This window comes from Wyeomyia smithii, chromosome 1, assembly GCF_029784165.1.
Source record: "Wyeomyia smithii strain HCP4-BCI-WySm-NY-G18 chromosome 1, ASM2978416v1, whole genome shotgun sequence".
NCBI lineage: Eukaryota > Metazoa > Arthropoda > Insecta > Diptera > Culicidae > Wyeomyia > Wyeomyia smithii.
Window position 1 is genome coordinate 168,774,437 of NC_073694.1, and position 288,262 is coordinate 169,062,698.

The 288,262-nt window shown below is 38.6% G+C and overlaps 3 protein-coding genes and 1 non-coding gene across 4 annotated transcripts; 1 reads left to right on the forward strand and 3 right to left on the reverse strand.

Moving 5' to 3' along the window:
• Nucleotides 1-73,528: 73,528 nt before the first annotated feature.
• On the forward strand, nucleotides 73,529-75,299 carry LOC129717352 (uncharacterized protein K02A2.6-like). Its single transcript, XM_055667227.1, has 3 exons — nucleotides 73,529-73,783; nucleotides 73,817-74,758; nucleotides 74,838-75,299. Exons 1-3 carry the CDS (start codon nucleotides 73,529-73,531, stop codon nucleotides 75,297-75,299), a joined length of 1,659 nt encoding a protein of 552 aa, XP_055523202.1.
• A 37,604-nt stretch (nucleotides 75,300-112,903) lies between these two features.
• LOC129717353 (putative lysozyme-like protein) lies at nucleotides 112,904-113,752 on the reverse strand. The gene has a single exon (XM_055667228.1). The coding sequence runs from the start codon at nucleotides 113,750-113,752 to the stop codon at nucleotides 112,904-112,906; it is 849 nt and encodes a 282-aa protein (XP_055523203.1).
• LOC129719003 (headcase protein-like) lies at nucleotides 113,426-243,504 on the reverse strand. Its single transcript, XM_055670305.1, has 5 exons — nucleotides 243,411-243,504; nucleotides 122,864-123,052; nucleotides 114,640-114,728; nucleotides 114,138-114,237; nucleotides 113,426-114,064 (listed from the first exon to the last, which is right to left on the reverse strand). Exons 1-5 carry the CDS (start codon nucleotides 243,447-243,449, stop codon nucleotides 113,891-113,893), a joined length of 591 nt encoding a protein of 196 aa, XP_055526280.1. The 5' UTR covers nucleotides 243,450-243,504; the 3' UTR covers nucleotides 113,426-113,890.
• Nucleotides 195,087-195,209, reverse strand: LOC129719234 (U5 spliceosomal RNA). The gene has a single exon (XR_008727158.1). It is a non-coding gene; the product is annotated as a U5 spliceosomal RNA (small nuclear RNA).
• Nucleotides 243,505-288,262: the final 44,758 nt, after the last annotated feature.

Here is a 288,262-nt window from a genome sequence, read left to right on the forward strand (position 1 = left end):
ACACTGCCCAGCTGGCTCACCATTACGTTCTCAGGGTCGTAGCGTGTTCGGGGGGGACTCAGTACTATGCGATGAAACCGATCTCAATCAGGCAAAGCGGACCAACGAAAGATTAGCGGAAAAGGGATTGGCTCTAATTTAATATTAAAGAGAAAAGTTCATTTTACTTCTTTATTCTGGACTTAAGTTTTCATGGTGCGGTACCGTTCACGACGCGTTGGGGCCCATCGACGACATGCAGGGGAGGAGGGAGAGAGGTACGTACCTTGACCGATCAACGGTCAACCAATGATGGCGGCGCTTCCACGTTCCGCCGATATCTCGCCGTTTTCCTTCTGGGGACGTCTCGACGATCGCTATCCCGCTGAACTGGCTCGTTCAGATGTTTTCCTGGTCGGGATGGCGAAGAGAAGTTGACGGCGGTTTCCGCCTGGTAATACGCACGGAACACTTCCGAGTTGTCCACGTTTTGTCCTCTTCCACGATGCAATCCGGTCCACTTGGAGACAGCCGGCGCTATCTTCTTCTTCTGCTCGACAACTATACTTTTTTTTTAGTTTTTCACTTTCAAATTTTCGCATGTGTCTTCTCTGATGGTTCGAACTCTAATCCTCTTCTCCAACGTCTGTCACCTACTATCGACCTTCTCCCAATCCTCGATCTCCCTCTCTCTTCATCTCTCTCTCTTTTCCTTTACCCGGATGCAGCTATCTTGATGACATATTTTCTTGATTCGGTATACACCGGGGTGGCGTTGTGTCAGGGTTGTTTTTGGTTAGCGGTTTTTTTTTTATCGGTTGGGATATTTTTAGTGCGGACTATTTTGCCGTCTTTTGCCGTTGCGGTTTTTCCGGTACATTTTGCTTCACGTATTTTTGTGACCGCCTGTAAGGTGTGGCCGCCTTCTGGGATTTCTGATGACCTCTTGGGAACCACGTCAAAAGCCCCAACGTCTGGTCTGCACGTTCCGGGGTGGGCTCCAAAGGCCTCTTTTATTCCCAGATTGTCAACCGGCGGGAAATCCACGGGCTTACAAGCGGCAACAATACATAACTTTTTTTTTTCGCAAATTATCGACGCCTAATTATGGAGTAAACTATGATGTTTATGTTAGTATGTTTAGTATAACTTAAAGCTATGTTAAACAAAAATTACAATAATTGGAAAACAAAATAAATTTAACAGCTAACAACAATAATAATGAGCCAACCACAAACAAAACAAATATTTACAACTTACATACTACAAATTAAACAAATCCTTAATTGGGCCGATCGCCTTGAAAGCGATCGGTAACATAGTGGACGCTTCCGTTGCCATTGGTATCCGCTGCCTTGCATCACCTGGCCCTGCATCACCTGGCCCTGCTATCGATGCTGAGACGCGCTCCGCTATCCGTTGCCATAACACAGCTGTGGCCGTTGTCCGCTGCACTGCTACTGCTGTTGTATCCACTGCTGCTGCTAAGGGAGGACTGCTGTTGTTGCAGTCCAGAATTATAATGAGCGGTTTCGGGTGAAACAGGCTCTTATACAGGTCGGACTCGATTATCAGGAACATCAAAAAAATTTTCATTCCGGATAATCGAGTTTTCCAGATAATCGAATCACACAAAAAATACTGAAATTTTGCAATTAGCGAACATAAAATAAATATTTCTTTCCTTTTTTATTTGTACGATGCAGTGGCGTAACCAGAAGTTACTTCCGAGGGGGTAAAATCTTGAGAATAAAAAAAAAAATGGACATTGATTATTTTCACTCGATTCGGACATGTCCCAAACATGCCGGAAGTGACTTAAATGGTAACAAATATGCCAGAAGGGATGGTAAAGACAAAATTTCGGAATAAAAATTGAAAACGGACACCAAAAAATTAAATTCCGGATAATCGAGTCTAAAATTCCGGATAATCGAATTCCGGATAATCGAGTTTCCGGATAATCGAGTCTCCGGATAATCGAGTCCGACCTGTATAGGCCAAATAGCACATTTCAAATGGCAAGGTCTATGATTCTGTCGACCGTGCTTGGGAAGCAATCATATAACGACCAATCAGAGGCCGAAGTTTTCGTTTTGACAAGGCTTGACTATTTTCAATAGTACAATAGTTTGAAAAATAAAATTACAATTATCTGCATTTGGGAAGAATCTTAGGAGATTTTCTAATCTATTGCAGCAAGAAAGAAGGAAATCCATTGAATACTAACCGATTTATTAGCATTTGAAATTGGACATATTTTTCACTTTTTTCGGTTTTAGATTTTCATTTCACATCCCTATGTAGCCGAACTTCCTGAGAGAAGTATTCTACTTCAAAAATCTCGAATGAATCAAAGTCCGGCCGTCCCAAGATAACCTCAAAATCGCAAATTACTAGAATCAAAATCAAAAATCAAAATCTAATTTCTAGAAAACATACCAAACTTTAGTAAAAACTATGTCAAACTTACTTTACGAACTTTTTACATTTTTTGTTTTATAACTTACATTTTTTATGTTTAGTAAAGTAGGCAATGTATGAAATGCGAAAAATGATCAAGGACAAAAGGCGTGACTTAAGCAGGTATTAGACGAAGCAAATATTTGCTATTTTTGGTACGATTTTTATTTGCACAAAATTGAATCTGTATTAAAAAACAGCAAATATTTGCTTCGTCTAATACCTGCTTTAGACTCAAGAATAAACTTTTTCATCCAGACGTGACTCGAACCCGCAATCTACGATATCTCCGGCATGGTGTTTTGGCTAACTGAATTACTACGAATGTAGTCTCCCATAAGAATATTATCGAACACCTTCTACTATTGTGTCTCGTTCCAAGCACGCCTCGATCAACCACACACACTGCCTTGTGGAAGTTATTTTTGTAACTGGGAGATTGTCTCTCTCATACTTTGTATAGTGACTTACTATATCTACAGTGAGAATCAACGAGACGGTTCAGTTGGTAGCAAATCTTCCACCGAAACGCATCTAATGTAAAATGTCAGCACAAAGTTTTTTGTGCTGACGGGAAATCTAACTTTAGGAATATTCCCCAATAATTCGTCTTGTTAATTTTTACCATTTTATGTGTTTTGTCGATATTTAATTTTTGTCTCCACTCGCGCAATTCATGTGCTTTATAAAATTAAACCGCAACGAGCCACCAGTTCAGAAGTGCTGTTAAGCTACAATTATCTATTTTGCTCTACCATATTTTATCTAAAAAAAGCACTCCTTCGTTTAACTCCTGTTGACACATATATCCTGAAAAGCCAAGATGAAAGCGAAATCTGCTAGAAATGCCAAGCATGAGTTCCACCGATAGCCACTTTGCTTCACGCTTCGGCACCATACGTGTTTGTCCTGCCAATGCAATGTTCCTTCCCAACCTAACCCACTTACGGTCGACGAACATCATTAGGCTCGTTAGAAGTTCCACACGCAACGATCGGCAAACGACGACGGTGGCAACGGAACTGCCCTTTTGCTTTTGTTGCTATCATCCTCATCGTTACCCTTGTTAAAAGAATTGTAAAATCTGTTTGTATGGTAGCAAACAATAGCTTTCTAGCTCGGAAAACAATGCTTGGGCGGAAGTGGGATCAAATTAGATATTGTTTATTTGAAAATATTTTCCAGCCAGGGCATCCTTTGATCTTTCTTTTGACGCACGAAGCGTATGTGTGGGTCGCATGTGGTTCGAATTTCTCTCTTTTATCCTATTTGTTCAAATCTGTGGTGACTTGAGGGCAGGACAAGCAACCGGGCACCGTTTCCGGTCACTTTCATCTGGTGCGAAATCAAGTGCTAGGGCGTGAAAAGAATTTGTCAATAATTCAGCCTAATCACTGAGTAGGTCACCGGAGGCCGAAAAAACTCGAAGGGCTCTTATGAACAGATTACCAAAAGGATGATGAGTGTAAAACCACATCAAAAGTAAGCAAGTCTTTGGTACTGTTTTGCTAATGGAACGTTATAATGACAGGTCAAAGGGGCAGGCGGGATGGTCACCACACACGCTTCATTCTTCAGCCTAATCAAAAATTTACAACTATACAGCAATTACAATTATAATGGGTCTAACCACTTAACACCCACCCGGAACCAGTGGAAAAAGGACTGCGAGAATCCCTTTTTAATCTGAACAAGTGCAAACAACAACGCACCGACCGACCAGCAAAAGAGCTTATCGAATTAACAAACGAATGTTCGTACGTCCGACTGCGTTATTAGACATTACACACATGACGCTGCACCCTCTCCAGCGACTCCACCCCAGCAAAGGCAGCGAAAGTAACTCTTTCGGACATCAAAGACGCGACGCAGTTTCTCCTGCAGCTGCGATGGTCATTCGTTGCTTAACTGAATTATTAACGCCGTTTTAGCTTCGGTAAATCGGCTGCTTGCTTTGATTGACAGACCAAGCCCGGGGCGGATTGACATGGGCTGCTTCTTGCCAGAACAGCAGGCTGGTATTGCGTGTGATTTGAAATTGACCGCACGGTCCAGCGCACACGCACATGTTCGGGTGAAATGTTAAGTTTAAACTCTATGTTGTGTATATACGTCGGCGTGGATAGAAGTGGTGAAGACATTTGGAGGGCGCTTCTCAGTTGATTAGAAAATCAGTTGTCTTCGGGATGGGAGAGAGGTCTGCCGGATATGAAAATGCGTTTTATGGTAGGAAAATTGTGCCTTGGAACGTTTACACTGATTCTGGAAACAAATATTAGATGTTTTCATTATGATTCCCCAATCTTCGCATTTAAATGCTTACTGATTAAATTTCTTACCGATAACAGGGGCTATTATGACCGTTTGTGCTTTAAAAAGGCTAGTTGTAAGAAACAATAATGCTTACCTATGAAACTCTAATAGAACTCACAATAAAACTAGTATAACCTTCTTAGGTATATGTTTTTCAATACAGTACAGAGTACATAAGATAGTGGCAACCAAAATTTTGTTGAAAGCGTAAGCAACAGAATAACACGAAAAGGTATCTTTAAAATCAACGTTTTAAACAAGGCAGCCACCTCAACTCCCATCTCGGTATCCTTAAACGCGTCCATAATTCATCGCCAATCAATAGCGGCTCGATCCCGGCCAGAAAGTATCGATTCTACGCTCAGCGTGAAAACCCGACAGAGCATATATCACCAGCGGCATGCCACTTCCCAGCAGCAAAGTATCCTCACGGCCTGCCCCTTCCGAAAATTTCGTGCAAACCTTAAACATACAACCCCAAAAACTACCAGATCGGCACAACAGCAGCCTCTCAAGTGCGTGTGCGCCTCTGGAACAAAGGACCATTATAAATAACAATCATTTAGAACTGTTTTCACTACTGTAAATGTGATTTTAAACTACACCCCTTCCCTCTCCTTCCGATCCCTTTTCCCACTTCCAATTCCACTTCAAACTGTGTGTAGCGAAAATGAAAACATTAAATTCTATTACGATTGCGAGAAGCGTGTGTCTGTCGCATTTTTCGCGCCATCCGCCGAGTGAATTATTGCGTCCTTTCATACACTCGGATTGTTCGCTCCAAACGGGCTTTCGTCGCTATTGACTATGGATAATAAATAAAAATTAATAGAAATCTGAATTTCGGTTTAATTTCAGCTATGTTTTGTTGCCGAAGCGGCACGGCAGTAATGATAATAAACGATTCAGCATCCGTGGTAAGTGCTCCGAGCTCTGTGCGAAGGGATGACACCCGAGAGCTGCTGATCGACATTCATCATCGGTACGGCACTGGAGCCGGCGTATTTGGACTGTGGAAAAAAGCCAAATCGTTTTGTCTTTTAATCCGCCGATGCATTGCGTAGGGACTGGCCGGCTGGGAAGCTGAGATAATAATGAGTGTTTTTTTTCTTTTCGCAGTTGGACACTGCATTAATTTTCTCTGAAGTTGTTAGCTTCAGAGAGAATGAAAATTAATGACTACGGACGTATTGTTGACTGGTGGACCAGATGGACTCGCGACGTAGAAGATAATTAGGACTTCTCTAAAGTATACTCATTTGTGTTGTAGGGAACAGGTCAGAGGTTTTTTGCTTACTATTTTTTTTTCTGTCCCAAAAATGTTTATATTGTAAAGGCTTTTACACAACAAAGGTATTAAAAAAATTATAATAAACTATTCGGTAGAGCAATTGATAAAGCGCTTTTATTAAGAAATTGAAAAAAAACCTCAAAGTGAAAATAAAAATTATCAAACCACAGAGAAAAATTGACAGGAAAACAAAATACTACAAGGTATACAGCCCTAGGGTTGCATGAAATGGTGACGTGGGACTAAACACTTTGATAAGGAGATTTTTTGTTACAAAATATACAGAGTCCGCAGACAGAATCAATGTGATTGCTCGGTGACTTACGTATTTTTATTTTCAGTCTTCCCTGGAAATCTACGCTTATCGTTCTTGTTGAAGAAGCACCAAGAATTTCTCTTAATGCGTCAAAGCCAGAATTAACTCTATATCCTCAACCAAAACCAAATCCAATAATACTTACATTATCATAAGGAATGGTTTTGTCTTATTTAACTCTGATTAAATGAAATTTTTAATATGGATTTAACTTTCGAAATAATATGGGAGCCCTTACAAAGGTGCATTAATTGGCAAACATAAGAAGATATGTTAAACAAAATTATCAACAAGTTTAAGCAAAAAATCGTAGCAATCAACAATTCCATTTTTGTTTTTTGCCTGACAATTTTTGTCATTTGCCTACAATTATATTCGCTTTATTACAAAGCTAATAAACGTTTATTATGGAAAAGTTCAAAATAATAATATATCATCTAACAATTTTAAATGCAAACAAAGATTCGGAATGAATCTTAGTAAATGGACCAAAAATGTACAAGCATACGCGGGCTCTTACTTCTTTATAAATTTATATATTTGGGAATTCACTTTTTCGATACCATCCGGTCACGATTATTTAGTGAATATTGAAGATTAGATAAAATAAATATAACTTATAACCGTTGTGTACAAATGTACAATTCTTGTTGAGTACTTTATGGTAATCATATTTATGAGATAAACTTTCAATCACCAGCAGCAGCAGCATTTCAGTTTTTCCTCGATTGCACACGAATAGAAATATACGAACAGAAGTTTACCACTGCAATACGAATAGTACCGCTGCAGTACGAATAGAAGTGTACCGCTGAAATGTACGATTAGAAGAGTACCGCTGCAATCATAGACGACGAGGGACCTGCGGTTCTCTGCTCCACTGGTACTGTTGCTTCTACCAGCATGTTTTCTTTCAAGACATCAGTTTTTATTAAGTTTTGAATGCAGGTTTAGGAATTGTTCAAGAATGGGGATTGTTTCATACTTTTCGGAAAACTTTTACCTTCGAGACATCATATTAGTCTAAGCTCATGGGACCATAAATAAATTGACCTATTGGGACGGGGAGACTCTGTCAATTTTTTTCGATATTTATACAGAGAATATCACAGGGAACGGTTGGTGCCCATTCACGTCGTCTGTGCTAGGAATGCTTGCATGTAATTGGTTCATTGTTCGCGTAAATTTGTCATTGAAACTTTTTATCAATTTTACCGCTTAGCAATGAAATTAGAGTGTCAACTAGCTTATCACAAAATTGTTATACATTTTATCTATTTAACAACATATTGGTTATTGTTATCCATCATGTGGTAATGCTGTTATTAACGTTTTAAATCTGACGCAACATTTGCCAGTTTCATTTCCAGTTTTACAGAATGCATCCCAGTTTAGAAAACAAAGACGTAGTCCCACGTCAAAAAGAGTTGACAGGTCAAATTTCATAAATAGATCTGCGCGTATCAGATATGAATATATGTATGAGTGCACTGATAAAAACTTAACCAAAATATGTTCAAATTATTACAGAATACATATAGAAAATATCGAACATTTTAGAATAAAAATTAGAAGAATTCAACCTGATTTCTGACGTCGAATCACGTCTTACGACAACATAGGGGTGCGAATTTAAAAAAATCAAAAGCAGCGAAAGCGTCATGAAATTATCTACTTTCAAATGCCAAAAACTCAGTCAGTTTTTAACGGATTTTTCCATTCTTACAGCAATTGATTGAAAAATTATCTGTGCGTTCGATAAAATGCGGAAAATTGTAATTATATGACGCAACCTCTACTGCCCATAAAAGCATAAGAGTCCCATATGGAAATGCTCACAATTGAGTAAATTGCAATTGAAGTTCTAATCTTGAATTTGATGCAAATAACTATGATTTGACAAAAAGTATGTTTTATTCGACTGTATGTTAATGAGGTGGAACAATATATATTTCCATAAGTTCTAAGAAATTTTGCATGAATTCCAGGGTTGGAAATAAATGATGGGACTCGTTTACCTTTATTTAATCGCTATATAAAAAAATAAGCATATAAAAGTGTATGTCTTGTGAACAGTTTATTCAATCCATTTTTTTTAAATGGACACATTGGATCATATGAATTGCAATATGATGGTTTGGTTTCAACAGACTGCAACATGGACCGGTGCATGTTACTTACCTAAAAGCAACTAAAGCTGATAGATAAAACCTCGTTCGATATAGCGTCTACAATCATCATCATCATCATCAAACAGTTCACGAGAAATCGATACAGACCGTAAGGCCACACTACTGAACACTTTAATTCCACTCATTCCAGATGCTTGAAGGATATACTTGAGATGGGACTCGTATGCCTTTACTTGCAATATGGGACAGACAAGGTTTGGTATTTTTCCAGTATTTTTCAGAACAAACTTTCAAATTTATTAAGGCATACGAAAATTTTAATAAAATTAGATACATTGACAGTATAAACTAAAATTTGCCTAAAAGTCATATGGGACTCTTATGCTTTTAGGGCAGTATAGTTCTATTGAAAAATCTAGAGCCTTGGTCAATGCATATTTCGATCAATCAAAGCTGAACACAAGGCCATATATCAAGCGAAACTCTCGGTGTCAGTCAAAATCTAATTAATTAATCACTATGAGCACTAACGACACTTAAGTATATACACAATTTAACTTTATAAACGATTTGTTGTTGTTATTATTTTGCTCACTCGAGTGCACAAAGGCACCGAAAATATAACTCTCAGTACCAGTAGTCACAGATAAAAGCTAGCATGCAGGAATTTAGTCTTCAAGTCGGTTAAAATCCCTCAAAAAAATAGTCTTCATTGTATAATCGACCACTGCAGCAAGAGGACAGTTTACTGGGAATTGGAAAGACCAGCAGTAAGCAGAGCTGCTGCGTGTCGCAACGCAGCAGGAGTAGTTTCAAAACATAGCGGACAACAGAGGATACCGGCGGACGGCGCACTGGTAATTGCAGATCACCTTTCTTAGTGATAGATTTAGGATCACCCGTCTGTGTGGTAAGCACCGTCATACAGGCATGTCGTCAGCTTTGTGGAAACCAAAACCAACCGTCCTTTTTTGGAATGACCACATATTTTCAATTGAAGTAGTAAAACATAAGTTTTCCACATCGCGGTATTGGTACCTGTGAGTTTAATATCAAGAAACGGGGTTCTATTTACTGTTAAAAACTGTTAGCCCCATAGTAGGAGAATACAACACCCATGATTTGTTCGCAGTCACTTTACAAACGAATAACAAACAAACTGTCACGAAATAGACGCAATGTCTTGGCGAGCGGCAGGAAATTTTGAATTTCTTCAAAATCAGATGATTTTGGGGCGCTAACAAGCACCATCGGTGTGTCGCAATAGTGACACTCGGCAACTTTGTTTATTTTCTCGTCATTGTAGAACGTATATGCAAATCCGAGAGATGACTCTCAATCTATTTTTATGTCGGCAGCATTCTGTGTCATTTTCGGAATTTTATCAGCTGCTAAGTTTTCTACAACAGCTAGCAGATAGGCGAGTGCTTCAGCATCAGAGCGTTATATTTCTCACTGCAGACGGTGAATTCTGTCTACTGGAAATGGAGCCCGGTACAAGATGACAACACCTCACTGACCGTCTTTGAAATAGGAACGAAGTAGAAATTTCTGTTTGCTACCTTTTATACCAGTGAAATTCTTAGAGAAAAAGGACATTTGTAGACAACAGAATGAGAAAGATAAAACGAAACATTTGTCTGCCGCTCTCAACAGCTGTACTGAACACAATCGAAAAATAAACATCAAAAATAACTCTGCAGCAGTGGCATCTTCGCCGGTTGAGGATTCTGGGCTTTCACCGGTGATGTTCTACGTCCTTGTAGCATCATGAATTATAAACAGTCTCCGTTCTCATGTATCTGATCGAGGACCATACCTTCGTAATACGACAATTCTTTTGACGTAGAGAACGTCTTACTTCAACAGGGTGCCATTCGGAAATATCGAAAATAGAGTGAAACAGCAGAATGAAATATTTCCAATGCTTACAACTTTGTTACCGCTGATTTTAGTCATATCCTAGGATGGAGAAAAAATTTCTCTAGTTTATGAAAACAATTTTTTAATAGTAAAGAGGTTAAAATTCACAGGTAATTTGATCATGGTTCAACCAATCGCGTGCTCGAGTGCACATATAAAAGCCAGCATGCAACAATTTAGTTTTCATTGTCCGTATGATCACTGTAGCAACCAGTAGCAAGCAAACTTGTCGCAGCGCAGCCGGCGACGATTTTTGGTTTGTTTTGTTTTCATCAGAATTATACAATTGAATTAGTTACTATTTTTCTGCCACTGCACTCGCCAAAACATTGCTAACAGTAAAAAAAAAACATTTTAAAATCTCACCGCACGGCATTTTTTCAACTTACTTATCCAACTATTTTTTTACGAGTTGTGTAGTTGCATTAATCTAGCTGTTTAATTTATATTAGACATACTGAATGACTCATTAACAAGAGACAAATTTCAAACATAATTTAAACTAGCTAGATAGTTAAGTTACAATCGCATTTAATGGAAAAAAAAATTAGCGTCACTCTCTAATCGCTTGAAATAAATGTAGAACTCCATATTTAATAATTTACAAGATAAGGAAATTCAGCATTTCTTCAACAATGTGTTTGTGGCCTTGAAAAAGACCAATTGTAATTTGTACTTGACAGGAGGAACGAAACCATTCACTTTGAGCTAGTGTTTTTCGCAACAGCTTTAGCTTCGGACCCAGCATCCTGGGCTAGCTCTCCGCCTGTCCGTAGCCCGCTTGTGTCCTTGGTGCCATCCTAATGATGGGCTTGTTGACGGTTGAACAGTTGACGGAAAACTAATGCACCTCGAGCGCAATGTTCGTCTTTAAACCTAAAAAAAACAAGACGCAGCGCAGCATAACCTTTCATTTAACTTTCTTCCACAATACCGTGTGCGAGGCCCCGCCCACTTGTCGCGTTAATCCTCACGATAGGTATTTAAAACAATCGCACGGGCTTATTTCATTACATCATCATTCATTTGTTAACCGACTTTACTGCTTAATTCGGGTGTATTTTCGAAAATCTGTTCCAGTTCACATTTATTATTCGTGTTACCACGTGGGTGGTAAACGTAGAGGACGATGCACAACCAGTTCTAAGGCTGCTAACGCCACGGCAAGTACCCGTAAATTATGCGAGTTGACCCGTTGTGGCTAGCCACTTTTAAAATGCAAGTTGGACTATTACTTGGACTCACTACAAATAGTGGTATTGATTCTAATATGATGATGCTTCTGCAAAAAATCTAGTTTGGGATCAAGATTCAACTATGACAATTCGATGCAGTTCATCAACGCTAATTTGAAACTCAAATGTTAACCTTAACTGTGAGAAACATCCTTCTTTCAGTGTATTATGAAATTGCTTGGATTAATCGTTATTGTACCTTGCTGTGGAAGTACTATAATTGGCGGGGAACGCTGCTAGAGATAATATAACAAGAATCATCCTGCAAGTGACAATTCGTAATGACAAGAAACTGAACGAGCTTCTATCTGGCGTCACTAAATGCCCTTCTGCCTAATAAGAAAACAGGAAAAAAAGCGTTATTCGATTGATTCCCAGCTTTCTAAAATAAATTAACCTAACCGTCCTTTAAAGAACGATCAACAGTTAATGCGTTTTTATAATTCCGGCACTATACACGTGAGTTTACTATCAAAAGCAAAAAACAACCCAACTCTTGAAATAGCCAAACTTAAAAAGTCAATTAAAAGCATTGTAAACACCTACCTATAGGGCACAACAATAAATATGCAGCCTGCGATCAATTTTGACGTAGAATTACGTCTTACGGCAACATATGCAGGGGTCCAATTTCAATACAGGGATCCAATTCCAAAAACCGAAAACATCGAGAACGCCACGAAAATTATCCACTTTCAAACATTTTAAACTCAGTCAGTTTCCAACCGATTTTAGTCATTTTTGCAGCAACTATTTGGAAAATCATTTAACACCCGTTCAAATGCAGAAAATTGTAATCTGATTGTTCGAACTATTGTACTATTGAAAGTTGTCAAGCCACGGTGAAACGCAAATGCTACTTTCCCTAACAAGGTTGACAGAATATACCTAGTTGACTTTGATTTGATTTGATATTTATTTGAGAGCCTTTAATCTGAGGGGTCATTCAGTTCTTCCATCGGCTCGACAGAATGTCTACAAAAAATAATTTTTTATGCATCCGTATTACGAAACTGGGACAAACTGTGGGAACTTAAAATTAAGGCGGGCTATTCAGAAGATAGCTTTAAACCATTTATGAATTAATTAATACAATTTGTTTTAATTTTTTATTTTTTATTTTTCTTTTTTCTTTCAACAGAGCCATCTTGAGCATATCAATTAGTGCGCTTTTGACGTATAATTACGTCTTACGGCAACATAAATAGGGGTTAAATTTGTGAAACCGAAAATATCGATAGCGTCACGAAAATTGCCCACTTGTTGTATCTACTTCTTGTGCGAACGTGTCTGGATGCAAATAGAATAAAACTTATTTTATATAGATTGCCAACTAAAACGCGCATTTATATAATAAAAGCGTTGCATCAGTTGCGTTGTTCATCAATTTCAAGTTGCACAAATCAAAACCCAATGTAAAGTTACTTGATATGAACAAATAATAGTAGACTTTATGGCTCATTAATGAAACACTCTCAATAAAAATACCAACCCAACAAACGATTTTGTAATAGAACAGCTTATTAAGCTGTAGCTTAGCTGAAATTCGTTAATTGCACTTTTGCGTGCTATAAATCCACAAAATTGTTTCTCGGGATGCGGTCGTGTCTTGAACACTACCTCCTACTATTTGCTTCGGGTTCAACAATCAACATCACTAAAACCGTTTACATTTTTATTTTGCCCAGTAAACATATTATAATTTAAAATGGAAATATGACATTTTAAAAAAAAACCATCGAAATTTTAGTTTTTTTTTAGATATCTTAAAGACTACACGCCATAGGCATCCTATTTCTGCGGCGAAGATCAAAGTTTAAAGGATTTATGAATAGAAACTCACAAAGTTTGTAAGTACACTTAGAAAAAAAAATAAAATGAAAATAACAGTTTTTTGTCCATTTTGTCCAAAAAAAATCAATATCTCATACACGATGCATTCTTGAATAGTTGTGACTTTGGAAGACTTTCACATTATTGGCTAATGAACAACTTTGTAGAAGAAACCATCCTTCTAAATTAAAAAAATGAAAACAAAAATAAATTAGTACTAATTTAGTACACGTTTAGTACAAATATTTTCATACAAAAATATTCCTTGATTATTATAATAAACATTGCCGAAATTACTATCTCAAAAAACCAACACGATCCGGAGTAATTAATTTTGTTCCGCTAGATTGCATTCCTGGACCACTGTGCATTGGTTTCATTCCCGTTCTAAGAATCGCGTGCGGGGTCTACCTCGAAGTCGTCGATCTCTATCCGGGTCTCTGCCTAATATTACCTTTGCTGGTCGCTCATCTGCCATACGTGCTACGTAGCCAGTCCACTAGACCTGCCGTGTATAATCGTCTTGACAATATCACTGTGCCATACTCCAGTTTTTGTTTGTCTCCGAGTATTGATTGCATTATTATACGCCAGAAAATTCCAAGCGATCGCCGATCGGCGTCCTTCCACGTCTATGCTTCATGTCCGTAGAGCCCCAGCGTGCGAATCAGCGTCCTATAGAGTGCAAATTTCTTGCGGATCTGTAAGCTGCGGGACCTCAGCCCTGTTTACTGTTGCAATCCGTTTTTTGGCAATGCTGCTTTTTAAAGAAATATGCCAAACCAAGTGGATTGAACGATGGAAAATTTCACTTTTAGATGAATTAATCACAAAATTCCAACTTCATTACAATAGGCAATAATTATTGGAACAACTTTGCTGAAGACACTATACCTTTTTGAGCCGAAATTATTTCGATCACGTTTATGCAACTTTGGAAGCATTGTGCTAGTGAACGGGTGCCCAGAGACCATTGCATAATAATAAACGCCAGCCTCGGTTGATCTAGATCAGTATTCTTCCATTATGGTCCATGTTATGGCCATGTTGGAAACAGATTTGATTGCGAAAAAGTTTGTTTATAAACAGCCACTGAAAAAAAAATCGCATCGTTGAATATATCATTTAGATTCATTTACATTGTAAATATAAAAATACATATACATACCTTGCCATCTATATTTGTACCTCTCGAAAGCAACTCACAAGTTATACACTAAAAACTGGGACGTTTCTTTTTCAAGTGAACAAGAAAACATTTCTTCCTGTTGCATAAGGATACTTCGTCTCCAACCTCCCTAAGCAAAAAACGCTACCTCACCCCGCACCTACTTTTTGATCAAACCGTTACACCATGTTCTACTCATCATGCAAGTATCAACTTTCTCCAGGTCACGAAACAATTTTCAACCTGCTTCGGAAGAGTATTAAGCCCATAACGTTAACACGAGGATATTATTTCCATTAACGTGCTACTGCGTACAACCCAATTTAATTTTACCGTCCATCATGCATTCGTTTGGGTATCGTCACTACGTCACTAAATTGATAGCAACCATTCACAATATCAAATCTCACTTGTTAAAAAACTATCGAATAATAAGGGTTTTCAACTTGTTAACTTCCATTCCAGCTAACTAGATTGTTATTCGATGATGACAGCACCAATTTCCCCTCACTCTCTCCATTGTACTACACCTGTCTACTTAAAACGCCGCATCATCATAGCAAACTGTGCATCCTAATCAAAGTCCATCCCTACGGGAATTACGCAAATAGGAGTAGAAAAAATCGGAGAAAATTGTGCATTATCAGCCGAAACAGCATTCCAGCTCCCAGTCTCCTTCTTCCTGTCACGCGTAGAAACGCAGACGTGATTCCCATTAACGATTTGATTGATCACCACTCAACTATGCGTGTAACAAGAGGAGCGCAACAATGGGTTGCGTTGCCTTGTCGAATAACTGTAACCCCCTTCCCTCCGTACTCCCACGCAACCGGGAGAGAAAATTCAAGGAATCTAATTACGTCGACCTGTTTTGCTCATTATTAGAAAACAGCGGTAAATCTGCACATGATTTCGCCCCTTTTTGGCAGGCCCGAGAAGAAAAAAAAAAGAGTCTAGCAGATAAATAAAAACGATTCCAACGAAAATCCCTCTAGGGATGGGAAATTTCTCATTGTCATCCGGCACACCGCGCCGTGAGTCGTGAAGCGGAATGTGCGTTGTTCTGCTGTTTTCGCTTCTAGCTTCCTTTCATCCTAGGCCCCAATCCGACGATCGTCTGTGTCTTCGTCATCGTCTTGCGTTGTGCCCAAAATGGCGTAAGATGTTATCCTATTTTTCGCCGGATTGAAGACGCGCTAAATACTCGTGGGATTTGTCAAACATGTTTTGCACTGAGGAGAGCACGTGAGAGGCGCCAATGATGGTGGCCAAGGAATGGGATGGCAGAAGCTAATCCTCGAGCGACATGACAATCGCAATTGGTGAGGATTTCTGTTCAATTATTGCTGATTATGACGGTTTGTGCGTTGAGGTACGAGGCTTTAAGTCGGATCGAGATTGGAAATTTAAATCACCGTTAAGTTGGTTGGATGACGTTGCGGAAGTGCGTGAATTAGATTTATATTCCTTCGGGAGCGCGCAGGAAGTTAAAGTAGAAATCTGTCGAACACGCAGCAGCTAATGAACCGTTTGAGATGTACTCGCAGCTTCTCGTACGCCACATTGCGCCTCGCCAATGGTTCCTCCGAGGGTCGTTTCGCACACCCCAGCGAAGTCGTAAATACCTTATCAGTAACTCGCGGCACTACCAAACATATAATTTGTTGGGTTAAACGTTTGCTTTTTTTTGTCACCACACGTATATGCAAAATTTCGTACCCTATTTTTTGTGTTGCTTGGTTTACAACACAGCGCCTCACTGCCGTAGTCATAGAATTCGATAAAATAGTGGCTTCATTTCGCAATTTTTGCATCATTAATTTCGACTCGAACCGACATATTTTCCCATTCGTTCATTTCCTGTACCCTACCAGGGTGACCGGCCGATTGGTAAGCAAAGTGTCATAAATATTGCGGCACCCGAAAGAGCGAAGGGAAAAATCCGTGCGACCGTGCTGTCGCAGAAATAATGGCAAACACACGCGACTGTCTGCGACCCCCTCGTACGGTGTTTTCCCTCACCACTGCTGTCGCCGCACCCTTCCCGGAAAAACATCAATCCACTTATTGAGCATCATTTTGGCGAAGCTTTACACTCGATTTAATAATTATTATGATGCGAAATTGACTATCTGCTCTGTATTCAGTGCCATTCTGCCGATAACAACAACACAGAAAAATTGTTTCTTGTTTACTTTTCCCGGGCTGGGTTTTCCGCAGATAGGAATTCCGTTATGAATGGACAGCATTCGCTACGAAAGGATTATCTAGATTGCTTCATTTATCAGGCTCTCGGCGCGGAATGCAGAGGAAAATGATTACATTTGACATACTATTGTGGCGCAAATTTGATTCATGATTACTAAAAGGAAACTATCTACGAAACGTAAATTTCCACAACATACCAGAGTCGGGGAGGGATTGGGACTCAGATAAAAAATATGAGCCGTGCTTGTCCAGACGGAATTTTTACTGCATCAACTCATTCCACTAATCCATTCCATTAAGAGGAAGAGTTTCTCCGTTTACGGAAGCCCTAAATCTGATAGAACGAGAGTGCTCATAAAACCAGGCATTTCATGTGCTACTTGCAAAAATTAATAAAAGCTCCGAAATAAAAGGATGAAATAAGTAAAAAAAAATCACACACTCACTGGCGACTGTCAAGTGGAAAGGTAGGTATCCTAAACCAATCTTATTTGGTTTCGTCTGTTTCTTTTCGTCGTTATTTCGTTCCGTTATATTCGACAGTTCCCATTCAACAGTTTCCACTTGACTTCCAATGGCCAGACCGCATGCCGGCTGGCTGGTTACATTCGGATTCGACAGGTCCGCGTCTGGCTTCCGTCTGTGTGGTTTGCCGCTACACTGATTATCGTATTCGGCGGTGCGCTTATTCTGTACACCACTCGAGTTGATTGCGGATAAAACAAACTCTGCCAACAAAAGTGGAAACAGGAAGAGGCGTCCAGCAGCTGCATCTTGCAATGGGAAATATGCGAATTTTCCTGAATCGATACAATGCCTAAAAAGCGTTGTAATGGTGCTTGCTAGAAATAATTAGTACCTCTTTGTGTATGCGATAGAAAGAAGTTTATAAGGTGAGATGAAAACTACGACCGGTATTCCTCGTTAAAATGTAACCTGCCTGACAACTTTATAACAAAAATCGATATAAAGTAATTTTTAAACTTCAAAGTTTAAGTAAACTGTACTGTAGAGCATCTTAATATGCTTGGATGACAAGAAATCTCTTCATGGCAATTGAGAACAAACGATAGGTAGGTTTGGCAGATAAAACATGTTATATATATTTTTAGATATATGGATTATGGAAAGTACAATATTCTAAAACTGTGAATCATGTTCAAAACATCATAAAAATCACTTCCCCGGTAAATTTATTAACAAAAGTAAAGAAGGCAGTTGCAGCTATCTTCTATTGCTGCAACTATCGTAGCTTTGGGATCTAGAAGGTGTTAGCTGTCAGTGACCGTTTAGAGAATGACTAAGTACTTGGTATATTCCGGAATCATTTTCCTTTCGGTATGCCCCGTCTTAAGGCAATATTAGAATCTAAAAGATTCTTCTATCATTATTTTCAGACTTTCAGTTCGTTTGATAAATTCATATCAAATAAATTGTCCCGTATTTCATAATCATGTTATGTTGTATTTATTAAATGAAAATTGGAAAAATGAGAAGAGAGCCAGTAATAGATAATTATAAGAATAAATCCTATAAATACAACTCTCAAAGAGATAAGCTAAAAATAATTATAAGTTAAAAACATAAGAAAAAAAAAAGAATCAGTAATGTCCAATTTAACATTAAAACAAAAAACAATATTTATTTTTATTGCATTTGCATTTTTTACGGTGTGAACAGCAGCACCACGGTTGTCCACTTAGCCATGCATACAAGCTTTCATGCAACCATTATTATCTTGATGCTTCTTTTGATTGTCACTTCCAATGTATGAAGTACAATTTTGGAAGTTGCAAAAAGATCATATTTAAACTGGTTCCTGCCTGTGAACCATACTTATCTTCGGCAGCAGCGTTTAAAAGGTGTACGGAATCAAATTGCATCACAAAACAAGATTTGGTAAATTAATAATTCGATAACTTTCAGATAATAGAATAAAACATGTTATTTAGTTTTTTCAATGTTCGTTTTATTCCATTTCATCCCCATTAGGGTGGGGAATCGTTATATGGAAAAAACGAAACTTGATAGCAGAAAGCCAGAACCAAGTTTTTTTTTGTTCCTTTTGGAGCCCCAAACAATCCTAAATTTATCGGAAGTCGATTGGTTTCGTCTCCGCTTGGCGCATTGCATTTTAAATTTATATGGAGATTTGTATGGAAAAACCAACGTTTTTGCATTTTACATTCTAAAGAGCTCAAAGTGGCCCAAACCATAGGTTTCATGACTTCAAATGGTAGGTTTTTTGATGCCTAACAACTTGGACCAAGACATCAAAGAGCTAGGGTGTCTCAAAAAAATACTGGAGCTGTTCAAAGTTGAGTATGTCGAAATTTATGTTGCAAATCATTTTTTCTGACAACACTGCCAGTGTACCGGCGTTAGTCAGATTTCCGTCAGAAGTAACCTCTGAAACACGTTGTAGATTTTACCTACGCCTAGAATATTGACCTAAATTTGTTTGCTTGATCCAGCTGAGTGTATAAACTCGTTACAACAGGTTACTTCTGATGGAAATCCTTCTGACGCCGGTACATTGGTAATGTTGGCAGAAAACAAGACTTTCTGCATTTAAATCGACATACTCAACTTTGAACAGCTATAGTTCTTTTTAGGAATATCTTAGCTCTTCAGTGCCTTCTGCAAAGTTGTTAGGCATCTAAAATACTATACTTTTACATAATGAAGTGCATTATTAGATCATTATTGAGCTCTCTAGAAAGGTAAATGCAAAAAAGTAGGTTTTCCCATATAAATTTTCATACAAATTTGAAATGCAATGCGCCATGCGGAGACAATACCAATCGACTTCCGGTAAGTTTAAGGCTGTTTGGGACCCCAAAAGGAACCAAAAAAAACTTGGTTCTGAAAATCGATCACTTTTCCCCACCCCAATCCCCATATCCAAATACACGATCTTTACTCTTAACACTGCTCATAAGGTCTTGTACAACGTTTGGACCCACTGTTTTTTGTTTGGAAATCCTTCTTCTCTCCATATCCTATTCATACTTTACCTCCTTAGGATGTTTTCGAAGTGCCTGCTTCATGATGGCCCAATAATTCTCACTTGGGTGCATTTCAGGTGCGTCTGGGGATTGAGATGCTTATGTACAAAATTGACTTCCTTAGTCTCATAGCACTCCAGAACAGCTTTCGAATAATGACACGCGGGTAAATCCGGCCAGAAAGTTGTGGGACTATTGTGTGACCTCAGAAGTGAAAATAAACGCTTTTGGTGGCGTTCCTTCAAGTATACCTGCTCATTGACCGTCCCGGTTGTCACGAATGGGGTGCTCCGCTTTCCGAACGAGAAAATTGCTTGTCGAACCATGTACTTTTTGGTAAACTTTGACACCTTCTGCTTTCTAACGTCCTCATGAACTTCGAAATTATGATGAGCGGTGAAGTACTGGAGCCCCGGAAGCTGCCGGAAGTCAGTTTTTTACATATGTCTCGTCATCCATTACGAGTCAATGTAGTTTAGGCAACATCCGGGTGTAGGTAGAACATTCGTGCATGTGTTTACGCCACCGTATTCTGCCGTTCATTGCAATTCAGCGCCTTCTGATCTTCGACGTCTCGCATCTTGAAATCTTGAAGAAAGTTTCACTCAAATGCATTCTTAGCAACAACTACAACTGAACTGTTGAGATTCCTCTTAAAAGCTTGAACTACCCGCTTGTGGTCTTTAACACTAAACGGAAGTCCATTTTGGCCACTTTTTTTTCGGTCAAACGCCCGTTGTACCGATTAAAAATGCGAGTTACCTTCGATTGAACCATTCCCAGCTTCCTGCTGATTGCATGATGAAAAAGATTTGGAGCTATTCACGCAAAATTTCTTTGTATTAATTCTATTTTTCCGACGCCATCTCCGCCACGAATGCACTAGCAGCTCGAGCGATGTGACTTGTGTCAAAAATGCACATTGAACAAATTTCACCAAAATGTTCAATAAAACCTAAATTAATCCACCTAGCGGTCAGACCCAGCCTTTCTCATTCAAACTTTTATTTGTAAAAATAGAATATATATTCACTCTTTAGGTTCTTGAATATTGATGTTGTTATCTATACATATAATAGGTTCTAAAATATTGATGTTGTAACCTATACATATAAAAATGCAGTCCGGTCTGTCTGCCTGTCTGTCTGATCCAAATAGGCTCGAAAATTACCGAGTCGATCGACGTGAAAATTTGTTTAGGGATTTTTGGTGCCAATAAAGATTCCTATGATAGTTTGAGACCCCTCCCTCTTCTGGAAGGGAGGGGTCCCATACAAATGAAACATAAATGACTCGTTCGTATGACACTAGTTATACTCAAATAAGTCATGTAATCTTTGAGATAATAGACTTTCGTTGTTTTATTAACAATTTAATACATAACGGTTGCTTAAGTTCGATTATAATCAAATGAAAATAGGGCAGCCTGACTTTGAAACCACGTGTTCAATCATAATTCATCAGTTAACCTTAAACTAGCCCGCTTATCTGATAATAGTATTGATCAAATCGGTTGTGTAGTTTCTGAGATAATGAAGTTTCGTGATTTTCACATTCCGGTACATTACAGACGAAGTTACAGTTCGATTACAGCAAAATTCAATAGGGTGTCATGAGGCAGCTAGACCTTTCATTTGACACTAATTTTGTGGAAATCGGGTCAGCCATCTCTGGGAAAAGTGAGTGAGTTCAAGTAGTCTTCGGAATATGTTCCTTTTCATAGCTGGATTTCACATTTTTAAACATAATAGGCAAAGTAATAGTCTGACTGCAAAACAAATCAATAGGATCTTATGGGGCAGCTAGACCTTCCATTTGACACTGATTTTATGAAAATCGGTTCAGCCATCTCTGAGAAACATGAGTGAGATTTAGTAGTCACGTTTCTTGTCATAACTTTGGAACTACAAGTTCAATCTTCATGAAATTCGAAAGTTAAGGGTACTTAGGTAGCCCGATCACTTGAAATCTATTTTGTTCAAATCGGTTGTGTAGTTTTTGAGATTATGATGTTTCATGATTTTTACATTTTGATACATTACCTCTGAACCAAAAATCCGATTACAATGAAATTGAATAAGGTCTTATGGGACAACGAGACCTTTCATTTGCAATTATTTCCATGAAAATCGGTCCAGCCATCTCTGAGAAAAGTGAGTGAGAATAAAAATCTGCACATACACACATACATACACACACACACATACAGAAAATGCTCAGCTCGTCGAGCTGAGTCGAGTGATATATGCCATTCGGCCCTTTGGAGCACTGTTTTACTTTCGGTTTTGCAAGTATTGCTATACCTTTCTAGGAGAAAGGCAAAAATATATAAAATATCCTGTTTTATTTTACTACCTGAAAGTTAGAAGCCGATTGGTTGAATGAGTGGAAAATACAAATTTTTTTGTGATGCAATTTGGTCCCGGACACTCTTTACCCAATCCAACGAATCTGCTTCAGAACAGCCCTGTCGAAGATTTCTGTATGATTTCATGTTCCTTGGTGTGCAAAAACAACTGGAGAGCAACAAAATTTCAGTTGCCACCCGTTAGCTAATAACTGCACTGGTTACCTCGCACAAACAACTACGATAGATCATTACCATGACCAACGTAAATGTTTCATCGCATAACGTTGATTTGCGAAATTCTTGCGATAAATCTTCTTCTTCTTTTTCTATATCTATAAAATAGATGATACCCAGCCCGCGTTGCTGCGCCTCTTAGTTTGTAACGACAATTATGTATTTCTGGAATGTGCCATAATTTCAAACATGTATTACCATGCAATAAAAACCTAAATTAATCCACCTAGCGGTCAGACTAATTATTTGTAAAAATAGATTTACATGAATGCTTAAATCCAATAAAAGTTTATCCACTCTTTGGGTTCTAAAATATTGATGTTGTAATTAAAGTATAAAATATGAAATTTGACGTAATGTTAGAACTTAAGAAATAGCGAAATGACAATAGAAAGAAGAAATAGCAATGACTCTTAATTTCGAACAATTTAATCACGAGCGATGCCGGGAACGTTCAGATAGTACGATACCACATTTAAATCATGTTGAGGCCATATATATTGATCGAAGCAGGTGAAGTGTTGAATAGTCTTTGAATTTCTTTTCTTTCTAAAACTTTTAAACAGCATATCAAATTGTTATGAAGTTTGTTATTTGTAAGTTTGAGAGATGACTCATTTGTATGACACTAGTTATGTTCAAATAAGTCGTGTATACTTGAGATAATAGACTTTCGTTGTTTTACAAATTAAAACATAACGCTTGCTTAAGTTTGATTACAATCAAATGAAAAGGTAACGTATGGGGCAGCCAAACTTTGAAACCACGTGTTCAATCATAATTCATCAGTTAACCCTTAACTATTCCGTTCATCTGATATCAATATTGTTCAAATCGGTTGTGTAGTTTCTAAGATAATGAAGTTTCGTGATTTTCACATTTCGATACATTACAGACGAAGTTACACTCCGATTACTGCAAAATTCAATAGGGTGTTATGAGGTAGGTAGACCTTTTATTTGATACTAATTCTGTGGAAATTGGGTCAACCATCTCTGAGAAATATGAGTGAGTCCAAGTAAGTTGTCTTGGAATATGTTTCTTTTCATAGCTGGATTTCACATTTTTAAACATAACAGGCAAAGTAATAATCCGTTTGTAAAAAAAATCATTAGGGTCTTATGGGGCAACAAGACCTTCATATGACACTAATTTTATAAAAATCGGGCCAGCCATCTCTGAGAAACATGAGTGCGATTAAATAGTCTCCAGAACACGTTTCTTTCCATAACTTGTGAACCACATGTTCAATCTTCATAAAGTTCAAAAGTTAAGGGTTTTTAAGGTAGCCCGTTCATTTGAAACTAATTGTGATCAAATCAGATGTGTGGTTTCTGAGATATTGATGTTTCGTGATTTTTACACTTTGATACATAACCTCTAAACTAGAAATCAGATTACAATTAAATTCAATAGGGTCTTATAGGGCAACTAGACCTTTCATTTGCAATTAATTTCATTAAAATCTGTTCGGTCAGACCATCTCTGAGAATAGTGAGTGCGAAAAAAGGTGCACATACACACGTACACACCCACACACAAACATATACACCTATACATGCTTATATGCAGAAAATGCTCGTTTCGTCTAACTGAGTTGAGTAGTATATGACATTCGGCCATTTGGATCACTTTTCTACCTTTTAATTAGCCAGTGATCGTTAGGAGGAAGTCAATATGTTTACTTTCATTATGTGATTTCACATTTTCATGAACAACGGACAAAGTTACAATCCGATTGCAATGAAATTCAAGAGCAACCTATGGGGCAACTAGACCTTTCATTTGATACTAAATTTGTGAAAATCGGTTCAGCCATCTCTGAAAAAAATGAGTGAGTTTCAACAACCTCAGGATAACTTTTCTTTTCATTACTTTTGAACCATATGTTCAATCATTACGAAATTCAAAAATTAAGGGTTCTGGAGACAGCCCAATCATTTGAAACCAATTATATTAAAATCGGTTGTGTGGTTTCTGAGATATTGATGTTTCGTGATTTTTACATTTTGATACATAACCTCTAAACTAAAAATCCGATTACAATGAAATTCAATAGCAACCTATGGCGCAACTAGACCTTTCATTTTCAATTAATTTTATGAAAATCGGTCCAGCCATCTCTGAGAAAGGTGAGTGAGAAAAAAAAGTTGCACATACATACACACACACACACATACACACATACATACATACATACAGAAAATGCTCAGTTCGTCGAAAGGGGTCGAGTGGTATATGACATTCGGCCATTGGGACCACTTTTATACCTTTGGTTTTTCCAGTGATTGCTATACCTTTCTAGGAGAAAGGCAAAAACCTAAATCAATCCACCTAGCGGTCAGACCCAGCCTTTCTCATTCAATTTTTTATTTGTAAAAATAGCATTATAGGAACGCTTCAATCCAATGAATGTATATTCACTCTTTAGGTTCTAAAATATTGATGTTGTAATCTTTACATATAAAAATGCAATCCGGTCTGTCTGTCTGTCTGATCCATATAGGCTCGAAAACTACCGAACCGATCGACGTGAAAATTTGTATGTAGGGGTTTTTGGTGCCGATAAAGGTTCCTATGATAGTTTGAAACCTCTCCCTCTTCTGGAAGGGAGGGGTCCCATACAAATGAAACATAAATATCTGCACAACTCAAGAACAAACCAAGCAAATGAAACCGAATTTGGCATGTGGATGTTTTAAGGGGTAACAAATATGTCCATAATGGTTCGAAACCCTTTCCTTTTCTGGTAGGGAGGGGTTCCATACAAATGAAACACAAATTTCTGCACATCTCGAGAGCTAACCAACTAAATGGAACCATATTTGGCTAGTGGTAACAAATTTGTTCCATAATCGACCACAGGCAACATTTTTAATTGTAAGATGGCAACTTCCGGTTTCTAGAAAACAACCAAAATGGCCGATTTCCACCCAATATAATAAAATCCGGTTCTAGAATGATACTCAGGAGCTAAAATCGATCGGAATCGTCTTCAAATGTCATTATGAAATCCAAAATGGCAACTTCCGGTTTCGGAAAAACGGTGGCAAACGAGCAAATACCACCCAATATGGGTATTTCCGGAACCGTAATGATGCACTGGGGCCACAAATCGACTTCAGACAACATTTTAAATTGTAAGATGGCAACTTCCGGTTTCTAGAAATCGGTCTGAAATGGACGATTCCCATTAAATCTGAGTATCTCCGGAACCAGAAAGATGGACAGAAGCTGAAAATTGATCAACGACACAATCTTGAATTTTAAGATAGTGACTTCCGGTGTCTGGCAAACAGCCGGAAATGACCAAATACCATTCAATATGAATGTTTTCGGAACCAGAATTACGCCCAGATAACAGAAATTGATTTCTCAGGCAATTTTAAAGCCCAAAATGACGACTTTCGGTTTCTTAAAAACAGCCCAAAGTGACCAAATACCACCCAAGATTAGTATCTCCGGAGCCAGAATGTTGCGAGAAGCTAAAAATTGACCTCAGACACCCCTATGAATTGTAGGATGGCAAATTCTGGTTTCTGCAAAACAGCCAAAAATGGCCGATTTCCGTCTAACATGAGTATCTCCGGATAGAATGATACACAGCAGCTGAAATCGATCACAGGCCCAATTTTGAATTCTAGGTTGGTGACTGCCAGTTTCTGGGAAACAGCCGAAAATGTTCGAATAACACCCAAATGGGTTTTTCTTCAACCAGAATGACGCTCAGATGCCAGAAATTATCTTAAATACCATTTCGAAATTCAAGATGGCGACTTCCGGTTTGTGAAAAATAGTCTAAAATAACCAAATACCATCCAATATGATTATCTCTGGAACCAGAATGATGCATGTAGCTAACAATTGACCTCAGGCACCATTTTGAATTGCTTAATTGCAACTTCTAGGAAACAGTAGAAAATGACCGAATAATGCTCAGTATGGATATTTCCGTAATCGAGATGATGCATAGAAACCAAACATTGACCTTGGACACCATTTTGAATTTAAAGACGACCACTTTTAGTTTCTGGAAAACAACCAAAATGACTAAATACCTCCCCATATGGGTATTTCCGGTGTCAGATTGAAGCCAGAAAATCTGCTGACCGAATGACAATGACCGAACACCACCCAATAAAAATATATTCAGAAAGAAGGCGATGTACAGAAGCCAAAAGTCGAGGATATTGTCATTTCGATAAAACCAATTATTTTAAACGATTTGTTATTTGACTTTGATCATATCTTATGGCCGATTCGTCGTGCATTTGCAGATTTTAAATACATCGCAAGGAATGAATGAAATAAATGAGTTATGTTCAAATAAGTCATGCAATCTTTGAGATAATAGACTTTTGTTGTTTTATTAACAAATTAATGCATAACGGTTGCTTAAGCTCGATTATAATCAAATGAAATGGGAACGTACAGGGCAGCCAAAACTTAAAACCACGTGTTCAATCATAATTCATCAGTTAACCCTTAACTGGCCCGCTCATCTGGTAATAATATTGATCAAATCGGTTGTGTAGTTTCTGAGATAATGAAGTTTCGTGAATTTCACATTTCGGTACATTACAGGCGATATTACAGGCCGATTACAGTAAAATTAAATAAGGTATTATGAGGCAGCTATACTTATTAATTTTACACTAATTCGTGGAAATCGGGTCAGCCATCTCTGAGAAAAGTTAGTGAGTCCAAGTAGTCTTTGGAATATGTTTCTTTTCATAGCTGGATTTCACATTTTTGAACATAACAGGCAAAGTAATAGTCCGATTGCAAAACAAAAAATAGGGTCTTATGGGACAACAAGACCTTCCATTTGACACTGATTTTATGAAAATCGGTTCAGTCATCTCTGAGAAACATGAGTGAGATTAAACAGTCTTCAGAACACGTTTCTTTCCATAACTTTTGAACCACAAGTTCAAACTCAATAAAATTCAAATGTTAAGGGTTTTTTCAGGAAGCCCGTTCATTTGAAACCAATTTTGTTCAAATCGGGTATAGTTTTCGGGATAATGATGTTTCATGATTTTTACATTTTGATACATAACCTCTAAACTAAAAATCTGATTACAATAAAATTTAATAGGGTCTTATGGGACAACAAGACCTTTTATTTGCAATTAATTTCATGAAAATTGGTCCAGCCATCTCTGAGAAAAGTGAGTGAGAATAAAAATCTGCACATACACACACACACACACACACACACACACACACACACAGAAAATGCTCAGCTCGTCGAGCTGAGTCGAGTGATATATGCCATTCGGCCCTATGGAGCACATTTATATCTTCGGTTTTGCAAGTGATTGCTATACCTTTCTAGGAGAAAGGCAAAAAATGGGAACCTATAGGAAAGCCGAACTTTCCATTTGACACTAATATTGTTGAATTTAGTCCAGCCATTTTTGGAAAAACGAGTGAATTTGAAAAATCACCGGAACATGTTTCTTTTCACAATTTTTTAACCACGTGTTTAATCACTATAAAATTCATCAATTAACCTTTAACTAGCCCGTTAATTTGATACCAATATTGTTCAAATCTGTTGTGTACTATCTGAGATAATGAAGTTTCGTGATTTTCATATTTCGATACATTACAGACGAAGTTACACTCCGATTACTGCAAAATTCAATAGGGTGTCATGAGGCAGCTAGACCTTCCATATGACACTTATTTCGTGGAAATCGGTTCAGCAATCTCTGAGAAAAGTGAGTGAGTTTAAGTAGTCTTCGGAATATGTTTCTTTTCAAAGCTGGATTTCACATTTTTAAACATAACAGGTAAAATAATAGTCCGATTACAAAAAAAAAAATCAATTGGGTCTTATGGGGTAATTAGACCTTCCAAATGACACTAATTTTGTGGAAATCGGTTCAGCCATCTCTGAGCAACATGAGTGAGATTAAACACTCTCCAGAACACGTTTCTTCAAATAACTTCTGTACCACACGTTCAATCTTCATGAAACTTAAAATTTAAGGGTTTTTCAAGTAGTTCGTTCATTTAAATCCAATTTTGTTAAAATCGGTTGTGTAGTTTCTGAGTTAATGATGTTTCTTGATTTTCACATTTTCAAACATAACCTCTAAACTAAAAATCCGATTGCAATAAAATTCAATTGGGTCTTATGGGTCAAACAGACCTCTCATTTGCAATTAATTTCATGAAGATCGGTCCAGCCATCACTGAGAAAATCGAGTGAGATTGGGAGAGCGTTACATACACACACACATACACATACACACACACACATACAGAAAATGCTCAGCTCGTCAAACTAAGTCGATTGATATACGAGATTCGACCCTTTGGAGCACTTTTATACCTTTGGTTTTTCCAGTGATTGCAATACCTTTCTAGGAGAAAGGCAAAAAACTGAATTAGTTAAAATTTACAGCCATTTGAAAACGATGCAATTTGATTCCGTACACTCTTAAGGTATTCACCTCAACTATCACACTTAATTCCATAGTCTTAATTACACCATCAAAATTAGTTTCATTTTCGAGCCGATGAATGATTGATTGTGCTATTCGAAAAGCAGTGTTGCCGATCGCGTTTTAATGAGGAATACCTGTGTTGAAAATATGAAAGTGTTTCCAATGCCATATCCGGACTATTTCGTGATAAGGTTAAAGGGTAAACAGTTACTTCGTTTTCCTATCCAGTTTCGCCCTAATCACGAAGCAGCCCAGATATATTTGTTATCAAGTGTTACGCATCCGGCTCAAAGACCAGCAGAATAATGTTCTAGAGCGCCGTATATTGCCGGGTAGTCAAGCCATGCAACTATCTGGCCATAAAAAGTTACCACTTTTGTGTTTTTCAATTTGATACCATACCAAACTGTCCCAAACCGTGGTGTGATTTTTGCTGTACGTAAAAGTCGTCTCCATTCCACTCAGTCCACGGCTGTAGTTCGCTAGCTCTGCAGTCTGTGTAGGATACGTAGGTCATCTTTCACCTGATCGATCCACCTTGCCCGCTATGCACCTTTCCGTCTCGTCACCGACTTAGTTTAGAGAACCATCTATTCCGGGCTGTCGTCCGACATCCTTACTACATGCCTGACCTAACGTAACCTACCAATCTTGGCGGTATGGACGATAGAGAGATTCTCGCTGAAACCGTCCCACTAATGACATGAGGTCTTTCAAAAAGGATATTTTTATGTCTAAATGATTGAAAGTAGCAAAAAAATGAGAAAACCACTTTGGTTAGTTCATATTGATGAACCCCTCGGGTACAAATCGGTTAAACGGTTTTTATAAAAATTGATTTTTGAGCAATTCTTGACCTTTTTATTGATTTATTTCTCTTGAATTTGTCATTGAACTCCCTGCAACCAACACATCGTTTTCAAGAGGAAAGATAGAGCTTTCATTTGAAGTAGAAAAAAATTGGCCGCCATCTTGGATCTCGCCGCCATCTTAGATTTCATCAGAAAAACGTGTTTTTGAGCCAGTTCGCAACCACCGATTTTGAATTTGATCACCATTGGGAAGCTGAGAAAAAATGCTTTAAGATACATTCAAAATATTAGGTGAGCATTGAGGTTATCTTGTCATTCTGGTCACTTTTCAAAATCGAGCTTCAAACAGTTCAACGCATGACGCGCGTCCAATATCAAATCATCATGGTGAGCCTGTGGTGTGTGTCTGTGTGTAGAGTATATTAGGGACCATCCATGTTCCACACGGACAGATTTTTAAGGATTTTTTTGAATCTAGACCAGTTGGGTTGGTTGTGAGTGGATCACGCCACCCCACAACCATCGAAACCTATGTCGGCGTTGGGATTCGAACCCAGGCGTCGAGCGTAGTTGGCGGAGACGTTACCAACCACGCTAGGCCCCCGCCTGAAATTTAGCCAATTGATTAAAGGCTATTCTAAAATTACGGTGCGTGGGTGCACTTACTACCTGTGAACTAGGAATACTGACCGTCCACATCATACGCACACCACAGGCTCAGTATATTGCGTTGATTTGATATTGGACGCGCGTCATGCGTTGAATTGTTTGAAGCTCGATTTTGAAAAGTGACCAGAATGACCAGATAACCCCAATTCTCACCTAATATTTTGAATGTATCTTAAACATTTTTTCTCAGCTTTCCAATGGTGATTTCAAATTCAAAATCGGTGGTTGCGAACTGGCTCAAAAACACGTTTTTCTGATAAAATCCAAGATGGCGGCGAGATCCAAGATGGCGGCGAGATCCAAGATGGCGGCCAATTTTTTTCTACTTCAAATGAAAGCTCTATCATTTTTCTTGAAAACGATGTGTTGGTTGCAGGGGGTTCAATGACAAATTCAAGAGAAATAAATCAATAAAAAGGACAAGAGTTGCTCAAAAATCAATTTTTATAAAAACCGTTTAACCGATTTGTACCCGAGGGGTCCATCAATATGAACTAACCAAAGTGGTTTTCTCATTTTTTCGCTACTTTCAATCATTTAGACATAAAAATATCCTTTTTGAAAGACCTCATGTCACTAGTGGGACGGTTTCAGCGAGAATTGCTCATAGATGTTTTTTCAAGCAGCTTTCGCAGTTCGTGGTTAATCCCTTTTCTTCACGTTCCGTCCTCCATCTGCAGTCTACCGAAGAGGGTACGTAACACCTTCCTTGAAGACCGCAAGAGCGCGTTGGTCCTTCACAAACAAAGACCATGTATTATGCCTAGAGGACTACCGGTCTGATCAGCATCTTATAGATGTTGAATTTGATGCGTGTCCTCCGGACCAAAGTATGCGCCAATGAATTTCTCTACTGGTATCGTTGTCGGCAGTTACTAGTGAGCCCCAGTGATGTGGTGACACTGGGCAGTAGACTACGCATGAAGCCGCAAGTACTCGGGAGAATCTCCGACGGAGTGACCACTGAGTGACTGAACAAGGATAGTGGCTGGAAGGGGAACCCAGTTCACTATAAAATGAGCACAATTAAGAAACAAGTGACGGGTGTTGAGGGACTACCAAATCCCTTCGCGCGAGGTGGCATCCAGCGGTCTCCGCAGAAATAGGCGGAGACGGATGCAGCAAAACCCGGTGGCGGAAAGGCAACACGCCAGTTTCCACACCGGATATTACGGTCGATGGTCCCTTGCTAGTCAAGTCATCGAAAAGAGCAGGTACAAGCGACCTAGGAGCGATATGTCCAGGGATCTGAAGCAGGGCCTCCTCCTGCTTCGGGCTACCATCTACCAAGCTCCAAAAGAGTACGCCGAACTTGTGGCTCCAAAAAAAAGGGAAAAACGGCACAGGGAAGGTAAAAAGCGCCAAGACGGAGCGGCGACAAAACGTCCGCCAAATGTCAAAAAGGCGAGGAGCAGGGCGGACGCTCTTATACTCAAGACTGACGGGTCGAAGTACTCTGAAGTCTTGAAGAAAATGAGGAGCGAAACCCAGCTCAAGGATTTAGAGGCGGATGTGCGGATCATCCGTCGATCTCGCATTGTCAAGATGATTCTTGAGCTCCGAAAAAATTAGAAGAACAAGGGCACTTCCTACAAGGCGGTAGCCGAGCAGGTGCTTGGCAAAGAGGTGCAGGCTCAGGCACTCACCTCAGAGGTGACTCTCCAGTAGGGTGTCCCATAAAAAGTCGATGTTGAAAAAGTCAAGGTGCTCAGTCCTAAATTGAAAGATAATGTTATTTATAGCATTTTTGTAGAACATTTCGACTTTCTAAAAAATTGTTTTCTGGTTGCCCAAACGTGATTTATGAAAAAATGACATTTTTAATCTACAAACCCACTCTTTTGCACTTTTTTCAATTCGATTCCCGCATTTTTCCATATTTTTACCTTTGTTATACTAAACAAAGGTTATAAAATCGGTCCAAAAACGCAAAATAGATCCAAGATCCGGAGGGCCGAATCGTATATACCATTCGACTCAGCTCGACGAGCTGAGCAGTGTCTGTTCGTGTGTATGTGTGTGTGTATGTGTGTATGTGTGTGTATGTGTGTATGTGTGTGTGTATGTATGTTGTCTGTATGTATGTGCCGCAAAAAACTAACGCACCTTTCTTACAGAACGCAATATCCGATTTTGATGATCTTATACGCAAACGAAAGCTACTGTTCTCCCCCAGAATGCTACCGAGTGGATTTTCGATTAGTGGCTTAGATTTTGAATTATTGATCAAAGAGTATTTTTTATTTAAGACATTTAACTTTTAAGGCAAAATGAATGGCACGGCCCTCCGTGTGTTGTATACCAATCGACTCGGATCGACGAAGTGAACAGTTTCTGTATGTATGTGAATGTGTGCCTGTATGTATGGATGTGTAAATATGTTGTTTATATGTGTAGTAGGGGAACTGCTCCATTATTCATCTCATTAAGCCGATATTCACGACAAATGCACTGATTAAACAACATATTTTCATGAAATCATTGAACAAATAAACAAAATACGCTTACGTGCTCTTATAGAATCGTTCAGTATTGTATATTTAGTAAATTTTGCTAGATTTATCCTTAATTTTGTAAAACAAACCATTTTGCTCAACGCTTCCATATCCATCTCAAAACTTAAATCACTGCTTAATTATTCATCTCACGACGCCCCCATATTCATCACACTGCAATCCACTGTTAATCATGAATGAATCACATTATCATGAATGAACGCAGCCGCAGCCCGTCGTATTAGGTTACCTAGATATCCGCTAGTTGTTTACGTGCAAATATGGTAACCTAGGTAACCACTGCAGTGCTGTCCATTTATATCAATTATGTCGGAATAATTCAACATTTTCAGCATGATTTGTTCGTATTAACAGAAACCGATTTGGCATCTTTTTATTTTCTTCAAAGCAGTGAAAACAGATGAAAATACATACAGTTGAAATTTAGGAATTGTAGATATTCATCTCATATATTTCTGCTAATTCAAGCTGGTTTTTGGAAATTTGAGGTGAACTTTTTAAAGATTAAAGTATTCTTAGTATAGTGAGTGAATTTGTTTAGTGATTAAAATAAAAAATGATCCGCTAGTGATGAGAAAAACTTTGGTTGGCTGCTGAACGAGTCCCGTTGTAGCCGTACAGAACAATGCGCGGATTTTGTTTTCTGAGGTAGGTGATTGAAATTAATGAGTTTTCGAGTGCAGATGCCTGACTATTATATCAAATTTAGAGCTTTTAAGTGAGCTTTTGAGGTTTCTACTAAATCAGAAATCTAAAGTGAACTAAGAAGAATCCATTCCATGGATAAGCAGATTGGTTTAAGAAGAAAATATGCGTTTTTTCCTGTTTTCAATTCTGTTTACATGTTGAATGAGATGAATATACGGACTGAGATGAATAATGGAGCGGTTCCCCTATATCAAAATCGAACAAAAAAAAAATAACAAAAAAACACCTTTTTTACAGTACGCATATTCCGATTTTGATGTTCGCATGCTCAAATGAAAGCCCCGGAGCTCTTTGAAAATCATACTGTGTGCGATTTTTTATTGGTTGCTTGAACTGCAGAGTTTTGACCAAAGTATATTTTAGACATGGGATATTTTACTTTCTGGATAATTTATCTCTCTCTCCATGCTTTTCCTTCTTCTCTATCCCTCTTTTTTCGTATCGCTATTTATTTCCCAAAGGAAAGCAACAATCATCGACAATTTTGCATAATTTTTACACTTTTCGTAGTGCGTCTTAACTGGTGTAAATAAATTAATTTTAGAGCAAATTGCAATGCTTACTTAGCTCCTTTCCTTGCTTGCGAAGCTTCCGTCCACACTTTCTTTAAAATATATAATCACCATGAACCCAGATTTGCGAAAAATAAGAAGCTTTCACAGCTTTCGGGGGGCATTGAAGCAAAACCTGATCGCACAGTGTGCAAATGTAACACAATTAGCGATGCAGATATTGCAGATGCAGAAAACATAACAAAAATCGCTATTTTGTTTGCAATGCTACGTTTTGAACGGCTGGAAAATTTTTCAGTTGAACTTTTATTTGATGTTTAATATTAGGTTCTAAATATACTTTTAACTCGTGGCCGAGAATTTAAAAAGTTGTGAACATCGAGATGCGACCATCTGTAGTTTGGATGAAACTGAAGTAACTTTACATGGCTATACACGTTTACTAGTGTGCGCAGGAGGAAAGTCACTTATTCCTATGATATGGTACACTACGCTCATATAAGATATAAATGTTGGTTTCTAATTTAAGACAAAGTGCAAAGGGGCCATCCACATACCACGTGGACAGCTTTGTGTGGGGGGGGGGGGGGTTAGCTAATGACCACGGTCCATACATTTTTCTTAGAATTTATATCCACGGAGGGCGAGGGGGTGTCAAAATCGTTAAAAATCTGTCCACGTGGTATGTGGATGGGCCCAAATATGTTATTCCATTTCTCGTTATCGCAGGAAGTTTTAAAAAGTCTTTATTTCGGATTTTATCGTACAGCCTAGGCCTTCGAAAAGAAAAATGTTCTCGTCTACACTCCGAAAATCCATATCTCTCAAATGTCGCGAAAACCTTCATTTTCAGATTATGCATTTGAGATAGAATTGAATTGACAACTTTCGTCAATGGTTATATTTTTTTCTTTGTAATGCTGATCTGAGGTTAGTAGAAGTTTGCTTCAATTCGTAAAAAAACTTGATGGTGATTCATAATTCTAGGTCCTGCAATTTCTGAAAATAATGCGAATGTGGTATTCAAACCTGGATTATGGGGACTTAAAAAATTAGAACTGCCTCGAATTAACATACAAATATGTATGCTGTTCTAGTATGAAATCAGCATTTTTGTTATCTATTACTATTTACTGTTTACTGTTTCTGCTTATTTAAAAAAAATATGTTGCTTCTATCCACCATTAAAAAATTGGTTCTCGATTGAAAAAATAAGACTCATATACTCCAGCGATAACATCCATAATATTTGCGAAAACCACGTCAAGCTATAGTTCAAAGATCGTCTTTGGTTCACCTTCTGAAAATTATCTTTTGAATTCATTTTATTCATAATTGAAATTGGATTTACGTTGCTATACGATTTGTGATTTACTGGCCTACTGCCTATAATCGCATACCAGTCCCACGTGCATTCTTGTCGTTCTTATAGAGAAGTTATGGTAAATGTCTATCTCATTATATCATGTCGAAAATATGAGAATAAACCACGCTCAACAGTTGAAATAACTTAAGCACGAAAAATACCATTACGTGCTGTTTTCTCAACTTGATGAAAATGAAGATGGGACTGATATGCAATTATAGGCAGCCTAATAAGTATACAATTATAGTTAGTATAACAAAGGTTTCTGCACCACTAGGTGGATTAATTTAGGTTTTTTTTTCATTTTTGTGGGGTCGTTTTTGAATATTTTTCATGGTTCAGTTCAGCATTGAATTTCTAGATAAACATTTCTAAAGGTCCTATCTGCTTACATCGTTTTTCTCTAGCGTCCCTTCATTTTGGTAATGGTTGAACTTTAGTAACTCTCCCAAGCGTGATTTTCGTTTAGAAGGTTAAAGGGATCCCTCCGCTATAAACTGGTGCAAATAACGTGTCATAAAATGTGTTCAATAAGTTGTGGTGATTGAATGAAAGTGATCGATCATAAAATCGATCAAAACAGATAGGACCTTTTGAAATGTTTCTCTAGATTTAGTTTTTTGACTCCCAGAGCCCATAAAACATCACAGAAAAATAATTTTTCTAATAATTTTTAGATTAAACCCATTAAAACACAAAAAAAGTTTGATCAAGAAGTGAAATTTTTATTTCAAAGCGGAATTTACGACGAAAATTTACATGAAGAAAGATACTTGATATCTCATCGGAGAGCTGAAATATTGGCATTTCTATATGTGATGGAAAACTATGCATTTATGTTATGTTTAATAACTGTTTTATTTTGGGAGATAAAAAATATTAATATTCAGAAAACAAATTCGTTTTTGGATGGCTAATAACTGAGTAGAAGGTTTAAAAATTTGGAAATAGCTGCGAAAGAAGTTAGAACGAAAATTGTGATTTTTAGTGCCTTCTTATAGAAAAATTATTGTTGCACGTAATGTGTATGAGATAGAAACATGATGTCTTGGGTAAAGTTCCTTTTTTTAGGATAACCTAGAGCTTTGTCGAAGACACCTTGCGTCTATCTTATTCTGATAAAAAAGTAAATTTTTATCTCACTCTTTGGTGGATTGATCACCCATCTTTCTACATTCAAAGATGCATTTTTGAATACCCTGAAACTTCTCCGAACATAGCTAATGACTATAATCAACATTTGAATCACTATTGAGGAAATTATACGCACAAACGGCAAAATAAAACACTGGGCAATGGAGATATTGAATTTTAGTGGCATTTTTGTGAAAATGCATAGTTTTCCATCACATGTATAAACGCCAATATCTCAGTCCCCCGATAAGATATCATGTATCATTTTCAATGTAAATTTTTGTCTTGAATCCCGCTTAGCAGTGAGAATTTCAGTTCTTGATCAAAAAAATTTTTTATATGTGTTTTAAAGGGTTTTATCTAAAAATTATGAGAAAAATTCACTTTTTTGTGATGTTCAATGGGCTCTGTGAGTCAAAAATTGAATGCGATGCTGAACCAAATCATGCAAAATATTCAAAAACAACCCCACAAAAATAAAAAATATATGAGAAATTGTAGGAATCGAACAGATTTTGTAGCTTGAAAAAGTCATTTTTTCATAAATCACGTTTGGGCAACCTGAAAACGATTTTCTAGAAAGTTGAAATGCTCTACAAAAATGCTATAAATAACATTATCTTACAATTTATGACTGAGCTCCTTGACTTTTTCACCATCGATTTGTTTTGGAACACCCTACTCTCCAGCCTTAAAACCTAAATGAAATCACCGAGGGGTGCGATGTTGCACAAGCCCTCAAAGAGAAGTGCGGGGTGGAGGGATATATATCCTGGATCTCCAAGGGGCCCGACAGGAGCCAGTTATGCCGTTATTGTGGTGGTGCAGGTCATAAAACAAAGGATTACGAGCAGTCTCCCAAATGCATGTTGATATGTTCCGGAAACGGGACGCCAAACACTTTATGGGAGGCTCAAGGTGCCCAGTCGGTAAGCCGGCTACAAAACGATGGAGAACTGCGTAGCCGCAAGGTTACAGAGTCCGCTTTGTCAAGCGGATGGTCGTGGGTTCGAATCTAAGTAGAATCAGGCCATTCGATGTCAAAAAGAACTTAAAGCATAGATTTATTCTCAGGATTCCCACCAGTTACCCTTCCTTTACGCTAAAATCTACAATACCTTTGCGTGACTTCCTCTTAACAAAAGTCACTCTTATCAATAAAACTGGCCAGAAGCACGCACGACGAAACTTCTCCAGGGTATTATAAATGGTGATATTTGGCAGGAGGAACCAGGCTCGGTCTAAGAGAATAGTAAGCGTATAAAAGGAAGGGTAGCACATTACACACAAGCACTGCTAGATCGGCGCTAAAGAGTGCGATTAAGGCAAGAAAGAGGGCCTACTTCGATAGGCTATGCACGAGTGCTAATACGAACCCGTTGGGTAACGCCTATGGGATCGTAATGGCCACTGACCAGACCAGAGGCGCGCTGGCCCTGCAGAGCAATCACCAGCAATACTGGAGCGTATCATCGGGGGTCTCGTTTCACGCCATGAACGCAATCCTTGGCCGCTGGCAGTCGAGTCTAACGTCTGACGTTCCGATATCTCAGACACAGACCAGGGATGGTCGGCCAGCCTGCCGAACATCCAATCCGTGAGCGACGACAGCCGTGTCGAGATCGAGAGAGAGGTTAGGGTTACGTATGAGGATCTCATCGTGATCACCCAAGGTAAGAAAGGCACCGGGATCGGATGGAATCCCAAACCTGGCAATCAGGCAGGCGATAAAAACAGCCCCCAGGTTGTTTTGGGCAGTCATGCAAAGGTGCCTGGATGACTGCTTCTTCCCGGAGAGATGGAAGCGGCAGAGTTTGGTCTTACAGCCAAAAGCAGGGAAACCATCGGCATACAGGCCCGTTTGCCTGCTGGACACTGCGGGCAAGGTGCTTGAGAGGATTATGCTCAACAGACTGGTGAGGTACACGGAGGGTGTAAACGGTCTGGCAGGTAACCAGTTCGGTTTTCGGAAGGGCAGAGGTCTACGGCGAGTCGATCGAGGAGATCGAGTTGATGGCCGCGCACTGTATACGCAATGTCGAAGACCGGCTGCACTCCAGGAAACTGGAGTTTAGCGCACCAAAAGACGGAGGTCACGGTTGTGAATAACCGAAAATCAGAGCAACAGGCGGTGGTCAGAGTCGGAGACTTCACCATCACCTCAAAGCGATTTTTGAAGTTCTTGAGGGTTATGGTTGACGATAAGCACTCACATTTAAGAGTCACGTCAACTATGCTTGCAAGAGGGCTTCAACGGCTATTGCAGTACTATCTCGAATGATGTCGAATCGCTCAGCGGTGAACGACAGCAAGCGTTAACTTATTGTCAGTGTGATCCAAAGCGCTGCGAAGACCCCAACATCTGGAGGGCGGTTTGTACAGTCGCCGCTCAAATAGTCCTAGAGTTGCGAAGCAGACGACAGGTTGATCACCGACACGCCAGTGTTGCCTAACTGCCAGTCTCCAGATTAGTTAGCTAATTAGCTAGGAGACTTGACAGAGCCAGGAGGTTGCACAAAGCATAAAAGCCGCTCCCCGAAGCAATACCTATCAGTCGTTCCGGGGAGTATTATAGGCTGGAGTTTGGAGGGTTTTTAGTGGGTCGAACCCCACACTAGGTCTTTCAGGTGTTAGCAGGAAATTTTCTCTCTACCTGAAATAAAAAAAAAACACACACACACCCATACAGAAAATGCCCAGTTCGTCGAACTGAGTCGAGTGATACACGACATTCGGCCCTTTAGGGCACTTTTATACCTTTAGTTTTTGTAGTGATTGCTATACCTTTCTAAACAAAACATCATTTGATTTCACGTTTGGGGTTAAGTGTCAGCACGTTTCGACAGATTTTTCGTACCGAATTGTAACGATCGTGACGAATATTAGTGCAAAAAAGTGCACAGAGTTTGAGTAGTTGTTCGTGACTCACACGTGGTGGTATTTTTGAAAAATATACTAGTGGTCGACTGCGGTAAAATGTAAACAAAACCGAGAGGAAAATGTTCTGGTATGAAAAATAACAGCTCAGTAGCGTTTTAAAGAGTTTACTGTAAGTCCAAAAGTGTGAATTGGGGCTGGTTTGGCAGTTCGGAAATAATTTTTTACAGATCAATCAAATGTTGACCGATATTTCATGATACCCAAGAGCCATCGGTCCTGCCATGCAAGGATTCTGTCTCGTTTCACCTGTGGCTAAAATGAGGTCCCTAACGCAGCAACCGCACTAAGCGTTACTATTTTGATTTGGGAAATAAAAACCTTTCCTTCTACCAGTATGGGAAGAATTGCCCAAAAAAATTAAAAAAAAATCCATTCACCTGCCCGAAAAAACTCCCTGTACAAATAATTAATTCAATCGGTCCTAAAATAGGGTAGCCTGAAGCGGTTGAAATTTGGCCTATAGAAATCCGTAAAAACAGAGCAACTTTCAACTTGTTTTATTAACTCAACAGCATTATCATCATTCGAGGTGTGTGCTATAATTCAGCATGTTTCACTGACCCAGCAAAAACGAGCCCAACTAAGTGGATGAAAAACTTAATGCCTTAATCATGAATTGGAATATTTACAACACATGCAAAATCCTTTTTTTTTCTTCTGCATAGCTTTTGCAACCCACTAACCCTGGTTTCAGCTTCGAACCAGAATCCCTTCCCGAGCATCTATTTCACTTCACTCGACCACAACCATCAATCGAAATGGATAGATAAAAGCAAAACAATCAATCCTTTCCCGATACTGCAATGTGGCAAAGACGGTGCTGCTACCGAAAACAATCGAAAAAGAGCTGGGGTAAATCAATTTCAGATTAGCAAAAACCAAAGCGAAGCAGTTTTATCCACCGAACGGAACGGGACGGAATAGAACCCTCGACCGAAGCCGACAATCGTTCCGCAATCATCATCATCTTAGAAATTGAAAAAATTCTTGAAATCGGTGGTCAATTCTCTGTCCGCCCTTCGGCAAATGGCTCAGCTCGGAGCGGTGCGATCAGAAAACTGAAGTGGGGTAAAATTTTCATCATTGTAATCATCCTGAAGTAAGGTTTTTCCAGGAGGAAAAGGGTTGTCTTGACCAGCAAGTCAATTCCTCCCTGTTGAAGGGGCGGAAACAGTAACTGCCGTTTCTCGCTCCGTGAATTTGATGGTTGTAATGAAAGGAGCAATCATAATAGGATGGTCATCATCATCCTCGTCGTCGTCGTTCTCAAAATGGTGCGTTGATGAAATCGTTTTGACCGCAGGCGATCGTACTGTTTTTCCCCCAAAATGCGCCGATGCTAATCGGCTTTTCGCTGGGGTACGACCAGGGCAGAAAAGAATTTGTTTCGAGATGCCTTCGAGGCAGATGTCCATATTGGTGCAATGACATGTGAGACGGGTAGTGTTTAAATTGGATACCAACAACAGGGTTTTAATACCGAAAAGGGACCAGCACTGAGGCGATAAAATCTCACAAAATGTAATTTTGTAGCTAACCCCTAAAGAACAAATGACTTGCAGCAAAACATAACATCCTACCTGGAATATACTTTTTGTCTGTTGAAGTCTTGTGCGTTACATTCGGCATCCTGGCAACCGAAACCAATTCCCGACAGAAAATCGCATATTTATCAAAACATAACCGTAAAACCTCAATAAGCTTTGGGCGTATAAACTCAGGAATTGATAGAATAGTTTGGGAATAGTTGCAGAGCGCCAGGATGTCCCTTAGCACCCACCTACGTGGAGTTTCTCCCCGCAATCAAGCTCCTGAAAGTGTATGTGTGCGTGGGAGCATATTGCGAGGGCATTAGAATAGAAAATAAATGGAAAATCTAAACATGGAATGTCAGAATCAGTAGCAAGACAATAACTTATCTGAGATCCTGCACTGCCGGGGAAACGAATAGTGGCGCTGCAGATTGACGACCTTTCCAGATCAAGAGATGTGCATCGTCATATCGGCCTCGTCATCATCGGCAGTGGATAGGGATGGAGTGAATTGGAAAATGGCATCTTGTTTCGTGATATAAACACACACATATAGTCGGTACCACCCATCATGCAGCTGTCAGCTATGCTCTGTTGGTGGTGCCTGCATGGAGTCTTCGGATGATGCAGCGGAATTCGGAAAAGGAAAACGACGTTGCCGGTAGCGGAATACCGTGACAGAGACATTGATCCCGTATGTATGTATGGAGGTAGGAGGAAGATTTGAATGGTATTAAAACACAGCTCGATGTTGATGAAACAAGCGACGGTCCCACCCGGTCGTCATGGAAAGCGCATTTCCTGTCGTTATGCTGGTTAGACTAGGTAAGGCATGACATTCTTTGATTAATTTCTTTTTCAAACATCTTACGTTCTATCGAGTGTTATAAGGAAAGGACGAAGATGCCATAAAAAATGAGGAGAGCTGAAAAAACTACTTCGGTGTGATGGCGGTGAAACGCTTTCAGGTGACGTTGGTCTGGTGAGCTACTGATACAAAATTACACACGTGAAAAGGATAAAGGTACAAAGTCACATCGTGTGAAATGTCCAGTTTTGACTTTTTGACGCAAGCCTGCATCCTTTCTTTGGAGTGCATTCTACGGAGATAAAAATGCTAGGTGTTATTTCAAATTTCAAACGGTAATAGTAATCTAAACATATAAAAATGCAGCTCTGTCTGTCTGTCTGTCTGTCTGTCTGTTCCATATAGGCTTGGAAATTACTGAACCGATCGGCGTGAAATTCTGTATATAGGGGTTTTAGGGACCGAGAAAGGTGACTAAGATAGTTTGAGACTCCTCCCTCTTCCTGAAGGGAGGGGTCCCATACAAATGAAATACAAATTTCTGCACATCTCGAAAACTAACCAAACAAATGGAACCAAATTCGGTATGTAGATGTTTTTAGGAGTAACAAATATGTCCATGTTGGTTCGACACCCTTCCCTCTTCTGGAAGGGAGGGGTCCCATACAAATGAAACACTAATTTCTGCATATCACGAGAACTAACCAAGTAAATAAAACCAAATTTGGCAGGTGGAAGTTTAAGTAGATAACAAAAATATCCATAATAGTTTGACACCCCTCCCTCTTCTATAAGGGAGGGGTCCCATACAAACGAGACAATAATTTCTGCATATCTCGAGAAATAACCAAGTAAATGAAACCAAATTTGGCAGGTAGAGGTTTAAGAAGTTAACAAATATATTCATAATAGTTTGACACCCCTCCCTCTTCTATAAGGGAGGGGTCTCATACAAATGAAACACTAATTTCTGCGTATCTCGAGAACTAACCAAGTAAATGGAACTAAATTTGGCAGGTGAAAGTTTTAGGGGATAACAAATATATCCATAATGGTTTGACACCCCTCCCTCTTCTATAAGGGAGGGGTCCCATACAAACGAAACACTAATTTCTGCATATCTCGAGAAATAACCAAGTAAATAAAACCAAATTTGGCAATTGGAAGTTTAAAGAGTTAACAAATATATCCATAATAGTTTGACACCCCTCCCTCTTCTATAAGGGAGGGGTCCCATACAAATGAAACACTAATTTCTGCGTATCTCGAGAACTAACCAAGTAAATGGAACTAAACTTGGCAGGTGAAAGTTTTAGGGGATAACAAATATATCCATAGTGGTTTGACACCCCTCCCTCTTCTATAAGGGAGGGGTCCCATACAAATGGAGCACAAATTTCGCACAGCTCGAGAACCAATCAAGCAAATACAACCAAATTTGGCAGGTGAATGTTTTTTGGGGTAAAAAACATGTCCATAATGTTTCGACACCCTTCCTTCTTCTGGCATGTCTCCAAATACCATTTTGAAATCCAAGATGGCGACTTCCGGTTTGTGAAAAACAGCGGCAAATGACCAAATACCACCCAATATGGGTATTTCTGGAACTGTTATGATGCACTGAAGCCACAAATCGACCTCAGACAACATTTTGAATTGTAAAATGGCGACTTCCGGTGTCTGAAAAAACAGTCGAAAATGACCAAATACCACCCAATATGAGTGTTTCTTTAACCAGAATGACGCTCAGAGGCCAGTAATTGTTTTCAAATGCCAATTGGAAATCCAAGATGGCGACGTCCGGTTTCTGAAAAACAGCGGAAAATTACCAAATACCACCCAATATGAGTGTTTCTTTAACCAGAATGATGCTCAGAGGCCAGAAATTTTCTCCTAAAGCCATTTGGAAATCCAAGATTCTGGTTTGTGAAAAACAGCGGCAAATGACCAAATACCCCCCAATATGGGTATTTCTGGAACTGTTATGATACACTAAAGCCACAAATCGACCTCAGACAACATTTTGAATTGTAAAATGGCAACTTCCGGTGTCTGGAAAACAGCCGAAAATGACCAAATACCACCCAATATGAGTGTTTCTTTAACCAGAATGACGCTCAGAGGCCAGAAATGTTCTCCAAATGCCATTTGGAAATCCAAGATGGCGACTTCCGGTTTGTGAAAAACAGCGGCAAATGACCAAATACCACCCAACGTGGATATTTCCGAAATTTTTATGATGCACTGAAGCCACAAATCTTCCTCAGACAACATTCGGAATTGTAAAATGGCGACTTCTGGTGCCTGGAAAACAGCCAAAAATGACCAAATACCACCAAATATGAGTGTTTCTTTAACCAGAATGATGCTCAGAGGAAAGAAATTTTCTTCTTATGCCATTTTGAAATCCAAGATAGCTACTTCCGGTTTGTGAAAAACAGCGGTAAATGACCAAATACCACCCAATATGAGTATTTCCGGAATTGTTAGGATGCACTGAAGCCACAAATCTACCTCAGACAACATTTGGAATTGTAAAATGGCGACTTCTGGTGCCTGGAAAACAGCCAAAAATGACCAAATACCACCCAATATGAATGTTTCTTTAACCAGAATGACGCTCAGAGGCCAGAAATAGTCTCCTGATGCCATTTTGAAATCCAAGATGGCAACTTCCGGTTTCTGAAGAACAGCGGAAAATGACCAAATACCACACAATATGGGTATTTCTGGAATCTTAATGATGCACTGAAGTCACAAATCGACCTCAGACAACATTTTGAATTGTAAGATGACAACTTTCGGTGTCTGGAAAACAGCCAAAAATGGCTGATTTCCATCCAATATGAGTGTCTTCGCAACCAAAATGATGCACAGAAGCTAAAAATCGATCACAGACACCATTTGGAATGTAAAGATGGCGAGTTCCGGTGGCTGGCAAACAGCCAAAAATGACCAAATACCATTCAATATAAATGTTTCCGGACCCAGAATGACACCTGGAAGTCAGAAATTAATTTCACATACCATTTTGAAGTCCAAGATGCCGACTTTCGGTTTCTGAAAAACAGCCTAAAGTGACCAAATACCACCCAATATGAGTATCTCCGGAACCAGAATGATGCAAGGAGCTGAAAAGTGACCTTAGACACCATCATGAATTGTAAGATGGCAGCTTCCGGTTTCTGGAAAACAACCGAAAATGACCAAATACCACCCAACATGCGTGTTTTTGAAGTAGAATACTTCTCTCAGGAAGTTCGGCTACATAGGGATGTGAAATGAAAATCTAAAACCGAAAAAAGTGAAAATATGTCCAATTTCAAATGCTAATAAATCGGTTAGTATTCGATGGATTTCGTTCGTTCTTGCAGCAATAGATTGGAAAATCTTCTAAGGTTCTTCCCAAAAGAAGATAATTGTAATTTTATTATTCACACTATTGTACTATTGAAAATAGTCAAGCCTTGTCAAAACGAAAAATTCGATCTCTGATTGGTCGTTATATGATTGCTTCCCAAGCACGGTCGACAGAATCATATACCTTGCAATTGAAAACATTCTATTTGGCCTATACAAGAACCTGTGCCTATATAAGAAGCCGCTCATAACAGTTCTAGACAGCGACAACACTCGCTGAACATGTGAAAAGGGCCCAAGTGCCATATGTAAACAAGCCACAATTTCACGTTTTTCAATGAATACAAGCTTAATCTACTCGTACAAATAAGATTGTTTGATTAAAAGTAAATTCTTTTATCAATGAATCTTATTGGTAAGAGCAGATTTCGCTTGTATTGATCAAAAAACGAGAAAATTTGGCTTGTTTACATATGGCACATGGGCCCTTTTCACATGTTTGGCGAGAACAGCAGTCATCCTTCCTTAGCAGCAGCGCTAGCCCTGTGGTTTGTCTCCACGTCTCAGGAGCAGCGCGGTTCCTCTCAGCGCGTGTCGCCAGACTGCCATTATTCCCCCCGTGTTGGGGGAGCATGAAGATTGCCTTTTTCAAGGCAAATAAACAAGTCATTGAAGGTTAATAATTTTTGACAACGCAAGCAAGCATTCTGTGTTGGATCCTAGCAATTTAAATCTGTCGCACCCGTCTAATTTACTGAATGTGAAATAGCTTCCACAGTGCATGTTGTTCGTGTATCTTAATTCCCCCACTGTTAGAGCAGCTCAAAGGTTGCGATCAGCAACCGATTTTGAACCGCAAAATGCCTTCTTCAAGGCAAATAAACAAATTATTGAAGGTTGATAATTTTCTGGCATCAACACAAGCAGACATTCTGTGCGGGATGCAATCAAATTCTATTTTAGTTGTCTAATTTTTACTTTATTTAATAAACCCCCCGCTGTAAGGGCAGCGCAAAGGCTGCGATCAGCATAACCGACTTCGAATAACAAACTGCCCTGTTAGAACGCATTCACAAAGACCGTTAGTTGGACTATGCAGAGCTAATATGAAGTCGATTCAATCAATCAGCATGAACAAAATTTCGTTGTCTCCCAGCTGCCAAGTTGCAACATGATGCAACACGCAACAGCGAGCAAACGAAATCGCTTGATTTTACAAGCTGTAATACGGTTAGGGGTTAAATCGTTGCGTGTGTGAGAGCACCATCGGTGTTTATTCGCTGGATACAAAAATTAAAAGCGAATTGTGGAATAATTCGTCTGAAGTACCTTAGAGAATGGAAAAACTGAACTGAAAGGCGTGGCCTATTTCGTAGCACCCTTCGGCTATAAAAGAGTGTTTCTGGGAAAAGTAGCTACATTAATTAGTCGGAAGGTGAGCTGGATCGTCCACAACGTTGACAGCAGTAACAGCAGATATCAGCACTCAGCAGTAACAGATAATAGCAGCGGGTTGCAGCTGTGGCTGCCTTCAAATTGAACAAATTACTTGCCCTGTTGCTGGTCACCACGTCCCAGGAGCAGCGCAGTTCTTCTCAGTGTGTGTCGCCAGACTGCCATTATTCCCCCACTGTTGGGGCAACATGAAGATTGCCATCAGGAAATCCAATTTTGAACATCAAAATGCCTTTTTCAAGGCAAATAAACAAGTCATTGAAAATTAATAATTTTTGACAACGCAAGCAAGCATTCTGTGTTAGATCCTAGCAATTTAAATCTGTGGCACCCGTCTAATTTACTGAATGTGAAATAGCTTCCACAGTGCATGTTGTCAGTGTATCTTAATTCCTCCACTGTTGGGGCAAAGGTTGCGATCAGCAACCGATTTTGAACCGCAAAAAGCCTTTTTCAAGGCAAATAAACAAGTAATTGAAGGTTGATAACTTTCTGGCATCAACACAAGCAGACATTCTGTGCGAGATGCAATCAAATTCTACTGTAGTTGTCTAATTTTTACTTTATTTAATAAACCCCCCACTGTCGGGGCAGCGCAAAGGCTGCGATCAGCATAACCGATTTTGAATATATTGGTGGCGAACCAGCCTGTGGCTGAAAGCCACCTTAATAAAGTAATAAAAAAAAAAGATTTTGAATAACAAATTGCCCTGTTAGAACGCATTCACAAAGACAGTCAGGCCTCTGCCATGGTGAATGCGAACGCGTGCGATGGGGCGAGAAACTTGCCGTAGATAAATAAACAGCTCTCTTTACGGCTATTCGGCATTCTGGATTTTGGCAATCAAAACTTCTGCTGACTATCTGATTTTCAGTGTGAAAATAGCCTTCAACTTTGTTGTCAGAGTGCCTGACTACGATTTGGTAATATTGTTTGAGTTAAATGTTTACAAAATTTTACAATATTCCTCTTTCTCCCATTCAATAAAACAGGTAATACGATGCTTTCGTCATACGCAAGTTCACCATAACTCCCGCTATCGGTGTAACACAGAGATGCAATCAACGTCATATCCGATTTTAAATTCAACAGCAAACTGTCCTTTTTAGGACAACCAAACAAATGAATTGAAGATGTAATATTTTCTCGTTCTGAGCTTTAACCAAAAGTTAATTATCTTAATTTGAATTCACATGTACATATACTCTGACTGTTGAAACTTGTTTGTGCCGCAAAGAGTTTGTTCTTTTCCCGTTCAGTGAGGTCGTATTTATATGTGCAAACTTAAATTGAGTAGTACTTCAACTGCATTTGCACAGAATTTTCAATACTGCCAATGAGCGGTCAACATTTTTTTGCTAGGAAAAATGACTGACACGCAAGCAGCCGGGTTATCTTTCTTGTAAAAGTCTTCTACTTCAACCTTGCGGTCGTGGCTTTGCACACAACCCTCTTGTGATTTTTAAACCAGAATGACGCTCAGGGGCCAAAAATAGTCCCCAAATGCCACTTTAAAATCCAAGGTGGCGACTTACGGTTCCTGAAAAATAGCCTTAAGTGACCAAATTCCAACCAATATGAGTATCACCGGAACCAGAATAATGCTAGGAGCTAAAAATTGATCTCAGAATAAATTGTAAAATGGCAACTTCTGGGAAACAGCCGAAAATAACCGAATACTACTACATATAGACATTTCCGTAATCGAAATGCTGTAAAGAGGCAAGCATTGTCCCTGGACACAATTATGAATTCGAAGATGACCTATTTAAGTTTCTGGAAAATAACGAAAATAACTGGAATGCACCCAATATATTTCCGGAATAGAGGTGATGTACAAAAGCCAAAAGTCGAGAATGTTGTCATTCCGATAAAACCAATCATTTTAAACGATATAAACAAATCGCAAGAAATCAATGAATATAAAATGTTTAAAATTATTAAATAAAATACTAAAACAGGCGGGACGAAGTTTGCCGGGTCAGCTAGTTAAACGATATAATGCATTGTAATCTAATCTTCTTCTAAACATATAAAAATGCAGCTCTGTCTGTCAGTCTGTCTGTCTGATTCATATAGGCTTGGAAACCACTTTACCGATTGGTGTGAAATTTCGTATGTAGGGGTTTTAGGGGCCGAGAAAGGTGACTAAGATAGTTTGAGACCCCTCCCTTTTCTGGAAGGGAGGGGTCCCATACAAATGAAACGCAAATTCATGCACATCTCGAAAACTAACCAAGCAAATGGAACCAAATTTGGCATGTGGATGTTTTAAGGAGTGACAAATATGTCTATATTGGTTTGACACCCTTCCCTTTTCTGGAAGGGAGAGGTTCCATACGAATGAAACACAAATTTCTGCCTATCTCAAGAACTAACCAAGTAAATGGAACTAAATTTGGCGGGTGGATATTTCTAGGGGTAACAAATATATCTATAATGGTTTGACACCCCTCCCTCTTTTATAAGGGAGGGGTTCCATACAAATGAAACACAAATTTCGCACAGCTCGAGAGCCAATCAACCAAATAGAATCAAATTTGGCATGTAAATGTTTTCAAAGGTAACAATTTTGTCCAGAATGGTTCGTCGCCCCTCCCTCTTATGTGAGGGAGGGGTTCCAAACAAATGGAACAAAAATTTCTGCACATCTCGAGAACTAACCAACTAAATGGAACCAAAATTAGCAGGTGAATGTTTTTAGGGGTAACAAATATATCCATAATGGTTTGATATCCCTCCCTCTTCTATAAGGGAGGGGTCCCATACAAATCAAACACAAATTTCGCACTCGAGAACCAATCAAGCAAATATAACCAAATTTGGCAAGTGAATGTTTTTAGGTGTAACAAACATGTCCATAATGGTTCGACATCCTTCCTTCTTCTGGCATGACTCTGAATACATACCATTTTGAAATCCAAAATGGCGACTTCCGGTTTCTGAAAAACAGCGGCAAATGACCAAATACCTCCGAATATTTCCGGAATTGTTAGGATGCACTGAAGCCACAAATCGACATCAGATAACATTTTGAGTTGTAAGATGGCGACTTCCGGTGTCCGAAAAACAGCCGAAAATGACCAAATACCACCCAACATGAGTGTTTCTTTAACCAGAATGACGCTTAGAGGCAAAAAATGTCTCCTAATGCCATTTTGAAATCCAAGATGGCGACTTCCGGTTTCTGAGAAACAGCGGCAAATGACCAGATACCAACCAATATGAGTGTTTCTTTAACTAGAATGACGCTCAGAGGCCAGAAGTTGGCTCCAAATGCCATTTTTAAATTCAAGATGGCGACTTCCGGTTTCTGAAAAACAGCGGCAAAAGTCCAAATACTACCCAATATGAGTATTTCCGGAATTGTTATGATGCACTGAAACCACAAATCGACCTCAGACAACATTTTAAATTGTAAGATGGCGACTTCCGGTGTCTGGAAAACAGCCGAAAATGACCAAATACCACCCAATATGAGTGTTTCTTTAACCAGAATGACGCTCAGAGGGCAGAAATTGTCTCAAAATGCAATTTTAAAATCCAATTTGGCGACTTCCGGTTTCTGAAAAACAGCAGCAAATGACCAAATACCACCCAATATGAGTGTTTCTTTAACCAGAATGACGCTCAGAGGCCAGAAGTTGCCTCCCAATGCCATTTTAAAATCCAATATGGCGACTTCCGGTTTCTGAAAAACAGCGGCAAATGACCAAATACCACCGAATATAGGTATTTCCGGAATTGTTATGATGCACTGAAACCACAAATCGACCTCAGACAATGTTTTGAATTGTAAGATGGTGACTTCCGGTGAATGGAAAACAGCCGAAAATCACCAAATACCACCCAATATGAGTAGATAACGCTCAGAGGCCAGAAATTGTCTCTTAATGCCATGGATTTCAACAAGATGGCGACTTCCGGTTTCTTAAAAACAGCCAAAAATGGCCGATTTCCATCCAATATGAGATTCTTCGGAACTAGAATAACACACAGGAGCTAGAATCGACCACATACACCATTTTGAATTCTAAGATGGTGACTTCCAGTTTCCGGAAAACAGCCGAAAAAAACATATAACACCTATTATGGGTGTCTCTCAAACTAGAATGACGCTCAAGGGGCCAGGATGGCAACTTCAGGTTTCTGAAAAATAGTCTAAAGTGACCAAATACCACCCAATATGAGTGTGAATGATGCAGAGAGCAAAAAATTGACCTCAGACACCATTTTGAATTGCAAGATGGCAACTTCTGGGAAACAGCCGAATACTACTACATATGGATATTTCCGTAATCGAAATATTGTATAGAAGCCAAGCATTAACCATGGACATCATTTTGAGTTCGAAGAAAAAATAGGCGGGACGAAGTTCGCCGGGTCAGCTAGTCGTCTATAAAACTATTTACGAATTACAGGTAACATTCTCCATTTACGTGAAAATTCAACAGAACTTCCTTGAGCCAACCAATATTTGTTCACATGAGCCTAGCCTTATTTGATGTGTTGGTGACAATCTTCTTCAATTTAGTATTTTTTTATGGAAACTTTATCAAAATTGAAGTTTCGAGGAAAAGCGCCTCATTAAATTGTTAAAATATTGTTTACATTTTTGTCTAATCATGTTTATTCTCGTCATAAAGATGTATTTTTCTATTTCTGAATATCTAGTTTTCAAAGATTCCTGCAATCTCTTTTTTGATATACACTGGTAAATATAAAATGAGAATTGTAGAGTTTTTTCGTCAGAATAAAAAGTTTGGGTTAAAAATGTCAGAAAACTTCCTTTTAGAAATCTTGTTTTTTTTTAAAAACAGTTGATCAAATTTCCTAGAAAACAATTTTTCAAATAATTTTACAGTGCATATTATTTTGAAAGGACAAAAATGGTATCTACAGTTTGGTTGGAGATACTGCATGGATCAAACAAACATCTGCGCAAAAATCCAGCTAAATAAAATATGACAGTGCCTAGTAACGAATTGCTTCATACATACATTTACGAAACAGTTGCGTAATGCAATAAATTAACATAGTGGTCAAAGAAAAAAAAATTCTAACGTGCACTTTCTTCAGAAGCTAAATTTATGCTAGCAAGTAATGTTTTATGACAGCTGCTGAAGGCACAGATAAATCCACCCTGAGCCGCAACGCCTTTGGCTGATTTATGATATTTGCGCTATGGACAACGGCGGTTCCTCCAACGGTTTCTCTATTGGGCCTGCCTGCGTTGGTCTGTTTACCGAAAGGATTCACACACGCACGAATCGATTCGCCTCTGAAGCCGAACCGAAATGCATCGCGAAACATTTCACGAGCACGGGGGTTATTGCACCCGTCAAATTTAAAACCGGTAATCCAATAAACCTTTTTCGATTGTCCCAGCGGTAACGACGGAGCCGGAAAAAAAAGTTACGGGTAAATCACATAAAAAGTCGCATTTTAAATTTGGCAAAAGGATTCCATCTGTTTGCACTACTTTTCCCCGGTCGGTGAAGACGGGGCCGTTTGCGTCGCAGCTGGTGCCCTCTCTCCCTGGGTGGACAACTCGACCCGCGCAGAGGACGACAGACGGCAATGACTTGACACGTCCTAAAATCCTTTGTTTGCCATAAATAATTCATAAAAACATCGTCGAAAGCGTTACGTCCAAGAATGACAAACGGACCCCCGTTCTGTCTTTTGCTTGGGTTCGTTTGGGTTTTCCTTCTGTTATTGCTATTGCTGGAATGGTTCCTTGTTAGGATTTCCTTGATTGATTCCTCTGATTTCGTTGGGACTTGTTCAGTTTCCAACACGGTTAAGGTGCATTCTTTTTTTTTTGCTTCCTTGTATCCATTTTTTCATTCTGTCCTGTTTGTTCGGTCGAAGCGGGCGACAAAAAAATCAAACCGATTCGCTATGGGTCATCCTTGATGATTGAAAATGTGCACTTTTCCTGAGATGTTCGCACACACTGACAGACACGCACGTACCGTGCTGCTCATCCCAATGCTCTCTCTCTTCTCCGGTTCACTTTGAATGGAAAATCTTGCAAACTGGATGATGGCTCTGATGATGTTGTAGCTTGTTTTTCCGACTGGCCTTTTTATGGGTCGTTGCTGACCCGACACGGACCGACCGACGATGATCGGTCACATTTGTCTGGATTGTTTATGGATCGTTTTTCATCGCAATGTGGGCCGTAGCTTGGCTGGCTGTTGGTGAAATTTCGGTTGGATGACACTCATTTGCTGATTGTTATGGTGATGAAAATAGTCGATTTTATGTCAGAGGAAATTTGTTCGCTTTTAGTGCGCCACATCGTTGCAGTACTTTGCAGCGATCCAGAAATTTAGCGTGGGGTTTTTATTTGTTTTTTTTTGCAGTAAATTGCTCAAGATTTATTACTGCCGATGAGAAAAAATTAAAGATGCAAACAATAAAAGTCTGTTTCAGCCGTCACCAAATATTTATCACCTTTCAGTTATTATAAATAACTTTATTCAATAATAAAATGCTGTCAACAGAATATGTTATGTTTGTTCGTAAGCAATGACATAAAACTTATGATCTTCTAAAGGGTGATTTTTTAAGAATTTGATGAAATGTAAGTATGAAATCTTTATTAGAGCCGATAAATTGGTTTATGCCATTTACTTTTTAAAGATAATTTCATTCAAATGTTGGCCACGGCTGCGTCCATACGAAAAGTCCAATTTTAGGTCACTTTTTCGAGCATTTCGGCTGGTATCTCGCGAATAACGCGTGTAATGTTGTCTTCCAAGGCTGGTGTTGTTGTTGGCTTATCCGCATAGACGAAAGACTAAACGTAGCCCCACAAAAAATAATCTGGCGGTGTTAAATCGCATGATCTAGGCGGCCAATTCACCGGTCCATTTCGTGAGATGAATTGCTCACCGAACTCATTTCGCAATATGTCCATTGATTCGCGCGATGTGTGGCACGTTGCTCCGTCTTGTTGAAACCACATGTCAACAAGACCCGGCTCTTCCATTTCCGGCAAAAAAAATCAGAAATCATCGCACGATAGCGAGCGCCATTGACCGTAACGTAACGGGTGATACGGCAGCAGTATTTTCTTCTGTACGCACTCTATGTATACGTGTTGGTGGGTTTATGTCCAACAGAGTAAAACTGGTTTGAAATTTCGTCACAATAGCTTGAATAGCTTGCTTAGTAGGTCGATTATGACGATCATAAAATGATCGTAATGTGCGAAAAACATTTTTCACAGAGGACGAATTTTGGTAATAAAACTCGATTATTTGTAAGCGTTGTTCAGGCGTAAGTCTGTTAACGGTAAAATGGCAAACCAAACTGAGTACATTGGACTTTAACAGCTGTCAGAATTCCCGCGTGAACTGTCAAATCTGAATACACGAAAAACCAAATAGCAAAAAAATCACCCTTTAAATCATAGTCAACTGTCGCCAGAAAATTATTATTGTCTTAACAACGAGAATGGAAAAAAGAGAAGATGACAAACTTTTTTCAAGGACCCCTGCGACCAGTTTTTAATCATTTATGGTGTTGTGAAATTATCTGCTACGTGTTGTAGTGCAGGTGTAAAGCAGAATGCAACTTCTATCCCTACCTTTACGTGGCACCGACTGGGAGGGATACGAGCAACCAAGGGAGGATCGGTGTACCGGTGGGAACTTGGTCGTATGCTGACAGGAAAGGGGAGTTGCTTGCCTAAGCATCTGTTCCCCAGCCGCCCTTAGCTTATACAGCGACCGGAGGATCCGGAGCGGACGTCTGAACTATGAAATATGGTGCCCCGCCAGCTACAACCAGCTTCGTCGCGAGACTAGGCCTCGCAGCCCTAAGGCAGCATGCTGAAACAAATATACTACAAAAAACCCAGAGAATGATACGAATAGGAACAAACGGTATATAACAAACTGCTCGAACCGGCACGCGCAGCATCTTGCCCAAAGAGCTATGGAAGACAAAAGTGGAGGTAGCAGCCATACAAGAGGTAGGATAAAGGAGGATGTTCTATGAGCTCCTTGAGGATACGTATGGAAAGTACTCACAACATGACATAAAGATCGTCATCGGAGATATGAACGCACAAGTCGGAAGAGAGGAGTTCTTTCGTTCCGTTAGTGGTAGGGAAAGCCTTCACTCACTCTACCACCAACGACAACGGCTTGAGGTTAGTGAACTTTACCGCGGCCAGCTAAAAAACTGCCTGTAGTACCCATTTTGTACATTTGAACAATTCGGAAGCATACATGGAGACACCCCAATGGAGAGGCGTGCTCGCAGATCGACCACATGCTGATCGACGGGCGGCACTTTTCAGACGTCATAGATGTGCGGTCCTTTCGACTCGGATAACTATCTCTTGTTAGATAAGATTCGCGCCCGGCTTTCCAGCGTATTTAAATCGAGATCGCGAGCAAGATAGGTCTAGACATCCAGAGGTTATCAGCGGAAGGAGTTGCTGCCGACTATACCCGGAATGTTGATAGACGGATAGGTAAACCAGCTGGAGTGGACCTGAACGAGCAGTGGAAGCACATCCATGATGCGGTTAGCGAAACAGCGCGTGAAGTGATAGGCATGACAACGGGAATCACGCGTAGTGGGTGGTTCGATGCTGAGTCTAGAGGTGACGGAAGAGATAAACTGGGCTTACACCAACACGGCAATAGCAGCTATTCGTGTGACGCGTTAGATGCGGGAGAAATTCTGGGAGGCGGAGAATTGCTTCACCAGGCACGTCACGGGAAGCTTCTATAGAACGATCAACGCAATCAGAAACAGGACCGAACCAGTACCTGCCATGCGTAATGACAGGGAGGGGAGCCGAGTCGTCCAGGGGAACAGAATAGAAAATGGGTTGGACCAGTGTTATGAAAATGACTGCAAGACAATGACAGCAAATTTTTAACTGATCCGGCTCTCATTGTATTGCACAGCTCTCTCTGTTCCCCACACGTTCGGTAAACAGTTCGACAGCAACTGACGACAGCACACATGCAACTCCATACGGGCTGTTAGTTTTCATCTCCTTATGTCTCTTGGTTATTCCAAGCTGTCGTAAATGACAGCCTATATTCTTCCGACAGCCTTCAGCACGAATCTGAGCGGGATGTCAGGTGATTATGGTACACGACAGTAAGGCCGATGAAAGAATGAAAGAGAGATGGTGCGAAGCACGTTTTTTCTTACGTGGGGAATAATATCAACAATGGAAACGGTTTGCTTTATATTCAATATGCCACCGGCCTGTGAAAAAGGAGTAACGAAAAAATGCGAGTCGATGACAGCCGCAGCCGATCAGCAGACTGTCAGACTGAGCAAACTAGGCTGTCATGTCCGAAAGAACAAAATACATGCGCAAGAATTAGCTGTCGTACGCAACACAAGACAGTTTCTTTGCCTTGTGTAAGCTGTAGCTGTATGTGAGCTCTCATGAACAGCTCATGCAAGAGGCTGTTAGAGTGAAAAGAGAGAAAAGTCGTCAGTATAGTGTCGCTCTCCAGTCATTCTCCTAAGCTTGGGTTGGACAGACAAGCTGTGAACCCACCAACTTCGCACAAGGCGAAGAATGCTTGTGAAGAGCTGAAGAGCCACATAACCGCTGGGAAAGACGGCTTACCGGCCGAACTTTTCAAAGTCGGGAGTGAAACAACTACCTACGGACTGGTTGGAAGGACTCATGTGCCCTATCTACAAACAGGGAGATAGACTCGACTGTAGTAATTATCGAGGCATAACCCTCCCCAATTCCCATTTTAAAACTCTCTCCTGTATCCTGTTCCAGCGACGGAGGCCGTTGCAGAAAGCCTTTGTTGGAGAATACTAATGCGGTTTTCGAGCGGGACGATTTACCCCGGATCGCTCAGTTAGAGACAAATCCTCGAAAAATTTCGAGAACACAATTTGCAGACACACCATCTGGTTAAAAATTCTTAGGCGGCTTACGATACAGTGAATGGCAACGAATTGTGGCCAATAATGCTCGAACATTGTCTTCCAACAAAACCAATTAAACTGGTTTCACATCAAGCGTCAGGACAGCGGGTAAATTTTCGGATGCGTTTGTGACGTTAGATAATCTGAACCAAGGTGACGAGCTCTCGAACTTACTGTTCAAGAGCTCGTCACCTTGGTTCAGACTATCTAATACTATACGACATTGATTTGATTGGTGTCAACCGTAAAGCAGTTGAGGAGGCCTTTTTTTCTCAGAAGAGAAGTTACGAGAATTGAACTCACCATAAACACTGCCAAAACGAAGTGCATGTTAGCTGGCAGAGAGTGTGAGAGTTCTACGAATATTGGTGCTGCGGTGGAAATGGAAGGGGGTACTTTCGAAGTGATCGACGAATTTGTTGATCTTAGTAGTCTCGTGACAAATGACAACGGGGTGAGCCGCGAGGTGAAGAGCCGGATTGCGTAACCAGCTTAAGTCCCGTAGCCTACAGATCCGTACGAAATTTGCGTTCTATAGGACTCTGATCCTCCTGGTCGCGCTCTACGGACATGAATCGTGGACGTGGAAGACGGCCACTTGAAAAGTGCTTGAGGTCTTCGAGCGTAGAATCCAGCGATCAATACTCGGAGGCAAACTAGAAGATGGGGTGTGGCGCAGGCGCATGATTCACGAGCTGTACGAAGTATACAAACACACTGATATTGTCAAGCTGATGAAACACGGCAGGTTACAGTGGGCTGGCCATGTAGCATGGATGGCAGATGAGCGACCGGCAAAGATAATATTCAGTAGAGAACCGGATAGAGGTCGACGACTTCGAGGCAGATCGCGCACGCGCTGGATGTGTGCTGTCGACGAGGATGCCAGAGCAGCGGGTGTAAGGGGAGACTGGAGAGAAGCAGCCCAAGACCGAGTTTTGTGAAGACGTATTCTGGATTCGGCATAGGATCTTAATGATCTGTCGCCATAAAAGTAAAGTAAGTATTCTGAACGTAGGTAGAATCTACCACGTTTTGCAGAGGTTACTTATTATGGAAATCTGAGTGAGTGTACTGGCACTGGTAGTGTTGGCAGAAAAAATGATTTTCAGTAATTAATTCGACATACGGGTCATTCCATACGAAGTGTACATGCTACTTGGACACGACCATCACAGATTTTGCTCAAAGTTGGGGGAATTATTCATCTACTGTCTCTTTGGAAAAATCCCAATTTTGGTTTCGATTGGAATACCCCCCGCTCTTTAGGATTCCCCTATTAATTGCAAAGTCACGCAATTTTTGTCAAAAATCTTTTTTTTCTTTTTCGTACAATTCATAGACGTAAGATGTCCGAAAAATACTGATAGGTGATTTTTGAAAAAAATTAACCAAGGAATCTAGAAAAATATAAGTTTTGACCGGAATGACAACACGCCAGATAAATTATTTTTGTATTTGAAAACTAAATTTACATTATTCGGCAAATGCAGCCATTTTTATTTTAAATTTGATAATTTCATCGTGTTCCTTGGAAAACTTAACATAAGAAACAACTTTCATCCCGAGGTAATATTTTCGTAAAAATGCTATATCTCGAGATTGGCTCATATTACCTCGGGATGATAGTTGTTTCTTATCGGACTTTTCGGACATCTTACGTCTATGAATTGTGAGGAAAAGAAAAAAGAGATTTTGAACAAAAAATGCGTGACTTTGCAATAAACAGGGGGGTCCCACAGAGCGGGGGGTATTCCAATCGACACTAAATTTGGGATTTTTCCAAAGTGACGGTAGATGAATAATTCTCCAACATTGAGCAAAATCTGTGATGGTCGTGTCCAAGTTTGTGCTTTTTCGTGGTCACTTCGTATGGAATGACCCATACTCAACTCTGAAAAGCTATAGTATTTTTTAGCAACATCCTAGCTCTTTAGTCTCTTCGGCAAAGTTTTTAACTCTTGCGTATCCGACCCCTTTGGAGCCGAAACAATGAAAATTCTTTTACCTGCCATACCGCAAGATCTAAACCGGTTTTGATCGAACCTTTTTCAAAAGGTCACAAATTTACAGTAGGAAACATTTCGAAATTTTCCGTTGTTCCGGATTTATCGCGGGGAACCGAGGGGTAAGTAGATTCAAAACGGTGGCGAAACCTTGCTTGCGACATATCAAACTTTAAGTTTTGGCAAAAGAACACTATTAACGATCGATATTTGGCCACTTGGACGACCAATGGTCGTTCCTGTCCGAGTTTTTTTTTATATGCCGCAAGCTAGGTATCGTAACCATTTCCAGAACCGATTCCCGGAACTCGGCCAGTAGTGGCCAAAACACGCTCAAGTGGCTAAATACCGATAGCCAATAGTGTTGTTTTGCAAAAACTCAAAGTTTAATATGTCGCAAGCAAGGTTTCGCTACCATGTTTAATTTGGCCTGTGTCTCTGGAAGCGTACTTACCCCACGGTTCCCCTCGATAAATCCATAACAACGGAAAATTTCGGAATGTCCCCTACTGTCCCAAAAGCTATGATAAATTTGTGATCTTTTGAAAAAGGTTCGATCAAAATCGGTTCAAATCTTGCGGAATGGCAGATGAAAGAATTTTCATTTTTCCGGCTCGGGAGGGGTCGTGTACGCAAGTGTTAAACATCAGAAAACCTACCTTTTGAAGTCATGATACTTATTATTTAAGCTATTTTGAGCTCTCTAGAATGGAAAATGCAAAATAGTTGGTTTTTCCGTACAAATGTTTATAGAAATTTAAAATGTAATGCGCCAAGCGGAGACAAAACCAATCAACTTCCAATAAATGTGGGATTGTTTGAGGCCCCAAATAGAACGAAAAAATATTGGTTTTGGTTCTGTGCTATCAAGTTTATTTTTCCCATATAACGACGCCCACTCTAATAGAAAAACATGCCAGAAAGCAGCAGTTCCGTCCACTGGTTTTGAAGCAGCAACAGCGGCTGAATAACTTGGTCAAGTTGATTTTCCGGCGAATCGCGGCGTGGCGGTGGTAGTCGATGACGAAACCGTTCTCACTCTGGATGGCAACGACTGGCAGGGCACTTCGTATTTTACAAAGGAGAGCTCCTCGGTGAAGTTCATTTCACACACCAAGTTCCCCAAGAAGATGCTACTGTTGCTCACAATAAGCGGGAGGGGGATGTCAAAACCGCTTCTCTCTCGCTCCGGACTGTGTGTGAACGGAGGAATCTACAGTACAAAGTGCCTGCCGGAAGTGGACGCCACGTTCATCATGAAATACCATAAGGACGAAGACGCGGTGTTCTGGCCGGACCCTGTAAGAACATAACCTCCTATTGTAAATCAAAACTGGATCTCATATAATTCGTATTCCATAAACATTTTCTTATCAGTAATCAGTCTGCTAGATGTTGCAAAAATTCTTACCAGTTGCATTGGTATTGATGTCGAAAACATCCAATATACAATATCGCACGCTAGCCTGGGGGGCTAATGCGGTCTCCATCAACTAGATTAGTTGAGAGAATTCGTTATCGATATTGTTTTCGGCACATTTTGCATGTTGTAGGAAAAGTACAACGATACACCGTGCCCCAGTGCTGAGTCGAGAAAATTTCCAGCTCGAAAAGATCCTCGACATGATCGGGAATCGAACCCGATACCACAACCGTGTTGGAGAGCTAGCCGACAGACATCGCTAACCACAGAACCACAACAGATCATCCATTGTAGACAAAAATTGCAAGGAACCCGTTGAACCGCCAATTGCGTTCCACTTTTTGTACTTTTGAACCACAACACAACTATGTTGAAATTGCTCAACTCTTATTCTATCAATCTCACATGTTCTATGACAAGATTTGAAGAGGGTTACAAAAATTAACAGGGTTAACAAAAATGTGCATAAATCAGTTTTCTATCAAAAATCAAATCATGTTTCTTTGTCAAGTTCAATTGGTACAGAATGAAGAAAACATATTGACTCGTTTCCTTTTGCGTCTCGTTGACAACTGTTGTTTGTGTCTTCTTCCGGTTCCGCTTGACGATAGTAGTAGTTGGGTGGGTTCATAACTTTAGCACCACCTGGACCTTGTTCGCGGCATACCACTCCATAGCCTTTTTCCGTAATGACAAGATACCAAATCCGACCAAAACAGAACGGGACAACTGTTTTGCTTGAGGAAAGGCAACAGACATTTTTTCAGGCATCACTGCACATCCCTGGTAAACGGAACCTTTCGCGATGGAAATGTTGCTTTGCAAGCCACAGGAACAGATGACTTGCCACACGAGATATTTCTTTGCCCACTCAGCTTAATGTGTTTGAAAATCTCTTCCAGTTGCCGTATAATATTTCTTTTAAAGACGCTGTTTCAAGTCTGCGACATGTTCCATCATCCAGTACCACGCAATCAAACTCCGTCAGCCTCTTCACGTACAGCTTCCGCGATCGTTGTCTGGCTGATTTGCTTATCGCTACGATTCGGAGTCACCAATCTTTTGTAAGTCGACAGTCCGGCTTGTTTTTTTTAGCTCGATTCACAGTTGTGGACGATATCAGCTTGCTTGCGACATCTCGGACAAAAAGGTTGAGGTTCCACTAGAAACTGCTTACGGCTTGAAACTTGCGACTTTGGGTTTCAATTTCCCTCCGATCCTGTCTTTCTGGCAGCCGACAAACTTTCTCCAAACACTTTTATTGCGTTGGTGATAGTTGATTTGGCCACATTCAATAATTTTTCCAACTTGGCGTGCGAGTAGTACGGATTTCGCGATGCGCGAGCAAAATTTGGATGCGTTGCTTCCCTTGCTTTGACGCGATTTTCACAACTGAAGAGCAAATGTCAAAATCAAACATGAGGCATTATGCTCCACACACATCTTTTAAATAAGGGGTGTTCAGGGTTTTTTTTTGATACACGAAAAAAAACAATACAGCAATTTGAAGTTGACCAGTTTTCGACCGTAACACCCTTTAATTGTTCGGAGTGCTACTAGTCGACTGCGATATTTCTTCATTCATTCATTCCAGCTACAGAAGAGATTATTTAACTTTTCAGTAGAGTAAAATACAAATAATGTACTCGTATTTTCAAATTAAAAAAAAACCTTTGAACAATAGCATTTGATATTTTTTTATTCCTCTAGAAAAATGATCAGATCTCAGTCTTCACCTCTTCTTTCGTTCATTGCTCAGCAGTTCTTGTTCATCCCATATGAAATAAATTTCAACAAGGACTAAAGGTCTAAGAACACAAAGAAACACCGATGTGGAATAATTGGATCGTAAAAACTATAACATCTATTATTATTCCTTCCTCAGCCCATCGGACGAAAACAGGATCCCGTTAATCGCGTGTTTTTAATACCACCGACGAAGGGGAAAGAATCGCACTTTACTGCAGGCTTCCCGTGTCGCAGCATCAAACCACGACGGATGTTTTCTGCGTCATAACTATTAACGCAGTGCCGCCGGCCGCGGTTCGAGAGGGGGGCAACATTGTATCCTCACGAGCCATAGGAAAGAATACGAACGACAACGACACCAAGAGCTTCGCTCTGGTCCATAAATCAAGCGGAAACACGTGCATTCCGTTGCCAAATTGTCGTCCCTGCGCGGTTTTAATACGAGACCATCACGGCCCAACTTTTCGCATTCTATCCTACCAGACTCTCTGGAGGGGTTTGACCTCCGCTGCGGCTGCGTTTGCCGTGAGGAGAGCAATTCAAATGCAAATTCGCGTGTGACACGGCCACAAAGAGCCATAAGTGACACTCTTGGCCTTCGGAATGGCCCGAATGGCACGCATTTAATATGTCCCCCTTGTTAAGTATCACTGTCGCCACCGTCGTCTTCCTCAGCAATGAATTTGACGGATGAGCCTTCGATTCGCGCTGGTGTCAGCAGGGACGAATCGAAAGTAGAACAAAGTTTAACTTCAGCTCCATGATACCGCCGACCGGAAGTCGAAGCAGCCCAAACCCCTCGAAAAAAATGTAAACCTCTGAGGAAGATGGTAAAAAATACACCAGGGAAGCAAACAATTGCCGATAATTTAGTGCCTGCGTATGCAAATTGTTTTCAACGGCAAAAACTCATGCTGGCAGCACAAGTCAACTGCGGACCTTGAATGCCCAAAACGGAGAAACGGAAGCAGTGTGGACTGTGCGAGTGTTTTTTTCTTATTAATCTCTCCTAATTCGACGGCGGGTATACAAATTTTTAATAACGTGAAAAAATCGTCCAATTTTCCTTGCGTTTTCGAAAATTTATTTTTTTTAATTTGCTTCCAGTCGTAAGTTTTTGCGGAGGAAGTGCCATAAATTATGTCGCAGACTAATGTTTTGACGTGTAGCAATTTTCCCCGCCCGGCCTGAAAAGCGAAGTCTGTTGTTCCGCCGCGCCGTTGCCAGGGAGGGAGTGGAGAATTAATAGCGAGAACCTGCATGTTAATGTCAGGATTATACAGCTGGGCTGTCCCCGCCTGCTGCTCCGAGCGGGAAGATGTTCCTCGCGTCGTTGTGTTTCACCTCGAATTATGATTCTTTTTTTTGTTCGGTTATTAATACTAATAATTTTAATGTCTGTTGATATCCGAATCAACCGAGAACCGAGAGTGATTTATCGGTAGGTTCGAGGCCGTAAAAAAGTTTTATCATTTGTTTATTGCTGGCAGTTGGAAAAATTACGACTCCCCCAATGAACGTTTTGAGAATTAATTTTAAAAAATGGAACGATCGGAGTTTTGATTTTGGTAAAGGAAAAAAACACTAATGCCACACGATAAGCTGGGTATACGGTTTATGGCAGAAATGCACTTTCTATTCGTGTCTGTGCTTCAGGACTATTTCCAGCTTGTATCAGTTAAATAAATCAATAAAGTCTATTAATTCCCAGAATCTAATAGAAGCCCTGTGTGTAAAGGTAAATTTATTAGTGTGAGTTCAGAAATTTTGCAAAATGATTGAATCGATATGCGAAACAAAGGGAACATGGCGGAACTTGTGTTGACACCTACTGAGCTATACGTGAAAGTGTACAAATACGATCGATGAATAATGAAAATTGCACTGAATTATTTTTTTTTTATTTCATCTACCTCTATAAAGTAAATGCAATACCTCCCGGGAAATTCCAAAAACGGAATTTTCGAGGCAATATCCATATCTCGTTTTATCGCATACCGGGATGAAAAAAACATTGTTTTTCAATAAAGCTGCCCATGAAAAAGATGGGCATATACGAATATGTGTGCTAAGATTAATCGACGAAAAATTGCGAAGAACTTGAAAAAACCTATGCATATGCTCTGATTTGCTATGCTAGCAAACATATGTTTTTCATTTGCGCTTTTAGTAGTTGCCCACTGAGAATAATTTACTACAGTCGAGCATCATATTGACTGTTCTTTGTATAATTTCAACTGATTTTCATCAATCACGGGTAACTCACGAGTGATCAAAAATTCTCTACCATGAAAAAAAAGACGAACTTCATTTTAATGAATTTTTCCCTGGTGAGCCGACCGAAAATGCAACCGCAAAACCCCAGAAGCAGTGCAAATCCAATTGGAAAATTATTCAAAAACAGCGTCATAAACAAAAATAAACAATACTGCATTAAACGCTTGCTATCGCGTAACCATCGCGCGTCACTCCGAAAACGTTTTCCGGCTATCAGTTTTGTAGCATTCAAACGAAACAAGCAATAAAACCACAGAAACACGGCACATCTTATTAGGAATTCATGTCGAATCCCGGCAACGGTGGCTATTTATTGCATGTCATACTAGCCCCGAAGGAACCCTCGTTAAGCCTGTGCCTGTTTTTTTTATATATTTATTTATTTATTTTGAATGCAATATAATGCGATAATTCTGTACGCACGGTAACACATTTATCAATCACCCATTCAGAATCGGCCTCCCGCTTGAAATGATGTCATTCGGTTTAATCCGGGTGTTGTTTGCTTTAGGCCCAGCATCCATCCAACCATCTAGTCCAGGCAGCTTCTGGTTCGTCTTATAATTTTTACGATTATGATTACATCGGCCTGGAACGGCAGTCATAAAAAGAGCACCAAGCGTGGAGAACATATTCCTGCCGCAGAGTTGCACGCAGTTTTCAGTCGAAAATTGGAGAGCTCACTTTACGAGCCCGTCTGCCAGAGTGGTGGAGGACGATAAACCATGGCGTGATGTTTTCAGTAGGCGGTGGAACGGAGTAACGGCGGAGGAGAACAAAAAAAACAATAGCAACAGCATGCCCACTAATGCGCGTTAAGGCTGAGTTTACGCTTGTTTCAATTTTCGACCAATAAAAACAAGCTTTGAATTTCGGACAGATTGGTTGGAGCTGAGTTTTAGTTGCAGAGTAACTTTTCGTATGGTCTTGTTTAAAAAAATACTGCCTTCAAAAAGCAGAGCTATTGAAATGTATGGAGTCCAAGTAAAAAGATTTAAATATTGCTCATTTAAAATTCTTTAAGAGATTAATGCTTACGTTCATCGAAATGATAATAATGGCGTATAGATCGAAGATTAAAGTTCGAATTTATTTTTTCGAACACAACATAGGTCAATTTCTAATATAATTTTGAAAGATATGAGCAATTAAATATTAATCGAAAAGTTTTAGAAAACTGAAAATAAAAGCGAGTGTTCAATTCACACCTTTTAAATAAAATATCCCTTAGGTAATGTTTATTTTCTCATAATAAACAAAACTAAATATGTTTTTGATTGGCATGTTAAAAAGTTAGATGGGTTAAAATTCAACATATTATGATTTTTAAAAGAAATTTTATAATTTCCATTCATAACGTTTACAATAACTTTAAAAAATTGCCCGTGACAGTGCGATATATATATATATATATATATATATATATATATATATATATATATATATATATATATATATATATATATATATATATATATATATATATATATATATATAAATATATATATATATATATATATATATATATATATATATAAATATAGATATATATATATATATATATATATATATATATATATATATATATATATATATAAATATATATATATATATATATATATATATATATATATATATATATATATATATATATATATATATATATATATATATATATATATATATATATATATATTAAGATACATACAGTGTCGGACAAAACATTAAGACCAGTGCTCAAACAAAAAAAAAAGTGACAAAACTTTGAGAAAAAAAATCCAATCCAGTACTTCAATCAATTTTTAATAATTTATTTGCATTGTTCGAAGAATTTTATAACATATGTAGTTGAAACAATCCCAGTCAACCACAAATCGTATATCAATGTATGAAAATTATCGCAAAAGTAGCTCAACGAAGTCGAAATCGTATAACACGCTTTTTATCATGCGCAGAAATTCATCTTTAATTGTATATCATGGTGGAGTCTTACTGATTTACGATTGTGAGCTTAGAGTTGTAAAACAGTGTGAAACAAATCACTTTCTATCGGATATTATCGTATATAAATACGTATATCAATGAATTGAATACCATTATTCCTCAGTACGTATATCGCCTCCAAAATAGTACGTATATGTTGTTTTTGCGCATCAATTGCGAGTTTGTATGATATATATGAGTGCGGATATTGGAATTAAAACATTATTATGCGTATGAAAATGTTGACTGGGATAGTAGTTCATTGAAAAATGCGTTTCAAGCATACTTAATAACTAAAAAGACGCGACAAAAATTAAGACCGGTTTTGAAATTTATGGTAAAAAAATGAAACAAGGAAATTACTACCGTGAAAAGCTTCTAGGGTTAGTATTTGGTCGTGTAACCTTTGTTACGCATCACTTGACGCACCCGGTTTTTTTTTTTTTTAAGGGGGGATTTGTTAGTAGCTTAAGTATTTATGATAAATATTAGTAAATAATGAGTATGTGTGTCCAATCACAAATGGTGACTTCTCAACACTGTTAGAAATTTGTAATTTTAATTGTTAGGATTTGTTTGCTTTCGCAATAAGGACTTATCATTCGTAGGGATTTAAACCTACTTGTCAGAAAAGGGGAAGTAAACTTACAACTAACTTAATTGCTAACTTATTGGCTATAAAGAGAGCTTATCGTAGCAATTGAGGATTGCAACGATTTTTGTCGAAAATTGTTAATAATTTTATTTGACATAGCTTCTAATGGTTCAACACCAGTAAGTCTATGTAATTCGAGTGTACCAAACCAAGGAGGACGCTTCAAAATCATTTTCAGAATTTTATTCTGAATCCTTTGGAGCGTTTTCTTCCTTGTTGAACAGCAACTTGACCAGATCGGTACAGCATAAAGCATTGCTGGTCTAAAAATTTGTTTGTAAATCAAAAGTTTGTTCTTTAAACAAAGTTTAGAATTCCTGTTAATGAGAGGATATAAACACCTCGTATATTTGATGCACTTGGCTTGTATACTCTCAATGTGCTCTTTGAAAATAAGTTTTTTATCATAAATTAGTCCCAAGTACTTAACCTTGTCGGACCAACTTAAAATAACCCCATTCATCTTGACAACGTGATTATTGTTTGGCTTGAGGAAAGACGCCCTAGGCTTATGCGGAAAAATTATCATTTGAGTTTTAGAAGCATTGGGAGAGATTTTCCACTTTTGCAAGTAGGAAGAAAAAATATCTAAACTTTTCTGCAATCGACTGCATATGACACGAAGGCTTTTTCCTTTTACGGAAATGCTTGTGTCATCGCAGAACAATGACTTTGTGCATCCTGGAGGCAAATCAGGAAGATCTGAAGTGAATATGTTGTACAGGACTGGCCCCAAGACTGAACCTTGAGGTACACCTGCTCTGACAGGAAATCTATCAGATTTTGAATTCTGATAGACAACCTGCAGAGTTCGATCAGTAAGATAATTTTTTAAAATTTTGATAAGGAAAATCGGAAAATTAAAAGTTTGCAATTTCGCAATCAAACCTTTATGCCAAACACTGTCGAATGCTTTTTCTATGTCTAAAAGAGCAGCTCCAGTGGAATAACCTTCAGATTTGTTAGCTCGTATCATATTAGTAACTCTGAGCAATTGATGAGTAGTGGAATGCCCATGGCGAAATCCAAACTGTTCATTTGCAAAAATTGAATTTTCGTTGATGTGTGACATCATTCTGTTAAGAATAATTCTCTCAAACAGTTTACTTATTGAAGAAAGCAAACTGATTGGTCGGTAACTTGAAACTTCAGCTGGATTCTTATCCGGCTTTAAAATTGGAGTAATTTTTGCATTTTTCCATAATTTGGGAAAATATGCAATTTTGAAGCAGCAATTGAAAATTTTCACTAAAAATTCCATTGTGCTCTCAGGGAGATGTTTGATTAGTATATTAAAGATTCCATCGTCACCAGGTGCTTTCATATTTTTTAAATTTTTAATAATTGATTTAATCTCATTCAAGTTAGTTTCAATTATTTCTGCAGGTAAAAAATTCTGGGAAGAAATTAAATCAAATTGACGTGTGACTTCATTTTCAATTGGACTCACAAAATTCAAATTTGAGTTATGAACACTCTCAAACTGCTGAGCAAGTCTTTGAGCCTTTTGTTCATTGGATACAAGAAAACGTTCACCATCTTTTAAAACTGGAATAGGCTTTGAAGGTTTCTTAAGAATCTTCGACAGCTTCCAAAATGGTTTTGAATATGGTTTCAATTTTTCAACTTTAGTCTCAAAATTTTGATTTCTCAGAAGAGTAAATCTATGTTTAATCTCTTTTTGTAAATCTTTATAAATAGTTTTAAAAACAGGGTCACGAGAACGTTGATATTGACGTCTGCGGACATTTTTCAAACGAATTAGAAGTTGAAGATTTTCGTCAATTATTGGTGAATCAAATTTCACTTGAGCCTTTGGAACAGAATAATTCCTGGCATCAACAATTGCACATTTTAGTGCTTCCAAAGCGGAATCAATATTCACTTCGTTTTGCAAATCAAGCTCATTATTGAAATTTCTCTCAATATGAGTTTTGTATCTTTCCCAATTAGCCTTGTTATAATTAAAAACAGAGCTCATAGGGTTTAAAACTGATTCATGTGATAAAGAAAAAGTTATTGGAAGATGGTCAGAATCAAAGTCAGCATGTGTGATCAAATCACTACACACATGACTTTGATCTGTTAGCACCAAATCAATTGTTGAAGGGTTTCTTACAGAAGAAAAGCATGTAGGACTATTCGGAGACAAAATAGAATAGTATCCTGAAGAACAATCATTGAGTAAAATTTTTCCATTGGAATTACTTTGAGAATTATTCCATGAACGATGTTTAGCGTTAAAATCGCCGATTATGAAAAATTTCGAACGATTTCTGGTGAGTTTTTGTAAATCACCTTTAAAATAATTTTTGAGCTCGCGTGTGCATTGAAATGGTAAATATGCTGCGGCAATAAATAAAATCCCAAGTTCAGTTTGAACTTCAATTCCCAAAGTTTCAATAACTTTCGTCTCAAGATGGGGAAGAGCACGATGTTTGATTCGGCGATGAATAACAATTGCAACTCCACCGCCGGAACCCTGAATCCTATCATATCTATGAACCACGTAATTGGGATCATATTTTAATTTTATGTTAGGTTTCAAAAATGTTTCAGTAATAATTGCAATATGCACATTATTTACTGTTAAAAAATTAAAAAGCTCATTCTCATTGGCCTTCATTGAGCGAGCATTCCAATTTAATATTTTAATTGTTTTATTTAAAATCATTGCTAAATTTTAAATTAGAAACAATTTTAATAGTAAAATTTGTGCCTATTTGAATGGCTTCAAACATTGATTTTGCCTGCAACATGGCGTTCATAAGATCGAACATTGCCTGTTGCAAAAAAGAAATTTTACCTGCCGTAATAGGCCCCAGGCAGTTGACATTAGAAAAAATATTTTCGGTAGCAATATTAGCTGGAGTGATAGGTGTACAATTATTTTCTAGCGTGTTTTGCTTACCCATATTAACGGTCATTTTCGAACTACCAACACTAGGCGGTATAATGTTCGAACTACCTGTAACCTGTGCATAAGTTAAACGGGTATGCAAAGGAGTAGGTAAACTATGCGTCACTGGTACGCTTGGAGAATTTTGTTTTGAAGTTGGTTTTAATTGAGAAATTGAATTTTGTTTACCTTGCCTTGCCTTAACAATTGCTAACCGGACTGGGCATTGATAAAAATTTGACATATGGTTGCCGTTACAATTCGCACAGCGAAAATTTTTACTCTCTTTCACAGGACATGTGTCCTTTTTGTGAGAAGAGTCTCCACAACTAAGACATTTTTGGTCCATGTTACAGAATTTGGAACCATGGCCATAACGTTGGCAAGTACGGCATTGGGTGATATGCTTTTCACCTCCGCCATACTTCCTATAAATTTCCCACTTTACACGCACATTATACAAAGCATGTGCTTTTTCAAAAAATTTTAAGTTGTTAACCTCATTGCGGTTAAAATGAATTAAATAATTAACAAGGGAAATTCCAGTTCTCTGACTGTTTTCGCCTCGTGATTTTTGTTTCATTAGAATTACTTGGGTAGGGGCTATGCCAAGTAATTCTGTTAAAGTAAGTTTGATCTCATCAACGGTTTGATCGTTGGTGAGACCTTTCAAGACAACCTTGAACGGCTTGGCGTTCTTGGTGTCATATGTAAAAAATTTGTACATCTTGTCAGTTAAATACTGGACAAGACGATCACGACCCTTTACTGAGTCGGCTAATAAGCGGCATTCACCTCTACGGCCAATTTGATAGGTAACTTTAACGTCAGAAACAAACGTTGAAAGTTCCTTTTTGAATATATTAAATTCAAAAGAAATAGTTACCACAATAGGTGGAACTTTCTCCTTTTTTAAAGATTTTATATTTTGTATAGTTTCATTATTAACAACTTCCATTTCACCAGCTTCTTGCTCAGGCAAAATATCAAAAGGATTGTCACTACAGACACTCGAAGTGTCAGAAAGAGATGCCTCTCTTTTCCTCCCCGCAGCGATGCGAGGTTTCTTTTTCCGTCCAGCCATTTCAGGTGGTACGAAAAAAGTTAAAACAAATGTTAAATTCAAAAGTAGGTAGTCTTGAGAAAGACTGATGGGAAATAACTTTCAGGTAGTCTTTAAAAGACACACTGACAAAACACAAACTTTGAAGCTATAGGCAGTCAAAGACCAGTCCACAAGCAACCGAAAAAACGTCTGACCTGTAGGACAGTTCAAGACGCACTGTTGACGCACCCGGTTCGGCATGGATTCCACCAGCTTCTGGCACGTGGTGACCGGGATGGCGTACCAACAGGCTTGGATCCTATCCCACAGTTGCTGCTTATTTTTCGACTTTTCCATGTACACCGACCTTTTCACGATTTCCTATAGGTTCTCTATAGGGTTCAGATCGGGTGACTGCGCTGGCCACTTCATGACGTCGATTTTGTTCTCCTGGAGCCAGTTTTTGATGGTCTTGGCGGTGTGCTTCGGATCCTGCATGAACTGCCATTTCAGGGGCATCTCCCATTCGGCATGTGGCAGCATAACATCCCTTAGAATTTGGGCGTAGAGGTACTGATCCATGCTCTTATCCACCCAGTACAGGGGGCCAACCCCGTACCAGGAGAAGCACCCCCACACCATAATGTTCCCTCCTCCATGCTTAAATGTCTTCGTTGTATACTGGGGCATGTAAGCGCAGCATATTGGGCGATGGACTCAAGTTTTTCCATCTGAGCCAATGAGGTTTACCTTCGTCTCATCCGACCACAGAATATTTCGCCACTTCCTTTCCTTCTCCGGACCAATCCATTCAAAGTGATCTTTCGCAAACTTCAACCGCGCCTTCAGATGGTTCGGCGTCAGCATCGGGACGTTCCGGGGGCTTCTACCGCGTAGCCCCTGCTCCGCCAGCCGCCGCTGAACTGTCCGGGAACTCACGGCAACTTCAGTTCGTCCCGGATCTTTTTTGAGGCCTTGAAGGGATCTTTCTGGGAGGCTCGTTTAATGGCAGAATCATCCTTCGCGGTCGTTTTCCTTGGGCGTCCACTTGTTTCGGATTTTTTGCGGTCGTGAGGGCATTAAACACGAAAGTGTTGGATCGTCCCAAGTACTTTGCGATTTCGCGTTGGCTGCTGCCTGTCTTGTACATTTTGCGAATGACCATCCGTTGTGTTTCTGTGCAATTCTGAGCGCGACCCATTTTTCGTTGACTGCAACAGAACTTTGAGAATTTAAACCTCACACACTTCTTGTTTATATGATAAACACTTACCAGGACCCGAAAAACATAAAATATCACCGAGAAATATTAAGTTTTCTTCAAAAATCAATCGAAATAACACTCGAAACAGCCGAAACGAGGAACTGGTCCTAAATTTTGTCGCACCGGTTTTCAACCTTTGACAGCCCTTAGTGCGTCTTGCTAAAACGGGTTGCTTTGAATGCGTTAAACTTGCGGTTTTCAAAATTGTCATTCTAGTATAAGTGCTCGCCGCTAAGTTTCGCATATACCATATATGAATTGGCAGTTGAAAGCTTATTTGAATTTTTCGCATTGGAGTGGTCTTAACGTTTTGTCCGACACTGTATATATATTTATATATATATATATATATATATATATATATATATATATATATATATATATATATATATATATATATATATATATATATATATATATATATATATATATATATATATATATATATATATATATATATATATATATATATATATATAGATATATAGATATATATAGAGACAGAAGATTTCAGTTTTGCGCCACTTCAAATTTCAAATTTCAAAGTTCTTTAAAATTTGAGAAATAGAAAAATGCTATTTTGAAAAATAGAAATATATACTAGTACTTAGTGACATGGACGTAGTCAGAATTTCAAATAGGGGGGGAGGGGGGAAATCTTCAAAATTTTATAAGTAAAAAATGGTATTTTGAAAAATAAAAATAAATACTAGTGTCTAGTGAATGTTACATCAAGGCAACCAGTGAAAAGTTGTCCTTGACATCAGAGTGGAAATTTTGATTATTCTTTGTCCAACCTCGGAAATAAATAGATGTTCTTTAGTTAAAACTCTCAAGTTCATTTAAACCTTTAGACATATCATTTTGGCGACGAGGATCTCAAAAATCCACGAACATGGCAGATGATAGAGTTGCTCAGCCGCCGCAATGCAATATATGATTCTCAAGATGGCCCAACTTGTACAGCAGATGGCGGCCCAACAGCAGCAGCCTTAGTATTATGCCCCGGAGCAGATTTTGGAGTCCCTCTCATCGAACATCACCGAATTTGTCTTCGACGAAGAAAACGGAGTTACGTTCGGACGCTGGTTTAACCGCTACCAGGACCTCTTCGAGAACGATGCAGGGCAGCTGAATGATGCGGCCAAGGTACGTCTACTTCTCCGAAAGCTGGACACCCATTCACACAGCCGCCATCTCAACTAGATCCTGCCGAAGCTTTCCAAGGACATGAAGTTTGAAGACACAGTCAAGATTCTCAATAAAATCTTCGGTCATCAAACGTCAACGTTCCGGAAGCGGTTCATGTGTCTGCAGTTAGTGAAATGCGAATCTGAAGATATCAGCTACGGTGGCTGTTCCATAGCAATCACACTCGAAGACTTTCAACTAAGAAGCCTGTGAATTATTAAGCTGGTTAACAGCACAATTTTTTTTATTCATATTTGTTCCAACCTCCAAAGAATATAGACGTTAAAGCTACAACTAAGTCTTTTATTTGTTGGAGACTACAACAATTCTTGGCGACGAGGACAATTTTAAGCTGCTTCAAGACTCTTGCAAGATGTCCGACCAGGATTTGAAAAACGCGATTCTCCGACTCACCGAACTGGTAGTCAACCAACAAGAGCAGATTCAACTCCTCAAGCGAACCGGCCAAGCCAGCCAACCGGGAAGCGAGAAGATAATCAAATCGTTAGCCACGGGAATTGAAGATTTTTACTACGATCCTGACGGTGGAGTGTTCTTCGAGGCATGGTTTGCTCGCTACGAAGATGTCTTCAAGGCCGACGGCAAGAATCTAGACGATCCAGCGAAGGTGAGGCTACTCTTATAAAAAATCGGCACCCAGTTCCACGAGCGATACGTAAATAGTATCCTGTCAAGACATCCCCGCGATATTGGCCTGGACGAAACGGTGAAGAAACTTAAGAAACTTTTTGGCCATCAAACCTCGCTGATCAACGATCGTTACCGTTGTCTCCAGTATACTAAGAACGAAGCAGACGATTTTCCAAGTTATGCTGCCTTTGTGAACAAGCATTGCGAAGCATTCCAACTCACCAAGCTCACCGATGATCAATTTAAGGCGCTACGTTTTGTTTGCGGTCTACAATCTCCCCGCGATGCAGACAACCGAACTCGATTGATCGGCAAATTGGAAGCTGAAGAGCATGCTCCGCCAGCAGACGGCACAAAGCTAACCTTGGAAAATCTCGTCGAGGAGTGTCATCGGTTCAACAATCCAAACCAGGTTACCAAGTTGGTAGAGAAGCCCGTTCCGGAAAAATCCGTCGTCAACGCTGTTTCCACCAAGCCTGCTAAGGAAAAACAACCGAAATCTCCGTGCTGGTTTTGCGGTGATTTACATTTCGTAAAGGAATGTTCCTATCAAGACCACAATTGCAACAAGTGCAAACGAAAAGGGCATAAAGAAGGTTACTGCTCGTCCGCTGAATCAAAATCAAAGCCAGCAAAGAAGTTCGAAAAACAAAAGTACAAGGCATTTGTGAAGTCCAAAGGAATTTTAGTGAAACGCATCGATCTTCAAGGGAAGAGGAAATACGTTACTGTTGGAATCAATGGCAAAGAAGCTGTCCTTCAGTTAGATTGCGCTTCTGATACCACCATTATTTCTACGCAGACCTGGAAGGCGATCAGCGAAACTGACATAACTGCCATCAGCGCTTCCGGAGACAAGATCAACATTGCTGGTGAGTTCCTTGCAGACATAACCATCCGAAGCGTGACAAAAGCTGGCATTGCCTATGTGTCATCAAACCCGGATTTGAATGTCCTTGGAATTGAAACAAACGATCTATTCCATCTATGGTCGATTCCTTTTCAACTCACTGGTCAATGCTGTGCATCAGAAGCCGGAAGACATTGAGCAAAAGCTGCGTACGAAGTTTCCGGAAGTGTTCCAGAGCACACTTGGCCGGTGTACTAAAGCAAAAGTTAAACTCTACCTGAAGCCCAACGCCCGTCCCGTGTACTGTCCCAAGAGACCAGTTGCATATGCTGCTCTTCCCAATCCTCCGATAGTAGTGGTCCGTAAGCCAGACAACGTTTCTGTCCATATCTGTGGCGACTATTCTACAGAGTTAAACAATGCGCTAGAATCAGATGCCCATCCGCTACCACATCCAGATAATATTTTTGCTGATCTAGCTGGCTGCCGTTGTTCCTCCCAACTCAATTTTTCTGATGCGTACCTGCAAGTCGAGATTGAAGAGGAATCACAAAAGTATCTGTCGATAAACACTCATCGAGGACTGTTCAAATACAACCGTCTGCCGCTCCTCCGCTCCTGGTGCCTTCCAAAGGATTATTGACTGCATGGTCGCTGGTATTCCTGGAGTAAAGCCGTATCTAGACGATATCATGATTTCTGGTAAGACAAAAGAAGAACACAATCGAAGCCTTCATGAGGTCCTGGAGCGGATCAAAATGTACGGTTTTCATCTGAAGATCGAAAAATGTCGATTTGGTCTATCACAAATTAAGTTCCTAGGCTATATCATCGACAAAGACGGCGTACGACCTGATCCCGCGAAGACAACCGCAATTTCGCAAATGCCAGCTCTAACCAACGTATCACAGCTTTGATCGTATCTTGGAGCTATCAATTATTATGGGCGTTTTGTCAAGCAGATGAAAGAGCTATAAGCACCCATGGATTATTTACTGAAACAAAACGTTAAATGGGAATGGACTGCAAACTGTCAGAAGTCGTTTGACAAGTTCAAAATGCTGCTCACTTCCGACTTGTTGCCGACACATTTTGACCCGAACAAAAAAATCATCGTCGCAGGTGATGCATCCAAAAATGGCTTGGGCGCTGTTATTATGCATCGTTTTCCGAATGGATCAGTGAAGGCTATTTCACACATTTCAAGATCTCTAACTCCTGCGGAGCAGAATTACGGCCAGATAGAGAAAGAAGCTTTGGCACTGGTTTTTGCTGTAACACGATTCCATAAGATGGTATTCGGTCGAAAGTTTACCTTGCAGACTGATCACCAACCCCTTCTTAAGGTGTTCGGGAGCAAAAAAGGAATTCCGGTATACACGGCTAATCGGCTTCAACGCTGGGCGCTTACGTTAATGCTGTACGATTTTAACATCCAGTTTGTGCGCACTGAAGACTTTGGACACGCTGATTTCCTTTCATGACTAATAAAATGCCATTCAACAACTGACGAAGAGTATGTCATTGCTTCTGTCCAAATGGAAGCCGATGTCAACACCGTTTTCAGTGATTCTACTTCAAGTCTACCAGTGACGTCTGGAATGATCGCTACTGAAACATCGAAAGATCCTGTTCTCCAGTCGGTGGTGTTCCATATCAATGAAGGATGGCCCAATCATTCCAAAGCATCTAATGATCCAGTTGTCCAACAATTCTTTATCTGCCGAGAAAGTCTGCTGATCGTCCAAGGTTGCATCATGTTAGACGATAGAGTTGTTGTGCCAAACCGCTTTCGCAAACGCATTCTTCAGAAACTACATCGAGGCCATCCGGGGATGGAGCGAATGAAATCCCTAGCAAGAAGTTTCGTGTACTGGCCCAACATCGATGTGAACGAGTCCATATCGATTATGCTGGCCCGATTAATGGATACTACTACTTTCTGGTAATTGACGCATATTCAGAATGGCCACAAATCTACCGCACTCGAAGCACAAACACAACGAAAACGTTGGAAATGCTAGACGAGATTTTTTCAAGATTCGGCAATCCAAAAATTTTGGTTTCGGATAATGGCTCGCAATTTGTTAGCGCCCGATTCAAGTAATTCTGTGATGAAGCTGGAATCACCCACTCAACAATTGCGCCCTACTATCCACAGTCTAATGGACAGGCTGAGCGCTTTGTGGATACTTTGGAAAGAGGACTCAAGAAGTTACGAGAGGGAGGAAATCCAGCAACTTTCCGACATCTTCAAACTTTCCTTTCCGTTTACCGGTCCACACCCAATCGAAGTGCTCGTGATCATAAGTCACCTGCAGAGCTTTTTCTAGGTAGACCGCTCACTACTACACTGGATCTTCTTAAGCCCCGAAAATCAAGCACACCAACTGTAAACAGTAAGCAGAATAACCAGTTCAATCAACGCCATGGTACCGTCAAGAGAGAGTTCTCCGCTGATGATTTATTGTACGCAGAAGTTCATCATCACAATCAAACCTCATGGGTTCCTGGCAAGGTGATTGAAAGAAAAGGCTCCGTCATGTATGCTGTACTTCTGGAAACCGGTCGTCTCATCCGTTCTCATACGAATCAGCTACGACAGCGTCATCTGGAATCCATTAGTGAAGCTACTGAATCAAATTTACCATGGACCGTGCTGCTTGAGGAATTTGGAATGCAAAATCTGTGTACTCCATGTTCGGATGAAACTGCCGATCCTGATTCCAAAGAAACTCAACAACCGCCTGAAATGCTGCCCGAAGTGGCACATCCAATTCAACAATTGCCTGAAGTATTGCACCCTGCCGAACCAACATTGGACCAAGAAAAGGTTCTAGCACCAGGAGTCGTTGTTGAAGGCATCATTCCGCAGTGCTCCAATCAACCCGTTCGTAACCGAAGGCTTCCGGCATGGCTCGGATCCTACGATCTCTTTTAAAGGGGAGATGTTCCATAGCAATCACACTCGAAGACTTTTAACTAAGAAGCCTGTGAACTATTAAGCTGGTTTACAGCACAATTTTCTCTATTCTGTTCCAACCTCTGAAGAATATAGACGTTAAATCGACAACTAAGTCTTTTATTTGTTGGAGACTACAACAGTGGCAACGTCAATCGAGCCTGTGAAGATTTTCAGTTCCAGAACCTAACACCGGACCATTTCAAGTACCTGATTTTTGTCAGCGGATTTGAAGCCACTAAAAATGCGGATGTCCGGGCAAGACTACTTTCCATGCTAGAGAATGGAAAGCCTGAATCACCAATTAATCTCCAATCGTTAATTCATGAGTATCAACGCCTTGTCAACTTAAAGGAAGACATAACGATCATCGAGCAACAGAACAGCGGCTCGAAATCTACAGTTCACGCTGTCAGGGACAGGCAGAGTGCACCGTATCAGCGAAATTCTTCGACGCAATGAGGTTAGAAACCGAAAACACAATGTTGGCGATGCGGTCAAACGCATTTTTGTGAAGGACTGCTTTTTCAACGACCACATTTGCAAGGACTGCAACCACATTGGCCACAAAGAAGGATACTGGTCCTGTTCGAAGAAAACGAATCACGCGATGTTGATATCCTCAAGGCCTCTAGAGATCCACCAGCTGAACATGAAGAAGTTCAAGAACTTCCTCCGCCATCGCTCTAGCGCTAATTCAATAAATCGCTCTAGCGCAAATTCAGTAAATTTTTCACGATTGTTAACCATCTGCCGATGAACACTAAACAAGCAAAGAGCACTCAACCGCTGTTCAACCATTGTTGACCTCTGCCAGGTTTTCACCCGACGTATTGTGCTGAACGAGAGTTCAATCGTGCATGTTGTATATGGTAGAGCAGGTGCAATATTAATTGCTTTCTCAGTCGCAGGGAAGAAAAACGGACTTCAGCACTGCCGTGGGCTGGGATTTTGACGTAAACGCCAAATTTTCAAATTTCGTTTTTTTACGTAATACTATAGTATAAATAGCCCACTTCAAAATGCTAGTTGCCGTTTTTAAAAATATTAAAAAATAGCTGTGAAATATCAAAAACAAGAAGTGACGTTAGCGCCATTTTGTATAGAAATGACGATGAGATAGGAGTGCTTCGATGCTTCTGGAGCAATTTTGTGTTTCTGGTGCTTACGTCAAAACGCCAGCCCACGGCAGAGCAAACAGGTCTATAAGATTCCGCTCTTCCAAGCTTTCACCGTCTGCTCTCATGCTGTTGCAATGTTGATTTTTTTAATTTTTTTTATTTGTAGTGGAACTAGACTACTGCGTCTATTAATTAGAACTATTGTAGTATATCCTCATTACTATACGTACCATGTAGAAAACCAGACACCCACTATTGATCGAGATTGGCAGACCAAATCTCACACGGTTGCAAGCAGCCCTTGCTAAGAAATTTAATTCTGCTCATGTATAATGCACCGCAGCTGCATAGTAGGTGTTCCGAGGTTTCGCTTTCCATATTACAGAAGCGACAAGTGTCATCCTGAACTCGACCAATGTTCTTTAAATGATACTTACTCGGGCAGTGCCCAGTTATTAGTCCTGTGTAAGTACAAAGAGCCCACTTGTTGAGCTCTAGGAGCTTTTTAGTAATTTTCCCGTTTGGCGTAATTACCCTTTTCGACAGGTGACACCCTCTGACACCCCTCCAGTTGGCTGTCACCCGTTGCTCTTCCCAGTATTTAAGTTCCATTTTTATAGTGCAATTTGAACAATAAAGCGAGTATCATGTCAACACATTCCCATACACATTCCTTTATTGACCTGCATTCGGATGCGGCCGGCGCTGGTATTGCCTAACATAAAGATTAAGGTCATCAGTTTTTACACATTGACGATGCATGCTAGTCCTAAGCATCATCTGTTGGTTCTCTGCGTAATTACAGCTGATCTGGCAATAACGGAGTAGCAACCGCGGGCGGTCAATCGTGCTCATGCTTATGCTCATGCTCATGCTCCGTTTTTATAGTGCAATTTGAGATACCACAAAAGGGTTCCGGACCAACAAATTGCGAGTTGGAGCCCTGTTTGGCCAGTTCGTCTGCTTTTTCATTGCCGTCTATGCCGCTGTGCCCGGGAACCCAGTACAAATTGACAGAGTTCATACGACAGAGCCTCCACAGTGAGAGAGCGCACTCCCACACTATTTTTGATGTACCCTTGTGAGCACAAAGGGCCTTTAGCGCCGCTTGACTATCAGAGAAAATGCAAATATTCGCATGTTTGTAGTTTCTCTTCAGACAGGCGTTGGCACATTCGATTATAGCGTAAATCTCCGCTTGGAATACAGTTGGCCAGTTGCCCATTGCCACTGATATCTGTACACCAGGACTGAAGATACCCGCTCCAGTTTTCGAACCGATTTTTGAGCCGTCCGTGAAGAATATCGTTGATCCCTGACGGACCATATTAGCTCCGCACTTTCAGTCGGAGCGCGATGTTTCACGCACCTTGTAGGGAATGTCGTAGTTGTCCAAAGGTTTCATCCAGTCTCCGCATATACTCAACAAAGGCCCTCTTTTAAAGTGTTGCAAAATACTCAGATGACCAACCAGATCAGAAGACGTTTGAGCCGCAAGGCGCTCCTTTCCGCTTCTAACTACACAAATTCATGCAGAGGCAGCAGGTGAAGAATTGCATCCAGCGCTTTCGATGGAGTGCTGCGCATTGCTCCAGTTATGGCAATACACGCCAGTCTCTGAAGCTTTGCTAGCTTTGTTCTTGCAGTAGCCTCTTTTGTTTCAGGCCACCACACTAAAGAAGCGTATGTTATTTTCGGTAGTATGATGGATGTGTAGATCCATCTGACCTTTCTTGGTCTTAGGCCCCATTTCCTACCAACCGTTTTGGAACATAACCAGAACGCACTGACCGCTTTGCTTACTGCAATGTCAAGATGGGCGTTCCAGTTAAGTTTTGCATCTAGAGTTAATCCTAAAAATTCAACCCTTTCGCTAAACTGGATAGAACATTCCTCAAGCTTAAGAGGCATTAGGTTAAGTTTCCTCTTTTTAGTGAAAGGTACTATTGTTACTTTTGCCGGGTTGATGTTCAGACTCTCTTTTTTACACCAGAGATAAGTTACGTTTAAAGCAAGTTGCATTCTTTCTGAGAAAACATTGTCAAACTTTCCTCTTACCATAATGACAATGTCGTCTGCGAAGCCTACAACTTTAAAACCTTTATCTTCTAAGCTGCAGAGAAGGTCATCCACAACTAGAGACCACAGGAGTGGTGAAAGTACTCCGCCTTGAGGGCATCCTTTCGTGGCTCTTACAGTTATAGATGTTCCCCCCAGCTCCGAAGAGATTATTCTTTGTGCAAGCATGGTATGAATCCAGTTGACTATGCACGTGTGAAACATCCTCTTCTTCATCGCTTTTGCCATGGAAGAGTAGGTCGTGTTATCGAAAGCACCTTCAATATCCAGGAAAGAGCATAATGCTATTTCTATTGCTGAAAGTGATTTTTTAATTCTTGTTACCAGCGTGTGGAGCGCTGTAACTGTAGTAGAGGTACCTGTTCGATATGCAAATTGAAATTTAGATAAAGGGTATCCAAGCATGTTTGTTGCATATAGATATTCCTTTAGTACTTTTTCCATTGTCTTCAGCAGGATCGAAGACAAGCTTATGGGTCTAAAAGATTTGGGGTTATTTCTATCTCTATTTCCCGTTTTTGGTATAAAGATAACCCGTACTGCCCTCCATTTCGATAGAATGTAATTAAATCTTAAACTGGCCTTAAAAATCTTGGTTAGTAACGGTATCAGCCTCACCTTTTTGAAGTAACGCTGGAAACACTCCGTCAACACCTGCAGATTTGAAAGGCTGGAAAGATCTAACAGCATTTTCCACTCTGGTCGACGAGAAAATTTTGTCAAGTAAGTTAGAAGTTAAGACATCTTCTCTTTCAGATTCCGACAGAGTCTCCAGAGGGTCGTCTCCCACCTCACCATTAGCGGAAACCTCGCATACAACCGAGCCTGGGAAATGGGTTTCCATCATCAGATTCAGCGTGTCAGCGGGAGTCTTCGTAAAGGCTCCATTCTGATGCTTCAGACTGCCAAGTACAGTAGTGTGATTCTTGGCCAGCGTTTTGTGGAGTCTAGCAACCGTAGGTGTGTAGTCTATACTTTCACACGTTTGAATCCACGTTCTCCTCTTGATTTTCTAATTTCTTTGTTGTACTCGGTGAGAGCTTTCCTGTACTGCGTCCAATCCGAAGTACGTTTCGCTTCGTTAATCTTTTTCCGGGATGTTTTCCTTAGACGCTCAAACTTTGAGTCCACCATGGCACATCCCTGTTTGAAGACGAGACTTTGACCGGGCAGCTACTGTTGTAGGCGTCTAGGATCATTTTGTTTAGCGTTTCAGAGAAGTTTTCAAGTTGCTCTATTGAGCCGATTCTGTTGTCATTTGTCGGAGCAGCAGAATTCAAGTGACTAGCATATCGATCCCAGTTAGTTTTCCTAGGATCGCGATATTCTGCCAATGATTTATTGCCGCCCTTAATCAAAGATGATGTGTTTATGATCAGATAAAGAAGTCTCGTCCGAGACACGCCAGTTCTGAATTTTTTCCGAAATTGCAGGGCTGCATAATGTCAGATCCAAAACTTCTTCTCTGATCACGTTTGAAATAGTCGGTTTATTACCTGTGTTGCATATGTAGATGAAAGATAACTTGGTGAACGACGCAACTTCCGGCAGATTTTTTTTTGTTAGGGAATCAGAATTACATTGTTCATTGATGTGAACTTTTGTAGTAAAAATCCGGCAGATACTTCGTTTTATAAATTCCCCCGTTCACAACCAGTCCGGAGTGAAAGAAGAGCAGCTTTAACATCCCCTTTTCACTGATTGTCAGCCACAGCAGCACCGTCTTAGGGTACTTTGTGTGTGAATAAAATTTCACCTTGGTGCTAATTTTTTTCGTGGGGGAAGTTTAGTACAAAGTGCCCTACCAGTCGTTGCCATCCAGGGTGAGACAGGTCTCGTCGTCCATCACCACCGCCACGTCGTGAATTGCCGGGAAAATCGATTTGATCTTGTTCAGGCGCTGCCGCTGCGTCATTGTCTGCAGCTCCGAGGTTGCACCGACCTCCACGCCAAGTGCACGCATTGATGTAGCTTTTTTTCAATGCTCTGTTTGTTGTCCAATATTGCCAAGATATTGTAGATGGAGGAACGGGCGAATCCGGTGTCAACGAACTTCCGCACGATGTTCGTTTTCGACGCGGCGGGGTACCGTTAATTAAACGCGCACACATCTGAATGGAGTAGCTCCACTGTTTTCGACATCACGGTTGGAGTTCGACTGCTAGAGCTATCAAATTTTTTCTGATGGCTCATGGGTTAATATGATTGATGCTGCATGCGTAATTTCGTCAATGAAAAATCGGCAATTTTTGCCCTTTATTTAGCGCAAACAGTCTCAAAGTTATTGAAAACAAAATTCTACACCAATTTCAACAACAAGCGGGGGGGGGGGGGGAACGCCCCCTCTGGCTATGTCTATGAAATGCAGTATAATACGTGACAACTAAAAATTTGGATTTTTTTCTACTGCTGTCAAAAAAGGTGGATGAGCTGATGAACTGAAAGAAAACCTGATTTCATTCTCATGAAGTTACATTCATTATGAACTAACAAAAAATATTGAACATTTGACGAAGGTCCGTTAACGGCCTCCCGACGAAGCTTGATTGAAGTTGATTGAGCATGCATAAACAAAACAAAAAATACTGGCATAAAGTGAAATGATTGAGCTTTCATGTAGGGGAACTGCTCCATTATTCATCTCATTAAACCGATATTCACGAAGAATGCACGGATTAAACACCAAATTTTCACGAAATCATTGAACAAATAAACGAAATATGCTTACGTACTCTTATGGAATCGTTTAGCATTGTATATTTAGTAAAATTAGCTAGATTTATCCTCAATTTTGTAAAACAAAACCATTTTTCACAACGCTTCCATATCCATCTCAAAACTTGAATCACTGCTCAATTATTCATCTTACGACGCCCCCATATTCATCACACTGTTAATCATGAAAGAAACACATTATCATGAATGAACGTAGCCGCAGCCAGTCGTAGTAGGTTAGCTAGATATCGCTGCAGTTGTTTACGAGCAAAACTGGTAACCTAGGTAATCACCACAGTGCTGTAGATTTATGTCAATTATGTCGGAATGATTCAATATTTTTAGTATGATTTTTTCGTATTAACAGGAACTGATTTGGCAACTCTTGTTTTCTTCAACGCAATGAAAACAGATGAAAATACATACAGTTGAAATTTAGGAATTGTAGAAATTCATCTCATATATTTCTGCTAATTCAAGCTTCTTTTAGGGAATTCGAGGTAAACATTTTAAAGATTGAAGTGTTCTTAGTGAAGTGAGTGATTTTGTTTAGTGATTGAAATAAAAAGTGGTCCGCTGGTGATGAAAAAAACTTTGGTTGGTTGTTGAACGAATCCGTTGTAGCCGCATAGAACGATGCACATATTTTGTTTTCTGAGGTAGGTGATTGAATTAAATGAGTTTTCGAGTGCAGATGCCCGACTATAATATCAAATTTAGTGCTTTTAAGTGAGCTTTTTGGGATTATACTTTATGAGGAATCTAGAGTGAACTAAGAAGAATCCATTCCATGGATTATCAGATTGGTTTAAAAAGAAAATATGCGTTTTTTCCTGTTTTCAATTGTGTTTACAGGTTGAATGAGATGAATATACGTGCTGAGATGAATAATGGAGCAGTTCCCTTACATATTCTCATTCCTCTATGAGTGTGTTTGTTGTGAAGTAAAAGAGCCCCGAAAGAATCTAGATTTTTAGTTGTCATCCGTTATTCATCGACAGAAATGTGAAAATTAAAAAAAAGTACTAAATACAACACTTCGTTAAAGAAAATTTGCTACCTTGTGCCAAGGAATTATTCGGAAACGAAAGTTTCTGCTTTCAACAAGATTCAGCGTCCGCGTATAAGTCGTTGGTTGTTCAGAAGTGATGCAACGAAAATTTACCGTCTTTTACTCCGGACAATCAGGGAAAAAGTTATAGACAAAAAACTGATTTTTAAGAGGGGTGTTCTACAAAAAACTCTATTTCGCCGTGTCCAATGTAAAGATAGAATATCGTAGTATTCAGCAATTGTTTATCATTTAAAATTTTCCACAACTTTGCTGAAGGAAGCTATCTGGTATATTGAAAATTAGAAAAAATATATTTTTTATCTAACTATTAGGTGGATTGATCGAAAAACTAAAAACGCCGAAAGTAAGGCTTTGTTCTGTGTGCACTGTGGGATTTTCAAATAAATCTTTCCACCAATTGTTAATGTCTTGAAATATAATCCTTGGAATGTGTAGAAACTATTTTGGATGTAATTTCATAAAATGGTAGTTGAAATACGTGCTTAACAATAAGTATTTCGTCGTTTTTAAATCACTTTTTTGTACTTTACGACCTTCAAAAGGGCATTACTCAAAAATGTACCGTACGATGATTGTGAAATTTTGACCAGAGATTCTGAACGTTATAACGAATCGAATTGTGTAATCAGTGTCTTTGGTGCATTTTTTTTTATAATAACGGTCTGTGGGAGCACCGTGAAATTGTAAATCCAATTTCTTTTCTTTTTTTTTCAAATACGAGAAAAATCACGAATTAGAACGAACGAAGAATCAAGCAATCACCCTGAGGATTCCAATCAAACGAAGGTCAATGAAAAAATGATTAAAGGTAACAAACATAAAACAGGGTAAGTAAAAGATTGAAGCACAACAGGTATGTAAAAAAGCAAATGAGTTAATTATTGTTATTACTATTTATCAAATGTTTCATCTGACAGGAGTATTAATGAATAAAAATATTTGAATATATTTGCGGTTGGGAGGGGCTGCCTTGAGAGGCCCTGGACGCAGACCGGCATACGTGACAAATATTATATAGCTAACATATGTTACAAATGGACGAAATTTATTAACATACACCACAGATACATCTATTCTTATTTTTTTGTTCATGCATCTTTCTGCAACTACTATCTCTGTTCCCTTCGACTATCCCCTATATTCAACCTTGTCTTACTATACGGCATTCCAACGCAGGATTTATTTGACCTCTCGGGTTACTATGCTGCGATGCCAAATCTAAATCTCTCCTCTGGTACAGCATGGAAAGAGTTTAGGCACTGGAGACTGGGCCCTGCGGCCTCCTTCTGCACCCAAAAATGATGTTTTGTTATTGTTCTCACTAGAGATACTCAGAGAGAGAGAGAGAGAGAGATAAGCGATGAAAAAAACCGCCAATTTGGCAACTAGGTTTCGCATGTCAGAGGTGCCAGATCTCTTCTCTAAGCGCAATGTTGATTAACTTTTTCATTCGACTCCTATAACTGATGGTGACGGTGGAATTCCTGGGGAATAATAAAATTTTATGTTTAGGTTTAATTTTATATACTTCCACCACAGACAAACAGACGTGCCTCTTCGAGGAAAAATCCTGAAAAATCTTCGTCCTTATTCGAAACGTTACACTCATGCGCCACCATGTGACTTATTTTCGTAAAACGGTTTTTGTCTTTGCTAATGGGTGTGCGCGCTTGCTTAAATCAACACAACAATCAACACGCTGACGGTTTCTGTCTTTGATAACGAATGTGCACGCTTGCTTATAGCGACACTAGCGGCATTACTGCCACTACGCAAAATTTCAAAATAATCGTTATTTTTCTGGTCAATGAAATCGTCAGCGAGTGGCACGTGTGTTTGTCTGTGCTTTCACCATAATTGATCATTATTTTGTTGACCATACAATAGGTTTGTGAACCACCAGTCAAAAATCACTGTGATAAAGCTATTTTTAAGCATTCTCAACTTATTGTTCAGCAAAAGAACATGAAAAACGTGTGAGAAAAATATAACTTTTATTGTACCTGATTGCAATACCTTTCAATGTGTTATCTTCCTTGTTCGTTTGGCTCGAAATTTGACATGTCGTTTGACTCACAACATTCTCTCCTTCTCCCTCTGAGTATTGCATTTTTTTTTTGTATGGACCTCAACAACTTTAACCACCAGTTTAACGCAATTTCTCTTAAAACAAAAGCTACATGTTTTTCGCAGTGCCCAAAAGAAACGGAGTAAGTCCAATGATTTTTGACGTATTTATCAATGTTTATTATACCTTACTTATTACTTACCTCTCGACAACACGCTTCAAGAAATAGGATTCGGTCATCACTAGCGAGCAAGAGGATCAAACACTTTCGGGTAATTTTTTGCCCCAGCCCAGGTGCACCAAGCTGGCAGCAGCACAGAGAACCACCAATGTCGCTTCCACATTCAAAAAAACAATTTTCACCACGACACACTTCCGGTTCTGTGTGCCTGTTGCCACGATGCAACCGTGCACTGTAATGCTCGTTTATTTTCATCATTTTGCTCTGAGCTGCTTTATAATGTTTTATTTTATTTTGTTTGATTGCTGGTTGGTTTTACACTGTTTTTTTTTTGTATCTGCTGTCTGTTTTGTCCTCTCATACTTTTTTGTTGTTGTTGTAAGAGTTGTGTAAGTTTTGTTCAATACCAAATAATTGTTCTGTAATAATATTCATTTTTTTGCTTTTACCTTTTTTCAGTTTAATAATAGTATATTCATATACAATTTCTAGTTTTTCTCCATCTTACTATGCTTTCGCCATTGTTTTTTCTCATTTTTTTGGATAACTCTTTCTCAATAATGTATAAATGTGAATGTGTGAGTGTGCTTTGCTCTCACTGAGAAATGGGCGTCTCTGCTCCGATAAATGGTGTATGAATGATGTACGTTGTCTCGTAGAAAAGCCGGAGAAGAGTTCTTTACTTGTTTTTTTTTTCGGCGGACCAATTTTCGCAACATCGCGTTCCGCACATTCTCTATGAATCGAATAAATGTTTTCTTAAGCATTACGTGTTTCATGTCACTTTGTGTACTTGTGTGTGTGAGAGAGTGGTTTATTTCGTCCAATCGAGTAGTAGTTAGTATTAATATGGTAGTTGCAGTAGTCCGTCCTTTGCGGGAAAGCAGTTCTAGTACGAAAAAGATATTCGCCGCCATCTGGCGGCGGTATCGATATACATTTATTATAAAATTTATTTGAGGACTTTCTAGCGTTCTAGAATATAAAGAAGAAAGGGTGTATAACAAAACCGCTTCGCTTGTTTACCTTGTTTCTTTTTTTTTCTGTTGATGAGTTATCGAGAAGAAACAAACTGTCTTTTGTTCGTACGTTTTGAGTTTTTGTTAGTTTGTTTTTGTTTTCCTTTGCCTAATAGAGCTCTGTTCTGTTCAATCTTGATATTTCGGTTAGCCATCTTGAATGTCTCTTTCTCTGGGTTGTAAACAGTGGTTAAATTCAATCATTTATCATAAAAAACCTCTATTTTGTCTATGTTGTACACTGGTTGTATTTTATTTATAGTTTCACTTTGTTTTTGTTTTACTTTTTGTAGGTGTTGTTGTTCGTTTCTCTGAGGGGAAAAAGTTTCGCTTTAAGGTTTGGTTCATTCTGTGACGGTAAATTTTAAACGCTAATTTTCACTCAACTGGGCATTCATTTTGAGTACAAAACATTCACACTGTGTGATGATGTGAGTGTACGCGATTGGGATGAGATGAATACGTGAATAGTACGATGAATGAAACGATAAGACAACGCCTACTTTTTCCTTCTCTGCGAGTGACAACTCAAAGCGGGCCAGCTAGAAAAAAAACTGTTCTGAAAGTTCGATTAGTGTTCAGTGTTTCTGTGTGTTTTTTTTTTCGTTTTGTTTGGAAGGGGAGAAGCATTCTATAACAACAATCAGATTTGCTCCTTCTCGGTTTGGCGCTCTCGTGTGCAAGAGAAATACTTTAATAAACTCAGTTTACCCATACATTACAATAGTAAAAAACACATTTAGATAATAGTAATTATTTTTTTGTATTTAAAGATATTATTTGTTATTAGTTTGTTCTTGTTCTGAAAAAGGTACACAGTATCCGCTCTCCACTAAGCCTTCACATCTCCGTTAAAACGTCCTTCGCTCCTTTCCGATTCATGGTACTTTGTAAACAATTAACAGAACTAGAAAACAGGGAACAAAACGAAAAGTAGAATTTTGGAACCCTCTGGAATGCACACCGGAACGGATGGAAATTAAAACTGACGACAACGACAACGATGAGGTTTGACAAACAAAAACGGCGTACAAACTGAAGTGTGAGAACAAAAGAAATACCACCTTGGAGTTCGGAATGAAATAAAACTGACTTCGGTTACTAGAGGAATATAATCTTTGTTGACTTAAGTGCAAATATAAAAGGAGGAGGAGAGCTGGGGAAAAGGGTAGCAGAAATATGAAAATATATGTTTGCAAGAGAAATAAAAACAGGTTCACTTTTGAGGGTGTTTTGGGGACAAGAGGGGGAACGAGGGTTATTAAATATAATTAACTAAACGCTTGTCTATGCTCTTCTTTTGTTTACAATTCGCAATATAACATATATATCAAATGTCGTAATGTGATTAAATTAGTGTTTCACTACACTAGATACAAATAGCAATCGATAGAATAGAGTGCTCTGGATGATCTTTTTTGCGTAGCTTTTCAAACTCAACCATTTTTTTCGTTTAATCTTTGCATTTCGATAACCAAGGGAAACAAATAGCTTACTTTGTTACGTGTGTATGTGTGTGTTTCTTTTTGCTTTGTTTGCATAATTTGTATCGTTTACAATAACTGGTATTAGTTAAAAAGTAGGTGTGGTCAAAAAATAATCCTATCTTAGAGTTTCATTTAGTTTCCATTAAGTAATAATAGTTTCCACTTTCATTAGCAGTAATTATTTATTATTTTTTTAGTATAATAATTAAAAATAAAGAAGAAAAACAATTTGTACTCTCAATGAAAGGATGATGCATTTAATGTCATATATAATAATAGTAGTTTTTTATTGTATTTATTTACTATTCACTTAAACTTTTCTCGTGAAATTTAATTTTTAAATTTATATGTCTAGCAGTTATAGTTATATAATTTTGCATGAAGTTTAAACATTTAGTTAAATTAAAACTAACCACAAACCGTTTGCGGGTGCTTTGTTTGTGTGTTGCATGTGTATTGTTTATTTGTATACAAATGATAGAATAAAACTAGTCGTAAACATGGTTGAATGTGATTTTCATTTAATGGTATGAATACGATGAGGTTGAATATGAGGAAATAGCGGGGGAATGGGTAAATCGATAGGTACAAACACAGCGATGATCGAGAAAAAATAAGTCGATAAACAAAATGCAAAATCTGGTTGACGATCGTCCCGAAATTCCCCGAACCCGGGGTTTCGGAAGCAAAAAATTCCCTCCCCGCAGAAAAGGTCAGGTTATCTCTTCCCTGAGTTTAAGTGTTGCGAGACACATGAAAATGACTGACATTGTCCTAAAATGGTGGTTGATTGGTTTCAAAACGCCATGAACTAAATAACAATCACCGGATCTTCCGGCCGACTTCGCGCGGTCGCCGTTTCTTCAATCCGTCAAACTCGAGTTTCTTCCATTTCAGTTATAACCTCAAATTAACAAACGATTCGTAAGCAAAACAAACTATTTTCTCTACTCTATGTTGAATATATGACTCACATCCGTACAAGCGTGAGCAATCTAACGCCGTTCGTGGGTGCTTTTACCGGTGTATGTGTGTAAGATTTCCCCCTGTCATGCTTTCCCTTTGTTTACATTTTCAGTGTACTTGCGTTCCAGTGTATGTGTGTATTGTGGATATACCATATAATATAAACACTCTCGCCTACCGCGATCCTACCTTTTCCCTTTTTCAAATTTATTTAATAAAATAAAACAGAAAAAACATGAAACGAAAATTCACTAATGAGGTATTCTCGGTAAGAGGGAGGGGCTGCTTCCCGCTATATAAAAAAGACTCCATTTGTTCTGCATATTTTCTGCCTGCCCCTCTCCTCTGCTCGGTGACTTGCTAGACTAATTTGTAGCGTAACTGTGAAAAAATTCTACAAACAAACAGTAGTGTACTGTACAGGCCGAAAAAAAGTTGACTTACTCTAAAACTCTGTTTCTTTCTTTGTTTTGTTCATCCTTTTTTACTCCCACGACTTATGCCCCTTTCACCTCAAAGTCATTACAGCAATTACAGGACGAACCTAAACTTTTTTTTTACACTTAAACCACTTTTGCCACAAATTGCAAGACCACTCACATGAATGTAGGCTTTTTAACGAGAGCAACTCTCCTAACCTAGAAAATTAGTTTCAAAACCAAAAAATAAATGCCGATTTGATCCCAATACAATAAACTAAGAAATTTACGTTGATGTTTTACCTCTCACAGTGATACATATTTTTGCACTCATTTATGAGTTCAACACTTAAACCTTAAAGTACCATTAAGTACACAGAAAATGGGGTTTACTTCCTAACGACTAACAAACACGCACACAGACAGCAAATTACAACGAAAAAAAAATCCGAAATCACACTTTGCTTAAATTTAGCTTCGATAAATTTAAACACTAAAGCTAGAGCCTAGAATCAATAGTACGTACGTTTTACTCCAATTTCTTAATGACAAAAGCAACACGGTAGAAGAAGCAATAATTTCGAGAGGCGAGTTTTGAACCGGTTATATTTTAATAACAGCTAACAGCGCATAGTTTGCAACGTTTGATTTTGACTTCCCAACCCTAAGGATAACTTCCCCTGGGAAAGTATGGATCGAAACGTAAACGACTCGATTTGTTGTGACTTTTGACTTTCACAAGAAAATGGATTATTTACAATCAAACTAACACACACGCACACACACACGTAGTAAAAAAAACATGGAATGGAGCCGAAGAGGAAATCATTGTTAGGTGAAATCGTGCGAGAATCGCTCAATGTTTGAGTATATTAAATTTAGATTTTTTTTTCGTATCACAGCTTGCCAATTGGTTGGTAGAAATTTTTTATCATTATCACGTTTTTTTTCATCATGGCACGATTTCATCGATGCAGAAAGGGAGGGGAAACTCGAGAAAATCACACTGTTTGAGAGCTGCAGAATTTGGAGTCAACTTGTTTTTTTCTATCACAGTTTCCTTTGTTTTTCTATTTTTGTTTTCATTCGTTTAGAAGCCGAAACAATAATCACAGTGCGGGGGGAATTTGTTGTTGTTTTGTTTTACTTCGCCTTTGCCAGGCGAAGTTATCCAAAATGAAGAGGGAAATCGAGATAGGTGACAGCTCGCGTCTAACACGCTAAGCGGAATTTACCTCAAAACAGCGCGGCAGTGTTGTCCGTTCGAAGTATATAGAGCACAGGTATGAGGCCGTATGAATAAAAGCGTTCGCGTTACTCATCCCGTGCAAATCTTACGGAAGAAACAGAGTAAAGGCCCGAGCACAATGGATACGTTTGCGTTGCGTTGACATTAATTTGACAGAAAATGTATGGACTAACTGTCAAATTGCCGCAAACGCAGCTACAACATATCCATTGTGTTTGGGCCTTAACTTCTTTCATGCATACGGCCTATTGTATTTCTTATGAGATTTATCTCATGCATTTAGTCGCGAGTGTGCTGATAATCGGATCAATTATCAAGTAGAAAACTAAACTCAAATCTACACTATAAGTTTTGAGAAATCTGGAGTACTTTGTGATAAGGTCGTATGTCTAAACGTAAACAAAACGAGTGAGAGACGATTTGTGCTTGTGAAGTACAAGGGATTTAACTCTCACTCGTTTTGTTTACGTTTAGACATACGAACTTATAACAAAGCAGTCGAGAAATGTTCCAACGAAGCTTTGAGAGGCTTCTACTTTTTTATAGCAAATTTTGTTGAATCATAACTTCGAATGGACAATACTTCATGTTATTAAAGTGGGAAAAAAGGCGTGTGCTAATAAAACAGCAACACTCTAGAACCAACAAAAAGGTATACATGCAAGACCGAACAAAAAGAAGCAGAGTCATAGCGAAATAAGCACGTTCATTCAACTGGTTCGTTTTCTCTGTCAGTGGTTCACGCTAGATTTCGACAAATATTAGGAAGCAGAGCAAAAACTACGAATTATATTATTGTTCAAACAAAAGCAAGCCGGACAAAGAAACCGAAAGATTTCTTTCTTCACTATCACAGAAAATCGACATAGTCGGTGTTAGCTTTGAGCCAAAGCTATCACAGTCTAGAAATGTCGTTCAGAACGAAGTTTTTCCGAAGGTACGATTGTGTTCAAAAGGTTTTTTTTAATTTATTGAAAATGTCGAAGGAGAAGCAGTTCATATCACACTTTGAATAGATTGAAGTATTACTTCAAAAGAAAAGTAGGCGAAAAACCACAAAAATTATTACGGTTTACTGATTGGACTGTATGATTAGAGGAGAGTTCATCTTGGTTTTTAGTGGAAATTTTACTAAACAGCAAAAAGGAACTAATACGGTCCCCTGATAGTTGAATTTTTGGTATAATTTAACGATCACAAGATTATCACAACGCTCTCAGGAGCGGTAGTGCCGTTTGAAACGTACAAATCACAAATTATGCGTCGAGATATAAAAAAAAACAAACAGCTTTTGGAAAGTGCAGTTATCACAATACGAATAATATTTTCACTCTCTTCAGTTGAGAGTATTGCAGCTGCAAATTAAATGAAAGTTGTATTCACTCACTCAAAATTTTTAGTGTGTATCGCAATCGAGGACCTGTATTTGAAAGAGAAAACTGTGTGACATTTTTCGCTTTCGAAAAAAAATCTTTCCTGTGGAATTTCATCTGAGAAAATTGCTAGAACATCCAAAAAATGAAACTTATTATGCTTAAAATGGAAAATTGTAGAACCAAAATTCATTTTATGGAGTCTTGTCTTGCAAAATTGTTTTTTCGTGAAAAATGACACCAAACAGCTAAAAACGACCAAGCCCTTATCAACACGCAGAGAATCCTGAGTAAGAATCCCCAGGATACCGATTAACACGGTGACGGAATCGTGAAAGGAATCGCAAACACGATCCAGAGGATTCCCACTCACGATTCTTATTCAAGAATCCGAGAGCCATATGCAGGGCATTCCTGAGGATTCTTTTTTCCGGAATCCTTTTCAAGGACGCTCACGAATCCAATGTGAGGAATCCTAGAGAATCTATGCGAATCGTATGTGTTCGTCCGGGCAATGAGAAAACCTAAATGATGAAAATAAAACAAATCACTAGTAAAATCTCTGTGCAATTTGTCACACAACTAGGCGATACACATTCAACCAAAACTAAAACTGACGTAAATGAATTGTTCAATTAATTTTTTAACCTTTGTGGTTAATAAATCCGGTTTATAATTATCACATTATGCAGAATTTTTAGGATTTTTCAATAAGAGCTCGAAACAGTGATAACAGAAAACAGTAAGATATTTCTCGCTTTCAAAAAAAAGTCTTCACTGTTTAATTTCAATTAGAAAATTGCTTAAACATTCCAAAAATAAGACTAATTTTGCTTCAAATCAAACAAAAATTGAGGAAGTAAAATCCGTTTTATGAAGTTTTGACTCAGGAACCTGCAAGACTTGTCAGAACAGATCTGTCTGGAAATGACGCCAAACAGCTTAAAATGATAAAATTGTGTACCAAATGCGAACACCTGATATTTAAATGTTAGAAAATAAATTACGGAAAACAATCTCTGTTCAGTGGTGAAATTGCAAAATCAGCTATGCGATACACACTTAACAAAAATTAAACCCTGACATGAAATAAATTGTTGTGGTCAACGAGCTCCGATAACAATTATCACAACTTTAGCAGTTTTGATCCAAGCCAAGGAACGTTTGATTATCAAACCGGTTATCACAAAAATTCTGTTCTGTTTTTATTGTCAAATTAACTGCAATCCAAGAGTGCATACGCTTGTTTTAAACATGCGAAACGTAAAAGAGACAAATCAATCACAGCAATCATGATTCACAGTTATGCGGATTTTTTTTACCCCAAAACGAGTATTTATCACAAAGGTTCTCGCTGAAGGATATAAAATCATCACAAATTGAATTCCCAGTGTTTTATTTTACTTCATGCTGAGAATGAAGGTTTTGATTGGAGCAAAAAAAAAAGATGCGTACCAACCCGTTTCAGAAACTAGAATAAACTATGAACATACCTAGTAAGAATTTTTATTTTTAAGATGTTCGTATTTTAGTCAAGGTCGTAAAAAAAAGTTGCTCCCGAATTATTCTGGTCAACACAGGTTTTGCCCTACAGCTTAACCTGGAGCAATAATGAAAGATTATAGCTTTTCAACCGTTTCTGGGATATTTGGTGCCCTTATCCAGCTCAAGAAGAGGAATCAGGCTCTACGTTTGCTTACGGGAAAACTTCATTCAAGACTCTAAGCACTTTAAGCACCAAAACTTACAGGAACGATCGAAAAGCTATAATCTTTTTCATTTTACTGGTTGAAAGCATGAAAGATTGTAGCTTTTTAATCATTTTTGTGAATTTTGGTGCTCCTAGCCAAATCAAATTTGCGAAAAGTCTTCAGATACTCACATAGTTTTCCCGTAATCAGTACTAGAAGCGACTAACCCGGCGAGCAATCACTCTGCGGCCTTTTACCGCATTGCAGAGCTTGCTAGAGGTACTAAATATCACAGAAGCTGTTAAAAAGTAATAATCTTTCATTTTTTCCAGTTTGATCTCGAAGACATTTTTTTTAACTTCTGTCAACCAGTGTTATTGGAAACGCGGTGTTAACTGTCGAACTTCAAGCATCCTCAGCACAAATGGCAGTATGAATTGTTCATACATCGATTTTTCCAATCTATACTAAAAGATATGCAGGAAATCCACACCTTCCCGATCATATTGGTTAGCAAAATTGGAACCACCGAACATGCGAATAATCAGTACTGTCACGTTGAGAATGAAAACAAAATAAAAAATCACAGCAGGAAAGTCGAATTATCACAGGGTATTTTTTTAAATCTTTTTAACCTCAAGACGAGGGAAAGTTGGAAGGTTGTACGCGAAAGAAGAGCATTTTTGTGACGGAAACCCGAAAACCCGTCAGACACAGCACATTTATATTACCCCAGTTGCAAAGAGATTGAAGATTGAAAAGGCACCCAAAAACATCACAATAAAGATTTAAATAACGATCAAAATGGTCACTAAGCAACTGACCATTGGTAAAACCAATTGAAATCAAAGAATTTTGTTGGAAAAAAGTACTTGAAACTCTTACAATTCAATGGTCCCCCAAGAACCAAATAACTTCATTCAGAAATCATTTAAAAAAAATGCAAAATTGTTGAATAATTTTCGAAATTTTTCGTCTTCGTCTTGACTTCAAAAAATGACATTAAAAAGCTTCGAAATGTGCCCAAAACTGCAGCAATAAATCTTTAGTGATATTGAATATTCTGCGAAATGTAAACAGTGTCCTGCCCCTAGACGTAATTAGCTTACACGCTGTTATAATTTCACCCTAAGCTGTGTAACATTTACTCTGTTTCATATTTCTCTGCAAATGAGTAACTCTTATTGTCCGAACTAAACAACAGTAGGGTGTCTCAAACGAACGCTTAGTAAGATAGTCTGGAAGTTCAACCGGAAAATGATTGGTTATGGTGTAACAAAAAAAAACTTTTGTATGGTGACAACTCTGGAAAATGGTTAGGCCACGTACTAATTTCAGTTTTATGAAAAATTCAATTTTTCCCGTTTTTTTTCATTTTTAATTTTTTTATCACCCAAAAGTTCTGTAAAACCGAACCCAAATCTATTTTATGCGCATCCCTTCGGAGTTCTTTTGTTCGGAAGGAAGATGTGTCTATGATAATTTCTTCCGGGAAGCGCCTGTTGAAATATCACTCTTAACTTTAAGTCTGGGCGACATCGTTCAGGCTTCAAGCAACGAACGATAAATCCGATGATAGTGATTCGCGGTTAGGGCTCAACTAACAAAACACAACAAATGGTTTTATTACACTATTGAGTTTGAAAAGACTTACGAAATTCATGAGAACAATCCTTTCTTTTGTATAAATCGACAAAATTATTATAATGAAGCTTTCAGTGAAGGGCGATAAAGCAGTTTACTCAAAACAAAAGATACGTTGGAACTAGGCCCTTTACATTGTTTTGAAGCAACGGGCTTATTTGCGAAATATTTCGTAAACAGGCGAGAGTAAAGGGCGGATCAACTTTTGTTTTCACAATAAAGATGCGCCCTTATCGCAAATCACTTCGAAAATTTTATGTTTCGAATATTTTGACGTTTTGTAATTCTGCCTTGGCTGCAGCATTTGTACACTTGTTTGCGATCGGTAAAGTCAAAATCATGCAGAACGCCGTAATTACAGAAACGATTCCTATCAGCATCCGAAAATTAGTGGTTCGAGACATCGGTAAGGGTGAATCACACCGGGGTATTGCCAGGAAGTACAATATCAGCAAAGGATCGATTGGAAAAATTATGCTGAAACTGAAAACCTTCGGGTCGGTGGTTGATCGCTCAGAAAGAGGACAGAAGACGAAAACTGACGCTCGAACTGATAATAAGTTTGTGCGAGAGGTTGATAAAAATCCGAAGTTGACTGTCCAGGAAATCCAGGAACATCTGCAGCTTACGGGTTCTGTTCGGACTGTTCGTCGGCGGATTGAAGCAGTGGGACTTGAAAGTTCTCTGGACGGATGAATCGAAGTTAGAAATCGTCAATCGGAAGAGGCGGGTTCATGTATGGCGCAAATCCAGCGAAGATCTGCAGGAGCAACATATCCAGGGAACGATAAAGTACGGAGAAGGAAAAGTTATGGTGTGGGTATGTTTTTTGTGGGCTGGTGTGGAAAGCCTGGCGAAAATTGACGAGATAATGACGGCAGAATCTTACTGCAACATCCTCAGAGAAAGTTTAGAAGTTTGTCTGCTCAAGGCCGAGCTGAAAATCGCAGGACAATGATCCAAAGTACACAGCATTCTTGCGGTCGTGCCGCATCTAATTGCTAGAATGGCCCCCACAAAGTCCCGACCTCAACCCCATCGAGGATTGATGGACAATTCTCGAACGCTAAGGTGGATAAAACTTTGGATGCTTTGGAACGCGCCAGTGAAGACCTCGATTCACAGCACCTCAACAATCTCGTGAAGAGCAATAAGCGATTGCAGAAGGTGCTAAAGGCCAACGGAGATCATATCAATTATTCATTTTTTGTTTGTTTGGGTTAAAATATTTTTTCGATGTCTTTATGAAGTGGATACTTCATTTTGTCATAACTTATTATGGAATAAAAACTGATTTTTTTTTCAGTCGAAAAAACTCTTGTTTCTGACAGCCAATCTCGAAAGAATTCTTAAAAAAAAACCTGATAAATAGAATTCAAAAAATTATCACGGGGTGTTTCCTTGTCAATTTCACCTTTTATCCAGTTTCATTGATTTGTGGTCAATGGAAACGGAATAAAATTCACTAAGTTTTTGACAAATAGACATGTTACTTAAAAGTACGTCTACTTTCAACGAAACAGAATGATAGTTTATTCAGGTTAGAATCAAATTGAAAGAGCGTGTAAACTTCGTGGATATATCACTTGTGTCTTGCCCCTGGACAATGGGCCTATGGACTATGGGCGAGATAGAGTTGATTTATCGCAAAATATTGACACCTGTCATGAGCACACCATTTTACTAGAAGTCCATATATGGAAATAAATCAAAATATGTCAATTAATATTGTATAAAATTACTGAAAAAATGTGTGCAAAAACACAGTTCTACTTTTTCTTTGCTTTGGCTTCTTTATACAATTTTTTTTGATGCAAAAACAGATTTCCCCGAGTTTGGACTCATTCACTTTAAGAGGTAACAAAAGCTTTATTTTCGAGGAATCGAAAATTTTCAGTGTTTTTCCGACGCCATTCTATTTTAAAGTCAAATAACAAAATTTTAATAGTTCGTAATAGATTTTTTTCACCAATCTTCGAAAAATAGATTTTAAATCGGAAAGACTGATTTCAGAAGGATGGTTTTGCGAAAACGGTTTTAGCATGATTTCAATATATTTCACAAAGCAAAATGTTATAAAATAGGGTAGGGAACATATTCTAAGCAGCTTTAGAAACCGCCTGTGTATTCAGACGAAATACTCGAAATGTGTTGGGTGAAACTCAAACAGTAGTATATCGATCTGTTCGCTATCGTTGTCTCTGTCAGAACTTGTTATCAGATTGTAAAACTAAGTTAGCAAACTTTAGCGATCAACAATCAAAGTTACCAATCGAGGGACACTATTCCAATCACCCCGAACCTATTTTAAGCAGTTTCCATCTGTTTTGCAGGCGTTTTTTTTTCAGCACCCGAAGTGGCTCCTGAATGGCTGCAATATAGGTCGATTTGTTTCAATTGCAGTTGTTCACAGATTTCTTTGTGATTAACGGTATTTCTTATATTCGTAAGACAGCTAGACAATCAAAGTTTTCGTTTCCATCATTGAAATTGTCGATATTGATCGAAATGCAGGAGTTTGAGGCCTGTTTTCTTCGACTGATTAAAATAGGCGCTACTGCTTAAGCCGTTCCCTACCCTATGTAGAGCATCAAGGGATAACATGTGGCAGTTAAATTTTGCCTTATATTGGCAAAAAAAGTCTCAGAAATCAATTGGAGGCCGTCGAAATTCAACAAAAATGGCGCCTCCTAAAGTAAAATGCATCAAAACTCGGAGAAATTTGTTGTTGCACCAAGTTACTAAAAAAATCTCACAAAGAAACCGAAGCAGACGAAGCAGTAAATTTCTGCTGCACTGTGAAATCAAAGTCTGAGAAAGGACGTGGAATACGTGTAATTATGGTTACCGTAATGAGCATCACAATCTTCACTAAAACTTGCCTTTCGAAAGCCAAAAGTACAATTTTGAGTTCCAAGTCCAAGATCAACTTAAATTTGCCCAAAATATCCATCAAAATTCATTTTATACAGTAAAACAAAGTAAACTATCACATTTTGTAGTTTTGTTCCAAGTTTTAAAATGGGCAAAACTGATTTAAACAACAGAAAACTTTCACGAATAAACACTCGATTCCTGCCTGGATTATCACTTGTTTGCGTACTAATTTTAGTCGTTCTGAACGAGTAAACCTAACTAATTACTTATTTGTCGCACATCACGGGGAATAATCACAGCTAGTGGGAACCGAACAGAAATTACGTAACTTCCAAACGGTCCCCGGTCTTAGAGGAGATTTGATTGTTACTGTTTGCTATAATCGTGATAGAGTGAAATACAACACGCCATGAGCGCGAAAGAAAAACTAACCTCAACTTTTAGTGAGACAAATTTCGTCTCTGTTTCTTTGGCCGAAATGTTGCAACGTTTCGGCTTAATCCGATTTGTCATCCTCGAGTTAGATAGCAATTCTAACTCAAACCTTTTGCCAAGGCTCAATTAATGTCGGGTTGCATTCCACAATCTGGCACGCATGCAATAAGCTCAGAAATGACCAATCAAATTTAGCAAACGAGTTGTAATCACAGGGATTCTTGAATTTTTTTTTTCGATTTTTTTTTAATTTTTGTTAATTTTTTTTTCGGGCGAAAACACTAAAACGGCACTTCAAACGGACACAAATTTAGAATTTTACGAAATTATTATGGCACACAAAAATCGGTTAATTTATGAATCTTAACAGGTAGTAAAACGGCACTCCAAACTTACAAATAATTTTTTTTTGTTTTTTTTTTTTCTTTTATTTTAAACAGTACGTTGAAATTTGGAAAGCACAGGTATAAATTTTAGTAGCAAATTTTGAAAGGTTGTAGAATCCAAAATGTTTTACTCTTGAGTGGAAACACGCACACATCGAACACAAAACACACCATACTTATTGAAACATTGACAAAATTTAGACACACAATTTCAGAATGGGCTTTCGAAATTTCGTGAGAAAAACGGAATCGTCACAATAAATCGAGTCGGTTTGATACGCTGTAATGTCAAGGGAGCAATAACTTTCCCAAAACGAGGTTTGAAAAGATCAAGAAGGAAATCAAAATCAAACCGAAACGTCGCTTGTTGGAATCACAGCTGTTGTGGTATGGATTGCTTTCCAATCAGTACGGACAATTTTCGTTTTGACTTACCTAGATTCACAGACGTGAGTTACCTTTAATTTTTTTTGTTTTATTTTTTGGTATTGAATTTTTCGAAACAAGAAACCATTTTTAAGTTTGAATCTAAAACTCGCTTGTTGGATTTTTACTCTACCTAGAATAACAGATTTTAAATGCTGACAACACTGCGTGATCAAACAGTGACCCATCGTCAAATGGCGAGAAAGAAAATACGTCTGCGCGCGTGTTATAGGGACTTGATAAGTTGTTGCGTTTTTGAAGATAGAAAAAAGTACTGGAATAAGAGTTGATTCTTTTGTGTAAATTTTGATCGTTACACCCACCAATTTGACAGCAGTGTTGCCAGAAATTCCCAATAAAAAAAAAACAACATGAGAAAGGACCCTCTTGGATCTCAAGAACAGTGTCGTGGTTGTGAGCATTGTGGCAAAAGTGGCACGAGATCTTCGATTCGACCTGAATAAAATCGTCCTTAGAACGGAACGGGGCGGGCGGCCTTAACTTAAATTTAATAGTACTCTCCCTCTCTGTCTCTCTTACAAGTGATTGTTTAGTAGAAAAATTTTAGATATTACTACGCTCTCCCGTTTGTTATTTTTTTTTTGTTTTGTTGTTTTGTATCTTGTTGTGACTTTATGTTAAACTTGATGTAATGATATTATATGGTTCTACTTTACAAACAATAGATTCTGTGTGTGTGTTACATGTTTATTTTTGTTTTTTCAGTAATAATGACTCGCATGACAAACTGAAATGGTGTAAGCATATTTGCACACGCTAATGTATATAATTCTTGACTGTCTCGTATAGGGGTGGGGTGCTATGTATTTGTAAGTGTGTATGGATGTAAACAGGGGATGTGCGTGAGTGTGGCATCGTTTTTCTCTCTTCATCGATTTATACGTATAGGAATATAGTTCGTGCTGTGTTATCTAATACATCTAGCATTTTTTTTTGTTGCGCTATAAATAAGGGCTTAGTTTGTGTGTGTGTTTTTTTTTTCTGGGGTTAAAAAATTTCCTTTCCTCGCTCAATATAAAGGTATAGTTTTCCACTCTTAACATTACTTAAATCAATCAGTGAGTAATAAACACTTCTCTTCTCGTCTGCTTCTCTCTCTTTCTATACACGCTTCATTTTTAGTAGGACTTTGTCTGTGTCTCTATCTCTCTCTGCAAATGTGTTATGTTGTATGTAAGTTATGTAATGTTAATGTTAATATTAATGATATTAATGTGTGAGATGATGCATACTCTCTGTCTCTCTCATTCTCGCGTTCACGACTCGCATGGCTCACTCATACGCACTCGAAACGAACGGTCCTCTTTCTAGCTCAGGAAGAAGTAAGTATTATAGTGCTGGTAGCCGGATAGAGTGATTCAAGGTAGCAAACAATGATTTATCCGATTCATTTCCATCATATCTTGCTCTGTTTGTTTGTTTTTTTTTTCCTTACAGAGCGATCATTCTCTCCGCCGATTTCTTCATCTCCGATTGCGGACTCGGTCTGAGGTTTTTTTTCTGAGATTTAAACACTTAGAAGTGATACATTGAATGGGTCAGTTTAGTTTGCCCTCGGGATGTTCTGCTCTCAGTAGGCAGCGCTTTTTAAACTGCTACGATTCATGGGTGTACATGTGTGTGTATATATGTGAGAGTTTGAATCTACTAAGTTAAATGCTAATGGCTTATTTCCATCATCGAATTATATATTATGTATAAATGGTTTCAATTGTTTCATCAAGTAAATATCTTCCAACGTTTAATTTATGTTTTTTTCTCTTTCTACTAATTAGTCATTATTATTTTCGGTTAAAGTCTCTTCTTCAGTTCTGTGAGTTTCGTTTCTCTAGCTTGTATTACCCTCTCGCGCAGTGTTATGTTCGCTTTCCCGTTATTAATTCTATTTGGCTTACGATAACATTTATTACTTACGGATCGGTAGGAATTTGTTGTTGTTGTTTTTGCTGTTAAGGGATCAAAATTGCAATTTGTGTGCGTTGCTTGTGTTCCGTTCCTGATCTGAGTTTTTGTTACTGTTTTGATACTAGTTAGACTTTCACGGCTTTTTGTTCCATTGACGTTCGGTGATTATATGGCTATACTCATGTCCAAACTGGAGATTAGGAAAAAATGTCTACCAACATCGATTTATTATTCTGCTTTCGTGTCTAATGTTTTATATATTTCAGTTAAACTACTACTCAAACTATTGATTAATTTGTTTCCGTACAGCTGCTTTTTTAAGTGAATGCGTAATTCGATCTACTTTTTTTTGAATTAATTTCGTTCCATTCAATATTAATTTATTTATTTTTGAGGGGAGAAAAAATTTAGAAGAATACAGTTAGGTATGTTTACTTGATTTTTTTTCTTATCACCATTCGCTTAGTTGTTTTGATTTATTCACTATATCGAACATGATTTAATTACACATTTATTGTAGGTTAGATTAAAATGCATCCTCATTTGGTTTTAACTTCGAGCCGTATTTGCCTTACTTTTAGGCATAGTTGTGTGTGCTCGATTTCTACTGTTGCATTTCACTTGATCCAGTCTTCTCTTTTTCGCTTGCTTAAATGGATGATCTGCATTTGTTTTACCGATCATTCAACCCTGAAAGGTTGCAAAGGGCGGGGCGGGAAAACGAAGCAAGATTTTAGATCGCTTTCCGTCAGATCGAGTCAATGATCGCTCGTTTGATTTTGCTTTGGTTAAGACAGTGTATGTGTATGTGATGGTTTGTTTTGCTAGCAAAATTTAGCCTACTAGGGTTTTGTGTTTTATTTCCCAACTTTGTAATGTATATTTAGTTTAAATGCGTCTCATTTGTGTGCTTCCTTTGCAGTAAACTTAGAACAACAGCTGCAGCCAGTTACGATGGACAGAAAAAGTGAAAATGATAATTCAACCTATAAAAGCTAGACGGGAACAGAATGCTTACTCAGAATGGCGGCCGAAAACCCTCGGGAGGTGCCCCGAAACGTCGGCTCGCCACCAGGAAAGAGAGTGTTTAGATTTTGCACTGACTTGCTATCAAAAAGAGATCATTCGCTTGAAGTTTCACACTCCGATTTGGTCCACACACCAGCGTGAATTTGTGTTCGATTATTTTGGTTTCACCGTTGTTTGTTTGCTTACTGTATATCAATTACACTCGTCTAATCCCTTCTTCCGATTGGACCATATCGTTTTGTCTGATTGTGACTTTTCTTGTGTCTCTTTTTCTACCTCTCCCTCTCTCTCTCTCTCTGTTTGGGTGTGCTTCTCATTCTGAATAGCAGCAAAAACCCTGCGCGAATAATAATGCGATCCAATTTACTGAGAGGAGACAAAAATGAACACGATTGAAATCAGTTCGAAATTTTTTTTTGTTTTCATTATTTTTTTTGGCAAAGATGGCTGTAAATTTGTAAAAATTTAGTTTTCCTTCCGAATTTCCGAATAGTTCCGTTTCCTTAAAAATGGCAGTTTTCATTCAATTATTGATTTTCGCTTTACTTTGGTTTACTGTCTGTCTCAGGGAAAAACAGTAAATATCACAAAAAAATACGATTCTCGTCTTCCTCCTACACGATTGATGTGGATGTGTTTTAGTATGCGTGTTTGTGTCGCCTTCTTGTGCTCTACATGTTAGTGAGTGTGTGTGTGTGTGTGTTCGTTTCGGAGTTTAGTTTTTGATGCCGATTGTTTTGAAAATTTTAGATTTTCGCTCAGCCCACGTTTGCTAGTTTCTAATCCAATTCGTTGCAAAGAAAACCGAATTAGTGATTCGTTCTCTCGCGTTTACTCTCTTGCACTCATATGTTCTCTCTCACGTTCTCTGCTGTATAATGCTTTTCTCGTCGTTACGGTAGAAAAAAGTTTAAAAATAAAATCAAGGAAAACTAAAAACTAACATCAGTACGAGAAAGGAACACTACGCATTTTACTTACGAACTAGCGATAAACCTTACTTACTAGAAAATCTATTTTTTTCCTTTGGAGGGGGGTCCATCTAACCACGCAGTACTTACAGATTGGCACTTACAGGCTAGGTTTTTTGCTTTTATTGGTAGATGTATGTAATTGGTAAGTAATAATAGTAGCTAATAGTAGCAGTCGTAGCTTGCCGTCCAACAAGCCTAGGACTGAGTGTGGGTGTATTTTTGTGTGCTTCGACTTTATAGCATCGCACTCATTTGCACTTTTATTTACACGGTTTAACTCTTCCTTCAAAATCCATAGCAACCCTCAATATTATTATAAAGTAAGTCAGTCGACTCTATTGTTTTTGTATGTTTCCATAGTGACCCAGAGATGTGTTTATTATTTGTGTTTTCTTTGCTTGAGTAGATATTTTGATGGTTCAGCAGTGTGAACTGAGGAACAGAAAACGGGGAAGAAAACTATTCTCTAATTTAACATCGACAAAATTACTTAAATATTTACTTATTAGAATAGTTTCTTACGCGTAGGTGGAAAAGTAAGGAAAAACCATTTCTAACACTAAGTATAGAAAAGGTTGTTTTTTTTTGCGTAACAGTGGTTTAGTATCAGAAAGAGACAGGACGGGATGCGGGGAATGGGTAAACGAATCGAACTAAGGACAGGAACGGAAATTAACTTGATATATTTTATTTAATTTGTACTTGAAGCTTTTTTGTTTTCCTCTTATTTTCTCTTCCGTTTTTAATAATATAGCTTTTTTCTGTATTAGGTTTAAGTTGATTCGTTTAGTTCTTGATTTAGAAGTATATGAAAGGTAGTTTGTGTTGTTTGTAATTTGTCGTAATAATTAATTTAATAAACATTTATAGACAGGCGCCGGGACCGCGCCCGGCGCTCAAACAAATCGAAACGGAAAACATTCGCTCTATAACTGGAGGGAGGCTTTGATGGAAGATAAAACTACACAGCTTTGTATAAAATGTACGGTTTTTTCGTCTGTCTGTTCTATTTGTTTTTTTTTTCTCTTCTCTTTTTTCTGCTAAAATCATTCGCGATAAGAAACAAAGCGACTTGCTGGTTGTCGAAAACTGTTCTTAAGCGATTAAAGTGACTATACTTGGACCTGATTACCGCTAGTTTGAAGCTTTATCATAATCGTTCTGTTACCCGCTATAAACAATTATTTTTACACATATCTAGGAATAGTTTAGCGTTTGCACAGCTGGTTTTCGCTGGTTGAATGATACATGTTCGGAGTTTGAAGTTCTTAAAAACAAATGGCGACTATGACTGTTGGTGCTTCTGGTAAATCCCTGATAGTTTTTGGCAACACTGTAACACCGTCCGTTAGTTGAGCTGTGTTTGTTCGTGTGTGTGTGTATCAGTGGATATCGTTTTTTCGTCTCACTTTGAGGTATTTGCTGGCTTGCTTTGTGAGTATGGCTCGATGGCTTCTCGCGCTCTCTCTCCTATTTTGTTTTGCGTTTGTTTGTAAACATTTGTAAAAATGTATGAAGGTTTGTATGCGTGATTGTGGCACATCATGAGTCAACGATTGGTTTATTTATTTCACTATTCTCTGCTGAGGTAGCACTGGTCACCTGTGTCCCAAGTTGTACTCGAGGGTTCACGACTTGTTTCGTTAGTGTATTTGTTTGTCTAGAATCACATTGTATATTTTCTTGTATTGTTGGCGGGTTATTGACTAAAACCCGCTTATCTAGAGACGACGCATCTTCTGTGGTGTTGTTGTTCGTTGACGGAACAGTGTTGCTAGGTTTGCTCAACTACTCAACTGTGTTAACGGTCGGAGGGCTCCTTCATCACCTTCCACACCACCCATAATTTATCAATTCTGATTATGGCATTACATTCGTTATCGTTATTTTAATGTCACCGTTGTTTTTGTTTCTATTCAGCTTCCATTTTCACTCCATCTGATTAATTAACGTAACTTTTGCTTTGAACATTCCACACTCGGCAGCAAATCCTAACATTCACATTTGTATCGGTGTTTCCGGGTCTGTGTGGAAGAGCTTCGTATGTACTGATTTCTGCTTGTTCAAGTGTTTGTATGTTAAATATCGTAGCATAAACATCGGTTCAACTGATTGGTTCGTTTCGCGCTGATGCAGTGGTATTTGTGGATGTGCAACTCAACATGTACGCGTGTGTGCAAGGGGTCCACCAAACGTCCCTCTTGTGGGCGTCGGCAAGCGGACAAAAATTTAACTAAAAGCGTATAACATTTCACGAACTAAACCGGACGAAAAAGGACACCGCCTATTGCCTACAATGAAAAACGTACATTGATCCTAAACGTTGTTACATTTCACTTACAAAAGACATATATAATAGATATATTCATATATTTATACCGGATTGTTTTCAATTAATGGGGCAAAAATGACCGTTCAGACCGAGAGAAACGCCAGTGGGGCACCGCGGGAACGCCCCGCCGCTGGGAGCTGTCCATTTGTACGTATTTTCATCAGATGATCTGAGAATTGTGTTTTCATTTTAAATCTTAAATGTGTAACCATCGTCACGTGTGGGGGGTCCAACAGCCGCAACGACGTGTTACGATAAAATTTGGTTAAATATAAAAAATTAACATAATAGCTCGACAGCCCGAATCGGAGAGCGTTCCAGTTTCCCCTCCGTCCCCCCTCGGCCATACTCCCGCCCAGCGCCTACTCTTCTTAACTGACTTAACTGTTTGCTGCGCTGGGCATTTCACGCGTTCCACACCGACCCCTGGCGGCAGGTTTGGTGCAGAAACAAGGATATGTCAACATCTTACTCTTACGGTTAAAATCTACGCTCTTAAAGGGTTCAATAGTATTTGGATTATTTTTAACATAGTCTATTATATATAAACGATCTCTCTGTCTCGCTCCTAGATGCTATCCAGCCGTCGGATCTGTCGGTTGGCTTTTCTCCTGCAAAGGGATCTGGCGCCCCGTTATTCTCATAATCACTTTCAAAGGTGCTCGCCTGTTTGCAATCGGCAGTTTTTTTAGGAAGAAATATTAGAGGAGTGACGTGTGAAGAGAAAATCTCTCTAATTTTTTTTTGTTTTGTTGATGTAATTTCAAAAATAGGGTTCGCTCTCGGCGGAGCTTTCCAAGACAACGACAACTACACATTTACGACGAAGGAAAAATATCACCAATTGTTTTTGCTTTTCAATGTATTTTTTATGTATATGAGCCTACGAACTAACGTTTTTTTTTGTTTCTACTTTACTAATGGGAGAGGGAAAGCAGGACAAAATAGTTGTGTTTCTCCAATTACTCTGCTTTTACATGTTCAGATGGATATTTTTTGGCATTTTCCGAGCATTTGGAGACCCCTCGATGTGCGCATCACTGTTTGGTTACTTCTTTTTTTTGTGTATTTTGAGGTATTCATCGAAATTTTTTGCTCTAATGAAAAAAACTTCCTGAGCAAAGATATTCTTCAAAAAGTATCAACTATCGTTAGAATTTTTTGCTACGATTAATTTTCTGCCAAGTGTGTTGTGATATAAGTCAAAATTCTCTGTTCATCAATTCAACTTTCTTTTACAACTGAACTTTAACTATCAACTTTATTATACAACTCAATTTTCAACTTTTTCATACAACTGAATATCATTGCTGAGAACTGGTGAGATATTGCAGATTCATTGAGCAAAGCTGAACATGGATTATGTGTTGAAATTATCACTAGTACAAATGAAAATTGTTGATAATATTTTTGGCAACTCTGACAAACAGGCTTGTCGTTTCTCCTCAGAGGATCAGCGTGTAACTGCGAAATTATTTACTCTCTCACTGGCAAAGCGACGCACTTGCTTGAAGACAGCGTGAATCGTTTGTTTTTGAGGAGATTGCAAAAAACACCGTCGAGGAACATGGAAAATCTCTCCTGAGAGATAATAAACTGAGGAGAGCTTCTTCACCCGAGAGAAAATTACGCACAGTAACTACAGAACAGAGCTCACTACAGTGCCTTTTCAGTGTGTCTCTTGAGAATTTTTAAACTGGGGGGAGCGTCTAGACAGAAAAGAAGATTGCTGTGCAGCTCTAAACAGAGAATAGCAGGATGTTGTATCCAAGACACGACCACATAGCTGACGTAGAATACGCACACTTTCGATTAACAATTTTGTTGCTTTATAGCTTGTGAAACTGCTATTAAACGGAAATGGGCTTAACTACAGATCAATAAACTGTTATATAACCTAATTTTCCGTTAGGTCGATATTACCAAATGCTTTGTTGGGAGTTTTTCATTAATGAGTCATAAGGACTACTATAATTTCTTCGAATCAAGTAACTCTTCATTGAATAGCCCACATGAATTTTGACAATCGATAGGTACTCCTGTACCAACCCGCATACTTTACGGCTACTGGCCGTAGCGTTAGCAGCCTGAAGACTGGCTGTACGTCTTCTTCTACGTTTACCATCCACGTAAAGCAAAGCAAAGCCTTGGTGCTACATTCCGTATCGAAACTCGACCTTGTGTTTATTATACACAGACTTCGCAGCCAACTGTTAAGTGTACAGGACAATTGCGGGGCTAGCGCTACGATCCTACTGACACTGACAGTTTCTCCCGAGCCGAGACTCGAACCTACGATGACTGGCTTGTTAGGCCAGCATCGTACCTCGAGATCAGCTGGGAGAGACCATCCACGTAGTGAGAACGTAATCACGAGAAAAGCAAAGAATAAATGAGAACTGGAACCTATTTTATATTGTGCACCCCAATTGCGAGGGAGCCAGTGGACAAATGAGTGATGATGTGATTAAATAGACCGGTGCGATTGTCTTAAATACCAACGGAGAGGACTAACGCGATAAGTGGGCGGGGTCACGCACACGGCATTATGGAAGAAAGAAAAAAAGGTTCGGCTGCCCTGCGTGTTGTTTGTCTAGGTATCAGGACGAACGTTGCTTGCAAAGTGCGTTAGTTTTTCGTCAACCGTTCAACCGTCAACAAACTCGTAATTAACGTGGCACCGAAGACACAAACGGGCCACAAACAAGCGGCAGAGCAGCAAAGTTTAGCGTCCCGTACTATTGCTGTTACCAGGACCCAGCTACCCAAGTACGCTGGGTCCTAGGCTTAAGCTATTACGAAATACACTATCTCAAAGTGAAATTTTTCATCACTTCTACTAAGTACAAAATATAATTAGTTTTCTTTATGGCCAAAAACACGTTCTTGTAGTAATTCTGAATTTTTTTACCTTGAAAATTAATAAAGTGCTCCGGAAGGCGTGTCGTTGTGCACTCGAGCGAACAAAGCAACAACATATCATTTACAAAGCTAAATTGGTTGTACACTTTAGTGTTGGCTGTGCTGGAGAAGTGCTTGGATTGCATCATTGCTGGTACGTGATTGGTTAAAATGCAATCAAATTGGCAATGAATTTTAACCTCTTCACTATGAAAAAATGTTTCAAAAATTGGTTTTCAGAAACAAGAGAAATTTGTTCTCTATCCAAGGAGATACAAATGAACAGAATCCGTTCAGTGGTAACAAAGTTGTGAGCATTTAAAATCTTTCATACTACCGTTTTAACTATTTTTTTCGATATTTCGGACCATCGGTTTCTGGAAAACAGCAAAAATGACCCAACGCCACCCAATATGGGTAAACCAAAAATCAACCCATTGCCATCTTTTCAGGGCCACCATATTATTTTCAGAGAGGTAAAATGAAAATGAAACAACAATAATTGCGGTAATCTCCTTAAATCTTGGTCTAGGGGACGTGCCAAATTGTCTAGAATATTTTAAATTGAAAATCAAAAAAGCATCACTCACACACTCCCGTAGCCGTAGTTAGGAAGGATCCAGAGGGGCCAAGGCTAAACACAAAACACAAAAGATCCACAAAAAAAATCGTGAGTTATGTTTTTTCTGCGAGCGGTAGAAGCACAGCACAAAGCAGAAAGAAAGTGTGGGGCAACAAATTCATACAAGCAGCGCTCATACTGGAGATGAAGTTCGCGGTAATTTTTTACTCCTATCTTTTCACATATTAAGAAGAATAACAAGCCTAGTTAAGACTTTGACGAAGTTTGACAAGAATTTTAAATTCTGAAACGATTTTTGCGCTTAGACTAAACTCTTTAGTTTAGGACAGAAGAACAAATTGAAGACTGGTACTAGTTGTCCTTCCGGGAACTTTTTACTTGTTTCAATAATTTTAAAATGTCTGTCTCGCATTGGCCGATTACTCATACTGTTCCAATTGACCTGTAAAGGTGTATACGGCTTTCATAGCACATTATGTTTGCTGTCCATAGCGCAAAAGTGTTTATTTTGAATTATCTACGAACATAAAAGGGATTTCGCATTGACTATTTGTAAATTTTGATTTTAAGAAAAGCTTGAAAGAATTTTGAATCTTCTACAGATACCTCCGACAAAGTTACATGGAATAATTAGTTTGATACGCCATGTTAACTTATGACCAGAACCTTGCTTTAACAAAATTGCTCCACATTGCGCGGATGCGAGAAACGACTGTGACAGTCGTTGATAAAAGTGAACGTAACTAAAATCCGTTATCTTCAGCAAAAGTACAATGTTAGCCTAGTTAGCCTAGAAAGGAAAAATACATTTGAAAGGTATTAAATGTCCAAACAGTAACACTTCAAAGAGGGATCTCACGAAAATTTTGACCACCACTGCTCTGTGCGTTTCACGTTTTTTTCTCTCTCATTTTGATTTTTTTTTTCGTTTTGGAACGGGGACTAAATCTTACCTAAAAATGTATGACGCTATCAAAAAAGGGGCTGCGCTCCAATGTATATCCGAAAACGAGACTCAAAAAATACTTTTTTTCTGTTTCAATTTTTTTCTCTCTCTCTCTCTTTTCCTTTTATCCTGGTTTCACCGAAAAATAGCGAGTTTCTGAAACTCTGGAGCTCACAGTCGTATATGTATAAAAGTTCTGTGTTTAGTTTTTTGTTTTGTTCTGATCACAAGACGCTTTTTTTATCTCAGTTCCTTATCCGGTTTTTTTTCTACTTGTTAATATCTTACAACATATCTGATTTTTTTTTGCTTCACAAAAGTAACGGCACAAAGCACTAGCGTTGATGACAGGAGACGGGGGGAGCAAACGGAAAAAACCTGGCGCAATCACGCACACGCACACACGCGCTTCGACCACACTCATAAATATTGCTTGCTAATCGTTCACTTTTGCATCTGAGCCTATATGTACAAGTTCGAGAAAAAAACTAACCTCCGTCGGTTCGGTGTCACCGCTTCTCCAAATGTGGGTGTATATGCGTTAGTGTATGTGTGTATAAGTAATAGTCGGTGCAAATGTCTGCCTACCAATATAAACTTCTAAAAGTGATTAATAATAGTTTTGTTGCTGTTTGTTTTGTTATTCTTTTTATTTTCTTTCAGTATGTGCCAGTCCTGTTCTTAAGCCTAGGAAGTTCCGCCCCCTCGCTGGAGCGGAGGGCGGAGAGCTAGAGTTATACCTGAATTAAATTGTTTGATTTTTTGCACACATTGCCGTACCGGCATTCTCGTCAGCCTGGCATTGGTTTAACGTCGCGATCTTCGTTTTTTTTTTCTCTCAGTTGGGAACATTTTGGGTTTAATTGTGATTGCATTTGTCGCGTTACGCAATTCCTAACCTCTTTCGAAACTCTGCCGCTTGACGCTCGGTTTCTGAGGTTGCTTGTAAGCTTACACACGAGAAAAACTAATTTTGTTTACACCTTAATTTTTTATGTTTTGCTTTGTCATGTGTCATATATAATTAACCATTAGTTTGGAACGAAAAGAGCCTTACAGATAAGCTTAATTTGCTTGATTTGTTACGTTTTAATAAAGTGAGATACCAATTCAGCTTACACTAAAGTCCTATAAAAACCTTCCACAGTCGCCTTCTTTTAAGCTTATTTATGTATACGTATAAGATGCGAGGGACCGCCTGGGGCCCTCGCAGGGAAAAGAACATCTACACAACACGGCAATATTCCGAATTAAACACTTTGCGAATATAAACGATCAACCGAAAAATATATTCATAAACATCAAAAATAATAAATTGAAAACTAAGAAAAAACCGAAAAATAATAAAAACGCAATGAACTAAATAACAAGATAATAATTGCTCTAATTGTTGATATTTAGATAACTGAGAAACTCGTCCGAGAATAGCTGCAGAGTGGAAGCAGCGGTGGCGGCAGCGGAATTCGCCGTCGAAACTCCAGTTGCAGTAGCACCACCACCACCACCGGCGGCGGGTGCCATTATGAGGCCACCTAAGCCACCGAAACTGGAGCTGGGACCTGCACCACCGGCCCCCACAGTGCCAGCCAATCGGAGAGATTTCAAAACATTTCCGGACGCGACCATCGACGATGGCGACGATGATGACGTCTGGCCAGCCGTGGCGGCAGCGTTCGGAGCCCAGAGGGAGCTAAGTTTGCTGCTGCCACTGGAGAAGGAGCAACCAATTTCGGCCGGTCGCAACAGCTGAGAATTGCTGGACTGGGCCGGAGTGTCACTCCAGACACTGCGGGAGGACGATACTTCCGGAATCATCCAGATTGAACCCAGCGAAGGAGTCGCCGAGTTGTCGGTTGTGTTCGTACCTGAATTTTCCCAAATACTTTGCGGGAAATTGGGAGATTGGGAGTGGGAAAACGACGGACTACTGGCCGACGGATTCCACGAGGATGAAGAGGAAGGATCTTTACTTGCGTACATACTGTTGCACGTTGATTCCGTCGTCGACGAAGACTTGGCTGCGGGCGATGGGCTCGGGGGTGGCTGACCCCAGAGTGACTTGTTGCCCCAGATGATGTTCTGCTGTTGCTGTTGTTGGTGGTTGGTGACAGTGGCCCGGCCACTGCCGCCGTTGGAGTCCCCACTTAGAGAAAGACCAGAATCGAAGCTACTGTTGCTGCTGGCGCTACTAGTGCTGCTCAGGTTGCGCAGCTCCTGGATGAATGAGTTCATAGCAGAGTCCTGGCTTGCGCTGGCCGCCACCGATGAGGCTGACGGGGAAGCGGAAGCGGTGCTGTTGCTTCGACTGCTACTGACGGAGGCGGTAAACTGAGGATCTACCACCTTGGGGGACTCCAACGGGGCCTCATGTTATGGCCACTGCTGGAACAGCTGCATCGGCTGTTTGGTATAGCAGTAAGCCAAAGGCTTCACGAAGTGCGTATCCTGAGAGTGACAGTACGGACAGGAAACACTGTGGCTGTAGTCACTGTAGAAGTTCAGCCGCTGGTGTGGATGCAGCAGTAATTTGAAGCAATTGTTGCACTGTACAAAAATCGGAACAAAGAAAGAAAATGATAAGTGATTGTGGAAACGTGAAGATACGGTGAGAGCTTACCTTCAATCGTTCGGTGCAGCAAGGCATTGCCGCAAAAATGTCGTACGAGTACATGGTTCCCAGCACCAGTGACGATCCGTCCCACTTTTGGGCGCAAAACCTGCAACGAAAAATATTGGTTAGAAGCTTCTCGTCTTCCTAATCTTCTAAAGCTGCCTCAAGCGGTCTTTAAAGTATAAACAGACACCTCAGTCAGTCTGCCCCGACGGGGAAATCATCAATCATGTCCAAGGTTACCTCAAAATTAAAGCAAGTTCTCCACAAAAAAGAACCCTTCACATGAATATTCAAATCGAGCGTCGGGCGATCGTACTCTAAACAAATTGACCGAAACAAGTAAGTATTTCCATGAAATTAATTAGAATGATAATCTACCGCACGATTCGTCTGTTCCTTTTTCCCTATTTTTTTCCATTCTCACAAAGCCCCCCCCCCCCAAAATTAATGACCACTTGAAACAGCTGTTTTTCCAGTCCTGCCTGCTCGAACAGCAAATAATTACCTGCATCGTACAACCCGGTTTGGCTCGACACCATCCAGACACGCCATGCAAACGGACGTCAGATATTGGGCACGATTTTCGTATTTCACCTGTGGAAAGAAAAGGACAGACACGGAGGGAAGGGAAAGAGTCAGTTATTAAATCATAAGCGATTTTACGAGCGTTTGATTTTGATACTCCCAGAAGGCGACTACCGGGCGCTAACCGCGTCGTCAGCTGATTTGCATAACGGTCGGGCGTTTGTGACATTTTTTTTGCTGCTACTGCTGCTGTTGGCGTAAAATATGAACGAAGAAACGTGGAACCAGGGGTTGACCAGGGTAGTCTTATTACACCGCTAATCTAAGTGCACAGAGGTTAGGCAGATTGGAGAGAGAGAGAGACAGACAGTTTTGAAGAGCGAGTGACAGGTAGCCTTCTTACAGAGCTAACGATATCATTAATTTTAGACCGCTAGCTTCTCTAAGACGGTAGCCACAACTTTGTCTTGTGGTGGTGGCGTTTACACAAGGGATATGGAAGTGAATTCGAGAAGATAAGAGTGGAGCAGAAAAATTTGCATTTTTCCTACTGCACGACCCGACGCTGGGATTGATGTAATTAGAGCAATATTTTATCCAAGTTTACTAATGACGTTTACTGAAGTTAAACTGACGAAGGCAGTGTCGGTGAGAGTCAAGGATTTTGGAGATAGTTTTGTTCAAGATTCTCGAGTTTTATTGTAACAAAAATAAAACAAAATAAACAAAACAAAATTATTTCAAATAACATGAAAATATAGGATAATCTAAAAAGTAGAATGGATGAATTATCCAAACAAATTGAACAAATTTGAAGTTGTTGAAGAAAAGCAGCAAATAATTTTGAATTAACAACGAAAGAAATAAACAGGACTTAAAACAAAAACAACGAAAATAAATTAAATTAATAACTGTGCAATCTATATATTAGTAAAGATATAATTAAATGTAATGAGAATAGGAAACTCAAATAAAGTTAACATCAACTATCTTTTTAAGGCGCAATTTGAACGATACAAAATATGCTGTTCTAGATTTGAAAAAAAAAACAAAATTGTGACAGCATAAATAACCAAAGTTAGTTGGAATAAACCAACATTCAATGATGTAAACTAGAGAAAATGACACACCTAGTTTTGATAGACCTATATTTACATGTAACTGAGATGAAAAAGTATACAAAATAAGAAAAAAGATCAAGTAACATTCACACAAAAATTAAGAGTTTACTGAATGGTTTAGTTGATTCCTAAAACTTGATTCCTAAACCTTGATTCCTAAAACTCTTTAATCCAATAATTTTTAAATGCCAGAATCCTAAGGTCCTTGATTCATAAAGTCTCGAAATCCCTCAACCCTAAATTCGTAAAGCTCGTTAATCTTAAAATCTTTAAATCCTAAAATCTTATAATTCTAGAGAAACATTTCAAAAGGTCCTATTTGCTTTGATCGATCACTTTCATTCAATCGCCACAAGTTATTGAACACCTTTTATGACACATCATTTGCACAGGTTGATAGCGCAGGCATCACTCTAGCCTTCTGAACGAAAACCACGCTTGGGAGAGTTACTAAAGCTGAACCATTACCAAAATGAAAAGACCCTCCGGGAAAACAATAACAGCAGATAGGACCTTTCGAAATGTTTAGCTAGAATTACAAAACCCCTTACTTCACAATTCTTGGGTCCTAAAATTCTTATTTTCTGAAAAAATCCTGAAATACTGAAACCTAAAATTTTGAAGAGCTAAAATCATAAAATCCCAATGTTCTAAAATTTTAAATTTTAAATTCATTAAATCCTTTGAAGGTTGGTACTGTACAACGTTTCGTCACTGAGCAGTGACATTTGCAGGGGAAAATTGATCAGTGGCGAAACGTCGGACAGTATAAAACACGTACATAACATTTTAACAGTCGAGTTACGAATGACTAAGAGCTAAAGTGACTATAATTAAATAAACAATAAAATAAATTTTATCAGTCGAAAACTCAGCACCATTCAATCCTTAAATCCCAAAATCGAAAATAAAATAATTAAATCCTGAAATGCTGAAATCTCAAAGTCCCGAAAGCCTCAATTTCTTAAATTCAATAATTTAAAAAACCAGAATCCTAAGTTCCCAAAACCCTCAATTCACAAAATCCAAGATCCCAAATTCTAAAAGGATTTTAGTCCGTTACTCCTGCAATTCTCGAATCCTAAGGTTTGAAAATCCTTAAGTTCTTCAATATACTGCAGTATCCCAAGATCTTATAAATCTCAAATTCTCGGATCCCACAATTCTAAACCCAGCCCTTGAAATTTACAATTCGTGAGTCGTAATACCCTAGAATCCTGAATTTTTTGAATCCCTCAATCATCAATAATTTTTACATCACAATCCCTTAAGTCCCCCTATCAAAAATCCATAAATCATGAAATCATATTATCCTAATGAAGCCTTATTTTGCACGATCTTTTTACACAGATTTTTACACGCCTTTTTTGCACGGTCGCAATAACACGGTTATTTTGCACGATTTCTCGGAATAACAGGATTATTTTTATCCACGGGATCTTATTTTGCACAGTTTTTCGCTATAACAAGTATTTTGTACGTGAACGAATAGATACAACTTAAAATTGATCAAATAATACAATTCTCCAAATCATTATTTTACTTTTTTAACAATACTGCACCGAGCTAAAATAATATCAATAGAATGATGAAAAAATAATAAAGTGTAAATAATAAGAAAAATTAATGAAATGATTTAAAATGCTTAAATTAGACAAAATGAATGAAAGAAGATTGAAAAATAGTAGAAATTCAATAAGCGGGATAATGACTAAAATATAAGTACAATAAACTCAAATAGAATTATATATAAAAAGAATATGCAAAAATTAAACAGTGAAGCGAAATAAAAGAGAAATAAAAAAGAGCAAAATGGAAACAAAAAATTAAACAAAAAAAATAATAAAATAAAACAACACGTAAATATTCAAAATCAAACAGAAGTCACAGAAAATAGAGTAAAATATACAAAAATTAAAATGCATAATATAAAGTGAATTACATTAAAACCACCAAAACATTATTGAACCAAATCGCTCCGATTAATAAATATAATAAATTTAAATTTAATAAATTAAAAATAAAAATTAACTGATTAAATATTGGTTAAACATAGAAAAAACATGTCAAAAATATAAAAAAACAACAGAATAGGGCAAAAATCATCAAACTGGACAAAAAGCAAAGGAAATTATAACTATAAAAAATAACAACATAAATTAAAAACACAATATAAAATGGCTACGATTGTCGGTCAACAATGTTCATTACTTAAAAAATAAGCAAAGAATGCAATTAAATAAAATAAGTTAAAATTACCCTAAACGAAAGAATGCAACTTAGAACAAATTTGAATAATACAATTTTTCATAATAAAACTTGAAAACATATTGAGTTTTTTTGAACCAAGTAATTCGAACTAAGATACAGTTGAAGTAAAGAAAGATCAATTAAATGAATGAAAAAAAGATTAAAGAGTTACAATACAAAAATACAAAAGAAATTAATAGATACAAAATGTTTAAAAAGCTCAAAAAAAATAAGAGAAGATAGACATAAGGATAATAAAAATTAAATGAGCGAGATGAGAAATTTGAAATAAATTGAATAATACAAAATTATAAAATATACAAACTTAAATAGTGAAGGTAAATTGATGGAAATAAAAAATATCACAATTAATTGAAAAGTTAAGCAGTAACGATGGAAGAAAATAAGCAAAAAAGACAAAATAAATCAAATACTTATAAAAATAAATCTCTTGAGTCAAAATAACATATTCAGAAGTGAACAGAGGACGCAAAAAATAGATTAAAAGATACAAAAATAAACACAATCAATACAAAAAGAATAATATAAAGAAAATATTTCTATTAAAAACAACAAAAACACAATTTCAAATCGCTCCGATGAAAGCTAAAATAAAATAAAATTCAAATTCACTGAATACAGCTCCGATTAACCTTCAACAATTTAGTTTAAGAACATAATTCAAACTAAGTGAGATAAAGTTGAAGCATAACAAAGCAAAATCAATTGAATGGATGGAAAAGAGAAGGCAATACGAAAAAAATTATGAGATAAATAATGTTCAAAATCGACAAAATAAATGAGAGATAAATAAATTAGTTTGAAATTCAAGAGACCTAAATGTTACAAACGATATGACAAAAGCAATCTTAATAAGTGAAGATAAACTAAAGAATAATAAAAAATAGAAAAATTAGGTCGAAAAGCTAAGCAATAATGATTGAAAAAAAAAATAAAAATATGTCTCTTGAGACGTAATAAAATATTCAGAATTAAAAAAAAGACGCAAAACATAGAATAAAAGATATAAAATAAACATAAATAAACAAAAACTAACTGAATAAATAATGAAAGATGTAACTAAACAAATGAATAAGTTAAAATGAACAAAAAATGAGCAGCATAAAACAAGTGAAATTATTACTAATAATACTAATTCATAACAAAATTTTATCTGTACTGAGATGAAATATATAATACAAAATAAGAGGAAGTTGGAACAAAACGTAGCAAGCATACCAAATTCAAACCACAAAGTTAAGCAATAATAAATGAAGAAAATGAAAAAAAAAAAAACAGTTATAAAAATGATTATTTTCAGTCGTGATAAAATATCCAATCGAACAGAGGACCCAAAATATCGGATAAAAAATGCAGAACAAACCCAAACAATAGAATTAAAGATGCAAAAACAATAAACACAGTAAGTATAAAAATACTAATATACAGTAAATAAAATTAAATAAAACAAAAGAAATTCGTTAGGATAAAAGCTCAAATAAAATAAAAATTTAAATTAACTAAAGAAGTAATAACAAATGTATATAAAAAAAATGATTGATTTAAATGAACTGAAAAAAAATAAATTAAATAACATAGAACAAGTGAATTTATTACAATTATTAATAACAAAATGGCAATCAATACAATTCAATTATTCATAATATAATTTTATCTGTACTGAGATGAACTTTATAATACAAAATGAGGTGAAATTGGAGACAAACGTAGCATACATCTTAAATTCAAGTATTATTTAAAATAACATGAATAAAGCTTGCAAAATGGATAAAAGGACAAGAAAGTGAGGACACAATAACAATCACAAAATCAAAAGAAACTGAATGCAACAAAATGAATGAGAGAAGATTAATAAAATATAACAAAGATCAAATGAGCGTGATTAAATTATAAAATATGGAAACTCAAATAGCGAAGATGATTAATAAAAAACAACAAAATTATATCAAAAAGAATTGAGCAAAATTAAGTCTAAAAGGTTGAAGAAAATATGAAAATTAGAAAAAGCAAATATAAAATTGAATCGTTCAAGTCAAATAAAATATGCAGAATTAAACAGAGAACGCAAAAAGTAAACTAAAGATACAAAAAGAATCACAAACACATTACAATCAATAATATAAAGTGAATAAAATTAATAAAAAAATAACATCAAAGCACTCGGATGAACACTAAAATACAATAAAATTAACCAATTAAACAATAATAAATGTAGTTAAAAATGAATAAGTAAAAATGAAAATATTTGACAAGATAAGTGAAAATAGATACCAAAACAAACACAAAAAAATATAAAAATACTAAAAAGTAAATAAAATAAATACAATCAAAACCGCAATATCAAAACGCTCCGATGAACGTGAAAGAAAAATAAGAAATAAAATAAGATAAATAATTAACACTAAATGTAATTGAAAAAATGAATGATTAAGCTGAAGAGAACTAAAAAATGATACTATTTCAAATGAAATTAATACAATTATTTATAACAAATATAGAACTTATAAATTGTACTGAGATGAAATATATAATATAAAAAAAGACGAAGTTGAAGCAACACGTAGCATACATACAAAATACAAATATTTTATTTGAAAAACTGGACAAAGCTTGCTATAAACATGATAAAGGATAAGAAATGTGAACAGACAACATATCAAACATCAGACATCAATCAGGGATTTCATATAAATTGAAACTTATTGGAACAAAATGTTGAATGTCAATGAAAAAAATGGAAGGGGATAGACAAATGAATGAAAATATAAAAGAGATATAAACACCATAGAACACAATTTTATAGAACAATAAAATTATGATATTACATGGAATGGAATATTGAGAAAATTGAAGGATTACAATATCATCATGGAATTAAACAGTATTATTCAAACAGAATGAAAGAAACAAAGAAATTAAATAAAAACATAACGGCTCCCAAATATATGTATCACACTGGTACAAAGTTTATTTTTGGTTCATGGGGAAACCCCTTCATAAATATAAATTTTAAGAGGAAAATGTTCAATTCAGTAATAAAAAGGACAGTGAAAGTGCCTTCGAAAGGCAATCCAAATTATAAATAACAATAATAATGCGATACTTTTCAACACTCATTTGCATGCAGGTTACAGACGTCATAACTTGCATACAAAGTTCTATGGAAGATATTCCTTTTTTAGGTGTTATTCATTTTTAAAAATTCACTACAAATCGGAGGAATGTGGACTTAATATTCGAGCCAATCTTCTGAATATACAACAGAACAAATGCTGTAAAATGTGAATAGAAAACTAACCGAATAATTGATGCAACATAACAACAAAGAGACAAACTAAAAAAACAGGAGAGTATGAATAAATAAAAAGCAGCAAAAATGAAGCAAAATTAAAATTTAAAAAATGTTTATTGACCAGAAAATATAATATAATATAATATAATATAATATAATATTATATAATATAATATAATATAATATAATATAATATAATATAATATAATATAATATAATATAATATAATATAATATAATATAATATAATATAATATAATATAATATAATATAATATAATATAATATAATATAATATAATATAATATAATATAATATAATATAATATAATATAATATAATATAATATAATATAACGATATGATATAGGTAAAAACATAACAAAACGTAAGCAAAGCAAAACGAGGAACAGAAAAAAGTGAAGAATAAAATCAAATGCAATTATATCAAATGATTGTAGTGAAAAATAAACTGGTATCGTACACAGGACAGAGTTGAATTTCGATTTATTTCCAGGACATTTTTTTCCTAAATTTAGAATCATTCCCACCAACAGGTTATGGGCCCAAATAGATGTTCGGAGTCCCAACTTGAGATGTTATCAATCGAACAAACATTCACGGTTTACAACCCACAACCAAGAAATGGTTGCAATAACGGAAAAATCAACCCCTGCTTGTGCCTCCCGCAACCTGACTGAGATCAATAATCTAACCATTCGTCAAAAAAAAAATAGTACATCCTTTAATCCTTTCAACATTTCACACGCTCGCCGCCGCCGCATTATAATCGCCCCAGACGGGGTTTTCATCGTCTCATTTCCGATTTTCCGCGCTTCGTCTCGCCTCGTGCCCTGCCTGTCTTCTGTCTGACTGGGCGGACCACCAGACCAGACGGTCATAAAAACGGCCTTTGTGTGGGGGCTCCAGCCTTCTCTCGTTCGATTTGTGCTGGCCAACTGGCAGCCCCAGACGTGTCTGCATGAAATCTAGGTCAACAACGACGTTTACACTGGGGGGCTGTTAAATTTAAACGTCCGCGGTGGCCGTGGGGATGGTGGGAAAGTTCAATGTTCGCATGGAAGTAGGCTCACAGCCGGCTGGACGGCCGCCCGTCGCGGGAAAGTAATCTAGCGAGGATCAATATTGGATGATGATGACGATGATGAGGAAAGCGGAACAAACGGAAAGTGAAATTGTGTTGTTTTTTTTTTCGAGGTTTTGCTGATGACAGGCGGGTAGTTTGACAGCTGACTGCGGTTGCCTAGACGGTTGTGTGTGTGTGAAAGATAGAAACTGAAAGGCGATGATGGATGGGGCAAATAAGTTGCAGGCATTCTGGGACGAGAGAGAAAGGACGATGAATTATGGCAGGTTATTCTTCAACCGCGTCATCGTCATCACCATCAGCGTCATTGTAGGATGAGCGTTGGCGGTGGTCAGCAGTCCCGGACGATTAATCGTGTGCTTCCTGGCAAGTCGTTAACCTTCACTGGGAGGGGGCAACAAAGCGTCGGAACTCACCTCGATGCAACCCTTGGCATGCTGCTTCGGGCTGAGGAAGAACGTTCCGTCCACCAGGGGGTAACGATCAAAGACTAGCATCGGTTCCTCGCAGAGTACACACGCCACCCGGCTCTTGTGCTGAGCTGCCAGCGAGGACAGGATGAACAGACGCGTCTCGTCGTTTCCGTGGTTGCCTTCGTCCTCAATCTGGAAGTGTAAAGAGGGAAAGAAAATAAAGAACACTGATTAGTCCGTCGTTGCCGTTATCGTGTAAGTGCGCGCCTGTGGAATGCCAATACTCTGCTGGCAGCAAATAATATTTTTATCATGCATCGAAGGACACAAAAAATTTCATTAGTTCAGTATAATACGGTGCCGGTGGACAGAGAGGGCGGGGATAAATATTCGAAACAAGTGTATACATTTTCAGCTGGTGCCGTATTTGACGCTTCTGCAGGATAGATTGGACATCGGAGCCATGTCTGTCGGCTGCAATCGTCATTCGATGTGGAACCGTACGAAACTTTGTTCCTTTCTAGCGACGGAATCAAACCACAGTCTGGGCTGTGGGAGTCGGATGGACAACAGGTGGGAAGAAAGATATATTGAATGCTGCCGTACGTGTGAGTTTCGCATCTATATCCTGTGAAAATATTTGTTATGGATATTAAAACCCAAATTGGAAATAGATGAAAATTTAATCATACCTTCGTGTCAGGTATTAGTCTTTGCCGTGTCAGTGCTACAAACGATCGCAGTCGTGAGCTCTGATGTGGGTTCGGCCCCTGTCTGACATTTGCCGCTATGTTCAGAAAGGACGATACCACCCAGAAATAATGACCGTTGGTCGGTTCATGAAGTGTCAGTAAAATTTTAATTCCTCAGCCAGGACTTTAAAAAATTTTAACATTCGACCTCGTTGTCGGTTCTTCACACTGTAAAATATTCCACTCGTGATAAAGAGCTCACTTTTGCTGAAGATGGAATACTCTCTCCGTAATTGGATAGTAAAGAAGTCGAAATCACAAAACATGAGGAAGGTGAAAGCTCACCTAATCCATACGGCGCTAGATCAAATCCGTTTTACCAGGATCATACTTTGTAAGTTAGCTAGCTAGCGAGTGGGCGGTTAGGATGCGATAAAGTAGCAGAGAGACAGAGATGGGAAAAACTTCCGAGTGACTCTGCATTTCCGCTTTCTTTGTGGCACACGGCGACGTGGTTCATCGTACCTCTGCAATAATACAGGAGAAGAACCCATTGATGGAAAAGCCAAACTCAAGATGCTACGTAATAGGATTGTGCTTCGGTGTCTGTGTGAATGTGTATAAACTTTGAATAAGCGCTAGTTTGAGCACTATTCAGCTTTACAGTTGAAGGAAAATAAGCATCTCAAGAGTGTGCTCAGGTGCACACGATTCTGGGAAGCAAAAAGATACATTGTGTATCTTTTTTCTTCTACCTATCATGAGCGCTAGTGTAACGAACAGGAAATTTAATTCAAATGTGTAAGCTGCTCGGGCAAAAGATATCACTTCTGGAATAGGAGGTGCCTTTGGCCGTTTTTCCCGCGGGAGCAAATCTGCACCGGCAATGCCGTCAGTCGGTCCGATTGTAGTTGGCAGAGCATAAACGAGCTAATTTCCCTGTTTTGCTCTGTTCGCTCGCCCTAAAAAGCAACCGTTTTGTGCTATGAGTACGAAATTAAACGATTTCGGAATCTGATTACGGTTCAACCTCACCCGCCAGGCGTTTCCTTCGTGAGGAGCAAAAATGCAGAAGGTAAACACCTTCCAACGTGAATGCTATTTGCTGCTATTCAAATGAAGCTCGAGAACTGTCTGGGCGGAAGAAAAAGTATAAATATTATTTTAAATTCTTGTCGAGCGCATTAAGCACCTGATCTTTGCCGGTGCGGAAAATCAAGTCCCTTTTGCTGCCACCTCCAACAAGCACGAAGGTGTAAATATTAAGAGCAGTCATTTCGGAATGTTTTAAGCTCGCTCTATGCATTTTTAACAAGATTGCAACAGCCATGCCAGGGCATTCTGGCACTGCTGCTGTGGGAGGCTTAAGATAAAATCAGCCAGCAAAGCTAGTCGGAGAAGACATTCCTTGGCTTTTCCTTTGGGCCCCGGGCACCGAAAGTGAGCGGCCAAGGCGAAGTGGAAAAACCAGTGGAATAATTTCTTTTTAAACAGTTTCTGCACCACCTACCGCCCACCATTGACTCCCTTCGAACCCGGGGTGGATTCTTCTTCACAGCGAGTCGAGTCAAAAAACTCGTTACAAAAATAAATCATGACCAATATTTACACATATTTCAGTTGTGAAACAGAAAACGGTCAGGTTTCTGGAAAATATGAACACACAGCAAGAAAAATATGAGTAAAACGCCCTGTGACAGAGTATGCTAAGTTATGTGGCTCGATTTTGGGTCGAATAGAATGAAAAAATAAACTGACAGCATTTGTCGAAAATGACAGCATTGTTTGAATGAGTAGTTTTTTCGAAGGAAATATGTTTGCAGCTCGTTTGAAGGTCTTTTTTTTCATTTCAACTGACAGCATTCTAGTCTGCTCATTACCGGGGCATTTCGCGTTCGCTTCTCGTTTGTTTAGTATTTTTCCGCTAATATTTATTTTTAACTGGAGAATACTCGACTTATCCACATGATTTTATAAAATTTTGACGTAATTTTCTGAGAGGGTGTATCAATTTCACTAGGCGGATATTCGAAAAACTGTATCTCAAAAACTAAAATGTTGTTTATAGACGAGTTGTAGAAAATTGATTTCTAGACTTGGGGGAACCATACGCTGAAAAAAATTTGTGAGGTTCTCAGCCTGCGGCTGGTTCGCCTCACGAATGAAAATTTTAAACTTGCGACGAAATAGCACATTTTAATTTCAATCATGTAAAATTGATGTCATTTGAAAACTTTAAAATTTGTCACAAGATGGAATAAAAGAGGCCGTCCGCATTCCACGTATACAAAAAACTCATCATTTTAGATCTCGATCACGTGGGCATTTCTTTGCAATGAAAAATTGATTGAATATTAAAAACGTCAGCAAAAGAATAGTAAAATAGCTCCAAATTCAGTCCAAAACCATCTAGAACAGAAAAGTCATAGATGTAAAGAATCCCATCAAAATTCAGCTTGAAAGGACTGAGAAACACACCAAAAGATTAGAAAAGGTAAAAGAAGAAATTGATTCTAATAAAAGAGAGACTAGAGACAAAAATAATTTTAAATGTTGCTTAAAATTAAAAAAAAAGTTCAGTTGTTGATCTCATATTAGTTGATGTAAAAAAATTTCAAACCAATGAAGAAATCCAAATACTTGATTATCAAATATATTCACAAGCTATGCTTTGCATGACTTCAAAAAGGAAGTAAAAACAATGCTTCAATTTCAGTTCAACAAGTTCTCCAAGTAATTGAGCATCAGGAAAAGGCCGAAAGCTGCTATCAAAAATGTATTCCAAAAACTTTTAAACGTCTTTTGAAGGTAGAAAGAAGATATGCAAAATATATGCAGGAAAACATCTCTAAAATCTAGAAGAAATCTAAAAGAAAATGACCTTGAATATAACTCTTTTGATGTCTAAAAACTTTCCTCGAATCGGTTCAAGCTTTTTCGGAAAATATAGCACAAGAAAATGAAAAAAAAAACTTTTTAAAGACAGTTAAAACCAAAAACAGATTTTCAAAATCCTATTTTTACGTCTACTGACACAAATCGATACTTTGCAGTTTTATGTTATTTATGGCAAACGGAATTAAATACAAATTGATTTTATCTCACAGAGACCTGTTTCAAATTTTACAAAAAATCTGGTGATTATAACTGCCGTGTTGATTTTGAGCAGTCAAAATTTTATGGTAGACGGTTAGTGTTAACTGATGGCGCCTGTGCAAAGTACGTGATTGGTTCATTGTTCGTGGAAATTCGACCTCGCATCTTTTCATCAATTTTCAGAACTGAGGAATGTAGTAATAATGACAACTGGCAGCTAACAAAATTGTTCATCACTTTATCTAGATCTGTTGATTATCGTAATCCATCATGTGATCAACAATTATCATTGGATATCTTTCAAATAGAGCAACAAGATGAAGTCCTTCGTCAAAAGTCATGAGTTTTCGAAAACATATAAAAATCGAACAGAATCAAAAGTTTTCTTCTCAGATTTCAGCATTTTTAAAGCGTATTCGCTTGAAATTCATGTTGCTTGACGCAAAACAGGAAGCATTCGAGAAAAACATGAATTAGACGCTTTGTGACAGGGTCAGCCATGTTTTAGGCTCAAATTTGACCCGAATCGATCGAAAAATCAACTGACAGCATTTTGATCGAAACTGACAGCATAGTCAATTTTTGTTGAAATAAGTTAGTTTTTCAACAAAAAATCGTATCAAGCTTGTTTAAAGATCATATTCTTAATTTTAACTGACAGCACTATATTCTAACCCTATAAAACGAAGCCTTTAACCGCACCATTTCATTCGTTTAGCAACCCGCAACACGCAGGGACCTTCTTACATGAGTAACGAATGTTACACGGCAGCAAATTTATGGTAATTCTCATCGGTGTAAAAGTATAGTTGCGGAAAATTAAAAGCGATGTTTTTCACGGCTTCGGTCGAACCTGGCAGAGTGGTGCACAAGAGGGAACGGTGGTCTCGTATTTATGATTATTGCCAATTCTGGGGCACAATTCGGCGACGGATCGCGCGTGTCGTGTTGAACTTCTTAACCCCTCACTTCCTCCTCCCACAGAGAAAAAAAAAAACCAGCACACAACAGAGTGACAAAATTTGGCTTCGAACGGCAAATCGTTGGAGGCTGAAAGCGGTCCGGAAAACGTGACTTTCCAAATTAAATTAAAATATTTACGTAAAGGGTGTACAACGCTGGGACGCTGGTCGATGTGCACTTTCGGTGCTCATCAGGTACTGGCCAGAGCGGCGGTGGCAAGCGTGGGTGGCATGGTTTCACAACTCCACGCGAAGCGAAGAACGAAGACGAAGCAGGACCAAAAGGGTTGCTGCGCTGTGTGTTAGCATGTATTTGCATACAATTGAACCGAGACTGCTTGTCACGTGACGACCCCCGCTGATGGTTGAAATTTCAAAATTTCGGAGAAATTTTGCCGGCTGGCTCGTCTCGGTACAAAACGGTGGACAACTTTCCAAAACTGCTTCGCATAATGACAGGAAAGGGCCCAGAGGGCGGAGGGAAGAGGCTCCAGCGCCCGGTCGGCACTTTTGAAAAGGGTTTAATTTTTATGGGCCGACCCATTTGCACGTCGTTCTGGAGGCGAAATTACATGTGATTTTCGGGGGAGTGTATGACATGCTGTGTAATTGCTGTGGGTTGCCTCCTGCATGTCGGAGCGATTGTTACTATTGTCTTTTTCATGAGGTCGTTCTGGTTTGTTCGTTATCTGGTCCAGACGGCGCGACGGTTGAAAACAATGGCCAGCAGCTCAGGGTTTGGGTTTATTTTCTCTGCATTGTTGCTCGGTATGTGTGTGTGTCTATTAGGAAAGGAATGTTATCAACGCGTTTGTTTGTATAACGATGTCAAATGGGACTACAAACCGAAGACGACGACAGTTGCATTCTAGACTCAATTTCAGACAAAATTGAATTCGCAATAGAACGATATAATTGCGAAGCATTAGACAACGAAACTTTTGCATTGTTTACATTTTTTTTTCTTAAAAATAATATGAGAACTGAATTAAAATTAAGCGAAACGTTACTTTAAAAATACATCCAAGTGCAATGATGTAAAACCGCGCTGAAACGCCGGATTCAACACGTTCCGCAAACACCAGCTTGAAGCAGTACTTGATGGTCCTTCGTGATGGTGCAGTGCAGTGAGTTGAATTGATTTTATTGAACAATTTTCCACCCGCTCAAAGCTCAAAGCACTGAACAGACAGGGTGAAAATCTCAGCCCAAGCAACTTGAAAAGGGCTGGCAGTGAACTTCCCACATGCGGGAGATAGTAGTTTCCATGCACAGTTTCTTCGTTGCCTCCTCCGGGGAGCTTCCGAGCGTCGACATCAGTCCTGGTGTTTGAGGATACTTTGTAGCAACTTCACCGGAAAGAAGGATGATAATAATACTCCTTGCACTGTCCCACTCCATCCCATCGCAGCCGCTCATGACAGGCGAAACTAGACTCAATCTTGTTCCGCTGCAGAAGAGCAACTTGTTCCCGTAACTACTATCAATGATGGTGATTTTTATGGTGAATAACATATTCATTTTCTGCGCGGGATGCTGCTGCTGTTCCTCCGTTGTGGTTCCGCGTACCAAGCGACTGACAAGTCATTCAGTGCCCAAAGTTGTTCACACAATGGGACATTGAGTTTCAGTGCTAGAACGCGAGAGCGCATTTCGATGCGTGTTTCGCTCCTCGTTGTTTGAAATTCCTGCCATTTTTCTTCTGACACCCACCTGAGAAGCGAACGGATTATTCTCCGATTGTCGAAAACAGGAATTCGAGAGGGTGCTTAGGGGAAAGAAATTCGAATCTCAACGCGATAGCGTGATGGATCAATTTAAAGGTAACTTTTGAAGGTTTGAATTCTTTCTAGAATGGTTCATTGTTTGACCCAGAAAAAAATAAACGAACGCGCGATAAATCGATAAATAACATGTAGACAGGCTGACGCTGTCCTCGCGTCCGGGTCAGGTCAGGTCCTGCTAGGAAAAGAAACTGTCAGCTGTATTGCGTGTCGCTGGCTAATATTCCGAGAGGATAAGCAGTGACCCAACGCTATTCGTTTGGTGTAATATTCTACTGGCGACGGCACGAAGCAATCGTGCTGGCATGCCATCGAAATTACATTAATGTCGGCAAGAAACAAGCCATCAGTGGACGTTTGTCTGTGTGTCCGTTTGCACGAAAGGATCAGCGATGTTCTCGTAAAGGGTTGTCTTCGTCAGAATTTGAGATCCATTCCGTGTAGAAGAATTAAATTTCACGTCATTTCATTTTAAGTTGGGTTGTTTTACGCTTCTGACAAAAGTAGCTTTTGAATTTATCATGTAAAAATACGTATCTTAGAAATTCTTCTGCGGGGGTGTAAAATGATAGCCTCAACCGAAAAAAGGGACACGGTCGACAAAGCATTATACTTAGATAACCGGGAATGCACTCTTTGCACTATAAAAGAGCTTGTTTCTACTTAAATCAATCATTTTACTATCCGATGTTGCGACGGTCGGTAAGTATTTAGGAGCATCGGTAGTGGCTGACTTTCCGAGTCTGCTTTCGGCACACATAAATATTTTTTTAACGAATGATGGAACTGACGCCCGCTTCACTTGGTTAATCTCTGCCTTAAGCCCTCCACTGTGTTGTCGGGATATCACGGAATTTAACAACAACAATATCGCATGCTAGCCTGGGGGGCTAATGCGGTCTCGATCATCTAGATTAGTTGAGAGAATTCGTTATCGATATTGTTTTCGGCACATTTTGCATGTTGTAGGATAAGTACAACGATACATCGTGCCCCAGTGCTAAGTCGAGAAAATTTCCAGCTCGAAAAGATCCTCGACCTGATCGGGAATCGAACCCGATATCACAACCGTGTGGGAGAGCTAGCCGACCGACATCGCTAACCACAGAACCACGGGGACCAATTTAACAACAAATCGTCTTTTTTTAGGACAACCTAACACATGATTGAAAATTGAATATTTTTCCTCATCACTACGACCAGAAACATCGACCTTTTGTGATATCGCCCGGTAGTTTGCTGTATTCCGTACTTCTATTATAAACAATATCACTATTGAGAGTATGTAACATGATTATTATAATTCAAACAAAAGACGAGAGCTGAAACAGGGTGTCGAAAAGCTGGAAAGATCTGGAAAATCAGAGAATGTCAGGAAATTCATTTTTTGATCAGGGAAATCAAGGATAATCAAGAAAACTGAAAAACAATCCGGGAAAAAAAGCTAGGAGCCTAGGTAGCTTTCGTATCAGGAAAGCACAACTTTCTTTTGGTGCTCATGACAATCACTCAGTAGTTCGAAGCTGTTTTGTTTTGTTTCTCATCCTCGAGTCTGCGTTGCCCCGCCTACGTTGCAAAAATCTACGCTCAACTCGATACAAAAGACTGCGAGTGAAAAATTCAATTTCATTCTTGTTCTTAACACGATAGCAAATAGAGCCCTTATAACTGTTGGAGATACACGGTGTATAACAGGCGTAGTGAAATATGTTGAACAAGAGTTTAAGTCAATATATAGATTTGTTCTACGTCACCATTCCGTACAACCTCTAGGGCTGTATACCTTGTAGTATTTCACTAGTTGCCAATATAAAATACGATTCATTGCGTTTTGCATCTAGCGAAACCGGTAGAGACAAAACTTGACAAAAAGATGGAATTAGTTACAAAACGGATAAGGCGTCTTACAACACTCACTGAAGTTTTCGCCTCTAACTTTTTGCTGATCGGCTCCTAAAAAAATTTGCCTTACGATATTCGGCACTGTTGTTATTTTAAAATTTATGTATATTTTTGATTGTTTTAATTTTTTACATTTTTGACATCGGTAATATTTGACGAATTTTTCGCCAAATGGATGAGCAGCTTTTACTAAACTAAGCAGCTACTTTATTTTTCAAAAATTTATCTAGAGCAACATTGGAAAAAGGCTGAAGTTTTAGAACCGGTTTTTACATCGATATATCTAAATGATATAAGAGATAGAAAAGAGTTGTCAAGGGTTGATTTTAAGGAAATAATCTGAATTTTCATTTAAAAATGTTGAAGAATGAAAAGGACAAGAAAGATACAGATTATATTGGTGCGTGTGTGAAAGCTCCATCGGTCCTCTACCACTAATCGCCAACATAAAATACCACTCATCGCGACTGGCGTCTAGCGAAACTGGTAGAGACAAACCTTGACAAAAAGGTGGAACCAGTTACAAAACGTGTGTGTTCACTTACAACATCTCTTTGAAATAACACTTTTTGTGTTATATCAGAGTCTGCTTACGGCTCAAACACTTTATCCATTTATTAGTGAATGGTAAAACGGTGAAACTCTGCATTGTATTGGCAACAACACAAGCACGCTTGTTCCTAGCAGTCAAAATCTCTGCGGGACAAGCATCGAGCACCGACTGCCTGTTAGATAGAAGCAAGAGCTGCATTTAAAAACAAATACACAGTATAAATAGAATCAAAAATGTTTGTTCCAGACTCTGCTATTTTCAGGACGATTTCGCTTGGAATTGATGTTGTGCAATAGAAAACGGGGCAGTTTCAAGCAAAACATGATTTAAATGCTCTGTGATGTGGTTGTCTGTGTTTAAAGCTTAACTTTGAGTCCAGCCGATTGAAAAACCAACTGACAGCATTTTTATCGAAACTGGCAGCATAGGCAATTTTTTGTTGAAATGAGTTAGATTTCGACGGAGAATCGTTTCCAGCTTATTTAGAGATTGTATTTCCGACTTAAACTGACAGCATTTTATTTTGACCCTATAAACCAGAGCGTAAACCGCACTATTTCATTCGTTTATCAATCACGCACCACGAAGGATCTTCACACATGAGTAACATGAGTGAGTAGTGGATGGTGTAACGATGAAACTTTACCTTGTATTGGCAACAACACAAGCATTTCGGGTCCTGACAATCAAAATCTCTGCCAGTCGTCTAATTCAAGCTTGCAAACAGTTTTACTCTGTATTGTCAGATTACCTCAGTTTCACTGTTGGAGTAGCACAGAGGTGCGACCCAATTTTGATTTGAACAACAAACTGTCCTTTTCAGAACAACCAAATAATTATTGAGGATTAAACCTTTTCTCAAGAGGTTTAGTACTAGAATTGCAGAGAATGTTCTACTATTGTGCACGCACTCTGACTGTTCAAACTTGTTTTCATTTATATTTTTCATAGTTTTTCTTTACATTTTTGCCATCGGTAACATTTGACCGATTTCGCGCCAGCTCTTTCAAACAAAAAAATTGTTCAATTAGATTTTTAAGATAGATCGCAGACCGACGTCCAAGACGAATTCCAAAATTGTGTAACGCTTTATAGTACTAGCAATACGTAACCAGATAGCGCCACCAGCGACACCAGCCTAGTTCTCATTAGAAATTTACACAGAATTTTCGATCAATGTTGTTCTTCCTTGAAAGTCTGTCTGTGGATAGACTATTTAGTTTGTCTAAAACTCTTCTGAACATTTTAACTTTTGACGTAGAATTACGTCTCACGACAAAATTTTGAACTAATGGTTTGCATTGAAATAGAGCAGTTCCACAAAAAACGTCCCAGTTTTAATATTCTTTTGAATTTCAATTTTTTATTTGACTGAAACTTTGCATAGACGTTTTTATAGGCAAAAGATGCCGTTTTGTGCTATTAGTTTAATTTTTTAGAACACGACTTATTTTTAAGAAGCTATTGAGAAATATTATTTTGGGAAGGTTTTGTTGATTACAAATATTTTCGAGGCCAAACGGTTTATTTGATCGGTGTGACGTCTTCGACCAAGTTGTAGATAATAATTTTGTCTTTCCGGAAACAACATACACTCTAAGAAAAAATTGTTTCTTTTTCGAAAAAAAGTTAGAAGGAAAAATAAAAATTATTCATCTAAAAAAGCTCATTTTTTATATAAAAACTACAAAAGATTACCTAAACAATGCAATCGGTCCGATCATGAAAAAATCAGGGGAAAAAAGTTATGATTTTCCGAAAAACATATTATTTTTTTTCATAGGGTACATTTTCTTATGGAAGGACAAAATTATTATCTACAACTTTGTCGAAGATACTACGCCGTTTTGCCTGTCAAAATATTTTAATTTCCCCATAGAGTGCTTTAATGTGAATTAAAAATATTTCTGAGGTCAAAACGGTTTGAATTATTGGCATAGTGTCTTCAGCAAAGTTGTAGATATCAATTTTGTCCTTCCAAAAAATGTCGCCCGAAAAAAATAATTGATTTTTTTTACGAAATATCATATTTTTTTTCTTGATTTCTCCATGATCGGACCGATTGCATTGTTAAGGTATTCTTTTGTAATTTTTATAAAAAAAACAGAGATTTTAAAAAAATGACCTTTTAGATAATTAATTTCAAATTTTCTTTTAACTTTTTTTTTTAAAATAGTTTTTCCTCAGAGTGTATGATATTTTCGGAAAGACAAAGTTACTATTTACAACTTGGCCAAAGACGTCACACCGATCAAATTAACCGTTTTGGCCCTAAAAATATTTGTAATCATCAATACCTTCCCAAAATAGCATTTTTCAATAGTTTCTCAAAATGAGTCGTGTTCCAAAAAAATCATCCAATAGCACAAAATGGCATCTTTAGCCTATAGAAACGTCTATGCAAAGTTTCAGCCAAATTAAAGATGGTCGATGAAATTGGTTGCCCGTTTTTTTTTTGTGGAATTGCTCAAGAGCGTCACGAAAATTGTCCAATTTCAGATGCTTATAACTCAATCGGTTCCTAACGAATCTCTTTCATTCTTGTAACAATCGATTGGAAAATTAGTAAAGCGTTCACCAAAATGAGAAAAATTGCGACTTTACAATGCTAACTGTTGGAAAATGTAGAGCCTTGCTTTTTTTCACAACATTTATTTGACAAGAGCCTTGCTTTGAACGCAGATTTCGATCAATCGGAACTGAAAACGAGGTCGAACATCATACAAAATGGGTATTTTCGAAACCGGGATGATATCCAGAAGGCCAGAAATTGACCTCAGATGCCATTTTGAATTCCAAGATGGTGACTTCTAGTCTCTAGTCTCTGGAAAATACCTTAGCAACAATGTTGGTTTTATCAAAGTTTTATAGCGCCCAACACAGGCAAAACAGTGCTATAAAACTTTAATAAAACCAGTTTCGTTTCTTGGGTAGTGACAGAAGTGACAGAAAACTACCTAATATGGATATTTCCGGAATCGTGATGGCGCCCAGAGATTAGTGATGGAAATGAAGAGATTACGATCTGTTTAACATTTGATCTTGAACTGTACAGATCATGAACTGTACACATTATGAATGAATATCAATTCTCTAATTCCGTTTCCAAAGCTGCAAAATCGTAATCGAAATTATTTTAACCCTAGAAAATTAATTTTAGAGTCATAGTGTCTTCAGCCAAGTTGTGCCATTATTAATTCTTCATGCTATAGAAATTGCAATTTTGTAAATAATCCACCTTAAGGTGAGAAATGAATTTTACTCTTCTCATTTTTGCATGAAAACATCAACTTTGTTCGACAAAGTCGTGGCACATTTTATAAGAAACAACATTGCCGAAGACATCATACTTCTATCGACCTATTTAAATGGAATTTTGTTTTCTATGGAATACCCCTTAAAATATTTGTTTATAATATAACTTTTAATAGTGGTTTTGTACAGTTTTTTAATGTTCTACAATGTTGTTTGCTATAACAAAACACAGAATTTCATCAAAGAAAGTTTATTTTTATCTCTTATATTTCTCAAGTTATTGAAAATTTTGATTCAAGTAATGCATTAATTAACTAATAATTAACTAAAATCCGTGAATATCTGCAAAAGAACCATTTCTAAATGAGAGTTTGGATCAAACATCATTCAATCCAGATACAGGCTTTTGCCTCTTTTAGTTGATATCTGTTAGTTGGTTAATGCATTATTTCAATGAAAATCTTCAATAACTCAAGATATACAAGAGATAGAAATAAACTTTTTTCGGTAGAATTGTGTGTTTTGCTATAGCAAACAACATTGTAGAATACAATAAAACTGTAGAAAATCACTATAAAAAGTTATATTGAGAACATTGATTTTGTTTAAGATACAATCAGATTTTTTTTACGCGGGGGATACGTACCTCGTAAAAAAACCGCGTAAAAAACGCGTTAATTCGAGAATCCGCGTAAAAAAACCGCGTTAATTCAAAAATCCGCGTAAAAGAGACACGTTTTTTTTTAAATCCGCGTAAAGTAGTCCAGCAAGCAGAGCTTTAGAAAAAACCCGAGACGCTCTAGAACCAGTATTTAAAATTGTCCTCTTTGATGGTCATTCCGGATCTTTCGGTGAGCGGAGAGTATTTTTTGGACTAAGTCTTTTACTAAATAGACACTTAAACGTTTCTGGATCCAAACCCACGTTAATTCGGAAATTCGTGAAAATTTTTTTTGAATTAGCGCGGTATCGCGTAAAAAAACCGCGTAATTAAAAAATCCGCGTTTATTCAAAAATCCGCGTAAAAAAACCTCGTAAAAAAACCGCGTATAAAAAAACCGCGTAAAAAAACTTGACTGTATATCGGCTTTATTTTGTTTTTAAGCGTTTGATACTGATCAATTTTTGCCACAAGCTGGTTCTCCATACTGTAAACTCTCGTCCGCTATTCACTGCCGACAGTTCCACTAAATCTACCAACAACTGAACAACGTCACAGCGCCAAATTCAACCCCAGCAGCTCGAAAGCTTCGAACTCCATCCGCTGCCGCCATTGCACGTCCGAGACAGTTGATTTGCCATTCAAACCAATGAATTCCGTCACAAGCCGGGTTCCCGCGGTTGTAAACTTTACCCCCGAAATCCTTTTCCCCTCCGGTCGACCTCGTCGTCGGAGGTTGGCTTCGCGCGCGTCTTGTCACAAAAAGTTCATAAATATATTTAACTTTATCCTCATGAGCTCGAGCATGAGCCTGACGGCTGCGGCGAAGAAGTGCACACCCACCAAAATTCGATTGAGCGCTACGATAATCTGCCGTGCCACGTTGGGGAACCTTTCCTCGCATAAAATTTCAACAAGGACTTGTCCCCACCCGGCTTCGGTTTCTTTGTTCCCAGGCTCGCCGCGCCGTTGCCCCACGCAAAGATGAACGATGAGGTGCTATAAAATAACTTTGTTACTTTTTATGTTTTTGTTTTTAAAACACTTGGTCTTTTTTGCGCTCAGGATTCGGCGAGAGTGTGCTGCTACTGCTGCCTGGTTCTGACAGCCATCGCTCCGGGTGTAGGACAGAGCAGACAGAGTACGATCCGGACCCGACAGAGCACGTAGCCGGATTCCGGGCACGCACTTTCCGAAAGCAGTGTTTTAACAGGCCGCAGTAACTTAGAAGTGGCTTGAGGATTTCGCGAAGAGGATTCACAAGCGTGCGAAAACGATTTATGAAAATTCGTACTTCGTTTCGGTGGCTGTGGTTGAGTTCGGTGCAGCGTTAACCGCAGGATGAAATTCGTCGACAGCCGCTACACTGTTGTTAACTCGGATGTTGTTAACCTCTGGCCTGCTTTTTTTTTCAGTGCCCTCTGTTAGTTGTTTATCTACAATGTATAACTTTAAGGCGACGTGTTTTTGGCCACCCAATTTGACTGAAACTTCACTAGAACACACATTCGCGATGGAGTGTGGTTACAAAACTACTTGAATCGTAAAGTTTCCTAGTGACAAAAATGGACTTTCCAGAACCTAAATCCAATTACCGTCCAAAGATCCGGAACAAAGAAACGAGAACAAAGAAGCGAGCAGTTTCCCTTGTTTGTTTCTCCTTTTCCCAGGGGGTATTAATTTCGGTTTTATTCGAGTTGAAAACATATTTTTCTGGGCGCTGCTGCTTCTAGTAACAGTATTGTGCAGTTTCGTTCGCTGTGGTGATCCTGAGCGTTGCACTTACATCGGGTGCCAAAAGTAGAAACATTTCCTGCATAGCCAGACAGAACTGTGTACGGTAAAAGGAAAAGAAAATCATGAACGTAAAATTTGACCAGTCGGCAAAAAACTGCATTGTCAGCTGGAATTGGCTGCGCAAAGGCTGTGTTTTTTTTTTCGTTTCGAAAATAGCGGAAGAAAATGAACAATTTTCATGACCGCAAACTGAAGTTGGGACCGACAACAATCCGTCGAAGCCTCTCGCTCGTGAACTTGAGCGGTGAAGAGAAAAAAGGCTCCCTGAGGGCTGGGCCGCAATTAGAGCGATTTTTAATTGACATTTTATGGTAGCGGCGTGTGTCTGTATTGACGTTGGCGGTGACTTTTTTTTCTATATCACAGTTGCTCATACCAGCAGGAGGTTGTTGACACTCGCCAGTAGTGCCACCGCTATATCGATATTTGATTTCTGTAAATTCCCTGGTAATAATCATAAGCATTTATTGGTACTGAATTAAGGTCGTTATGAAGCGCAGGGTTGCGTGCGATGGGTGCTGCACGATTTTCAGTAGTCCATAGTGGAGTGAAGCCTTCGCCTGTTATATTGCGCAAGACTGTGGAAATACGGCAAAATTAATGTCGCGTTTTTCCCAGTTTAACTGCATTGTACAACAGTTTGAGAAATGATTATTCTATTTTCGGTTGATGATGCCAAAAATGATATGAAATTTAATTTCGCCGTACGAAAATATAGAGTTTAGCTAAGGCGGAATTAAAAAAAACTATATATGTGAATGAACTAAACTTTGTAAAAAGCAGACTATGGATACGAAAAATACAGAAAGTAAGCCCAATCCTTTGTTCAGTGATTTCCCACTAATTCGTAGTTTAGAGTTTATCACAAAAATAGATAGATTACTAGATTTTTTTTGTAAGATTTGGACCACTACGACCATTGTATTGATCTTTTGTGGTATAGATATAGATTACTAGATTAGGATGCTTGAAATGCGTTCAATTGATTGTCCACAGTATTTTATCTAGCTGATTTCGTGCTCAAAATTGAAAGCGTAATAATATTTGATTTTAGTGATATGCTTTATTTGGAAAAGTTTCTCTATAGAGGAATATATGCACCTTTTAAATGGACGATTTAGTAATTAAGTAAAGAAAAAAAAATATTTTTTTCGGGACTGCAACAGTTCTAAATTTTGATTAGAGCACTGAAAATGACTTTGAATAACAATCGAAATATGCTCATTGAATAAAATTAATTGTTTTACTTTAGATGGTCGCAACGAAACTTTCATGACGCTCATTGACTTCAACGAAGATTGTAATCAAAAAATGAATAACAATATAACTACAATATTTTATTTCTTTTTTCATTCTTCGGGCATTCAAAGTATCAACAGCGTTGCAATGATATTGATAATGACAGTACCATTCATTATATGAAAACATCTATATCTTGGATCTACAATGTCTCAATGGTCGGAAAATTAAGATTTGCGGCCCAAATTATTTTTATTTGGTGTCAAATTTCCGGTTTGCTACTGTTGTCATTTGAGAAAAGTGTTTAAATGACAATAGGCTGTCTATAAACATAAACTCCCCAGTGTTAAATGTTATATTTTTATGTACAGTGTGAGCAAAAGAATAATTTTACTGACTGTACGTTTCCTCAATGTGTTTTGGACCACATTACTGACACATAAAGAATTTCGTTAATGGGTCACTGAAAAATTCAAACCTTGCAAACTTTTTTCACAGATTTTTTAAGGGCACCAGTAGGGCCCTCAAGTACACTATCTGGAGCTGTACTTACACGTGCTTGCATCTGATGTTTTTGACGAGCAAAAGTATAAAAATTCCACAAATTTACTACGTGGCCTTCGGCAGACTTTTTTGGACCGGAAAACATTCTTTCATTACCGAAAAAAAGGTAATTTTGGAGGCGTTTTCCAATATGATCGTTTTATGTATTGGGATTTTGCTCAGAAATATTGGAAATTTGGATGAAAAACTACAAAATCATGTGCTCAAAACTTTCCGAATATGAAGTTCGCATTTTAGTAATTTTAGGTGCTCTTTTATATGGCGACCGTGTCTTGTGCAATGCAGGTAATTTTGACAAATGTGAAATGAAAAAAAATGACTTGAATGAATTCAAAAAAGGGTAAAGACTGTCTGGCAATACTCATCATAAACTTGGTAAGCCATCATTGGTTCATTTCACAACTGGTACAATTTATGGGTATCGCGATAAATCAGTGATGGCATGAACTCGTGCAAAGTTGAATTGAGTAACACTTTTCCAGATTTGAATCCAACTTGAATCTGCTTCCTCTCGATAGTTTGAGTTTTTTTGCACCGCACACTTTGATCGATTGTGTTTAAACGCGTGCAATGCATGCAGTGCACGATGTATCCAACGATGCAGGCGATGATGTGACGCGATGAGTTTTGTTTTTAGATCGAATTTATGCTTTCAAAGGACAATGCAACAAACTGTTGCAGCAGACGCGGCGCGAATTTCATCGCTTCGATTTTTAGGCAATTGTTGTTATGCAGGATTCAAACTCAAATCTAACTCAAGTGTAATGCACTGTTTGTAGGGTTTACGTGCAAACCGAGAAGAAATGTGCAAGCAAGTTTTAAAACTCACTTAAGCAGGTATTAGACGAAGTAAATATTTGCTATTTTTAATACAGATTTTATTTTGTGCAAATAAAAATCGTACCAAAAATAGCAAATATTTGCGTCGTCTATAGCAGGTATTAGACGAAGCAAATATTTGCTATTTTTGGTACGATTTTTATTCGCACAAAAATTAAATCTGTATTGAAAAATATCAAATATTTGCTTCATCTAATACCTGCTTAATACCTGCTTTAGATACGAGTGCAAAGTCACACTGCCTACTATAGTACACTTTTCTTAAATATCAAAATGCCCGGAAATCCAAATCATGAATTTCGATTGAAATAATCCTAAAATAATGAATCCGAATGACGCTCCATAAAATAAATCCATAAAATGAATATAATAATAAAAACAATCCTGAAAATGCTGAAATCTTCAACACAAATCTTTGATTCTGATGAAGCTTTGGTAATATTTTGGACACGACTTTTCCACTGGTTTTTAGACCCTTCTGACTCAGAGCTAATTTTTTCAAAACGGCGTATTTGTTAGGGTGCGTGAAATCTTAAAGATATGACGTGTTATATAAAACTGGTTTTTCGACTTGGAAAAAAAATAAAAGCTGAAAAATATATTATTTTTTTGATCTTTTATCTATAATTACATTTAAAAATGGAGTTCCATCTGTCTGCCTGTCTGATCCATATAGGCTTGGAGACAACTGAACCGATCGACATGAAAATTTGTATGTAGGAGTTTCTGGGACCGAGGATGGTTCTCGTGATAGTTTGAGAGCCCTCCCTCCTCTGGACGTAAGGGGCCCTCATACTAATGAAACTCAAATTTTTGCATAACTCGAGATCTAAACGAACAAATAAAGCCAAACTTGGTATGTACTTTAATGTATGAGGAATCATAAAATATTTTTATGGTGGTTTGACACCGCTCTCTGCTCTGAAAATGAGGGCGAAACACAAATATCTGTATAACTCGAGACTTAATCGAGCAAATGGAACCAAATTTGGCGTGATGTGGTTCACGAGAGCAAGAAATAGTTCTGTGGTAGATCTTCACCCCTCCCTTTTCTAGAAAAGAGGGCTTCGTTACAAATGAAACACAAATTTCTGCATAACCCATACACTAATTGAGTAAATAGAACCAAATTTGACACGTGGTGGTTTTTGAAGGTGAGAAATGTTTCTATTATTGTTCGACGTCCCTCTCTTTTTTGTAATGGGAGGCTTTCATACAAATGAAACACCAATTTTTGCATGACTCCAAAATAATCAAGCAACGAAACCAAATTTGGAATGAGAAGATTTTTGAAGACAAAATACAACAAGTTATACAGCCCTAGGGTTGTAAGAAATAATAACGTGACACTAAACACAATATAGACCGTTCCGATAATTATAAATACACTTATGATCAACCGTCATTTCAAATAACGTGCAGTATTCAACCAAACGTTGGCTGCGTCCTGTTGTTTACGTCCAAAAGAAACAGATGCTGTCATTTTTTCCAACATTTAGTGCGAAATTTTGAAAATGCGTGGTCTTTCTCCCGAGCAAAGAAAGCGAATTGTGCACAAATGGGGCATCGAGAGTGGTCTTTCTATAAGAAAATTAGCCGAAGAAGGTATAAGTGTCGGAGCAGTTCAAACCGCATTGCGGAAGTATTGTGAACAGTGCACATTTACTGATGCCCCAAGAGGTGGTAGAAAACCCGGGCCTGTTGATCCCACAATGGACAAAAAGGTTAAGGAATACTACAAGCGGCATCCTTCAGTATCAGTACGAGATGTGGTGAGAAAGCTTGGAACCTCGGCGAGTAACGTTATGCGTGCCAAGGGAAGAATAGGTCTGCAGACCCGTCGGAAGCAGAAGCAGCCAAAACGAAATCCAAAACAAGCTAAATCTGTGAAACCGAGAGCTCGGAAGCTTTATGACAAACTTCTGACCAAAAAAATGGGGTGTGTTATCATGGATGACGAAACCTACATAAAACTGGACTATAAGACTCTGCCAGGACCGCAATTTTATACATCACCGAAGGGAAAGGATGTCCCTGGACCAGTGAAAGCCATTTACACCGAAAAATTCGGGAAGAAGGTAATGGTTTGGCAGGCCATTTGTGAATGTGGGAAAATATCTCGTCCATTCATACGAATGACACAATGAATGGTAAAATTTACGGGAAAAAGTATTTGCAGAAAAGGTTGTTACCCATGGTTAAGCAGCATAAAAATTCTCCAATCTTTTGGCCCGATCTTGCTTCCTGCCATTACTCTAAGGATGCACTAGGGTGGTATAAAACAAATAATGTCACATGTATCCCAAAGGAGATGAATCCTCCAAACTGCCCTGAAATCCACCCTATTGAAACTTTTTGGGCTTTGACCAAGGCAAAGCTGAGGAAATATGTCAAACAAGCGGACAATGTTGAAAAATTCAAAAAAGATTGGCTTAAAGTGGTAAAAATGGTCGGAGAACACACTGTGCAAAGGCTTATGAGTAGAGAAAAGTTAGAGAACTCGCGTATCCTACGAAAAATAATCCCAACTTGAATTGAAACTGGAATGAAAATACTTATTATCTATATTTCAGAAGAAATTGACCCGAAAAATCCTGTATTTTTCATTTTATTCAAGAAAGAAGATGTATTTATAATTTTCGGAACAGTCTATAAATTCGTTTGTTCAGTGATTTACGCATTTTGATTCTCAGCCTCCCCTTCATTTTTTCAGAAATATATATTTCATTACACTCGAAAGAACTTCATTTACACTTGGTGATGCTGTGCCTGTAGTGTTTTTTTTTGCAAAAAACATTTTACAATCACAACAAAGTTAAAGTTTAAAAAGATTCATTGTTTGTTCCATTTGCCTACAATTACATTCACTGTTTTACGAAGACAGCTAATATAAGTATATTATTTTATTTGTAAAGTTAAAAATGAAAAATATCTAACAATGTTCGAATGTAAAAAAAAATGATTTTGAATAGTTCTTAGTGAATGGACAAAAAAATCATAAGCACTCGCCGGCTCTTTCCTTCTATAAATTATCATTTTTAGGAACTTACTTCAATATTCAATATTATGTCGGTCACGATAATTTAGTGATTATCGAAGATAAAAATCAGTAAAAATAACTTATAACCATTGCAAAAATGTCCAATTCATATCATATTCATCAGATAAACTTTCCCCGTGGCTCTGTGGTTAGCAATGTAATTTTGATTGCACACGAATAGAAGTCGTGCCCGCTACAATGATAGACAACGAAAAACTAGCGGCGCTCTGCTCCACATATACTCTACGGTACTGTTGCCTTTACCAGCATGTTTTCTTTCCAGACATCAGTTTCTATTACGCTCTAACGGCAGGTTTAGAATTTCTTTCAGAAAAGGGGTTGTTTCAAACTTTTCGAAAAACCTTTACCTTCGAGGAAGTAAACATAAATTGACTTATTGGGACGGGGATACTCATTTTTTTTTTTTTTATATTGATACAGAGAATATCACAGGGAATGGTTGGTGTCCATTCATGTCGTCTGTGCTTGGAATTCCCGCATCTGATTAGATCATTGTTCGCGTAAATTTGTCCTTGACACTTTTTATCGATTTTTACCGTTTTGCAAGGAAAACATAATACGATGGTTGGTTGTAATTCTGCAGTCTTGAATAAGTAGAACGATCTGGTTATTTACTGTCCGACGTTTCGTCACTGATCAGCGACATCTTCAGGGGATCAGTGACGAAACGTTGGACAGTAAATAAGAAGATCGTTCTACTCATTCAAGACTGCTCAGCCGAAATTACAACCAACCATCGTAAAATTCCCATCAATTGAACTCCCATACAACAATCATGAAAAAATAATGATAACCAGCGTATTACAAAATTGTTCAACATTGATAAAATGTATCCAACAACATATTGATTATTGTTATCCACCATGTGGTTATGCTGTTATTATCGTTTGAAATCTGACGCAACATTTGCCAGTTTCATTTCCAATTTTACGGAATGCATACCAGTATGGAAAACAAAGACCTAGTACCACGTCAAAGCAAATGGAACCAAATTTAGCATGTGAAGGTTTTTGGGGATGATAAAGGTTTCTATGATGGTTTGACACCCTCTCTACTTTAGAAGAAAGAAGGGGGGCTAGAAAACAGCCTCAAGTGACAAAATACCACGCAATAAGGGTATTTCCATAATCGTGACGATGCACAGGCACCAAAAATCAACCAGATGTATCATTTTGAATTCTAAGATGGCGACATCCGGTGTCTGGACAATAGCCGAAAGTGTCCAAATACCACCTAACATGAGAGTTTCCGTGATCGGGATTATGCACAAAAGCCAAAAACCGACTTCAGCTCCCATTTTGAATTTCCGTTTTCTAGAAAACAGCCCAAAATGGAACTCCACATGCTTGTTTTAAAATCCAAGATAGTGACTTCCTTTTCTGGAAATCAGCTTCAAATGACCGAATGTCATCCAATATGGGTATTTTTAGAATCGTGGTGATGTACAAGACATGGCAAGGATGTTCTCCTTCGATAAAACCAATCATTTTGAACGATCTTTCTCTTGATTTTAAACGTGGGCCGTTCATTAATCGCTTGCAGTGCGTTTTGTTAAGTTACTGCACACCAACCACGGGTGCTGTATTTTCTTACTATGATTTTTACAGTTCTTATCAGTAGATAGCATCCCGTTTCTTGATTGTAAATTCACGATTACTGTTGTGCTCAGATGTAGAAAACTTATTTTTACTACTTCAATTGAAAATATACGGTTATCCTTAAAAAGACAGTGGGATTTAATTCACACAAAGGACATGCCTGTATGACGGTACTTCTCACACAGACGGGAGATCTAAAATGTGCACTGTGAAGGTGATCTACAATCACCAGTGTGCGGTCTTCCGGTTTCATCTGTGTCCGCTCACAAATGAAAGTAAAGAGTAAACTAAGATACTAAGTTCGACAAACTTCGACGAAATTGGAATCGTTCAGAAAGCGCTAGCGGTTCAGATATAGCTCCGGTTCAGGATCTAGCCAGCAGTGATCATCTTTTTAATAGATTAATATATAGTGCTTATGTTCTCTACCATTTATTCGTGTCATGATTAAAACTCTGAATAAGATTTGTTTCAATTCACTTAAAATTACAAAAGAAATGGAAAAGATGTATGAAATAACACAGATAACAGTTCTAGTTCATTTGTTTTGTTTCAAACAAAATGACACATAATGCATCATATATATAATGCACAATCAAGTATTTATTCTAAGGGGTTAATCCCATGGTGACTAGGATAGCACACACGAAACAAGATCTTCCTGTTGGCTGCCTTCGTCAACATCGATTGGCTGTCAGGGAGTTCAATGCTCACTATTGAACCCTCTGCTCATCATCCATCAGCAGATCAGCGACCCGTCAACAAGTGTGCCATAAGAATCAAAAACCATCTCAGACTTTTTCTGATTTCTGACAATTTTTTTTTTTTACCTCCACTCTATAACGACTATGAACTCTATCACCATCATTGTCTTTCACTTGAAACAATATATCCCTGCCGGGTCGCAGTATGCGTTCTTCCGAGAGGCTAATGCAGCAGATGCGAATTACAATTTTCACCGCATCGCCCTGGCAAAACCGCTGAATGATGTAGTAGCGTCGTTTGCAGAGACCACATTTTTGCACCCGCGAACCCGTTCTCGTCCTGGTTGGGTGCGACAAGCGAGTCGAGCAGCAACCGCCAAAATCGCGCTGAAATATTCATACAATATTCATGCCACACTCAGCTCTTGCAAGCAAAGACCGCGAATCGCTTTTTCGCGAAATAAAAATTTATTTCATTTGTGCGACTTACTCCGAACTGCACTGAGCTAGGACGAGACGAGTGTTTGCTCTTCGAGCTTGCCACGGAGAACCGCAAAGTCATTGAAATTTCTTCCCCTGGCTGGCTTGCTGGCTGCTGCAGTCACTATCCTACGTGATTAAGAGTTTTCCTTCCCAGCGTTGCGCTAATTGAGGATACCTGCAGGAAGTTCATTACGGAAATCTGCTGGATACTGAGCAGAAAATTCGTTACTTTCCGGCGTATACAAACACTCACATTGTTGGGAAGGTTTACTCAACTATGTTTGCCTGGTTTCGGAAATTTTCTTCAATCCATTATAATACGTCTGTTACGGAAAGCAATAAAACACTGACAAGTTACGGAAGACAGGGCGAACCACCAAAATAAGAAGCATCCTAAGGCACCGTGCGCTTCTGGTGGCGAGGATTAAAACCCTGTTTTCGACTGATGACGAGAAAAGTTTTGACAGTTCGCGAGCCGCAGAATCAGTGCCTGCGTCAGGGCGGGAGGCTGGCAGATGGAGAACGGTAGAAAGAACAGTTTATTAAAATGTGATAACAAACTACTTCACAACAACGAGGCGGGGGTTTTCGTACATTCCCGGCACTTGCCGGTGGTTTATGGTGCCGCCATCGGCACAGACAGAGACGCGAGATGACTTATCCGTGAAACTTTTTGGCACGGCGAGATAAAATGTGTCTGGAAGCGGAATGAGGATAACAAAATTTTAAATTTAAATCGAAACCAAAAATTCAACGAAGAATTGTTTTTTGAATTAAAGTTTTTTTTTGGTTACGAAACCCTTCGGTTGCAGAAAGTCTAAGAAAAACCTCAACCAGAACGAAGCGAACCGCGAGGTGCGAAAGTGTACTTGAGGGCGCAAGAAGTTACCATCCTATGGGGAGTGTTTAGTAGACTTTTTTTTTTCTTTTCATTTCTGCCATTCGCACAGGCTGGCGGGCGGCCCTGAGAAGCGAGTTCAACCATCCGCAGCCTTAAAGAAAAAGTTCACTCTAAACGGTGTGAGTTTAAATATTTATGCGACTTTTAGCCCCTTAGCAGGGTGTCATCGGATGAACCACCTTCTAGAGCGGTGAAAATCGGTCTTTTTAGGTATACTCACTGTGGAATTTGGGAAGTCTGCTGATGGAGCCTTACCTAGAATGCAGAACAGAGAAGAATAATATTTGATTAGCGTCAATTGCAGTGAAAAACCGTTCTTGTTTGAATAAAAATGAAAACAATAGGTTAGGTTATGGACCAGGAATGAGTTTGGAAACCTTTTCAAGAAAAATAAGTTTTTGGGAGTCGAAAGACCAAGAAACCAAAATCATGTTTACAACGTGGGAATGAGAGTAGAGAACCGCAACCGCACCGAGTACAGTGTCAATTGCTGCCATGAGCGTCCATCTCCCCCGGCCGTGAACCCAATTTGAATTCATAGCGAAGCGCACTCTAATGCCGTCATTTGAATGCACATTTCATCCCCAGGGAACACTATCTCCGCTGACACGACGGAAGGAAAAGAATCCTACCAAATTAATCGAACATTAAATTGTATGTTGCGCATTCCGTCGCGTAAAGAATCCTCTGCAATCCCAATAGCAAGATGTCACCGAAGGGAGGATAGAAATTGAGTTTTTGGCTGCTAAAGAGCACAGCTTACTTTTATGGGCCGCTGGAATTGATGTTATTGCCGCTTGAACGCAGTGGAATTCGGCTGACTGTGGACCGCCGTCGTTTTGGCTGAACGCAATGGTCCAGAGATCAGCGTCAAATTGATACGGATTAGTGGACGTTTAGTGGAAAGACAATAGTGCGGGGTTTGATTTTTCGCTAGCTGGCAGTCAATGGATAACTGCTGGTTTAGTGACTGGATGATGTTTTGCTGTCTAATGATTTGGATTTATTTTGATTGAATATTTTTTATTTTTCATTCATTTTACATGATCGAAAAATTGCCTTCCAGGCAATAAATCAATCGATTTAAATTATTTCGTTTCTTCATTGAAACTACCCGTTTGAATCCAGTTTTAGGTCAGTTTAGGTAGTCGAAATGGCCGTTTTCAGTACAAGTCAGACAGAATGAAGGCTATTAACCTTGAGAGCTCGACGTAAATTTGTAATTTTTATTACTACTCTTCGAGCTGTAAAAAAGGCTTCAACATTTTAAATGAGTTGTGATACGTTTTCTGAATCATTTGATTTGATAAGCATTTCAGCAGAACACACTAAACTTTTGAATGAAATCAGATTAGTTTTTCGTATACCGCTGTTCAAACACATTATAATCTGTGTGAACTGTGGTGAACCTAAGCGCCTGCTCGAAATTGTTTGAATCAATCCTAAGTAACCACCTGCTGTTTCACACAAAAGGCAGTATTTCTAATGATCAACATGGCTTCTATCCTAGTCGTTCTGTGACAACTAACTTGCTTTGCTTCGTCTCGGATTGTGTCTCTCACATTGAAAATGAAAAAAAAGGCTGATGCTGTATAACGGATTTTGAAGCTGCATTCGACAAAATTTATTATGGAATTCTACTCGGCAAACTCTCAAGAATGGATGTCTCCGAAAGCCTGGTTCAATGGCTGCAATCATATCTTTGTGGCAGGAGTCTGAGCGTTAAACTTGGATCTAACACATCCCGACGGTTTACAAACACATTCGGTGTTCCCCAAGGGAGTAACCTTGGGCCACTCCTCTTTGTTTTGTATTTCAATGATGTCGCAGCTCGTCTTAAAATTGGTTGTAAGCTGTTCTATGCTGATGATTTAGAGATTATTGGGGTCGTTGAAGAATTTTCCGACTGTCGAAAGCTGCAATAGGTATTGAATATTTTCGAGGATTGGTGCCAAAAAAATTTATTGATCATCAGCATCAATAAATGTGCTGTTTTTTCTTTCTTTTTATCGTGGTAGCAGTCCTATAAAAGCAACCTATACAATTGAACGTACACTTCTAGCTCGTGTCAACAAAATAATGACCTTAGTGTACTGCTTTACGAAAAATTTACTTTCGGGCCACATCGAGCCAAGAATATTGACCATGCAAGTCGTCAACTGAGGTTTCTGATTAAAGCATCAAAAGATTTCACTGATGTGCATTGAGTGTGGGCGTCATATCAAACCACCTGGATTGACAAACCACCGTATGAACACAGTTGAAATCTATTGAGATTTGCTACCCTTTAAAAAAAATAAGACGCAGGTCATCTGTTAGGTTTAGATGGTTTTAAAATTCATTCATAAAGATGGCATTTTATGGATGAATTAACAATAAATATAAAAAAAAAAACATCAAACTACTGCGTATCTATAGCGGACTTTGATCACAGTAGCAATTTGATAAAAAGCATCCACAAATGTGTTCCAAATTTGTGTAATAAACATGGGAGAGACTGGTTTAAGTAATTGTAAATTTTATCAGTTATCACATAAAAAAAAGGATCGGCCTTTTTTTCAAGTTATGCCATTCCACCAGTTTCGCAAGACACAAAGAAATTTTATTCAATGTGTAATACGAATGTATAAAACATGAAGTGGCCATTACTATTTTTGTCAACAAGAACAATAAAAACGTGAGAGAAACCACATTCATAACTGAAGAGTTTGATAAACTATAATTTATGTAGACCTACGTCAACCATGCGGTTGTGTCTTGAATATCACCCTCTACTTATTTCGAGATGAGAAAAGAGAGACTGAGAAAAAAACCTTTTGCTTCTATTCAAACGTAAGCTTGGACATCCGGAAAAAAATTCATAAAAAAATTAAAAACAAAATGAAGGACTTGTTATCAGTTTCGCATGGTGGCTTCCAATCATAAACGGTCAGATTAAAATTATTCACACAATGGACTCAGAATGACTTAATACGCTTTTGTATATCAGAATAGAACACCAAATATTCGCCAAAATTTTGTACAAATTGGTGGAAATTCTTTCTACTGATCAAATAAAGTCAAATAAAAACTAATCCTGAATGATAAGATTGTTAAAATGATTCTGAAAACTAGAATAGGGAAAAAAATGATTACAAATTACGCTCAGAGCCAGCCAAAATAAATTCAAATTGAGTATAGAATGGCTGCTGAATGTTTCTTGATACTTTTAAAGATTTAAGAAAAACTATCCGTGTTAAATTATAATATTCGTGGATGACGTTTCTTCCAACCAGAAATTACTGTAATATAAAAATCCCGGACAAAGTTACAAAAAACACTGGGAAAAACATCCCAGTGACGCAAAAGGAAATAAAACAAGCATGAAGTCCTCAAAAAATCTACACGCAAATATTGGATCAGTATTGTGCGAGATAAACCAGATTATTTATCAGAATCGTATTGTGTCTTGAATATGACGAAACTTTTTTTTTTTTTATTCTCGCTTATTTTCCGTCGGTCTATTTCCGCCACTGTTGTGGCCAATTACCGACGCCCAGGGAGGCGACTCCACACCCAGGTCTCTAACTCACGACCCGTCTATTAACGGACCGGCGCCAACGGCTTTACTTCCTCATGCGATGGAAGGCGTGATCCCAGAGATTTTTCGCCTCAGAAAATCTCCCGGTGTCGGCTAGGATTGAATCTAGACCAGTTGGGTTGGTTGTGAGTGAATCACGCCACCTCACAACCATCTACACCTATGTCGGCGGTGGGATTCGAACCCAGGCGTCGAGCGTGGTTGGCGGAGACGTTACCAACCACACTAGGCCCCCGCTCAAATAACAGTCTTGTAAGGTGCCATAGCTAGTATCGATTATCCACCAAGAACCATCTCACGCAACAAAAAACAATCAAATGCAGCGCACAATTCCTGTCGGTCAGCCATACCTCTCGACTGGAGTGCGACGCTCCAAAACCGAAACCATCGGGCGTACCTGCCAGTCACTTGGCCACGTTTCCACGACACGCAGGGATTGAACAGCGAACATCACGTCACCCACGTCCACCGTTCGCCACCTGCTCCCGAAGGATCATCATCCCACGGGCGAGAGAAATCAAAAATCAACATCACTTGCCGTCAGCGATGCATAGATAATGAACATCGTTTGTTTGCCGCTTCGCTGCGCCGCAGCGACGACGACGCCGGATTAGGGACCTGGTGATCGAATAATAATGCCAATAATGATGTTGTCTCAGAGCGTATTTACATTTTAATTTTTTTCCCTCCTTCTGTACTGTTCCTACGAATCTGGACGGAGCCAGAGGCAGAGGAAGGGAGCGAACGAATGTTGATTTTCTCGGGCCTTCGGCGCTAGTCACTGGCCGACTTTGGCGATTAGCTCCCAGAAGTGGAAAAAATTATACAAAAATATTTACTCTCTCCATTCATCCGTCATCTATCCGCGAAGTTAATCAATCGGGCGAATCAAACCGTAGGCTCTTGGTGAATCGCGACAGGTGGGTCGAAACGTCGGCTATCTCCCGTAGGCATCATTTCTAACTGGATCAGTTCGAGCGGGTGGTTCGATTGGAGCTGGCGGGCGGGAAAGTAATAATGATAATACCAGTGCAGATTGCTTTTTCCCTCCAACTCCTCCTGAGTTCTCTATCCTGCACTCGGGATACTCGATTTGTTTCAATAAAAGCGCTTATTTGCTTCGACCTAGCTGTCCCGATGTAATGGCTCTTACATCGAACGATTGGAAGCCCGGGGTTGGAGGAAATTTACTGCTTCCACATTAGTGCAAATATGTTTCATCTCGATAGGACAGGACAGACTGGGAAAGTCTATCTTCTTCAGTGCGGACGAACAAAAGGACCGCATCTCGTTGGCTAGATGGGAAGGCGGGGGTTGATTTAATTTAATACCTATCACCAGCACAGTGTGCAACAATCGCGCGAAAGCACAAGTGCCGGCAATCGTGGTGGTCCTTTCGGGGCAGGAATGCGTGATATATGGACCGTCGAAGGGCAAGCGATAAATTATCGACACTATTAGCGACGGCTGCCACGCTGCGCATCCCAAAAGGAGAAGGACAAATGCTCGCCACCACGTCACTATCGGGGGATTAATAATTAAAAAGGGACGAGTGCAGGGCGCCTGCTTTCTGAGAGGTATTCAAACTGTTTGTTTATCTCGCGCGCGCGATGATAAATCTGGCTTAGGCCTGGCTACTGGAGAACGCTGGAAGATACTCCGGCATCCAAGCGTAAACACACTCCTGGAACAGCAGAGCAACACAATGGAATTCAATTAAATTTCGTGGTCGGCTGGGGCAAATATTTGACCTGCTACAAAGAGACCGGTGGTAGCAAGGTAAATAAACTTAACTTGATTGTTTCCGATAAAGGTTTTGTTTTCTATTATGTTGTAAGCGTCGTGAAACCGAGACTACCCATTGGGTAAAGTACTGTGTGCTTACTATCAAGACTTCAAAGTACATGTGACTGGGCGCTTGATTTTCACTGTTGAATGGTTCACGTAACGAGTTGTAATAGAAATTTATAGAGAAACAAACCTAGAAGGCACAAATTCGAAATTGAACAATGTAATCCAGCTTCGCAAATGCAGAAGCAGAACGTGACATCGGTGACGGTGCACCGTTGATAGGCGACGAACAATGCAACGAACAAGTTACTGCAGAAGCCCCAGAAAATCATTCGGTTCCGTTTTGCCACCGCTTGCCTGACAGTCGTTAAGCGAATGTAAGCTGGTATCGAATATCATAAGCGGCGGAGATGCACTTGAAATTCGTGATTGCAATTTTGCGTGCCCTTTGTTGTCGAGCAGTCATAACCGAGAATCGATTCCTTGTATACATAGCATATAAGGTTTCTGCTTACTCTATAAAATAACAGTAATCTTCGATCTTTTGACTTCGTTATGAGACGATGTTTGCTCGGGGACATTAATTTTTGCTGTGTTCGAAACTGTCATACTACTTGTCGATCAGCATTCGGAAAGTAGCTTTTCGTAATAACTAATAAGCTGCTTTTGCGGCAGTATGTTCACAATTGTTATTAAAAGTTCTGGAACGCTTAAACCTCTTTGCAGTCCAAAAGGATAGAGCTGATTATGATTGGACGCCAAAATTGCGAAACCGGCACTGCAAATCCTTCTCAGCAGCGCTGTAAGCAGATAGTCACAACGTGGTGCTCAATTTTCTTCGTTCGAACAACGATTTTCCTAGGCACCAGCTGACGGTACACCCACGGAATTCTGCAATTAACCTAGCTAGCAACAATACGGGGAAAATACATCAACGATTCTGATACCGCGAAAAAAATAAGACGAGTGATAAAACAGTTGCAGGAAGACCGACCGAAACGTCCACTAATGATGATATAATTTCTGAAACATTAACCTCAAAAAAGTGCTCCAGCCAAAGCAGCCCAGACGAAGTTAGTCTGTCTGGGCCATGTGTGAAAACCCGCACCGATGATGAAGGTGTCTGGCATCCCGGGCGGGGAGAATTTCGTTCATATTTTCATTATTAGTATGATCAATAAATCCTTTATCGCCCGGGAGTCGGACAAATGGGAAAACTAACTTTCGCTCGACTCCTGCAGGAGAGCTTTAGTCTGCTTGGCAGCCAGAAACCATAAATTTCGCCTAGACGCCCATTACCCGGGGCCAGAAGGAGAAGACACACCACTTGAAAGTGAGAAGTGGCTGGCTTAAACTGCGGAATGGACCACGAGCGTTCGTCCTGCGAGGAAAGGAAATTAAGTTCGGCGATTATAGACAATTGATTGGACTATACATCAAGTCGGAGCGAAGTTTTAGGTAAGCTCTGGAAAAAAAATCTATTCGAAAAATTGTTTTACGTTAACTACTTCTCGGTCATTGAAAGAATTTCCTCTAAAGAAAACGTTTCGATAATTATGAATAAAAAAAATTATATATCTCATCGAAGTTAGTAACAGCGCAACGACTCAAGCTGGATTATCTACTGGCCAAAGCAACCCTCGACAATTTTCGACTCGGTAAGCCACTTACCCGATGATAAGATTTGCGATGTTTACCGCAAAGTGACAACTGTGGCAAAAGATACAGTGGCCCACCGGCAAATCTCCCGCAATCGTCGGATTTCAAAAAACCACCTACCTTTTGTACACACCTGTGACCGTCATTTTCCTGGCTGTGTTGTTCGAAATCAAACCTATAAAAATAACACAACACCGGAAAGAACAGAAAAAAAACCGAACCAACATGATGATAGCTTCATCTTCGTTCGTTGCTTCAGACAAAGTTTTTCCTGCCGTGGAAAAGCTAAGCACATTCGAACAGAAGAAAAGCCCCAAATCAGCATTTTCTTCATTTTTATTCGTCAGAAATTGGATTTCTCGCTCGTCGGAAGCCAACCTTGGCACCGGTCGAGGAAGGTACCGAAAAAGTTGTTGACGTTTGATTTCAGTTCCGTGCGCTTTTCATCCGCCGCAGTAGGAGTGCAGGAGAATTCCACATCAAGAAATCAGGAAAATGAGTGATGATAAAGTATAAAGCCGTCATAATTTTTCCTCTCAGGTTGGCTTGTTGAGGCAACAAAGTGCGAATGTACGGGAATTTAAAGTTTATTCCTCCAGGTGCCATGTATGACACTGCAGGGGGAAGGTGTAGCAGTCAACGCGCAATCAAATGCGGCTCTCGTCGAACCGGGCAAAGTTATTTCGCCATTTCACCTGAGGTTCGGGTGTAAGGCAGCCGGTAACATTAAATTTTGTTTATGTTAACCTTCCTCGCTGCCACCGGCGTTCGGCAAAGATTCGCTTCTTGTTTCGGCCTGGGTTTAGATTGGTGGGAGAAGCAGCGGAACATGATGACACTGCACATAAAAGGGCGCTCCGGTATGATAGATTGGGCTCGGGCGTCTGGCATGGATTGCACAAATCATCGTCTGTTCGAAGGTTGAACGAACCCCGAAAGCGGAGGTTGCTTCGCGAAAACTGGACTTCCCGGAACAACAACTACCAAACGAAACACTTGCGGCGAAGGCTTTTAGCGAGCTTCATCGTAGGAAAAAAAAGCTTAATACTCACTAATACCCTTGTTAGAACGGAGTGCAAAAGCGGAGAACAGTGAGTCAGGCTTTCGTGAAGCACCATCGATGCCACTTGATGCCGACAGCAGGCGAATGTCGTTGTCATTGTCCCGAGCTCAAGAAAAAAAAAACGGAAGCAACGGAAGGATTATATTGAAAGATTTTAATCGGATCTGGGAGTCCGGGTAGTGAAATTAAGCGAAAGTATCCTCGCTTAGTCTTGGTGGATTGGACGCATATAACGAACATTCTATGCTTCTCGCGCCATTCGTGGCCGTTGCCAAGGTGGGAATCTTGACACATTTCTTCGGTGGAAACACACACGAAGCGTGGCAAAGGATTACAAAGGATTAGACCTGATGATGGGAGCAGGCTGTCGGAAATGGAGACATTTTTTCACACGCTGCGAAAGCATTCCCTACTGATTTTTCACAGAAAAAGCAGTGTTCAAAACAATAGAAACCAGGAAAAGAGGAAAAATCACATCGAAAAACGCTAGTCCGAGAGACGTGCGCCTCGTTCCGGAACGGAGTTTTCCTTTCTAACGTCCTTGCTCTAACGATGTGTGAGTGTTGGTTGTTACAGGGTCGAACTTCAAGTTACAGGGTCGGTGTCAAGGCCGTTATGGCTGCACTCGCTGCTGAATGGAACCTTTTCCCCTCGTATCAGCTCTGTCTGTATGCGAGAGCGTCTGCAGTTCCGGAAAGCTCGCCCGTAACCATCGTTAGGTAAGGTTTTTGACCTTCTTCCGTGTTTTCCTTTTGTGTGATGTGCTGCTGCCAGCCAGAGTTCGCTGTTCCGGTACCGTGCGCCAGACTTCTTACTCGTACTCTCTTTCTCTTGCAAATGCGCTCCACTGATGACGTGAGTGAGAGTGAATTTTCAAACCGTTCCTTCATATGATGGGGGCTTTGGGGTGGGTTGGGCATCATTTTTCTTTCTGCTGGAATCTCGTGTGACGAGCTTTTTCTTGTTCTGCTCGTCGCCATCGTCGTCGTCGTCTTCGTTGACAATGTCGTTCAGAGCCTGTCACACGGGAAGATATTTCGTAATTATGGTTCATAAGAATTTAGTTATTAGATTGTCTTGTTAGAGCTTGGAGAGTAGGAGCGTGAGTGCGAGCCAGGCTAGAGGATTATATATCGCTTTCGTGTCACGACAGAAGAGCGATCCTTTTCTCGCTATCGCCACCCAAGTTCACTAAACCGAACCTTCTAATCCTGCAGTGGCTTCGAGTGTGCCGCCTAAAAGTGGACTTTAGTGCAGCAAAGCGTCTCGTATGAATAATAAATCCGATTCACCTTTCCCGGACGAAAACTGCTGAATAACAATTTCATTATTTTTATTAGCCGCCTCGGGAAGGATGGCAGCCAAAATGGCAATCCTATCCCGACGTACCATTTGTTGTGTCTCTTTATCTGATCTCAGGCAGCAGCGGCAACCGGCAAAGGCACCTTTAGTTTCAATAACATCGTCATCACCGACAGCTATAATCGCGGTCTACGACGATGACGACGACGGCGACGACAAAAACGCCATTCAGCTCGGGAAGCCACAAGACCGCCCTAGACCATATCCATTAGATAAATCCCGGCATCGACGAGGCGAACGACGCGAGCACACATGCGGGAGGAGAAAACCTTTAGCATAATCATCAACCTCATATCATATCTATTTGTTATGGAAAGTAATGGATCCTTTTTCGGGAAACCCTTTTTTTGTGTGTGTCTCTTGCACACCTGGCGTTCGGTTGGGTTCCTCGTAGTCACGCAGTATCCTTTCTAGCGCCCATTTGCAGTCGTCAGATGATACTCGCTATCGGTTTTATCCACGGTGCTATCTTAACTGTGATGTGGCTCCCCGAAGTGCGGTGGGGTGGCTTTAGAGAATTTTTTTTATGGAAAATCAACCAGTCTGCTGCTGATGCTCTAATCCGGGCCGCCTTATCCTGCTCGCTGCAATGTTTCGCTCTCGATGAGGAAAAGCGCTCCAGTTGACATGGGATGGAAGTCTGTTAAATCGGCTGTTTATACACTGTGGAATGTGTGTGCAAACAGCGTTAGGTTCGTTACTGTTTGGATCGGTGACAGCATTGTTGGAGCGATGATTTGAAGTTTTTTTTCATATGATTTACTCAATAATTTCTATTTCCTATCATTTTAATCTATAATTGACAAACTTAAAGAGTAAATATTTTAATAGTGAAGTCCCGCAGGTAAAGTGTCACCTTTACCGATACTGCTGTGATCGGTCCCAGAAGGCCAATCATCCGCGGAGAACAATTAACTTTCGCGAAAACCAAAGCCCGATCGAATTCCAGCTAATTTCGCTCGTACTTCCTCTCTACTCGGAAGTGGGATAAATCGCTTCAAACGGTACAGCTTCGTTAGCGTACCGAAGCCACCACCGCCTTAGCGAGCGAAAAGGAACCTCACCGATGCATGAATATTTGATGAGGAATTTATCTTTTGCTTGTTCCATTCGAACCCCCTCCGCCCCAGCGGCAGTTTTCGCGGTCGCACCGCAAGAACAGCAAACGGTTGACTGACTTCCGAGTGCAGAGACTTGGACTCGGACTTTGACACTGACGGGTACGAGGATGATCCTGGAGCCTCCCATCATCGTCATCACCGTCGACGGCGCCGTCGAAAAAGAGTCCTCCACTAGTCGGGAATAATCAAAATAAACAAAATTCCATTATGTATGGAATATTTAAAATTTTAAAAGCTTTTCCTGCTCGTCGCGACCTTCGGAACCGTCACCGGCTGACCGGTCGAGTTGCTGAGTGCAAAGCGAAGAACAACATTCCTTCAATTTTATAGGGCTGGGATCTCTCACTCTCTAACCTCTTCCTGTCCTGGGGGAGCTTCGAAGACTGGTTGGAGCGTTCAGCACCGCTCTAAGATTTAATTAAATTTAAGCCTGACATCTGCGCTTGTCTTTCATTCGGTTAGAAAATCCTAGCCGCATCGGGAACAGCTTGAATTTTTATTGTCTGCAAAGTTTTGACCCCCTGCGTGTGGCCCAACCGACTCCCGCGCGAAGGAATCCTTTCTATCTCGGTTTCCTTGCGGCTGGGATTTTCCGTTCCGAAGAATGCTAAGCGAAAAACTCTGTCTCACGAATTTTATCGTTCGATAACACATTTGTACAACAGCACATGGTTTGCTTTGCTAGTAGTTTGCCGAAGTTCCGAGTTCCGAGACAGTAAATATCAAACATTTGCAAATCATTAAAAATTTATCGGAGCAAGTTGGATGTGCGGTTCACAAGATAGGATATTCGGAAAAACTACTGAAGCGATTTTTTACTTCTAAACGAATGGAAAAGAAATAGTCGGAGGCAACATACTATTGAATTTTACATTGAAAAGGAGGGAGAACTAAAATTGAGTTGACTGTCATTGTTCGTACGAGCGTCAAATTGGGCTGCGGTCGCTATCGAACCTCTCGGACGGAAGAAACAGCATGCGGGACACAGTTCCAACCGACAGAAACGCCGGATTTACTCTGGTAATCCCCGAAAAGCAATCTATTTTTCCGACTGGAGTAGCAAATCCCAGTGCGAACCTTGACATAATATGTACGACGTTGGGCCGGCAGAGAGTTACGGTCATAAATCACCCCGTCTGGGCCGGCGTGGAACCGAAAGGTTCCCATGGCACTATGAAGGTGACCAGCAGTAGAGGTGCGCGAAAGAATGCAACTGACGAGCGTGCCAGTCAAGGACAGCTGGTGGTCATAAATCTGGCCCTCGATGGTTTCGGTCGTTCCGCTCGGGGATATGATGGAAGCCTTCGCTGCATGGGTGGCTTTTAATTAAACGCTAGGGATCTCAATTGGTGCAGAATTTAGTGGTCAGTTTTGAGCCATCTATAGTCAACCTTTGTAGTTAGCTGTAGTGCTTGTTAAAATTTCGAGACTATTACCATAAATTTCTCCAGAAAAGCTTTCGAAAAAAACCCGCTCCGTAACCGCAAACCACACAAAACTGCATTGAAACGTTCCCCATATTTTCCGGTCGTTCCTAGGGCACCACTGCCGGAATTGCGAAATTTTATTATGCACTTTTACTGTTTCTGTTTTCCACAAACTCGCACACGCACGACAGTTTTGCCGAAGATTCTTGCCATTTGCGACCAAACCGAAAGCAAACATGCCAACTGCCAAAGCCGTTGGCCTCGAGCTGTGGATTTTAAGATGATTACCACAGCAGTGTACATTCGTTGATCTCGGATCTCAAATGTTTTTAATTCGATAGCACGTACCATAAAGTTTAATGAGCGCCGCCGTCGTCATCGTCGTTGTTGTTATTGTCGTCAAAACATTCTGGAGCAGTTGGAGAGTCCGCGGTCGTTAAAGTGTAGCGGTGTGAGGCAGGTATGTAGCGTTTACGCTGGCATGAAGGATGGTGTCAATTCGCTCCGGATTGGTCCCTAATGGCCGTTAGTCTGAATTGACTTTTACTCGCGGGACGTCAAACCTGTAACATTGCGACATCAAGTGTCGGACGCTATAAACGGATAGCAAATAGTAAATGTTGAGAAAAGTTTAACCGAAACAATAAAATCTATCAACAACATCGATTGCATTGTAGGAAAATTGATTGTTATTCCCCATCCCGATAACGATTCTCTGGTTAATCACCTCATTTGCGCTGTACCCGATAATGTGTGCGGTGTAGCACTTTTTCCACATGCTTAACCGACTGGCTGCTCTTCGAGCGATTTAATTATCTCGTTTGGAATCGCCGCTTCCGCTCCTACCGGACCGGGGGACGAAAGTTGTTCAGAGCAAACAGCTTCAAGATGTTATTGTTATTTTTATGCTGCCAACTCGACTGCCGGTGCGCTGTTACCGGTTCAGGCAGACAGGCTATGACTCGTAAAATAATTGAATTTATCCGCTCGGAACTAATGACTCTCGGATGCAAGGTTAGTGCGTCTGTGTGTATGTGCGCACCGGTAGAGTGCCGCACCAGTTCCGAGGATAATAAGGATCATTTAATTAATTCGAACTAAATGGCACTGGGTTTCGGTGAAAGCCGGGGTTAATCTATTTCGGTCAACTGGAAATTGAATTTAACAATGTACTATCAAACCTTCTCAGACTTTCTTTTAGTTGCATACAATTGTTCTCTCTTTTGGTTGAGCGTAGATATTCTAAAAATATAAACATTTTTCGGATCGCCATCATCATCATCATCAAACGCCTTCCACACAAAAAAAACTACACTAAGGCCCAATTGCAATCCACTTCAATCTTCATCCAACTGTCAATTTCGCGCTGAACTGCACTCACTCTTCGAGTAGTTAGTATTCCATTCGGAGCCCGCCTAGGACCGATAGCTCGAGCAAACCCATAGACTCATTCAGGAGTCCATTTATTCGATGGACTGGCGGTGGTCCCACTGGATGCCGGCCGGCTCCGGATGGATAAATAAATATACACATACACACACAGAGAGCGAACAAGGAAGAGCTGGAAAAAAACTGGACCGAGCGTGCTTGCAGATAGACTAACGAACTGTTCGGTCATTTCGCCTTTTTACGGTTCGATTCTTATCGCTAACCAGACTCACCGAGGAAGCACTGTAAAAAAAAGGATCGACGAAACGGGCTTTCAACGTATGTCAGACGGGTAGGGGTTTGTATTTGTGCAGACCACATTCAGCGTTCGAAAGAAGGAAATAAATCGAACTACAGTCAGACCATTTCTGGTTGATTAATTTTTGAATATAAATTCACGTTCTGCTGGTTTGTTCGACAGGAGGAATCTTTCTTGTTCGGTACTTAAACCAAACAGTGCCACGAGCCGTCGTCTCGCAACCATCACAACCGATCAATAGATTTAATTAATTGATATGGAGATCTATTTAATCAGGCAAAAATTGATTTGTGATGTTTTCCACCCCATTCCGAAGTCACTGCGTGACGGAAACGGATTTGCGGGAAATTCGTTTTTTTGTTGTTGTTGTTATTGTACCCGGGCGTGTGCACAACCAGCTAATCCGTTGCGACGCCACGCACACATTCTGCGTGACCGCATCCGGATACGTGGAATCAAAACAGACAATAGGTTTTGGTGACAAATCCATCATCCCTCGGCGAAATTTGATTGACAGTAAGCTACTTGTCGTTTAACGAATTGATTCTATACATGTTATTCATTTTTTGTTCCGAAATAGAAACCGGGGAATTATCGACAGTCGTCGATGACGGGAAAAAAAATCTAGGGACAAATCTATAATGTAGAAAAAAGCAAAAAACTTGACGTCCCGTACGAAAAGCGCATCGCAGATATTGTAGAATAGCATATTATACTGTATCTTCCAAACCTTTCCGCCTTTCAGTTTTTATCGGTACGGCGAACTACCGACTGTAAAATCATCAAACTCACAACTCACCTCGCCCCCTCCTTCTATTCGTCACGTAAATCACATAACATTCACTTCGAAGAGACGAATAAAGTGCAATTAATTTAATGGATATTCTATAAATTTGGTCGTTCGTTTCTCGACGTTCCTCCTTCGCCCATGGGCGGAAAAGCAACGTGGAAGCACTTGCCATCTCACCCTCACCCAGCGAAGGTTTGGTGGACCAACCGATCAGACAATGATAGCGCGAAAAAGATATCCTGACAGTTTTATGCTTCTCCATTCATTAGTCCTTTGCCATTCGCCGGATAAGGCGACGTAGGAAGGGGGCGAAGTGCAGCTCATTCGAGCAGCTGCCGCTTCAAATGGAGTAATTTCCAATTAAAAGTTGTAATTTTTTGCCCGCTCTGATCCACTCACTCCGGTTCGAAAGTTGCTCGAACTTTTCTCCGAAATCCAATTCCGATGCTTGCTGCTACTGCTGCTCGGTCGAAGGTGTGATGCCACCCGGAGGCGCTGTCGTTCCCAAGGAGCAGCAAAGCAGCTTTTGTCGAAGTATTAATGAGCTGTGAGAAATTTGCTCGATAATTTTTTTCCGGTGATTGTTTTCGCGTGGAATGGCGGTAGGAGGAAGCTACTCAGAGGGGCACAACAGTCGCAGTATATCAGCGTTAAAGAGCACAAGGATTAGCGTACGCAGAAGCCGGGGACTTTTAATGGATGCTAGCTAAAATTTTCAGCACAATTAACGCGAATTTTAATCGGTTTTCTCATGGGGAGGGCAATAAAAAGAATCGACTAACGACGGCGGTGGCGGCGACTTCGGACATTGAACCGCGTCGGGTGTCGCGTGGTACATGTGGGTGTTGTAATTTTCCGATTTATTTATTTTGAAATCTAGTCACTGATACTATTTTTTACCATAAGTAAATTCGAGAAAGGTGGGAGCTACTCTTTTTTTTGTATATTCACTTCAACATTTCCTGTTTCATTTTTTCATCTCTTCCGTGTTTTCTTATTTGTTTTATATTTTTTCTTCTATAAGCTTGTTTGTAAGTCTGTTTTTTTATTTTATTTCTCATATTTTTCCTAATTACTGTTTTTATATATTTATGTTTTACTCACAGAAATATGATTTATATTATATTTTGAAGTTTTTTTTCCGAATTCGTGCGTCTCTTTGTCTGTTTTTCCTTGTAATATTTTCCAAGTATTTTTTCCTACCTTCAATTTTCATTTTTCTTGCTTGTTATCTAATATTCCAAATTTTTTATGTTTGCTGATTTTTATTTGCAAATCTCAGAAATCTGTTTTATGAATTTTTATTCTCGTTTATTTCTAGATTTTTATTTTCATACTCTTGATTGGTGTTTTTCAAAATTTCACTCACTTGGTTAGAAAATTTTAATCTATGAGCACTGCTTTCGGTAACAGCAGTAACGGCAGCGGATAGCAGCAGCGGCACTTCCTGCGGTGCTGGCAATCGCAATTTGCGGACCGTCAATTTTTAGTGTGCTTTTCATTGTGTTATCAGAATGTCTTGTTCTCACTGTCGGGATGGTACAGAGATGCGATCAGCTTTACATTCGATATTAAAGTTAACAACAAATTGTCCGTATGAAGACATCTCTGTTATCTGCTTTCATACGACACTAAAACGCATAATCAAACCTTGAAAATTGTTAAGCGCTAATTATGAAAACTACTGTACTATTGAAAAAAATAAGGTCAAGCCTTGTTGAAACGCAGATTCCGATTGATCTGATTAGTTGTTCAATGCTTGCTTTCCCAAGCACGGTCGACAGAATGATATACCTAGTTAGCCGGAAATGCACTATTTGGGCAATAGAAGAACCTGCTTTTGCTCAAACCAATCGTTTTATTAAGGGATGGATATTTATATGTTCAAATTGACATTCGGTAGCGCTTCAACTCCTCTTTTGCACAAAACTTTTAAAATCTTTAATAGAAGATATATACAATCCTTCTATTATTTTTTTAACTACGACTAATTCAAAAAAAGGGTTTAAGAAAAGTTACAGATATTTTTAAAACCAGAACGTTTTGTTTGATCGTTGAGATGTCTTTGAGAAAGTTGTAGATAATATTGTTTTTCCGAAAAAAAGTATACAGTGAAAAAAGGGTTTTTCAAGAAAAATGCCCAACAATTTTTTTTTTAAATCTATTTTTTTTAAACTACAAGAGGTTAGTAGTTTGGTTTGTTTGATTGGTATGACGTCTCCAACAATGTTGTAGACAGTAAATTTGTAGAACTAAATTTCTATTTTTGCTTATTTTTCGCTTTCCCTACTGCACATACTGTCTGCTTAATGAAAAAATTTTGTCCTTTCAGAAAACAAATAAAATAAATAAAATTCAAGAAACCACCGCAAAAATATTATTCTAAATTAAATATCTTAAAAAACCCAGGGAAAGCTCCGTAGCCGCAAGGTTACAAAGTCCGCTTTGGCAAGCGGGTGGTCGTGGGTTCGAATCTTGGTAGCATCCGGTTATCAAAGGACTTCAACATGAGTTCGTTTTCAGGTTCCCGCCCCATACCCTTCCATCAAACTGAATTCTACAGTACCCCTGTTGACCCTAAAAAAAAATATGACTCTCTTATAATAAAACTGATCTGAGGAACGTGAAAAAGTTGTCGTCAGGGAATTGTAATTAGGCGATGAAAAAGAGGCTCGGTTTAGTAGTGCAGTAAGCTTGAAACGAGAGGATAAAACACACACAAGCACGGATATAAATAATAAGCGTATCACTTACTTCAATAGTGATATCAGGGCCGAATTTAGACGGTGGGGGCCGGGGAAAATTTGTTTGTGAAGCCCTCTTCTCTTAAAATATTTAGGGGTACCGTTCTGGGAAGTGACGAGCAAAAAAGGACACTAGAGGGGCCCCTTGAATCGGAAGGCCCGGGGCATTTGCTCCCTTTGTCCTCCCTCAAATCCGGGCCTGAGTGATACTGCCAACAATGTGAAGTGCGAAATGCAGAGAACACCGGGGCAATATAACAATAAATCAAATATCACAGGAAAAAACAACTCAAAAAATCTGAGTATTTTTCTACGAAAACCACACAACGTTAGCTAACCATTGATCATTGATTTAACTAGGAGAAAACAATTAAAAGATAAAAATATTCGAAAAAATACAATTTTTTTTTCAAAGTTTTTATCACAGTAAAGACCAAATTGTGATCTGCAACTTCGCTGAGGTTGCTATACTATAGGATTCAATAATAATAGGCACTCGGCTCTGTTAATTTGATTTATTTGTTCTTTGCCCTAGCGGGAAAAGTTACTTCAAAAGTATTGTCTAAGCCAAATGCATGTTAATAACAAAAACATTCTAGGGCAAAAATGATTTGTTTGGTCGGTACAGCAGACCTGTATATAATAGTTTTTTTTCTTCTAAAAATAATATACATGGTAAGGAAACACTATCAATATTAACTTAAGTTTTCGACTGGAATTGATGTATTATTTAAGGGATTTATATTTCGGCTTGCAGTCTAATGAATTGCGTTGATTTCTATTGTCCTAATGTAAATCAATTTGTACGTAAAATGTGAAATATATTTTAGGCCCTGATGATGGTCCCATAGAAGGACCGAAACGTTGGTGATGAGCAGATAGAAATCAACGCAATTCATTAGACTGCAAGCCGAAATATAAATCCCTTAAATAATACACTATCAATATTTTTTTACAAATTTTGAATAGTTTTTATGTCTGAGATTAACTTATGGGGAGAGGAAAAAAAAACTAATATCTTTCATAAAACTTTGTATGCAAGTTACGACATTTGGAGCTTGCATGCAAATGAATGTTGGAAAATAACTCTATTATTATGATTAATCATTTAGTTTGCCTTTTGATGGCATTCTCACCGTGATTGGGCTTGATTGTTGCTAAATTAAGAATATACACAGTCAAACAACCAATAATATTTACAAAACAACTTGAATTTTTTTCTTCCCCTTCCAACTTTTAACAATTTTGAAAAGGGGGGAAGGTGTGATGTTGACATAAAATGAAAATGAAATTTGTAACAGTCTTATTCTGTAAAACAACGATATGAGCCGTGAAGTGAAACGACGAGTTGCAGCTGCGAACAGGGCCTTCTACGGATTACGTAACCAGCTAAGGTCCCGTAGTTTGCAAACCAGCACAAAACTAGTGCTGTATAGGACGCTGATACTCCCGGTGGCCCTTTACGGACATGAAGCATGGACGCTGAAGGAAACTGATCGACGAGTGTTCGAAGTTTTTGAGCGTTAAGTTCTGCGATCGATACTTAGCGATGAACTGGAAGATGGAGTGTGGCGCAGACGCATGAATCACAAGTTGTACCAGGTATACAAACATGCTGATATAGTGAAGGTAATACAGCGGGGCAGGCTTCAGTGGGCTGGACATGTAGCCAGAATGCCTGACGAGAGAGCCGCCAAAACTATCTTCAGTAGAGAACCAGGAAGAGGCCGTCGACTTCGTGCTAGGCCTCGCACGCGGTGGAAGAAGATGCACGATCTGCTGGTGTACGAGGAGACTGGAGAACGACTGCTCAAGACAGAAGAAGCTGGACATCTCTAATTCGTTCGGCCTAGACCGGTGAACGGTCCGTTAGCCAACAAAGTAAGTAAAGTAAGTAACAAAACTCTAATTTTTTGCTTCCAGTTTCAAATTCGTGTTTTGTTTTGTTTCGTTTTTTTCTTCAATTTTTTGGTTTTTGTTTTATGGCTTCAACTATTTTGATTATTTTTTCCACTTTTTCATTTCTGGTAGGCCTTCTTTAGTTTTTATTTTCCAATCTCAGTATTCTGATAACATTTTCAGCTTTTGATTGTCTGATTTGTAGCTCATGGTTTCTGGCTGGTTTTCATTTGAATTTTATGACATTCATTACCTAAATTCTCCTTATTTTGCTTTTCATCAATTTATGTTTATTGATTTCTTTTCTATTGTGTTTTGAGTTTTATTTCCAGTTTTCATTATGTGTCTTCTATTGTTATTTCTCGATTTTTATATTCTATTTTTGGATTTTTAAACTTTATTTTCTTATTTCATCTAATTGATGTATTTCTATTTTTTCGTTTCGTGATTTTTTTACCTACTTTAAATATCTCATAACTGCTTTTTTAACTGCCTCAGCCTGAGTATCCCGAATCTGCTCACTCTGAAAATAATGAAAGTTTATAACGTCTCAAGCGTTCCTGTGAAGTTGGGTGCCCTTAGCCAGCTCGGAAGTGCGTAAAGTCTTTAAAGACAATGCATTTTTCCCGTTAACAAAGATAGAAGCGATGAACCCGGAGAGTAATTATTACAAGGCCTTTTCACAAAAATGGTTAAAGAGCTATATTCTTTCATATTTTTCCAATTTTAGCTCTAGGACAAAACCTGTGTTGACCAATCGATTTAATTTTATAATTTGGCCTATAATATAATTAATAGGCATGGTTTGACTATGTAATGATCGGATCTTCTGAATATTTTTAAGTTATCTGGAAATATTACGACACACACTGGGGATGTGCGACAAGTTAGAGTTCACTATTTCTCACAGGATCCGAAATGTAGTGTAAGGGAAAAAAGGTTTCAAGTGAGGGACAGAATAATAACTCTGAGCCTCAACTAAATTAACACCAATTATCTACCGTTACTTTTTTCATGTGTCCCCAACAAATCCGAAGTTCTCGAAGCTGCTGCTAAAAATTCACAGACTAAATAATAAAACAAGTGAAGGGTGACTATTCAATTAAGCCACCGAACTGACACCTTTTTAAAGTCCGAAATGGCTCCTAATGTCCAAACTTTCGGACAAAGAGTGCCCTTCTGAACTGTCACACTCTCGTTGTTGTTGGGAACTCTGCCGGTTCGGATGACGACGGTTATCGCCAAGTCCCCCGAGGACGGCCACCACCGCCGGTTCGAGTCCGCCCGGTTTGTAGAGTTTAAAAACTACATTACTCAAAAATTATCACCCAACAGCCGCATAAAAACGAGCGGTGGCAACTTAATTAATTACCCGTTTGCTGATGGCTGGCTAGTGGGCAGAGGTGAGCATACAGGCCGCCGCTGGAAGTCGATGACTCCGGTGAACCGAGCCGACCTTCGGAATCATCCCCAGGGCGGCTTATGGCGACTAGTCTGACGCCGAAATCAAAACGACAGTTTTGCAGCGTGTAATGTTGCCACATGTTTAACTGGACTTTACGTGTACTATTTCTAAAAAATATATCGTCGGTAAAAGTAACTAAAAACATAGACTATTCCGGAATACTAAAGGTACTCAATCTTGGCTATACTTGACTGAGTCGATTTGATATCGTCGTAACCTATCAAAAAAAAACTATATTTTTAACAAAAACCTATAAGCTTACGGTACAGAATCTAAGCAGCAAAAATGTACCATTCCTGATAAAATCGCACATGTGGCAACACTGGGCTGGCATCTTCACTGTGGGAAAACGGGGTGTCACATAAAATCTCCGATTTATTAATTACATACACGGAGGCCAACCAGCATCATTCATGCCAGTGGAGCCGACGAAAGGTGTGGGTGAAATTATTTAAATTTTATGAATTCCATAAAACGTTTTGAATTATGAACTAATTGAGGTTAATCAAGGGGACCGACACATTCGTGTCGGCCGGTTACCTGTGTGTCGTACATATGCGTGAGAGTTCGGGCTGAAACGGTTGGAAACGTACCTGAAACGAAGAGAGAAAATAGTAGATTCGATTAGTTGGAAAATTTGAGACGTTCTGTGCTAAGTGTAAAAACATGATGTCATAATGAAATCGAAATGAAATCTATTTTCACGTGCTGCCGCAAGCGCCGAAGGCGTCAAGCAGAGAAGCCTACTCAGTCGGGTTTTGCCAGCCTCGGCTCCCACAGCATGCCGAGTGCACGCTCGCAAAGCCGCGGTCTCGGTCTTGGTCGGTCGTTGTGCCTGTTGTCTGCCGTTTGTTGCAGTAGGCCTAGGCCACCCGAATACGTCCGTCCACCTTCTCTCTTTCGCTCTCCATCATTCGATGCCGTCTGGCTCCGACGCCAGACAGAAGGTCCAACGAGAGACGAGCCTACCGACGACGTTCGGGCCGGGTTTTCATTTGTCTGTGGTGTCGTTGGCGTCGGCACGAAATGAGATTTGCTCGATTTTTACCGATCGATATTATTAAAGCGGAAGTTATACCCAGGCGGCTCGTATGGCGTGGGTTGGTTTCTCCGTGAAGTTCTAGGTCGAGTATGACTGTGAAAAAGTGGTGACTGTTAGTAAAGTGCAATTAAATCTGCGCATTCGCGTGTCTGCGCTCGCCAGTATAAATGACAGGTTGACAGATTTGATTGATAAATTAGGTTCAATTGCTTGAGCGTGCAGCAAAAGTAGGTGAAGGTATAAAAATTCTCACATCCATCCGAAATTGCACAAATGACGATGGCTTTACACAATTTCCTTGGAAACCATTTTTCACCGCAGCCGAAAATAAACGACGATTGCCGGGCAATAAGTTGTCGTCTTTGTCGAACCACCGCTATTTTGTCGCGCAGAACCTCGAACCGGCAGCCGGCAGGACATTAGCGTAATGGATTTACATAATTTATCATCATCTGGCACTGACCTGCCGCCCAGGGTTTGCTCCTCGGATCAGCATTCATCTTACCACCCCCTCTCCTGACCTGACCGTGTTGCTGAACTTATGGATTCCCTCCGAAAATTTACATTCTACATAGAATTTTTGCCCCGCCGGCCAGCCAAATTGTCACCGGATAGAGATCAACTGAATAATTCACACTCGAATCGGTGATTGACGAAGGTCTCACGCTTCTCGGCCCCCGGAAGGTCATGAACCCAGAGCCGCGCGCTGTTGGTGTGGTTTAAAGCTCCAACACCGATAAATTAAGTTGTATTATTATTATTACTTAACGATATAAGCGGGGCTGGGAGAAAAAGTTCGCATCGTGCATAGACTACTTGTGAATGCAGAACTTGTGCTACTTTGTGCCTCGCCCTACTTCACCCCTCGTCTACCGGATCGAATTAATCGGAAATCTAAATGCGATACTCTTGGATCGTGATCGGTTGAAACGCGCTTAGAATCTGATTGAAGAGTATAATAGCACTTGCGGTTCAGGTCGGACCAATCGCGAAGAGTTCGCTGCGCGATCATGGCCTGTCAATTGTCGCAGACCCAACGTGCCCTGAAAAACGATCTCCACGATAAACAGACGGGTTGGTTTCGGATCGCGTCAGCAGAGTGACCCCAGCAGTAACGTCTGCTGCTCCTTTCATCAGCCATGATTTATTACCGCTTATTTGTGCATATGTACGTTCCTCAGTTTATGTAATGTTAAACATTTGCTTGCAGCCCGACGACAACGGACCGCATCAGGACCGGATCGGTCTCTGCTAAGTATGTCACCGCGGTCGTAAAGAGGTGCAGAATACTTTTATGACCATCGTCGCGGTTTCTGCGGTTCTCAATTGCATCCGAACGGCCGGCGATCTTCGCCGGACTTGTATTTTTCGCAGCCTCCAAGAGACCACACGAAACGAAATGAAACGAAACGTGAGTCAACTCTGGCCAAGGACTACGTGAGCTGTCACTACTAAACGATGCAATTCGTTGCAGTTCAACCATTCCACACGGGTGCACGATTGCATGACCTCTTGCGGTGGCTCTTATCGGTTTTCCAGCATTACACTCAAGCTGCAGCTATCAGCGTCGGGGGTACACGAAAAAAAATCCCGCGCACCAATCTCCAATCTAGAGTACAGTACATTGTGGTTGCGAGTGATTCCTTTCGTGCATGCCGAGGTTTATTTTCGTCCCGGCCAGGCCTGGTGATGCAGTCAGTCAGTCGTGCTTTATCAGCAACCCAAACGAAAGAACCCTACCAGCTAATCGGACCCAAACCGGCCACAAGAAGACATGAGTTTGCACATTGTATGTATGAAGGAACACAGTTTGGTGCGTATCAGCGTGTTAGCGTGTGTGTTTGTGTGTGTGTATAATTGCACAAAACGACCGAGGTCGTATCAGCCCGGCAAGGGGGTTATCATCGCTTTACACTGGGTCAGCTGAGATGCAATCGCAACAAGCAGAGCCTTGCGGAGCTTCACTAGGGAATTATGTAATTTGTGGCGTGAAAATCCTAACAGAAGGTTATTTTTGATTTGGGACTTCTCTTAAAATGCTGAATTGGACGTTATAAAATACTATTCATTAAATCGAAACTTGATTCAGATGTGATTCCAGCCCAAAAGAATCCAATTTTTTATTGTGGTTTTGTCACAATAATTTTTATGAATGGATCTTACATAAAAAATTTATCAATGTAGAGATTCGAATGAATGTAATAATCCCGATTACAGAAATACTCATAAAAGATGGTACTCGGTTGTTTTTGGTTATTTTCCAGCAACCGAAAGTTGCCACCCTGCACCCTTAAGGTAGACTTCAAGCAACTGGACATCATTTAGCTTTAGTAAACACCTATAATAAGTAGTATTTTGCTGTTTTCCAGAACCAGGAAATTGCCATCTCGGACTTCAAAATGGCAATAATTCTAGCCTCTGGGTATCATACTGGTTCCAGAAATACCAGACTGGGTGGTATTCGGTCACTCTCGGAAACCGGAAATTGCCATCTTGGAATTCAAAGTGGAATCTGGGGCCTTCGATCTTTAGATATCATCCCGGTTCCATAAATACCCATAATTATAGATACTAGACCTTATCTTCAGCTCTAATTGATCGAAATCGGCGTTCAAAAGGTGGCTCGTCACTTTTTAATAGTAATTTACCCTACACAAATAAAATTGTCCCCATTGGTGACTTATAACGAACTTTCCAATCAATTGCTGCAAAACCGAAGGAAATACGTTGAAAAATAAGCGAGTTATAAGCAATTGATTATTACAAGTTCCGATTTCTAACATTCATTCTATATCCTCTCTTGCCGAAAGACTTATTTCTTCGTCAAGAAAATTGAACAAATAATAAAACAGAAAATCTTTCATACGAGAATTGAGTGAAAACCTATTCTATCTAAGACACATCTTTTTGGGTAAAAGCTAAGATTAAATGGCTCCTGTTCGCCTTTTCAAGTGGTCTTATATAAACAGGACGTACCGTAGCTATTCGCATAAGAGTGTTAAAATATTTTCTATATAATAAATATGCAACGCTGTCCATATGTCAGCAGTAAATTCAAGATCGTATTAGCGGATCGGCATGAAAATTTGTATGTGGGGGTTTTTAGAGCCGGGGACGGTTATTATGCTGGTTTAAGACCGTTACCATCTCTGGAAGGAAGGGCCCCCATGCAGATTTCTGCATAACTCGAGAACTAATCAAGCAAATGAAACCAAATTTGACAAATACTGGTTTTTGTAAGTGAGAAATATTTCTACGGTGGTTCGACACCCCTTCCTCTTCTGGAAGGGAGGGGTCCCGTACAAACAAAACACACATTTCTGCACAACTAAAGATTTCATCAAGTAAATGGAATCAAATTTGACATGAAGAAGTTTTAGGGTGCAAGACATGTCTTCATTATAGGTCGATACCCTTCCCTCCCCTGGAAGGAAGGACTTCTATACAAATCAACCACAAATTTCTGCATAGCTCGAGATTAAAAATGGAAATATGGCATGAATCTCGAAATAGATTCAATAACTTACGGCTGGTTAACTCTTTAGTAAAATTGGTTATTTCGGCTAATCGAAACGAAAATTTATTTTCTATTTCCGACGTTTCAATTTAATATAAAATTTCTTCAAGGTTTCTACAAATATGCAAGTTGTTACAAAATATTCTATAATAAAAAAAACAGTAACAGAAAAGATGTCGTTTTGTGCCTAATAGCTCTATGCTAACCCTCAACCCTCAACAACGATCAAAGATTGATTTGGGGTTAGCATTCGTTTACTTACTGTAAGCAGGTTGTTAAGGCAAAAATAATAAATTAAGGACAAATGTTCTAATTAAAAGTTTTACCGTTTATGCATTCGAAATAAAATAAATTTAAGCTTAAAGAAATATATCACAAGGAGCTAAATTCGTGGTAGTATGCGTTAATATACATAAATTTGATTTTTTTTAATTTTGTATATATTTTCATTTTTTCAAATTTTTTATGTTTTTTTTTCTTTTATCCTTTTTTTCTTTTTTTTTATTTTATTCTTTTTCTTTTTTTTCATGAAATACTTAGGAAACGTCTATTATTTCTTTCTGTATAGATTTTCAAAACTTTCCGTATGGGATGCAATGCTCTGTCAGAAATGTCAAAATAATATTGAAAAATGTCAAAAAAATAAAGTGCCAAAATATTTCATGTTAAAAATGCTGTAAATATTGAAAGGTCTAACAAAAATGACCCAAAATGCCAAAATGTCAGAAAATGTTAACTACGACAAAAAAAAATAAAAATGTCAAAACCTCATAAACATGTGAAAACAAACAAAATATAACAAAATTGCGAAAATATAAAATGGCGAAATCTTGAAAAAATACAAAACAAGAATCAAAAATGACCAAACTTCAAAATGTAAAATAAACCAAAAATTTGCGATATGTCAAAAATGCAAATAAAATTTTAGAAAGTGTCAAAATATGTCAAAAATTGCCAAAGAATGATAAAAAATAACGAACAATTTCAGAAATATATATTAATCAAAATCAATATATGAATAAGGAGACATCCATAAACTACGTAACGTTCATAGAGGGGAGGAGGAATTATCCTAGGCGGTTACGTTACGTTTTGTTGCATATGGGGAAAATGGGGGTGAAAAAATTGGGTTTTTGCGCTACGTAATTTATGGGTGCCGCCTAATACGTCAGAAAAATAGCCGAAATTTCAAAACACTAATGTCGCTTTTTACGCGGGTTTCTTTACTTTAGTGTATACAATAAAATGTACAAAGAAACGAATATTGTCAAGAGTGTGCAAGCCATAGAGATATACATGATATTGTAGATTACTCGCTGAATGCGCTAAATGCATTAAGAACGTAGAAGCTCTTTACACAGACTTCAGCAAGGCATTTTATCGTATTGATTGCTGTTTTGCCTTTCTCCTAGAAAGGTATAGCAATCACTTGCAAAACTGAAAGTATAAAAGTGCTCCACAGGGCCGAATGGCATATATCACTCGACTCAGCTCGACGAGCTGAGCATTTTCTGTATGTGTGTGTGTGTGTGTGTGTGTGCAGATTTTTTTCTCACTCACTTTTCTCAGAGGTGGCTGGACCGATTTTCATGAAATTAATTGCAAATGTAAGGTCTTGTTGCCCCATAAGACCCTATTTAATTTTATTGTAATCGGATTTTCAGTTTAGAGATTATGATTAAAAATGTCAAAATCATGAAACATCAATATCTCAGAAACTACACAACCGATTTGAACAAAATTGGTCTCAAAAAAACGATCTACCTAGAAAACCCCTCAAGTTTTGAATTTCATAAAGATTGAACTTCTGGTTCAAAAGTTATGAAAAGAAACGTGTTCTGAAGACTGTTTAATCTCACTCATGTTTCTCAGAGATGGCTGTACCGATTTTCATAAAATTAGTGTCAAATGGAAGGTGTTATTGCCCCATAAGACCCTATTGATTTGTTTTGCAATCAGACTATTACTTTGCCTGTTATGTTCAAAAATGTGAAATCCAGCTATGCAAAGGAACATATTCCTAAGACTTCTCGGACTCACTCACTTTTCTCAGAGATGGCCGACCCGATTTCCACAAAATTAGTGGTCTAGCTGCCTCAGAAGGCCCTATTGAATTTTACTGTAATCGAACTGTAACTTCATTTGTAATGTGCCGACTTGTGAAAATCACGAAACTTCATTATCTCAAAAACTACACAACCGATTTGATTATTATTATCAGATGAGCGGGCTAGTTAAGGGTTAACTGATGAATTATGATTGAACACGTGGTTTCAAACTTTGGCTGCCCTACACGTTCCCATTTCATTTGATTATAATCGAACTGAAGCAACCGTTATGTATTAAATTGTTAATAAAACAACGAAAGTCTATTATCTCAAAGATTACATGACTTATTTGAACATAACTAGTGTCATACGAACGAGTCATCTCTCAAACTTACAAATAACAAACTTCATAACAATTTGATATGTGGCTCAAAAGTCATGGAAAGAAGAGAAATTCAAAGACTATTTAAAACTATACCTGCTTTGATCGATATATGTGGCCTCAACATAATTTAAATGTGTTGTCGTACTATTTGAACGTTCCAAGTTCATTGATTCCTTGCGGTTTGTTTGAAGTCTGCAAATGCACGACGAATCGGCCATATGATATGATCAAAGTCAAATAACAAATCGTTTGAAATGATTGGTTTTATCGAAATGACAACATTCTCGTCTTTTGGCTTCTGTACATCGCCTTATTTCTGAATATATTCATATTGAGTGGTATTCTGTCATTATCAGCAGACTTTCTGGCATCAATCTGACACCGGAAATACCCATATTGGGAGGTATTTTTGGTCGTTTGCCAGAAACTAAAAGTGGTCGTCTTCAAATTCAAAATAGTGTCCAGGGTCAATGTTTGGTTTCTATGCATCATCACGTTTACGGAAATATCCATATTGAGTATTATTCGGTCATTTACGACTGTTGCCTATAAGTTGCCATCTAGCAATTCAAAATGGTGCCTGAGGTCAATTGTTAGCTCCTTGCATCATTCTGGTTCCAGAGATACTCATATTGGATAGTATTTGTTTATTTTAGGCTGTTTTAGGCAGAAACCGGAAGTCGCCATCTTAGAATTTAAAATGCTATCTGTGGTCGTTTTAGCTCCTGTGTATTATTCTAGATCCGGATATTATTATATTGGGTGGAAATCGGCCATTTTCGGTTGTTTTCCAGAAACCGGAAGTTGCCATCTTACAATCCAAAACGTTGTCTGAGGTCGATAATGGAACATATTTGTTACCACTAAAAACATTCACCTGCCAGTATGGTTCCATTTAGTTGATTAGTTCGTGAGATGTGCAAAAATTTGTAAATAAACATGTACTTCCAGAAGAGGGAGGGGCGTCAAACCATTACGTACATATTTGTTACCACTAAAAACATTTACCTGCCAAATTTTGTTCCATTTGGTTGATTAGTTCTCGAGATGTGCACAAATTTGTGTTTCATCCAACTATTATGGACATATTAGTTACCCCTTAAAACATCCACATGCCAAATTCGGTTTCATTTGCTTGGTTTACTCTTGAGTTGTGCAGAAATTTATGTTTCATTTGTATGGGACCCCTCCCTTCCAGAAGAGGGAGGGGTCTCAAACTATCATAGGAACCTTTATCGGCACCAAAAACCCCTACATACACATTTTCACGTCGATCGGTTCGGTAGTTTTCGGGCCTATATGGATCAGACAGACAGACAGACTTGACTGCATTTTTATATGTAAAGATTACAAAATCAATATTTTAGAACCTAAAGATTGAATATACATTTATCGGATTGAAGCGTCCTTGTAAATCTATTTTTATAAATAAAAAATTGAATGAGAAAGGCTGGGTCTGACCGCTAGGTGGATTAAATTAGGTTTTTTCAACTCATATTTGACTAACAGGCAAAAAATAATAAAATGTAACGGAAAGAAATCGAAACCTATTCAAGCTACTTCAGGTGTCTCCCAAGGCTTCCATTTAGGATCACTTCTTTTTATGTTGTACGTAAACGACATTTCCTTCATCCATGAAATATTCCATGACACGTACGCTATGATTTGATACATTATATATTAGTTATGTGAGGTCTATCCCAAGTAACACCTGCACCATCAAGTTCTAAATAAGTTGCAAGAAAAACATAATGTTATAATCCACTCGTATTGATGTTATATATTAGTATTATAATTTGAAGTTGCATATATATATTACAAATTGTTGTTAAAATTGTCATTTTATGCATCAACTCGACGACTTCGAAACCGTAATGTGTTTTCTCTGAATAACCAAAAAATGGGCGAATAAATAGCACGATGGATTCCCATAATCAACATTGCGAAGTTTCGGCCTAAATCGAAACAGTATTTTAGGATCCTGAGACTGAAGACACAAAATAATTTCTTTTTTAAATTTCTGTAAAGTTTATTAAAAAATACAGGGTGCGTCATAATTATTGCAACAAAAATGCAAAGTCGATTTGCGGGTCGATATTTATTATGCCTGAAAAAGAAGACGGCGGCCCCTCTTTGAGAGGAATTTCATCATCTGTGGTTCTGAATATATGTTTGGAATAATCTTTCGAATTTATTTAAAGGTAAGTTTGGAAATTATAAAACAAAAGTATTTTAATAGCAATACAACAAAACGGCAGATTTGCACATCTCGAAAAATTAAATTAAAAGAAAGCATTTTCGACTGATAAGGGAGAACCCCCTCAGAGTAGTAAAAATTTACTTCAACATTGTAGTAAAAATTTACCAAAAAGTCACGATAAAAATGTGACACTCAAAACATCACAAATCAACATCCTCATCTATATTGAAATAAGTTGGACTCCATCGTCGTCGTCGTTCATTCACGCAGACGACCCTACGGACTTCACTTGGGCCCGTACCTATTCCTTCTGCTTAGTCGCACCAACGCTCGAATCTGATTAATGAAAGTTTGAAATTCTCGTTCGCCAGCTTCGCACGAGATAGGATCGGAAGTAAAACGGGTGCAGGCAGGCCGAGCCGGACGAAATCACTCACCCGTGTGAGCTTCCTGGCGGCAGGGTTGCTGCGTGGTTGCGGTTAGAAGCTTCTTCGCACACGCACACCTACACACACACACACACACACACACACTCACTAAACCACCGTCGGTTGGTTTGGTTAGCAGGTACGTGTAGAGCATTTTAATGAATTATACAGTTCCTTTGTTTCGTCTGCTGTTTTTTTCTCTCTGCTCCTTAAGGTTCTGTGGAAGGAAGTGTTCCGACAGGAAGCACCGTCGGGACAGGGGTTGTTTCGTATGATAACAACATAATAAAACACGAAACTGAATTACTTTTATCGGTTCGTTAGAGTGCCGCCACGTCGTGGGAAACGCGCGCGGAGCCGGCGACAGACGGAACGCAAAGTTTTTGGGCACAGGATAATGGCTGATTCGTGATCCTTGACTGGCAGGTCGATGGCCGCCTCCGTAAGATCGAGTTGTCTGCCGGTGGCTCTCAGACTCGGCGATAGGTGGTAATTTTGTGCCGATGGTGCGTGAGCTCCGATAATTGATTCCGTTCGTCTCACTGGAGGAGGTGGTTCCACTTCTAGCCGAAGTGTGTACAGTAAAGTGCGAGGGCTGGCAAACCACCACCGAAGCAATCATTTATTTATCAAATTAAATTCAAATTTTCACTTCACCGGAACGGCTAATGATAGCGCAAAATATCAACCGCCGCCAAACCCCGCGATAGCGTAGGTGATAATTGGCCCATTAATTAGTGACGCCCCAGTGGTGGTGTAGTACCTGGTGGCTTCATCAAACGACGACCGGTGACGAAGACGATGACGATAATATCGCGTTTCACGCGTGTCGCGTGATTCGCCTGAACAAAGCTCACTGCTCGTAAAATTCAATCGTCCCTCCAGGAGTCAACTGCTAAGTGTCGTTACGATTAGCCGAGCTGTAGATGATTTACGATTTATTGGCCAACGGAGCGACACGACCTTTTCGTTGCTTTTTTTTCTCGCAACATTTCGACGCATAACTTTTTATTGACTCACTCGATATGTAGTGCTGCTGCTACTTTCATCAAGCAACGCAAAGCTAATCTAAACTTTCCGCACGGAAAACCAGGTCCAAAGTTCAACGACTTCCGGGTGCGAAGACTGGAATTAATGGGAACTTTCAACAAGTGGGAAATGTTTCCGCATCCAGACGCTGCATAAATTCTGGTTCGAGAAAGTTTAATTTGTTTTTTGGTTCAGTTCATACAAAGCAAAACGGGAGAGAAAAAATAAAACGAACCCTGAAACAGGCAACAGCAAAAAAACCAGCCAGACAATCAGCCGCATCCCTTATCACACTGATGTCGAGCGATAGGAGATAGGAAGGAAAACTGTCTAACTCTAAGACCGGCTGCTCTCTTATCATTCGTCGGTTTCGATGCGCCTCCAGGGGCAAAACCTTTCTCGAGAGTTGCCCCGAGTTTATGCGCCAACAGACAGGAGCGCCACACACAAACTGGGAGGTGTGAAAAATGATCCCGCGCCTGTGAAGGAGCAACTTTGAACCGGCATTTCTTTCCGCACGGCATCACTTTTCAATTGCTAGGAAAACTCCATTAAAATATGATAATTAGACGTGCGAAAGCAACTTTATTCGTGTGTGAGTGTGGGTAGCAGCGTTAGACACATGAGAGAAAACCTTCCCGTTATTGTCGCTGCGGCACACAAAGTGTCGAATTTCGACCTAAACTCGAGGTCAACAAACTTACATTTATGACACAACTGTCAAATTACAGCTGTCAACTGAATCGCTGCACTGTGCGTCGTTGCCGTGTCCAAGTAGGCCACCATATCGGGTGTACTGTGCAACGACCAACCGGAGGGTCCGGACAAAGCAGGTGGGGGCGAAGATGGCGGAGAAACTGCAACATGAGCACATTTGTCTTGCGTCTGACGATGATGACGATGATGTCATTATTGGCGATGTACGTACACACATGCGGCCGGGACAGCAAAGTTTCGCGCTTGTAAATGGATGAAATATACGCTAGGGTCTGGCGACCAATTGCGGATCCTGTGTAAATAGGAATCCCAAACATTTGCATTTTGTCCAGAAATAAAAAAAAAATCATGTAATTAGAAATAAAAAATAAGCTCTCCACACCTAGAAATAAAAACATATCGCTCCTGAATAACTGATTGGATATAAAGTCTCATTCCAACTTTCAACAAAAGTTCAAATCTAGATACTATTCGAGTTTTAATTTGAATCCGAAGCAAAACACAGACAAGACATAGTTATCATAAATTAGTAAAGCATCAAGATTAGCATAGTAAATTTAGGGAAAAAAAACAATGTAATTCCCTGTTCCAATGGATGTTTGTATCCAAATAAAAATTCAAATTCAATTCGAATCATAAATAAACCAGATGTGAACGCTAATCTGAATTTATAACAGTATAATTCATATTCATGATTATATTTTATATGCAAATTCAAATCCAAATCCACATTTAGCCAAACTTGAATTGGTTTTACCAAATTCTCACAATTCAAAATCGTATCTATTTATATTGGATATGGAATTTGAATTTCAACTTAAATTCTAATTCACATCCCAAGCCTGAATTCAAAGCTATATTCTATTCTCAACTCCAAATTCTTTAAATTGAATTGACGTGGACACACGCATTCAAACTGAAAACAAAAATCACATACAAAATTGATCCTGGAAACGAATTTAACTCGATTTCAATTCTTTCCTTTCTTCCTCATTTCTACAACCAACGCAATATAACCCTATCCGATTACACTAGTCATCAAAAGAAAAAAAAATTGCCCTAAAGTTTAAACTGGTATAATGTGCAAGATTAATAATTCATAAACTGTTTTGGGGTCCCTAGCAAGCTCGAAAGCGCGTCGAATGGCCGCAGACCAATTGCTCGCAGGGTTCGTCGCTTTTATGTTTGCTAATCGGAGAACTTCATCTACATCTCTGAAGACTTTACGCAGTTTCGACTTGGTTAGGAGCACCTAAATTCACAGGAACAGTTAAAGAGCTATCACCTTTTGTCCAGCTTGAGATCCAGGTCATTTTTTTCATTTTTGTTGACCAGTTCACTATAGGATTTCGAGTGGAAAATTTTTCTATATTTTTTTAGAAAGTGTACACTTTAACTAAGAAAAGTTCGAATCTTCATACTGTCAGCAGGTACTAAGCCGAGATATCGAGATATGGAAACGAAAAATCGCAAAAATTGCACTTCTTTCGAAAAAAAAGTAAATTTAAAAAAAAAATGATGGTCACGATAACAGAATAACTCCGAGCAGATCCCGCGTTTGGTCCTCTACCTGCATTCTTCTAAATTTTCTACTAAAAAGTTCTGGAGAGTTTTGCTGCGACCAACGATTTGAAACGTTTTGAAAATTTTTGGTCCCTCTAGGGAATACACGAAATCAAACATATTGTCACCCTATCTTAGGACTGAACACCCTAATAGGCAAATAAAAAAAACCAGTCTATTTTTTTTCGCTGCTGACCAATCTCTGAAGTTTTCAGCAAAATTGAAGCACTTGAAAAAAAAGTTTTTTGTTTGTCTAGAATTGCTGATCTTTGAAACGGTTTGACCGATATTCACCAAATTTGACATGCATGTTCCTTACACATGAGAGATAATCAAAAGCGTATGAGGAATGAGAGGTCAGCCTCTGGAAGTGAACGGGAAGAGCTGAATACCAAACAAGTGCATGCATAATTTCCGCTTTTTATACAAAAGTAAGCGAACGTTAAAGCGACGAACCCCGCGAGGAATTTCCTGCGGCCTTTATAATTTATAATATTTTTTCATACTTCTCTATTTTAAGCTGCAGGGCAAAACCTATGTTGATTGTCGGCTTCATTTGTCTACTGACACTAAAATGTCAATATGACGAAATCATTAAATGGAACTTTGAAAAAAAAAAAAACGAGATATAAAAAAGGTATTTATACGCAGAAAAAATATTAGAGTTACTTTTCAAAGCTACTTAAATTAGCTAACCGACTGTTCCAGGTTAAAAAACTTATAAGTTTTATAACAGTACAAAAATCTCCAAACATCATGATAATAAATTAAGCATAGTAACGGTTCTGAAGTCCAGAAAAGTTCACACCAGAAAATAATTTTAAACTTCAAAACCAGAATCAAGTTCAAAATCAGTGGAAATCACCGCTAGAGTCAGAAAAGATCACAGAAGAAAATAATCCCAAATCAGAATAAGCGATGAGAAAATTATCTAATAGATAATATCTCTGCTCGTAAAAAGTAAACACAATCCTTTGACTACGAACAATTTTTTTTTCAAGGTTTGAAAGACCAAAAACAAAATGACAAAACAAAACCGAATCCAGAATCGGTGGATAATATTTCTTACAGCAAAAGCAAAAAAAAAAACGTCCAAAAAAAGAGAACTAAAATAATAGAAAAAATCCGAAATATAAATCAGAATGGTCAAAAAGGCCTCTGAAGAGAAGGCAAAACCAAAACAGATTACAATTCAAGACCCGAAAAAAAACGGTAGGTCAAAAATAGAAAACCAAACAAGGACACACTAGAAACTGTGTCCAAAGTGACTTCCGAATATGCTATTGGCAAAAGACCAAAATGGAAAATAAACACACATTTAGCCAGAATATTCTGAAAGGCCAGAAAAGATTTGAATTGAAGAAAGAAAATTAAGGTTATAATCGAAAAAAATCCGAATGGCAGAAAAAGCTAAAACATGAGATTATTCCAATATACAGAATCGAAATTTGCTTTAAAAGGCCAAATAGGAAATGATCCTAACATGCGTGAAGAATCGCCAAATTAAGAGTAAGAAAATAACACTTTTAAATACTAGAAAACTTCCATCTAGAAAAGGATTCCAAACTGGGCTCAAAATCGTCGGTAAAACTCTACAGGCCAAAAAAAAATATTGATTCGAATTTCAGCTCAGGATTGTCTCGAAGTTTGTTCAAAATTCAAAATATAATCTCAAAAAATAATCGTAGCTCAGCTTAGAATCTCTAAAATCACTAGAAAAGAGAAAAACAGCTCAGAACCGCTAAGAAGGATAGAAAACACCTGAAAATCTATAACAGAAGATAACCAGAGTCTGCAATATTTCCGCATTTGATCCGCGCATCCTGGAAAACAGCAATGAAAGGTCTCATTTCCGGTTGGTACTCGGAAGCCGGGAATGAAAAACAAAAACTTTAATCAAAAATTCCAAAATTTGTTCCCATTACCTGGGAATCTGTGAATGGAAACGAGATACTTCTCATGAAAAGGAGAATTGTTAACAGATCGAAACCAAAGCAAAACAGACGAATGATGGAATGACTGAGTGTTAAAACTGCTATACAGTTTGATGACGTCAACTTTGCGTTTTAACTTGGTATTTTGTATTACTGCACTGTAGTGAATTATGAGATTTTCCGGGAAATTCAGGGATCTTGGGATTCCAGAAACCAATATCTCTTTTTCCGGATTCCGGGAATCCAATTTCCCGGAATTCCAAACCCTAGAAATATCCTCAAATTAGGTTTAGAATATCGGATGGGAAAGTTTTCTATAGTCATAAAAAGTTTCCAAAGTAGGTTCTAAAAATTACTCAAAAAATAAAGCCAAAAATAATTACAAATCAAGCTCTGAACCACCGCTTGTAAAGGCCAAAAATAATTGAAAAAGCCTTGCGACCAGAGTGAAAAAGGATTCCAATTTCAAAGACCAAAAATGATCTAATACTAGGCTCCGGGATGTCGAAAATTACTTGTTAAGACCAGAAATGCCGAATAGACATAAACCAAATTAATCTTAGCGTCGGGTAAAAATTTTTCTGAGTCTGAGTCCAGAAGAGTTTAAAAAGTATCGTAAATTAAGCTTGGAATCACAAAATAAATGCTTCTAAAGGTCCAAGAAAACGGAACCAGAAAATAATCCCTAAATAAGTTCCAGAATTGCTGAACACTTCAAAAGAACAGGAAAGTCCAAAACATAAAATAACCTCAAATTAGGCTCAGAACTTTGGACGGTAAGATTATCTTCGCTCATAAAAAATATCCAAATATTTTTCATATCTTGTGAGGCGTCATCAACAAATTACGTAAGGTGTTTTCATCGTAATTTTCGACTCCCTTTTCCTTCCATTATAAGGCCACGAAAAAATTTTCATTACCTTCCCTCCGTCGTACAAATGTTATGTAAGATTTTCTTTCAAAGGAAAAAAATTTTTATTTTTTTAAATTTTTTATTTTTTTTTTTTTAATTTTTAGGTAGATGAAAGTGGATATTTGTGTGTTTTTTGTTTTATTTTGAATTTTTAAGTCTTATGGAAGATTTTCTAAAAACCCTTTCTCTCACTTTGAAGGTATTGGTAAGAAATTTGGATACTCTTCCTCTTCACAGAAATGCTTACGTAATTTGTAGATGCCCCTAGGTTTATCCAAATTACTTAGTTTTCAGAAAATTTCAAAACCGTCTTCAGAGCAAAAAAGGTGAGAAACAATCCAATAACAAGAAGAATAAACAGGCAAAGAACGCTTCTTCAGGTTGGGAAACATCATAAACAAAAAATGATTACAAACCGAGAAGAGTTTCAGAGTCAACATAGACTTCTAAAGAGTTAATCTAATAGTGAAGCTTCAATGAATTCTGTTCCGGCAGGACCATTTTGGCAGCATCGCACCAAAACAATAAAAACGGCTTGTGGGAGTAATGTTATGTACTTTAAACCATTATATTGTAAGAATCTGACCCAGAAAACTGAATTTCCTGAAGAGAGAAAAATCATTCGGGACACCGCTGACGCTGGTTTGAAAGTTAATAAGTTGCTGAATCTTTGGTGCTAAAACTATCGGAATCGGAAAGATTTGCAAAAGCTACAATAATTTTTCCCATCATGCACGCAGGAGGAAAAACGTTCAAGTCCCCACCTTGTTTCTAGATAAAAGCTAATGTTATCAAAATTTGCCTTTTGACGAACTCTGAAATGAAATTATCGACATCGCTTCGACATAGATCGTAGATATATTTCTAGAAGAGAAGTAGCTTGAAGTCTAATACTCGTAGTAATATTTCCGTAACTAAATCTGCAGGCGCTGTAGGAAGTGGGTTGCCCATGACAGTGTGAAATATTTGTTAATAATGCTGATTAATGTAGTGGAAGTACATAGTAGAATATATGCAGAAATCAGCTCTTTTTAAAAATCAATCCAGGTTGATATAGGTGTTTCATCTAATGTCGTCTGGTTGATTCACAAAAATCACAAAACAAAAAACAATTGATAGCAACAAACACTTCCAAACGTTTTGATTTCCTACAAGAGTTTTTAACATGAAAAGTTATAGATATCTGAAGAGAAAAACAACATTCTAATGAAAAAAATGGTGCATAGACTACCTTTTCGCTCATCTGTTGTGAAACTTTATTCTATTATTCAAAATTTCGGAAGAAAAATTGCCAACCGCACAGTCGATTATTTTGCGTCGTCCATAATCACCAACTCGCCCCACATCGGCGCGCACATCCGGTGACACTCCTTCGGCATACGCTTCCGCGCGCGCGGTGCCCGAAGAGAACTCGTCCGCAAATTTGGCATCCAACCAAATGAAGTGGAAACAAAGTGAGATTAATTACTCCATCTGCACAACAAGCTGCCGCGCCCCCTCCCTTTCCCGCCTATCGCGACCGCATCTGTGTACTAAACCCACCACGGGTGGAAAGTGTATAAATAAACCGGCGTGCGAGCGGAATCTGCGTGTGCAGTATGTGTTGTGTGGCTGCGTGTTTGTGCCCGATAATAAACGAGAATCGAAGCGCAAGCCAAGAGAAGCAGAAGAAAAAGAGCAGCAAACGATAACCAGCAGAGAAGAGCGCGCGTATAAATAAAAGCTATTTTATGCACATTTCAAATGGTTCGCGAAATGTAAATAACCGGCGACCGACCGGCAGCAAAAGCAGCAGCAGCAGCCCGTCTGGTTTTCCAGTTGATCAGCTGTTCCAATGTGCCGAACGATCACGGCGATGGCCGGCCGGATTATTGGCCGGAGGACCCTCAACATTAACACTCCTAACCTCTAAAATCGAATGCGGCTCTGCTCGGCTCGGGGGGCACAACACAAATTGATCGCTCGAAATGAGTGGGGCCTCGCGTTCCGCCGCCGGTCATTAATTTACGTTGAGTAAGTAAAATGTGGAAGGGAAGATCATTAATCAGTTTGCAACAAAGATGTGCGCGCTAAAGCGCAGCCTTCTGCCACGGGGGCAATGATTATGTAATCCGATTGCGATCTGACGAACTATGATTGACAGCAAGAAGCGATGACCTTAATCCTGACAAGGGATCCTAGGGACGGCTAGTGATTCGTGCACTGCAGTGAAGAATCATTCATCGATTCGCAAACTATCGCACGTTCCACATTCTCCGGTTTAGCGATGCAACAGCAGCAGCAGCGTTGCAGTCGATAATGTACGATTAAGGATGGAATTTATTAGAAGTATAAGCAAGTAAACCCATACCCATCTACGTGAACGCATACGACACGCAGTCACAAGCTGCGGTCTAATCTTCGCGGGCGGGTGAGAGTGCAGATATGAGCGGAGAACCGGAGACGGTTGGTGCAGTAAACGGCTAAGCAAATAATGGCACAAAACGCAAACGCTGAGTGCACTGACCGACTACAAGGTAGCGCGCGGTGTACTCTGCGAACGGTCCGCAGCGCTGGCCGTAGAACACTTGGGACCTCTATCGTGTTGACAGCCTCGGACGGAGCGATTGGAGTGGTGTGCGGGTCGCAGAGCGGGTAGGCAAATTGAGGTGGGCAACTAGAATGCATATGTCTCGCAGACCTATCCATGTGTCATCCATATCGGTATGCCGATATCGCGTGATCTACGCCGCCGCCGGTACCCGAGACCGGTGATGAAGAGGCTGAGTGGCATGCGGTTGACACGGTGCAGATTTATATCAGTATAGGCTTCGACAAAAGTCAAGGCACACCGGTACTAGGCCAGAGACAGATCCAGGACAATAGCCGAGACAACGGAGGGCTGTGAGTGAAATATCGCTCGTCGCTCGAGACACAACAGTTGAGATGGTTGGTTTCTCACCACTACCGAACCGGAGGACCTTCGCGGCGAATATGCAATCGGAAAAGGTCAAAGGAATACTGACCGATGGAGTTCTAAACTGCTGTATTGGACCCGATTCGGTGCTTAATTTTATTGCAGTAAACATTCCGAGACGTCGCAATTAGTGCAAAAAGTTTTCCTGCCTCCGCTAAGTTTATGTTAAACTTTTCAAAAGCAAATAAATACCAGTTGAACACCAACAATCCAATACTTTCCCGTCTCGTCCGTCCGCACTATCTCACTTGGGAGTTCATTGCTTAGATAAAGCGATAAACTTTGTCCTCCGGTAGCGAAAGAGGAATGCAGCCCGCTTCTGCGTGCGCGTTCGCGTCATCGAACGCAAAACTTTAACCTACCACCCCCTTTCCTCTTTTCACCGGTAAAACAAACTCTTCTACAGCTACCGGCTTTAAGGTAGAAATTCCGCAATTCCAACCGGTCCTGGAGTGAAAACTAAATATTTACCACTTGAGTTAACGCTGCCGCCGCCGCCCCTCAGCGATGAGCGCATCGCTCACCATCTAATGACTGAATTTGTCCAACGAACCGGCGACGACGACGGTCAGCCTTCTTACTTTTCAATAACAATTTACTTTTATTCCCGACAAACACATGCTGATGTTGCCCCCCTTCCCCTAGCTGTACCATATCGAATAGGGTCCAAAAAAGTCCATAAAAATAAATGTTTATCCCCTGAATGCACAGAAGGACCTCCAACGCAAGAAGCAACCAAGAAAAAAGTACGCAGAGAGCCATTTTGAATAAATAAACGATTCCCGGGGATCAATTTCAATCTGTTACCAGAGCGCTGCTCGGGAGCGCACTTAAATAATAGCTGCCGCAGCTCCACCCACCAATTCGGGTGGTGCGGAAAAACGCAACATCAAAAGCGCCATTTTCGCTCGTTTTGATCTATCCTTAAACTAACTTTTTAACATACTATAACATTTTATGGGATTGCAGATAAAGCCCGCCCCATCGCCCATTCGGAGCGTCCTGAGGGTTACTGGAGGAACGCTAGAAGAATAAAAAGCGAAAAACTGATCCGGGACCAGAAGAAAGTGCGACCAGCAGCTTTCAACAGCAGCAGCGCCAGCTTGAACTTAGTTTGGCCATGGGTGAAGAGGGAGGGCGGGGGTGCTGCAGAATTTATATGCAAATTTTCCGCTTGACAGTTTGCAGCAGCCAGCAAGAAAGAGAGCAACCGGAAGCCCCCGGTGCAGTGTGCCGCGCGCGGTGGGAGGAAGAAATATTATGAAACGAAGCGAGAAAACATTGAAAATTTATTGGGCAATAGTCGTTTTCCAGATCGTCTGCGTTCCAGCGATCCAACGGAGACGAGGAACGTAAATGGAAGTGCGGTCCAGTTAGGTCACGGCGGCAAGTAATTGGAGACTGTGCCGGACGGTGATGGTTCCTATGGTGCATACCTAGCAGAATGATTTGCGAAACATGGCTGGACTGAATGTTTCCATTGTGAGAACGGAAAGTCGAATGACGTAGTGAATGAATTAAATCATAATAGAATAAAGCAATCCGACAAAAAACTGGAAACAAGTAATTTGAAACCTATTAAATTAAATAATCTTAAAAGCAATTCATATAATTCATGACAAGAATCTACTAGGATTACCTAAAAATTAAATAGTTTTGAAAGCAAATAAAAATTCGTTGAAATTCATCTAGGTACGAATTAAAGGGTTTATAGTTTTTTTAGTGTGAAACTTTTTTTGGCTTTATATTGAAGTAACATTTTTTGGAAACATTTTTTGAAAACTTTATACAAACTCTAGGAAAAATGCAGAGCTCTTCTGTTATTAGATGTACCAATATTGCTACACATGATTATATTGTTACTTGCACGCATACGTTTTCATCCTTACTGTTACGCTTACTACTGCTCTACGATACCACGCCTCATTCTTTTTGCCAAGTATCGTCTGTTTCTGACCTGTTTTATATTAAAAAACAGACTTATTTTGTCAAGAGCAAATCGGCGTTTTGCAGAGAATTTAGCGTGAAGGAAGAGTTACGTAGGGAGAGCCTGAGTCTGATTTCTAGCAAGTCTAATGTTTGCTAAGCGTCACAGTTATTTTATTTTCTCTTAATTTCGTCGGTCACGCTTAACAAAAACCATACCAAAACCGTAGTTAGTTGAAAAGTCACCTGGACTCAAAAAAAAGGCGTGAATTTAACTTGCGACTTTCACAAAATAATCGTACCAACTTATAAATATTTTTTTAAATTTTCTGCTCCTTATCTGTGCTTGATCCACCAATCAAGTCTACCCAATCTAGTGCCTTCTTTTCAAGCGACTTGAAAATCGTATTATTAATGATTTTTTTTTTCGTGGAGAAACATTTGAAAGAAAAACATCGACGATGAAATTTGAAGTTGAAACCCTTTTGATGTTTCAAAACCCACCCACATTTCTCCAAAAAACAGAATTGGTTGAAATTCATTCTTCACCAATCACTCCATTAAAGCAACATTTGAACTAAACTAAAGCTACTAAGCCAAACATATAAGATACTTGAGTCGATTTGGGAAGTAAGTCAGTGTTAAAAAAATCATAATTGTAACAACGCCAACAAACACATTCTGGTTGAGGATGACTTGGATGAGTTTTTGAATGTTTTTCGGTGATTTTGCGCGAGTCGCATAATGATTATTCTGAAATGTATGCCCTAGAACCTTGAAATCAAGATTTCTCTTGATATAGTTGGGAAATACGGCTTTTTTCATTTTTAACGGTGGATCAAAACGCTACTATGTTTTATCTCCGACGTTTCGGCCTTTGGACTTGGCCTTCCTCACGGGATCTACAAATTTCTTCAATCATTTCATATAATTAGTGATTTTTCTTTCCAAAAAACACTAACATTGCTAACAAAGTCCGAGAAAACAAATTGAATCCACCAACGCATCGTGCTTTTTAATATGGACAAAGTTGGTAGATAGTCCTAAAGCTTGAACTAACTTTAACGTTTTAATAAAGGTACTCTGATAGCTATGACAACCTATCGTAAAACTTTATAAGCTTAGTGGTCCCCGTGGTTCTGTGGTTAGCGATGTCGGTCGGCTAGCTCTCCCACACGGTTGTGATATCGAGCTAGAAATTTTCTCGACTCAGCACTGGGGCACGGTGTAGCGTTGTACTTATCCTACAACATGGAAAATGTGCCAAAAACAATATCGATAACGAATTCTCTCAACTAATCTAGTTGATCGAGACCGCATTAGCCCCCAGGCTAGCGTGCGATATTGTTTTATAGGCTGAACGAAAAACGGTGCAACTTTATGTGAGTGTTTTAAAAAAAATGTAAGTTTTTTCAGAAAAATATACTGTTAATATAAATTGTTTTAATAAATTTGTAGATCCCCTGAGGAAGGGTAAGTGAAGCATAGTAGCTTTCTGATCCACCGTTAAGACTGAAAAAAAACCTTTTTGTTAAACTGAGTTTTCCCGTGAGCAGATGTAGAATTGTTATGAATTATCAATAAAGTTCAAAACAAATTTGACTGATTTCTTGGTTATTATTCCTCTACTCAAAATCATCCTCGAAGTTTTTTTTTGCAAATTTTACCTTCAATTCATTCCATTTTAAATTCAATTGCATTTCAGAAAAGATTGAATAAAATCACATTTGATCACTCTGCTTCAAGTCCAATCAAATTTTAGTTATTATTTTACGCGCTAGAACTGTTTCGTTTAATAAAAATTGGTCAAACCTAAAAGTCGAATGCAACAGACGAAAATCACCATGAATTAAAATAAACCTGCAAGAAAAAATTCTTAAGAACGGAGTTTATTTCAAATATCATACATAATATCACCAGTGAAATCGCGGGTATTGAAAAGTCTATGTATTTTGGCACAGGATTCATTAAACTGGATGATTAAAATTCAAGATGTGGTCACATATAAACCAACTGTAAAATTAAAGAAGGAGAATGTCTCACTCTACAAGTAAATAACATTAATAATATGTTTATATCAGTGTCATATGCAGGCTTCATCCATTCTCTTGATTTTTGCTCACAATACCTTCTCTACCTATCAAACGCCTGAGAGAACTAGACTTTCTCTCACACATATTGAGCAACTACCCACATTTGGTCGAAGAGCATTTGAGTCGCACAGTTCATTTTCGCACAATCATCGCGTATGAAGGGTAAACAATTGGGTAAACAAACCACATCCTACAGATTTTAAATTTTATATTATAAGAAGATTCAGAACTCACCAAGGGACTGCGTATTCTGCAGAACGTCCGAATTTACACTGTTTTATCGCACCCGAAAGCGATAAGACCAGTAACGCAATTCTCAGATGTACACTGAGCAATTCATTTCACTCATCTTGCGTGCGCGGATGATCAATTTACTAGAGTTTAATTGCTCTTTCGAACTAAGGTGAAACTCCGTGCTCGAATTTTGCCCAAAGTTTGCAACATAATTTTATCGAAATTCAATGAAATTACGTGTGTGTAACTTTGGTCGATTGTTTGCACCACTGACGCATGGATAGCGTAGCAATTCGAGCGCTATTCATTAGGTGGAAGCTGAGATTTTTACGCTGAAAATCGTTAAGTGTAAAATATCTAACCTCAAAATTGTACATAAAAAAGCCCGTTTCACCTTAAGACCGTTTATTCACAAGAGAATATATCACTCTTCGTACCCTCAACAACAGATGCTATGATGCACTTGAACGTAAAATGGAGAGGGCAAAGAACTTTTTCTCTTTAAGACCAAGATGAGCAAAACGAAGCCTGTTCATATTTTATCACCAGTCAACAATTTTAACCCCGTTATGTTTGAAACTATACAATTCCAAAATATAAAAAGGTGAAATACCCAGGCTTTTTATTTTGGCGAATGTATGAACTATTGTTTAAATTTTAGACAATATTTGATAAATTTAGAGCATCCGTTTCTTTAAAAGTTTCAACTGTAATTCGTTTTTTTTTTGGCGTTTCAATATCAGTTTTAAAAAAATGGGTTTTCGCGATGGGTGTGGGACTATTTCGGCAAAGTTTTCCTTCGTCATATATTTTGCATTGAAATGAAGAAAAAAATATAACACAAGCATCCCCAGGCTTAGTAGTTCCTGATCCTATTAAAGTTATAATTAAATTGTTGTGTTGTTTTCATGTTTTTTTTTTGTCTCACAATGTATATATTTCCTAGAGGGACAAAATTGCTTTTTTTTTGAAAAACTAACTTTTTTCTCATGTTTTATGATCAGATCAATCATCAATGTTTAGTTCACCTTTGTAGTTTTGAAAAAGTAAAATAAATTTCTTTAACAAGTACTTTAAGATAATTTTAAATTTGTTTTTTGATTTTTTTTTGTTGAAAAAAAAAATTTCCCCTGTATATTAAAAATTTGAGAAAGACAAAATTTTTATCTGCAACTTATCAAAGACGTCACACCGATTATGTTTTGACTCCAAAAATATGTGTAACATTCACTTCAACTTTAGTCGTGATTCAATCAAAAATTAAAAGCACATAATAACATCTTCAGCCCATAGAAAAATCTGGGCAAAGTTTCAGCCAAACTGGACCAAAAATGGGACATTTCTTATGGAATTGCTCAGATTGGAAAAAAAACATGCAGTGTCATACGTCATTGGCGCTGAGACTACGTGTCAAATGAAGCGTTTCTTTGCAACTATTACAAGAGTTATTTTGGTTAATTTTCGTTTAAGCATTTGTTTTATTTTTAATTGCTTTCCTACAGTTCCACTCATTAATTGCATTAAGAAAGGATACCAGTTAGTGAAGCCGAGCTTCGAAAATCGATTGTAGAAAATTGTCACTTTAGTTGTACTTTTTTACCAAATCAATCAGCTAAACTCAACATATGATTTATAGTCATTCTGTGCATCATGTTTTCAGAATATTTCAACATCAATTTTTTATACTTCCTAAGTAGCCGTTCTTCGGAATAATTTTCTGTCATTTCAGGCTTTCACAAATTAATAACTGGTTCAACTAAACTGTTTGACTAAAGCATTTTGATATATGTGACTTTGTACTCTTTCTGGGTAAAGTTTTCGGCATTTCGTAGAGTAAATGTCTGCTGTTTCAAGCCTTCAGATGTTTTTTTCATAAATTTTGGATTTAACTCAGAATAATTTTGGCTGCTCCTGAGCTTCGAAAACGACAGTTCTTTGAATTCATTTTCTATCATTTCATACCTTGAGAAACTTTAATACCTGTTTTAAAGCTTTATTACGGATATTAAACTTAATTAGTGGTTATTTGAAAAAATTATAAAATATCAAAATTATTTCTACAAATTTGAAATTCAATTTTGAATGTATGTATGGATATTTTATAATTGATTTGGATTTTTTTTAAGATTTCTTTTTCAGATTACTCATCTGACCGGCATTGAGCAATTTTCAGCTAAATGTGTATTTTTTCTCATTTTTGACTTGATTTTCCTCTCGCCGATTTCAAAAGTAGTCATTTTTAGCTGAATAGAAGAGTTTTTTAAATAATTTACTGGATCTGGCAGTTTAAAATTTATTTGAGAATCAATTTTGGCATTTTTTTTTTTGCTTTTCTAGACTCAGTTTTGAAATTTTTTTTTATATTGGTATTGTCAATACAAGTGTCTTTAAAATAAATAATAATAATACAGTGATCACCCGATTATATCACACCCTGATGATTTTTGGCGTGATAAAATAGGGAAAGTGATAAAATCGGAAAATTTTTAAATTTTTTTTTATTGAAGATGTCAAATCAATAACTAAATACGTAAAATCAGTGATTTTAATTTTTTTTTTGGAAAACTTATCTGTACAAACATATGAAAAAAGCTGCAGTTGTTTTTTTATAAATCGATATATCTGAATAACGACAAAAGATAGAGAAAAGTTGTCAAGGGATGAATTCGAGAAAACTGTCTGAGCTTTTATAAAAAATATTTAAAAAATTCAATATGAGATCCTGTACTGAAAAAAAAATTCAAAAACAAAAAGTGACTATAAAAAATTGATCATCACTATTTTTTTAAAACATTTTTTTGGATAGATAATTCAGTTGCCTAAAACTTTTCTGAACAAATCTAAATAAATAAAAAACCTAAATTGATGTAAAGTTGCAAATAAATTACAATTAAGTTTTTTATTAGTTCATGTTTTTGTTTGAATTAGTAAAATGAATTACTTGCTTTTTTGTAGCGCAGTACCATCAGCAAAATATTAGATGTTCTCACAACACTAAACTTTGCCGAAGACAGCAAGCTGATATCTCTCACATATTGCAACCAGAAAAATCCTAAAATGTAAATAACGATTTTCAATGCCTTCTCATAGAAAACTTTATGTTGCTTGCAATATGTAAGAGATAGAAACATGATGTCTTCTGTAAAGTTTCTTGTTTTGAGATCACCTAATACTTTGCCTAAGACACCAAGCGTCTATCTTTACCTAATGAAAAAGTAAATATTCTATCTCACTTTTAGGAGGATTGTTCACCCAGCTTTCTACATCAAAAGATGCGTTTTCAAATATTTTGAAACTTCTCCGATTATAATAAACATTAGTATCACTATTCAATTATTCGCACGAAAACAGCAAAATGTAACATAGTGCATCGGTTGAATTTTTAATGTAAACTACATCCAGAATGATGTTATTCTACACTGGGTTATGAAAAAAATCTAAAAAATTGAAGCGTATTAAAAATCAGTTCACCCTGACATTTTTTTAATGAAATGTTTTATAATGATAGAATCGGGTGAAAAATGTGATAAAATCGGAGGCAGATAAAATCGGGTACTGATATAATCGGGTGATTACTGTATTGTTAATCCTTTACAGGGACTATTTTATTGCTACTTTTTTTCGTCTCTCTGGTCTCAACAATAAGCTTATTTCCTAACCCCGCTTTCCTGGTTTCAGAATTTTTTCACGAGATTTTATTAACTATTAAAAAGAATTTAGGTCGTTCAACCTTAAAAAGTTTTTGCTTCAAGATCAATACAGATCTCCAATTAAAGTCCAACTTTCGAAATTCATTCACAGAGAGTTTTAACAAAATTTGAGCATATTTTTTATCTTTTTCTAGTTCTGTAAATGCTTCAAGGTAATTATGAGCTGAATTATAAACAATTATCATTGTCATTAAAATTTTTGTTTGCGGTGTCTAGTTGAATTTTGTAGTTTTTAAAAAGCATTTCATAGTGTAGTGTCATTTTTTTCATAATTTTGTCTATTTTAGAGACGTTTCAGATTTCTTCATGTTTGTATTAGCAAAAATGTCAAAATGTCAGTCGTAGAAATTTATTGAAAACTAATATCTTGTGAAAAAATATTCTGTTGCGAATTGTAGGAAAGCTACATAAATCGCATTCGCTTCGCTTTTATTACAAAAGTTCACATCAATGGACAACTTAATTCTAATTCCCTAACAAACAAAAAAATCGCATTCCTGTAGGAGAAAAATATTGGTTTGATTTAAATGCGACAAATGTTGAAGTAACTGAAATCCTATAAGGATGAATGATTTAGATGCAAATTGGGTCTATTTAACTGTAGGCATATCATGGCAAAACAATAGTGATAACGTTTAGTAAACTGTATGTGCTCAGGTTATTTGTCCGAAGCAAAAGATGCGTGCAATAGTGCTTAAGCATGGATTGAAGTATCGAGGCACCATTTTCATTTATAAAGCGAACCAATTATTTTTTTCCGATACAACACACGAACGCAAATCTAGTGATGACCAACAGACATTTGACCACATTCTAATTTAATGTAAAAGTTCACAGAACGATAATTGCTCGGTCCAGTTAAGGATCGAGACGCACAAAAAATTTATTTCAGACTCATTAGAGTATCCCTCTCCACGGAAATCTTTAGTAAAAGGCGAAAGATTTATTCGACAACTGAAGAGTGATCAGAGTGACGAATGCAGCGCAGCGACCGAGGAGTCTTCCACCGATGTCCTTCTGCGCTAGCGATTGTTCACACTCGTTCCGCCAAAGCGACTCTGTCGGTAGGATAGAAACTGCCTGCAAACGGAATACAATAGGAATCATCTGCTCTCCTCTTGCTGCGAAGAATGTGTTACTTTTACCCTACCTACGTGAATTGGACTGAACAGAGCTTTAAATCAACGGTTGATATTCGCAAAGTTTTTTCGTGCTTTTACCTATGCAGGATTTAGCAATATGAGTAGGATATAGGATCAGCGCAGCTAAGTCACAACTGTCCTTTGGAAAATGACATTCGTTTTGTTTCAAAGCAGTGATTGTTATTCGGTACTGGACCGAAGAATGAAGAATAGTTAAGAGTTTTAGAACTTTTTACTAGAGCATTTTTTGTTTGCATTGACAAGCGCAAAAAAGTTCTGAACTTGACCAGTGGAGTTTTTCAAGAGATCATTTCAGGCTGCATGAGAACAAAGAATTCCTTAAGGAGTGGTTTCGACAAAATGCAGCCTAATTTACGGTTGCTTCTAATTCATCTTGAACAAACTTATAAAAAAAAGATAAAATACTTTCAAGTTTAGTGAAGCGGGCAATGTATGCAGTTTGCGAGGATGCGAAAATGAACGGGAATAGAAGGTGTGACTTTTAGGCTTAGAAAAAATTTTTCCCTCGTCCAGACGGGACTGTTTTGCGGGTTCGTGTCCCGTCTGGACGAGGGAAAAAATTTTTCTAAGCCTAAAAGTCACACCTTCTATTCCCGTTCATTTTCGCATCCTCGCAAACTGCATACATTGCCCGCTTTACTAAACTTAAAATGTAAGTCATATGACAATAATGAAATTAGTTCGTAAAATAAAATACTTTCCACAATCTACAAAATAGAATTCTTCTCTTAAATTTTGGAAAGAAATTATGGAGAATCTTCTTTTATGACAACCCAAAACCACCATTTTCTTTCGATTATCGCACCTGAATGATAGCAGATGCTACAAATGAAATAAACCTATTAATCTAAAACGCCTGAAAGCTGCAAGTAAGCTGAATCAGGATTTCCAGCCGCTCCATCTTCCGTAGATAGATTATTGCGTTTCCCCCTATTGATCTCATCTGCGAATCACCGAACCCGGACCCTTCCCTTGAATTACTGCCTGCTGTTGCCATGGCAGCCAGAATCCCTTTCGACGCAACGATGTACTAGAGAACATGCGGGCTAGAGACCCCTTGATGCAGTATACCACGTGGATTCGTCCGACCATCTGCCAGCGCCTTTATTGCGTACCACGCACATCATCGTTAGGAATTGTTTCCCAGCCCCCTATTCACCACCCCGGGCACGGGTGACTCCTCCCTTCCGCACTCGTTATGTTTTCCGTTGCACATTCTTCTCCTCCGCAGTTCGTCCCACCAGTTATCCTGCTCTTTCGCATCGTCTATCGCACAAGGAAGGAAGCTTCCAGAAAGATGCGTGCGTATGCGTGTGCGTATTGCCTCCCTTCTTGACAAAAGCGGACGAGGATGTGAAAGCAGGGGAAGGGCGTGGCGTTCGGTGGTGATTCATCCTTCACTGGTTGGAATTTTATTTTTTTAAATTTTTTTCAAAGAATGAAAAAACGTTTGACTCTGGAGCACGTTCGCTGAGCTTCACGACGTCGACACGAGGATCAACGGAGAAAGGGTACCCACTTCAGCACAGGTCAGCGAGTGCCGTTAATTTTACGAGTTCCTTAGCCAACCGACGGCCCATCCGAACGGAGAGTGAAATCGTTCCAGGACATTAAATTTATTATCCGATAGCGTGACAACTGCCTCAGCAAGGCAAACAACGACAATGGCGCCCATTGTTGTCGTCTACCGTCTCGTCTTCTAGCGACGAAAGAAGCAAAACACTCAGAATCGTCATTTGTTTGGAGTGAAGAAATTCTTCCACTCGTCCTGTAACCGAAAGGAAACGACTGGCATTGAGTGATGTCGGACTAGAAGGGCATTGTGGTGAAGAAAGCGGTACAGTAACAATGTCGTTTGCACGTAGGAATAATTAAGTGTGGAGAGGAAAAACGAAACGCGCTGGAAAACTATCGCATAATGAGAGATAAGGACGTCCCGAACTATGCACGCTTTCGGTCGTGTCGACCGTTTGCGGGCTCGTTGTCGCGGTAATTGAATTGTTCCGGGTGAACAAAGTCGGAAAGTGTTTGCTCAACTGACTTGACTCGTTCTGTCCTCGGAGTATACGGCGAGGATGTACGAAGCGAGATAGGATGACGGTTAATCCCAAGCGTCTCCTTGTTACTTTGACAAACTTTAAAAATAACTTTATCTACACGATCTTCACGTCAACCGAGATGCTACATAGCATACATCCATCATATCTGTACGCTGTTATGCTATTCTCGTAGTTCACCCACCACCACAACAACACACTAAATTCTAATTACTAAAAAGTAACATCAATTTCCTCTCCTTGCGCAGCACCCCGAAGATCAGAGCAACAATGAAAGTCATAGCGAAACTACAGCCAAGAAGTACTGCACTTCCGCCACGTTGACTGCTGCTGGGAAGCGAAGCTTCCACTCTTGTTATCTTCTTTTGCTTCTCATTTCCGTAAGTGAAAGAAACCTCCTTCTTCCCAGCCCCACTACCGAACGAAACGGGAGCAAAACACAAAATATAAGTGAGGAACTCGCAGTCGTCCGAAAGGAACGGAACGAACACAAAACACTCTCACTTTAGATTGTATCTTGTCAAAAACGTCGTGTTGCATTTATCTCTAATGGGTTCGCCGCCGCGCCCGCAAGGAAAACCCGGAGAAGTAAACTCACACCGAAAACACGGACCAACTCAAGTCAGTTCGCTTTATTTATTCATTTATTTTATTGAAAATTTAAGCATCCATTACAGTAGCAGTTTTTTTTTGTTTGTTTTTTGTTTCAGGATCCGCCGCAACGTTTCCGAGTTGACCTCCCACAACCCTCGTCCCCGCCGCCTCGGTGCTCACAAAGAACACAACCAACGAAGATGGACAACTTTGGTCATCTCGCGTTGGTAAGCACGGCAACAGAAGCAGCTCGCAGGGTCGCATAATCGTAAAACTCAATTACTTCTGCTTGTTTGGGCAAGTTTACGTTGGCCATTTCGTCCAACGATGGCCACAGAGAGAGGAATATACTTTTGGCGGGTGACTGTTTAGCGAAACTGCACCGGATAAAGCGATGAAAACAGTTCATATTAATTAATGGAGCTATCCGGTGGATCCGTGGATGGCGGAGGGCGGAGGGGGAGGGGGGATGTTGGTGAACTTGCTTGCTCCTTTGGCGTGTCCCGTTAAATCGAATTCAAGTTGTGTTCCTTTCAAATCTAGCTGCTTTTAGCAAAGCTTCCAAATTTTTATCGCAATTATCTAGTTCAATTTCCCGACGTTTCGGGCATTTTTCTTATGATTTTCAAGGGTTTCTTGAAAAAGACCAAAAATGGCAGAATCGTCGGAGACTTTAACTCGATTGTTATGTGTAACACTGCGAAATTGAAGGAAAAATCCATCCATATAGACCACATATACAACGTGGAAAGGATATGTAATTTCCGAACCTCCTAATATAAGCCTGAGTAACGTTCATTAGACACAATCAAACTTTGAACAAACCGCTTTGACATGATAGTGATTTTATTATAATGTCAGATACTTTCGGTTGTGTGAAAATATAATAAATGTTACTTTCCTCACTTCATTTTTATAAAATGACGGCTGAAGCGCATAGAGAGTTAAAAATATGTTTACAGCAAAGATGCTTTAAGTGGTACAACGTGCAAACGAATGGTTCCGTTACAATAAAGATGGTAATTTCGAAGGCAATGACGACTGTTCGCGTGAAAAACCATCAAAGATGCTGAATTGGAGGCATTGTTGTATGAAGATCCATGCCAAACGTAGGAACAGCTTGCTTCAGTATTATGAGTTACCTGCCAAGCCATATCCAAACGGTTGCATGTTTTGGGAATGATTCAGAAACAAGAAATTATGATTCTTAATACTTAAAGCCAAGGGACATTAACGGGCACCGAAAAGTGATACGAAGATAGTATGAAAATACTACAAAAATGGCGTATAAACCCTCACAAAATGACACAAAAAGACTGTGCAAAAGGACAAAAATTGTCCAGTATTGATACCAAATGACACCGAAGAGTTATACAAAGATAGTAAAATAATAAAATTATAACAATGACACAAAAATAGAACAAAAAAGTATCACACGGACAATACAATAACGAAACAATAATATTCAAAGATAGTACAAAAATAATTAAAATAATGAAGCAAAAATTACTTAACATGTAATAAAAATATAATTTAAAAATAACCCACGGTAATGCAAAGAAACGAATCTAAAACAATCAACAAGTAGGTCAGAAAGGACATAAAACTGGTATAAACGTCTCACAGAATAATACAATTAAAAGCTCTGCAGCGACACAAAAATGATATGCAGCTCTCACAAATATAATAAGAAAGTGACTCAAAATGGTTGCAAAATGACTCAGCAGTCACACAAAATTATCTCAAAATATCACAACAGTAGCGGAAAAAAGGGTAAAAATGATCCAGACTTAAAAATGGCACCAAAAAGTAACAAAAATGGTGCAAAAATTACATACAAATTATATAAAATTGCACCCTTTCATACATACAAATTATAGAAAAATGGTACAAAAATGAAAAAAATGAAGCAGATATGACATAAAATAATTTAAATTGCAACCAAACACAAAATAACCTAACTCTGAATGACTAAAAACATAAATAACATAAATGAATAAAAAATTTGGTCATGAAAGAGAATATTAAAACAAAAGCCTCACAGCAATCAAACAACACAGAGATGATCAAAAAAATCCTGCAAAACACAAAATGATATACAACTTCCAGAGAAATTAAACAAAAATGACTCAAAATCCATAAAATAACACATAAGTGACAAAACAGACTCAGAAATCATTCAAAGATATTAAAAAGTATCACAACAGTAGTATATACTATAAGAAAAATGAGCAATAAAGAACACAAAATGGTACCGAAAAGTGGTAGAAAGATGGTACGAAAATACGGCAAAATGGCGTAAAAAAGCTACATAAAATAACACAACAAATAAATCACGTAAATGGCTCAAAATAGTATTAAAATTATCCATGAATGATACTTATTCACACCAAAAAGTGATACAACGATAATACAAAAAAAATCTAATAATGACACAAACATTGTCACACGGATAACACAAAAAACGACACAATAAAGATTGAAATATGGTCCAAAAGTATCATCTAAACTATACAAAGATAGCACAAGACAAATTCAAATAAATATCAACACCAAAAAAAAAGGAACCAGATGTGATTCAAAAGCTGTTGAATATGTGATAAAAATAATATTAAAATAACCCATTTTACGTTGATTTTAATAACCCACATGTTACGTTGATCAGACACCTACCATTCGATTTCTGAGACTTTTTTACTCAAAATAAGATATAATTTGACTGCCACATTAAGATATTAGCGATTTACCATTATGCTCAGAAATAATCGATATTATTTTGCTTTGTGAAATATACTAAAACTATGCCAAAACCGGTTTCGTAGAATCACCGTTTTGAGCTAAGTTTTTGTCCGATTTAAGATCTGTTTTTTTTTTTTTTCAAAAGATGGGTAAAAGGATGCTAATATGTGGACAAACTCTTAGAATTTTGATATTTGGCCTCAAAACAAAATGGCGTCGAAAAAACCACAAAAATTACCGGTTTCTCAAAAATTCAAAATGGCGCCATTGTTGCCCCTTAAGTTGAAATGTGTTCAAACTCAGGGAAATTTATTTTCGCATCAAACTTCATCAAAAAATCATACATAGGAGCCAAGGCAAAAAAATTGTTGCACTGTGTAATAATCAAATAACTAAGAAATGACGCAAAATTTATACAAAACTCTTTTGAAAACAGTACAAAAGTGACTCAAAATGATTGCCAAATGACCCAGAACCCACGCAAAAGTATCTAAAAAAATCACAAAAGTCGCATAAATTATCCAGAAAAGCAACAAAGATATGTAATACGAAGGTAGTACCAAAATGAAACAAAAAAATATCCCAAACTATTCAAAAGTAGCATAAAAAAGGGTGAAAATGATCCAGAAAAGCAACGTAACGGTATAGATGAGTGATACGAAGGTAGGTGTTACAAAAATAGTGTATAAAAGTTACATATAATGACACCAAAATAAAATTACAAAAGAGGCACATAAAAAGTGAGTATTGTGCGAAAAAATAGCACAAAAATGAAATCGAAATGCTCCACAACTGAGAAGTGACGCACAAAATTGAAAAAAATAAAGTCATAACAATGACAACTGTCACAAGAGAAGCACAAAAAAGGATATAAATGATTAAAATACAAACTAAAAACAATGAAAAAATGATCAAAAAAAAGTAAAAATAATTTAATAACACAATGAAAACACCAAAATGATTAGAAAATAACTATAATATCTATACAATAGTACAAAAGTTACTAAAAATAATTACCAAATGACCCAGAAATAACACCAAACATCTGAAAATATCACAGAAATTACATAGAATGGACAAAAACGAACCAGTAAAGCAACAAAATGGCACCGAAAAAATGATACAAAGACAGAACGAAACTGTTACAAAAATAGTGTATAAAGGTTACATGAAATGACACAAACATAAAATTACAAAAAAGCACAACAAAATTGACACAAGCATTGTGCGAAAAAAAAAAACACAAAAATGATACCAAAATGACCAAGAAATGATGAAAACAAATTCATAACACACAAAAGTGTCAAGAATTTAATAACACATATGTATCAAAATAATTTTGAAATGACTCATAAATAACACAACAAAAAAAAAACAAGATTATAATTAAAAATAAAAAGAAACAACTCCGTTATAGCCCAAGATTTCACAATAAAGAGATATCACGGTAGTACAGGCACATTTGAAAAATAGCACCATAAAGTTACATGAAATGACACAAATATGGAACAAAACGGTGACTCCAGGAGTCAAAGATAATCCAAAAGTTTGCTTTTATCGTTTGTCAAAATGTCAAAAATATCAGTCTTTTTTTCGTTTCCGACGACGTTTCGACCATTTTTGCTAACTTCTTCAAGGACCCCTTGAAAAAGACCACAGCCGAAACGTCGGACAGTTTAACTCGATTGTTATGTGTTTGAAAGGGTATGATATTTCCCGGGTCTGCTTACACTGGCCTGAGTAATGTTTATAAGACACCAGCAAACTTTAAAAAATTAAAAAGCCCCTTTAATATGATAGTGATTCTATTATGATGTCAGATACTTTCAGCTGTGTGAAAACGGTTGATTTTGTGCCAAATAATCGTCACTTGCCGGAAATATCACTTTTCTCTTTCTATTTTAAGAAACAGCGACTGAAGTGCATTGAGAGTTAAAAAAGAGGTTACGCAAATGATGCTTGAAATGAAACAACCTGCCAACGAATGTCAAGTCATAATCCGAAAGTAACAAAAAATTCTTTGAAAAAAAAGTAACAAAGGAGTCAAGGATAATTTAAAAGTAACAAAAACGATAAAAAATGTCATCGAAAAGCAAAAGAAAGTCAGTCAAAAAAATAATAATACAAGAATAACACAAAACTGTTATATAATGAGGTAAAAATGAAGAAGAAACAACACAAAAAACGTGGCAGCAATGACAAAACTAATTGATGCCAAATAACATCGAAGAGTGATACAATGATGATAAAAACTGGAATTATAACAATGACACAAATAAGAACAAAAAATTGTCACAAAAAATGAGACAAAAATAATTCAGATATAGTACAAATATAATAAAAATAAAAATGGCACAAAAATAACATCAAAGTGTTTGAAAAATGAACCAAAATTAACACACAAATTTGTTAAATATGTGATGAAAATATTATTAAAATAACCCAACAATAACGCAAAAGAAACACCAAAACGATAAAAAAATAAATCAGAAATGACAAAAAATTGATACAAAATTCACGCAGCAATAATACAAAAGTAGATAAGCTAAAAATAATATAATAGGGGGGGGGGGGGGGGGCTAGCGTGGCTGGTAATGTCTCCGCCAACCACGCTCGACGCCTGGGTTTGAATCCCACTGCCGACATAGGTGTCGATGGTTGTGAGGTGGCGTGATCCACTCACATCCAACCAAACTGGTCTAGATTCAATCCTAGCCGACACTGGGAGATTTGCTGAGGCGAAAAATCTCTGGGATCACGCCTTCCTTCGCTTGAGGAAGTAAAGCCGTTTGCGCCAGTCCGTCAATCAACGAGTCGTAAATAAGGGTCCTGGGTGGAATTGCCTTCCTGGGCGTCGGTGATTGGCCAACAACAGTGGCGGAACTAGACCGACGGAAATAAGCGAGAAAAAAAAACCTAAAAATAACACCAAAATGAAATTCTGAAGCGATACAAAAATGATATGCAGCTCTCTCAAAACATAAAACGAAAATGACTCAAAATATTTGTAAAATGATCCATATAATAACACAGAGGGCTAAAAACACAAAGAAATCAAACAAAACTGTCTAAAAATATCTCAACACTAGTATAAAAAGGACAAAATCCTATAAAAATGGCACAAAACAAAACGACTAAAAGTGGTATGTACTAAAATTACCCAATAATGATTCAAAATGGCATCATTCAAAGATTGATGCAAAGATAGTAAAAAAATGCTGCAAAAATGAATGAATGGCACTAAAAATAAGACAAAAATTATTCGAACATCGTCTACAAATAATACAAAATTTGTATAGAGACAACACAAAAATGATTAAATCATTGAACCATGGATCAGAAATGACATTAAAATTGTTAAGAATGTGACAAAAACAATACTCAAATAACCCTTTAATAGCGCACGAATAACTCCAACATGAATAAAAATGACTCAGGAATACACAAAAGTTCCACAAAACTTTAAAAGAAATAATACAATAGTGACAAAAAAAATTGCAAAAATGCCACAATAAATAAAACGAACGTATCTAGAAATATTACAAAAATTGCATAAAAGGAGATACAAACATATTGCAAATCAACTTCAGAAGATTGCACCAAAAACTGATGCTTCAAAAATAACTATGAAATTTACATAAAATAACACAAAGTGGCACAAAACTATGACACAAGGATAATTAAATAGAAACACAAATCTGGAACGGATATGATACAAAACGGCACAGAGAAGCGAATTAAAGTAAGTACAAAAATAATACAGGAATAAGACAAAACTGTCAAAAAAACGGTGCAAACTGGAACAGAAATAGCACAAAAATATGAAAGCAATGACAAAAATAATGCCACAGTGGGCCTCTAATGAATAAAAATAAGTCGCTGTCCGTATATCACGATTAAACTGAAGAACGGATCAACGGATCGGTGATGAAATATGTATGTAGGGGTTTTTAGGGCCGAAGAAGGTTATTAAGAAGATTTAGGACCCCTGCATTCTCTCGAAGAGAGGCTTCAGTGCAAATGATACACAAATTCGGCATAATTCAAAAAACAACAAAGCAAATGAAACCAAATTCGGCTTGTGGAGGGTTTTGGCAGCAATAATTCTTTATGTAGCAGTTTGAGATCCTTCTCTCCTCTGGAAAACTATACAAATAAAACACAAATTTTTGCATAACTCGAGAATTAATCAAGCAAATGGTACCAAATTTGACATGAGAAGGTTCTAAAGCGCAAGACATATTTCTATGGTAATTTAATACCACTCCCTCCTCTGAAAGGAAGGGCTGCCGTACAAATGAAACACAAATTTCTACATAATTTTAAAACTTATCAAGTAAATAAAACCAAAGTTGGAATGTGATGATTTTGGAGTATAAGAAACGTTTCTATGATGATTTGACACCTTGCTTACTCTTGAAGGGGAGGGGTCCCACACAAATGAAACACATATTTCAACCAATTTCCGGAAAACGGCTTAAGCGAGATGATGCACAGGAGCCCAAACACCATTTTGAATTCAAAGATACCGATTTCCAATTTTTGGAAAACACCCCTCCTTACCGTGGAAAGGGGAGGGAGGTGGTCTCGCACACAAATGATGCACATATTTCAACCAATTCTAGAGAAACATTTCAAAAGGTCTTATCTGCTTTGATCGATTTTTTGATCTATCACATTCGTTCAGTCACCACAACTTTTTAAACACCTGCTATAAAACGTTATTTGTGCGAGTTGATAGCGGTGAGATCACTCTAGCCTTTTGAACGAAAACCACGCTTGGGACAGTAACTAGAGCTGAACCATGATTAAAATAAAAAAAACGTTTTGGAAAACCGATGAAGGCAGATAGGACCTTTTGAAATGCTTATCTAGAAATTTTCCAGGAAACAGCTTAAAGTGATCGAGATGAGGCCAGTAATAATTACCGACCTGTGGATTTAGTAAGTCGCTATACTCGGCATGTGAATCTCTTTATTTCTCAGTTACAAAAATAACTCCCACAAAGCAGTGTATATGCTAGGAACGGGACACAATAGTAGAGGGTGATTGCAGTAGTTTAGTTGTCGAAAACACCATACCAGAGATATCGGAGATTACGGGTTCGAGTTCCGTAGGGATGAGAAATTTTTTTCTACGTGTAAGTCACACATTCTGTTTTCGTTCATTTTTCGCATCCTCGTAATACTACATTCATTTCATGTTCAATGAACTTAAAACGCAGTCCTAAAACGAAAAAAATGGAACTCAACGGCAACTCGTAGTGCGATAATTTTCCTTAAACAATTCATCCTACCTTCTAACTGGTTTATGTTACGAAATAATCCCGTGTACAGTTGTTAATTTTGAGAACAAGAAGAACGAGGAAGGGGCAGCAAATAAGGGATTAACTTATCGTTCCCAGAGGATTCTCCAAACATTAATCCAATTACTTGCTAGGTATATGTCATCAACCTGCCGATTTGGTTCTGCTTCCCATTTTTTTGCGAACATAAATTATAATGGCGCCGTCAGTAAAAAAGGAGTAAAAGTTTTATACCTCTTCTAGATGCTGCGTCTGTCGGTTTTTTCCTCGTCATCACTTGTAAGACTCACTAAAGCGAAGCTTTAAAACGAGTGCATTAAATAATTAATGTTTTACGACGACAACGACAGTGACTTGTGCCACAAAAAGACGCACAGTAAAAAAAAAACAAAATCATGATGATGAAAACAATAATGACGACAGCAGCTTCTTCTACACGGCTAATTAGAACATTCGCCATATTGGACGGTTGTTTTTAGGATGGTGAAAGTAGATTTTCGAAGCCTGCAACTCTGCGAGACCGTAAATTTCGGACGAAACGGGTTTCGGTGGATGCAATTTCTCGCCCTGATTGCATCAGATTTCAGAACTGCAATCGTTGGTTATTTTTGGTTCAAGGTCCTCCGCTTGGTGCTTGCCCAACAAGCCAAAAATCCAATTGCAACCCTTTATATACTGTGAGATAATTTCAAAGTAGATTACCTCTACAGCAAAACGAAAGTTCGGAAGCCGAATTCTTATTTCATTTGATAGCAACTGTGTGCACTGGTGAGGTAGAAACTTTCTGTCAATCACAGCGACTCTGTGTGGGAGGTTACGTGATCACATTACTGCTTCCCATATTGTGGCTTCCGAGTTTGTGACTTCCGTCTCCCAGGTAAAGAATCGGACGAATAGTACCAGAAACTGAACCGAAAACTAGAAGTTAACCAAATTATCGTTATTTTATTATCGCGAGATAACAGACTCTGCTTCCTCGGTTGGAGGTGCCCCGTTGGATGTCGTTCCAATCGCTTTTCAAACACACTCACTCGAGTAGAACCGCGAGTGGGAGAAATGGGCAGACAAAGTGAGTGCTAATGACTCCGCACAGGGAAGTTGTTGCCGCCTTATCGGGTTTTCTGGCAAAGAAGAGTTGCACAGCCAACAACGAACGGAGACGTGATACGAGACTGCACGAGAACGTGACCGAACGCGAAATCATTGATATCGGACGAGATGCGATTAAATTAATCCGAGATTTGTTCGCTGGTTGGAAATGTCTTGCGAAAATTGCTAGTGTAAATGGTCACATTCAGCTAGCGAACTTCGGGAGGAAAAAGTGTCATTATTGTGATTTCGTTCCACTTTAATTCTGCTGACGATTGCAGTAAAAAACTGGACTCCGATTTTCTTTTATCTTTCCCTGTAAATGCGGAGACTACCGCATAGCATAAATAATTAACGCTTAATTTTCCCCTGGCAACCTGTCACCTAGTAATCACTACACTGCCAATCAAATGCGATTTTAAAACGCAGTTCCCCGCACTAATCTGATCAGTCAACAGAGCCGCCTTTATTTACCACAAGACGGTGAGCCAACCTCAACCTTTCGATGGGGGGGCGCAAGTATCGTCAGGAATATAATTAAGATAGAAACCCATCCATTACTCACTCCTAAATCGAAAACATACAGCGGGATGCAAATTTTCGGTCACCTGCTGGTACCCGGGGTGTCACCGTGCGCATACCTTGTGCAACCCCCGTGGAAGGTAAAATTAGCGACCGCAAAGTTCTTCCTCCCAAACACGAAAAGTCACTTAACTTTGACTTCCGCGACCGATAAGATGGTGAGCGCATTTCTTTCGGAACCATCCCCGGACTTGCTTGCTGCTTGTTTGTTCGTCATCCATCATTCCGCTCTTTGTTTTATACTGTGGACCCCTCCCTGGGCCGCGCGTCGGTTAGGGACCCATAACTAATGCCGTGCATGGTTTTTTTTTGCTACAAAAGTCTTAGAAAAAAATACATGCTTTTTGGCAACATGTGTTTCAACGTAATCCAACCAGAAAACACAAAAAAACCGGCTGCCGAGGACGCTTCTGTCTGTTTACATCCGTTATTTCTATGCTTACACATTTCTGAGCGCAACTGCGCGTATGTCAACCAGTTTCACTGCATGTTATGACGTGACGGTTCGTGACAGCGATGGTGAAATATTTCAAAGCTCGTTTCTCGATTCGATTCGAGCATCGAAAGATTAGTCTGACATTTTATTACTACCGCTCAAATATGATTTCAACTTATATTGTTTATGTTAAGGTCGAACACAATTTTGTAACTATTTCAATTGTATTTTTGAGCCAAAAAAAAATTGTTTCACCTCAATCAAATGATCGAAAATCCGATTGAAAAACTGAATACTTTCCTACTAGTTTCCTTCTTCTTTGAGAAGTACTAATATGGCATCAGAGACTTAAATAAATGCACTGTGTCACTGTGTGTATAAAAACACACCGAATATTATTAGGTGGTAGCAGTTTTAAGATACTTTCTTCCACCAAAAAGTAACAAAACAAACAAGTTATAAGAATGACTTCTAGGAAGTTGTCTGAATTTTATTATAAAAATATCGAAAAATAAAAATTGCGATTTGATTGATTATTGATTGATAAAACTTTGAGTTTAAGGTGAAACTGGACGGTGGCTTTTTTCCATAACGGTTTGAGGTTAGGTTTCTATTCACACGACGATTTGATTTAGAGCGTGGAAATCTCAACTTCCACTCGATAAACAGCGCTTGAATTGCTACTCTATGCATGCGTCAGTGGTGCAAACAATCGCTCAAAACCTTACTCACGTATTTTTATTGATTTTCAAAACAAATTATCTTGCAAAATTCGGGCAAAATTCGCGAACGGAGTTTTATCTTAAATTAAAAACTTAGGTTGAGAGAGATCTAAGATCATCTTTTTTTTAATTATTTTTTATGATTTTTCATTAAATTTTATCAATATTTTTAGATTAAAATTCAGCCAATTTCCAAGAAGACCTTCGAAACTCTATCTTTTGTAACTATTTAGATTCATTAAAAGAGTTTGAAAACTTCAGATTTTTTTCAAATGTTCGTCTAGATAATTGTGTCTATAATAAAGTATGCAAAGTTGCTTAATTTGGTAAGGCCAATGTTCAATTGAATTAAATTCTGAGCAGATGCTGCCTGTCTCTCAGTCGAGTTAGAGTGAAATTCGAATCTTAGTAGAATAGGTTCAGAGGGATTTTTGCTCATGGCTTTATTCTCAGGCTCTCTCCCATTCCCCTATTAAAGCCTTCCCCCACGCTAAATTCCAGTAAATACTACAAGGTATACATCCCTAAGGGTTGTATGAAATAGTGGCATAGGACAAATATATAGATTGATTTTAATTCTTGTTTAACATATTTCTCTACGCCTACCGTGTATCTTTAACAATTATAAGGGCTCCACGTGCTATCGTGTTAAGAATAAGAATGAAGTTGAATTTTCTACACGTAGTTTTTTAGATCGAGTAGAGCGTAGATTCTCGCAATATAGACGGGGCGACGCATGCTCAAGAATGAGAACCGAGAAAAAACACTTTCGATACTACTGAGTGATTGCCATGAACAAAGCAAAGCAAAGCTTTGGTGCTACATTCCGATTCGGAACTAGACCTTCTGTTTATTTATACACAGACTTCGCAGCCGAATGTTTAGTGTACAGGACAATTGCGGGGCTAGCGTTACGATCCTACTGACACTAACAGTCTCTCCCGAGCCGAGACTCGAACCTACGACGACTGGCTTGGCTCGAGACCATCTAGGAGACACATGTTCATGATTGTCATGAAAACCAAAAGTAAATTTGTGCTTTCATGATGTGAAAATTATCCTGGTTCTAAAATTCCTAATTTGCGTTATCGATATTGGACCGAATACGGTGTTCGACTGAGCACAAAGAATCTTGGATTTCAAAATGGCGTCTGGAGTATATTTCTGGTTTTTGGATATCATTGTGGTTCTAGAAATGGACGTAGCGGGTTTTCAGAAACCGAAAGTTGCTATCTTGGATTTCGATATGCTGTCTAAAATTGATATCCGGTCTCTAGGCACCATCTCGATTTTGTAAATACTTAGATTTGGTGATATTTGATCATATTGGCATGTTTTCTGTAAACCGGAATTCGTCTGTTGACTCCTAAATAGCATGGGAAGTCGATTTCCAGACTGTGTGCGTCATTCTGGTACCAGAATTACCCATAATGGATAGTTTTTGATCATTTTTTTATTTTCTTCTGGGAGCTGGAAGTCTCCATCTTGGAATTCCAAATCGAATCCGGGGTCGATTTCCGACTTCAGGAAATCATCCCGGTTGTAGTTGTACGTATTCTGTATTTCATGGCCCCCATTTCTCAATAGTACAAAAGCAAAAGTGAAGGAAATCCGTTCAAAACTAACCGAGTTATAGGCATTTGAAATTGGACAAAAATTATTATAAAATCCGATTTCTAACTTTCATTTTACACCCTCCGTCAGAAGCTCGCCGAAAGACGTAGTTCTACGTCAAAAATCCATCACAATTGAAAAATAACATCACAGAACGAAATTTAAAAACAACGAATTGCAAAGTTTGTTTGAAAAATGAATTCATTGACTTAAACAAAAGAGATTACATTTGATCAGTTTATCAAAAAACAGGCAAAAAATATTAACAAAACATGAAATAATATATAAAAACCAAAACACTTTATATTAAAATAAAATGAGAACATGCAGGAGATGAGAAACTGAACAGTTTCAATCACAGTCGAAAAAAAAACCATATAAATAGTTGAATTAAATTTACCCACGAAAATTGATAGTTCTCGAACTCGAACTCGAAGTGTTAGAGTTTCCATTCTTGATAGAGGTATTCAAAGCATGAAAAAGTGTAGGGAATTAGCGAAATGACGATTCGAAATCAAAACTGAATTAGTTATCAACAGTAGCGATTAGCTATGTTCAATTCTAGTTGAGTAATTTAGGGGCAGGGACACGAATAAAAATCGTATAACGCTGCCATAAATAACCAGCGACGCTCCTGTACTGTACAGTACTGTTGTCTTTAACAGTATCTTTTCTTTTAGGACATCAGTTTTTATTTGGTTGCAACAGCAGGTTAACAAATTGTCTAAGAGAGAGAGCGGTTTCAAACTTTTCGAAACACCTTTACCTTCGGGACATTAAACTAGTCTAAAGTCATGAAAGCAAATGTTAAATGACCTTTTGGGATGGGAAGATTCTGTCATTTTGTTTTTGATACTGATTAAGAGAATGTCACAGTAAATGGTTGGTGTTTATTCATATCATCTGTGCTAGGCATGCTGACATGTGATTGGCTCATTGTTCACGTAAATTTGTTCTTGAAACTTTTCATCATTTTTTATCGTTGAGCAATGAAATAATAACGAGAATAATCGTATTACAAAATTGTCCAACGTTTTATCAACCCAACAACATATTGGTTATTGTTATTCATCATGTGGTTATGTTGTTTTTATTGTTTGAAATCTGACGGAACATTTGCCAGGGTCATTTTCAATTTTACAGAATGTACCCCAGTATAGAAAATAAAAACGTGAAAATGTATAATGTCAATAAATATCAATGAATGAATTGAAACCAATATTATTTTCGAAATATATCTTCTGACTGTTAAATATTATCATTTTCACAGCAAATCATCAATCATAAAGCATACAATGTTCACAAAACAACCCACAAACACAACACACACCTCACCCTCAGTCTCTTGGCAATGATGAATGCAATCGAACCAGTTGAAACCGGGACAGCATTTTTCCATAGCAACCGAATCCATTTAATGCCTTAAGCGCCTGCTCTCAACGGTCGCCATTGAAAGGCAAAAATATGGATGCAATATATCGTGTCGTGCGTCGGTGGAACCAGGCAGTTCGCTTGCTTTCGAAGGCGAAGTTTACCATGCCACTCGGGGATGCATTCAACTGCCCATAGCAACACACATTATAACTGTTTCAAGAGCTGCGAAAATATTTGGCAAGTTGATTACGAGCGCGGCTCATTACCTCCTTCTAAAGTCATTTTTTGGCGTTGTACAAAAAAAATATACACCCATCTCGAGAGTGCTTCGCATACCAAAAAACTCCTTCGTTTGGTGCCCTGAAAGCACTCGGTCAACAAACGAATCGTTCAAATATAATTCAACTTGTTTCGTCTGTCCGTATCGAACCAAAAAAAAAAAAGGAAAATAAAATGACTTATGATGATTGCCTTTCATTCATCAATTTTTGTGGCTTCAACACACACGGGGCGTTGTGCGTGTCGTACTGGCCCGGTCTTGGCAAACGCTCGGGACGAATCGGAACGCATGTGCACCCATTGCATTTCGGTTTCTGAACGCTTGCCAGCCAACCGCCAGTCAGCCGGTGTCAGTCACAGCCAGCAAAGTCATTTTTGTGAAATAGCTTTTTGTTTAGCATAAATTACAATGTATGCATACTCGAGCTCGTGCAGCAGTCTGCCAACTGCACTCCCCCACAAGTGCATTGTTTAAGTGCTCCTCTCGCCCCCCCTCATGCTCGTTCAACCCGTTGCGCATCGCGGCTTGCAGGCTGTGAATTTTTTTTATTCCTTCTCGCTCGCCATATTCCTTCGGGCTTCGTCCGTTTGTCCTTTCGCGGTTGCCTGCCAGCTGCCAGCAGGGACTGCACTCTGGTCCGACGGCCCACGGAGGAGTGATGGTAATTTTTGTAATGAGTTCATTGTGAATGCCTTGAATGCTTTTGCCTTGTCAACGGCAGCAGAATTGTCATTCTCGTTGCCGGTGCATTCAAACACATTCTCACACACATACCCACCCAAGTGCATATCCCGAGTCATTGTTATTAAAACGATGCATTTTGGCGGGAGGGTGGGGAACTGGGCGAAGGGGAGGAAAAATCCCCGACAAGATGAACGAGACTTTTAGACTCAATGTTTGCCCAGCAATTGTGTGCGGTCTCTCACTCTTTGAACCGGCTGCGTTTGAAGGCACTTAGTCAGGAATTGTGAATTGTTTACGAAGACATGACGCCGGTGTGGCGGGCGAAACGCAATGTCTTAATTAGGATTGATGAGGTAATCCACTGTCCGGGTAGAGACTGCAGATGCGAGCTGCGAAATTCTGCGATAATTGATTCTGGTGGAAGCGTGCACGCGATCCGCGTGTTAGCAGCTTAAAAATATGTTTTTTCTGTCCCCAGTGACCCACTCAACATCAGTGATTAGACGGTTTTCCAACTGTTAATAATAAACATTTCAAACCCCGTAATAAATTTCGAACCATTAAAGCGCAAAAAGAGCAAATTTTCACGCCCAAAAACGCTGCACGTAAACGCTGACAGACAATGCTCCCTAATGCCATTTGCGAAATCCCCTAAATCTGACAAAACATGTTCGCGTGCAAGCGAACTTCACCGCCAGGTGGTGCGCACATCGTAAATAAGATTGTACGAAATTTAATTAAACACAGCTAATTATTGTTTCTGCTGTGTGCTCCATCCCACGTGTGTCTATGTGCTTGCATAGATTATTGCTTCTACCGCGGCGTCTTTTGGTACGTTTCCAGACTCGCACGTCATGTCGACATCCTGGCAGAGTGTCGTTCGCATTCCGCACTGCTAATAAAACTATTTCTCATCGGTTTCAAGTCCCCTTTCCTCTTCAAGCGCCATTTGCTAAACCACCGCCGCAAGAACGCGAGTCTCGCCGAAAATGTCGAGAAGCACACTCCGCGCGCTGCCGCCACGCCAGTCCTCGCACTATCAGCGGAGAAGCGAACACGGAAGAGCTGTTTAGAACCGTGGTACCATTCCGAGTGTATTATCATTCATGAATATTCAGTTCACCTCGAGCTGGCGGGACTTTCGGGATAGAACCGTGCGCCTGCAGGCTATGCACCACGCGGAACATATTTAGTCATTCCGTCGCACCGCAACGATTCTTCTTCCGTCCGTCGGCGGCGACGTTGCAACCAGACAAAAATACGACGATTTTTGCGGTTTTGCAACTACCAAGCTGGAAACGGTAGAGACACCGAACCGAAGAACCGTCAGCGTGCGTTATCGGTAATATTCGGGAGGCAAGAGTGGTAACTCCCGGAGGTAACATTGCGAAGTTTGGACTAACACGGAGCGAAAATGACCGCCGGAGGGGTCGTTCCGTTGAATGTTGTCGATCGAAATCAACTCATGGCCCCTGAGTGGAAAGATGATTAAATAGTTTAAGCGAGATCAACTAGATTGCTCTATTTGGTTTGAACGCTGAAGGTATTTTATCTAAAATTGCGAGCGGGTAGAATTTAAGAGGCGTGTCTTAAAAACGAAAATATTGGTAGAGTTTTAACGATAGGAAAGCTTGAATCACATATGGCCAGGACATGACAAAAATACAGTGAGACCAAGACAATAGACGCTTCTTACTGGATACAGGTTTAAGTAAAAATCTAGACTGTTTATTCCGGTTGAAGAATATATCAAACTTAGAAAAAAAAAGTTGTCATGAAATAACGTTTTGATTAAACGATTGGCAATAATATAAATAGTAAAAATTCATCATTCCGGAATTAAACATAAGAGAACAGCCTGAAGGCGAACTTCCGAAGTTCTGCATTTAAAATTTGACCTTCGAGTGTTTTGGGGGACTTTGCATGATCTTAATAATGTGCCTGAAAACTTATCATGTAAGACAGCTTAGTTAAACGTTGTTTTGCTACGAAAAATATTATTATGTTTGATGAAATTTGTAAGGTGAGGTTCTGTTGCCAACCAAAATAGTGGTAAAAAGAAGTCGTTCTGAACAAGATTAGTTGCCTTTCTTATTCAAGGTCTTTTGTTTGTTCTGAAGTCTCACTTGAAAAAAAAAAATTAAAAAATACGAAGATAGATCGATTTTCAAGTTGCGTATTAAGATAATTATAATAATTTTTCTAAAGCTGAAAAAACAATAGGAATCATTAATAATAAATACCAACAGATGACATTGTTATTATACCATTCACCAATATCCTGCAAGCATTTTTTTCACGTTTGAACCCAGTGCGTGAACAGCGAATAGTAAAAAAAACTGGGTTGTGGAAAGTCGAAAAAAAATTCATTGTTTTTCTATTGAATAGAACAATAAAGGCCCACATCATGAAAATCACGCTGGAGAAAAATCAGGGTCTAGGTCCGGTCCATGATGGGTTAATAATAAACACTTTTTTCCATCTTTTGTTTTTTTGATTTTTTCAGCGAGTATTTTTTGCTACATTTCCTCAAATATAAACTGCCTAGGCAAATAAACAGAAATTTGTATATTTGATAAAACAAACCACGCACATGCGTGCCTTACCTCAACAGCATCTTTACTGGCGGCTGAAACCATTTTCAAATCATTTACTAGACACACTTGTGCGTAGCCCCAACAGCCTTCCTTTGTTATGTTGGTCTATATCAGATCCACAACGTATAGTATAATATTTTGCATTTCCTTGAAATATAGTAGAGGTGGGTAGCCTGCTTGCGAGCTAGCTCATCGGAAGCACCAGTTATTTTGGAAGCGATCGAACGATTTCGTTCTTCTGATCAGCTCGCGAGCGAATAACCTGTATCTATATTGATTCAGAAGATCAGTGGACTAGTTCTTTTGCTCTTTTCGTTCCAGATTTACTATCCACTCGAGTACTTTTGTGTTTGTGGGTGAACAAGTTAATTTTTGCTTGATCTCGCAGCTGGTGGATTGGTTATGCATAGTATACAGCCAGTGCACAGTGCACAGTGGTCCAATAAAGCAAAAATTGGAACTCAATACCATAGCGCCTTTCACCGTCATCCTAGCTTAATAGTGTCTTCGGAACAATTGTTTGTATGAATGACCCGCATAATTGCAAATTGTCAAAAAAATTGAAAAACTTACTATACTTAAAATGAAAAAACTATTCTTTTGTGTTAAGAGATAGAGAAATGGTTTATTTAGAAAAGTTGTTAAAAATTCAAAAATATGAAACTTTGTTGAACAAATGAAATCCTATCTTTTTTCGGTATAAAGTTATAAAGAATATTATACGGAATTTACTTAAAAGTTAGTTTTTTGTACTTAATTTTTGCTAGTTGCATTTTACAAGAAAACGTTGTTTTAAAGAAGCATTTGGGCATACAAAACACACGTTTTTGTTGAAGCCCACACATCTTCAGGGATTTTCCTTACAAAGTTATAGCAAATTTTAACTTATTTTTTCGATAATTTTAAGACCACCGGCAGTGGTCCAGTAACGCAAAAAGTGGAACTTAATTCCAAAGCGCCTTTCACCTTCATTCTAGCATAATGTGGTCTTCGGAACAATTGTTTGTATGAATGACCCGCATAATCACAAATTGCCGAAAATTATGAAAAGTTTACCATACTAAAAATAAAAATAAACTATTATCGTAGCTAAAATATGATATAACTTTGTAGGGAAAAGTCCTGGAGATGTATGGTCTGTGGCAAAAATGTGTATTTTATTTGCCCTGATAATTTCTCCAAACAACTTTCACGTTAAGAGCAACTAACAAAAGTTAAGTACAAAAACTAAACTTTAAGTAAGTTACATACAATTTACTTTATAACTTTAGACCGGATGAAGATAGGATTTTCATTTGTTCAACAGAGTTTAATATTTTTAATAACTATTTCTCTGTCTCTTAACACAAAAAAGTAAGTTTTTTTATTTTTAGTATGGTGAACTTTTCATAATTTTTGACCATTTGTGATTATGCGGGTCATTCATACAAACAATTGATCCGAAGACATTATTAAGCTAGAATGGAGGTGAAAGGCGCTATGGAATTGAGTTCCACTTTTTACCTTATTGGATCACTGTGCTGTGGCTGCTGGTTGCTGTAAGTTCTATGGCGCGCGGCTTCGCGCTCAGTATAAAAAGCGTAAAGCTCTCGCTTGCGGTGTCTGATTAATATACTATACTGACCGAAAAAAAATTGGAACGAAAAAAGCGAGTAAGCGGTTGAAAAGAACGGAACCGCTCTGATTCGCTCTTTATGGTATATCTTAAAAGTGGGCGAAATGAATCACTTCTCTCCCACTTTTAAGATATACCACACACAGTGTTGGATTAAATCGATCTCAAATGAAAAAGTTGAACAATTTTGTGCCCTATTGCAAAAACCCACAAACACTTGGGCGTGGCCCCAACAGCATCCTCACTGACTCAGGGTGGCAAAACCTGGAAAATCAGGGAATGTTAGGGAATTCATTTCTTGATCAGGGAATGTTAGGAAAAACTGAAAAATAATCAGAGAAAAAATTTCATCCTAGACGCGATTCTTTTCCAAACGGCTCTTCAGCACCGAAACGAATTTATTTGACATGATAGGCTAATGCGGAGTTGGATTTTCAGAGCTGCGTTCATTTACGTTGCACTTTTTTGTGCTGAATGCTGGAAAATATCAAGTGAATTCATGTTAGATATTTCAGGGAATATCAAGCAAAATCAGGGAATTTAACTGTGGAAACTTTTTTGCCACCCTGTGACGCACCATTGGATGAAATCGATCTCTAACAAAGTAAACCATTTTGTGCCCTATCAAGACAAACCACACACACACTTGGGGGTGGCCCCAACAGCTTTTTTACTGCCTGCTGGTCTAAGTCGGTACTAAATATAAAATGTGCTTCTCCAAGCAGTCGGTTGAACAGATAATCAACCGGAAATATCCAAATGGGGAATGGGTAGGAATTATATGTATGATCACAAAACTTCCTTAATAACAAAAATCTCTTGTCTGTGATCTTCGTGGAAATGCGGTCTTCAAACAGCCAAAGCCACGTGTTCATTGCTTTCTCTTTCAAGTTTTGGATAACTAGAACTAGTCACACCCAACCCAATGTCGTCCAAACGGATAAAAAGTAGAACTTAATTCCTTACTGGCTTTTGCATTCATCTTTGATTAATGGTTTCTTAGGAACAATTGTTTGTATGAATGATCCCGATAATTTCTGTGTTAAGAGATTATTTTTTTATTTCACAAAGTTTCAGAAAATGTTAAAATATGGAACTTTGCCAAATAAACGAAATTCCTATCTCTAATGAGTACAGGGGTATATTATATTTATATTAATGTTACTTAAAATATAGTTGTTTTGTACTTAATTTTTGTTAGGTGCTTTTTTCAAGAAAATTGTTTTAGGGAATGGTCGAGTCAAAAAAAAACACACGTTTTTTCCGAAAAATACACATCTCCAGAACTTTTCCTAACAAATTTATAGCATATTCAAGCTTTTTTTTTGATAACTTTTAAATAATATAGGATAAAAAGGGGCAAGTGAAAACACGATGGCACTACTTTTTCTAAGAGCTTTGCCCCAGTACTATAAAATATTATAGTTTCCAGTCGTTTCAATCCACCCGTTTTAGAGTACGGTGAGCATATGTTACAACAGGATTTCATGTGTGCAGTTCCACAAAAAACGGGCAACCAATTTATACGACCATTTTTGATTTGGTTGAAACTTATAGAGTGGTCTATTAATGATTGCAAATATTTTTCCAGCCAAAATGGTTTTTGATTGGCATAGTGTAATTGGCGAAGATTTAAATAGTTATTTTGTCCCTCAAAAAAAAATGAATTTCAGTGAAAAAAGAAAAAAAAAATTTTTTTCCAAATTTATGACTGTTTTTCCTTGATTTCTCCATGATAGGACAGTACTCCATATTTAGGTAATCTGAGCTATCATGAGCTATTTAGACAAACCTTTTCAATTTTTTGTTTTTTTCAGAGTGTATATATTTTTTTCGAAACAACAAAATTATTATCTGCAACTTTGCCAAAAACTTCACACCGATCAACCAAACCATTTTGACTTTAAAAATATTTGTAATTACTAATACCTTTCCAATGTAGCATTTTCCAATAGCTTTTCAAAAATGAGTCGGCATCTTTAAAATGGCATATTTTGCTAATAGAAACGTCTATGCGAAGTTTCAGCCGAATCAAAAATGACGAATAAAAACAATAGAACTGGGACATTTTTTGTGAAGCTGCTCATGTATTAAAGAGCCGAACATTTTTGTGTTAAGAGATAGAGAAATGGTTTATTCGACTTTATTTTGGAAAATATAAAAAATAAAACTTTGCTGAATAAACCAAATTCCTATCTTCATTGTGAACAGAGTTAAGGAGTGTTTTTTACAAAGTTATGGAATTTTTAAGCCTTTTTTAGATAACTTAAACAATGTATAGGGTAAAAAGGGGCAAGTGGAGGCATGATGACTATACTTTTTTCAAGCTTAGCGCAAGTACTTCATTCGTCCTAATCCATTCATATTAGAGGTACGGAGAGCACAAGTTACAGTTCATATATTGATGAATGATTTTTTTTGGAGACTTCCATGAATTATTTGATTTTATTGTTGAAAATGGTAAAAATGCTAAATATACTCAATCATAAAAATCATAAATCAATCATAAAAAAATCAGAAATGTCAAAAAATTACAAAATGACCAAAACACAACTAATGTTGCACGGTGTATATTTTGTTGAAAAGATAAATTATTTGAGCGTTAGGCGGATTTACGGCTGAGCAGCCTAAAAAAAGTAGAACGACTTTTGTTTTTTGTTGTCCGACGTTTCGTCACTGATCAGTGACATCCTCAGGGGAAAACAAATCTTGTTGTTATTATTAAAGTTGTAACTTTGCCGAAGACGTCATACCGGTCAAACAAACCTATCTGGCTCTGAACATATTTGTAATCAATACCATTTTTACGCAAACCCCCTTCATGAATAAGTGGTAGTTAAAAAAATACCAATAGCACTGAAGGACATCTTTTGCCCAGAGAAATATTTGTCAAAAGTTTCAGCTAGATTGAAAATGATCAAGGTATCCCAAAATATCCTAATAATCGAATATATAACATGCCAATAATGTCCATGACAAAAGAGAAACATCCTTAACAAACTCTTCAAAACTGCTAAAAATACTAGCAAAACTGCCAGAAAAAAAAGTAAATATATGTCGAAAAAACTGGTAAAAATATCAAAATATTAAGAATTTTGAAACTGTCAATATCAAAAATACAAAAATGCCAAATATATCAACAACATGAAAAACTTCAAAAATGTCAAAAAGGACAAAAACGTCATTAATATCAATAATTTCAGATTTGTCAGATGTGCCAAATATGTTAAATATGTCATATATGATTGACGTATACGTCAAATACATCAAATATGTATATAAAATATAAATATGTAAATGTAAATATGTATATGTGTCAAATATATCAAAATGTCATGTTTATCAAATATGTCAAATGTGTATACTATGTCAAAATGGTAGAATGACGAAACTGACCAATAAGTCAAACATGTTAAAATATTGTATACACAAAAATCCAGAAAATATCAAATTTGTTAGAAATATCAAATGTCAAAAGTGGCACATTGAAAATAAAAAATGTATTAGAAAACGTCCATAAATATTAAACATGTTGAAAATGACAAAACTGTCAAGAATGTTCAAATTTTCACAATTGTAAAATATTCTATAAATAACAGTACTGTGATATGACAAATATAAAATATATATAAAATATATTTTAAACATTTTCGTAAGAACAATTCATAACAAATTAAAAAAATTAATAATCAGAAAAACAAAAACAAAATCCTCAAATTCAATTCTAAACAATAATGAGTTAAATGGCGACCGTTTACCCCCTTAATGTCATAGCTAGAATCAACTGTGAAATTTTGTCACTAACCCATCTACAGTAATGAAAAACAACATCCACAAACCGACAACAGCTGCTTTTTCGTCTAACATTAATATGCAAACGGTCTGCAAAAATATTGGTGCGCGTCGCAGCCAGTTTTTTTTTTCTTCTGCAAACGGTTTGACATCGAGACCCGAACATATGTTGGTTATAATTTCTAGTGAACGCTGATGGTAATGCTTTTCTCCCGGTCGCTGGGAGTGAAATTTGTGTTGACAGCAAAGCGCCTCGCACCGGGAGAATGTCGCCGTTGACGACGCCGCTCGGGTAACGGCGACGACTTGCAAAGTACTACTGATATAGACTGACAGAAATGTGCTTACACATTCGCAAACACCCGAAACACCCGAGACCTTACTGAATATGCTGCTGAGTGACTTTCATGGGAGTGAAGAATTATGATTGCATGTTTGATTGGAGGTTTTTGTCCCTCGCTATGCACCGAGAAGTGGATTTACGAAAAAGATTATGGGTTGTTTGCTCGCCCTCTCTCTCTCTGCTTTATAGCTTGGGACGATTATTTAGTTACCGAATTTTGCGAAGGGTTGTTACCAAATAGATGGGTTGAATATACAATATTTACCTGAAATGAGAAAAAAGAAAGAGAAAAGAACCGGTTAGTGCTTTTTGTGAAATAATTACTGCTGGTTGAAGCTGCTTGGGTAATTCTCCAAACCTATCGAGAAGTCAAAATATGAAGTACCCCACCGTAAATCCCCCCGACGGTCTCGAAGCTCCTGCACGGGGACAAGATAAATTAAATAACATTATGGTCACGTCTTGAAATAATTGCGATTTCGCCATGTCGGACAGGGTTTCTGCGGCACGGTGATTTCACGATTCTCTACCCGGTTACGTGCCTTCGTGGCGTTGGGCACGAACGGAAGGTAACGAATCGGACGGAAATAAGTCCCTCACCCCTCCCCCTCGCAGCACTTCCTTTCCGTTCCGAGACGCGATCGGGCATTCATCGTCGACGTCGTCCCCATCGTCATCGTGTTCTGCGGTGGCAAAAAGAAATGAAAGCTGTTTAATTTCCTTTGAGAGGTATGCTCCAAACCAGCTGGAGTGCAGCGAAGAGCAGCGAGACGTCATAAATTTCGCCAGTTCTTTCTTGTTCTGAGAGGCGAACAGTGCAGACGATGGCTTGATTTTTCTTTTTTTGCTGCTATTGCTGCCGGAATCACACACACCCGTGTCATAAAAATGTGTTATTTTCCAATAAGCTGAAATGGTTTTTCACGTCTCCGTTGGAGACCCATTCTAGGACTAAAGTGGGAAGTTCGACAGGCTTTAAGACTGGGTACCGACGTTTCAGCCCAAAAAGGGGACGCAATCTCGAGCATTTCGCGATTAATTTTTCGTAAATTAATAGCCAGTATCACCCCACCATGCAATCGAAAAATCAATTTCCATGTTCACGCGAGAGCAAAATATAAGAGATGAATTCCTTTCGATTACGGCAAACAATGTGCATTCAAGGGAGCAAAAACGAACCGGAAAATATGCACAGATTAATCTTATCACGCAAGGCACACCTCCGCCCCTCGTTGCGCCACTGCACTGGTTGAAGCCGGTTCGATCGAACAATAGCCTTTCTTTTTACGAAGGCCTCTCCGACTTCTCCGCAATCCTGTGCCGCTCACAACGTCCATTAGCCAAGCAAAAATTAAACATTCCAGCCGCGTCCAACCAGCGATACCGGCAAGAGATATAAAATAATCATCGTTTTCCACCTTCTTCGGCGTCAAAGTTGTTCGTTGGTTTTCCCCTCGCTACAGCTTTAGTGTGAGTATAGATAAATTTAAACCACCCAATCCATCAGCGTTGAAATCGAACCGTGCTACCGCACTCTCCCCGAGCCCTTTAATAATTCAACATTAGATTCAGTACTGTAACCGAGTCGAGTGCACTGGCAGATCTCACAAAACGTGACCCGGGAAATATCGATACAACAACAACAACAACATACCATTCGGTTTCACTTTCGACCTCGACTGTGCTCCCGAAGGATTGAAAGCTAACACACACGCGGGCATCAGTTGGCCAAACAAAAACTTGAACTAGGCCTTCCGCTGCCGCTGTAGTGCACCGACCTTTATGAGGTGAAAATTTCAACACGGTGGTCACGCGATCCTGAACGCTTCCCGGTTACATCCGTTTGTTTCTTGCTGCTGCTGTTCCTTTCAGAGCCCGTCAGCGCAGGTGTCATGGGAGGCTCAAACTGTCTGAGGGAGTTCTCCTTTTGCGTGTGGAGTGAAGTTTCTCTTTCACGATTCCATTACGGTTAGTGGGCGGAAAAAGTTTGCTCCATTAGCGTTACGAAATAATGATAGAATTCAAATGTCAGTAGCTTTCTTACTATTCAAAGGATTTCTATCAATAAAATATCATTGCAGACATGAAATGTTCAGTAACTTGGTATTATGTGTTAAAATACTTCTATACTTAATGAATGATAGAGAGATTCACGATGAGTTTTTGTGGAGAAAAATAAAGTTATATTCTTATTGTTCTTTACAGTCTAACGGAAAATTAAAATTAAAATTTGATGATCTAGATTTAGAAAACAATTTTAATTTTTTTCTTCAAGAAAAATAAACTAAAGGCAAACACAGGTGAAGATAAAAAAGAACATGAAAATGTCAAAAAAATGGAGAAGGCCAAAATTAAAAGATGAAAATTCCACCAATTGAATGGGAAAAATTCAAAGTTTAAGAAGTCATAAAGTTGTATATTGGGTTAATAGTTTAACTGACAATGAATAGACAACATGAAATATTTAAAAAAAAAAATCAGAAACAGCACATGTGTAGATATAACCGAAAAAGTGAAAAATTCACGGATAGAAAACCAGAAGTCGAATAGTTCTCGTTTATTTGTAACTACAATGATTTCAATCGAAAGCACAGTGTTACGCAGGCTTGTTATTCTTCTCATTATGTGGAAAGAGCAGAGTGAATATTCACCGCTTACTTCTTCCCCAGCATGAATGCTACGTGTAGCATTTGTTTGCACCAAATTCGTTCCTCGTTGCCAACTCCAACGATAAACAAACGCGCAAATTTCGTGAGCACACTGCTGCCAGATTTTTAAAATATGGTCGAATCGCATTATAGCGATATCTTAAGGGACCGTCGTTATAGAGAAATGTCGCAATAAAACGAAGAATTTTTACGTATGTACAACAGAAGGAACTATTCAGTATGTCGCTAAAGAGAGATTTGTCGTTATTAGAAATGCGTTATTGATGAAAGTTAGAATCGCGAGTTAAAGACTTATTTTAGACAATTTACTGGCGCTAAACCGCTCACGTGGGACGTTTTTGTTTTTTACGTTTGAGTACAATACTTACTACATTGTTTCAAGGGTATACGCCGTTCGTATTATTGTATGGAGGTACAGCGCACATCCCAACCTCAACCTATAGGCGAAATGGAATGGACATACGATGCATGAAATGAAGAAAATGTTTTATATCCTGCAGGCGAATGCGAAGACCCACTTAAACAAGAGTAAAGAAAATCACAAACAAGCGTATGACAAAAAAGTAAATGACTGGCATCCCATGTGGAGTGAGTAAGTCTTAGTGAAATCGGTTCCGACTAGGTCAAAAACTCTAGAACATGTGGAGAGAACCTTAAGAGGTGAGAATTCTAAGTGAAATGATCACGGTAATTATGAACGGAAATCGTTTAGAAAAAAGTCATAATTACCGGCTCAAACGTTTTTATGACTGATGATATGCATTTGAGCTTTGTTATTAAAAATGACGACAGAATATATTTGATGACGAACGATATTGGACGTTATAAGTTATGATCACGAAAGCATATAAGAACCACAGCGTGACAGTATTCTTCTGAATATTCCTGAAGAAGCGCAAAGATGCACAATTAAATTAGGAAAAAAATGTGTTGACCAAGGAAAAGGCCACTTATAAATGGTGGTGACATCGCAGCGACGATGTTCAGACAACTGTATTAGAATTATTAGAACACAAAAACCTGTGACTAAAAACCGCAATCTTTAAATGGCAAGCGTCAAAGGGCGTGACAGAATTTATGACTTGAAAATCTTTGAAGGAATAACTCAAGGAGATTTACAGCCTTTGAGAAAAATAGTCAAAAGGCTGTATATCTACAAATAATGGCGTGAGGAAAAGACGAAAAAGTCACCGTAAATGAAAATATAATGCTGACAGCATTTTTTTTTAAATACGTGTTTAAGCATGGTTAAAATATAAAGCAAAGCAAAGGTAGATTCGATAAAAGTGGCCAAAAATCCAGATACAAGTCTGACTCGATTATCCGGAACATCAAATAAATTTTCATTCCGGATAACCGAGTTTTCTGGATAATCGAAACACAGAAAAAATATTCAAATTTGCTATTAACGAACATAAAATAGATATTACCATTTTTTTATTTTACTTGTATGATGCAGTTGCGTAACCAGAAATTATTTCTGAGGCGAAAAGGGGGCAAATCTTGAGAAGCAAAAAAAAATTAACATTTAAATTCGAACATGTTCCAAATTTGCCGGAAGTGACATAAATGGTCACAAATATGCCAGAAGGGATGGCAAAGCTAAAATTTCGGAATAAAAATGAAAAACGAAATTCGATGATGAAATTTTTTTCATGAGAGCATTGCCACCCTAACCTTCGTATCACTTTTCAGTTCGATGTTGTTGCTTTTCTGGAGAATTTTTACCATTTTAATATGGTTTCTGGATCGTGTGGCAACTATTTTGAATAATTACTGTTTTATTTCTGAAAGAGTTATGTATAGATTTGGTACCATTTTGATGGTGTTTTCTAGGTTTCGGTGTTTTATCTGCATTATTTTTGGGTAATTTTAAAATAATTTTTTCACACACTTAACAACTTTTGTGTAATTTTTAAACTTTTTTTGTGTTATTTATGTGTAATTGTTTCTATATCTGTACTACACGTATGACAATGTTTGTACTACTTTGGTGTCATTGTTATATTTTTTTTTAGATTAGTTAATTTTTGTGTCATTTTATGTAGTTTTTAAACGCCTTTGTTGTAGAAGATAGTATATACTTCATAACACTTTTTTGTATCATTATGTGTTTTTATTGATCATTTTAATCCCAAGTAACATATTACTGTTGTGGCATTTTCAAATACGTTTGTGTAATTTCTTGGCCTTTTTGTCTCTTTTGTGTTGTTTCATGGATCATTTTGCAACTATTTCTAGTCACTTTTGTTTTATTCCTCCGAGAGTTGCATACCATTTTTGTGTCGTTTAAGATTATTTTAATTCATTTTGGTGTTACTTCTGAAATATTCTTGTACTATTGCTGTGAGACTGTCGAATCAATTTTGTCATTCACGACAATTTATTTTAATTAATTTATATTATTTATGTTTTATAGTGATTCAGAGCTATTTTTGGTACAATTTTTTGTGTCATTTCTGTTTCATTTCATGTCGTTTTGTGCCATTTTTATATCATTTGTAGGAAATTATTGCGCCCCTTTTACATCATTTTTACACAGTTTTTTCGTTTTTTTTTTGTACTATTTATTTGATACGTTTCAGTCCCGTTTTAGACAAGAGTCTAGATCATTTTTGCCCTTTTTATATTACTGTTGTAATACTTTTAGTTATTTTTGTGTGATTACTGGGTCATGTTTTGACACTTTTGTGTCTGATGTTATTTTTGTGTCATTGTTATTTTGACTATTTTATAATATCTCAGAATCATTTATGTGTCGTTTTTATACCATCCGTGTGACAATTAATTGTTCTATCTTTGTGTCATTGTTATAATTTAATTTTTTGCTCTCTTTGTATCACTCTTCGGTGCCATTTGGTATCATTGCTGGATGGTTTTTGTGTCCTTTTCGCACAATCTTAGTGTCACTTTTTTGTTACTTAGTGTTTCATTTTTGTGATTTTATTTTATATCATTTATGAAGCTTACGCGCCATTTCTGCAGAGTTTTCTATAGTACTCTTCGTATCACTTTTAGACGTTATTTAGTGTTTTTTCTGGATCATTTTTAACTTTTTTATGCTACTGTCGTGATTTTTTAGGTATTTTTGTGCCATTTTTTTGCAACTTTTTTGTTATTATATGGATTATGTTGCAACTATTTTGAGTACTTTTGTATTTCTATAAGAGAAGCGTATCCGGATGGTACACTATTTGGGAAAAACTTTCGATTTCGAAACGACTTTAAAAACAGCTTTTCAGTTTCTAGGTAAAGTCCCGGCTCTAGAAATATTAACATCAAAGACTATTGAAATATTTTCCCTATTAATTTTCTTAACAATTTTCGATGTTTAACGTCATTTCGTTTTTAGAAATACTAATATTACAGTAAACCTAATCATTTTACTCAATTTTACCCAGCTTTTCGGAAAATGGAAGTTCCGGATCCAAAAATATTCATATTTCAGGTTACATGATCGATTTTCGTAGATTTCCAAAAACCAGAAGTCGCCATTTTAAACGTCATCGGACGCTGCAAACTGTTCCCAAAGCTGCAAATACGTGGTCGAAAGTGGTCTTCGGCAAAGTTGTTCCATTGCTTTTTTACTAGTTTTGGTTTGTGGGCATTAATTTGTGCTATCTAGACTGGAAAACCACCACCTTATCAATTAGCCATTCGATCACTTTTCGAATGAGGTTTCCATTATGTCTATAACCCCTTCTTCCAGGGGAGCTGCGTAGCCGCAAGGTTACAGAGTCCGCTTTGTCATGCGGATGGTCGAGGGTTCGAATCTTAGTAGAACCAGGCCATCTGATGTCAAAAAGGAATTAAGCATGGGTTAATTCTCAGGCTCCCCACCAGTTACCCTTTCTTTACGCTGAAATCTACAATACCTTTGCGTGACTTCCTCTTAACAAAAAAATAAGTCCCTCTTATCAATAAAACTGGCCAGAAGGACGCACGACGAAAATTCTCCAGGGAAAAAAAAAACAAAAAGATAAAATGAGATTTGTGTACCTTGAATCTAGGTTTGAAAAAAAATTCACAGAATTTAAATTATCTGAAAAATAACTCTCATTCACCCATCATCATGCGCCTCCATCGAAATCGCAGACATCGAAACCCATCAAGCGCAACGACCCAAGAAAAATCGATCGTCCTTGCCGATCTGGAAGCAAGCAGAAAAGCCACTGCCTCACGCACAATACCTTTGGTTTGGCCTTGCCCTTGGAACCAAAACGATTTGTCACACAGCTGCAAGAAATACAGAAAAAAAAACAACAGTCGAAAGCACAACTCAATTCTACCGAACCGACCGAAACACGCACCGTCCCCCGGGCTTACTCGATCCTATCGGCTTTAATGTCTGGCTCCATCCTCGGGTCCCGTTTACGCACCAGCCACAGCACAACCACCCACTTTCGCACGCATCGAATTGCCGACTGGAGCCGACCGAGGAGCTTTGTTTCACAGCTACACCCGAGCCCGCAGAGCAATTATGACATCCCTTATCACCGACGGGGGATGCAAGGCACACGGGCGAAGCGGAACCTGCCTGTCTGCCTGCTTGGCAGCCTACCATCAGCCCCCCCGCGGTCCACTCTTGTCCAGCTGTCTGGCTGTCTGGCTGGCGGCTTTGTGCGTATATTGAACCCGATCCGAACAGGCGGCGATGACGCAACCACCGACGACGAGCCTACCGTCGTCGTCGTCTTCTGTTCGGTTGGCGCGCGTATGCGTACGTACACAACAACAGCCTAGGCCGATCCGGAACAAAGGAAACACGAATCGAGCCTACGAGTGGAGCATGAAGAAAAAGCCTTTTCGAGATCGGAGTTCGGCACAAACAGTGAGCAGCGACATACGTCCTTCGACACGTTCGGCATGCCGACACGAGTGGACGCAGTAGGCTACTCACCGAAAAAAACCCGGAACAAAGAACCAACAAAACAGTTTTCTACCGGCTTCGGTTGTAGATTGTGGCGGAACCAGAATGCCGTGGGAAATCGCTCGGATGATGTCTAATCCGATAAGATTTACAAAACTGGTGGAGGGGGTATCATCCTGACGTAATCCCGTAATCAGCTGCCACCGTGGGACCGGATGACTAACTAACTGGGACGAAAAAGGTCCGTTTCGAGGAGGATCGATAACGAACCCTCATTCAATCGAAGGTCACGTTCGAAGATTACGACCTTTTCTTTGTCTAGTTTTATCATTACCTCCCCCTGTTTAGATAGGAGAAAACTCGTTGCGCAAACAAATTTGTGCTTACTTGGCAGCCCTCGCGGGTATAGAGACCTCCGTGAATGGTTTCCAGGATTGCATAATAAATTACTGCGGGCGGCTCGCGCCCACGATCTCCTCTCACCATGGAAATTCTCCCGTCGGCCTGGGAAGAGGAATGACTGCCAGACACATGTTTTCCTTCCCATCTTCATAAACAAAGCGGAAACGCGCGAGGAAAAGTCATTTTTAATCTGCAGATGGTGAGCTTTCCAATTTATTTGCAAACGTCTGTCTTGTTGCTCCACCGTCGGCGGCGGCGGCTGACGAGGAAAGCCACCATGCGTACGGGTGGATTTTTGGCTGCTAACATTCCCATCCGGGAAAAAAGTAGATGCTGTGAGGGATGTCGTTGAACTTCGTCTACCTATTTAGTGGAGCCTGTATTTTTCCCACGACCCCAAGTCGGCTGAATACCGGAATCCTTAAGCCGGGATGTGTATGTGAGCATTTTTTCTTCTATTTCCTCATTTATCAATTCGCACAGAAGGCTCCGGTACTTGAACGCCAGAAGCGATTCGAGTAAGGATGGGGAGTTCTTTTTAAAAAGCTATAAACATTCGAATCGCGCTGTGATCTGCTCCTCTTCCTATTAGAACGGGACGGAGTAACAAGCGGGGCAAGGAAAATCCTTTCACACGATTGGCATAAATTTTTGCCTTGAAAAGATTTTCGACTGGGGGGAGGACGGTGATGGAGACGCGGCTGGCAGCTGGGAAAAACATACATTCAATCGGTTCGGTGACGAAAATGTGTTTGCCTGAATGGGTGTTTTTCTATTCGAGCTCATTCAATCGAAATCGAATGGCAGTTTGAGCAAAGTGGTTCGGGCAATTTCCTGCTGGGTGTGTGTGTGTGAGTGCGTTTCGGGACAAAAAGTGAAGTAAGAATGGCATGGGAAATGGTCTTGTAATTGAATCCATCGAATCGAGCTTGATAGCCTTCATATTGTTGCAATAATTGCCTCGCTTCCAAGAGGTTAATTGTCGTCAGCTATGACTGGTTGTATTCACTGTAGGGGAGCGATTGAATTTATTATGAAAGGTTAACAGCAACATTGTTTTATCTTGAGCAGGCCCCTAGATAACTTGCGGTGCCTAATCTTACAGTTGCAGTTGCATTTTGCAGTTGTCTTCTGTGTGCTTCAAGGAAGTCATCTAAGATTGCTTACATTCATTTTGCTCGCCATGAAGCTGAGCATAGTCATAACGGGTGACAACTAAAATTTTGATTTTTTTCTACTGCTGTAAAAAAAGGTAGAGGTACTTAAAGTAAAACTAATTCATTCCTCATGAAGATATATTTATTATCAGGGAAAAAACGCCTTCCGACGAAGGCGCATGCCTTTCATCGCTATGGTGTTTTCAAGAAATGGAATCATAATTTTGTTCAAAGACGGATGTCTAATGAACATCTTGAATCCAAAAGTGCTGCCCTAAGGCTCGAAATAGCTGCCCTAGAAAGATTATAGCCTCTAAACCATTCCTGTGAGTTTTAGAGCCCCTAACCATCACCAAAACGCGTCAACTTACGTAAGCGTTAGCATAGCAATTGCTCGCTGGGTTCGTTGCTTTAACGTTATGTTTACGAGAAAAACCTATAATCCTTTATTTTTTACTAGGTCGAGCTTTAGGGCCACACCTGTGTTGACCAGTGTAAGTCAATATATATATTGTCAATTTTGTCAGATTTTACAATTTTACATTGTTGAAGTTGTTTCTGATTATTTTGTGTCTCTTTTTACCCTTTTTCTTCTTTTTTTCTTCTTCTTCTCTCCTTTTTTCGCTTTTTTTTCTTTTTCGTATCCTTTCAAGATAATTGTTTTATACTTAATTTCTGCGGTTTTTGTTGTTCAGTGTAATCGATTTTACATTGTAAAAATGTAATTATTTTGTGTCTCTTTGTTTTTTGTTGTTCCTTTTTTTCTTCTTGTTGTCTTTTTCTATTTTCTTTTTTTTACTTTCTTTAATTTTATTTTTTAATTTTTTTGTATTCTATCCCTTTTTTATTTTCTTTTTTTTTCTTTTTTTCTTTTTTATCCTTTCAAGACGTATGTTTTATACTCAATATCTGTGACCTATGTTGTAAAATTCTACGACGCCACAATAGTTTCAACCTTATGTTTTGGAGAAAAATCATTATCTAGAAAACTGTAGCATTGAGAAAGCAACAATGTTTAACATATATTTGTTTATCATCAAGATACACAACTTTGTAGAAGACAAAAAAAAGATAGCTTTTACATAGACTGAGTTATTGCCAATAAATAGCTCAAAGTTGTGAACATTTTTCATTTACTTTCTAAAAATGGTTTCATTGATCTTCAGAGGAAATTTAATATATAAAATATTTCAAAGAAAGACAAGCGGTTTCAGTTCGCAACTCCATCGTTAATGGCACTGCAGAATCTAACTTTTCAGTTTTATCTTTTAGAAAATGGTGTCTTCAGTGAAGTTGTAGATAATATCGCATATAAAAATTACCGAAGACACACTCATCACGTTTCATATCAGCCTAGTCCTTACAATTCGATTTTTTCGAATATTTGAAAAACTGTATGTGTTTGTATATCATCAAGATACACAACTTTGTAGAAGGCACAAAAAAGATAGCTTATACACAGACCGAGTTATTGCCAAAAAATGAGCTCAAAATTGAGATTTTATTTTCCATTTATTCTCTAAATAATGGTTTTATTCACATACTATTTTCAGAAAAAATTAGTATACAAAAAGCCTCAAAGAATGACAATAGGTTTCAGTTGGTGACTCCGCAACGTTCCAACCTTACCTTTCAGAGAAGTGATGTCTTCAATAAAATAAAGATAATATTGTCACAAAAAACTTTCTGAAGACTATTTTCTTCTAACTTTTTTTGTTTTGTAGATATAGCGTTACATATTAGACTAGTTCCTAAAATTCAATTTTATTATACATTGAAAAAAAACTGCAGTGTTTGGAGGGCAACAATGTTTAGTATATATATTTGTTTATCATCACACAACTTTGTTGAAGACACAAAAAATAAAGCTTCACATATTAACTTTTTCTATTTACTCTCCCCTACTGCTACTTTAGGTATTAATGTTACAATTTTGAATTACTTAAATTTTTTCATTCGAGATTTCTGACTGCCCACGAATGTTGCGAAAATCATCAACAAAAGTTCCAACGGAGTTTTTTTTACAAATACGTTAATAGCTTGCATCAAATTGCTTCCAGCAAAAGTACTAAATTATGTTTCAAATGTTGCTTACTTGAGAAAAAGTTAACGATATAATTACAACGCTTCGTCGAGTTTCGCCCATGGAATGTACCACCTTTAATTTATAGAAAAAAATGTTTCCGTCCAATACAGAGAGAGAAAAAAACTCTTCCACATCCCAAGCTTGCTTGCAGCAGTTGACTGAAAATAAAAAATAAGCAACAGTTTCCACAAATTGCTGAGCTTGCAGCTCAGTGCTCGTGTACGATTAAAGGATGAACGGAAGAAAGTGCCGTTTTAGGAAGGGTTAAAACAACGAAGCGTAAATCAGAACCTTTAGTAATTAAAAAGTTGCAATCGAAAGCGACTTCCGAGGCTCCTAGCAGCAGCCACGTCAAATCACCTGTTCTGATTACTACAAAGTAACGTGAGCGGAAAAAAGGTAACGTTTGATAACAACTGAATATCAACAAACAAAACCAAATTGTATAGAATTTTGTGTAACAAAAACTTGGATTACTATCAGCCGAGCAGTGTTGCGCTTTAAAATTTATCATATATGTTGGATAATCCTTTGTTTACGAGCATTCATGTGTGTGCATAACATCAACCTGTAGATTTTCTAGCATAACATGCCAAAGGAAAAGCGAGAAATGGAAAGGAAATTGAATTTCGCATCCCAGCAATCCACCAACACAAGAGGCTTACTGTGAGTGAAAACCGGATAGAGTTACGATGAATGTGAGTGCAGCCAGCCAGAAGAGACGATATATGACAGCTGTCAATGCGCAGTGTGCTATGCGTTCTACAACCCGCCAGGGTTGGGTTTTGTTCTCCACTTTTGCAACGATATTTGCACCATTGGCTGAGGCAATGAGATGGTCGGAACGATGCGATGCTCGGAACGGAAATAAAAAATAATAAATAAAAACTTCTCATGATGAACGAATGAATAGCGGAAAATAGTTTTTGTCGAATCTTGAAAAAGGGGAGCTGAACTTTTGCAAAGCAAAAACTGCTGTCAACGTAAAGGACTGCAATGTCCGATAGTGATTTATTTCAACGCAACGAGACAAGAGCCAACAAACTAATCGTTAATGTGTCAATTCATCGGTTCACAATCTACCAACGAATCGGCCATTTTGTGTGGTAAAAAGGAACTTTAAAAACTTTATCATTTTAAAATAATCTTCCTCCAAACGCCTCTCAAGGCCTTCGGTAATTGATTCTCCCACGTGGTTTCAAGGTTAACGACCCGCCGGCGGCGGCGTCTGGCGGAAGGAACGGCAGCCATTACGGATAGCTATTTCATTCTTTTAATGGGCTCTCTCTTTCCGCTGCCATTGCCGGGACGCGCCGAGTGTAGCAGGTGCGAAAAACTGGGAAAATTTATTGCCACCCGAGGGTGCCCCGGACTGATTGTTTTGTGCCGCCAGCTCACGCTAATGGTGATGCTGAGAACCGAACCGAGCGCGACAGATTCCTTCGGAGTGGCTATTTTCCCAACTGACCGGAACTGTCGTCTCGGGTTAAATGGTCCAGAAGTGAGCTGTTGATGGTGAACTGACCTTTATCGAACGTCCCCCGGGTCCCTTCGGCTGAGAGGAGGGGCTCCAGGGGGTGAGGTAATCCTTTTTCTATGCTCCCGTATCTGAATTGATCGCACCCCGAGCGACTCAGACTTGGTCCTTCCGACAGCGTCTGACTTACAATAAAATCGGTTATTTATGTCCGCTCCTTTCATTCATCATCAGCTCTCGAAACATGGGGGACCCGAGGCGGAACAATGACTTGACGGTTCTCGTAACAGGGCGTAGGAAGGAGCAAAAACCTTACCGTAGGTTATGATTTGTAGCCGTACGAGAATGGTCAGATGATTTCTTTTCAATTTTGTTTCGAAGATTGAAATTTTGAAAAAAATCTGAAGAGTGATAAATGATTCCTTGAACGTTGCTAGGTCTAACAATTCAATAAGACAATTTAAAATCTATTTAATGGAAGTGATTTATCGGCACGAATAAAAATACCCCAAAAGGTCATCCACCTTGAGCCGGTCGTCTGCCTAACGTCACCCATTAACAGCTGATCCTGTGGTTGCGGCTGCTGTCCGTCGAAACAAGACACTGACTGAAAAACACAAGGACGAGAGCTGCGATAACGATGCTAATGCCAAAATAAACAGCCTGAATAAAACACCTCAGCTCCTGCTTCATCCCCAGCCAGCAGCAGGCCATAAAGTTGGTCCACGACCAAGTTTTTCCCGGCTATCCTTCTTCTCCGGTGAACCGAACCGGGGCGCGTCCGTTGTTTGCCCGACTGATTGCAGCCAATCGGGTGGCTCGGGGGAAGGGCGGAGCAGGCGAACACAAACACCGCAAGTGATAAAATAAACATATGGGGCGAAACAAGTCTCGCAGCGCCCCGCCACGGTCTCATTGTTGTCGGCGTACCGCAAAAGGACGATGACGGCGACGAAATATTATTAAAATGTAATAAATTTTTTGATAGCTTTATTATTGTATCATAATATTGGATGCAGAGGCAGTGGCGAACGACGAAGGGAGAGGGGGAGTTCCGGACAAAAATCAACAAACGGCGAGACAGCTGACGACATTGACGGCGAGGACTACGGCTACTAGCAGTGACGGGGTTATTGTCACCACTCTCGGTCGGATGTCAGCTGATTGATGAGGATAATTGGCCGCGGGCCTTGAGGCCGCCTGGAGGTACGAGCGGGCTGAAATTAGCTCAGCATTAATGACAGATCAATGAGTAACTTTTCGATTGATAGGTGCGACGTCAAGTCTAGCGAACTACATTATTTGCTAAGTCATGATACATAGAATATTTCATAAAATTGCTTGAGTTATCAGCAAACTGTGAAAAAAAATTAAACAAGAAATGTTAAAAATAAATAATATGTCAAACATAAGACTGTCATAAATACCAAAAATGTTAAAAATATCAAATATGTGCAATTGCTTGCAAAATGGGATCACAATTTTAATCATTTTTGATATGGCTGAAGCCTTGCACAGGCTAAAGATGTTATTTTATGTTATTGATAATCCTTTTTTAAATCACGACCAGCTTTCTGAAAAGTACTGTTGTTCCGTGACAGCAAGTTTTAAACTAATTCGGTTCTCATTGTATTGCACAGCTCTCTCTGCTCCCCATACCTTCGGTACACAGACCCGACAGCCACTAACGACCGCGCTCACATGCAATGCCAAACGAGCTGTTTATTTATCTTCTCATATCTACTGGTGGCGTCCTCGGTAGAAAAAAATAAACGAGGAAAATTATTATTATTATTATTATTATTATTATTATTATTATTATTATTATTATTATTATTATTATTATTATTATTATTATTATTATTATTATTATTATTATTATTATTATTATTATTATTATTATTATTATTATTATTATTATTATTATTATTATTATTATTATTATTATTATTATTATTATTATTATTATTATTATTATTATTATTATTATTATTATTATTATTATTATTATTATTATTATTATTATTATTATTATTATTATTATTATTATTATTATTATTATTATTATTATTATTATTATTATTATTATTATTATTATTATTATTATTATTATTATTATTATTATTATTATTATTATTATTATTATTATTATTATTATTATTATTATTATTATTATTATTATTATTATTATTATTATTATTATTATTATTATTATTATTATTATTATTATTATTATTATTATTATTATTATTATTATTATTATTATTATTATTATTATTATTATTATTATTATTATTATTATTATTATTATTATTATTATTATTATTATTATTATTATTATTATTATTATTATTATTATTATTATTATTATTATTATTATTATTATTATTATTATTATTATTATTATTATTATTATTATTATTATTATTATTATTATTGTTATTATTTTTATTATTATTACTCTTGACATTACGAACGTAATACAAAAATGATCTGGAAAATTACACAAAATGATAGAAAAACTAACACGCGCAAAATTCAATTATTCACTGAAAAATTACACTAAAATAAAATCTGGCATGATAAAAATCGTATGGTAGAAGGTGAACAAAATAAACAAAAATAACAGAAACAAAATGAATAGGAAAACATATGAATAACAAAGTACGTCAGAAAAATTAATTGAGAATAAACATAAAAGTGGCACAAGAAACATAAAAGAAAATTAAAAAGCTGAGATAGCATTAAAGAGCAACTAAATAGCAAATAAACTCTGCTATAACAATAAAAAGACAACTCCAAACAACGTAAAAATGTTACGAAAGCGATACCAATTTATACCAGAATACAAAATGAGGTCGCAAATGTGACACGGATGATTAGAAAACACAAACGCACAAACGCCATTTTGAAGTCTGATGCGGTAACTTCCGGTCGCTGGAAAACAGTCAAAAATGATCTTTCTGGAATCGATATGATACCCAGCAATCGGCAATCAAATCTAGACTCAAAACCCAAATTAGAAAACCCATCCTAGGTTGTCCCCAGACGCCATTTTAAAATCCTATAAATTGACTTCCGGTCCCCGGAGAAACAATTTTTAATGGCCAAATACCTATATGTATGGGTATTTTTTAAACCAAAATGGTGCCTGGAAACCGGAAATCAATCCAGATGCAATTTTGAAATCCAAGATGGCGACTTCCGGTTTCCAGGAAAAGCTAAAACGATCGAATTCCACCCAATATAGGTTTCTAAAAAACAACCAAAAATGATTGGTGAAGGTTATTAAAATAAACACTAGATAACTCATCATAATTTTATCGACTATCATCCAAAGAACTATTGAAAAGCAGAAGTATGTTTCGAGCGCTTGCGATCATGCAATAATGCAAGCAATGTAATAAACAGCCTTCAGCTAAGCGGTCTTGGCTTCGTACATAACTCCTCTGATTTTGACGTAGAACTACAACTTTCTTTAGCCCACAGGAGTGTAAAACTAAAATCTATTATCGAAAAAAGGACGAAATTTATCCCTTTTTAAATGTTTATAAGTCAGTTTTAATTCGATTTCCTTTATTCTTTTATTGCAATATTATATTGCAATCGGTTGGAAAATCAAATACGCATCCGCCCAAATGCAGAATTGAAAAATTTCAAGCCTTGTTGAAACAAAAATTACGTACTCTGATTAGTCATTGGCTAGCTTTTCCTAAAATGGTCGACAGAATAGTATACCTAAGCAGCCGGGAATGCACTCTTTGGGCTATAAAAAAGCCTGCTTCTGGTCAAACTAATTACAATCTGTTGATAAATGGAGGGACGAACGGACGGTCCTATATTAGCAGTAGTGCAGCGGGTTGTGGCAGTATCAGCTGGCTTTTCGAATTTGCTTTCGGCTTAAACAAATCATTTCCCGGTTAGTCATATATCTCAGCAGTGGCGCGGTAGCAGCAATGGTATCGGTTTGACGGTTAAGGGCCTCGACTTTCTTCACTGCGATGAAATTTCGCCTGATGTCGACTTTGTGCTAGACTTTGGTAGTAAATGCTCTCTTATTCTGTTCCATCAATGACATCGTATTTCCATGTTCGAATTAGAAGCCGATAGCACAGCGGTTCTCAACCTGGGAATACGCGTACCCCTGGGGGTACTCGAAAGCCTTCAGAGGATACGCGAAAGAAAAATCAGTAATGGCGGACAAAGCAATTTTTCTTTAAAATACTTCATTTGTTTTTCAATCTTGCTCTTTAAACATGACTGTAGCAATCAAACAAACCATAGTTTAATTTTAAACCTAAACAAGACTACCACAACATGATCTACCACTACTCGCCCCAATCTGCGAAAATATTACAGCCCGGGGTACAATCGATATGAAAAATATCGCCAAGGGGTACGCGAACAAAAAAAGGTTGAGAACCGTTGCGATAGCACATCAACAGCTCGTTTACACAAAAAACTCGAATATATATCTGACAACATCTAGAACAGCAGTTGAAAATTTTTTCAATTGTCGTTGATATATGGCACAAAACGTGCAAATTGCCTCTTATTCCAAGTAGTGCAGTATTACTTTAAAGTGTTTCTTTTTTAAAGAGTATCCTGGTATAAGGGGTAATAATAGTAGATTTCATGACTCATTAATGAAACACTCTCAAGAATGCATTTGTTAATAGCAAGCTTAGTTCTACGTCAGTTATACGGTCGTGTCTTGGATACAACCTCTTACTTTTTTTATTAGAAGATAAATACCTCATTGAAACTAAGAGAAATTTGACTCCTACTGATACTATTGATTTCGCATACTCTGAAATATTGTCCCCAATATTTTTCTTTCTGTACTTTTCGAAGCTATTAGTGGCCTTTTTTTTGTGCTATTCTAACTTTTCAGTACTTACTTTTACTATATGCAATCCATTTTTTTTTTCAAAAAACTTGATTTTCCTATACAACTCCGTTGACTCAATATAGTTGCATAAAAAGTTTGAAAAAAAAAATAGATTGCATATAGTAAAAGTAAGTACTAGAAAGTTAGAATAATATAAAAACAAAGAAACTAGTGGCAGGTTTTCCGGTCATTAAGCAATATGCTTGTGGAAATTTCGATTTTACTACCACTTCCACTACAGCGCCATCTCTTATCATTGAACATTTTTTCGGGTGTCTCATTTGCTGCTTGACGACTTGGACCTTTACAAAACATAGCCTATCAGAATGCGGTTGAGGTAGTTATCAGAATGAATAATTAGAATTTGCTATCAAAAATTTACATAATTTTTATTTTTATTGGGTGATGTTAAAATTTTTAATTCTACCAGAAGAATATGGATTCGGTTCAAACAGAGTGCATGGTGATATAAGCAACTTTGCTCGATTCTTTTGACTGGATCCCCTCCAACGATAAGGCGGGGTCAAAAGTTTTCCGGCTAAAATATTCCTCAACAACCGTACGGATCATGTCTTATCGTGATGGTGTTGTTGTCCACTCCCACCCGGTGGGGTGGCCAGCAGCTTCGGGTGGGACAAACTTTTTTGGACATTGTTCACTCGGTGCTGCATTTTTGTGGTTATCAGCTGCGAAGAGCAGACAGAGAAAAAAAGCTCCTCTTCACAGTGATTTATTGGTGTTTGATATCGAGCTGCTTTTTCATTTCTTCCGACCGTTGCCACATTTTCCCACGCAGGAACAAACCCGGACACGCAAGAATGACAGCGAAGTAAAGAAATGAATGAGAAAAAAAGTTTTGTTTCGCTAGCGATAAAAGTTCGGAAGCTTTCCGACGTTCTTTTAAAATCGATAAGCAATCAATTTATATTTCTTACAAAAGGAAACAAAAAAGAGAAAAAAAACAGCAGCAGTAGAAAGAAAATCGATTTCCTTTTCCGGCTTTCGGATTGGAAACTTTGCCAATAACTTCTGTGGAAGTCCGGCGGTTCTCAGACTTCGAAAGCAATTATAGTGTAATCCGGACTGTGTGTGCGTGTGTGTAGCTGTTTCTTTTTTTCCTGTGTGGACTGAACAGCCCTTTTTTTCAATAAAAAAAACTCAGTTTCAGTCGAAGTCGTACTGACTTCCAATTAAATCATAAAAATTCAATTACTGTCTCATAAAGGGCTAATCTTCTTCGACCGTTTTTCCCACACACACATGAATTTCGGAATAAATCTCACTTAATTTATTTATCGATCCCGTTTATCATAAATTTTTCGTCGTTTTTCTTTACGTTTCAAAACGAGAAAAAAGTTAAATGGGAAGAAAGTAAAGAGTTTCATCTCGAAAACGGAGACAGAGCAAAAAAAAACATTTCAGTAGATAAATAATTCATCACCCTGTGGTCGTGTTGTAGATTGTAGGTACCCCAACGCAGAAGGCTTTGGGCGGTGCACGGGGTGCGTGTGTGTGCGCCTGAGACAGAGTGACGATTTTCAATTTTCGGTGGGTCCTTCATCAAGCTCGAATGTCAGCATGCCTGCCTCGAGTGACACTGATTGCTCCGCCTGTTCGAATACTTGGGACGGAACTTGGCACAAACGGCACAGGCTGGCGTAGGCAGACAAAGTTGAGATGATCTTTCAACAACAACAAAAATGGGTGTGAGTATATTCAGGTGTACTTTCGAAAATTATCGCTAGTTTTAAATGCTACTTTAAATGTGAGAATTTCGTGCCAATTTATCCGACTGATCCTTCAGATGAGAAAGAAATATGGCAAAGGTGATTGTCCCCGGCAAAGTACGTTGAAACAGCTCACAACTCAACACAGAGTCTGCCGAAATCAGCGGGGCTCAATTTTCAATTTGCTGCAATTTATTTCCCAGCCACAGCCGGCTTCGATAAACCCGGCAGCAGACAGTGCTGCCAAATCGATTGGCTGCTGTGTCAGTCTCAAGGTGGCGAAAGATAAACATTTGCGCTGAAATGGTTTCAGCTTCTTCGATCTACTCGAAGGCACCAGTAGAGCAGCCGAGTCGTCTGAGGAGGATTTAATTTCAGTTTAATAAAATCACGTACGAAGGATTTTCCTTCGCGTCACGTACTCGGGCTCGGATGCCCCGTACCGCTCCAGTTCGGTCGATTCCGGCAAGCCACGAAGTGATACAAATATTTAAATTGTTTTCGTTTGCCACAAACATCGAACTGGAACCTCGCCGAAAACGGCAACTTTACCGATATTAATATTCAATGAATATCAATGTCAAACACCTTCCTAAGCTTCGCCCTTCGTCACACCGTGCGTTCCGGCCAGGCAAAAGTCCACGGGGGAAGTTGAACTTTCGCCTTCCTCGTCACGTGCTTGACATCTCTCAGACTGTCGTCTGTCGCACTCTTCCCCAGCCCACATTTCCTCCTTCCCAACTATACAATGCGCAAAGAAAACTTTCGGTTCATCGACCCTGTCCTCGCCGCTTCCGAGATTCAACCCTTCTTCCGTAAGAACAAAGCTCACAGGTGCCCCAAAGTCAATCACCAACAACCGGCACTGGGATCGATTCGTGTTAAACAAACCGAAATTAAATTGATTGCTTACTACTGCTGCCGGAGTCGAAGACGAAGCTTAATTTGTGTTTTGGGGCAGGGGATGGGTTCTGAATGTGTCATTCTGTCATTATCATTATTCATGCTGGGCAGGATTTCAACCTCTCTAGTCAAAACAATCTGTAACCACAAAACGATAATAATGGTGTTGCAGAGATGTCTGACGCTGGAAGGTTCAAGATGGCTTCGCTGTTTTTGCTTGACTGAGCTTAGAGGCTAGGTTATGTCGCTTAGATTTCTGTTAACTGTTTATGAGTCAAAATTGTAAGAGTAGAACTTTTTTCGCTTTCTTCACACGACTCCGTACGATATCTTAATCACCGTGAAAGTTCCAAACAATTGATTACCTCAATTTAGGGGCATCGCTGTAACAAAAACAAACAAATCGCAGCTTTGTCGTCGTTTCGTGACTGCCGCACAACTCGCGCCACTTAATCTCAGTCGGATTAGAAGTGCCTCCAGACGGAGCGTCCGCCGACACTCCCTAAATTGTTCAGAACACAGAAAGCCAAAATAAACACCACCGCTCCGCCGTCTGTCTGACAACTTTCTCACCACCTTTGCCCCTTCCCCATCGGGAGCAGTAAAAAATTAGCCTATTTATCACGAAACTCGCGCGCACGTGTGTCTGTGTGCGTGTTCCGTTACGCCGTGGGAGCGAAAAGAAAATCACCTTCCTTTTTTGGTAACCTGGGGATACTTAATTCGATGTTAATTACGAGTCATTTTTCATGGCTGCCGACGGGCGCGGGACAATAAAGAAGAAAAACGATGGACCTAAATAACGGCTTCCTTTTCCTTGTTCAGCCAGTGATTAACTCAGCCCAGCAGTTGGGAGGACAAGTTCATGTTCAGTTAAGCTCGATAATGTTTGAATTTCATCGATGGAAGTAGGGTGACTTTGTTGCATAACCTCCAAAGAAAGCTGCCAATATCGAAAAACAAAAGCGGGAAAAATACTGTGAAAGCAATCAAAACGAAACAATGAAGTGTCAAAGAACGGTTTGCTAACAAAGCAAAAGGTCCTTCGTCAATAGAACCCAATTAATTAATGCACGGTTAACCAGTCGCCTGCCGAGAAACCATTCATCATCCGATCAGGAATTTAGTTTGGCAGCCGCCACCGGTGAACGATTACAAAAAATGATGTAATAAATCGTACCCGTTTCCATTTCCCCCTGAGACAGTGAGACAATGCGTACAAGCCGTGTCAGGTGTGCGGGAAAACGTGACGATAGGGTCGGTGGTGCGGCACTCCGCAGGACCCCTCGGCTAAAAATAGCAACCGCTGGCGCTGCTAAGTAGTGCTCTATAGTGAAACGTCACAGTAGGTAATGTGGAATGTGCACCCGAGTAAACTATTACGCGGCGCACTAACGGCTGGAGGAGTCACTTCTCCATTGCCCCCCTGTCACTCTGTGTAGTAAAAAGCTAAACCTATGACGGCACGTCAATCGTTGGCGTTCACACGTTAGTAGCCGCTGTCGGCAGTAGACGAGAATAGGCAAATAGCCGCCCGGTTAGGGCTGGTCAGGCCTTCTCTCGAAACTATTTATGCACTACAACACACTACCGCACCACTTGGTGGGGGGGGTTATAGAGCGATAATAGTGCAACTTGTAGTAACCTATCGCCCTCATTGAGTAAAAAGATTGTTGTTGTTTACGTTGGTATTGCACAACACTCTACCACTTCGTACTGGTTGATTGTTATTATTGCTTTTTTATTTTATTCCTCTACTAGAATTCTCGAGTTATGGCCAGCCGGGCGAAATTTGAACTCTGCGCAAATCGTTTTGACCGATTTCCGTGACTTGATCTCAGTAGGCGTTTAGTTCGTTGAAATACAATACTCGCGACCTGAATTTGTCGCCGCGCATAGCCGTCCAATGTGCTTAGGCGGCAGTAATTGGAGAAATCAAAACAGCAAACCCTCCCCGACTGAGCTCTAATGTCAGCCGGGATGGAGAGTGACTTCTTCTTCTCTTACCTTGATCGAATACGAGTTTATCCTCTGCCGAGGCAGCATGTTGAACGAGGAGAAGTCCAGCCGGCGGGAAAAGATTCCGTTGGCGCCAGATGTCGCTCTGGGTGTCAGGAAAAAAAGAAAAAGAAAAGATAATCGTTAGTATGATTTTTATTTGCTTCGTTCGTTTGATATGATCAATTACAGGGCGAGTAAGTGCTGGGTGTTCCGGACGTCGATAATTCATTGGTCGGCAACAATAGAGACCCAGAGGTGTGTCTCGTGCCCTCGCAAGGGTGAGCAAATATTTTTGCGCTGCCAAACATCGAAGAGATAACGAACCAAAATAAAATTTAAACTGATAACAAAAATAAACACCAGTTACCTTATCGATTGATGCAATGGAATTTTTTCGGCACAAACCAATGGTATCCGACTCAGCCAGTCAATCTTGTTACGAGAGGGACAATTAACCACTTAGTGAAGACTAATTACCCATCAACTATCGGCACGACCTAGGTCACCCAGTAGGAGAACAGTCACGAACCGGTAGCTGAGCTGGAGCCGGGAGCCTTGGCATTTTTCCGCAAGCAGTTCGATGTCGTTTGATTTATGCACCCTCCCTGCTGCGGCTGGAAGCAGACGGCCTCTGTTTATTCCGAATCGTCGAACAGAATCATTGAGATGTGATCAAACGCCCAGACAAGAAGAAAAAGGCATTTTCTGTTGACAGAATAGAAATTCTGGAATGTTCAGTCACCATTTCACTTTCCAATGCACACTATTTAGTAGAATATTAATAAAAGGAAAGAAAATTCAATCCCGATCTAGTTTACTTTGGGGCGCCCCCGGGCGGCTAAAGGAAGAGTGGCCGGGTGGCGGGCGGCGGGAGTCAATTTCCAATTCAATAAATTCGACTTTTCACACTCGACGACGTCACCGAGGAAACGAACACTCCGGTACGGATAGGAAGTGAAAAACGCTGATATGACTGACTGACGTGTGCGGCATCATCCATTGGCCGCCGCCGTTGTTTTTGTTCGTTCGCTGAAGTTATTTTGTGCAGTTTTTTTTTCTCGAGAATTTGACAGAGACGGAGCTTGGCTAGATTTAGAAGTAAACAACAACTCGGAAGAGGGAGGTTATGTGAATGTGTTTGTGCTAGTGGAATGGACTAGACAGAAACCGAAAAAGTTTTATTCTTCCACATGCCAGAACAGATGGCCGAAATTTACGCGACTCGCATGCGAATCGCTCACGTGTGTGTGTTTCTTCGGTGCATCTTTTTTTTTAAGCATGAAAATCATGGCATCAATCTCGCGAGAATGACGAACACAGAGGTAGCTACAAAAACACCACGCGCTGGCGCCTTACATTGGTAAACAATCAAATTTGCATTTTGTCAATGGTTGAGAACACCCGAGCTTGTTCAACAACCTTCGGAGTGGAAAAACACTGTCGCGCGAACACAGGAAGAGTTGTCTAGATCAGAAAAAAACATAACCTGTAGCGAATATAGGTACATGAATGCGCTAAGATTTAACAATGTCACCGTCACAAATAATGGTCAGGATTCGGTTTCTTATTGCTCTGTTATTTCTTGACAGGCTAACAAGCTTTTGGTAATAAACGACCTGTAATGTTGCTGCGAATTGCTTCATAATTTGCCTCACCGGCTGGTAAAAGATGACAACAGAAGACAAAAAACGTTCACTTGAAGTGAATTTAGTCACAGCGCAATTCTTCGATAGGAGTCCCTGGAACGATTTCTAATGAATCTAATGATCCTCAATTCAAATCCAAGCCAAATACCATTCAATTCCCGACCGAATCCAATCCAAATCGTATCCAATTCTAATCCAATTTAATCCAATCCAATCCGAAGCCAATCCAAATCCAGTCCATTTCTAAATGCAAATAATTCTTCTTTTTTTTCCATTTTAGGCCTTTTGCATTCTGCTTTCTGTTTTGTTCAGGTCTCCATATAGATTATTCAAAGAACATATTATTAATCTTAATTGACGTTGCAGAGATGGTTTTTGCTGTCTTCCAACCTCCTCCTCTTGGTACCAGCTGGGATACGATTGACTAAGTGAAGATCATGGTAACCAACTCTTGCTGGAAACTCGGTCGTACACTGATAGGGACCTCTGGCCTTTCTGAGCATTTGTTTTTAGGGATAGAAGCGGCTTACAACAGCGTCTGACCCGGAGTGAACAGAGAGTCAAGATTGCAATCTCATCACGAGACTCGGTAGTGTAGACCTAGTAAGACAACTCACCTGAATAATTACACTACACAATCGTCAACTAAAAGGTTATCAATGAAAGAATGTGTTTGTGGAGGATTGAAGGTAGTTTCTTCAACTACAGCATCATCAACGTACCCGCACAAATGTAGAACTGACGACTGGAAGAAATCGTTTTGTGCGCAATTGAGGAGATACCAAGGCAACTAGCCACGGAACAGCAAGATCGTTATCAGACCTACGTCATACCGGCAAAAAAGAAAACACACAGCGATGCATCATCTTCGCAGTCTCCCGAGGCCTAGTGTATAGAAATACCAAAACAAGAAGTTTTTCTCTATAAAGATAAAACCACCTGGGGATCATCTGACCACCAAACAACAAACCAAATTGATTACGTTCTTCACGAACATCACAAACAAACGCTTTATCCGGAGTGTGGAAATCGGCTCAGACCACTACATTGTAGCAGCGGATGTGCGCTCAAAACTATTCACGATGTTTCACACCTTCTCGGCTTAACATCCGGCTGTTTCACAACTCGAAGATCACGAAGGATGACGAGACGATACCTTCCACGGCGGAACTGTGTACTTCGACTCTCGACGATTAATGTGGCAAGCTACGCACTACATCCCAGGAGAGGTAACGTCGAGACGATAAAAATGCCAGCAATGGAGAGCAAAAAAGGAGCTTCGAAAAGATATTTGAACATCGCGGCAGCAGATAACGAGGCCAAATATCGACGGTCTTGTTATTTCCACCACAATCCTGGGGAGAAAGAAGCGCCAGCAGGATCTGGAGCAACTATTTCGGGCTTTTGAGAAGGTGAACATACCCCAAACGAGACTAGTTTTGTGTAGGGACGTGGATCGGAACCGGAACAGGGGCGAGCGCATGGCGGCTGTCAGGTGGAAGCATTTCTTCGATAAACGCTTCAATAGCGGAATAACGGAGGGATTACTACAAACGATAGCAGTGTCCCAGTTTCCGATATCCTATAGATATAGATCAAACGAAAAATTAGGTTACTAAATAACAGTTGAGGTAAGGACAGACTACCGGCAGAGCTTTATAATCACGGTAAAAAGACACTAGCAACGGAACTCCACGAGGCAATTTCAGATTTTGGGAAGAAGGGAGACTACTGGAGAAATGGCTGGAACGAGCTACAATGCAGCAACTGCTCGGACATAACGTTGATCAGCGCCGCCTACAAAGTTCGCTCCCAGATTCTGCGTCGCCGTTTATCTGCATTATCAAAAGGATTCATAGGATCCTTCAGAAATGCCGGAAGTACAACGTGCCCACGCACCACGTCTTCGTGGACTTCAAGGTAGCATATGATACAGTCGATCGAGAACAGCTATGGCTGTCAGGATAAACTGACCTGACTTATCAGAGCTACTTTTGGCCAAATGATGTGCTACGTGCGCGTATCGGGGACACTCTCGAATCCCTTCGAAGCGCGCTGATGGTTGAAACATGGAATATATTTCACATTGCTCAGTATTGCTCTTGAAAGTGTAATCCGATGAGTGGGCATCGAAACGAGAGGCTCGATTTTAAGCAGAAGTCAATTCATAGTCCTCGTAGACAACTTCAATGTTGATGCAAGAAACGGTGTGGTGACGGAGGCAATCTAGGCCGGACTTAAAGAGGAAGCTTGCTGAGTTGCGTCGAAAAACCAAGTATATAAGAGGGAGAGCCTCAAGGGAAACCAGCATTCGTCTTCCACGGATGGTGATCGTGGACGGCGATGAATTCAAAGTGGTAGATGAGTTTGTATACTTGAGATCTCTGGTAACCATCTACAATAACACAATTAAGAAGATTCAACGAAACATTTTAGCTGAAAGTTGGGCCTACTCCGCAGGACGCTCCGATTTAGGAGCATACGCCGCCGTACGAAACTGACGATATACAAAACCCATAGTAGAGCAGTAGTTCTCGTTGGACTTGAAACCGTGACGCTGCTCATGGAGGACTTACGCGCTCAAACCAGAAGCAGGGAGGGGCGCAAGCGCATAATCCATGACCTGCAGGCACTACTTGGAAAGGTTCCCATTATTCCTGATGGCTTGATCAAGTTGAAGCGAACCAGAGAGTGTCTAGACTCCCAGAAAATAGACGAGATACGCTCAGGACCGAGCAGAACGAAGGAAGATTTTTGATACTGCTCTAGCCTGCTGAAGTAAGTAAATATGGAACGATTTTTTTCATTATTAAACCAAAACACAAACACCTGATTAAAACCTTAGTCGTTTCACTGGAAATAGGCTTGATGTGAGGCACGAACGGCTTGCGACTTCTAAATACGTAAAAGGTAACCTAATCTAGAACTTCAACTCTCTCACGATCAAAATGTACAACTCTACCAAAAATAAAATAACCACTTTTGCAGCGAAACAAGTGCGCTTCGATTCGCCCTGCGAGCCATTTGTCAAAACAAAACACAAAATATCGACTGGAAAAAAGACGACACATTCAGCTTAGCTAGAAGTCAATAAATAAAGTTACACGCGTTCTCCACTTTGATACTAACGATCTGTTGGAAACGTCTGGAATGTATGTGTTGATGTGTTTAGCTGTCACGGCCGAGTGCAAAACACCATTTTTTGCACAGTTTTGTTTAAGCGTACAGTTGAGCCTCGTCGAATGCTTTTTCGAATCGAAAAAACGCTCATAATGGGGGCGTTGTGGTAGAAATGAAGTCGTGATCAATTCTGTTCTCTCAGCAAGTAAGCAATAATTCGAATGATGATTATTGATTCTTCCTATGCTTCCACGCGTATCCAAAAGGAGCGTGACGTGAATTATTAGGTGTCCGAGGAACCAATCGAGTAGTCCATAGAAGGAAGGTGGAAATTCCAGAGTTTATATTAACCTTGAAAAGACATCGCCAAACGTTCTGTCAGCTTTGTTACTGTCAAAAAACTGCGCTAATGTAAACAAAATTGAACGGCTGATCGACCTTTTTTCGACTTAGCTTCGAAATCAAAACCAAAGCCGCCTTCAGTGCAAGTTCGTGCCGCAAGTCGCGTTTCCAGCCCCGGGTTCGAATGAGTAAGTACATGTGGAGAACCGTATCCAATTAAGCCCCAAAAATAAATATTATTCAATAAAAGGAAAATGATATGAGCAGAGCAGCGTCGAAGTAAACACACAGACCGAACCGAGCGACCGGCCGGCCGGCCGGCAGTTCGTCAGGCCACCGACAGGCCGTCGTGTAAACGAAAACACAACACACAATCCGCGTGTAGCGCAATAATACACCGTGCACCGGGTTTACGAGTGTGAGTATTTGTGCAAGCGAAAAATAGTAGAAAAAATCGCGAAAGCAAACAAACAAGCGGCGGAACCCGGCAGGTCAGGAGGTAATCAGAGGGAGACCAGAAATACTGTTCCAAACCGGCAGCGAATTACCACCAAAAATATTATCTAATCGTTTTCGTAACCAGTTCTTCTGACTGTTTTTTTTTGTTTTTTGCTTCCCTTGAGGCCTCTCAAGCCGTTTCCTCACGCGCACCATTATTAACGCGCACTGAACACGCCGCAGCTGCGTGTTTGTGTGCGATTGTTGTTGGCTGTTGGCAGTTTGAGCGAACAGCGCAACAAGCAGAACAAGAAGAAGATGAAAAACAACAAACATTTAACCTTGACATTGACGACTGGTGCGATTTCTTGTTTTCCGTCGTTTTCTTCGCCACCATGATCGCCGTATGTTAGTCGCCCCTTTCGTTGATTACATATTCGCTGTTTTGTTGTTATTTTCGTTTCTTCTTAGTTCTCTCTCTCTATCTCGTTATTTCGCATTCGCATTCGCTTTCACCTCCCGCCACCCCACTGCGACTAGCGTCATCCACTTAAAGTGCTTTCGCATTAACATTCCACCGGTTGCGATCTTACTTTTTTTATGACGGTAGTGAAGCTAAGGGGAGGAGAAGGAGGTTTAAGTTACAGTCGACCTTCTCACCTGGGGCCCGCACCGGTGCAAACCTAAATGTCAAATTTGGTAACAGCGTGAATCATCATCAATTCACGCTTAATTGAAATTATAAACTAAATTCAGCAGTTACTTTCCATTGGTGGTAAAAATAAACAAAGTTTTTTCTGTTTACATGTGCGATTCGTTTGATTTCGTGTAGATATGATATTTTACTCGTGAAGAGGCCTTTATTCTGCGAGTTTATCATCATGTTTCGTGCGACTGTTTTTGGTTGACGGACGACAGCCGCCCAGAGCGGCGGTTTATTTTTAGCAGGGCGACATCCATTAAAACAATGGACCGAAAAAAAAACACGTTCACGCGTAATCAAACGTAGCGAGCTGCCGGCTGCTGGAGTGGGAGTTGCACTGCACCAGACACCAGATCGGCCGACCGTTGCGTTCTGTCACACCAAAGCCAAGGCGTGCGGCCGATCCGGAGGCGGCTTATGTTTGACCTTGAGTGGCAATTACGCGTCATCGCACTCGGCGGTGCTAATTCGATGAAACAGACACGTTGGTCAGACGAACGCGGGCGGATGGCCTCTGACAGTTTTGTAGCTGTTTTTTAGCTGCTTATTTCTTTCGCACACACGGAACATCGGTCCGTGTTATTTTTTGCCAATTTTGTGTAGTTATCTAGTTCGCTCCGCTGGCCGCCCGAGCGGCTGGAAACGAATACTATGCGTTAGGCTCGATTGGTTTCAATCACTTGCTGACAGCCTAGCAGGCAGTAATCAAATTGATTGGCTTTTGGCAGTGTGTGACGGTTACCTAGAGAGGAAGTTTGGACGTGGATTAGAATGGAAGAATCATTTCAGATCATTCATTTTACTGTGACAGACTGGTTCATCCACTATTTACGGATAAGGTGTCACAAACGTAGTAGAATGATGCGAGACAAACAAGTAAATAATTCATCGAAATAGAACCGCCCTGTCATATGCAACTATCAATAGCGAACGAAAGAGGGAATATCAAATTATGATGCCAGGATTTGAGTCAGCAGTTTGCTAAGCTGACTGGTTCTAAGCGTCATACACCTGTCAGAAGGGGACCGCAGAAGAACCCAGAGGTGATGTTGCACATTGTAGCATCTTGCAAATGGTTAAATTTATTACCAAAAATCGTATGATTAATGATCGCTTCCGAAACTTCCATCCAAAGAATACGAACAAAACCTGGCAGAAAGCGAATAAGATTTGCGCTTCGGAGGAACGAGCAGCAGCAGCATGCGGTTATGTTAATGGCCACTCCTAATTACACTGGAATAGCTGTGTAAGTGTCACACCAGCGTTGCCCTGGCACTGACTGTCGCATTTGCTGCGGTTCGGTGTTATCGCAAGATGCCACCACCAGCAACGCTGATGGTGGTTAGGAACTTTTCGAATTAAATTGTGCAGCATAAAAATGAATTTTTAGAAGAAGAAGAAGAAGAAGGCTCGAGTGGGAGCTGTCTGTTCGGAGGTTAGCATGTGTTTAAGGTGAAACTGGGTCGAAGCCACAAATGACCGACTTCGAGCCATCGTTTTAAACTTAAAAAAACACAAGACTCGGGAATAGTTGATGCAATCCCTGTGAAAACGCTATCTTATGTTTGAAACAAAAAGAGTGAAACGAACAATAAAACTATGGAAAGAGGAACTTTAAATTAAACAAAAAAACTTTAAATCAAAATAAATAAAAAATAGACGAAAAATGTGATATGAAAAAGCTGAAAAATAGGAACTTGGGTTGATATTGATAAGCAAAAACAAATTGAAAGAATAAAATAAGTAAAGAGTTGGTTGAGAGATTAGTGACGAACAATAATAAAAATATAGAGGAGAAAAACATATAAATAAAATGGGTGGAAATAGAAGAAAATGTTTCAAATAGCAAATGATAGTGAAAACAACATGATAAACTAACTTCGCCCAGTTTTGATGAGTAATTAGGAAAAAATATCCAGTAGTACATAAAAAATAGAATACGATAGTTGTCTTACAAAAATCTAATGGAAATTAAACAATAAAATAAAACAACGCGAAAAGAAATAGTTATTGACAAATTAAGAAGAAGAAGAAACGAAAAAAGGGTCTAAAAACGAAAAACGTGAAATATGAAAGTTAAAACGAGTGAAAACTGCAAATGATAGAATGAATTTCTGATTTGATGAATTTTTGAGTTTTTACCTAATTGTCACTTTGTAATTGTCTAATTTTATGATTTTGGGACTTTTGGACTCTTTGATTCGTTGACTCTTTGACTCGTTGACTCTTTGACTATTTGACACTTTGACTCTTTGACTGTTGGACTCTCGGACTCTTGGACATTTGGATTCTTGAATTCTTGGATTCTTGAATTCTTGGACTCTTGGAATCTTGAACTCTTGGACTCTTCGAATCTCGGACTCTTGGATTCTTTGACTTTTTGACACTATGACTATTGGATACTTGGACTCTTGGTTTCTTGAAATCTTATATTCTTGAACTCTTAAAGTCTTGGACTCTTGTATTCTTGTATTCTTGGTCTTTTGGACTCTTGAACTCCTGGACTTTTAGGCTCTTGAACTATTGGACTTTCGGTCTCATGGACTCTTGAAATCTTGAACTCTTGGAGTCTTGAACTCTAGGACGTTTAGACTTTTCAATTATTGGCCTCTTAAACTCTTGAACTCTTGGAGTTTTGCACTCTTCGAATCCTAAACTCCTTTGAGTTCGTGGACTCTTAGACATTTGAAATATTAGACTCTTGGATATTTGGATTCTTCGACTCTTGGACTCTTGGACACTTGAACTCTTGGATTTTTAGACTAAGAAATTTGGATTTCTTCTGGATTCTTGGTCTTTTGAACTCTAGAATTCTTGGACTCTTGGTCTCTTGGACTGTTGGAGTCGTGGAACCATGGACACTTGAACTTCTTGGATATTCGGATTCTTCTTGAATTCTTGAACTCTTCGACTCTTGACTTTTGAACTGTTGGAATCTTGAATTCTTGGACTCTAGGACTCTTGGAATCTTGGATTCTTTGACTTTTAGACTATATAAAACTATTTCCAGACTCTTAGATTCTTGAAATCTTATATTCTTGGACTCTTAAACTCTTGGACTCTTGTATTTTCGTATTCGTGGACTCTTAGACTCTTGGACCCTTGAACTTTTGAACTCTTGAATTCTTGGACTGTAGGACTCTAGAACTCTGGGACATTTGGATGCTACTTGGATTCTTGGGCTCTTTTACGTTGGACTCTTGTATATTTTGATACTTCTTGAATTCATGGATTCATGGAATCTTGGCACTTTCGGATTTTTGGGTTTTGGACTCTTGAAATCTTGGATTCTTGAACTGTCGAACTCTTGGACTCTTGGGCTCTTGGACTTTTAAACTTTTGAACTTTTGGACTCTTGGATTCTTTGACATTTAGATTCTTTTAGGATTCTTAGGTTCTTGGATTCTTGGACTCTCGGACTAGTGAGGAGCTTTCGGACTTTTGGTCTCTTGAACGCTTAGCCTTTTGGACTCTTGGTATCTTAGATTGTTGGATTTTTGGACTCTTGGACACTTGAAGTCTTGGGTTCTTGGACAGTTGGATTCATCTTGAATTCTGGAACTCTTGGACTCATGAACTCTTGAACTTTTGAACTCTCCAACTCTTAGACTTTTGGCCTTTGAACTCTTGAACTCTTGGACTGCTGGACTGTTAAACTCTTGGACTCTTGGACTCTTGGACTCTGGAACTCTTGGAAAGAAAATGAATGAAATAAATGATAAAAAATGAAGTCATGTAGCATGGAGTGAAATAGAAAAGCTAAAAACAAGAAATTTAGGTTGATAAACACAAATGAAAAAGCGAGAAAAAATGGAATCACCAACATGAAAAATGAAAACATAAAACAACGATGGTAATCTAGAACAGAGAACAAGGAATAAAATCAATAGATGAGCAAACAAGATGAAAAGCAAAAGAATAGAAAGACAGTTATATATAAATATTTTATTCAATAAAAATGCAACGTTGTCCGTATGTCAGAACTAAACTCAAGATTGCATTAGCGGATCGGCGAGAAAATTTGTATGTAGGGTTTTTTTGTGCCGGGAAAGTTCCCTCCCCTTTCTAAAAGAGAGGACTCCCATACAAACGAAACACAAATTTCTCCATAACATAGGAGCTAATCAAGCAAACAGAACTAAATTTGGTAAAGTGAGGCCTTTGGAAGGAATAAATTATTTCTAAGATGGTTTGACACCCCGCCCTACTCTGGAAGGTATGGCTCCCATACAAATAAAAGACAAATCTCTGCATAACTCAAGATTTAAGCAAATGGAAAAATTTGACATAAGGAGGTTTCAGGGCGCAAGACGTATCTTCATGGTAGTTTAATACCGCTCCCACTGCTGGAAGAGAGGGGTCCCATACGAATGAAATACACATTTTTTCACAAATCAAGCAAATGAAATAAAATTTTGAATGTGAGGATTTTGGAGTACAAAAAATGTTTCAATGCTGATTTGACACACCGCCTCATTCTTGAAGAGGAGGGTGGAAGGTCCAACACAAATAAAACACAAGTTTCAACCTTTTTTTTTTCGAAACACACCTTAAAATGATCGAGATGATACCCAGGGGCCAGAAAATAGCCAAATACCACCCAATGTGAGTACTTCCGTATTTGAGAAAATGCGCGGGAGCCGAAAATTGACCCAGATACCATTTTGAAACTTTTCAAGGCCACCATATTACTTCCAGATATTTTTTTAGTGTTGGATCAAAGTTATCAACATAAACTTATTGATACCTATTAATCTTTTTGTTCTATTTTTAACGATAAAAAAGTTAGACTTTCGATTTCATCGAAAATTTGGGTCACCCTAATCTTGAGCTCAAACTGGAGAACTATCAAAGATATTAGCTTTTTGTCCGTTTCCGTGAATTTTGATGCTCTTAGCAAGCTCTAAAGTGCTCCAAAAGGTTGCAGAATAGTTGCTCGCCGGGTTCGTCGCTTCTATTTTTGCTTAAGGAATAACTTCATTCAACTTTTTGAACACTTTAGGAAGACACTAAAGGTTAAAAACAACAACAACAAAGGTTAAAAACAACACAACGCAGAATGAAATTTTTTGCTACATCACACGGTAATGGTCCTTGTGACGCAATTGATGGAATATTGAATTGGTGAGAAACAAGATCTAGTTTGACTAGGGAAATATTTGAACAAGTTGTTGAAAATTAATCTCTTTTTGAAACCTATTAAGACCTTGAAAAGGACGTTTGTAAAATATAAAAAATGCTTCGTGGTTAGACCTAAATAAATACAAAAGTTAAAAAAATATATAAAAAACACTACAAGGATTACAGTCCTAGGGGGTTTCTGAAACGATGACGTAAGACTAAACAATGTAATTGAGAGGCCTCATAGTCATAAGTTCAGAAAGTCCGTTCCTGGTACACGGGAGCCTCTCAGGCATATTTTCTAAAACTTTAAAATTGATGTAAAATTTTTCTCATTCCGTAAAATTTTCCTCCGCATAAAAAAGTAAGAAAAACTCACGTACCAAAGAAATACGTTTTTGTGCAAAAATAATGTCAAATTTCGGTTCAGTGTCCAAAAATTATATGAAAACTATGTATTTTTATTCTTGCATCTCCCAGCTGGTCTCGAGGTACGATGCTGGCCTAACAAGCCAGTCGTCGTATGTTCGAGTTCCGGCTCGGGAGAGACTGTTAGTGTCAGTAGGATCGTAGCGCTAGCTCCGCAATTGTCCTGTACACTTAACAGTCGGCTGCGAAGTCTGTGTATAGTAGAACAGAAGGTCGAATTCCGATACGGAATGTAGAACCAAGGCTTTGCTTTGCTTTGTATTTTTCTAGAATACAGACATTTTTTGCATGGCCAGCCTTTGTATGGAGTCGCCCCAATGTGCGTCGACAGCGGCAATCTAGTTTTACTTGACTGTGCACAAATGAAAACCGAGTTCTGCTGCACTGATAGTCGACGGACGAGAGATTAGCGCTCTCTCATGGCTCTTGTGTGATTTTCATCAAGACATCAGTTCTGCGAACATCTCGTAAAATCTTTACTTTCGAGACATCAAAATAGTCTCGGCTCGTAGGAGCCAACATTAGAAGATCTATTGGGACGAAGAGAATCTGTCAATTTTTTTGCCACTGTTATAGAGGTTATCACCGCAGGCAGTTGGTGTCTACCAAACCGATTCTATCTTTGAACTTGTCACATCAATTTTTACTGCTGAATAACGAAGTAATAAATATTACTTGAGTATCACAACATTCCCATCATTCTATCAGTCTAATGATTATATCGTTATCCATTATGTAGTTACACAAGTATTACCGTTCGAAATATTCCATTCTGATGTAGTGCAGCAAGACGTAGTCCTACGTCAAAATAAAGAAAATGGATGTTTTTTTAATATATAAAAAACGACTTCATTAACGGATGTGTCAACTAAGAGCATTTCTGATTTAAATTACATCAACGTTCGTCTTTTGCAGTTAGAATACACTGGGGTCTTTTCTACGCGGTTGGTTGTACCGCGTTGAAAAAATCCGCGTATGAAAAAACACGTAATTTAAAAAAATCGCGTAGAAAAACTCCGTTCAATAATAAGATCCGATTAAAAATAAATGGCACGTAAGTAAATACAAACTTCCAAAATGATATAAAAATGGTAATGAAACACACAAAATGAGTTTATGGTGCTTTCGAAATGAAAATTCATTGAAGACAACATGACATGACAATAACTTCCTCATAATAACTTTGCCACATGTTTAAGGTTTCGTTGCTTATAGGAAATAAATCGCAACGACCCTGACTCGTATTGTTGTACAATTATTGATATGTTTTTGTTCCTTTTTCCCGAATCAACGGCAATTCCCTTTTTTTTATAATAACAGCAAATATATTAAAAATATGCATTATTTAGATTAGTAAAAAAGAATATCTTATTGTCATGAACCATACGCTTCATTTTTACTTTATTGAATTTACTTATATTAAACTTATTTACTACCGCGCAAAAATAATCTTTCAAATCGCGTAAAAATAATCCGCGTTATTTTAAAAAATCGCGTAAAAAGTCGCGTATAAAAAAACCGCATTAAAATAAGTTTAGTAAAGAGTAAGACGGGGAGACTGGACGAGGGAAAAGTCTAGTCACACCTTCTATTCCCGTTCATCTTTGCATTCCCGCGAAATTACATACATTGCCCACTTTACTAAACTTAAAATGTAAGTCAATATGACAAAAATTGAAATTAGTTCGTAAAGCGCATTAAAATAACCCGCGTGAAAAAAGACCTGGGGTCTTCATATAGTTTACATACAAGATAAAAGAATTTCGAAAATGTTCAAGCGAAAATTCATTCCTCTAAGAAATTTGAAATGTTTCATGGGCAAGCTTGAACCTCTATTACCACCATACGAAACATGTAGCAAGCGTCAAAACACGACCAGTTATTACCTGGACCGCGCCACTTAGACCCGAAACACTTCTTACCACTAATCGTACAACAATCAGATGTTTAAATCACCAGTAGCCATTTAACCACAATCGGACGCCAGGAAACTCCCACGGTCACAGCTCTGGCGACAAAGCCGCGAAGCGCGCACGTATTTGAAGCATAATGCCCCACTTGACCAGTTTTTATTTATGCACTCCACCAAATGGTGGAGAAATGGGCCGATTGTCTGGCCTGGTCACAAAGTGAAACAATTAGACAGATTGCTAGATCGAACCACTTTGTTTAGGGGCGGTTGAGGTAATCCAGACGAAGATGACTTAGAGGTCTCTCGACGGCTTTGGAATGTGGGTTTATGGCTTTGCGCGCCAACCTTTTCGCGAAATTAAGAAAAAAAATCACAGAGAGTGACAAAAGACCAGCACGGATTAGTGACGAAGCAAAGCGTGAGGTTGGCGTATGTGAGCGCGGGCGGGTTGTAATAAATTTTAATGGTTAGTCGTTCGCCTGTTATTGTTTTGCTGCGATGATTAACATCTCCAGAGAAGGGTATTTTTTTTAAAAACGACATTTGGGGCTTGGAATACTAATGAGTGTTTTGTGAAGAAACTTCTACATCCCCTAGCTGTCAACGCGTGAGATCCGACTTGTCAAAATTTCCATTAATTCAACAGCTGTCCGGGGACAACCGTTGAGTCCGATCGTCAGTGAACGAAAACCTATTAAAACCCGGCTGGTGTATTTAATAGGTTTTACCCACGTGGCGTGACCGTAAAAACCGCATTCCGATGCGCCAACTCGTTCGAACGGTCCACCGCAAGGCGGTGAAGCGTGTGGACTTCCGCAAACATCCACGACACTCACGAGTGAGAACCGAAATCACGCTTCCTAGACCAACAACATTGTAGACAGTCACAACACAATGGATCACTGCCACAGAATGTGGACATTGTCACGTACCGATGAATTAGTGGATTGAAGAACAGAAAAAAAAACAGTTCAAGACGCCGTACTACTAATTATTCTGCTCCAGGCCGGTCTACTAATCGAGCAACAAATTGCTGTCCAACTCCCAGCCAAGCGGATTTTCTATGGTCAATAAATTATCAAATTAATTGCGCCGCTGGTTTGCCTCTCCATCGGTCGCGCGGTCCGGCCAATTTGAAATGAGGATAACAAACCGAGTTACTCATGACCGGCGGCGAGCGAGGCTAGCCTAAGACGCGTGATTGGATTCATGATCCCTCGCGAGTAAGCAGTTTATAGCAGCGACTGGTGGAGTCCGGACGGGCGGTGAAGTTCCCTCCAACAAACATGTACCCGATTGTTAACAAACATTCACACTACTTGGGTTGATAAATTTGAGTTTCATCCCCCCCCCCCGTCTTTTTCGCCTCTTAGGACGGTGGCCGAGACGGCTGTAGAATATTTAGATTAGAAACACGACTCGCCGTGAATGGGCAGGATTGTTCTTGCTCGGGTACTCGGAGGGGCTTGCATGTGTGTTTGTTGATTGGTGTGCCGGACTGATCTTGCTGAATTAAGTACATTTTTTTCTCCTTTTGACAGCCACAAGTGGTCGTCAATATTCTCGGTTTGAGAATCGCACCGTAAACAGCCGGGGGCAGATTTTGATAAATAGCTGAAGTCTTGGTAGCTGACCAAAAAAATAAGTCTGATTTGTGTTTTGGGGTGGTATCAATGCGATGCATTGATTCCGGTTGATTGTTTGAGTGTTGGAGACGCTTCAACCTGAGTTACTTCGCTGCCGCTTGAGCTCACAAAAGATGATCGCACCTCACAGCTGTCGCCTGATGTTCGTTCTGAGTCACGTTATATAAAAAACTTCTTCGTTATCCACCACAATCAACCCCATTGTCGAGATGGGCTCAAGTACACCACTTATCAACTTCCGTTGTAGCGTATAGAACAACATGACACCCACCGTAATGCCTGTCAATATCGGAGAACCGGCCGGCAATGTGTCAACTTCGCACCCACTGATGGGACGAAAGTACACACAACCCTGCTGAAACATCCGCTCGGCAGCTACCACGCAATTGGCGCTGGACGTCGACGGCTGGAGTGCACACCTTAATTAATTTGTTTCATCGTTTGACTGGCCAACGTCGCCGCGCCTTCGTCGCTGTCGTCGGTGCACTTTGTTGTGGTGTTTGGATCTTGACGTTGCCCAGTCGCGAGCGGAAAAATCACGTGTGCGTGTGCTCTTGCATACATTTGGTTGAGAACACGACTTGGAACGAGGAGAACAATGATCGTTTTATTGGCAGAAGTGGGGATCGAGGGAGTGCAAGCGGGGAATATTTTGCATAATAATTCAATTACAAAACTCGATTCCGGAGAAAGAAAGCGAGCACAACAATTGAATTAGGCAATCCGTGATGCAAGAATTGTGTCGCCAAAAAACAAAATTGGACCAACAAAAGACCGGAGCCGGCAGAGATTCTCCGAACGTACGTTCGCTTGCATGATGATATCGTCTAGGGATCTCAGAATCTAAGTGAGGGTAAAGAACAAAAATAGACCTATAATTTATGGTGATGACCTCTGGTTCTGCCTACTTCGGCTTGTGGGTCGGTTTTGGGGTGGTCTCACCATTTAAAGCTTAACTATTCGTGGAAGCCGGGCCTTTTGCTGTTTCAAGGCTAAACGTTGGTCGTCGTCGTCGTTGTCGGTCAGCATCTATTTACGGACCGGTTTTAATTAGCAACAGATCGAGTTTATTTTCGATTTCGGCGCGCACGATGCGGGGCGAACAAGACCGTCTTCCTCTGGGACTTTTGCTGTTGAATTGCTACTCGATCAAGTGATCGAGTAGCAGCCGCGTTCGGAAAGGTAATCGCTGACCGTCACCCATTTTGGCGAACAGCGCTAACTTGAACGGACAGCCTTCAACTTTTTTTCTCCTCTTTGTTCAGACCCCAGTTGGGCATAGATCACTGAAGTGAAACTAATGGGACGAGGATCCTATTTCAAATGAAACCGCGCATGGCGCGGAAATTCAGCCGAGTCGCGTATTGTCTTGAGCTAGTTCCACGGACGAACCGCGCGGCGCACAGAAGGGTTCACTGCAGAGCCAAGGTTGAAGCTCCTTCCTAGAAACGCGAATAGGACGGTGGCAGTGGCGGCAAAGTGGTTCTCATGAATGATTCCCATTGTGTCGAAAATATTCAGCCGGACGAGCCGCCAAGCATTCGGCTTAGCAGCACGTGTTTTTTTTCGCGTTCAGCTCCTTCCTTTTGCTATTCAGCGACGATGCTGCTGTGTGTTCACGATCGCGCTTTTCACCGAAGAGCTCTAGTGTAGATTGGGCCAGCAGCGGCAAAACCTTGAACATTTCGTGGCAAGGCGGAAACAAAAAACCATGAAGAGTCGTTAGGAACATTAATCAGTGCTTTGACGGCGCACAGATGCGATCTAGCTCTGGTGAGGAGCCGCTTCTTCGAGGGAGCCTTGAAAGGAATCATGTCAAGTGAAGAACGTTCTGTTGTTATGAGACGATCTATGGTAGATTTAATTTGATTAAAGGGCTGTTCAGTTGCATAGGAATCTTCCGATTGCAACAAAAATTTAACTCCAATATTATTCAAACAAAGATGTTGGCTAAAAAAATATTGCTCCACAACTGCTGATATATTTTTCATGTCACTCTACAACTTTTGCTTTCATAAAAAACCCTAGCATAAACATACAAAAAGAGAAGCTCCAGAACTTATGTTTAAAACAAATGCGGTTGGATTTTTTCGCATTTCAAATATTCTCATGAAAAGAGTTACTTTAAAAATGTATTAAACGAAAGAATAGCCTTTTTGGCTGAACTCGAACAACATTGCTGATTTTGAATATAACTTTATATATAATACATAATAATATTGTATAAAATACAATGGAGCCTGGACGGAAACACGGTCCATTAGACTCCCAAACATAGCAGCTTAATTTGACCACTCTGAAGGGAACGTCATAGTTTGTCTTTGTTGTCATCCTATCCTCTACTGTAATAACTCTGAGGTTAGCATAAAATCTTTGAGGATCCTTAAATATCCTGCTAGATAACCATTCAAAAAAGCCTGCTGCTTCACAAACTGGTGTAGGGGTAACAAATTAAGAAGGGCATCCAAAGCAACTGATGATGTACTTCTCCAGTTTGCCTAGCTTCACTTGGGCGGTTCTTATCAAGTTTAGGATACCATATTAGGTTTGAGCCATCATAGAAGTGAATCATATGTGATTTTTGGACGAATTATTACTGAATAAATCCAGTGGATCGTCTTTGGCCGTAGTCCCCGCGTTTTCCACACAGCTTTGCTACAGATCCAAAGTGAACTTTGGGTTCCACCTTAGCAATCATTTTGTATAAACAGAAGTTCCATTTTAACTTTTTGTCCTTAGTAACACCGAAGTATTTAACATTTTGCGAAAACTGAGCTCGATTTAGAGTAGACTAAGGACCGTAATAAGGCCGTAGCAAGTATTGCTCTCTAATGACAGCGCGCTTCGATCTAATAGTTAGTTGTGCACCTCCAAGACTAACAGAAATTTCTCGATATTAAAGCGTCGTCATCATATGCATTGCATTGAATGCATTGCCTAATGCTCCTTCAATATCAAGAAAAGCAACCATAGCAACTTCCTTGGCTTAAAGCTTAACTTTACCACTTTTTTTATGCTGTTCCTTGTCTTTAAGAGAAACGAAGAGGGACTGATGGGTCTAAAGGTTTTAAGACTCGTTCAGATCCCTTTCCAATCCTTTCGTTTGGCACCTGTTATATTCAGTCAGAGCCTTCTTGTATTGATCTCAGTCTGAGGCAACTTTTGCTCGATTCAACAACTAGGGGAACTGCTCCATTATTTAGCTCAGCCCATATATTCATCTCATACAACATGAAAACACAATTGAAAACAGGAAAAACGCATAATTTTTAACTAAACCAATCTGCTAATCCATGGAATTGATTCTTCTTATTTCACCTTAGATTTCTCATAAAGTAGAATCCTCAAAAACTCACTTAAAAGCTCTAAATTTGATATTATTGTGCGCATTGTTCTATACGGCTACAACGGGATTCGTTCAGCAGCCAACCAAAGGTTTTTTCATCACTAGCGGACCACTTTTCATCATAATCACTAAATCACTTTTTATCATAATCACTCACTACACTAAGAATACTTTAATCTTCGAAATGTTCACCTCAAATTTCCAAAAACAAGCTTGAATTAGCGGAAACATATGAGATGAATTTCTACAATTCCCAAATTTCAACTGTATGTATTTTCATCTGTTTCCACTGCGTTGAAGAAAATCAAAAGTTGCCAAGTCAGTTTCTGTTAATACGAAAAAATCATACTTAAAATGTTCAATTATTCTGACATAATTGACATAAATCGACCGCACTGCAGTGGTTACCTAGGTTACCAGTTTTGCACGTAAACAACTACAGCGGATATCTAGGTAACCTACTACGACGGGCTGCCGCTACGTTCATTCATCATATTGTGATTCATTCATGATTAACAGTGTGATGAATATGGGGGCGTGGAGAGATAAATAATTGAGCAGTGATTCAATGATTGGCTTGCAATTAAGAGAATATTTTGTCAATCAGATCATACCTAAGGCACTTTCTAACTCTAAGCAAGTTTTTACAGATGTATCATTGAATGAACTATCAGACAACAATACGGAGTTTAATGCTTATTGGAGAAGTTACTCGAAAGAAGTAACACTTTTACAGGCTTTGCCCTAAAGAAAGAGAAGGAAACAATTGTTCATCAGACACCAGTTTATGATCTTCTCTGATGCCAGTTTATAATCGTTTCTGATACAAGGTCACTGCAGTTCGAGTGACCAAAAACATCATCACGGAATGTATACGCATTTACTCCATTTCAAATGTCTGTACTATTAGACGAAATTTAGTTCAGAAGATTTTCATCTCTTTCAGTGATATCTGAACTACACCACAGCGTATGATGGGCATTTGCATCACACCTTATTATCAATTGTATTTTTGTGCAGTATCTGACAAAACTTACAAATGAGCTCCAGGAAAATAAACGAAAGCAAGGCATACTTCGGCCTTTCCTCATGCGGTTAGCTTCTTCATCTTGATCGGAACAATTTCAGTAATTGGGTCCAGCTTTGTTCTCTTACTTACTAAAATTACTGTCCTCGGTTTAGACCGACTGTCATCATGGATATGTTTACAGCTATGAGAAAAGCATCTCAATACCATACCATCGTTAACCCAAGGCTCTTGAAGTGAACTTACGTCGATATTTTCTTTGAAAAATCTTTTAAAAGGGCACGGTTGATGCACCCTTGAAGATATATCTGCACAAACTTCATATGACTCATTAGTTATACATGATTTTTAAAATTTTATTTTTTATGTTCCACATATGATCCATATCTTCGGCGATTGTAGATTTTGCTATTACCACTAGCGCCGGATCTCCTGGAAGTACTTGGGCTGGGCATTTCTTTTTAACTGGAATCTGCCCACCCAGATATGCATCGAAGATTCGTTAACTGTAAAACTGAATTTGGCATGATCGCCGCCCCGTTTTGGATTGGATCAGGTTGAGAATTGGAGCGAATTGGATTTAAACTGGATTTTTAATCGATTTGAACTGAACTGGAATTTATACAGGGGATAGAGTGGATTGAAATTCGATTAGAGTTGGATTTGATGTGGATTACATTTGGATTGGGATCGTGAATGGATTTGGATTGGATTATATTTCTATTGGAATTTAATTCGATTTGGATTGGAATTCATGTGGGTTGGATTTGAATTGGGATCGGGATTGGATTTGGATTGGATTATATTTCTATTTGAATTGAATTAGATTTGGATTGGATTTGAATTGGAATTAGATTGGATTTGGATAGGTTTTAGATTTGATTTGCGTTGGATTTGGATTGGATTTGGATTTGTATTTGGATTTGAATTGGATTTGGATTGGATTTGGATTGGATTTGGATTGGATTTGGATTGGATTTGGATTGGATTTGGATTGGATTTGGATTGGATTTGGATTGGATTTGGATTGGATTTGGATTTGGATTGGATTTGGATTGGATTTGGATTGGATTTGGATTGGATTTGAATTGGATTTGTATTGGATTTGGATTGGATTTAGATTGGATTTGTATTGAATTATATTAGATTTGGATCGGATTTGAATTGGAATTAGATTGGATTTGGTTCGGATTTGGATTGGTTTTGGATGTGATTTGGATTAGATTTGAATTGGAATCTGGATTGGATTTGGATTGGGATTTGGATTAAATTTTGATTGGATTTGCATTAGAGCGTTAATTTCCTGATGGTTTTCAGCTTCCCGGGATTCGGGAAATTAAAATTTGATATCCCGAGAAATAAGCAAAAATGCAATGAAAAGTAGAACGGCGATTTATTCAATTTGAATTTTTTTTTTGTTATATAGAAGAAAATATTCAAAACATGATTCAATGATTCGAGCTAATAAAAAAGCACTAGAACAATAAAAAAAAGATCAGTTTTCGAGTTGTTAAATACGGGAGCCATGACGGATATTAATTTACGAACAGGAGCATTGGAGAGCATGTGGAATCTACTATCTGAATTTTGTTTGGTGGTACGGCTTAAAATTTTTCTTGTAAGTGAAAGTTTTCAGGAAGAAATTTGAAATAATCCGCAAGCAGGGGTGTATAATGTTTTTGAAATCGATTTTTTACGCCAAATATCTTAAAAATGTATGAAACGTCAAGATCTGGTGTTTACTTAACCAAAAAAAAAAAAAAACACTTCAAAAATATCTGAGGCTTGGGACTGGGAGACTCTCCTTATTCGAAAATTGTTTTTGGTCTCATAATTTAGTTTAATTGTTTTTTTGTGAGAATACCAGATCTTGATGGTTTATATATGTATTTCTAAGACATTTGACACCAAAAAGCATATTTTCGATTATGACAATTTCATTATCTAGTTCCTGTGCATTTTTTATCGGTCAAAATAGACAAACTCTGACCGCTTTGAGACTCCACTTCCTGAAATCCGATAGAGTCAAAGTTCAAAATTTTCTCATACATTCCATTAGCACTTTGAGAAGAATGTCTATAGACAAAGAGTGAAAGAGATGGTGCATACTGTTCAATATTGCACACAATTTCAAAAATGTCTGAAATTTTAATTGGATTTACCAATAATTTTCATAGAAAAAATGTTTTCTGGGATCCAGGAATTTGAATAAAAAATTCTCAATAATCGAAAAACTCAGGAAATAGAAAATTTTCGGAGAATCCGTTCCGTGACGTCCCGGGTAGGACTCTCTAACTTTTATTGGATTGGATTGGAATTAAATTGAACTTGTATTGGATTTGGATTGGATTTAGATTGGATTTGAATTCGGTTTGGATTCAATTTAAATTGGAATTGTATTGAATTTATGTTTGCTTTGAATTACATTTTATTGAATTTGTATAGGAATTGGATTGGATATGCACTGGATTTGAATAATATTTGAACTGGATTTGAATAGAGTTTCAATTAAAACTCAATAGGATTCGGATTGAATTTGGATTGCATTTGGGTTGGATTTATATTGGATTTGGATTGGAATTGGATTCAGATTGAATTTGGATTGGATTTGCATATGAATTGGATTTGAATTGGATTTGGATTGGATTTGATTTAGATTGGATTTGGATTGGATTTGATTTAGATTGGATTTGGATTGGATTTGAACTGGATTTGGACTGGATTTCGATTGGATTTGGATTGGATTTGAGTTAAATTCAAATTGGATTTAGATTAGATTTTGATTAGCTATGAATTAGATTTGGATTGGATTGAATTTGAATATAATTTGGATCTGGATTGAATTCAGATTGTATTTAGAATGAATTTGGATTAATTTTTTACTTCTTTATTTAATTGTTTGGCTAATTATCTCCTTAAAAAATATAGTAAATTATTTCTAAACATTATGTATTTGTAGTTGTAATCAAAAGATAAGAATAGTAGAATGATTTTAAAGGTAATATTTTTTGTATAGTGACCTTATATGATCAATTGCCTAAAGTTTGAGCCAAGTTTGAAAAAGTCGTTGATATGAGGTGCGCAAAAATATATAGGATTACAATGAGACTTTCTGGATTTTATCTAAATTGAATTTGGATTCCATTTGCATTGTATTTAAATCAGATTTGTATTGGATTAAACATAAATTCCATTATATTTTTTCTTCCAGTAGCATACTTGTTATTAACGAACTTTTACAAAGAAGAAAACGACAGCAAATTATAGCCTTCACTCCAATTTCTGAAAGACCAATGAAAACAACTCAAACCTTAAGATAATCTAGCCTCAAATAAACCCAAATATCACGAACCTATTCTTCTGAATGGCATCCCTGCCTTAGGTCTCGGATCCCCTTGATTCACACCCTACCCCCGCTTTGCCCTTCAACCCATCGCAACCGGATCGGGTTGAAAGCCAAACAATTAACATAGATTGTTCCGCGCTGGGCACTGTTATTGTACCCTGATATAGCATATGAAAACGATAATCATACCTTTGGCCAAACGGTGCCGCTTTTGCGACTCTCGCGGGAGGTAGATTTCACAGAACAAAAAAAAAAGGAACGCCGCGCACCATCAAAGTCAGCGAACCAGTAAATCATGTTTTTTTTCCTCCTTTTTGTTGTTCCAAAAGCAGTAACGTCCTCGTCTAGGACCTATATTCCTATTGAAATGTGATGAGATCTCTATTATTCCCATTGTATGCCGCACAAAAAACTGGCAAGATAATTGTTTTTTTTTTGCCATCTTGAAGCTGCTAGTACTTTCAAGAATCCGCAGTAATCGGTTTTTAATCAATTACCAACAGCGAAAGGAAGGGGAACACACCTTCGAATTTATTTACACTTCCTCCCATGCTGGGAACGCAGGATGAAATAGAATTTGTTTCGATTATTTTCACTACCTTTTACCAATTTATTCTATGGGACAAAAGACCAGCTATGAACTAATTTGCATTTTTATTGGATTTTTTTCTTGTTAAAATTTCTCCGGAAATGAAAGCATTAGCGGCTACCTATCGACGTTGACAGATAGATTGACAGCCCGCTTGTGCGTCACTGCGAAAGCACATACGGCTAACGTTTTTAAACAAAGAAACGCTTCCACTTCTTCAGTACCTTCTTACTCGTTTAACCCCAAATTCGGCGAAGGCGCCTCGCGATCTTTTCGCTGTCTTCGCGCTCGCGCATACACAAATGAGGGCTGATGAGAACCGGTACACCCTGTGTAGCAAGCAACAAGCCGCAATCCAGTTTCGATGGCCTTTGAGCTGCCGGTGACTAGCAGTTTAGAATTTTACGGATATGCTGGTTTCGATAATGGGAGGGAAAACAGAATCCGAGCGGGCGTTATTAATTGACTAATTCGAGCCTGTTCTTTTTAGGGGAATTGTTTGGGCTAGCGGGGAGATAGCGTACGATTTGTGTAGAAAAATAGCGAAAGGCAACGGATGTTTTTTGTTTTGCTCTATTAATTGTCCATAAAACGTAAGCTCAATTAAGCAGCAGCAGAACTGCTGCACACTATACACTAGTTGTGATCGAAAAGAGGTGAATTTTTGTTTTGTTTTTGTGTATTTTTCACTCGCTCATTCGAAACTTCTAAACATATTCGTTAATCATCGTCTCATCGTGACAGCTGCCCTTAACCAACCTAACCCTCCAATTAGCGCATCGTTCGGTCGTGTCTCTCTATGAAACACATCCAAAACAAAGGCATGGAAAAACTGCCAGCTTTTGATAGTGGCTCACAAAACCCATTCGGGCCCGTTTCAAGGTCAGCAGCGCATATGGATATCATATGGCCTGTCATGAACAGCCAGCCCCAGTGTCGAACTTCCGGCAAGTGCGGCCTGCGTTTTTTTACGGTCGCGACGACGACTGCGGGCCAATTGAAATTAGCATGAAACCTACATATTTACTTTGGTAGGCTTTGCCGCACCGATGGAAAATGGCACAAAAAAAACAGGCATAAAATAAAAACAAACACCACCAATTATGCAACCGAACGGCAGACTTCGCCATTATTGCTCCAGTGACAACCTTTTGTTGTTGGTGACGATTAAATTTGCAAGTTAATTGGCAGCCAGCTGGGTTTTCGTCGTTCACGTCGTATGGCTGGCGTGCACTTGTATTTTCACACGAAAACAACGCTGATTCGGGCGCAGCTGGAGGAAGAAGCCGTAGCCGAACGTGGCCAACGATCCGTAAAATGAGTGATAACCTTGAATTCTTGTTTTTTTATTGTTTTTGTTTATTTTAAAGAAAGAAAAATAGTTGGGTACAACGCATGTGAGGTAGGCACGCGGGGCGGTACCCATCGGCAGCAGGCACAGGTGTTTCTTTTTAGCCTGGGGGCAGGAAGTGCGACTGAATGGTGGACAATTTCACGCCTCTCGGATTGGGCGCCGGAAATGTTTTGTGCAGTGGCACTATTCGGCGACAAAGCAAGGGGGAATTAAAAACGAATTGATTGAAATTAGATAGATAATATGATCAAATTAATATTGTATGTAAGCGAAACCAATAGACAAACAAACGTAAAAGATGTGTCTTGTCTTTCGCCAGGGATTGGCAAATTTTCCTGTAAAAATCATTTGGAATTTATCGGAATTTTTCGGACAGCATCTTGTTAATTTTTGTCAGTAAATCAAACGAAATATCTTTTGACGATAACTTTCTGAAAACAGCAGCATCTGAATCGGAAACAAGAATTCAGTTTTGTTTTGGACCTAACTTTATTTTGAAAACAATTCGAAAAATGTCAAACTAACAAGTTAAATTCGTGAGAAGCATTTGTTTTTATTTACACAGAGTTTAAGGTGATATCATTTCACAATTTCTTCAGCGATGATATAGAAATATAAAAACAGAAAACCATTTTCTGAAAAAAACAATACCTTTGAGAATTTCCATAATTTATATCCCCCGGAAATGTTTTGTATTTTCAGGTTTGATTTTTCAGCTGCTGCTAACACTTTTAAGCAAGAATACGACCTTTGCAGTTATACCTATTTGTTGCAAAATAAAGCAATTTTGGTTCATTTTTTCCTTTTTCTTACAATTCATAGACGTAGGTTTTCAGAAATAATAAACCAAGGAATCCAGAAAAAAAAATAATAATTTTCCAGAATCTCCACACTTTTACACTACACTTTTATGTCACTTTACTTTTCAATTATATCACTTGCTACTTACGTGTAATTTGCTAAGGAATATAATCTATCTATCTTCTTCTTCTATTTATATAAATACTACAAGGTATACAGCCCTAGGGTTGTATGAAATGGTGACGTGGGACTAAACACTGTAATTAGGGGATTTTTTGTTACAAAATATACAGAGTCTGCAGACAGAATCAATGTGTTTATTTTCAGCCTCCCCTGGAAATCAATTTTTGGAATATATTCAACAACACTCGAAGAAATATCATTTATATTTGGCGATATTATGCCTTTAGTATTTTTTTTTTGTGCAAAAAAATATGTATTTAACAAGGCACAAGCATATCGTGCTTGTTGAAGAAGCACCAAGAATTTCTCATAATGCGTCAAAGTCAGAATTATCTCTATATCCTCAAAAACCAAATCCAATAATGCTTACGTTATCATAATGAATGGTTTTGTCTTATTTAACTCTAACTAAATCAAATCTATAGTATGGATATTACTTTCAAAATAATATGGAAGCCCTTACAAAGATTCATCAATTGGAAAACATAAGAAAATATTTTGAACAAAATTCCTAACAAGTTCCAACAAAAAATCGTAGAAATCCACAATTACATTTTTATTTTTTGCTTGACAATTTTTTCATTTGCCTGCAACTACATTCGCTGTATTACGAAGACAGCTTATATACGTTTATTATGGTAAAGCTTAGAATAATAATATATCATCTAACAATTTTGAAATATAAAAAGAGATTCTGAACGAATCTTACTAAATAAACTAAAAAATCACAAGCATTCGCAGGTTCTTACTCTTCTATAAATGTATATATTTAGGAATTTACTCTTTCGATACTATCCGGTCACGATTATTTAGTGAATATCGAAGATGAAATTTAAAAAATATCCGTTGCAAAAATTTACAATTCTTGTTGAGTAATTCATGGCAATCATATTTATGAAATAAACTTTCAATCACCATCAACAGCAGCATTGTAGTTTTTCCACAATTGCATACGAATAGAAATGTACGAACAAAAGTGTACCTTTGCAATACGAATAGTACTGCTGCAGTACGAATAGAAGAGTACCAATGCAATCATAGACGACGAGAGACCTGCGGTTCTATACTCCACTGGTACTGTTGCTTTTACTGGCATGTTTTTCTTTCGAGACATCAGTTTTTATTAGGTTTTACAGTACCTAACACGCAGGTTTAGAGATTGTTCAAGGATGGGTATTGTTTCAAACTTTTAGGAAAACTTTTACCTTCGAGACATCATATTAGTCTAAGCTCATGGAAGCAAAAATAAATTGACCTATTGGGACGGGGAGACTCTGTCAATTTTTATTTCGAAACTGATACAGGGAATATCACAGGGAACGGATGGTGTCCATTCACGTCGTCTGTGCTAGGAATGCTCGCATGTAATTGGTTCATTATTCGCGTAAATTTTTTATTGAAATTATTATCAATTTTACCGCTTAGCAATGAAATTAGAGTGATAATTAACACATTATAAAAATTGTTATACATTTTATCTATCCAACAACATATTGGTTATTGTTATCCATCATGTGGTTATGCTGTTATTAGCGTTTGAAATCTGACGCAACATTTGCCCGTTTCATTTCCAATTTTACAGAATGCATCCCAGTATAGTAAACAAAGACGTGTCCCACGTCAAAAAAAGTTTGGTATGTATGTATGTATGTATGTTCCAGCATAACTCTCGAAGGCCTGAACCGAGTTGAACCAAACTTGGCATACGTGTTCTTTGTACAGAGGAAGTGGTCATAGAAATATTGGATAGGGGGAGGGGTCATCCTTAAAGAAGGAGGGGGTCAAAAGTAATAAATTTTTCTACATAATGGAAGCCTTTTATTGAAATTTGATGATTTTCGGGTTCTTGGCCATATTTGGAGGCCGGAAGTTGATGTCCAGAAACCGGAACATGATGTTCGATGCCATTTTCAATGCAAAATGGCGATTTCCGGTTTCTGGGAAACCATTTAAAACTGCGGAAAACGCACACAAACCCCACAATGTTGGTATTTTCGGAGCAAAAATGACTCTTAAGAACCGGTTATCGGTGTCTGACGATAATTTAAAACTTGGGTTGCCGACTTCCGGTTTCTGGAAATCTGCGAAAACTAATGATTGAATTATATACTTGGCAATGTGAGTATTTTCGAAATCGGAATAACGTCGTCATACGAAAATCGATCATATATTTCCAAATATTGGCCTTTTTTGAAACGTAGTGACATCTGTTTGCAGCTGAAAATCGGCTTTCGTGCAAATGTTTCAAGAGAAGTTTTTCAAAACATCCAACCTGCTTTGATCCGTTTTTGGAACGATTTCTTGACCTATTTCTTGCATAATTTGATAACGGAGAGGCCATTTTAGCGCTTTGGATAATAAATATGTTTGGAAATGTTGCTGCAGCTCAATAATATAAAATAAAAATTTAGTTAAGAGCATCAAATAAGATAAGAGCTCCTGAAATCCAGCTATTTATTTAAAAAAAAGTTTTGTATGTATGTATGTATGTTCCAGCATAACTCTCGAATGACTGTGCCAACTTCAACCAAACTTGACATACGTGCACGGTGCCCCGCTGGACCATTATTATAAAAAAAATTGTCCATCAAATCCAAGTATGAGGGTCAATTCTTGAGGTCATTTTACACCTCTGGTTAAAACTTTTAAAACATCTACCGACCGGATCTCGAGAAATTTCGATTTTAGGGGGTTAGTTAATGAATTTCCAAATAATCCGTATTCGATTCATGCAATATCACCGAAAGTCTTCCAAAAACTTGCCCAAAGCATTTTATGCCAAAATATACTTGTTGTTGTTGCTACAATTATGATAATTCACCACTGACTTAACTCTCCAAATTGACTTAAGTGTGTTATTTGTATGGTTTAATGGCTCTAGTTCAATTTAAATGTTACGTTCTGTGAATTGAATGGGAAAAACCTAAATTAACCCACCTAGCGGTCAGACTCAGCCTTTCTCATTCAAACTTATTATTTGTAAAAATAGATTTACATGAATGCTTAAATCCAAAAAGGTATATGCACTCTTTGGGTTCAAAAATATTGATGTTGTAATTAAAGTATAAAATATGAAATTTGACGTAATGTTAGTGCTTCTGAAATAGCGAAATATAAGAAATGACTCTTAATTTTGAACAATTTAATCACGAGCGATACCGGGAACGTTCAAATAGTACGATACCACATTTAAATCATGTTGAGGCCATATATGTTGATCAAAACAGCTATAGTGTTGAATAGTCTTTGAATTTCTTTTCTTTACAAAACTTTTGAACAGTATATAGAATTTTTATTAAGTTTGTTATTTATAAGTTTGATAGATGACTCGTTCGTATGACACTAGTTATGTTCAAATAAGTCGTGTAATACTTGACATAATAGATTTTCGTTGTTTTACAAATTAAAACATAACGGTTGCTTAAGTTTGATTACAATCAAATGAAATGGGAACGTATGGGGGAGCCAAACCTTGAAACCAAGTGTTCAGTCATAATTCATCAGTTAACCCTTAACTAGCCCGTTCATTCGATATCAATATTGTTCAAATCTGTTGTGTAGTTTCTAAGACAATGAAGTTTAGTGATTTTCACATTTCGATACATTACAGACGGAGTTACATTCCGATTACAGCAAAATTCAACAGGGTGTTATGAGGCAGCTAGACCTTTCGTTTGATACTAATTCTGTGGAAATCGTGTCAACCATCTCTGAGAAAAGTGAGTGAGCCCAAGTAGTCATCAGAATATGTTTCTTTTCATAGCTGGATTTCACGTTTTTAAACATAACAGGAAAAGTAATGATCCGTTCGCAAAAAAAATCATTAGGGTCTTATGGGGCAACAAGACTTTCCATATGACACTGACTTTATGAAAATCGGTCCGGCCATCTCTGAGAAACATGAGTGAGAATAAACAGTCTCCAGAACACGTTTCTTTCTGTAATTTCTGAACCATATGTTCAATCTTCATAAAATTCAAAAGTTGAGGATTTTTAGGTAGGCCGTTCATTTGAAACCAATTTTGTTAAAATCGGTTGTGTAGTTTCTGAGATATTGATGTTTTGTTATTTTTACATTTTGATACATAACCTCTAAACTAGAAATCAGATTACAACAAAATTCAATAGGGTCTTATAGGGCAACTAGATCTTTCATTTGCAATTGATTTCATTGAAATCGATTCAGCCATCTCTGAGAAAATCGAGTGAGATTGGGAGAGCGTTACACACACACATGCAAAAAATGCTCAGCTCGTCGAACTGAGTCGAGTGGTATACGACATTCGGCCCTTTTGAGCACTTTTATACCTTTAGTTTTTGCAGTGATTGCTATACCTTTCTAGGAGAAAGGCAAAAAGTGAAATGATAGAAATGACTTTTAATTCCAACTTAAATCCTGAGCAAGGCCGCAACATTGAAATAGTACAATATTAAATTTAAACATATTCTGATCGTAGCTATAGTTTTAAACAGTCTGCGGGTTTAGTTTCTTTCTATGACTTTTAAACCACATGTTTAAACATTATGAAATTCATTGTTTAAGGGTTTGAAAGCCCATTTATTTAAATTCAACTATGTTCATAGCTTCTAAAATATAAGAGCGTTTTTCACATTCTGACGCAGCGCCAAAACTAAAAGTTTGATTACAATGAAATTCAATAACAACCTAAGCGGCAAATAGACCCTTCATTTGACACCAAGATAGAAAGAATCGGCCAGACCATCTCTGAGAAAAATGAGTGCGAAAGAAAAGTGCACATATACACGTACACACCCACACACAAACATATACACCTATACATGCATATATGCAGAAAATGCTCGATTCGTCGAACTGAGTTGAGTAGTATATGACATTCGGCCATTTCAATCATTTTTCTACCTTTTGATTAGCCAGTGATCGTTGGGAGAAAGTCATTATGTTTACTTTCATTATGTGATTTCACGTTTTTATGAACAACGGACACAGTTACAATCCGATTGCAATGAAAATCAATAGCAACCTATGGGGCAACTAGATCTTTCATTTGACACTAATTTTGTGAAAATCGGTTCAGCCTTCACTGAGAAAAATGAGTGAGTTTAAACAACCTCAGGATAACTTTTCTTTACATAACTTTTGAACCATATGTTCAATCATAACGAAATTTAAAAGTTAAGGGTTCTGGGGACAGCCCAATCATTTGAAACCAGTTTTATTGAAATCGGTTGTGTGGTTTCTGAAATATTGATGTTTCGTGATTTTTACATTTTGATACATAACCTCTAAACTAAAAATCCGATTACAATGAAATTCAATAGCAACCTATGGCGCAAATAGGCCTTTCATTTGCAATTAAGTTTATGAAAATAGGTCCAGCCATCTCTGAGAAAAGTGAGTGAGAAAAAAAAGTTGCACATACATACACACACACACATACACACATACATACATACATACAGAAAATGCTCAGTTCGTCGAAAGAAGTCGAGTGGTATATGACATTCGGCCATTGGGACCACTTTTATATTTTCGGTTTTTCCAGTGATTGCTATACCTTTCTAGGAGAAAGGCAAAAATAATTTAAACTTGTTGTGTTTCATACAAACCCACACACAAACACGCACTCACATACACACACACACAAATATTCACACACGTATACATATACATTACACACAAATTTTGAAAATTATGTATTATATTTTCCTAATTAGAAAGAGTGATTTAAAAAAATCTTCCTTTTCCTGGCTTGTGTATCGAATAATACGAATTTTTAAACAATTGCATTTCGCACGGAGTAAAACCAATTGGTAGATACGCAGTTTTTAATATTTCTCGAATGTTTCAGAACAAAAAGTTTTTTTAGTGTGTATTATTGTATTTATTTAAAAAAAAGAAAGTCAAGTATTTATTTTAGAACAAGAAAGTGGCTTTTACGTCAACCATGCAAGAAAGGCAGTATAGGCTAACACATGTGATTACTGTTATACTCAATCAAGGCAGCGATCTTTGTAAATCTGGAGTATTGTTCAGTTGCCAAATCACGTTGAAATGAATAGGCTCGGAAGCTTGTTCATTGTGATGACCAAGACCTCTTCCAGTGTCTCTGCAGAACTCTCGTACAGGATACTTACTTAGCACTGGAAAGATAATCTTATTTTGAAGTGAAATTGATGAATTAATTTCAAATCATTCAAAATGCAAGTTTTTATTTGAAATTTAATATTGAGTGATCATTATGGTGGTAATACATCGATACATAGCAAATACCAGAATTCAGTTTCTTGAAAAACGTGAATATATTCGCACTATTTGAAATCGAAGAGGGTAATGTCACTAAAGCGAGGAGTCAAATTGACGCAGACTATCTTTCTAGGGTTAGTGATGTGGTATTTTGAAAAGAACGGAAGTTGTAGCTTTTCTCAGCTGCTGGCAAAATCAGAAACTGTCTCTTTGAACCCATGCTCGAGACAAACAGAAAACCATTTAATATACACTGTTCTTTCACTATCCAGAACCTGGAAATCGCACTAATAATTAAAAATTTGATAAAGTAGTAGAAGCCAAACATTCAGCAGCGCTTGTCTTTCTAATAGAGAAAATATAATACATAATTTTCCAAATTCGTGTGTTTATATGTATACGTGGGTGAATATTTATGTGTGCTTGTGTGCGTTTGTATGTGGATTCGTAATAAAACACAATGATTCACTTTTCCCATTCACTTCATAGAGAGTAACATTTAAATTAAACTAGAGCTACTAAGCCATACAAATAACATACTTAAGTCAATTTGGAGAGTCAAGTCAGTGGTGAATTATCATAATTGTAACAACACCAACAAGTATATTTTGGTATGAAATGATTTGAGCAAGTTTTTGGATAAATTTCGATGATATTGCATGAATCGAATACGGATTATTTGGAAATTCATTAACTAACACACTAAAATTGAGATTTCTCGAGATCCGGTCGGTGGATTTTTTTTAAATTTAACCAGAGGTGTAAAATGACCTCAAGAATTGACCCCTATAGGGGTACTGGGGGTAAGCCCGGCACTGAGGGTAAGACCGTCACCCCTAGGATTTTACTAGAAAACGCTAAATAACTGTGTTTTTGAATATGTGAAGTGTTGGTATTTAACATTTTAGACAATTTAAGACACATCGAAGCTACCGTGAAACGACAAACGTCCAAATAATAGACAAAACACACGCTACTGCAGCTGATGTGTAATCGGATGTAATTTTTCGTAAGTGGAACGTAAGCTTCTATTCGTTTGGAAAGACTAGAATAATTTTTCTTTGCTCTACAATTTATTGCCTGTATTGTAAGCATTCACAGGAATTCGATCTGAGGTAAATTGGAGCGATACATTAGTAGAAATACTCTTTTTAAAAAAATGTGTGCTGTCGGGGTAACACCGTCACCCAGTGAGTGGGGTAAGCCCGACATGGTCTGAGGTTAGTTGGATGTTACTAACACATATTTTTCATCTATTACCGATGACTTGCTGCAAAATAACTTAATAAATCGACTTAGAACCATGCACTCAAGCTCTTCTGTGATTCATGAATGATTTCAAGGGCTATTAGAGGTGTCAAATGTACTGAATAAAGTCACAAACTGACCGCTTTCCGCAAACTGACCGCTTTTTTCTGGAATATGCTCCGGTGTGGTCAATGTGATCCTGGCTTCGATTAAATTAATTATTAATATGACTTAAAGTGCCACATGATAGGCTTGCCGAGTATCAAATTCTATCATTGTTTATACATAATATTCACCGGAACTTGTTCCGGCAATCTCCCCAGAACCAGCTAACCGAAAACAACCAAATTCAACAGTAACATACAGAAATGTAAGATCTCTCATCTAGCAGTTTCCGAATTAAATTGGTTCAGTAATTTCGAGTACATTCATGAACAACTTTAGGTGCCGGTGTTACCCCCAAGGGGTGCCGGTTTCACCCGCTCTGGTTGCTAAACGTCGTTTTTATCTTAGTTTCAAAACTTCACTATTCCTTGTAAAATAACTGTTTAAAAGTAATGAAAGTCTTCATATCTTGTTGAAAACAATCAAGGCAATGATTCTGTGAAAGAAATATAACATTATTCGCCATCAAGTTCTACTAAAGAATCATTTTCCTTAGGGGGCCGGGCTTACCCCCAGTACCCCTACTTGGATTTGATGGACAATTTTTTTTTATAATAATGGTCGTGACGTGTTCTTTGTACAGAGGAAGTGGTCATAGAAATATTGGGAAAAGGAAAGAGCAACCCCCAAAGGAGGAGGGGGTCTTAATTGGTCAGAAAATCAAGTTTTATCGTGTATTATGGGAACTTTCTGAATGAATACGATAGTTTTTAGACTTTTGATCATGCCTAGAGACCGGAAATTGATTTCCAGAGACCGGAACATGATGTCGAAAAGAGAAAAGGGTAATCAAAGAGGGAGAGGGTCTTAATTTATAAGAAAATCAGGTCTTTTAGTGCCCTATGGGAACTTTTTGAGAAGGTACGATAACTTTCATACCCTTGGTCGGTCATTGCCAGAAGTTGATGTCTAGGGATTGGAATATGATGTCCGATGTTTTTGGCGACTTTTGGTTGCTGGAAAGCTGTATACAACTGTAGAAAACGTTTACAAACCTCCAAATATTGGTATTTCCGGAACCAGGTTGACCTTTAGAAAGCAGAAATAAAAGTCCGACATTTTTCAAATTCATTATGGCGATTGCTGGTTTCAGAATTTTATGAAAAACGAATATATGCTCTGCATTATATATATTTTAGATATCAGGATGACGTCCAGAATCCAAATATTCATCTCCGGCGCAAATTTGTAAATCGTGCATGGCGGATTACATTTTCTGGAAAGGTTACTAGAATACAGAAGAAAGCTTGGACGTAATATTGAAACGTTGTTTAGAAATCAATTCCGCGATTTCTGCTTTTTGTCATGCTGTGTAAAACTAAGCAAAATGGTTAACAAATGTCAATATTTCTAGAAAGAAAACTATGTTCACGACACCCGTTGTCAAAGCTATTTTCAAATTCAAGAAGAAAGAAGAGTTCATAGGTCAGAGCTGACTTCCCAAAACCGAAAATTGGTGTCCGAACGTTTGGTATAGTGAGGGTTGTTTTTCTGCATTGGAAGTTATTCAAAACTTGAGAAAAATGTGGAGATAGTCCCCGTATCTCCAAATTAATAATTAATTCATGAAGACTGATCAACTATAAGGATAATATTGATAATGTTTACACGAAAATAGTAAAACGAGAAGACATAGCAAGCAATAATTTTAACTATCAGAGGTGAGCTTAGGCTATTGATCATGTAATTTCAGTGTTATTTGAGTTAATTGTAAGTTGATCGATACCGTCGAAGATGCTGATGAGGCAATCCATTTTTTAACGGAATTTTTGAACTTACTCGACCCAACTGGAATGCCTCCGCATCGATTGTGAATCAACGAAAAAGGTGGTATATAAGCAGGTTTATAACTAAAATAGAAATATTATTTGAAATGATGAGTTGGAAAAAATATATGGAAATATAGAAAATTATAGAAAAAGCAGAAATTTGTACACGAGCAAGACCGGGTACATTTAGCTAGTGATACTATAAAAATGGCTGCATTTGTCAAAATATGTAAATTAGTAATTTAAATGCAAAAATAATCTATCTGGCAACACTTCCAGCACAAAATTATATTTCATCGAAAATGGTGGTTTATTTTCTTAAACAATCATCTGTCAGTATTTTTCGAACATCTTATGACTTAAAATCCCTTTAAGAGAAATCAATCAATCAATGTCTACGAATTGCAAGTGAAATATAAAAAATTGGACAAAAAGGCGTTTTTTTCGCAACAAAGAAACAGACAGACGAGTTGTACAGAATTGATTCCACGAGTTGAAAAAAAAATGAAGACAGAAAAATGTATCATTAAGAAACTTTTCAAATTTGTCTTAAGATGGAGCAAAAACATTTTTAAAGACCAAGGAAAACTGATCTTCGTACATTTTTAATATTTATATTTTTCTATGTAAACTATACATTGCAACTGCAAATAATTAGAATTAGAAATAAGTTGGTCGTTTTGTGATTTTTCAAGAAGACATTTTTTTCACAAGGTGTTTTATTTTATATACGCCTATTGGCATACTTTTTATGTAAAACCACCAGGAACTTGACAGTTTTACTTTTATTTGTAGTACGCCTCTGTGCGAACAGTTAGGTTCGAATGTAAAGTCAATGAATCTAGGCAGCTGTTATAAGCAATTCCATCAGACTATGTTTTTTAACCCTCCAGTGCCCAATGCCGCCTTTTGGTGGGCTTCAGTCAAAACTCTAAAAAGCTTCAACAAATATTTAAAAAGTGTTTATAATGATTCATAGTGATTTTCCCGAAGACCATCTAGAAATTAACTCGGGCACTAGAGGGTTAATAGTCATTTTTCAATTGGCTGAAGCTTTGAATAGATGTATTTACGGTCTTAAGATAACATTCTGCGCTATTTTTTTCAATTCACGACTTATTTTAAAAAAAGGGGAATAAAATTGTTTGATCGGTATAATGTTTTTGCAAAATATTAGATAACAATTTAGTCTTCCCGAAAAAAATAAACACCGTAACGAAGGAGGCAAGATCAGCGTTATGTAACGAAAAATTTCTGGGAAGGCTAAAATTTTTCTCAGAAAATGAGCTTTTCTATTAGGCAAAAATTTTCTACTTCGCTTCGTAATTTCTATGAAGGGCAGGCTTGCACATGCCAAATCTGGTTCTAATTACTCTCTTCCAGAAGAGGAAAGGGTGTTGAACCAACATGAAAATTTTTCTTGCGCTCAAAAACCTCAACATATGACATACTTAATTAATTCTCGACATGTGTGGAAATTCGTGTTTTATTTGTAGAAAACCCCTCCCCTCCAGAAGAGGGGGAGCGGGGTGTTAAACTAATCTAGACATATTTGTTAACCCTAAAAACATTCACATGCCAAATTTGGCTGTCATTGCTTGATTGGTTTTTGAGCTTTGCGAAGTTTGTATTTAATTTGCATGGGACCCCTCTCTTAGAGAAGAGGGAGGGGTGTCAAAGCATTATGGACACATTTGTTACTTCTAAAAACATTCACCTGCCAAATTAGGTTTCATTTACTTAGTTAGTTCTCGAGAAGTGCAGAAATTTGTGTTTCATTTGTATGCCCCCCCACCCTTCCAGAAGAAAGGGGGTGACAAACATTGTGGACATATTTGTTACCCCTGAAAACATTCACCTGCTAAATTTGGTTTCATTTACTTGGTTAGTTTTCGAGATGTGAAAAAATTTGTGTTTCATTTGTCCCATACAAATGAAACAAAAATTTTTTCACATCTCGAAAACTCTTACTTACAAAAAATTAATGGGTCTCGAAAGATCTTAGTCACCTTTCTCGGCCCCTGAAACCCCTACAATCAAAATTCCCGCCGATCGGTTTAGTAGTTCCCAAGCCTATATGGATCAGACAGACAGAGAGAGCTGCATTTTTGTATGTTTAGATAGTTTTATGTTTTTTTATTTCAATAAAATGTATTTTTTCTGGAAGAATAAAATTATACTGACTTTATTTTAAGTTTTCATGACAAAAACAAAATTTAAAAAGCTGCATTTTGAGATAAAATTAAAATTTGTTTTAATGTATATTGCAGAATTTTTTTAAAAAATCCTCTGGATATTATTCTATTGCTATCTTTTTTTTTACATGTCACATGAATCAGCTTGCAATCCTATGAGCTCTATGCAGCGTTGCCACTAAGTTTTGAATAAAATCTGGCAAAGCGAAAATAAAAAGTCTGGCAAAAATCTGTCACTCATTTTCGGATAAAATTCCTGGAAGAATTGAAAGTGATGACCTTTTCTTTTGCTCTCGCCGGGTGTGGGTAGGTAAAGGCCAGGCACGGCCAATCTCGCAGTAATGACCTTTTTGCGAGACGACGCGGATGAAATCTGGCAAATATCTGGCTCATTTACAAATATCTGGCAGATTCTGAGGTTTATCTGTTTGTCTGGCGCGCAAACAGAAATCTGGCAAAATCCAGATTTATCTGGCACAATGGCAACGCTGCCTCTATGTCAAATTAACACAAAGTCAGTTGACGTAGATATAAAACTCAAATTGGAAATAGTTTCTTTAGTTTGATTTTCGAAACAAAATAATGAAAGAAAAATATTCCGCTTCGAAAGCATTCAAATGCGCAATCATCGATAGCAGATGTTTTTTGTTCAAAAAGCTCAAGTGTAATTTGGTTCACCAACAATTGACAAAAGTCGTCAGCTACTAATTCGTTTGAAAAATGTACGCAGGCGTCAATTGGGATTCTGGATGGTGGATTCCAGGAATTGAGGATGGTGATCGTTTTCTTGTGACAAATGAACAAGATTTGTGCACAATGTTTGACAGTTTTCGAGTTTCGAATTTAAATTTTAATGAATCCAAATAAAGACTAATCATTAGTCAATGTAATCTTTTTTCTACCCAAGAATATTTGCCTAAAAAAGCTTAAATGAGATTAGATCGGAGGTAAGAATATGATACGAGCTAACCGATCTACAAGTTATTCCACTGGAGCTGCTCTTCTAGACATAGACAAAGCATTCGACAGTATTTGCTATGAATGTTCCACTCTTTGCATTCTAAGTGTAAACGTGGACATTACTTCATTACTTTGTGTTTATTCGTTTCACCATTTTAGGTACGAATAGGAAAAAAGCAACGCCTGCTACCGCATACTGTCAACAAAAATTAATCTAGCGGCTTTACGCCTATCCGCTCCGTCTCTTTTGTCGCTCCAAGCTGTTATTTGATAACGTCAGCGAAATGCGTCTTTTCACCACGCGATCACAGAACGCATAAAGCATCGCTCGAAGTTCTTCTTCTTCAGCTGTTCCCGGTTGCTATGGATCCACTGTTTGGTTCCTTTCCATCTTTGCCTGTCGCTAGTAGCAAAATTTTAAAGGTTATACCAAGCACAACTGACCATCGCGCATTGATAATGCAGATAACTCAGGCAGGAAGCTCACGGAAACAGGTTTTCGTGCTTCTGTCGTAGAACGAATCAATTTTTTCGATTAACGCTGAATCGAACGCGTTTCACACGGAGACCGGTTTCCGGTCGTTTCCCCTCGTTTGCCACGTGCAGTGCACACCCCGGCCAGAAGATGGCTTGGCTTAAGTTGTTGCGATTTTTGGCGTCGTGAAAGCGATTCGATAAGTCACCGGCAGCCAAGGACTACTGCGTTGCTGCTTCAAGGCAAACTTGATCCTATTCTTATCGATCGATCTGCATAAATTTAACCGAAATATTTCCGGCCATTGTAAAACTTTTTTTAAGCGTGAAAGAGACTAGTGCAAAACAGGAACTGTAGTCTAATTGCGTAATTTACAACTCCACCTCCCTTGTTGGTGCAGACAGATAAAATTTCATTTTGCCGAAAAACGTAGCTTATTTACAGTCAACTTCGTCGACAGGTGAAAATGGCGTCCGCTGGTACTTGCCTCTCGACAACGCGCGCCCAAAGCGGCAGAACTGCAACCGCGTGGTGCGACCAAATTAGCATAAATTATGTATGTGTATGTGGTGGATGTCGTTTTTGCTGGCCGTAATTTCGTGCCCCGGATCGTTTTCAATTAATTCGGATATTAATTGTATAGTGCGCTTCTCCGCGGCAACGCGACGCGTTTAATGCTTGCCAAAGCCGGGCAGCTGCGGCGCCGTCGCTAGCAAACCTAAGGCCACTCGGCGATTAGTCACCGCAATGGGAACGGTGACCGTGGGGAGCAATTAGTGCGCGCGGTACCGATCTGTACTGCTACCAGAATGCCCCATTGTTTGTCACGGTCGGATGGCGCTGCGGTCCAACAAGCGACAAGGCGGCGAGACGATAGGATCTCCAGCCGGGATTGATTTATGGCGTACGCGCGAGCGATCGGATTGAGACGCTAACCGCACTGACCTAGTTTCCGTGACGAAGGATTTAGGAAGTTGGGTAGTTTTCGTTTTTTGATATGGTAATCGCATCAACAGCGGCGGCCGATCGCTTCACTTGAAGTAACAAAAAATATCAAACTATGTAATATAAAGTCATTAAATTTTTACTAATGTGCGACAACCCCCAAAAAACTCGATCAACCGTATTGTAGCCACCGACCGCGCCGGTCAAACCTCGACCTCAAGCGTATAATTTTTGACAATTTCCTCATTCTTGTCTCACCGCTCGAGCATCCGTGCCGAGCCACGGCGACGGATCGTGACACCCGGCCGGAGGTCACCGGCTGCGCGGTCATAAACATCACAATGAGCGAAACTGGAAATAGTTTCCACTTAGGAGCTGCGAACTGCCATCACAGCAGCAGCAGCAGCAGGGTCGAGCGTATGATAATGACCTAGAAATCGAGAAACCAGTTGTAGCTCACCGACTCACCGACGATCGACGAGTCTCGGCCGGTCGTGTTTTTGCACACTCGCGACTAGCACAGCTCACAAAGTACACTCTAAGTGGCAGAAGTACACCGATCGGTGATTTATTAAAGTCGAGCAACGATCGCTAATCTTATTTAGAATTTTGAATTGATCGGTGACCATGGAAGAAATGCTTGATCACACTCGGTGCAGTCACGATTAGAGTAAACACATATTTTGACTCTTGAACTAGTGTTTTTGTATGGCGACCGTGATTCATTTTGCATTTGACTCAACGGGGAAGCTTTTTTTCCTCGTTTAGCACCACTCCTATCAACAGTTGAAACATAATTACTGCGAAGTCAAGCACCCATTCATTAAACCGGCTTCCATGTTATTACTCCCAAATAAACGCTACTCACTTCATCGCGTGGCGGAGAAGGGAAGAAATATTTCTGTTCTGCCGTAATGAAGTTAAAGCTCTTTTTAATGAGCTTGCCCCTCTTCTCCGGGTTCCCGCATTGCAATCTTAGTGTCAAACGAAAGCAGCGGAGGACTGGCGAGAAAGTTTCATCGAAAAAATGCATCCACATCTAGTCGAGCGAGCAGCTGCCCAACAGAAGCACTTCCCCCAGCGATATTAGCTTATAGCTCATAGTATTTAACTAACAAACAAGTACGGGAACCCTGGGGCGGGAAAAGGGATAACCATAAAAAAACGATAATCTTCTCTCATGGACCTGCATCGCGTCGCCCTGCTCCGGGAAAATATGTGGGCGATGCACATTTTGGTCGAACTGAATGTCGACGAAGAGAAGACTAACAGAGAGAGAGAGAAAAAAAACTTAGCTCGTAAAAAGTGTCTTGAAAGTTTTCTTGTATGGACCTCGGCCAAGGCACGTGTGTGTGTGAACGGAACGGACGACTTCTCGGCCCAGGGTGAAAGGTTAACGCAAATGACATCGCAATGATTGCTGATTAGGACAGGACACCAAAGTGGGGGGAAGGTGTCACAGGACGGTGTCTGCACTGCAAACAATATGGAAATTGCGAAAGTTTTTCCTGTTTCCCAGCCTGGGTGGAACTAATCTGCATATGGAAAGTGAATCCTAGCCGGTTTTGTTGTGTTGATGCTACAGCCAGGATCGACCGACGGAGTCAAACCCGGCTTGGGTTAATTGAAAAATTTACCAGCTTCGTTCGCAGAGCCAGTTCGGTTGGCTGGCTTGATGAAGTGTGGACAAAGTTATGCTTTCTGCTTGAAGTGAGCTCAAAATGTGTGGAAGTTGATTGCCAGGAGCTGCACTCATGTTTGCCTTTGAGGAATACGACTTAAATAACGATTGCGGAAACGTTGGAATAATCTGCTGCGTTTTCATGCAAGATTGTTAAAATTTAAATTTGCAATGCGGAGAAAAAGTAACTTAGCACTGTGTCCACTTTGTGGTTCACATTGCTTCCGCACGTAGCATAACTAACTTTTGGTCGGAAATAATTTTACCAGAAAAATGAAAAACAAACATATAAACTTTTTGCTGCAGCTCGTTTCAGAAACTTTGGCTTAGTGGGGCCAGGCGAAGGACGTTGTTTGTCGCGCGCTCACGGTGTTGGTGTGTGGCGACATGTTTTATCAAATATAATTTTTTTTCCTCTATTTACGACGGATCTTGATTGGGTCTCAAGCAGAGGGAAACTTTTTCTTCCCTTTTCGTGTCTCGATGTTGTGGAGATTTTTCGCCGATTTTCCGCGGGCAATGTTTGATTGGACGGGCGCCGTTATTGATTCCGGTTGTCGAATCGTGTCTGATTGTCTCTCCCTTCCTTCCTGTTACCTTGACAATTTTTCTTACCTTTTCATCCTGGAAGAAATATCCTTGTCTGTGCCTTCCGCGTTAGCAATCCGCTATCGAGTAACTGAATATGAAAAATATTTGGAACATTCGAATGATTCGTTAATAATTTTGTAGCGATGATTGATAAAACAAGATAGCGTTCCAGTACATCCAACTTAGGCCACAAAGAACAGCACAAAATCAACAACTGTGACGACGAAACTGGCTCCAGACAACCAGCCGAGAGACTCGGCCCGAGGGGAGTTTGGCCGGTAGGCCTATGCGGCCTTGATTTTATGCTCGTCTCGCGATCATCAGCGTCGGTACAGTTTCACTGTTTCACTGAACAAAACATGGCACTCAGCAATTGAATTTTAAATTAGCACTGTACACACCAGAATACGGAGAGGAGGTTTGCTGCCGCTAGTAGTGGCTGCTCTTGTGTTATGCAAAAGGAAAACAAAAACAACACTGCCATCGGGGTGGTCTTTCTGTGCTTGCGAAGAGGATTTGACAGCTTACTGGTAGCAGAAGTAGTTGTATGGGTGAATAAAAATCGAGTTGGTATTTTGAAACAATTGACAGGTTGAAGTCATTCTTTTTGAAATTACGTGACTCTTAATTTTTATTCGTTACTATGTATTATTTTACTAAATTTTTCATTTACTTATCAACCTTGCATATTTTTTAATCGTTTCTTACTATACCGGAATTAATTCTAACTGAAATAAGCCTCATGACCCGCTAGTTTTTGTGAATTTTGGTGACCTTAGCTAGCCGTAAATCTTCAAAGACATTAATGAATTTGCCCTAGTATTGCTCCTTCATCCGACGTTTCGGTGTATATTGCGCCTTTTTGAGGAATTCTACAATTTTTGTGACAAGACAATAACAAATAACAAATTACAACCTAAGGTACTCGTAAACCCTTACAGAAAAATAACCGTTTTCGTACTACAAGCTTTGGCACAAGCATAATCTGTCTCTTCCCCTGAATTCTAATAATGTAAGTCTTTTAAACATGAATCACATGTAAGACTTTTAAACATGAATCACAAAACTTACATTTTTTTTCTTCACAAAACAAAACTTACATTGCAACTCGTTATAATTTAAAATGTTCAACCTGTCTCTAGCACAAACTCTTCCCTCTGCACTATCGATAGCCAACTTAAAGTTGATTCAAGATGGAGCGAAATTGGGTGGATTGATAGAATTCATTGGGTTTCATTTGATGAAGCGTGCATATTATGTGTTGAGATCAGTATATTCAGTGTGTGTAGTATGCCTGCATACATGGAGTTCAGATTGTCAACATTGAACCTTATGTTTACAAGTCTGGTGTTTACAATCTGACAAACGTATAATCTAAATCTATACATATAAAAATGCAGCTCTGTCTGTCTGTCTGTCTGTCTCTTCCATATAGGCTTGGAAACTACTGAACCGATTGGCGTGAAATTTTGTATATATGGGTTTTAGGGGCCGTGAAAGATGACTAAGGTAATTCGAGAACCCTCCCTCTTCTAGAAGGGAGGGATCCCATACAAATGAAACACAAATTCATGCACATCTCGTGAACAAACCAAGCAAATGAAACCAAATTCGGCAGGTAGATGTTTTTAGGGGTAACAATCATATCCATAATGGTTTGACACCCCTTCCTCTTCTGGAAGGGAGGGGTCCCATACAAATGAAACACAAATTTTTGCACATCTCGAAAACTAACCAAACAAATGGAACCAAATTTGGCAGGTGGATGTTTTTAGGGGTAACAAATATATCCATAATGGTTTGACACCCCTCCCTCTTCTGGAAGGGAGGGGTCCCATACAAATGAAACACATTTTCATGCACATCTCAAAAATTACCCAAGCAAATGGAACCAAATTTGGCAGGTGGATGTTCTTAGGTGTAAAAAATAAATCCATAATAGTTTGACACCCCTCCCTTTTACTAAAAGGAAGGGGTTCCATACTAATGAAACACAAATTCATGCACATCTCGAAAACTAACCAAGTAAATGAAACCAAATTGGGCAGGTGGATATTTTTAGGGGTATCAAATATATCCATAACAAATTGACGCCCCTCCCCCTTTTAAAACGGAGGGGTCCCATACAGAATAAACACAAATTTCTGCACATTTCGAGAAATAATCAAGCAAATGGAACCAAATTTGATATGTTGAGGTTTCTGAGAGCAAGAAAAATTTTTGACTCCAGACGCCATTGTTAAATTTAAGATGGAAACTTCCGGTTTCTATCCGTAAAATGTCTTCAAATATCAGTTTCAAATCCAAGATGGTGACTTCCGGTTTCTGAAAAACAGCGGGAAATGACCAAATACCACTCAATATAGGTATTTCCGAAATCGTGATGATACACTGAAACCACAAATCGACCTCCGACAACATTTTGAGTTGTAAAATTGTGACTTCCGGTGACTGGAAAACTGCCGAAAATGACCAAATACCGCCTAATATGGGTGTTTTTCAACCAAAATGACGTTCAGAGGCCAGAAATTGTCTCCAAATGCCATTTTGAAATCCAAGATGGCGACTTACGGTTTCTGAAAACAGCGATATATGACCAA

Coding starts and splice junctions, on each gene's coding strand:
- LOC129717352 (XM_055667227.1), top strand. CDS start 73,529: ATGTCCGACCAGGATTTGAAAAACGCGATTCTCCGACTCACCGAACTG. Junction 73,784..73,816: donor ATCTAGACGATCCAGCGAAG/GTGAGGCTACTC, acceptor ATCGGCACCCAG/TTCCACGAGCGATACGTAAA. Junction 74,759..74,837: donor CATCAAACCCGGATTTGAAT/GTCCTTGGAATT, acceptor GCTGTGCATCAG/AAGCCGGAAGACATTGAGCA.
- LOC129717353 (XM_055667228.1), bottom strand. CDS start 113,752: ATGAACTCATTCATCCAGGAGCTGCGCAACCTGAGCAGCACTAGTAGC.
- LOC129719003 (XM_055670305.1), bottom strand. CDS start 243,449: ATGCTGCCTCGGCAGAGGATAAACTCGTATTCGATCAAG. Junction 123,053..243,410: donor TAAACTCGTATTCGATCAAG/GTAAGAGAAGAA, acceptor TTACACTTCCAG/ATTGAGGACGAAGGCAACCA. Junction 114,238..114,639: donor AACCGGGTTGTACGATGCAG/GTAATTATTTGC, acceptor TTTTCGTTGCAG/GTTTTGCGCCCAAAAGTGGG.